Source organism: Onychomys torridus, chromosome 6 (genome assembly GCF_903995425.1).
Source record: "Onychomys torridus chromosome 6, mOncTor1.1, whole genome shotgun sequence".
In the NCBI taxonomy this organism is placed as follows: Eukaryota; Metazoa; Chordata; class Mammalia; order Rodentia; family Cricetidae; genus Onychomys; species Onychomys torridus.
This window is the reverse complement of record NC_050448.1, coordinates 107,984,681-108,221,833: the sequence shown is the minus strand read 5'-3', so window position 1 is coordinate 108,221,833 and position 237,153 is coordinate 107,984,681. Positions and strand designations below refer to the sequence as shown.

Sequence of the window (237,153 nt, the reverse complement as noted above, 5' to 3'; positions counted from 1 at the left end):
ATAATATGTTCTTACATCCATGTTTCATGACTCAGCTCCTTTTTGGTCATGTAACTACACAGCTGAAGATTCAAATAATTGAGAATTTCACTTTTAGGTGCCAATAAGACATTGCACTACACTGAAAAAGTTATCCAAAGTACTGTATAACATCTTGTTTATTATTTAATGTTTTCTAAAGTGAAAAATGTTCGTGGTTTTCAAAACGGCCAAATAAAAGCAATCTTTGTAAATAAAAACACTGTTAATAATACTGGGTGTCTCTTTCTTGCTTTTTGGCTTCTGATGTTTGTGACTGGGGTCCCAAAGCAATACACTGCTGTTTTACAGCCATGCTCAAATTTTCTTTACTCCTTTGAAGAGTGGGAACACAGATATTATTATACTTTCTTGGTTATAAACACACACAGGAGAGAATGGGCCATCAGGACACATGCTTGCCACAGTATATTAGTTACATTTTGTAATTTACTGAAAAAAAAAAAGCTTTATATGCCAAGATAAGCTATAAGTAAATACTTAAGTATATATGCATTATAAAATATTTTATTAGTACGTGTTAATTTACAACATTTTATTCTCACTCCAATGACTTTTCCTAGTGGAAAGAAAAACAACCGTGAAGGAACAAAATGAAAACATACAAGAGTAAAAGTCCTCACATGGAATTAGGGAGAACGCACTTATCACTGCTCTAGAGAATGGAGCCAATAAGTAAGGCGGACTAAAGTCTCATGCAAGAGCCAACTTTATTCAGAGCATCAGACAATTTATACTCCGAGGGTTAGAAAAGAAAGGTCACCTGAGTAAAGTTCTCATGAGTTCACGGTGTATACAGTCACAAGGTCAAGCTGCACGTGGCAAAAGCATGTTTTTCCATAGAGGCATGTAAATATTTAATTGAGTAACAACAGCAAGCAATAATGAGTGATCTGAAGTCAACTCACTCCTATTTGCTAGACCTGGGAAAAGTACGAAAACACATTCCAAGAACAGTTCCATGCTTTGAAGAAACTGAGATCACAAAACTCTTCGTTTTCTTAGAGTATTCTCACAAGCACTCAGAATCCTCCTCACACAACTCCATTCTTGGACCATGTTCTGACAACACTCAATGCCTTTTTTCTTCCCAGCACTCAGAGAACTCTTAGCTACTGGGGGCCCAATTCTTCCATAATTCAAGTATGCTTCCCTACATCAGGATTCTTTCTAATCCCTTGGAGATCAGAGAAAACCCAGTTCAAGCTCTGCTGAGCCCTCAAAGGTTGGGGAAGCAGATAGAAGGGGGATCCAGGGCGTGGTTTGTTGATTTGTGTAACAGATTTTTGAGCAATGTGTGTGGCTCTGGAGAACAATCCTGAGCAGACTTGCCCATGAGACATTTCAATCTAGAAGAGGAAAGGAACATTTATCAAAATCACAAATGCAGAATTGGCATTCTGAAAAGCATGTGTACTGAGGGTTCTAAGGCTGAGGGGACTTCAGGGCCCTCATGGAGCTTTCTGAGCATCACTGCCTGGAAATCCCTTGCAGCTGTGTTCAAACTCTCAGTTCAGTCCGGCAGGGATGGGACTCCAGATTCTCCATTTCTAACCCGTTTCCAGGTAATAGCTGGTCACAAAGTGAGTGACAAGGCTTTAGTGATAGTGAACTGGCAGGGCCTTTGTTATCATTAGTGTTCAGTGTAGGATGGGCTGAAGGTTGCAAGAGCTACATTAATAAAACTTCACTAAGTTGTATTAATAGTACCATTTTTTTTCTGAAAAAGTATTCTTGAGCATAGAATATTTAAATGTGCCTACCAGGTAGAGAACATTGCCTTGACAGATAGCAGAATTTCAGAATATGGAAATCATAATTGAAAACACAAAAATATGAATGAGCCAGGCTAGTGTTGTAGATTTGTGACACTAGTCTGGGGGAAGTGGAGTGGGCTGAGGCAGGAGGATCATGAGTTCAAGGCAGCTTAGACTACATAATGAAAGACCCTGTCTCAAAAAATCAAAACCACCTGTCCAAACACAGAACACACATGAGAGTGACAGAGAAAGTGATCCAGGGACTGTACATTCTAGAGAGATGAATGTCCTGGAGTAATTGGTATACAGGAGAGAACCCTTAACTGTATTTCACAATGCTAGAGCACAGAAACCAGAAAGAAACGAATTACAGCTCCAACTTGATTTTTCTGGGGTCAGTTGTACCAGGCTTTTTCTTTGGGGCTCCCAAATCATGATGCAGAGACTTCTTATTAGTTATGAATGCTTGGCCTTACCTTTTATCTGTTTCTCTTTATCTACATTTGCCTCAGAGCTTTTTATCTTGCTTCCTTGCTTCTTCCCTTCCTCCCTGCCGCTCATCCTCCCTCCCTCCTTCCTTTCCCTCCCTCCTTCCTTCCCTCCCTCCCTTCCTTCCCTTTTCCCCTCTGCCCCATCCTCTCTCATTTCCTTCCTTCTTTCTTGTATATCTTACTTTCCTACTGTCTCTATGGCTGGCTGGCTGGTGCCCGGCTGGCTTCTGGCCCCAGGCACGTCCCCCTCCTTCATTCTCTTCTCTTAAGCCTATATTTCTCTTCCTACTTACACTCTCTGCCTGCCAGCCCCGCCTATCTCTCTCCTGTCTAGCTATTGACCATTCAGCTTTTTATTAGACCAATTGGGTGCCTTAGACAGGCAAGGTGAAACAGCAACACATTTTTTCATAATTAAATAAATTCAGCAGAAACAAATGTAACACAGCTTTACACAGTTAAAGTAATATTCCACAGCACAAACAAATGTAACACATCTTTACATAGCTAAATATTCCACAACAGTTCTTTAAAAGCTAAAGTATGAGGCCTTAACATGAACAGGTCTTTTGGGTTTTAAGCATATAGATTCATACATTGTAGGCTGCACTTTACCTTTTCCCACATTTCCAGATCACACCCCTACAGTGTTAAATTACAGAGTGTGTGTTATATTAACCTAAAGTGGTGTATGATTCAATGATGCTGGAGAACATTTTTGGTTATTACATTTTTGGGGACTACTTATGTCTAATGAATGGAAATCTGGTCTGTTATTAATAGTCTATAAAATGCAGGACAATTCCACACAGTAACAGATTATCTGGCCTCAAACAGCAATGGTGAAGAAGCGGAGAAAACATAATCAAAACCAATGATTTACAAAGTGCTATGGTTTGAATTTAGACTGACCCCCAATGGCTGGGGATGTCAAGGGCTTGGTTCTCCTTGATGCTGTTGGTGTTGGAGAAGCTAGGAGATGGGGCCAGTAGAGGTCTTATGTCATTTGGGGTGTGTTTTCAAAGGGGATATTGGGGATCCCAGCCCTACTTGTCTCCCTCCTTCAGCATCCCCTCTGCCATGAAGTAAGAATCATTGCTTAACATGGGCTCCCTGCACCTCTACAGGCTTTAAGCAAATCCACTGCCGGAACTATGGGCTAAAATTTGAGCCCAGATACATTTTTACATTTTAAGTTGATTATCTCAAGTGCTGATTGACACAAAAAATGTAGTCTCCTACCAGCATTAGTACAGGAATGTGTTAGAAATGCAACTTCTTCACCTTCATATCATGTCTACAGGAGGTGGAGCTTGAGGTGGGCCCGGCACTGCTAAAGCAAGTTCTCTAGGTATAGCTGGCACAGGTTAGTCTGAGATTAAGTGTACCTGCCATCTCTATTTCCACCACCCATGGAGGTGATGCTCATGACAGCATTACCCCAACCCCAACCCTCATTCCTACTACAGCAGCTTCTTAAATGCATGTGGGAAACCTGGGCACACTCCCCAGTTTCCATCCACACCTAGCAGGACCACAGAGGCACTTGGTACTTTTGATCTCTCACTTCATAATCCTTGAAGCCTCTTCTCCACCGGCATTGACGAGCCAGACTCCCACAGACCCAGTGACTGACTGTGAAGTCAACGTAGCCCCAGCTGTATTAGATTCAGGGAACTCTAAGTCATCGTCCCCAAGCCTCCTTCCTTCTCCTAATTCCTTCCTTCTCTGGATGAAAATGCCATTTCATTCATTTCATTGATCTTTAAAATCTGCCTATTTTCTATTTTCCTTATTTTTATCTGCTCGAGTCTTTGACAAATTCGGAATGTGTTGCCTCCCCCAAATGAAAATTCATAATATTGTGCTTGACACTGTTTTCATTTCAGGGTTAAAAGAATGAACTCTTCCATGATGATTTAATTCATAAGCCATTTTACACACAGGAACAAGAGTCATCACATTCATACAGACCAGAGTTTTTCTGTTATCTTTTGTAAGGAGTGTATTTGGGTACGTGGTTTCAAATATGTTATTAAATAAGATCGTTTTTTGGTTTTTTTTTTTGGTTGTTGTTTTTTATAACACCTTGGTTCTTGTGGAGTTGAAGTGACTGAATCATTTGAAGAGCTGGACAAGTGACTGAGGTAGGAAGCTGGGGATTTCACAGTCATCAAGGAACAATTGCATGCTTCTGTCTCTCTGTCACTGTGGTTAGCAGCACAAGCCCTACCTGTGATGTGCAGCCCACCCTGGGCTAGTTGAAGAAAATTCCTGTAACAAGGCTCCCCAGATGATGCCCATGCCCATGGAGGTCTTTGAAAGACTCTTAATAGCACACCCCGCTTTTCTGCAGAGCTCAGCCCTCTCCTACATGGAAGGCCCCCATGGAACAAACACAAGCATCCTTACCATGCCAGTGCCTGCATCTGCAGCCTCAGTTCTATTTGGGAATGTGTTAGAAGATCCTCAAGCTCAGCCCAGACCTCCAGAGTCAAACCCTGGGGTGGGGCAACATTCTGGCTTTAAGAGCCTATGGGCGATCCTGATGACCTTGCCACCTAATGCTTGAGAACCACATTGAGGATGACAGGTCTAGATTGCAGACATGCAAGTGTACCCTATGTCCTGCCTCAGTTTGTGGAGCACCTTCCCGAGCCAGCACTGCACCCACATGGTGCCATGCATGACCTGCAGGCCCGAGGTTCATCACTGTGTTGGGGCTACCTCTGAATCAGGAGAACCTGGATTGTTTTGCCATCGTTGAAATTGACCAAGTGGTTTCCATGGCGTTTGATTGAGTGCTGGCTATAATCAAGGACAGAGAAACTATTGCTTCCCATAACAGATGAGATGGGGTGGCTTGCTAAAGAACCTGTTGATATGAAGGGCGGAGCACTTCTTAGACCCCAAGGGACGGTTGTATTACATTCTACCAGAGGTTTCAAAGGTAAGTAGAGGGGATGTGTCTGACAGCAGGGGGTTTAAATCTTTGAGTAAATTAATTGGAGACATTTCTATTAATTAGTACTCAAGAAAAGTACAGTTCCCAACTTCATGGGCCCCATTTCAACATCAATGGCGGACAGTCACAAATAAGGACTTAGGAGTCATGCCAGCAACTTCACTTTGAAAAACAAAAATCCAGGGCTGGGCAGTAGTGGCGCACGCCTGTAATCCCAGTACTCCGGAGGCAGAGGCAGGCGGATCACTGTGAGTTGGAGGCCAGCCAGGGCTACCAAGTGAGTCCCAGGAAAGGTGCAAAGCTACACAGAGAAACCCTGTCTCGGAAAAAAAAAAGAAAAGAAAAAGAAAAAGAAAATTCCAAGGAATTATCGCCACTTATCTGAGTACCCATGGCAATTAGACCCCAGGCTTTCCCTGCATCTTCCTGTATGTTCTCAAGTCTTTGGTGAAGCAACTTGTAAATTTGCAAGGACCATCAACACTTGCACTGAGACATAGCCCCCCCCCCCTTGGCCTTGACACTCATTCTGTTACTGTTCCTCACAAAGTCCATTGCTGACGGTCAGAAGGACGGCTGTGAGTTTCTGCTTTTATTACCACGCCCTTGTTCTGTTTGACACTAGCCTCATACCACCAGGCTTGCCGAGCGAGCCTGGGGATTGCAGAGAATCTGGCTTTCATTTGCTGCTGTACTCAGCGGTAATTCTCAAGCACTGTGACCAGTGACCACATTTGGCTACAGCTCGGCATTTTATAAACTCTTCTTTCGTCTTGTATACCACTTTCCTCATATTTCTTAGCTAAGGCTTTGGTTAAACAGTGGGGGGTGGGGGGTGAGAGGGTAGCTAGGAAGAACATTCGAGAGGCAACTGGGGAAATACAATGTAGACACTAGCATTTCTGTTAAGAATGAATGATTATGCCCCACATACCCCTAGCCCACTTGTCACATGCCATCCCACCCTGCTGGGCTTCAGCTCTTGACTTGTCCTGTATGGCTAACAAGGAAATTGGGAGCTAGTTGTAGGAGATTACTTCATAGTTTGCAAGTGCTTTTCAGTAACACTTTATTTGACCTCATTTAAAATAAACCTTCCTCATTTGACTGCAGTGCTTGAATGTAGATAGTCTTAAGCCCTTTATATCATAGACATGAAATCAGTGTCATGGGGTTAACCAAATCCACAAAGGTCATGTGGGCAGTGGGTACTGGTAAACCATGATTTAAATCAAGACCCGGTTTTTCAGTTTCTTCCCCATGTCAGGGACAACAAGGCAAGCTCTCAGAGCCCTAGGAATGTGGGGCAGAGGCAGAAAGAGGCCTCAGGGTCTGAATATGCACATGTTTATACTCAGGAAACCTAGTATCTATTTTAGCAAATGCACAGAATGATAAATACTTATTATGGAACAATGAACAATTCAGAACAAAGGGAGAAAGGGAACCCATACCTTAGCCTGGAAATCTTGGCTGGCACCCAGGTGTCCACCCATCTGAGAATTTTTCTTCTCTTAGTTCCTATGCTACCTAAACCCACAGGTGGAAACTGCACATTTACAGAGTCCCTCTCCTTGACTTTGAACCTGGGTCTACTACTTTATGTTAATAGCGGCATCGAAGTCTCTGGAAAGGATACAGCATAAACATGACATGTTTTCTCAGGGACTTTGGCCTGTCTCTGTAGACAAGCCCTGTTGAATTCCAGAAACCTAATGATGCTTTGGGACATGGTTCACAACCCCTTTGTAATTGCTGGCCTCTTTTCTTTCCTGGTCTTGCTCCAGTGACCCAGGGCAACATTCCCTGGAGGCCCTGGGATGGATGTAGCACAGTAGGTCAGACTCTCTGGGAAGCGGGACCTGAGCAGACCGTTGTCCTTTAGGAACAGTAATGGGAGGGGCAGCTGTCTAACGACAATCCCTCCCTTTCCACCTAGAAGCATTTCGTTACCCCTCATCCCACCCCACCCCCCACAAGACAAAAAGCAGCAATATGTGAGGCTGCCCCCCATCTTCTCGGGGGAGCAAGCAAAGGCAAAGAGCAGCTGTGGAGTGGGTTTCCTGGCTCCAGGGTAAACTCTGTTCTCTAAGCTATCACTAATTAACACATTACAGCACTGAGGCTAAAGTCCATGTTTAGATGCCCCTGTTCTTAACAAACCTTTGTTCTGGAAGGCTGACAGCAGGGTACCTGTGAGGCTAACCAGTGAAACCAGCTGCATGTGTGACCCATCCCAATCCTGGAAAACCACTGAGACTTGCATCTCAAATGCCCTAGCCTCCTCCCCATAGCCAAAACACAGCAGACTGAATTTGCTTGAAAATAGCTTTTTATTCCAGCAAGTACTTCAGTTGCTGGATATCAGAAAAACAAAAACAAAGCAAAAAGCCATGGCACAGGATCAGACGCCGAGAGAATTCTTTAAAAACATCAGGAAGATGGACAGGAGTGTTGGGGTTATACCTGACAACAAAATGGCAAAGACAAAGGAACCCTTGCCTTCTTCTTAGACTTGAACCGGTTTCTAGCTGAGGAGGTTTCCATGGGGAGTTATTTAGAGAGGCTTGGGAGACAGCTGGGCCCTTGCTGAGGGGCTTCTGTGCACTCTGCGGACTGCACACCAGCAGGATAAACTGACATGGACAGTTGTAAAGCTGGAGTTGGTACTTTGTGTAAGGACTATGGCCTTAATTTCATCACCAGCCTGCGATGGCCTCCCAGCCTAAAAAGCAGGCATGCTCTTTCTGTGCTCTCTTTCCACACTTTCTCCTCTCTCCAAGCAGTCTCTCCCCCCCACACCCCAATAAAGCTCTAGAAAGGTAACCATGGCTTGTGATTCTTCCACCAACCAGCACTCTCCTCTGTCAGGTGCCCCCCCCCCCCAACTTAACCAACACTTTGGTCTCCAGACAATGCTCTGGATCAGTGGTTCTCACACTTCCCAACCTAGGACCCTTTAATGCAGGTCCTCATGCTCTGGTGACAGCCCCCCAGCCCCCTGAAACCATAAATTGTTTGCTACTTTATAACTGTCATCTTGATACTATTATGAATCATACCATAAATACTTTTTGGAGGTGGAGGTTTGCTAAAGGGGTCACAACCCCGCAGGCTGAGAACCACTGCTCTACGGGGTTGGGTGAACACTATCAACTTTTGCAAAATCCTTTCTCCAAGGTTGGGAAAAGCTTAGCTGTCTTCTCCCCAGAGGAACAAAAGAATTGAGTCTCTGGAGACTTGGACAACAGTTCTCTCTTTCCTCTACCTGCCTCTTCCATTGTCCTGGGCCAGGCAGAGTGTTCTGCAGCATTACTACAGGATTATTCTGCCCGGAGAAGCCACATTGGAGAGAGAGAAAACCAACTATTTGTAATTAATCAGATAAACTGCTTCAAAGGAAGAAAAGTAATGCCCTGCAAAGAAGCCTGTGTTCTGTTTTAGGGAACAAGAACCATATAGATACTGCTTTTGTATTTGTTTTATGGTGTGTGTGTGTGTGTGTGTGTGTGTGTGTGTGTGTGTGTGTGTGTAGGTGTGTTTGGGCCAATGTGCCGTAGCCAGCATGTACAGGTCAGAGGACAACTTGCTGGAGTCTGTTCTCTTTCAACAATGTGAGTTCCTGGAGTTGAGCTCAGGTCTTTAGGCTTGGCAGCAGATGCCTCTACCCACTGAGCTATCTCACAGGCCCCATGGTTAATATTTTGTTGGTTTATTTTTGAGACAGAGTCTCACTCTGTATCCCTGGCTGGCCTGGAACTCGGTATGTAAAGCAATCTGACTTTAAACTCATGGATCTACACCTGCCTTTGCCTCCTGGGTACTAGTGTAAAAGGCAGATGCTACCACACTCAGCATAAAATAAATACCTTTTAGCATTTTTGTTTTGGTTTGGGTTTTGGTTTTTTGAGACAGTCTCACTAGGAAACCTTGGCCTTGAACTCACTATATAGACTAGGATAGCTTCAAACTCAGAGACCCACCTGTCTCTGCCTCCTGAGTGCTGGAATTAAAGACAAACAATATTTCCACAAATGTCAGCTTCATACAACATATGTTTATTACCTTTCTTTTTCAAAGCATGCTGTAATTGGCTTCTCCATTTCAGGGTCTTTTTGTTTTCTTTGTAAGATCTTACGAGGCCACCAATATAGGCACAGACAGGGATGTGGCCTCAGATAAGACTCAGTTGTGACAAAGAACCACTTCTAAGCTCACAGGGTTGACAGGATTCAGTTCCTTGCTACAAATGTATTTTCTTTGTCTGGCTGAAAGCTGCCCTTAACTCAAAGCCTCCCAAGTTTCTGCCATTTGGTTCCATGCTTGCTTTCTTAGTCAGCCAAAGAAGAAAAGACCCAGGAAGACCGACATCAAAATCTTATGGGACATTGTCAAATACATACAACCACCCAGTTGTTCTTTAAATAGGCCTGATTTGTAACACAAAGACCCTCCCCAGATCTGCCCTAAACATGCTCAACTGAATTCTCCATTCCCTTCAAGATCAGGAGAAACTGGGTACACAGTGAATTTTCAGAGAGTTCTGGCAATCTTGGGAGGAAAACTGCAATATATTGTTTCCATTTTGATGTGCTAGCTTAACCCCACATTCAAAAGCAAATGTCTCTCATTCATGCTTTTATGAAATCCACCCAGGAAATGAGCTGCCATAAATGTCTCCTTAAATGGGTCAGTCACACTAGTATGCAAGAAGTACCAGGTGATTTTTATTAAAAAATGTTTAAATCTCTGGATATTTTTAAAACTGCTACTAATAGTGAATTCTATCTGCTGTGGCCTGCTGTTCTTAACAAGACTGTATCTTGTCAAGTTGACTCCATTTTGACTAATCCAGGAAGATTAGCCAGCTGTTCTAAACAAGTTCCTTTTTTTACTTCCAAGTGTGGGTGATCTCATCCCAACACCCCTTGGGAGGAGGACACAGCGTAGAGTCCTGGCTTGATCCCACCCTTCTGGTTACCTACTATAGAAACCCTGTGGTTTCCTGGGCATGGAGGATATCCTTGCATTGAAGGGAGTGGTTGGCAGCTCCTGATGTGAGGTCAGTGACTATTTTGTGCCAAGTATAAGACTTCCCTTCAACCTAGCAATGCCATTTTTGAACCCGCAGAATTCTCGAAGGAGATTAAAAGTTTCATGTTGAAACTGGGGTCAGTCTAGTTATATTTAAAACTCCGACCTAAGGGAATGATGAAGACACAGTTCTTAGTTTATGTTCCATGAAGCTCTTCACTGCTTCAATAAACAATATTAGTGATGTCTTTCAAAGTGACCATCTCAGCAGAGCTTCTAAAAGATGTTTTGAATAATAATTTCATGTTTAGAAATGTCAGCCACTCTGCTCCTGCTTCTTCCTTGACAGACTGAGCTTGTTTGGGTTCTAGTGCGTATGTTTGCTCATTTAAAAACCATACCAGACAGTGCTCACTTAGTTCTCTAAATTGTCCTTCACTCTGTTTAGTATTTCTCCAAGCATGTTTATGGTGCTGTGGTGTACATGCGTATTCATGTGTGGAAGCCAGGAGACAATCTCAAGTGTCCCTCCTCAGGCACTGTCCACATTGCTTTTGAAACAGGGTCTCTCACTGACCTAGAACTCACCAAGTAGGCTAGGATGGCTGGCCTGTGAACCTCAGGGATCGGCTTATCTTTTCTTGGTACTGGAATTATAAACATAGGGCACCATGGCAGGAAACAGTATTTCCTGCTATCCTTACACTCTGCCCTACTCTTCTCTTCCTGCCTATCCTCATTTGCTTCTAAACTCTTTGTAAGTCTTTATATGTGTAGGGTTGTGATTTATTCCCCTTGCCTGTAAATTTAGCAAGTTCTGTCTTTTCTAGGCATCCCCCTACCCCTTCCCTCTTTTGCTATAGGATAGACTAGTGAATGGTAACTTCACTGCCCACAGTGGTGGTCCATGATTCCATTGAGTGGAAATAATGATGCCTCTTCTGTCTCCCCGTGCCTCCCTGAAGTCTCCATGTGGTTTGTTTTTTTCCATACTCTTAAGGCCCCAGGGAAAGCTGTCCAGGGAAGAGGACAGTCTTGGTGTCTATATTGCCTAGCTGTTCTGTCCAAGAATATCTCTGAGAAGGAAGCCATACCAGATCCAAGCTGCATTCTTAAATAAATGGTATATCTAGCAAGTTGGGCTCTGATTTAGTCCTTTTCAGTTTATTCCTTATACAGAGGAAAGGGGGTGCTACTAACTGAGATCCCCAAATACCCATGCGTGCTGCGTACATGGCTCTGTTGCCTCCTTCCCTCCCAGGGGACCTGGTGGAATAAGAGTCTCATAAGCAGCAGCACTTGTGACTTCATTGGACCTGGTCAGGAAGGCAGACAAAACGCCGGATGTCCTGTGAAATAGGGCACTCGGGATGTGGGCCACCAACCCAAGATTAGTTCTTCCTGCTTCCAGCCAGATTGCAGAAACCCAAGCCAAGGGAGCTTTGGGCATGAAGCCAAAGCTGAGAACTCTACTAAAACTGTGGCTTGTGAGTGTCCTGGGAAGAGAAAATGAAGCAAGGCTGACATTTTCAGTGACTCATACTGATGGAAAAGGTCAGCAGGTTATGACCTGAGGGAACCTGAGCTGACTCAGCCATAGTGCTGTGGGCCCCAGGGTCCTGGGGGAGGATCCAAGGAGAGAACATCGACCTTTGTGAGTAAAATCAAGAATCACAACTTTGCGCTGGGCATAGTGGTGCACACCTTTAATCCCAGGACTCAGGAGGCAGAGGCAAGTGGACCACTGTGAGTTCAAGGCCAGCCTGGTCTACATGGTGAGTTCTAGGACAGCCAGAGCTACATAGTGAGACTCTGTCTTTAAAAAGAGGAAAAGAAAAGAAACACAACTTTGACAAATAGACTCCCTTGAGGTGACCACATTCTTCTACACTGGAGTTCAGGCAATCTATTGAAGGGAAGGGGGTGGCCTGTTTGATGAGAAGAGTGACATTGAGACCTAGCATCCCTACAGAGTCTGAAATACCCTGTGCCACTCAAAATGAGTATTCAGAAGAGTGCCCTCCAACATCCTGTTCCACTCAGTAGTGGGTTGGGCTCAGTACATTTAAGGTTCAGGGGCATGGAGAGGGGGTACAGCAAGTGTTCACTGTTCCTCCCAGGCAATGGGCACAAACATATTGAGCAGGCTGTGTGGTCTTTGGAAGCTTCAGCGAAGCCTCTACCAGCTCTCAGTAATGGCAGAGTCCGTGGCCATAGCAATGCCAACATCGTAACAGCTGTAAAGGAGTTGAACCTCCATCTTGGCTCTCGACTGGCCTTGCCCCTTCTCTTGGAGGTCTGTATGCTGAAGGGGTCATGTCTGGGAAGTTAAGTACGTCTTCATCTTGTCACTCATGTCCTACTAGATCAGGAACCCAAGAGGCCTGTTCTTACAGTCTTTCCAGCCCAGGAATTCCCAGTTGGAGCAGCAGGCAGCTGATTGGCCTGTCTGTGCATAGTTCCCCATTGCTGTGCTTCTCTGAAGGGTTTACATGCAGATTCGTTTGAAGACTAAAGTGTGAGTGTGAGGGGGCACGTACCACAGTACTAGGAACTCATTCCTCTTCATATTAACACAGTGGTCATCAGCCATGTATTTAGATCACCCAATGTTAACATATTTGTAGTAAATACATGTGTATATGTCCCTACATTTACATTCCAGTTTCTGACTCAAAACACCTAGATCCTCAAATGACAGACATCAGGAGGCAAAGAGCTCCTACATGATGACTAGACTGTACCTATCACATTCAGAGCAAGATCATTATACAATGACTATTAACCCCTAAGTCTAGTCTGGATAAAACCACTTGCTTCCATAGTACAGCTGTATGAGGTACAAGATGAATGGGACCATCCAGCCATCCCTCACCAAGCTACAGATCAGTCCAGTAGAGCTTTGGAGATTCTCCAGGGCAGGGGACAGAATGTTGAATGGAAATAACATTATCTGGCACATTTGTGGCAAGAAATCCTGTTTAAGAAACAGATACGGGACAAGGAAATTCACTGGTGTTCATGAGACCATGACTGCTCACTCACCTTTGAAGTAAGAGGACCTTGGAATAGCTGTGAGTCAAAAGGCATGGGGAATCCAAAGCCCACCTGGGTTTATGGGACTCAGATTCCTAAAGAGCATAATCCTTTGGCATCTAAACTAGATAAATGATTAATGAACAAATAGGGCGAGGCACTATTTTAGAAATGACTTAGATATTTCTTCTGTTTAAACCTAGAAAGGGTGGCAGGGCACACAGCAAATGTACCTCCCACTTGCTAAGACCCCATACTGGTTCAGAAATTATGACTAATTATAACTATTCATTGAGTGTTCACAATGAGCCAAACTGCTGACCCACATGGTTTTTGTTTGTTTGTTTGTTTGTTTAAGCTTCTCATTTTAGGAGGAAATGTTATTTCCCTTATGCTATAGATGAAGAAATGGAGACCTAAAGCATTTGGCCCAACCACACTGTTGGTAAAATCAGGTGGGCTCTGGTGTTCACTCTTTCCAGTCCAGCACACACTGGATGCTTTTTACCCTATCTGCTTCTGGATGGCTCTGAACAGTGCAAACAACTCCATTCTAAAGCACAGCAGCCAGAGGCCAGGGTGCAAGGAGGCCCATGGACAGAGAGTCTTGCCTGCCGGAAATTCTGCAATTGAAGCATTTATGTCCTTGAGAGCAGCAAACCATCACCCATATTTCAAAGCAACTCCTGGACCCCTTGACTAGCTGACTTTTAAGAGCATCAGCACTAAGTACATTTAATTTTATTAAACATTTCATGTTTTGAAAGAAAGTATCTCTTTCTGGGCCAAATTTTCAAAATAGAGTCAGGGAGATGGTGCCAACAAATAAAGTCACTAGCCTGATATGCCAAGAGTAAAATGCTTCTCATTAAACATAGTCCTGTGCTCACCTGTTACAGTATTATTGCCCTCACATCTTTTGTGAGTAAAGAAGCTAACTGGTAATGAAGTTGCTTTGGGTGTGTGTGTTACAAACAGAGGTCAAATTCAACCCAGAGGTTCTATAGCCCTGCACACTAAAGGACTGTGTAGGTAGCAGGTGCATTCATACCTGGGAGCAGGAACCCTGGGAGAGACACAGGCCTGGAGTCCGGGGAGAGTTCTCCTGGTCATTGTTTGAAAGTTTCTGAACTGCTTTTGCTCCCCACAAAGGCTTTTACACTTTAGAAGCAGGGGCTATTGAGGAAGCAGGAAACCTTTAAACCATAGTAGATACCATCAGCTTACTATTGCCAGCCCTGGATGGTGGCCAGCCAGCCTGCAGGGAACAGCAGAGCTGCAAGGTCATGGGTAAGGGGAGTTGGGGGTGGGGTGGAGGAGATGGCCTCTGGTTCTTCCCTATGTATTAACCACAAGGATAGTTATGATTATTTTATAGAGAAGAGAAACTGGGGCCATAGACATTAGCCCAGGCCACCCAAGCTCACTGAGTTAGTAATGTGTAAAGCACCCGGATGTTAGGATTGCCTATGTTAGCACCTAATCTAAAGAATTAGAGAGTAACCCCCATCTCCAGCCCTGCTGCAGTTACTACAGTCCTTCCCTCTAGAGACTTTCTCCCACCTCCCTAATAAATCTTGCTGCTGACACTCCAGGTATGCCAAAGTTGTGTCCTAAAGGACCCGGGGCCACCACAGGTGCTGCGGGACTGAAACTGAGGGAGGCTGGGTCAGGTGATAGCCTCCAACTTTGATTGTCCTAGATTTCACAGACCCAGCTTGCTTTCCAGTTCCTTGACTCTGTCCGTGTTCTTAGAACAATGGTTCTCAACCTATGGGTCGTGTTGGGATCATATAGCAGATATCGTATGCCAGATATTTACATTATGATTTGTAACAGTAGCAAAATTGCAGTTATGGAGTAGCAATGAAATAATTGTATGGTTTGGGGGTCACCACACCATGAGGAACTGCATTAGAGGATCACAGCATTAGGAAGGTGGAGAACCAGTGCTCAAAGTGAAACACAACCTGAGTAGCACAGTGACCTCCCTGCAGAACCAGTGCTCCCACTGTTCACGAGGGCTCTGTCAAAAGTCAGTACCTGCACTGTGCCACCTGCCATTACTGACTGTCCAGTCAAAACCTTATTCCTGAAGAAGCTTCATTTTTGGCACTTGCTGCAGGGACATTTGCTGGTTGCTTCCTTGCGTTCCATTTCTGTCCCCTAGATGATGGCCAGGGCTAATCGGGTGAAGCCCTTTTCTCTCAGGTGCTTTGAGTGGAGGTGTCCCCATTTTACTTGGCTTAGGGGACCTGAGCCCCTCAGTGCACTCTCCTGGCTTGCACTACGGGTACAGATATCAGCATTTCCTCATGCTGCTTCAGACCACGCCAGGCTCCCACTTACTAAGAAGACTCAGAGATTCCCCTTCCCCAGGCTGTGTGGGGTGAACATGACTCTTACATCAGTGGCAGCATCTGAAGGGGAAATCTGCATCTGTTGAAGAGAGAGAACTTGGTAATGTGGCTGAAGCTTTCGATCCAGTCTCACTTCAAGCCTGACTTCTATTCCCTTTTCCTTATACCAGTCTGAAGCATTTATTTAATTATTCTCTATCAATAAAAACCGGAAGTCAGATATCGGGGTGAGAACCTGAATGATCAGAGAACTGGCACCGAAACCACCAGTGATCTTCCTCTTCCATTCATGCCTCCATTCAAAAGGGCTGAGATCCTCTCTAAGCCCCACCTTACTACTTCCTGTCATCAGTCCTCCAAAACCTCTATGGTTAATTTTGGTTAGCTAGTGGCTAGCTCCACTCTCTGATTCAAAATAAACTTTATTGTCGGAATGCAATCAAAATAGCACACAACATTGGTCAATTGTGTTTGAGTTCTAAGCCCATTTTCCTTCCCTGTAAGACTGAGCCTCAGTCTTACAGGCAGCTTCCACATCTGCCAACCCTTTGCTTTGCTCACACTCAGGCTCAGCTAATGGGTTTTGAATGAATAACCCAAACACACTTTGCAAAATAAAAAAATAACATTCAATTAACTCAGTGCAGCTGTGAAATCATCCTGTGTTGATATTGCTCATATAATTTCCCTTGGTGCACAAAATGTTTTTATGCCTGGACACATGGCAGTAGCCTTCCACAGTGAAGCTGGGATGCCTGTGTTTCTGATGTACATTAAATGCTACAGGCAGAGGCTGCATCATATATGGGAGAACTGTTGTAGTTAGAGTTTTCCTGCCTGGCCCAGTCAGGACAAATCTCTCTTACCCGCAAGTCCCACAGTCGCTCAGACCCAACCAAGAAAGCACACAGAGACTTACATTGTTTAGAAACTGTATGGCCGTGGCAGGCTGCTTGTTATCTACCTTTTCTATCTTAAATTAAGCCATTTCTGTTAGTCTATACTTTGCCACATGGCTTGTGGCTTACCAGTGTCTTTACATGTTGCTTTTCATGGAGGCGGCTGGAGGTGTCTCTCCCCAGCCTTCTACTTCCCAGAATTCTCTTCTCTCTTGTCCCGCCTATACTTCCTGCCTGGCCACAGGCCAATCAGAACTTTATTTACACAGAGAAATATCCACAGCAACCTGTCACCTGTATCATGTTGTCCCCAAAAGGAGCTATTGTGGTTCTCCCAACAAACACTCCAAGGACCACTCAGAGAAGATATTATGTGATTTTTACATTTTAATTTGTGGATTCTTTTCCTTTTGGAGTGTTGTCTTATTAAAAAAAAATCCTGGGAAATTCTTAAGGTTTCCCATATAACTTGATGAATTAAATGCTTAGAGTCTATTACTGTGATGAATCCTGACATTGAATTTTACCGAACAATGCAGTTTATGAAGTATCTGTCACTGAGGAATACTTGTAGCTTTTTATACAAAGGGCTGAAATTTTGATGTGTTAAAAAACCTATGTCACCCTGAATGGCACACAGTGTTTCTGGGGCAGAACTTCTCTAAGAGGACAGCTAGTCCCTATAACTCCCTGATTGTCATCACCCTAAATCATTGATATTATGAAGATTCTGGGTGTGAATCTCATCACAGCTTGAAATTTTGGGTACTTGTAATCTGTGGCATTTACCGAGATACACTCAAAGAATAACAAGGCAAGAGCTCTGACTTTAGCATCTTCTTTGTGGTCTGGAGCAGTTCTGCTTCCTTTGTGTGCCCATCATCCAGCCAGTATTTACTGAGGTGCCTACCACGAGTCCAGGGATCAGCACCAGTGACTGTGTAGTCAAGGAATATGCTACAGCAGGCAGATGTAACGATACTCTAAAGATCCATGTCTTTTCTACCTAGTGGATGAATAGTGTAGAGTGCTTTGGAAGCTGGACATAGACTGTATGGGAAGACAATGAATAGCCCTTCCTCCTTGGGCACCACACAGTATATCCAACAGCTAGGGTAATGCCTGCAATCACAGTAGACCCAAGAGCTAGGGTGGTCCTGCAATCACAGTTACCAGCCTATGTCATCAAAGCAGATGAGTCACATCAGTCAACTATACCACAGCAGCAACCATTTCTTTCTTTTTTGTTCCATCACAAACAACCTGCTGTGCTGGGTGAATGTCACAGATGCTCAGGCCAGAAGTCTCCAGCCCCCTATCAATTACACTTTACAGGGTACTTCACATCTACTCTGTGGAAGGGCACCACTAAATACCCAGGGAGAAGACAAGAATGGCAGAGAGTGACACACAGTGCATGTTATATATCATCAAAGATGTTTTCTCCCTCCTTCAGCAGCCTCATTGGTGACCCAACATAGCCCTACCCACAGAGTGACTTGTCTGCAGCACAGAGTATGAGAAGGGGCAGTTCAGTTCTGTTTTGAAGTTTTCCAGAGATCCAGTTGATCTAAATTTTCTGGAGGTAGAAGTGTGTATGGCCTTCATCTCAGAGAGCTTACCTGTTCAGAGTCGCTAACTATGTGCACATGAAATAGCAGCTGACAAAGCAGGTCACAACTAAGTGTAAAAGTTTATGTGTTTAGGCAGCTGTGGCGCATGCCTTTAATCCCAGCACTCGGGAGGCAGAGCCATGTGGATCTCTGTGAGTTCGAGGCCAGCCTGGTCTACAGGGTGAGATCTAGGACAGGCACCAAAACTACACAGAGAAACCCTGTCTCAAACAAACAAACAAACAAACAAAAAGTTTATGCTACAACAATTTGACACGGGCACTGATAAGGTAAAGAGGTCAAATGCCATGACCTTCACAGCATTGGAATTGCCCTGACTGGGGTGATGTGGAAATGAAGAAATGCCAGACAAATGTTCAGAAAATTGGGGATTAAGTGGGCTGTGTGCTCTGATGGAGATACACCAGAAAGCCCAGGAATCTCATCACATTTATTCTATACAGCTGGCTGAGGAGGTGGGTCTATTGTAGACAACAGAACCAGGAGGCTGGTTAGCTAATTGGTGTGTGTAGGGGGGCGGTGTTTGTAGGAGACAGTCTCAGGCTGCAGTCACCAGGGAGAGGGGAGAAAGCTGTGACTGATATTTTTCTGCACACAGTGTCAACATCTGTATCCCAAGGAAGTCTTTGTCATGCCCGTGGGTCTGAGGCATTGGGCCCTTAACACGGCTGTGCTCATGTTGTTCACATTCACTCAGGACTTCATCTGCTCCCCATAGACAAGGGAGATTTGCAAAAGATGAAGGTGGCTTTTAAAAGATGGCTTTGGAAAGCATGTGTGGGAGGGTAATGAAGATGGACGCCTATGTTGGTGGCTTCACTCTGCCTCCCCAGAACACCAGGGCCCCTGCCACCATTGTAGCTCCAAAGCATTTTGCTGCTGTGGAAAATCACCACTCAGTACAATCACAGGATCAAAGCCCCAGTATAAGCCTCAGCTCCAAGAATGTGCACATGTCCTGCATGGCCAGACATCGTCACCACTGGTAACATAACCCTCTACATTAGGGAGCTTGTAAATAAATAAACCCTTTCATTCCAGATCAACCCATCCAGCCTCTGACGACAAAAAAAGGTATAACTTGTACTGCAAGGTTAAACATTATCCAAGGGCACCCAGTGAGCTTGCTTGCTCGAACTCCTACAGAAAAAGAGCACCAGCCGTGAGCGTGGGCTACAGACAGCCTGAGCTCCTGGAGGGACTCTCAGACCTGGAACTAGAAAGTCTGGGAAGGAAAACAATGTAAAGATGCTTGTAAGTCGCAGCAACCAGCTCTCTGAGATGAAGTAGGGTCAGTCCATCTTGGTCTGCTGTGAACATGGGGAGCAGGAGGTCAAAGAGGAATGAGTCCCTGTTTTAATTTGCATTCTGGGTAACTGCTCCGACAAACAATCCTCATAAGCCAGCTCCATTTCTAGGATGTCTCATGGTTTGTTAGATTGCTTCAATGATAGCAAGTCTACGGTATTGGGGGGTATGCCCTTTTAAGATGAGCAAAACTAATGTTAAGAGAAATGTTCTTTATTCAGTCATCTAGATGAATATCCACATCCGTATTCATTCAGTGAGATTGAAGAACCCATCTGAGAACCCATCTGCATAGCCATCAACACGATACTGTTCATCATAACTAAATGCTTTCTCTGCCTGGGGCTTTCTGAAAGACAAAATGGTATAAGCCACAGAAGGCAATGATCTGTAATATTAGAATCTATGAGGAAATGTATCTGTGGACATAGAAATCCATGTTGCATTGCTTAGGTGGGAAAGCAGCTCCCTAGTTGAGAATTCTAGAACCTCCTCATTAGTGTAGGATGGAGGTGGTTGTTTGTTTGGGGGGAGTTGCTTGCTTTGGTTTGGTTTTTTGGTTTTTCAAGACAGAGTTTCTCTGTGTAACAGTCCTGGCTGTTCTGGAACTCACAGAGATCCTCCTGCCTCTGCCTCCCAGTGCTGAGATTAAAGGCATGTGCCACTACACTTGGCCTTGAAGGTTGATTTTTTTTTTTAAGTTTTTTCGAGACAGGGTTTCTCTGTGTAGCTTTGTGCCGTTCCTGGAACTCACTCTGTAGACCGGGCTGGCCTCAAACTCACAGAGATCTACCTGGCTCTGCCTCCCGAGTGCTGGGATTAAAGGCATGCGCCACCACCGCCCGGCGAAGGTTGATTTTTACTTTCCTATTTTTATTAGATTTCCTCAAATTTTTCCTGTTTGAGATTTTGTGTTTGAAGAGCTAAGAAAAACAAAAACAAAGGCACACAAGAAAAAGAAACTTTACCAAAACAGCTGTTGTTTTTGCTAAAATGTTGTTAATAAATCTCCCTGAGTTGTCTCAGTGACAAAAATTTTTATGTGAAAACTATTTTAAAAGATGTGAGCTCTGAGGAAACACTACTAATCTACATCCCTGCAGCTTAGACACTCAGACTATCTGGCTCCCACCTCAGGACCACAGAAAGGTGTCGAGCCAGAAATTGGTTGGGACTATGAAGGGAGTCAGGAGCTGGCCAGGACAGGTTGTCCCAGGTGAGACCTGAGAGGCAAAGGACCTAGGAGGTGACAAAAATAGGCAGGCCCAACAAAGAGACTCTGGCATTTCTTCAGGCTGGCACCCCGTGCCCAGAGGGAGGGAACCAGATAGACAGGAGGGTGGCTAGAAAGGGCCTCACAGGGTCTCAGCCACTCTCAGATCAGATCCGAGTGTTACACTGTACATGGCAGGAGTTTTGGGTATGTGAGAACATCTTTCCTGGCTTCTGGTAATCTCAGATTTTGGATTAGAGTCTGGAAGCATTCAGAAGATGTCAAGAGGAAACTAAACTCAGGGATGGGGGAGTGGTGGAGGAGATCCGGATGTGGGTGGTTTGAAGGTAGAGCTGTGGAGTCCCTGAACACTGTCTCCCTGAACCACAGAGGGCTTGCTGCTGTGAAGCATATTGGCGTTGAATCATGATTTTCCATTGCTGGCAACAAATGTATCATGGGGAATCCGCCCATGTTTAATGAGCTTAAGTATGTGCCAGATGCTGCGACTCTGCACGTTACTTCATCCAGTCCTCACACAACCCTAGACAGACATACCATTGTCACACCTGATTACAAAATAAGGCTCAGAAGCCAGGGAAGTTTGAAAAACCTGCCCAGGTTACACACGTACTTGAGGAATAGCATGTGTTTGTGTGAAGGTAGACCTTCTGACTCCAGGGCAGCTCCTTACATGTTTTTAGTGTAATATCAGGTAACATGTATGATTGCATGGATGATACGTTGGTCTAAGAATTATTAACAGATGGCCAGAAGGAATCTGATGGTGATTCTCATTGTGATTCTGAGATGCATTCCATCTGCTCATACTGGTCTCTGCAGAAGGCAAAGTGTGGGGAGGGGATTGCAGCAGAGCAGAGGGTAAGGGATGGGCAAGACAGTTTGAAAGCTCTGCTCCTGGGTCTGGACCTCATGGTGTGAGACACGGGCAAGGTGCTCAGCTGACTGAGCATTCCTCCCATGTGGAAGGGGCCTGGGGCAGTGGGTCCTACAGAGCTAGTGCAGACTGAAGGGACTCATTAGCACAAAGCATGGCTTTCTCTCATAGGTGGCAGAGGGAGGCTCCTGAGGGGTAGCATGATCCAGCCATGACTAGCAGCCCTAGCCTGTAGTTCAGGCTGTCCAGAGTTCCTATCTTGTCTTAATTCCCCACTTTCCCTCTAAAATGAGGGTATCCATTCACTTATTCTTTATCTATGCATCATCTCTATCTTCTGTCCATTAATACCCGTCTACCCTCTGTCTAAACTAACCTGTCATCGATTTGCTGAAGGAAAGCTGACTTACATTTGCAATCACACAACAGTCTCCTTGGAAACTGTAATCTGCTACGGAAACAGAAAAGGACAATATATAATGTACCATGATAAGTTTGAAGATAGGGGAGGCAGGGGTTTGATGGAACCATGCAGAATACCGTCAGCATGGGCTCTTGGGTACAGGCAAGCACTGAAGAAACTTCCAAGATGAACCTCAAATCATGAGTGGAAGTGAGCCAGGTGGAGCCAGTAGGGGGAAATGGAGAGTGGGGAGCAGTGGAGGCCCAAGTCCATTGGCTAAGTGAAATCTGTCCGTGAATTGCTTCATACCAGGTCCCTGGGTATGCACCTGCTTAACACATGACAGTGCTGGCCTTACTTTAGAGCATCTGAAATATAGTACTTGCTCATTCAACTTCAGGGTTAAGGCTCTCTTGAACTCTCACGTGGTCTCCTGAATGTCCCCAACTTTCTTTATACTCACCTCAAGAACCACCACACTCTAGTCATGATCATCAGCACTGTGGTAGAAATGCCAGCAGTCTCATGGCACTGTGCGTGCCTGGTGGCAGGCTGCACATTGCTTTCCCAAGGGAATCCATAAAGGCTGGTGATTTTCTGAGCCTCCCAAAACACTCATGGATCCTTCCAAGGGTCTTGTGACTTTTTTAGATCGTGTGACATGAGGCAGAGGAACACAAGGATTTAATGGTTAAGTGTTCAGTCCATAATTACCTTGCAGACAAAGATGTGTGGTGCCATACCAGCCTTCTCCTCGGCTTTCTTGGTGGTAGTGTGCATCTTGATATACATCTATGATAATTCAACACAATTTCTAACTGAGCCTGATCCTCTGAACCCACTGACTCCTGGGAAAACAGGACTCAGTTCTCAGAACAGCACTTTGAGGTAAATATGAGCAAAGTAGAGCGCACACAGACACGTTCATGCAGGGGTGGTGCAGCTTCCTATGTTTAAGGAAGCCAAGGGCTACTTGCCATGTGCAGTGAAAGGGTGGCAGTGTTATTACAGCAGTGTTAATGGGGTTGCTTGCTCTGAAAAGCTGTGAGGTGGGACGGGTAATGAGCACATCATGCTGGCTTCCTTACATTCGATCAGAGTCAGTGAGATGGTTCTGTGGGTAAAGGCACTTGCTGCCAAGCCTAATGGCTTGAGTTTAATCTCCAGGGTGGAAGGAGAGAACTAACTCTAAAAGTTATCCTGTTACCTCCACACACAGGCTGTGTCATAACCAATCAATGAACGCATTCGTACGGAAGTACGTAAATGTAAAAGTGTTCTAAAGGAGCTCAGGTAGGGCTTCTAGAACACTCAAATCTGAAATGAGAAGCCTCACTCAAGGCTGCTGAGGAAGATGGCCAGCAATGACCTCCTCCATTGCTGCTGGAAGTGGAAGCTGCTAGAACCGCTTTCGAGAATGAACTGCCCGAGAAAGGTTCGGACACACTCCTGTGTGCAGCCTCCTAGAGAAGCGCAATGCGGGGGAGACAAAGGGGCAAGGACCCAGAACACCAGACAAGTGCGATGGTCACTGTAGGACTGCTCCCAGTCACCCATGCCCGAAGCAGCCCGGCAGTTCTCCAACTGGGAATGGACCGACTGTGCTGTGCTCATGATGCATCGTTCATCCTGACACTGGACAGTAATGAGAAATGCCCGTTTTGCTGCAGCCAACGTTGTGGACTTCTCACTCTACTATACAGAGTAGGCCAAGTTCAAGAAGACGTACAGAGTGTGATTTAATTCATATAAAGTACAAAATCAAGTAAAATTATTTTAGAGACATGTGCACAGACGGAGGAACTGTAATGCAGAGGGGGAGGTGACCCCCAGTCGGGACCCTGGGGAGGGAACCCTGCAAATCTCCCGAGCTTCTCACCATTTTATGGCTTGACCCGGGAGATGTTACCTGTGTGTTTCATAATTTGTTATTTTTTCATTTAAATTTTCTTCACGTCTTCGGTGTGTGATTTTACAAAAGAAAATGTGTTACAAAAGCTGTAACTCTTTGGACAAGCAGTGGCTGGTAGAGCAGAGCATTAATAAGATTGTCTAGTGGACTTCCAGAGAGAAAATGCTTCTTAGTGTCTCTCTGGCAGATGCCTAACCCGCTGGTTTTACTATAACCAGGAAAGACTTCTTCCAAATAAGCTAGCTCTGCTCCCTGGAACACACTGGAAGGACAGTCTTCCCTCTGGGACAACCTGTGGCTTGTATGCAGATAACTGGTATGATCCAGTGTGGATGAGAAAGCCACCAGGTTTTTGGAATCAAGGTACTTATTTCTAGAGAAACCAGAAACATTAACCAGACTTCTCAGGGCTGGCCAGGTTGCCTGATTGAGGCTGTACACCTTTACAGATTAGAGACAGACTCTGAGACATGCCCGCAGGTGCTCATTCTCTTCTGTCTTTCATAATATGTTAAATGAAATCAAATCAAAAGCTGAACTAGACGAATGTTCATGTTGCTGCCTTTAGCAGTGTGCGTTACAGCTGGGCTTTGCTCTTATTAGGACATAAGGGAAAAAATAATAAAGGCTATGAAGATGGCTCAGAAGATAAAGGGTTCAGACTCCTAGCACTTGTGTGAAAAGCTGGGCATCTCCATGCATATCTGTAACTCCAATATTATAGCGGGGGGACTGAGACAGGAGGATTGCTGGGGCAGGCTAGCCAGCTAGCCCAATTCTTTTTTTAAAAAATGGTGAATTTGATTCAGTATGGGGCCCGATCTCAAGGGAATAAGACAGCCAATGTCTTCCTCTGGCCTCTGTGCATGAAGGTGATTGTATACTTCAGAGCCCTGTTATTGTAAATGAACAGAAATTTTGAGTCATAGGATATTGGATATCTGGATTGTTTCATTAAATAACAGGCCATGGAGCAAAAAGAATAAATCTTTAAACATGTGTGTCACTAACTATATCATGCTTTAGAATTGAATTGTTTATGTACACAATTTACAATTGCCAAGGACAATAAGCAAAGGATGGCAGTCCCATCAACTGCACAATGAGTGCAGTCAATAGAGAGTCTGTGCTGTTCTCTACCTTCCCATCACTTAAGACAGTCAGATGGATTCTCACAGAAGCCTCCGTGTAGTTCCTTACACCTCTGGGTTCTACAGAACTAGTGGACTCCACTGTATTATCCCTCATAAAAAATCCCCAGCGCTAAGGTGTTAATGTGTCTTCTGGGTGACAAGGGTATGTGAAAAATAATCAAGCAGGGACTCTACAGATGAAGCACGGTGTTAGAAGGCCTGGTTGAACACTCAGTGTGTTGGGTGTGGACCTGCAGAGGAGAGAACAGGATAGATGTTTGTGAAGAGAGTCCCCAGCACAACAGGAAGGCCCTGAGTCTGGAATGCACTTGGTAACTGAGATATGGCCAGGACTCCAGTGTTGGTTGGAACCCAGTTGGTTGTGAAGAGGACCGGGACAAATGAGGACTATTGGTGAAATTATGTAGGCCACTCCACGTAGTTAAAAGGGAGGTTTATTTTGTGGGGTAACTTACAATGAAGGGGTAGGTTGTAGGGTCTGGCAAAGGTATAGTGCAGTCCGGTGGTGTTCTCTGGAGAACTCTGCTCCATCTCCCTCCAGCGTCCAGGGTCCCGGAACCAAGCGCGCCTCCCCTTCCGATCCTCCGTCTTCCGTTTCCTTCTCCGCCCTGCCTTGTGGGCACGACCTTTACCGAAGCCTCAATGGGGGGTGGGACTTCCCGGCCAATGCTGGGATGGCTATCCACTACAGAGGACTGTTTGCTGGAAGTTTGATTTTTATTGTGAGTCAACTAGATAGCTGTTTGGAATGTAATTTAGACCATCAGGCTTCTTTGCCTGTGGTTCTGAGGAGAGACAGGCATGGGAAAACGAGAGAGTCTACCAGGAGCAATGGTAGATGGTCCAGGGAGATGAGCAAAATGGCATTTGGCAGTGGCCTGCAGAGGTGTGTGGGTGCTGATGAGTGTTGAGGCAGCAGGATCTGCTGGTTGATTGCATATAGACATGAGAAGCACCCAGAACATGTCTAAGGTCAGGCCTGAGCATCGGCAAGAACTCCCCATGGCTACTGATTTAGATGGGAAGTGGGGGGCGTGTTATGGGAAGATCAGGACCTTCTTCTGTGATACTGAGGTTTGACATGCCAACTAGACATCTAGCTCAGAAGCCACTAGGATCACATGGCACATTGGATTTGATGTTAAGAGGAGAGGTCTGGCTTGGAAATACAGTCAGGAGCCAGCTGCCACAGTTGGAAAGAAACATAATTACTATCAAATTTAGGAAGGATTCCAACCCTCTCTTAACCTGAGGGGTTATATGGAAACTCTTCCTAATCACTAAGTGTCCTGCCTGTTCATTGTTGATTGACAAAGTTGGAGTTTAAATCACAGAGTGGAGAACAGAACAGTATAGAATAGATAATTAGACTGAATAAAGCCTAGGAAAGGCAATGGTTTGCTGTGGATATCAGTCTGTATAAGTAAAATGCTGATTGGCCAGTAGCCAGGCAGGAAGTATAGGCAGGACAAGCAGAGAAGATAATTCTGAGAAGTAGAAGGCGGAGAGAGAGACATGGCCAGCTTCCTCCATGACAAGAAAGAAATAAGGTACTGGTAAGCCACGAGCCACGTGGCAAAGTATAGATTAATAGAAATGGGCTAAATATAAGAGTAAGAGCTAGACAATGGTAGGCCTGAGCTAATGGCCAAGCAGTTTAAATAATATAAATGTCTGTGTGTTTATTTTACAAGTGGACTCACAGGGCTTGGTGGCACCTGGAGAGAAGCTCTCCAACTACAATGGTTAGTGAATGCCTGGAATTGAATGCAAATTAGGCGATCAAATCCTCACAGGATGGCTATTATTGCCTCTAGTTCAGGGACAGGACAGTGACTTCCCAGGAGGTCAGTGGCTTTCCAAACCCGGTCAGTGAGCTGTGGTACCAGGAGTGGAAGCGAGACCTGTGTGACCCAGGGACTTTCTATCAAACAGCAGAGGAGCAATCATAGAAACTTCTGGCATGGGAGTTCACTTTATTTACCAAGTCAAGCTTCACATCTCAAGAACTAGTCCAGACTAGTTTCTGGAAAGTGGAGCCTAGGTGCTGGAACTGGCGATGCCTGTCACTTGAGAACTACTCCATTAGGCCAAAAGCAGAGGATGCTGTACATCTCAGCACCAGGTTACCTGAGATCACAAATGAGCAAAATCTGGTTCTGATTGATGAGGGAATCATGGACAGGGAGCCCAGCTCATTAGCTCACATTATCATCATTGGTATCAGGCCAAAAAACCTTTCAATTAAGGGGCACCATGTTAGCCAATGTACATAGTGTCCCAAAAGGACTCAGCTTACCCCCACCTCTACCCTGTGCTCCTTTCCTGGAGGTAACAAAAAACATCATGATGTCAGGTCACCTTTTTCCTTTCTCGGAGGCACCTACAGACACTGTCAACAATGACTCTGTGTATTTCCATTATCTCTTCTCCCAAGGAAAGATCTCCCCCCCCCAACCCCTCTCTTTCTCTGTTTGTGTGTGTGTCTTTTTAAAAAAAATCACTGTTAGAACAGTGCAGAATTGAATGTCAGTGACATGGATATGGGGGGATAAGAGAGCTCATTCAAGGTGAAACGGAAGATACTGCGTGGTCTGTTTATCACACGGTACAAGGAAAGGAAGGAAGGAGAGACAAGAAAGATGGAGCAGAGTCCCTCAGCAGAGAGATGGGCAAGCCATGCCAGCAGCTTTCCCTTGCCAGAACACCAAAGACGCCTTTGTTACCCTGTTTTGGCCTCAACAGGAAACACCTGATCCTAGTTTAAAGGCTTGAGCACTAAAGCAGTCTGGCCCTAGGTGAAGGGACCTGGATGGCATATGCATCGTGCCAGCCCCCTGGGGGAGTGGGCTGTGGATGTAAGCTGTGCATGCTGCCTGGGCAGGGGCCTCCTTTGCACACTATAGTTCTGAATTCTTTGCATTTGGTGCTGGCTCTGTTGCATTGGGGCCCCCTTTCCAGCATCACTCACCCTGGCTGAGAGATAAACCCCTGAAGGCTCGCTTCTGTGCAAGGGCAGCCTTTGGGGTTGCAGACCGGTGGGACAGGACAGTGCTGTAGGCAGAGCTTGACACTGGAACATATTTTTGTCCTTTGACTTTCTTTCTCCATGTCACAGGAAACTCAGCTACAAAATTAAGCAAGGAAGACAAGGTTTGTCTCACAGGACCCGGTGGCACAAAGCCATGATGGACAAGGAAGAGTAGGCACCGAGCCATTGACAAGATTGTGGCATCCTTGTCTCACAAGGGCTGATCACTTGATGCCCTGGGGATATGATACTTTCCGGAGGAACCTGTGCCAATGAATGTTTTCATACCAGTAGTGCCAGTTGTGAATTAACATAAGACCATTCAAAGTCAATTTGGAAATAATATTAATTTTAATACAACCTATCAAGAGTTTTTTTTTTTTTTTTTAATTTGCATTGGTGTTTTGCCTGCATGTATATCCATGTGAGGGTGTCAGATCTTAGAGTTACATATGGATGCTGGGAATTAAACCCGGGTCCTCGAGAAGAGCAGTCAGTGTGCTCTTAACTGCTGAGCCATCTTTCCAGCCCTCAAAAGGTATTTTTAGGAACATGTTTTAGAAAACGCCCAGACACTAATCATCCCATGAGGGCTGACCTGTCATCCTTAGGAGATAGCTTCACAGAAGAGCAAATGTGGAGTGTGGGCACCAGCCACATCAGCCGAGTCAGCATGAAACCTGCTTCTTGGAAGCCCTCCCCAGAGCCAGCCCGACTCTTTGTTCAGAAGCTCTAGAAGGTCATTAGTATCTGTGACTTGGACTTAAGAGCCTTTAAGTTTCCCCGGGCTAAACAAAGAGGAAAGAAAATGGAGATGCTAGTGTTCAGAAATTACCATCTTCAAAGAGAGAGAGCAGCCCAACCACAGGAAGGGTGGTCAGAAATGTGATCTCTTTTGCAGATAGCACAGGGAAACCTCAAATTGCCAGACCGCTGTATATGAGGTGGTTCTGGCTAGGAGGTCTACTTCTCGAAGCCTTTGCATGGCTTGTTTATTTTCCTGGGGCTGAAGCTGATGGGGTAATTGTGAGGGGAGGCTGTGCGTCTGATTGATGCTTGGACAGAGGTTTTCATTGTCAGCCAGGAAGCCTTCAGCATTGCCCACTACAGTATGCCAAGGAGGGCTGTGTGTGTGTGTGTGGGGGGGGGCAGGAGGGTAGTAGCTCTCTTGCTTTTAAGTATAGGCCAAAACATTTTTCTGCATGGTTTAGACACCACAGAGTCATCAAAGACATGAGAGAATCAACATTTTCTATGCTAAACCCAAACTAAGATGCATTTCCTTTTTTCCCAGAACTCAGGCTTCCTCAGACTAACAGGATTACACAAATGGCAGAAGCCTTAGGGTCCCCAGCTCTTGCTTGTTGCCAGCAGCTGGATCTAGAAAGTCCAGTTCTATTAGTGTCTCATCCAGAGTTGGCTACTTCCTTGGTGAGATCTCGTGTGGCCGGAAGAACAGATTTTTTTTTTTTTTAAATGCTAATCTTTTTAGGATTCCTTGTGGGGGACCAAGAGGCCTCCTGAGGGCAATTGTACCCTCTTTACTGAAAGGCTCATGGTCTTTGTGGCAGTCCAGATGTCTAGGCCATAGGCTTGGCATTTGCAGTGGTCTGGATCAGCAGCAGAGGGGGTGACAGGGAACTGTTGCTCTTTCTGGACTCTCACTGGAATGAAGCCACACTATCTTCTCCATGGTGTCGCCTTTGCCCCCAAGCCACAGTCATGCTGCCAGGTTTCGAGCAATCTGTGAAAACATGCCCCCTCTCCCTCCTGCCCCTCTCTCTCTGTGACATGCCCATCCAATTCCAGGCCAGGCACTGGTCAGTGTTCTACAACAGTGTTTATCAACCTATCATTTCATACAATCATGTCAAACAAAGAAATTTGGGGTGCCACTGTTAAGCCTCCTGATTTAGTAAACTGGATAGAATTCAAGATTTTATACTTATAAAACATGCTGCAACTACTGTTCTGGGAACCACATTCTCAGAACTAGAATTAGGGACTTGCACCATGCTGCTCCTTGGTGTCTGTCCCATTGGCTTGGGGCTTTTGCCCACCAATTGGACAGACATAACTAAGTACGTTCAGAGCTTAGCAGAGGGCCCAGGTTATGTGCGGGATAGTGCCTCAGTCACTACCTATATGATCATGAAAGCATATTGGTATCCCTGGGTGTGGCTTTCAAAGCAGACATTCCTTCCCAGCATTAAGACAATGGAGACTTTAACTCATGAACTACAAACTAAGTTGTATACATGAATTGCTGACAAAAAAAAATTATGGGAATGAGGCTGGGTTTTCCTCAAATGCTGAAGAATTACTATTTGAGAGCCTTCTCTGATTGCAAATATATTTCAGGGCTCGAACATTCTTTATCTTTTTGTGGGGGAGGGGTGACTGGTATTTTGAATAAAGTTGACTGGTAACATCCAGGATGTCCAGCCAAATTCAAATATTAGTTAAGCAACAGATAATTTTTCAATGTAAAATAGGTCTCATACAACCTTTTAAACATACATTAAAACATTCTCATTGAATGGAAGCAATGCACACAAGGTATGAAAGGGGATATAAAGTTAATTGTTCTAGTTCTAACTCTGTCAGGGATTTTTTGGTTTTGGTAGGAAATAAGTACATAAAATATACTCTATGTAAAAAAAAAAAAAAAAAAAGTGGCTGGGTGGTGGTGGTGCACGCCTTTAATCCCAGCACTCAGGAGGCAGAGCCAGGTGGATCTCTGTGAGTTTGAGGCTAGGCTGGGCTGCAGAGTGAGTTCTAGGAAAGGTGCAAAGCTGCACAGAGAAACCCTGTCTCAAAAGAAAAAAAAAAGTGTAAAATCCAAAGTGAAACTCCACCACTTCAGAATGGCTATCAGTATTAGAAGCTCATTCTTCCGGTTAATTTCAGTGTGTGCTGTTTTTTTATTTGCAAGTTATTTTTATAATAAGGCTCAGAATTCATAGTTCATCTGAAATCCAAGTTTAACTAGGAAGACTGTATTTCTATTTGTTAAATCTGATACTGCTAGCTGTGAGATCCTTCGGCACAGCTGACCTGGATACCTGAGCAGGAAATGACATAAAGAGCCTCCGGTGCCAGGTGGCTTGGCCTCTGCACAAGAACAAGGATCAGGGCTGCTTCCGACAGTCGCTGGGCAAGCAGAGGGCTCCTGGTTCCTACTTCACAAGATGAGGGGCTCAGGCAGGAGAGGCTGCTGCCTTCACTTTGCAAAACCACAGGCCAGTCTTGGTTGTGACCACTGAGGGTTTCACTGTCGCTTCAATGGCCAGAAATGCCAAACCATCTGTTAGGTGTGGGCCAGTTCATAGATCTCTACCCCACCTTCTTTGTTGGGGGTCTCACCTGGATGCTCATATATTATCATCACAGTCCCCCCAATGCAAGCATGTTCTTTCTACATAGGAGTGGCCTCAGGCAGCTCTGTCATATCACCCACTGGTCAAGCAAGTATGCACTGAAATGTGGCTTTATGATGATTTGCTTTTAATTCATCACCTTCACTATTGCTAAGACAATATGTGTGTTTAATTATCAATGTTGACAGGAAATGTCAGTGAATTCCATCTTAGGAGAATCAATTACATGTTACCAAATGTTTATAATAAGAGAGGAGATGTGTTTGGTAGAAACAGAAATGCTGACTCAGGCACACTGTTTTTCTTGGCTGTTCTAAAAACCATGAGTTCTGCTTGCTTCCTCTTCATTGGTCATGCTAGTCAGGCTTAGGTCTGTATGGAATGGAGAAACAAAGGTTGACAGAACCATGGCTTCAACGACACATTCAGTCCTTTCCAGAAGTCTGCTTCCATCCTGAGGAAGCCAACTGGCTTCATGAAGAGGCCTTGTTGGGAGAACTCAGAGACCCAGCCAACAGCCTCAGATGAGTTCTCAAGTATGGCTGCGGCTGTTGTAGCCCCACCTTCAGTATCCCAGTTTCTACTATGTAAACTATCTGGTCTATTTGTCTACTAAGAGCTATCTGGTCACACACAGAGTGTGATAATCACTATGTTCGTTTGTTTTAGACCACATTTTCCCCCTCTCCTTGCACTACCATTTTTGTGTTGGGGTCCACCAGTATGCAGCGCAGAACATTCCATTCCTTTCTACATTCACGATGAGTCAGGTGCTAAACGGGGGCTGAGGATTCCAGAGAGAAACAGCCCCTCCCTCACTGCCTGCCCTCTTCCCACTCCTAGCCAGGAAATTCAAAACTTCATTGTTCCTTTTAAGCCGGTCTTAGCTTCCCCCACCCTCTCAAATTACAGAGAAACCAGAGACTAGTACTTTTTCTTACCATACCACATTGCCAAGTGTATGGCCCGCCCCCATGCCACCTCCCACAGAACCCACTCGTCTTCCTGCCATTGGCCAGGTCCTGGTCCTGTCCTTCCTCCCATCCTGCTCCATGAGCTTTTCCTGCTACAAACACATGCAAATCTCTTCATTTCCACACGCTAACAAACCACACCACCCTCTTTATTCATCCATCCTCTCTCTGGCTTCTAAGTCCTCTTTCGACCTTCACAGTCAAGTTTCTGGATTGTGTTTTCTAGCTTCTAACTTACACCTCAAACCCCTGCAACCTGGCTTCCATTTTGGTGAACTCACTCACGACCATGAAAATCTGAGGACCTAATCTGTGCCTGTGTCGCCCACTGAGCCAAGCACCTAAGATGTGGAGGGACCATGGCCATCCTGGCACTATGGTAGCTTACAGTCTATTTGGAGAGGCAGTTCTGAAACAAATTAACTTGGAAACAGATAAACAGTTATAAATGAAGCTGTTTTGGAAAAAGGATAGAAAAAGATGTTGACTCTAACTGGCCCCAGACAAGGAGCCTCTCTAAGAGTAGGTGACGTTCAAGTTGATAAAATAACCACTTCCTAGCCCCTTATATGGCTTAGGTTTTCTGCAGCTTTCTACTTCCAATTCCCTGGCACTAAACTCCGGGCTCTTGTTACTCTGGTACCTTGTACTGAGAGTTCATCATCTCCAACTCACTGGCATCTTCCCTTGTTGCTGTTTGTGACTCTGCCACTAGCTTCTTGTCTTACTCATATCCTCTCTGGCTAGCCTTGAACCATCCATAGATTCAGGCTTTCCTCAGGTGCTGAGTGAGGTCTCCCTCACATTTAAGCATCTTTCCCAGGTGTCTCCTCCAAGCTGTTGGCCTTTATGCAGCTGCCGTCTGGGCAGTCTGCACCAGTCGGCTGGAGCCAGACTGTAGCAGTCTGTCTGTCTGTCTGCCTACTCTCATCACAGTCACTGAAGCTTCTTGTCTTAGTACAAGGGACCAAGCATATTCTACCTCTCTTCCAATCTGTGTCCTCATCCATGCACACAGCGTTTTAAAGACACTGCTGCGTGTGGCAGGCTCTATGTTCTGAAGATCTTGGATCCTCTGCTTTTACTTCTGGCCTCATTGCTTATCTGAGGACTCAACTGAGGATGAAAGCCACTCACGGCCCTCTTAGCCCCACTCTTCCCTCTTCTGCCAGCCCCTCTATTCTGCTGTCAGATTGACCGACCTGCTGCTCAGAATTCTCTAGTGCCTTCCATTTAGGTCCTGCTCAGCTCTGCCCCAGCCACTTACCCAGTCTTCCCTTGGCCATGACTTGGGACAGGAGAATACACCCAATCTGAGCCTCTATCCCCAAATCCAGGCATGTGTAAGCGCAGGTTCTTGACCTGTGTTCACAGGCAGAAGGGCTATCATGTTCTTCAACAGCCAGGAGTGGGCAGCTCCTCAGTGCATTTCTTCACGTCTTCCTATCCACAGCTGCTGGAGTTTTTGCTTCTATCTGTATCCTCCTCCTCTTGTGCAGATCAGAGTAAAGTTCCTAAAGCTAAGTAGGTCTCTGTGAAAGTCTCCCCACTGCTTGTAGCAGCCCAGGCATGCTTCCTTCTCTGGCTGCTCTGACTTGCCTAGCATCTGTGTCCTAACCCTTTATGGGTATCTTGAATTTCTTAGCCCATCCTATCATTGAGACACTAAATAAAGGAAGTCACCTAGACAAGCCAAGACATGCACCTTGCTTGCCACTTACTGTGGCATGGCTTGCACTTTGATGGCAGGAGAATCCAGAAGCCACTTAGCCCAGACATGAGGACTCATAGTGTTATCAGACTTGGCTACCAACTCTTCCCTCTGCAACAGTTACTGTGATCTTCACTGTAACCTGTGAAGTATAATCATCAGACCAACATCACAGAAGTGGACACTGAGGATCAGCTTGGTTAAATTATATGCCTTAGGGCACATAACCAGGAAGGGACAAGCCAAAGTCCCTAATGACTGGTATACAGTCTTTTCAACTGCCTGTTACAGTAGAGTCACCTATCTGTGTGAAATATATACGAAATTCTCTTTCCAACTATTACAATGCATAAACAAAATCCAGAAGGCTAGGCATGGTGGTGCACATCTTTAATCTTTGTACTGGGAAGCAAAAGTGGGCAGATCTCTGGGAGTTTCAGGCCAGCCTGGTATACATAGCAAGTTCCAGACACACCAGGGCTGGGAAAAAAAAAAAAAAAAAAGAAAGAAAGAAAGGAAGGAAGGAAGGAAGGAAAGGAGGAAGGAAGAAAGGAAGCAAGGCACATGTGCTCTTGGGAAAGGAAATGCTATTAGTACTTAACTAATAAGCTAAGCACTTATTAGTCTTGGGTCTGGTGCTTGGATGAAGCATCAGCTTGGAACTGGAGAGATAGCTCAGTGGTTAAGAGCACTACCTATTCTTGCAGAGAACCTAGTTTCTATTCCCAGCACCCATATGGCAGCTCATAGCTGTCTGTAACTCCAGTTCCAGGGTACCTGACATCCTCATGCAGGTAAAAAACCAAAGCACATAAAAAATTTAAAAATAGAAGAAAAGGTCTGAAGCCTGAAGCAACACTATAGATAAGCAATTATCCTAGTAGGTTTAAGTTCTAATTTTATTTAGCATAAGCATTTGTAATAATATATATGTTTAAAGTAGTTTTAAAATTGAAAGCTCAAGTGGAAGACTTGTTTTTCTAAGGAATTGTCTTTTTTGTTTTGTTTGGTTTGGTTTTTGGTTTTTTTTGTTTTAGGTTCTTTGTTATGGTTCCTTCCAAGTAAGGAAGGATTGCTACCATTGTGACGCAAAACAATATACAAATCTCTTCAAGTAAGCTCATGAATCCGCAGATAGAATAACTAACTCATTTCTAGTAGCAATAATTAGGTAGCAAGGGAAAGACTCATTTGTACTCAAAATCATTTTCTAATTTTTGCATTAAGCTGGAATTGTTGCTGAGCCTTAGGGTCCTGGAAGACATGCCAGGTAGCAGGGTTGGCTGTGGCTTTAGGAAACATCTGCGTGTAAAGGACAAGATGCCCTTTGAGACAGGGCAAGAGAGGGTGCTGACAACAGGCAGACACTGAAAGAGATTTCAGCTGGCAGCACCATAAAATGAAAACTCAAAACAGGACCTTCAAAAATAAGTGGTGAGGACCAGCGTTCTCCTTCTCCAGGCCCAATCACAGGGCTCTTTGCAGAAGTAGGGTAGAGTGTTTCCTATAGACAGCAGCAGAGGAGCTGCAGCAGCTGGCCAGAGTCTGGCAGCTGTCAGGATATCTGGCAAATAACCCCAGCAATGAGGTGCGATTTCCTAAGTGTTCAGCAAGAATCACACAGTGCCCACCCCGCTGGTGTTTCCCGTGCCCGGCGGCCTGGATTTGGAGCCAGCCTTGGAAAGGAAGGGCCCAGTTTCCTTCTTGCTGGGCTTCATCACGTGCCTGCTGCAAGTCTGTGCCTTTCTGCTTTAGTTGGTTAACGCCTACTTAATGGGTGGAAAAAGACCTGAAGCATGGAGAAGTTATGAGATTTACTGTGCTTTTAAGGGTGAGCCAATAATTAGGTGAAAAGCTCTCCTCTGGGAGGTTAGTTAGACACAGCATGAAAATAGCTCGCTCTGTTTTGTCACTCTTGTGGGTTCTGCAGTTTGCTTCCCAACCATTTTCTCACTTAAACCTCATACCAACCCCTCAAAACAGGCACTAATCAACCCCATTCAAGAGTCAGGAACACCGAGGCTGAAGGAGACAGAGCAACTCGCCTGCCTCCTTGAGAAGTGGTCCGTTAGGAATAGCTGGCCCACAGCTCCTCTTGGTCTGTGTAGACTTAAGTACCGTCCACACTGATCTCCACCCCTCTCAGCCATCCATCCTAAAGCCTACTACATTCAAGTTCAAATAACTCAGGGGCCTGTTAGACATCCACACAGTTCTGTCAATTATGACAATGCAGAGGTAGGTTTTCTTTTGAAATATGATCACACTTAATAGCATTTTTACTTTATACATCAAGCATTAGTACTTTGGTAAGCTGATTAATATGTTTGTATCCTGATATGTTTCACCCTTTAAAATCGATATGCCCGTTTCTGGTTTATGCATTCTGTGTACATAGTTGATCCTCTATCTCATGCCCTCCAGTTCTAACTCACCTGATCTTACCCCCTCTAATTCTTCCCCCTACTCCAACATACCCTCCCTGCTCCAGCTCATCCCCTACTCTGCTTTTACCCTTTCAGCTCTCACGCCCATTCTAACTCACTTCTCCCTCTGCTCTAACTCACCTTCCACTGTGCACGGATCTTCAGCTCTCGCCCACCCCCTCTCTACCCCCTCCCCCATATTAACTCGCTGTCTTCCTGCTCTAACTCCCCTCCCCCACCTGCTCTGTGCCCTGAGCCGAGTAACCTTCCTCAGGTAGAGATGAAGGACGCTGCTTTTCATCTGCCACCTTTGATTTCTCCAAAGGGAACCACAAAGCTGCTTTGAAGTGCAGGAGGGAGCTCCCAGGGAAGAGGGAGAAAGCTGAAGGAAAGAGCCGATTTGAAACAGCTCATCCCTGTCACCCAAAGTGTAGATGTTTGCTGGAAAAACTAAAAAGGCTGGATTTTTATGATGGAATTAGACATTGGAGGGAGGGAGGGAGGGAGGGAGGGAGGGAGGGAGGGAGGGAGGGAGAGAGAGAGAGAGAGAGAGAGAGAGAGAGAGAGAGAGAGAGAGCAAGAGAGCACGTTTTAAGTTGGGGAGCTTGGGTTTGGGGATGCTGGTGTTTGCAAGGCTCTTGGATGAAGCATCAGCTTAGCATGCACATTGCAGCAAGCATGGAGCAGCCACAGCCCCACACAGGAAGTCTTCTCCTGGGTTATGCTACAGAGTATCCCCAAGCACAGGAATTGTAAGAAGAATTATCTGAGGTGTCTGTATTTCTTGTTTAGAACTTAGACAGTTGGTCAGATAATTTGGCTTTATAGATGGATGGAACAGCAATCACATTTGCATAAAGCATAAGTGTATGTGAACAGTCCTTTTCCACTTACAGAATGCTCTCTTTGAGTTCTCACATACAGCAGGAGATGGGTTGGATAAATGCATCACCCACTTCTGGTTTGAAGACCCCCTGCAAACTGCCCAGGAACACTCAGCAGAGCGGCCCTCGGGCCAGTGGGTGTCCGTGGGAATCCAGGCTGTCTGCGGGTGTCCAGGCTGGCTGTGGGTGTCCAGGCTGTCCGTGGGTGTCCAGGCTGTCCGTGGGTGTCCAGGCTGTCGTCTATGGGTGTCCAGGCTGTCGTCTGTGGGTGTCCAGGCTGTCTGTGGGTGTCCAGGCTGTCGTCTGTGGGTGTCCAGGCTGTCCGTGGGTGTCCAGGCTGTCCGTGGGTGTCCAGGCTGTCCGTGGGTGTCCAGGCTGTCTGTGGGTGTCCTCCATTCCCTGCAGGACCCCTTGCTGTACCTTTCTCTTTCTCTAGGCACACATTTTTGTTTTGTTTTGAGGGCGGCAGTTCTCACTTTAGTCTAATCGTATTGGGATTAGACTAAGCATTTTCCTGATTTGCAGGGTGTTTGGAAGTTCATTGCTAACTGGCAGCCTGGAGCCCTGGCTCTGCATTGAGAGGTCTGCCACAATTCTGGAGGGCTTCCGGGTACTTAGTGCCATGAAATGAAAGATCCTTGAGAAAGTTCAGCCCCTCTCTCAGGCCTGAGAGCTAGCTAAACAAATGGCAGCCAACCTGAAACCCCAGATTAGGGTCTGTCCTAATTCCAGGCTCCACAGATCTGGGTGAACAAAAGCTCCGCATGCCATCTAGGGGCGGTGGTCTCAGGAAAGAAGGCCCCCCTGCCTTGAGATCCCTCATCCCGGGTGATCCCAGAGAACAATGTAAGTGTCATGACCCGGAGCCAAGACTGGTCAGGAGGAGGGTCCCTTTTACATTTTTCTATGTTCATGCCCCTTAAATAATATGTACCAGATATATGTAATTTAGCTTTTAGTTCAGATCTCTAAAAAAATAATTTTGTTTTAGGCAGTGATAGTATACACCCCATGTTAAGCACTCATGAAAACCCAGCCAGGTTTACAATAAATGTCTAGTGGTCTCCCTTTCCATTTTTCTTTTTTTGTAAAGGCTCAGCTAATAAGAATGCTAAATAGGAGCTGGCAAGATGGCTCAGTGGGCAAAGACCCTTGCTGCCGAGCCTCGCAACTTGAGTCGAATCCCTGGGACCCGCATGGTGGGATGAGAAAACTGACTCCTACAAGTTGCCCCCTGACTTTCAAGTACCCATGGTGGCATGTTCACTGCCAACTCTTGTACAATAAATAAATGTAATTCTTAAAGGTGCTAAATAATTACAGAGATCAATATCCTCATTAACTCATTCCTTTCGATTTAATGGAATTTGGCTGGCAATTAACTTTAATATGTATTTTGATATTGTTTCACTTAATCAAGAGGGACAAATTTAAATCCATTTCAGAAAGTCATACAGTTGATTATTAATAGAAAATAGCTTCTGCACTGGGCTGGTGCTTTGTTATGAGATGCCTTCAGTCTGGAGACTTCTTAGTAAGCCCCAGGTCAGACTGAAATGCTAGAGTTACTGCTATTGTAAAAGACACACATTGGAAGGACACGCCCAGATTTGTACTGAGATGAACAGGCCGATTTACCAAAACCACCTCCTTTATATTTCATTTGCACATATGTGTTTTACAAGCGAATATTGTTGTATATGTCCACTGGCTTTGTGAAGCATTGACTACTGAATGGGGCTTCCTGGTCTTTTGTCTTTGCAAGGTAATGACATCCGCATATACATTTAACTGAATTCCTTCCATGCCTCCACCACCTGTGATGCTATGGGGCCTCATCTGCTTAGAGTTCTTGTTAATCAATTTAACGGAACACAGGAAGGGACATTTGGTATTTTCCTGGTTACTATGAAAGTACTCCGCTCATGCCACTGATTTATGATTTACTGATTGATATAAACCAAGTAACTATGGACGGGAGGCCATTTTGATATGAAAACAGAACAGCTTTGTTCAAAGCAGACAGACTAGGGGCTGAAACTTTGGAACACTGGCCTCCATCAACCCACAGTCTAATTTGGTAAAGTAAGTTAATTCGAATTTATCTCTTCACTTTGATTTAGCATTTGGGTTATTCCTTTGTGAATGTGGTATATTTTATTTGTACTGAAATGTGATTTTATTTGTATGTTAATAAATAAAGTTTGCCTGGAGATCAGAGGTCACATAGTGAGCCAAAAGCAGAAGTCAAGCAGTGGTAGCACACGCCCTTAATCCAGTTCACAGGTTAGGCAGAGTCTCTGTGGAGTCAAGGACACAGCCAAGTGTGATTACTCGAGCCTTTAAACCCAGTACCATAGAGACCTGGAGGTCTGTATAGACAGGCAGTGACGAGGATGTCATATGGCTGGGCTTAGAGCCAAATGAAAAGGCAGAACAGAAAGGCAATAAAAACAGACAGGAAGAAGCTCTCTCTGGGAAAGCTACTACTGGTGGTAAGCTAAAGCTAGTCGTGGCTATTGCTCTGATCTCTCTGGCTGTTACCTCTGTATTTGACTCTGTGTTTCGTATTTACTAAGACTGTTTAGAATTTCATCTACAGATCAATATCTGGAAAGGACTCACTGTTAATATGGATCACAAAGGGTGGGCCTTCATCTGAGGCAAACTTAGGAAGGTCTCTAGACCTTCATGCAGGGCAGGTGGGGGCTAGTGAGGAACACCCCCAGGAGGAGAGCGTCCAGGTGTCTTAGAAAAGATGGAACAGGTTCAGAATAAGGAGCTCAAATGCTCACTCGGGAATAGTAAGATTTCTTTAACTAGTAAATGATAATTGTATGAAATAGTGGTTTCACTGTGACTTTGTTTCATGTAATATTGCTGATGCCTCACCTTTATTGTTTTACTCTCCCTCTTGACTCCTTCCTTTTCTCTTTTATCCCTCTTTTACTTTCATGGTTTTCCTCCTAAATTTTTCATATAAGGGAAAAACATGGTATTTGTTCAAGGTTGGCTTATTTTGCTTAACATGGCTATTTCCATTTCCATCCATTTTCTGGCAAATGATGTAATTTCATTCTTTTTTATTTTGTGTGAGTGTGGGGCTGACCATATTTTCTTTATCCTCATCTGTTGATGGGCACCTAGGCTCATTCCAGGTATTCAGGCATTATGAAGATACTTAGAATCCTTTGGGTATATACACAGAAGTGGCATAGATGGACCGCATGGCAGTTCTATTTTAGTGTTTTGAGGACTCTCCATGCTGATTTGCATAGCTGGACCAATGTTTAGTCCTTATCCTGTCATGTTGTCCTACTTAAGAATAACTCATGACTACAAAGAAATTTAAAAACAAAAGACAAACCCTTACTACCTTTTATAGTGGTTTGAAGGAGAAATGCCCCCCCCCCCCAACCCCCAGGCTCACATATTTGAATGCTTTGTCCTTGCTTGGTGGCACTGTTTGGGGAGATTTTGTAGCCTTAAATGGAAGAGCATTACTCGAGGAAGAATGTCACTGGGGGTAGGTCTTTGAGAATTTATACCCTTTCCCCATGCCATTCACTCTCTCTGCAGACACATCTCTTGACTTCTTGCTCTGGCCATCTACTGCCATGCCTTCCTCACCATTGTGGATTCTCCCTCTGGAACCATAAGCCAAAATGAACTCTTTCTTCTTATGTGCTTTTGGTAACAGTGTTCTATCACAACAGAAAAGTAACTAGTACACCACTAAAATAGATTTGCTTCTTGACATGCATCATTCTACAACTCATCCTTTTGAAATTTGGCCTTGAGACAGTGCCATATATATTTCTTTCCAATAATCAATGACACTACATTGAGTTTATGGGTTTATTATCAATGACTCTACATGGACTCTATATGGATTTACTAATGATCTTAAAATAATTTCAGAAGTGTGCTATGTGACAAGTAATAAATTGTCCATATAGTTAACCTCTGAGCACAAAAATATCTTTACGCTATCAAATGACTTAAACTATGTCTATTTCTTCTCTTTTATGATTAGTAGACCCAGCAACTAGCCTCGCTCCCACCAGTCTTTCATATCTGACTGGAGACTTTGCAATCCTTTGAGCCTGGTCCATGGTTAAGACAGAAAAAGATGACTAAGGGCCAACTTAGGTCCTGGACATCGAGATTTACTATTCTAAGTTTTCTGGGCAATGTTGTCTTCAAGTTGAAGCAAAGAATAGTGCATCTCCTTTTAGACTGGCATATCAGTTACACTCCACACACAGGTTTTATGTCTCCACTTTCATTGTGCATGTATAGGGAGAGACACAGGTACTCTGATAATGAATGGTATTTCCATGTCATCATGAGGAGTCAGGTCAATTTTCTGTGCTTCAATTTTGTATCCAACATAGTATGTGACATTGATATTGGCCCTAGATTGACCTTAAAGAAATGTATGATGAATTGAAACTGGTGTTATTTCCTTTCTCCATCTGTATATAATGAACTCAAACTAGGCTAGGATTCAGGGAGACAGAGCTATTGGATCTGCTCCCACTAACTCCATGATCTCTGCTCATAACCCTTTGGCTTTTAGTGTTTTGAACAATGGTATGTGGGATCACATGATCTTTAAAATTCCCTTCTATTTTCACTTTCGTGATTTACAATTTATAAATATATGACCACAGGATGGTTAAATTCAGTGGTGTGCTGGTAAATGTTCCTCAGGGAAAAAAAAGGCTCCAACCAGGTGGAGCACATACCTTTAATCCCAGCACTTGGAAGTTTGAGGCCAGCCTGGTCTAGAGATTGAGATCCAGGACAGGCACCAAAACTACACAAAGAAACCCTGTTTCAAAAAACAAACAAAACAAAAACAAAAACAGGTCCCAAATTGGGACAACTATCTATTTCCATGATATAAATACTCATGACATGACTAAGTATGGCCTACCATAATGTGAGATCACTACCAAGGGAATTTGGAAGAGATTGGCACAGGTATCTTTGGCTGTTGGCAGCCAGTTCCAGCACCATGTAGAATGTAAGTTACTAAATTATTCCTCCCCAAAGGACTGAAATGTATGTTAATATAGTTGAAAAAAATTTATTAGTCAAAAAAGTTTTCAGACTTATCAGGAAAATTGTCACTTTTGCATTATTGTCTTAGGATTTTATGCTGTGCTCATTTTAACTTGCTATTTGAAAGGCTGGTAGTCCACACTGTCTTTTTAAGAAAGCTGTATCCATATAGTAATATTTTCAAATGTTGACTACCTTAGTGTCAAAAGTAATATTTAGAATATGACCTAATGCTTTAAATGCTTTTGTTGTAGTTCCAACACCAGTTTTAAGCCAAGATAGGGCAGTGTTTTAACTCCACCACCCAGAGGATTAATGTGTAAGTCTTGGAAAGTTGGCAGCATAGTGCCTGGTACCCATCCATGCTGTTTGTGACTACAGTGAGTATTAGACCAGAACAGGATTATTGAAATGCCAGCTAAAAATATACTGTCTGAAAGGGATGCAAAATTAAGCAATTAATCCAGGAGGAGACATTAGGTCTGATTGCCACAGTAGGAGCTATGTATACCATGGTCTACTGACAGAACCCATAATTTGCCAAGGTCTAAGTCTAACCTTCATGTGACAAATACTTATCATAAGGCTTCAGCAAGGAAAGTACTCAGGAACATAGAAACATTCTAATTTTTACAGTTCACACATGTTGTATCTGTAATATCTGAGATAAACCTGCATTACAGGCAATTGAGAGAGGGTGCGTGACCAACTGCATGTGCTGGGAAATGTCAACCGTGAAACAGGAAGGTCTGTGACTTTTCCACACAAAACCTAAGGGGTTGTTATTGGTCTTCAGATTGAACAGCCCAACAGAAATCTATAATAAATATCATCTTGTTTCTCCCCTTTACACTAATATTTATCAAGAAAAATGGCAGGATTTGATTAATGATAGGTATGTTGAGAGGCAGCATATATAGCTGTGGGATTGCTGCTCATGACAGTAGCACACAGCCAGCCCTTTGGTGACAAGGCAGTAGTCTTGTCTTAGTGAGTTCCAGTGCAGAAGGCAACTGTGGACACCCCTTTGGAGATACTGGAGAACACTCAACGCAAATCTCCAAGGAGGTATCATTTTATCATTATTTGGAAGAGGAAAAGAGATGGGTCATACAAAGTTCTGGAACTGTATTTCTAAGTCTTATATAATTTATAATCCTCAGTTTTAAACAGTCAATAAACACATGCCCTAGCACGTGTTCTAAATCCATCTGTCTACAATGGGTTTATTTCTCCACACTGAGAATTTCAACATCAATGTCTTCTGTAGCTTCTCTCCTTGGCAGACAGTTCTTTCTAATCAGGGCATGGAGCAGAACTCTATGATGCTGTCACTTTATAAAGTCTTAACATGAATTCCCTTTCAAGATGATTAGGGTTATGCTTTGTGTCCCTGTGAATGCTACAACTCAGTTCTGTATTCTCTGCTGATACCTGCTATGCCAGGGGCCTCTTACATCTTGCCCTGGTTCTTTCTCATTTCTTTTGTTTTTCTGTATGAAACTGCATCTTTATTTTGCATACCTTAAATTTTATAATAAAATAAAACAAAACCCCCACAATACATAGTACCCAACCCTGCTATTCTGTGGGAGGCGATTTTCCTGCCTTAAGGTACAAGAACAGGAGAGATCCTTTATATATGAGCAGAGCTAGGTGGGTCAGGGCCAGTCAAGGCTGCTGAGGGAGCCACAGGGAAACTATGCAGAGGACGTGGGCTTCTGAGGGGTTCTCTAATCTACTTCTTCCATGCCAGAAGCATCCTTATCATCTTCAAGTGTGGTGGGGGGAGGGGGATAGCAACACTGGGCTTCTCAGCTGTCACCTCATCTTCATCAATATGCAGGCCTAGAATGAACATGTGATAGGTGCAGTTGGAGTGTGTTTGGGGATCTTCAAGTGAGACCAGAGGTGACCAGAGCAGTTTCAAACAGCAGCACCACCAGGTCCTTGACAGCCTTGTCGTTTTTTTTTTTTATTTTGTCCACCTTAGCCTCCTGACACAGCGTCTCCACAATAGGGTGGTCAGGATTGATCTCCAGGTGCTTTTTGGCCATCATGCAGCCCACTGTAGAGTTGTCTTGAAGTGTCTGGGACTCCATATGATCCATGTTGGCTGTCCAGCCACAGGTGTTTGTCACAACGTAGCAGGGTGATGACACGAGTCTATTGGAGATTGTCATCTTCTCAACCTCCTTATCCAAGTTCTCCTTCATGGGTGTGCAGCGATTCTCAAACTTTGCCTTGCTCTCTCCATTTTCTTCTCTTCCTCATCTTCTGTGGCTCCAGATCCTCCTTAGTCACCAAGACCAGGCTCTCTCCATCAAACTCCCCAAGCTGCTGCACACAGTACACATCAGTAAGCTCAGTCATATATACCACCTCAAAGCCCCACTTCTGTACACACTCTACAAAGGCAGAGTTGGCCACCTGCTCTTTGCTCACCAGTGATATGGCAGATGGACTTCTGTGCCTCCTTCACTTGAGACACATAATTTAACTGGGAGGTCATCTTATCTCCAGACTGAGAGGTGTGACAGTGGAGGAGCTCAGAGAGGCACTGATGGTTAGTGGTCTTCATGGAATCAATGCTTTAAATTCTTAGAGAATGCCTCATAAAATTTCTTATAGTCTCTTTGTCTTCAGCCAGCTCAGAGCTTAAGAAACTTCTTCACAATGTTTTTGCAGATGATTTTCAGGATCTTGCTTTGCTGGAGAATTTCTTAGGAGATGTTCAGGGGCAGGGCCTTAGAGTCAACCATGACGCAGATAAAGCTGAGGAACTCAAGTATCAGCTCATCCCAACTGTCCATGATGGACATGCAGGTTGATGTTCTCATTCTCTAAAATGTCTAAGGGAGCTTGCTGAGGAATGAAGAGCAATGCTTCGAACTCCAACTGGCCTTCTATAGAGAAGTGCTTGACTGCCAAATGGTCTTTCCGGTCATTGGTGAGGCTCTTATAGAATTCTCCATATTCCTCCTGAGTGATGTCATCAGGGTTTCTGGTCCAGATACCAGGCTGGCCTTGAACTCACAGTGATCTGCCTGGCTCTGCCTCCTGAGTGCTGGGATTAAAGGTGTTCACCACCGCCACCCAGTTATTCAACTCTTTCTGATCATTATATTTCTCCTTAATCTTCATTTTTATTTTGTTATCTTTGCCACTGACCTCCTCATCTGATCCCACATCTTCAGTCTTAGGCTTTTCCTTGTCATCCTTATCTTCCTCCTCTTTCTCACCTTTCTCTTCCTCCGCCTCATCATCACTGGTCTTCTCTTGTTCCTTCTCCAAAAAGAGGGTGATAGAATAGCCTATGAACTGTGAGTATTCCTTCACCACTTCCTTGACCCACTCCCTAAGAATTTCCTCTGGTCTTCTTTGAGATGAAGGATCACTTTGGTACCCCAGCCAATGGGATCACCATGGTCTGTCTGCACAAACTATCCAGGATCCACCAGCATAAGACTCCCAGGCATACTGCTCATCATCATTGTGCTTTGTGATCACAACCACTTTCTCTACCATTAGGTAGGCTTAATAGAATCCAACACCAAACTGCCCAATCATGGAGATGTCTACACCAGCATGGAAAATCTCCATGAGCACTTTTGTGCTAGACAGTGGTTCCAAAGTAATTTATGAAGTCAGCCTTGGTTATGCCAATGCCCATGTCCACCAAAGTCAGCATACACTTCTGAGAGTTGGGGATGACATCAATTTTCAGTTCTTTACTGCTGCCCAACTTGGGTCTGTCAGGTTCTCATAGCTAATCTTGTCTAAAGCATCAGAAGCATTAGAGATCAAGTCCTGAAGGAAAATTCCCTTGCTGAAATAGTAAGTATTGATGATGAGAAATATGAGCAGAAGTTTCTTCCTCATAGACAAAGGTTTCTGCCTCTTCCTCTCCATGGTGCACTTCCTCAGGCATCTTGACAGGAAATCCTAATAGGAGTACAGCGTAAGGTAGGCCCTAACTCATCTGACTCACATGCCAAGCCTAGGTTGTGCAAGGTGGCTTAAGATCTCCTTTTCATTTCTGACATGAGTATTTCTTTGTCATTCTTAAATATTAGATATTTTATATATTAAAAATGTCATACCATATCTGTTTAGAAAATGGATAGAACTCATTTAACTTATCATGTTGAACTATTCCAACTTACAGAATTATCAAATTTTAGAGCTGGGTAGAACTTTGTATTTTTACTTAGCAAACTGAGATGCTGGTTTATGTATATGCCATTGAGTTCTAGGTAAGTTTGGAAGGAGAAAGGGAAACTTACTATGGGATGTTTTTTTCCTTTCATGTACATTTGAAAACACCTAGAGATTCAGCTCACTTTTATACTACACGATCATCTCTAATGAGCTGTGCTACTGAAGGAGCTCATGGTCCCTAGCTGGGAAGTAGTTCTCATTTCAATATAGGACCCAAATGTGAACAGATAATAGCAAAATGATGTAACGTCTGTTTCTAGAAGTATAATTGGAATATCTTGTCAGACTTGAGGCTGTTAAGGAAGCATGGATAAATCAGAGAGACCCAAAGAGATGCCACTGTCATTGGATCATGAAGAATAAGTGTGTGTGTGTGTGTGTGTGTGTGTGTGTGTGTGTGTGTATGTATGTGTGTGTATGTGTGTATGTATGTGTGTGTGTATGTGTGTGTGTGTGTGTGCGCGTGTGTGTATGTGTGCGTGTGTGTATGTGTGTGTGTATGTATGTGTGTGTGTGTATGTGTGTGTGTATGTGTGTGTGTGTGTGTGTGTGTGTGTGCGCGTGTGTGTGCGCGTGTGTGTGTGTGTGTGTGTGTGTGTGTGTGTGTGTGTGTGTGTGTGTGCGCGTGTGTGTGTGTGTGTGTGTGTGTGTGTGTGTATGTGTGTGTGTATGTGTGTGTATGTATGTGTGTATGTGTATGTGTGTGTGTATGTGTGTGCGTGTGCGTGTGCATGTGTGTGTGTGTGTGTGTGTGTGTGCGCTCGTGCGTGTGTGTGTGTGTGTGTGTGTGTGTGTGTGTGTGTGTGTGTGGCTGATGATGGTAGTAAGGGCATTGTAGGTAGAAGAGCCCACAGATGCCAGAAATAGTTTCAATAGTGATAGAGTAGGAGTCAATAATATACCATAAAGTAAACTATAGGTCTACTTTAAGAAGCAATTGCTAAGATCAACTTTATTGATATGACCTGCCACGGATTAACATGCTATAGTACTTTTCTTGTTTCTATGATAACATACCCTGACAGAAACAGCATAGAATGGGGTTGTTTTTGCTTACAGTTTCAGAATATATTGTATCACAGAAGGGAAGTCATGGTAACAGAAGCGTGGAGTGGCTGATCACAGTACATTCTCAGTCAGGAAACAGACATAGATGAATGATGTTGCTCAGCTTTCTCTCTCTAATTTATTCCATCCTGAAGCTCAGCCTACAGGAAAAGCACCTCTCACAGTTATGGTGGGTCTTCCCACATCAATTAACCCAAGTGGAAACTCACTCACAGACATGCCTAGAGGTTTGTCTCCTAGATGAGTGTAGAACCTGTTGACAATATTAACCATCACACATGCCCTGAATGTTATAGTTGAGAATATTAAATATTACTTAAATTTATATGTTAAAACATTTACCCATCTTTTAGAACAAGCCTAAGTGTGTTACATTTTAAGAAAAATCACATGAAAGATCCTGATGGAAGTGAGCTGCTACTCTCTTCTGATAGCTTCTTCACAGCACTCAAGTCTCTATCCGTCCCATCGGTCACTCCACCAAGTCAAACGGAGGCCATCCCATTCCCCTCTTCCCTGCCTTATTAGGAAGACAAGGTTAAGACCTGGGCCAACCCTTCTGAGTTGATTATCATTGCTGTGTTCTCACTGTGGAGACAGTTAAACCACCAAAGACTGAAGGAAACCAGTAGCAACTGACAAGCTACATGTTGGTAAAAAAAATGATGTTAAGAGAATATTGTTCAGTTTTTCTAATCCTATTTTTTTTTTAGGAACTATGCAAGGATCACAAAATGATAGTTATTGGTCACATTAGTATCTTACATAGTAGATGTTCAAAAGATATATAATAAATAACCAAGTATAATTTTGGTTGTGAGCCTAGCCTTTATAAGGCTGAGCCATCTCTGTAGCCTACCTGGATATCCTCATGCAAAAGTGAAGTTAGATCCCTGTCTTACTCCATGTACAAATGAAATCAAAGACCAAGTAGAGGTTAATGGAAAAATGGCTGCAAATAAATATAGTATTTTGATTTTGGGTGATGTAAATGTTCTGGAATTAGACACTAGTAGTAACTACAGTACAACTTTTTGAATATAATGAAATACCACTGAATCACATGCCATAAAGGGTGAATTTTATGGTTTGCAAAGTATATTTTGCTTACAAATTGATGCAGGCTGGGATGGCTCAGTGCAGGGAGTACCTGCCTGCCAAGTATGAAGACCTAAGTTCGGATCCTCAGAACCCAACTAAACAGTTGAGCATGGTGGCAGTGTGTGTCCATAATCTTAGTGCTGGAAGTTGAAGGCAGGAGGACCCAGGGGTTTGCTGCCCATTCAGTCTGGACAGCCTGTGAGCTCTAGGTTTAGCCAGCAACCTCATCTTAAAAATAAAACAAACAAACCTCAGAAGAGTGACCAAGCAGATGCCACCATCTGCAGAGGTGCCAGCACCCATACAGGTGTGCACACACAAAATTCAAATTAGATGCAAATGAGTCAAGACAGGAACAGTAAGAACGGAATCATGGCCCAGAAACGTGAGCTGCTTCTACAGATGTTCAGAGTAGACAGTCTTCCCACTGAAGAGGAAGGGAAGTTATGAAGAGGGAATATTTTTGAAGCAAAATTGAAACTAAAGAACATATTTCACTAATTATAAGATATATTCCCATTTCAGAAAGCTGAAAAAAAGAATGCTCCTCTTACAAATGATGAAATGTCTTAATCTTTCTGATTACATATTTGTGGTCTATACAATTCTGTAAAGCTCAGGCCTTAATTTTTCAAATAATGTGGCTGAGGCAGAGGCTCCTGGCTGGCTCAGTACATATTTTCTCTTCCACAGTGTCGTCAGGGTTTCTGAGCTGCGGAGATGGCTCTCAGCCAGAGGCTGTAATCTCAGCTCTCCCTGTCACTCCCTGGCTGCAGCGTATGTGTCCAGTCAGGCTACTGCCGTGACAGTGGAGGGTGTGCCAGCACCAGTCCGTGTCTTTGCGGGGAAGGAATGTCCTTTCTCCCTTGCTCATGCTCCTTCTTTTTTCTCTCCTATTTCTGCCTTCTCTGTGTGCCCTACTTCATTCCTTTCCTTCTAGTTGCAGACATAGCCACGGGAGCTGAGGAGCCTTTTTTAAAAACTGAAAATCATTTTTTCTTCATACTAACTATATTCTGATCATGGTTTCTCCTACCTTATCCCCTCCCAGGTCCTCCCCACCCAACTCCATACCTTCTTTTTCTCAATTTACAAAAAAAAAAAAAAAAATAAAAGGCAAGTAAAAACAAATCAAACAAAACAAACAAAAACAGTACAAAGAAATACATATATACCCATATGCACACACAAATGAAAACCATAAAAATACAAAATCAGAAACAATGATATGTAAAAAAAAAATTAGGTAAAAAATGCCCAAACAAAGCAATACCAAATCAAACCAAACAAACCCAACAACAACAAAAAACAAACAAACAAACTCCAAAAATACAATTGAGTGCGTGTTGTGTTGGCCATCTACTGCTGGGCATGGGGCCTGACCTTAAGTGTGGTTTATATACCCAGTGAGACTCCTTTGGAGAAACTAAACTAATTCTCCTTTGTGAGTGGTTATTAACCTGAGAGGGCTTCTTGGTTAGGGGCAGGAGCTTGTGTCCATTTTTCCTCTCAGCACTGGGACCCGCCTGGCTTAGACCTGTGCACGCTGCACAGTCTGAGGAGCTGTATTTACTACAGAAAGAATGCTGGTCTGGTAGAGCAGCAGGACACCATGCCGGCTCTGCATCATGATAGAGATAAGATTATAGCCTCTGCCTGTGCAGACTTGTGTGTGCTAGACCAGAAAGCGGTTTGAGTTACTCTCAGTCCTCCGTTACGGGAAGTGGACAAACAAGTTATCAAATACGACTGGTTTCTGCAATTCCATTCTCTTTTCACAATGGACTAAACACCCCCCCCCTTTGTTTGTGAGTTACCAAATGCCACGTTTATTATGAATAGCTTTCTGATTTCTGCGATCATGAAGAGGTGGTGAGTTCACGCCATATTTCTGAACCCTTTGTTAGGACAGTTTGCTCAGTGCAGTGGATGCGGCTTTCTCAGTGCGTCTCAGATTCTTGATAATGCTAAATCTGCCCTGTCAGCTGAATTCCTCTGGCTTTATGTGGCAGTGTGGTAAAAATACATGATCAGATTTCACTATTAAGAAAATTCTTTCAGCAATACATGTGCAGTCAAGTTTCTTGCTCAGACAGGTGAACATCTGACTCACAAAATTTACCAAAGTATCTCATGACAAAACTTTATGGCACTGCAGTGGTCTGGATGTCCATTTGTGTGTCAGTGTGACAGACTGTGAAGAGCTGTGCTTGGGGGGCCGTGCCACTCTGTCCCTGTCAGCCATACCCTTGGTCCTTCAGATCTGAGGAGAGGGGACAGTGAGGAGTCCTGTTGGCTTAATCTTATTAATTCCACCATCTAGGGTGCAGACTCTTGGATATTTCATCTTCACAAGGTGAGCTGCGAACTGAAAAGAGGAAAGTGTTAGAGAAGTCACTCTGGGATTTCTTCAACATCCTGGTTTTTATCAGGCTGTGGGACAAAAGTACTTTCTATAACAATAGTTGCTATTGTCACTTTAGCATAGGTAATTCATCTATTTATTGTTAAAAGCCTCCTCATGCTATGGGATAAACGGCTCTCTGTTCTGATGTGCTTTAATAGGTGACTTTAACAGCCAAGGCTGTAGAGAGAGTGAGTTCCTCCTAGTTCCTTAGACTCTTGCCCAGGGGCTTACAGCCACTCCTTTCTGGTGCTGTTCCTTTATAACCTTCCATGACAGCTAAAGCCCCAAATCTACTTTGAACACATTTTAATATTATGGTAAAATGATCACAACAGTTCTGAGTAGAATGTCTCAGTGAGGGCCACACTGACTGTAGCATGTTTTTGAAGAAATCAAATGAATGTTTTGAGATCATCAACTTGAAATACGTAAGGCCTCATCCAGGAGACCGTCTAGATGCCTGGCTCAGAGGACTCTGTAAAAGCTATACAGACATAGACTTCTGTCAGACTTGGCCTCTCCAGGGTCCCTGACTGCCTTTCCCCATTAACTGTACTCCTGAAGTGCTGGCCTGTTTTCCTGTCACTGTCTAGACTGATTCTCCTGTGCAGTATTAACCTTCTGTCTGTTAGGGTCTCTTTCAGCTCTCAAAGATTCTAACTTGATCCTCAGTCTTTGGTCTTACCAAACTTATTCAAATGATTCATTTTAAGAGTTTCTTTTACCCAACTGTAACCCTCTTGAGGAAAGTGGCTCAGTTCTACTTCCTTTTATTCCAAGTGTTGGTCCATGACAAGAGGTCAATGTGGGAGACCATTTTCGGGTTCCTTGTGGCTTTATCCAGCAGGTCCGCATAGAGGATGACTGGACCACGGGCCTGAGTGCAGGTGTCTGAGATGGTCTGCACTTGGCTGTGCTGGGGGAGGAGGTCTTTTGCTACACCCTTTGGCATCTCTATAAATACCCTGGGGCAGAGACAGTCAAGGCCCGTTGGAAAAGGTTCCAGGCCTTCTCGAGGCTGTCCCTTATTTTCTATCTGTTTATCTCTGCACTATAAATCCTTCTAATATTTCCTGCTGCTCACACTCAAGAAAACTCTGGGGAGCTGTGGGGTTGGTGGATTAATGTCCCACAGGTCAACATACATTTGCTATGTTGAACTAAATTATGACAAATAGCTACTAAACCTGGGGAAAAATATGGAGGCAAGTTTTCTTTTGGCTCCTCACCTCTTCTATCTTTATTCCTTCCTCCTGGTGGGATGCCCTCCTTTCTCCTTGGCAGCTTGTAGCCTACACTTGTTTCTCATCACTCCACAAAATCCTGACCTTAGGTATTTCAACAAAGATGATTAGCATCTGCTCAGATGGCTACGGCTTCCTGCAGATATTTGAGGCTTAACAGTTAGGTTTCAGCACAGTGGTCCAAGCTTAGGGGTCAAAAGAGCCAACTGAGTAGTTTGGTTAGGATATGTTCAAGGCCTCAGAGCCAGAGACCATGTTTTATTAACCTGAAACTCAAGAACGTACACTTTAAAAGATATCTCCCTTATGGTTCATGAGCCCATAAAGACAAACAAAATAAAGAGATGAATATAAACAAGATGAGTATATATACTCAAGCCCCCTTAAATTTCAGGGACAGTTGTACAAAATACTGTCTTAAGACAAAAGGATAGAGGTGTCAGTGTGTAGGCAGAGTATGTATTGCTGGACTGTGGTTACATCATTCCTCACAGCAGGTCACATAAATGGATGTCAATATTGCTGACCACGCCCCTTTCTCTATCACTTTCTCTAGTTCCTTGAGACTCACATGGCCATTTACAGTTCAAATCCTGTGCTCCGTTAAAGTACCAGCTGGAAATCTTTAGTCAGAAATAATGTTGGGAAATTGTGCTTCTGCATGTGGAGAGGTGTCCCACAGGCCACAGTAAGCTCCTGTTCTGCCTGGCCTTGCTCGATTGTCTTTGAAGCCTAGTCCTCAAGAACAGCGGCACCAGATTCATCCACCTGAATGTTCAGGCAGCACTGTGCCATACCAATGATTACTGACACAGCTGCGCTTTCCCACATGGAGCAGTACAATTGCCATGGAGGCTAGAAATCCTAGATAAACACAGCATACCGAAGGGCCTTGTGCGGAAGCACTCAGCTTTCAGCACTTAAAAAAAAAAAAAAAAAAAAACCCAAAAAACAAAACACCTTGGAAGTGAGAAAATGAGTGGGGAAGGATAGCGTACATTTAACTAATCTCTTAACTGGTGCTTTAAAGCTGCAAAGAGTTCTTATTATCGATGGACATAACAACCAGGTTGCTGGAAAGCTGGAAAGCTGGAATAGCAACATAGGTAGAGGGAAGCAATGGGAAGCAGCCAGGCTGCTGCTACGTGGGTGGTCTGAAAAGGGAGGCAGAATGGGAGCATGAGGAGATAGACGATGTTCAGATTGCCTTGAGAGGATCCACACTGCATTGCAGTAAAGAAAAAAAAAAAAAAAGCAACTGTTGGATTTGCACACAAGATTGGGAGTTCTGCCCTCATTCTTTGTGGTTCTAGTCATCCATGTCAAATACCGGTCCTGCTGCAGAACCCCGGCTACATCTTTTCACCTTTCCCACTCCAGCCCTTCTTCTTTCCAAGTTGCTCATTTCCCTGAGCGTCTAGTCAGTATTAGACACAGGTTTTGAGGTATTTATGAATGGAGGGGACGGTAATCAATTAACACAAAGCAATATGGGATGACAAGAGCAGTCATTAGGGCACTTAGTAGCATTTCTGACTTAAACAGGTGTTGAGGAAGCTGTCCACTACCGCCTTTTCACTCCATTGCTTTTTCATTACTGACTCCTGAAGTGAATAGGAGTTGAAATTTGATGATGAAAGTTGTTACACTGATCAGACAGTATTTTGGTGAGAGCTTGATAGGTTAGAGAGGAAAGACATGGCTTTGAATATGCGGGGTTTAGCTTTCACTGTGATAAAAAGTCAAGTCACATATGGAGACCCGTGGTGGGACAGGGAGAACCACACATGTAGGCATTTGTTGGTTCTATCCTCCCATCTTCAGGGGGCAGACCTTCAGCAGCCTCAGCAAATGCTGGAGGGACTGGCCATAGGAGGAAGGGTCTAGAGACTGTAGACTCCACAGGGAAAGTATACTCCCGGACATACTGGGCTAGTACCCTTGGTGGAAGTTCAGGGTGCTCCAGTGGGCTGGGGGATAAAGCCAGCAGAAGTGTCTGGTTGCTTTTAGTAAAGCAGCAGTATCAAGGTCTGTTCCACACTGGTAATGAGTTTCTGAGGCTGTGCTCCAGCACCAGTTGTTTGCTTAGAGCCCACCGTAGCTGATTTCAATGTCAGTCAATATTGAGCTAATACTGGCCAATGGGATTCATCATAGGTAAATTAGTCTGAGATCCAAAGCTTCAATTCTTTCAGTGTAGTTCAATGGGTGAAGAATGGACTGTACAGCTAAGGTCTGTAGTGAAAGGTCCCTATAGATCTGGACATTGCTGGGAAGTTTAGGATTGTTTAGACTGTGGACAGTCTAAACATGTGGGCAGTGTGCCCATGCAAAGAGGATGAAGGTCTTGTGTTTTTATCACAGCTCTGGTCAGTACTCTCTGGCACTGGTATGCATGTCCAGAGCTGGGTAAGCATAACTCAAACCACAGCACATAGCAGGGTTTGGTAGGTGCCATTCCATTTTGTTTTCCTTTTCCTGTATCTTAGCTTGGGCTAAGATATAGGTATGTTTGTCCAAAAGAAATAAATTTCTGTAGAGCAGGAAAATGAGTGAAGTAGAATTTTTGGGTAGCCACAGAGTACTTGAGGTTAAATAAGGCCAAGACACAATAAGCTGAGGATAGAGAAGGTGTAAGAGAAGCACCAAACAGGATCATGCAGAAAGCTAAGTGACAGCGAAAAAACAGAGCAAGCAAGCAAAGCCCAGAGTTCAGCAGGGTTTAGGGAGGAACAGAGGGCCATTCCCATTCAAGCCACCACAGTGGAACAGCTAAGTTCCCTGATCTAACCTTTGGCTTTATGAGTTTGAAGTTCATACTGGAGACAGGGCAGTTAACAAACACACTACTGTTGTAGAACGTTATTTTTAATGTGTGTTACTCTTGTTTATGTTGTATTTGTTTAATTCTGTGAAGCTGTGTTACTGTGCCTCTCTAAAACACCTGCTTGGTGTAATAAAGAGCTGAATGGCCAATAGCAAGGCAGGAGAAAGATTCAGGGCTGGCAGACAGAGACAATATAGAGGAGAAAAAGAAGAGAAAAATGAAAGAGCAAGAGAACAAGGAGAGAAGGATTTTATGGGCGAGCCACCCAGCCAGCCACAGAGTAAGAGTGAAAGTAAGATATACACATGTAAGAAAAGGAAAAAACCCAGAGGTAAAAGGTAGATGGGATACTTTAAGAAAAGCTTGCAAGAAACAAGTCAAGCTAAGGCTGGGCATTTATAATTAAGAATAAGCCTCTGTATGTAATTTATTTGGGAGCTGGGTTCTGGGCCCCCCAAAAAGGCAAAAACAACTCCCAACATTTGGGCATTCCAATGTGGGGCTGTAGAAAGCTGAACAATACATTGCTCAAGCCCAGAGGAGTCTTGTCTTCCTAACTTCCCCAGTAATGCTACATTTGGGGGATGGCAATGCTATTTCTGGATGGGCATGGTACCAAGTGAGAGAACTTGAAAGACTACTGTAATGAGTAGCTGGAGTTATGCACTTATTGGAGGCTGAGTTGAGGCCAGTGTGGTGTTAGCCTTATGAGTCCTCTTGGCATTCTGGAATGCTGAAAATATGGAACACAATCAATATTGCAACATTTGGCCATGGTACTGGTAATGCTTGTGAATTGTTTAACCAGTTTGTAAGAATTTGGCAAGACCCTAAGTCATACAAGTTTGAGATAAGAAAAGGATTTCTCTGTGTTGATTTAAAACAACATGCTGTGATCATGAATCCTGTCTATGATCCTGATGGAACTGACAAGTGCCCAGGTTAAATACATTTCTGGGTGTGTCCATGAGTGTGCTTCCATAGATGACTGAGAAGGGTGGACCTGCCCTGAAAGTGGCCAGCAGTATCCCACAGGCTGAGGGCCAGAAGCAAAAGAGAAAATGGACATTCCTTCCTTCTGCTTCCTGGGCTCTGTGTGGGAAGTGGCTCTGTTCAGTCAATACCCTCGTCACAGACCTCTAAATCTATGGGCCCAGAGAAGGAGTTCACCCTTTGGTGTGCTTTCTCTCAAGTCTTTGTCACAGCAAACTTGTCTGACTAGCACGATGTTGTCTTGTCTGGATTACTAAAGACATTTCTGGAACTGCTCCTGAAGGCCTTGATCAGAGAGAGAGACTGGCATGGCACATCTAATACTTCATTGATTTCTTCCATCACTACCTGCTCAGGTGTGATTCTGAACGCCGCCCTTCGTTCCCATTCTTACTGCGTTCTTTCCATAACTGAGATAAGTGTCTATCCCTGTTATTTTTATATTTGCTTATTTCTTCTGACTTATTGGAGGAGTTTATTTGTACTTCATATAATGTGAAGTGAGTTTTCACAGAAATAATATGTAGGGACAACTAAGTGGCTCCTTTGTCCATTTTTTGTAATTTCACTCAAAGATGAAAACAGCAACACTGTGAAGCCGAAAAGGGGAGGCCATGGTCCTTCATCACTTTACACCCTACATGGGCAGTTGTGCAAGGTACAGGACACACCAGGCAACTATGGAAGTGGTGCACATTGGCACTTGAGCAGATTCTCTGCTGCTATAACAATATCACAGACTAGGTAACATGTGATGAAAGCTTATCTCAAACAATTCTGGAACGGGGCAAGTCCAGTACTGAGGGGCCACATAAGAGGAGGGAGGGCCTCTTGAACATCTTAACATGGCAGAAGTTCAAGTGAGCACACAGTACAGATGCTAAAACTTCCCTTCTATCAGGAGCCTGCTGTTGTGGTAACCAAAGCATTCCTGGCCCACTTTCTTCACAAAGGTAGTATGCTGATCTAGTCCTAAAGGTTCTATATGTCATGTTAGTAACAAGTGAATTTCAGCATAATTTTGGCAAGGATGTTGAAACCACAACAAATAGAAAATGTTAATTCCTCAAACAAACAAACAAACAAACAAACAAACCCAAAGATGAGAGAGTTTACAAAAAAGTCATTATATAATCCAGGATTTTGAGACACAATTGTTATATAGACAACTATTCTAATAGAATCTATGAGATTTGAAATCCATAATGTGGTATACATTAGGGCTACAACTAGCTTATAAACATTGTTTCTGTTTTGAACAACCTAATTTTGGGATTTGGAAATTTGATAGTATAACAGTCTGTCTTAAATGTTTTTTTTTTTTTTTAACAGTTTGTGTTACAGAGAGTTACATGACCAACTACAGTGCATGAAATCTATTTCTGTGTTTTAACTTTCTGTTGTCTATAGTTGCTACCCTAACTTCATTTCTTCCCATTATTTTTCTTTTCCTTTTTATTAAGAAACATGATAAAACATAAAAACAGACTAGAATGGTATAGTGAGTTCACAGCTCAGCTTAATGATAAAAACTTGCAGTGAATTTACTTTATTATTACTCCCATATAATCTTGTCACCCTTTTATTTCTTTGATGCAAATTCTGGAAACTGTAACATTTAATAATAAGTTATTTAAAATGAGAAGACTTAAATATATATAATACCAGTGGTATCACATTTAGAGAATAACAATAGCCAGGTTTGGAGGTATACTGCTGGAGGGTGTAGCTGGAGACAGTTACAAGTTTGAGGCTAGCTTGGGCTACAGAGACAGGATATCTTTAAAAAAGAAACCCCCATCTGCCTCTACCCACACATCCACCTAGTCTTCAATATTTGCTTACTTGAGTTATTTGAATTACGATCCAAGCAAGTTCCTGTTGTGAAATATTAATTTAAGATGTGTTACATTTATTTATGCTGTGGAATATTTGTTTAATGATGCAAAGATGTGTTGCATTTGTTTAACTCTGTGAAGCTGTGTTACTGTTCCTGTCTAAAACACCTGATGGTCTAATAAAGAGCTGAACGGCAATAGCGAGGCAGGAGAAAGGATAGGTGGGGCTGTCAGGCAGAGAGAATGAATAGGAAGAGATATCTAGGAAGAGATTAAGGAGTGAGAGAAGGAGGACTCAAGGGGCCAGCCACCCAGCTACACAGCCAGCCATGAGTAAGAAGTAAAGAAAGGGATGCTGAAATAGAGAAAGATAAAAGGTAAAGATAAAAGATAAAAAGAGGCAAAAGGTGGATGGGATAATTTAAGAAAAGTTGAGTAGAAACAAGTCAAGCTAAGGCCAGGCATTTATAAGCAAGAATAAGACTCTATGTGTGTTTATTTGGGAGCTGGGTGGCAGGCCCCTCCCAAAAGTATAGAGTAATAAAACAACCAATTACAAGGTCCACACAATGTGACCTTTGAATTTCTTTTACTTCTAGTTTTTTTCTGTCTCTCCATTTCTTTTCATGAGGCCTGTTCTCTCAAACTTTTGTCCCTCACTCTCCAATACTTCTACCAAGGCTATTAACATATTATGTGTTGCCAGATCCCATCATTAGGGTTACTTTGGCTGGAATCCCACTTCACCCATCAGTGTCACTGATACATTTGACTATGCCCCCTCCCTTTCTCAAAACTTTCTTACATCAGTCCTTAGTCTTCTAGCCTCATCTGATTCTCATACTAACTCACCAGCTGCTGTTTGTTTTCTGTCCATCTTCTCTGCCCCCTGGCTTTGTCTTCTGCATATGCATTCATCAGCTATGTGGCTTTATTTAGTTTCAGGGCCTAACTCTCCGCTATACACTGGTGACTGAATTGTCTCTTCCCTAAGCTATAAGCTCATTAGCCTGTCCATCCTAGACCTATTGTTCATGCAAACCATTGGTTTCTGGACACTTCTACCTCAACCTCCTTCAACTCAGGAAATGGTGACTCATTCCTCACACTAGTTAGGCAATAAAGCTGATATTTTCTTCCCTGTGCCCCCCATATAGATTTTAACCCTCAAAACACATTCAGAATGTGATCATTCCTTATTACCTACTACACTGAACTAGCCAAACTGACCTATTATTATAGCTATTATAGCCCTAGATTATAGCCATTCAACTCTTAACTGGTTTTCCTTCTTCTATCCCCCTGCCTTCCATGGTCTAATTCTCATACAATGTGAGTAAACCTTTTTTTCCAAAACTGTTTTCATCTTTTTATAGGTCTATAGAAATTCCAGATATATAGTTTCCTTCCTCTTCCCTTTCCTTATTTACTTTTCTAAATAGAAGAATTCACAGTTACAACATTCAGCAATTATACACATTCAGATTTAAAAAGCAGACAAATGAGATATAAGGTAGTACTTGGTGAACACCTGGATGCCCCCATGATGTAGGCCCATACTGTGAGTCTTAATAGTTACCAGGTCATATATCCCTTTGCCAATCATAGACTAACTGTCTTTCTCTAAAAAATAGCATACGTATATACATTTACATATTTTTCAACAGATTCAAAGACCTCCCCAAATGTACAGTGCACTCTAGATAAAACTTTTCTTTTATATTAATTTCATTTAAAAATTTAAGATACTCACTTAACACTTAGGTTTTTTTGTATGATGGTCCTCTATAGAACCCTGTTATTGCTTAAAAATTGCTTATACAGTCAAAGAACTCCCACCAGTCTTGGACTTTAGAGAAAAAAATTTAAAAAGTAAGTATGACAGCAATGTTATTTGAAATAGTTCTTATACCCAGGAAAATGTACACTTGCTCATGTTAGAGAATAGCATTTCTGATAAAATTCCATCATCTAATAACACTGTGTGTCAGAAGACCTAAAGAGTCTCCTGGTATATTTCCTTTTGATCTGTGTATCAGGGAAGTGAATTCAGCAATAATCATCTATCATCTTTTGTTTACACTAGACAACTGAGAACAGTGTGCTAGCCCCTGGTCATGTTCCATGATGTTGACTATGCTCTGAAAAGAATGTATATGATAAAAACTCAGATTCAAAACATTTAGGGCTGTGATGGATCACAGCCAAGTTCCAATCTCCATGGGTCAGGAAAGAGGGCTCCTGGGCTTAGTCTCTTGTTCAGCCACACACATTCCTGTGGCTAGGAGTAATTAAGTGGTAGGAGGGCAGGGTAGGTAGGTAGAATAACACAGACTGGGACAAGATAACTTTTTTTCTTAGTAGGGCATGGAAGTAAGCACCCAGAGGATGACTTGGCAGTTGTTCTGGAAAATGAAAAAATACCCATATACAAATGTAGTGTAGTGAGCACTATTACTAGGTTCCTCAAGAAACTTTACATGCCTTGTCTAAAAAGCTTTCATTAACAATGAAGTTGAAATGTTACTTTCACTTTATAATTTCACTATATAATACTTGCCCAAATTAACTCAGTTAGTGAGGAACCCAGCATAGTATTGAAGCTAGGCTTACAAAATTCACATATTTTAAATACTGTCCTATGACAGCTGGGGTCCTCATCTGACTGTAGCATGAACTCAGGTGGTGATTGATTAAAGAGGAGGGGGGGTGCAGGAGAACTGTACTGGGCAGTGCTAACCAAGGCTCACAAAAGCAGATTTGCTACCACTCCTGGAGATGAAGCCAGGGGCGCCCAGGAGAACTGTGGTGAGAGGCCTTCCAGAGAGAACTGCTGTTTTCAGTAGAGTGACACAGCTGGCCTGAGGTCATTGTTGAGAAGGATCTAGGAGGACAAATATCCTGCTTCCTCCCAACCCATAACTTCTCCGAGCTCCTCACTAATGAAGAGCCAGGATTCAGAACTCACAGGCATCTTCCTTTGTGGGCTGGAAAGAAGTGTGAAGAAGGGTAGAGGATTGATCTGCAGGGCAGTGGAGTGAAGAGAAGCTATTCAGCACGAGCACAGACACACAGTGGAATTCCAATACCTCAAGTTGGCATGCATTTAATTCAGTGTGTGGGGGAGAAGCATCCATACTGCTGGACATATCTGGGCAGCGGAGGAAAATATGAAACTGTACAAACAAGTATCTGAAGTTGTCCTCTGACCTTTGATGAGAAACATTACTAAAAATAGATCTTGATCCCAAACTACAACGATCACAAATGAGTTATTGTTATTGGACTGAAGCACCAGGAGCTGTGCATATAATTTGTCTAGTCATTATTGTCTATAAATGAGTCAGCAAGAAGGATGTAAAGCAACAAGTAATTGATAGCAGCTGACTTCTAAGAAGCATGACACTAATTTAGAATATGAAGGTTCAATATTATTAAATATCCTATACTGCACGTGAGTATTCATTTTTTATATATTTCCTTCAAAGTCTGAACTTACACTTATTGACTTGTACATAAGAGATTTTTAAATCAATGGCTTAATTGAAAGAAACAATCTATGTATTGACAGACATGTTTTACCTGTATGGTAAAGTTATATAAATGATAAATTAATATGATTAGGATGTTTGCAAGCAGTTGGCAGTTTAGGAGTTTTAAACCTATAAGGTCTACTTGTTCGGAAATTTCTTTCAAGGGGTGACTGTTTTATGAAAACACAACCATAGTCTGGTAGAGTGTTGTGTGTGAGCTCAGAACAAGCCCACTTTAAAAGCAGGACCCACAGCAGCATGCAGACTCCATAGCATCCTGCGCTGAGCTAGTTAGCAGAGGAGCTCACAGAGTGGGAACAGTGTATACTCCTATCGTGGCTATGGGCGGGCACACCAGGTAAAGTGCATCCAGTTTTTCTCACGTTTGAGATGGGCAGAACGAGTCGCCCTTGTATCAGCTACTTTTCCTCTTGCTCTGATTGAAAATAAACCTTGACAGAAGCAAGGAAAGAAGAAAAAGGTTTTAGTTTGACTCAGCACAGTTCAAGAGTATATAGTCTATCATGTCACAGTGGCAGGAGATGGCTAGTCACATGTGTATGTAGCCAGGAAACACACAGGGAATACAGGATGCTCAGCTTCGTTCTCCACTTAAATAATCCAAGAGTAGCACACCCAGTGGGTGGGCCTTCCAGCCTCAAAGCAGACAAGATAAGGCCCCCCTCCCCCTAGCCATGTCTAGAGACCTGTCTTCCAGATGAATATAGATTCTGTCAGGTTGACAATTAACCCTAACTACCACATTCTGTTAACAGAGCAGTTATGAAAAACAAAAGGAGATAACACATGTATGTACTTACCACAGCACTGCTCATATAAAGACTAGTCCATAATTTGGATTATTGTCACTATTGGGACTCCTTCCTAAGGCTGTATGTCACCTGGAACCTAGAAGTATGTGATTCTCAATAGTGGTATGGATGTATGGAATGGTATGGCACTACTGACTAATGTAGCAGCAGTCATAAAGTGACATCTTACATCAAAACAATACTACCATGGCTATAATTATATATGCTGTCACTGATTTGGGATTATGGATTTAAGTGATCAGCTACTTACTACACTAACTTTCTTGAAAAGGGTGCATTTAGATATTCTGTTACATATTATATATTACCACAATTTATATGAAAGGTGTGATTTATGACATAGTGAAGATTCAAAGTCAAGGCTGGCCTTCATTCAATGTCAAAAGTAAGTACTGTCTTTATCCCTGCACTTCTAAAACAACTTTTAGATACTTTAAATATTCTTGTGCATTCATTCATTCATTCATTCATTCATTGAGTGTGTGTGTGTGTGTGTGTGCACATACACATACATGTGGACGTTGGAGAACCACTGTGGAAGTCATGTTTCTCCACCCACCACGTGGGTCCTAGGGATTGAACTCAGCTTATCAGTCTTGGAGAAAGTGCCTTTACCCATTGAGCCATCTGGCCCACCAAGTTTTGGAAACTTAAATTGCCTATGACCAAAATTCTTCAAGTTCTCATGTCAGCAGATTTTTAACAACCATATTTATGGCTTGTCCCTTCTATAGTGACATAAAGGAAAATGGATGGGAATACTTTAACCTCCATTCCTAGGCAAATCTCCCAACACACTGCTGAGCCTTCTTTGGTCTCCCTTTTCATTCTGCCCGAGGTGCCATGGGATTCATTTGATTGGTAATCTGGGAAAGCTCTGCCTATGTTCCCTAGGAGCTAGTAACTGCTGCTTTCCTAGGAGTGATTCTTCCTCACTTGAGGGAAAGGGCTTGGATGGGATGGGTTCTGCTCAACGCAGGAGTGTTCTCTTCCGACTCTGGGGATGTCGTTTGTGACCCCGCTTGGCTCTCATATGCTGTAGTCTTCGACACCGTTCTTTATCTCTTTCTTTCTTTGAGTTAGGATCTCTCTACATAGCCCTGGCACTTGCTACACTTGCTATGTAGATAGACCAGGCTGGCCTTGAACTCAGAGATCCATCTGCCCCGACTCCTGAGTGTTGAGATTAAAGGTGTGTGCTGCCACACCAGGCTCTCTTCCCTCTCTCTCTCTCTCTCTCTCTCTCTCTCTCTCCTTCTCTCCCCCTTCATCTCTTTCCTTCTTTTTTTCTTTATTTCTTCCTTTCTCTCTCTCTTTCTTCTTTGTTGGTGGTAATTTTTAGCAGTCATATCTAGTTTTTATTTTGCAGTTTTCTTAGAATATAGTCAATTCCTCTCTCAATCTGGAGAGGGAGTCCAGCTTTTTGTTTCACACATCTTAAACAGATACCAACCATTGAGTTTCTAGGTCAACAAAATCTTACCAAAGTCCAACAAATGCCACCTAGGCACCTTCCAAAGCCTATGTTCTGGCCCTGATTCTCTGATAGGAGAAGTTCTGTCTGTATTTTTAAAATTTCAAAAAGCAGCTAGGAAAAAAAAATCCCTGGAAACCTATGCTGTCATATTAATTTATATTTCATTATAACAAAATAATGGAGGTAGCCAACTTTATAAAGAAAGGAAGCTTAGTCAGCTCACAGTTAGTAGCAAAGGGAGGAAGTCAAAGGCCTACAGTCAGTGCCTATAGTTGATGGCACTAATGTATATGGAGGTATCAGAAGTCAGTGACTAGGTCCTACAGTCCCTTACAGAGGCAAACCTCCACTGAGCAGAGCACTTCCTACTAGGGCCCCCTCTTAAAGGTCCCACCTTTGACTATCCTCACACTTGGGACTCAGCTCCTAACACAGACTGACAAATAACATCAGCAGCTCCCTTCTGGGTTTCTAAGCCTCCTACAGTCATCCTGATGCTGAACACTGGCAGTGGGGAGGAAGGAGGCTTCCCTGAGAGACAAATCTAGGAAAGAATACAGCCGGGCTTATCTATGACTGACTCGGAAGAAACATATTTACAACAATCTGGACAGTAGGCAGGAACAGTTCAGAACATGTGCAGGACATTCCTGAGTACACTTACCTCAGCTGTGTGCTTTGCCACGTGCCCCACGATCACAATGACCTTCCCTTTGAAATTCTGAAGCATCATGGTGTAAGGGCCCTGGCTGAGCTCTCCCTCCGCTGTGAACGCAGCGCTGAATGGGATGTTGATGCTGCCTGCGATGTGACCTCGAAGAAAGCTGACACAGGAGCTAAGGAAAGTGGCTCTTTTCTCTTTCTTTCGGTTTTTGGAGTCTTGATGTCCGAGAGAAACAGAGGTAACTCATTCCTAGACAACAGTCCTAAGCATTCCCATGTTCACCCAAGTATTTCATCTAAACAAAGTAAGATCCTCTAAGGAGGAAGAAAATGAAATTGAAAAATGAAAAGAGAAAGGAAGAGCAGCTTAAGATGTAGTTATTAGTGGAATCTGAAAGTACCCCAACCCAGTGAAGCCACAGTCACCGACAGGCTGCAGTCCGTGTGCCTTGAAGTTCTCAGCACAACCAGGGGTTCTTTAAAGGAGATGCACCAGCAAGCGGATTGTCTCAGGGCAAATCTGATACTGAAAATAGCAGCAAAGCAGATGCTAAGTCAAACTCCACTCGGAACTGTTAGAGGCCATCAGCCCTAGCCAGAAACTGTTCAGCTGCAGGTTAATGTGTCCAGCAAACTGAGCCGACAGATCCATTATTCTGATTTTATAACATCCAAAGGGGGGCATGTCTGATGGTTCTTACACTTTAGAAGAATTCTATGGTCTAATTGACTATTATTGTTAGTTTAGAAAACAAAGACATCCATTAACCTACAATACTTAGAAATGACATAAGATCTTAAACATATATTTTTAATTACTTAGTGAAGGATATAATTGGATGAATAAAAATATAAGTTTGGAAATTAAGAAGATATGGCTTCACATAGAAAACCATAGAGGAGATGTATGAGATGTTGTAACAGACTGCATCAACTTGGGAGGACAGGGAAGTGGTTTCACTGATGAAGTGATGGCAAGGTCAAACCCGGAAGAATAAAAGTTAAGACAAAGGAATGGAATAGAGTAGGGGATGAAAGATTGGGCAGTGGGGAAGCATATGCCCAGTTAAGAGCAAGGAAGGACAATGCTGTGGAATTTAGAGCATGAGATAAAAAGGGAGGTAGAGGCTAGACTGTACCTGGTGTTGTTTATGATAATGATCTTTATTCTGCTAATAAGGAAAGTCAAGTATTTTAAGCAGAAAAACAGCACACTGGATTTGCACTTGAGCACCACTGTGGGAAAGCTCAAAGGAAAGTGAATGTTCATCTAGTCCAGTTCAGGTCTTGCCTCCACTCTTTCTTAGGAATCACGGACCACAAAGGGCTGTTTAGGTGTTCAATAGAGCCCCTGCCCAAACTTCCACGTGAGAGACTTAAGAAAAGAGATAGTTTTAAAGGTTATGACACAAGCAAGTTATGTTTTTACTCTAAGAGTATCACCACAAAGGGAAAATATTCTAACTCCAAACTGAAGTGACAGTTGTCTCCAGTCTGTAAGCTCGTCCACTGTTAGTCTGTCTCTCTCCAGCTCATTAGTGGAAAGAGGAGGGATCCCATGCTTCTACTTTCTAGAACAGGTGGGTAGCAGGAAGAAAAAACCATTTAACACTAATAATAAAATAATCAAGTACATTCTGAAAAAACGATGAGAGATAAAATCCACATTAGAATTGCAGTGGACCTGGTTTAGAGAATTCCAGAATGGGGGCACTCTTTACAAGCACAGGTAGAGTCCCCTTCAACTTTCGACATGTGTCATCAACACCGGGCTGGTCTTAGTTTCTCAGACATAATTAGTCAATAGTCTCAACAGCAGTCTTCATGAACAATGGGGATTTTTAAGAATAAGAACCCTGAAAATACTTGAAACTATTTAAGCAATTTTGTTTTTAGTAAAGATAACTTAAAAGTGACATTATTTAATAGGAACTAGGAGTCCAACTGTTCATTTCTCTTCAGCAGGCCTGAATCAGCTGCCAGAGAGAACTGTTTCTCAGCAGCACTTGTGGACTGCAATCAGCTTTACTTTTGGTGGTTTTGCAGCAGCAAGAGCAATGTAGACCCATCCTAGTCAAGTGCTGGGATGGACATGTCCATAAGCTCACCTGGTCCTCCTTGTTTGCACAGCCCCAGACACTGCTCTTGGTGAAAGACTGCCTTCTGACCATGGTGTTCAATCCTACCATGTCACAGCTGGTGGAGAGAAGGGTACGGAGGGCAGAGCTAGGGACCCAATGCAAACTGACCATGTGGTAGGGTTTAACCCTACCACGCCATGTCATAGCTGGTGGAGAGGAGGGTACAGAGGGCAGAGCTAGGTGCCTGACATCATGTCACAGCTGGTGGAGAGAAGGACCTACCACACCATGTCATGGCTGGTGGAGAGGAGGGTACGGAGGGCAGAGATAGGTGCTCAATGCAAACTGGGCCCATCTTATTTCCACTCTCAAAAATGAGAACGAAAAACAATGCTTACATATGTTAAGTTTTTGAACATAAAATCCCATTTGAATGCCTCTATATAGAATGTTAACCACAAAACAGAAAACAGAATCCCATACTCCAGAAGAAAAGCTGCTTAAAGTTTCGTTCTCTGAATACTTGGTTTTAAAAAGTAAGTTGCCTGCATGTAAATATCCAATAACATTAACTAAAACCACAGATACATCTGGGTAATTTTTACATGCTACTTAGTATGTACTTTTAAAGGAGACTTGTCTATACTCCATTTTTACCACTAAAAACATGTTATTAACTTGTTATTTCCCCAGAATTTTCTGTTAGTTATGCTTTATGGTTTGATTTTTTTTAAAGCAGAGATTAAATGTCAAAATGTTTGATACAATATGAAAATAAGAGTTTTGGAGAGGTTCTGTCCAAACCCCACTGTACTCTGCAAGACAAAACATTATGGAGTAGGGCCTTCGCCCAGCCCCCCATGCAGTGTGGTCCTGGAACCATCTAAGAACACCCTTCCCAGGCCCTTTGTCAAGATGTGCAGACACACGGGCTGGCAAGCTCTCCATCTTCCACCCAAAACTGCATTATTGGCAAACAGCAGAGGAGGCCGGCCGGCCTAGTTATAGATCAGTGTATTCACAACAAGCAGCCTCTTTTGTTTTAGCACTTCTGACAATGAAGGAACCAAGTTAGTTACTTAAGGACCTTTTGTCCTTGGTAATTACGTTTCATTGCTCACAACACAAATCCTTACATGGCTGACATTACAATGAAGTAGAATGACTCTCTCCTTTCCCTCCGGCAGACACCCCTGCCTAACCATAGGCCACACCTGCCAGAAGACCAGGCAGGCTGCCCACCTGTGTACCTCCTCTACTTGGTGTGCCCCCCAGCCCCCTGACACTTTCCTAATCCCCTCTCCCCTTTTAGTCACTGTGTTCCAATCCTCAACTCCAGTGCTGACTCCTTGCTGGACCAGAGACCACACCTGCAGCCAGAACTCCAGGTAGGTCACCTGCCCTTGGACCTCCTCCACTCTCTTGATGCCCCACACCCTCAACTCTATTCCAAGCCTGTTTGTGGTGATATATTGTGTGCCCCAATATATTGTGTACTCTAATAAACCTATCTGGGGATCAGAGGATAGAGCCAGCCACTAGTTTAGACATAGAGGCAAAGACAGTGATAACACACATCCTTAATCCTATCACTCGGGAGGCAGAGATCCATCTGGATCTCTGTGAGTTCAAGGCCACACTGGAAACAGAGCCAGGTGTGGTGGTGGCATTCGTCTTTATCTCAGCATTAGGAAGTAAGTAAGATGGCAGGGCATAGAAAGATATATAAGGTATGAATAAACAGGATGTCTTGCTCTGGAGGCTGAGGAGTTGGTAAGGTGAGGTTGGCTGTGGCTTGTTCTGTTTCTCATCTTTCAGTTTTCACCCCACTGTCTGGCTCCGGTGTTTTTTGTTTTTTTGTTTTTTTGTTTTTTTAATCAAGAAGTCCTTTTAAGATTTGTGCTACACCTGTCTTCCCTTCTTGTCCCTGTGTCCCAGCTGCCAATCTGGGTGGAGACTCCCTGCTGGATCAGGCCCTTGTAGGTTACCAGAACTCCAGGTAGTCCACCCATCAGCAGACCTCCTCCACTCTCTCAGTAGCCCTCCCACCTGACACTATTCCCACTCTCCCTTGCTTGTTGATGTGTTTCATCCCCCAACTCAGTTATTGAACCTCCACTGCTCAATCACAGGGTACATGGGTCAGAGAAAACAGTAACTAAGGAACAAAACACCCACCCAACAAAGACAAACCCAGAAATCAGCACATAGACATATAATCATCCCATACTCAGATGCCTAGATACCAGAGTAAGAATACAATCAACAACAGCCAGGGCAGTATGGAATCACCAGAGCCCAGCTATTCTACTACAGTAAGCCCTGAGAATTCCAACACAGCTGAAGCATAAGGTAAAGATCTTAATCAACTTTATCAAGATGATAGAGGTCCTTAAAGAAGCAGCAAATATGTCCCTTAAAGAAGTCAAGGAAAAGGTAAACAAAAATTTGGAGGAAATGAATAAATCCCTTGAAGAAAGCCAAGAAAAAAAAAACGAACAAACAGTTGAAGAAAACGAATAAAGCTGTTCAAAATCTGAAAATGGAAACAGAAGCACTAGAGAAAGCACAAACTATAGACGAATTTCTAAATGGTCTTATTAAATAAAAAAACATGGAGCCAAATACAGGGGTGAAAGCCTTAGAGAACAGGGAAATAGAAATAGCCATCAGCTAATCTTACCTCACCACGCAGCAGCTTCCAAAGTGAGCTACTTCCTGTCTGTCCACACCTTTACTGCCCTGCTGTTCTGCTCTCTCATTGGCTCTTAGCCTAGCACCTCACTTCCTTGTCATTTTCTGTCTGTCTGTACAGATCTCCAGGTTTCTATGGTGGGTATTGGGATTAAAGGTGTGTGTCACCACACTTGGCTTTGTTCCCTAGTATGGCCTTGAACACACAGAGACCCTGTCTGCCAAGTGACCGGATTAAGGGCATGTGCTACCATTGCCTGACTTTTGTGTTTACTTAAAATGGCTTGCTATTTCCTCTGATCTCCAGGCAAACTTTATTTATTAACATACAAATAAAATATCAGCACAACAAAATGAGGGAATTCTGGAAATGAAAAATCTAAGTAAGTGAATAGGAACTACAGAGACAAGCTTCACCAACAGAATACAAGAGATGGATAGAGACTGACAATCATTGACATCTCTCAATACCAATGGACTCAATTGCCCAATAAAAAGACACAGACTAACAGAATGTATTCACAAACAGGATCCACCCTTTGGCTACATCCAAGAAATACACCTCAACATCAAAAATAGATATTACCTCAGAGTTAAGGGCTGGAGAAAGATTTTCCAAGCAAATGGACCTAAGAAGCAAGCTGGTATAGTTATCCTAATATCCAATAAAATAGATTTCAAACCAAAATTAATCAAAAGAGACAGGGAAGGACACTTTATACTCATCAAAGGAAAAATATACCAAAACGACATTTCAATTCTTAACATGAATTCCCTGAATGCAAGGACACCCACATTTGTAAAAGAAACATTACTTAAGCTTAAATCACACAGTGACACTTACACACTGATAATGGGAGACTTCAATACCACACTCTCACCAATGGACAAGTCATCTAGACAAAAACTAAAAAGAGAAATACTGGAGCTAACAGATATTATAAACCAAATGGATCTAACAGATATCTATAGAACATTTCATACAAACACAAAAGAATATACATTCTTCTCAGCACCTTATGGGACTTTCTCCAAAATTCAACATATACTTGGTCAAAAAGCAAGTCTTAGCAAATAAAAGAAGAAATACCCCCCTACCTCCTATCAGAGCACCATGGATTAAAGCTGGATTTCAACAACAGAAACAACAGGTAGCCTACAAACTCATGGAAACTGAACAACTCTCTACTGAATCAGTGCTGGGTCAAAATAGAAAAAATAAAAAAAAGAAATTAAAGACTTCCTAGAATACAATGATAATGAATTTACAACAGGCCCAAACTTATAGGACACAATGAAAGTGGTACTAAGAGGAAAGTTCATAGCAGTAGCTGCCTACATATAGGATTTAGAGGTTTTCAGCAATTTAACAACTTAACAGCACACGTGAAAGTTCTAGAACAAAAAGAAGCAAGCATACCCAAGAAGAAGAGATGGCAGGAAATAATCAGAGAGCTGAAATCAATAAAATAGAAACAAAGAGAACAATATGTAGAATCAACGAAACAAAAAAAGTTGGTTATTTGAGACAATCAACAGGATAGACAAATCCTTATCCAAACTAACTAAAAGACAGAGGCTATCCAAATTAACAAAATCAGAAAAGAAAAGGGGGATATAACAATAGACATCAAGGAAATCCAAAGAATCTTTAGGTCATACTTTAAAAACCCGTACTCCACAAAATTGGAAAACCTAAAAGAAATGGACAATTTTCTCAATAGATATTACTTACCAAAGTTAAATCAAGATCAGATAAACAATTTAAATAGACACATAAGCCCTAAGGAAATAGCAGTCATTAAAAGTCTTCAAACCATGAGAAGCCCAAGGTCAGCCAGTTTTAGCATAGAATTCTACCAGATTTTTCAAAGAGAGAATATCAATACTACCCAAATTATTCCACAAAATGTAAATAGAAGGAACATTGCCAAATTCACTTTAGGTCACAGTCACACACACACACACACCCCATACTCAAAACACACAAAGATTCAACAAAGAGAATTACATACAGACCAATTTCCCAAATAAACATACAAAATACTCAACAAAGCACTCATAAACCAAATCTAAGAAGACATAAAAAAAAATCATCCATCATGATCAAGTAGGTTTTATCCTAGAGATGCAGGGATAACTCAACACATGAAAATTTGTCAATGTCATCTACCATATAAACAAACTGAAAAACAACAACAACAACAACACATGTGAGTTCAAGGCCAGCCTGGTCTACAGAGTAAGATCCAGGACAGGCACCAAAAACTACACAGAGAAACCCTGTCTCGAAAAACCAAAGTCTTAGAGAGATTAGGGATACAAGAGACACTTACACAAAATAAGCACCATTTAATGCAAGCCTATACCTAACATCAAATTAAATGGAGAGAAAACTCAAAGCAATTTTTCTAAACTCAGGAACAAGACAAGGCTGTTCAGTCTCTCCATATTTATTCAACATATTACTTGAAGTTCTAGCTAGAGCAATAAGACAACTAAAGGAGATTGAAGGGATACAAATTAGAAAGGAATAAGTCAAAGTATTTTTATTTGCAGATGACAGTATGCTGTTGAATGGTCTTTCTATATGCTGTGAATATGTGTTGATACTATTGGTCAATAAGGAAGCTGCTCTGGCCTATGGCAAGACAGATTATAGCCAGGCAGGAAATTCAAGACAGATAGGGGTAGAAGAAAGGCAGAGTCAGAGGAGACACCAGCCCACTGCCCAAGGAGCAACATGCCAACAAAGCAGTAATGCCACAGCAAAACACAGATTAATAGAAATGAGTTAATTTAAGATGAAAACACTAGCTAGCAAGAAGCCTGAGCCATAGACCAAATTGTTTGTAATTAATATTAAGCCTCTGAGTGGTTATTTGGATACTGCCAGGTGGAGAGAAAAAGCTTTTGGTTACAATAGTATATATAGGCAACCCCTAAAAGTCTACCAGGGAACACCTTCAGTGAAGCACCTTCAGTGAAGTGGCTGGATTCAAGATTAACTAAAAAAATTCAGTAGCCCTCTTAACTTCAAATGACAAATGGACTGCGGAATAATTCAGGGAAATAACACCCTTCATAATTGCCACAAACAATATAAAATATCTTTGAGTAACCCTAACCAAGTAAGTGAAAGACAAACTACAATCTTTGAAGAAAGAAACAGAAGAAGATATCAGAAGATGAAAAGATCTCCCATGTTCACGGATCAGCAAGATTAACATATTAACAGTGGCCATCCTACCAAAAGCAATCTACAGATTTAACATAATCCCTGTCAAAATCCCAACACAGTTCTTTACAGGTCTTGAAAGGACAATACTCAATTTCATATGGAAAATAACAACAAGGAAAACAAACTCAGGATAGCTAAAACAATCTCGAATAATAAAAGAACTTCCAAAGGTATCACTATCTCTGATTTCAAGCTCTACTACAGAACTGTAGTAATACAATCCACATGATATTAACATAAAAACAGACATGTTGCTCAATGAAATTAACTCAAAGACCCAGGCATAAATCCACACACCTACGGACACCTGCTTTTTGATAAGCCAGAAATACACAATGGAAAAAGGAAAGCATCTTCAACAAATGGTGCTGGTCTAACGGAATGTCTACATGTAGAAGAATGCAAATAGATCCATATTTATGATCCTGCACAAAACTCAAGTCTAAGTGGATTAAAGACCTCAACAGAAAACCAGATACACTGAACTTGATAGAAGAGAAAGTAGGGAATAGCCTTGAATGCATTGGCACAGCAGACAACTTCCTAAATACTGTTAGCACAGTCACTAAGATCAGTTAATACATGGAACCTTATGAAACTGAAACACTTTTGGAAAGGACACTATCAATAGGACAAAACAGCACCTGACAGAATGGGAAAAGATTTCCCTAACTCCACATCCAATAGAGGGCTAATATCCAAAATATATGAAGAACTCAAGAAACTAGATATCAACAAACCAAATAATCCAATTAAAAAATGGGATACAGACCTCAACAGAAGAATCTTAACATCCTTAACCATCAGGGAAATGAAAATTGAAAATTACTTTGGGATTCCATCTTACACCTATCAGAATGAGTAAGATAAAAAAACACAAGTGACAGCTTATGATGGTGAGGATGTAGAGCAAAGGGAACACTCATTGCTGGTGGTAGTGTAAATTGTACTGCCACTTTAGAAACCAATATGGCGGTTTCTCAGAAAATTGGGAATTGATCTACCTTACGACTCAGCTATACTACTCTTGGGCATAACCCCAAAGGGCTATGCTACCACAAGGACACACAACTATGTTCATAGCAGCTTTACTCATAATAGCTAAAAACTGGAAACAACTTAGATGTACCTCAACTGAAGAATAAAGAAATTATGGTACATTTACACAATGGAATATTTATCAACAGTTAAAAAAAAATGACATCATAAAATTTGCTGGCAAATGTATGGAACTAGAAAAGATCATCCTGAGTGAGGTAACTCACACTCAGAAAGACAAACATGGTATATACTCACTCATAAGTGGATATTAGCTCTAAATTAAAGGGTAGTTATGCTACAATCCATAGAACCAAAGAGGCTAAGTGACAAAGAGGACTCAAGGGGATGCATAGGTCACTCTGGGAAAGTGAAATTGAACAGATTTTGTGGGTGGACTGAATATGGTGGGTAGGGATGAGGACAGGAGGGTTCATGTGGGAGATGGAGGGAGAGAGTATGAGGAGAGATGACTGGAATTGGGGAGGGCCTTTAGGGGAGAGGTAGAAATCTAGTGCAGTGGAAACTTCCTATAATCTATGAGGGTGATCCTAAGGAAGACTCTTAGTAATAGAGGATATGGAGACTGAACTGGACATATTCTGTAACCAGGCAAGGCTTCCCATGCCCAACACTGCCTGGATGGCCAGGAACCAGAAGCTGGATAGCCCAGAGATTTAGGGTAGAAACAAATAGGGCTGCAGAAAGAAAAAAAAAAGTTAATGAAAGGATTCTTAATGATATTCTGCTATACTCATAGTTCTACTATACTCATAGACCAGTGCCTAGCCCAATTGTCATCAGAGAGGCTTCCTCTGACAGTTGATGGGAGCAGATGCAGAGACTCATAGCCAAATATTAGATGGAGCTCCACGAACCTCGCAGAAGAGGGGGAGGAAGGATTGTAGGAGCTAGAGGGATGGAGGACACCAGGAGCCCAGAGATTCAACTAAGCAGTGCTCACAGGGGCTCACAGAGACTGAAGTGATAATCACAGAGCCTGCTTGGGTCTATGCTAAGTTCCTCTGCATATGTTATGATTGTTTAGCTTGGGGATTTTGGGGGGCTCTGTTGTAGAATATTATTTTAAGATGTGTTACCTTTGTTTATGCTGTGGAACATTTATTTAATGATGCAAAGATGTGTTGCATTCTTTTACCGTTGCATTTGTTTAATTCTGTGAAGCTGTGTTATTTTGCCTGTCTAAAACATCTGATGGTCTAATTAAGAGCTGAATGGCCAATAGCAAGACAATAAATAAGGAGAAATCTGGGAGAAAGAAGAAAGAGCAAGGAATCAGAGAGGAAGGAGGAGGACTTCAGGGGCCGGCCACCCAGTCACCCAGCTACACAGTCAGACATGGAGTAAGAAGGAAAGAAAAGGTATATAGTAACAGAGAAAGATAAAAGCCCTGAAGCCAAAGGTAGATGGAATAATTTAAATTAAGAAAAGCTGGTGAGAAATAAGCCAAGCTATGGCTGGGCATTTATAATTAAGACTAAGCCTCCATGTGCATTTATTTGGGAGTTGAGTGGTGGACCCCTCAAAAGAGCAAAGAGCCAAAGAGTAAAATCAACCAACAACAGGACTCCTAATAGTGGGAGTGGGGGTGTCTTTGACTATTTTGGCTGCTCTTGGTACCATTTTCCTTCTACTGGGTTGACTCATCAAGGGTTTGTGCCTACCTAGTTTTATTGCATCTTGTTATGCCATGTTCAGTTGATATCCCTGGGAGGCCTGCTCTTCTCAGAAGGGAAAAGGAGGAGTAGTATATCTGGGAGAGAGGGAAGAGAGAGACTTGGAAGAGAGGAGGGAGGGGAAACTGTGGTTGGCAAGTACTGTATGCGAGAAGAAATAAGAAAAAAGAATATGAAGTAGAACTTCTTTAGGCAATTTCTGCACACTGTAGAGGTGATTAGAGGTATGTGGTTGATTGCATTTTGTTAAAACCTGTTGAGTTCTTAAAAATCACAAACACTGAGTATCTTATTAGTTTTTTCTTTGTTGCTGTGGTAAAATACCCTGAACAAAAGCAACACATGGAGAAAGTGTTTATTTGGCTTACAGTTCATTCTACCATGATGCAAAGTCAAGGCAGCAGGAGGTTGAAACAACTGTTCACACTGCATCCATAATCAAGAAAGAATGTGAGGACTGTTTGTGCTCAGCTAACGCTTTCCTTTTTATACAGCCCAGGACCAAGCCCTGGGAATGGTACCACATACTTTTTTAGTGTACTTTCCCTGCTCAATTAACTTTATCAATGTAATCCCACATAGACATGCCTAGAGACTAAATAATCTCTTGGAGATGTGTCTGAAGCTTTGTCTCTGAGGTGATTCTGGATAAGTTGACAATTATTACTATCACACTGAGCATATCTTATTTGTGAAGTGATATCTATCTATCTATCTATCTATCTATCTATCTATCTATCTATCTATCTATCTATATCATACAGGTAAATTAAGAGTGCTCATATCATAGAAATGCTCATAGCATATGTCTTTACTTCACAAAAAATTATCTCCTTTAAAATGCATTGTCAAAATTGAACTCAGAAGCAGTCTCATATTTCTTAATTCTGATAGAACACATTATTTTGTTGGGTACTGTGGTCTAAACCCTCTTTATCAGACCACGCCAACTTCACCAATTATGATATCAGATATATCTCTGTTCTGGCCTGCTTTCTGTGTTAACTAGTTTAAATAATGCAACTATATATCTTTAAACCCATTTTAAGGCTGGACCTTTACTAATAGCCCAAAGAAAATCTTTGGTTTCTCCAGATATAACTGAGTAGCATCAGTTGCAATAAAAAATGTTCAGACATCATTTTCCTTACAACTCTATTATTGCATATTTGGACTGGTATCAGCAGCACTTCAAGTTTAAAAGCTCACTTTCAACACCTCATCAGTGCCCCACCAACAACTTGCACTCCAGTGAATCTCACCTTCCCCCCATTCCTGCAATGGTCTGCCAATGTAAGACAGTAGTTACCTTGAGCTCAGAGTATTGCAGAAGCAGCTGTCTAAAACTTGCTTTGTTCCCCCCAGAAAAATCCATTTTATTCATAATCTTTTCAAGTTAAAATTTTATAAATGAAGCAGCCAGAAGATAACCTTCCTGCTGAGAAACCTTGTGTGGCTCAGATCTCTCAGTTCAGCCCTCATGAACCAGGACCTAATAACTCCCATTTCAAATGGACTCATTTGGCTGCCTTTCTGCCTGGTTCATGTAATTTTCTCTGCCTAAATACTTTTTCTTTAGACAGGGCCTCTACATCCGTGTGCCCCTGTGCCAGCTTCCTGAGTGAGCGCTCAGGTTACAGGCTTGAGCTGCTGGTTCCTTTGTACTTCTTTGTAACCTCATAAACATGTCCTTAGCTTCTCTGGACCTGATCCTCTAAGGATTGTATGTTGACTCTCCAATGTCTTCTTTCCCTTTGCTCACCGAATCTACTTGTGCTTAAATAGCCCTCATCTGGTTCAGCTACCCATGCTTGTATTCCTATGACATTGTGGGTATGACTCACATCACGGTGTGATGCAATTATCTATTTAAAAAGTCCATTCTAACTATATGATTGGGAAAAAGGGGGCTCTGACTTAACTTTGTGTCCCTGTTGCCCAGCAAATGTCTTTACACAGGATCAACTGGTTTAGATCTAGGGCTAAAATAGCAAATGGCACCAACTGCTAATGTAACTCTAACATTAATCCAAGCAGTGGTGATATTCCTCAGCAGTAGTTACCATACACCCCACATTAAGGATGATCCATTCAGACATGGATGGAAAGTTTAATTTAAATGGACTGAATACAAACTTACATAAGATGAGCAAATCTTGAAGAATATCCTTATCTCATATGTTCCTCTGACCACAGCTATCTCCACAGTACTTTGAAAATATTTTCAGAAATGAATTCTTTAGGACTAGTGAAAAGAATAATATTAGCATTCACTGAGTATGGTGTAATAATGAAAACAGTTGGGTTGGTTTTAGAATAAGGATAAGTGTTCAGTTGCATTTCCTGTTTCTTCCTTTTCCTCCCCCTTTTCTTCCATCTTTCCCTCTCTCCCTCCTTCCCCCTTTCCTAAGAGCTTTAGAAATAAAGCTGTAAACTCAGCCTTTACTTGAAGCAAATGAGATTAACTTCCTTCGAAGTATTTCTGTTTACAGATAACATCAGTTGGGCCCACATTTGCATCACTAAGGCCACCTTTAATATGAAGGTCAGGAAATTTGAAACTCTAAATATTTATAGCTACCAAATCAACAGCTGGCCTGGGCATTACCTTTGAAGCCATTAACATTACTCATAAAGCTTATGCCACTCCACAGGAAACATTTTCTATTGCCTTTGTCCAAAATTCCCATGGCTATACCAAACAAAGCTTTACCTAGAAACATTATTTCAGCAAACAACACTGCTGTTTGCCTCTCTGGAGCTTCTGGCAGTGACGTCAAGGCTTTCGTGGGCATTTCTAAGTGTTTGGGATTGTGCCTTACCTCCCAGTGTGTGCAGTCTGGCTATAGCCTTCAGCTTCCTTCCCACTCCCTAGTGCTTCCTTTGCCAGCCTCAGACACAGAGGGAGCTGATGCTGGTTTGCTGATGCACTTCTCTTTACGTGTAGCCAAAACACAGACAACAGCAAAGTGACTGCAGCATGCATGGAATCGCAGACGGTAGTACGCAGCCACCTGGAAGGCACACAGTTCATTTGCTTAAGAGTGCCTCGACTGCTACTCACAACTCCAGGGAGGCTACCTAAAAAACAGGACCCTAAGAAAGACACAGGGATCGCCCAATGACAGAGAAATGGACGAGATCTACATGAACAACCTGGAGGACAGTTGGAGTAATGAAGGGCAAGGTTCGAGGGAAAGAGAGCTTAGGGGAGCAGGAGATCCCAGCTGGATCAAGAACAGAAAGGGAGAACGAGGAATAACAGACCATGATAAATGAAGACCACATGAGAACAGGAAGAAGCAAAGTGCTAGAGAGGTCCCCAGAAATCCACAATGATACCTCCACTGTAGACTACTGGTAATGGTCGAGAGAAAGCCTGAACCGACCTAGTCTGGTGATCAGATGGCCAAACACCCTAACTGTCGTGCTGGAACTCTCATCCAATAACTGATAGAAGTGGATGCAGAGATCCTCAGCCAGGCCCCTGGTGGAGCTCCAGGAGTCTAATTGTCAAGAAAGAGGAGGGACTGTAAGAGTGTGAATTGTTGAGACCAAGATTGGAAAAGCACAGGGACAAATAGCCAAACGAATGGAAGCACATGAATTATGAACCAAAAGCTGTGGAGCCCCCAGCTGGATCAGGCCCTCTGAATAAGTGAGCCAATTGAATAGCTTGAACTGTTTGGAAGGCATCCAGGCTGTGGGACCCGGACCTGTCCTTAGTGCATGAGCTGGCTGTTTGGAACCTTGGGCTTACACAGGGACACTTTGCTCAGCCTGGAAGGAGGGGACTGGACCTGCCTATACTAAATCCACCAGGCTGAATTGAATCCCCAGGGGAGTCTTGGCCCTGGAGGAGATGGGAATGGGGGGGAGGGACTGGGAGGGGGGCAGGAGAGGGGAGGACAGGGGAACCCATGGCTGATATGTAAAATTAAAACACAAATATAATAAAATGTAAAAGAAAAAAAAAAACCTAAAAAAAAAGAGTGCCTCCACCCCTTCACAACCAAGTGTCTCAATTATTTTACACAGGGAAGAAGATGAGATTAAAATGTAATTTTAGAAATTTATTATCTCTAAAACACAAATGAGGAAAGATGTTTACCCATATGGAGACATAGACTTTTGTTAGATACTCGCTCATTTAATGGGCTTATAAAACAAAGCAGGTGTGGTGCCACGTACTTTTCCTCCCAGCACTCAGGAGGCAGGCAGATCTCTGTGAGTCAAGGCTAGCCTGGTCTGCACAGTGAGTTCTAGGATAGTCAAGTGAGAGTCTGTTTTTAAAAAAAATGAAATAAAACAATAAACTAAGTTATGTTTGAAATTGTGAGCTTTCAAATTGTACTGTAAATCACATAGGATTTTTCATACTGCTTTTTAAATTCTGGGAAAGCATGGTCTGAGTTTCATTTAAAAAATGAGACTGAAAATATGCACATGAAAATATGCAGATTTTGGCATATAAGCATACATCAGTGGGCTGTCCCTAATTTATTGCTTTTATACCTACACACTATAACTGTGAAAATTTAAAGTTATAAAATTCTTCATTTATATTTCATACACTTTTTTTTAAAGAGAAAAATTCTGTTTAAGAAGGGATTGCTCTGTTAATAAAAAGTATGGGGCTGGAGAGATGCCTCAAAAGTTAAGATCTTGAGTACTCTTCCAGTAGACCCAGGTTCTGTTCCCTGAACCTACATGGCAGCTCACAAAGTGTGTGTAACTGCAGTTCCACTTACATATATTTGGGCAAAATGCTCATACACACATAATGAAAATAAATATTAAAAATAAAAGTATGAGGGTTATATACATAGACCAGTGGTAGAGCGCATCATAGGATAGTCACTGTCTTGGCTTTTGTCCCCAGCATTTATTTTTTATAAGAAGGTAAGATAGCCATTTATCTAAACACTGGGGAATAATCAATATATGTATCATGAGACTCTGACAAGATGAAAACACATGGAAAAAGGTGAATGGTTCCTATTCATAATGGCTCACATCCTAATGCCAAATAAAACCACAGAGTAAGTTATATTTAATAGTAAAATCTTTCTAAAAATCATGTTGTATTCCATTTAAGCACATGTTCTAAGCCAATGCTTTTGCCATTTTAGTAAATATGAGTTCAATGTTGAGATCTGGCCCCTTTGGTTCTGAGGTAGGCAAAATAAAATATATATGCTTTGTCTTTGCTCAAATTCTAACCTAAACACTCATATACACAAAAGAAAAACAAATAAATATTAAAAGAAAAAGTGTGGGGGCTACATATGTTGATCAGTGGTAGACGGCTTCTTAAGACAGTCAGTCTTAAGCTTTGCTTTTTTAAAGAAGAACTCATATGATATCTAGAACCACAATGTATGTATATCAGAGAAACACACACATGCATATGCGTGCACGTACATATTCTAATGTTTGAAAACATCTTTATAACTTTGGTCTATTAATGTGCAAGGCCTTTGCATGCAGTTTCAGAGTTGGTCAGATATTCCAGTCCACAGGCCTCTGAGAAATGTTCACTGCTCTCACCACACACCCTGTATAAGGAGAAGAAGAAACAGGAGCAGGGCAAACCCACCCTTCCAAACCACTAGGCAAGGATACTCTTCACTGTTTCTGATGTCGACCACCAGGAGTTTTGGCTTACTAGACTTTGTTTTCTTGGTGGGGGTCTTGAAGTGGCCTGTCACTGTGAGCTCACACAAATCAATCAAGTCCTCTGCTGAAATCCGGGGTGATACTTCTGATTTTAGGTCATTTAAAGTGATGGATTCTCTTGACTGAAAAAAAAAAAGTACAAGGAACAAAAATATTGACAATTTTATAGAGACAAACTATAGGCATTTTATACCATCAGTATAGCCCAAGGAGAAGAGGACTTGAACTGATTTTGGCTATCTATAGGCTTCCTACTAAAAAGACATCAGACTGTAAAACTAGGACACTGGCCTCACCTTTATCCCCATTATATGGTACATGGCTAATTGATACCAAGGATATTAGCAGCCATTCTCTGTGTTATTTAGTAGAGAGAAGGATTATTCCCTCCCTGGCCCCACAATAAGTAGAACAATAAATCCAACCCAACAAAAAATTAATAGAGTATCAGTATTGCTTTTGAAAACTTATGTGATATAACTTGAGAATTTATGAGCTTTCTAGGGTTGGGAATGTACCCCAGTGGAAAAGTGTTTGCTCTGCATGGATGAGGCCCTAGATTCCATTCCCAGTAAAACAATAAACAAACAAACAACAACAACAAAACAAATAGCTTTCAGAATTTCCTTGGTTAACAGTATAGAGATCCAAAGAGAAATTATTTATATGCTTAATCATTATCAAAATTGGGCATAATTATTATCTCATTTTCTCATTTTCATTCTTTGATTCTACTTGGAATCTGCAATTTAGTATTTCTAGGAAAAGAAATACACCACATAAATCATTCACTAGACAAATTTCTTTAAAAAAAATGTGTTCAAGTGGAGTTTGATGTCAGCTTTCATCTTGGGAGTTCCTCTGACTGGGTCCCCGATTCTGTAGGGGTAAATGCTTATTTACTTCCTTCATTAACTTTTAAACATAAACGAAAACTGCTAAGCTTTTGGGGTTTATAACTTTTAATAAAAATAGGCATAAAGAATGTCAATTTAAAAAAAAAATCTTAAAAGAAGCCGGGCAGTGGTGGTGCACACCTTTAATCCCAGCACTCGTGGGGCAGAGGCAGGCAGATTTCTATGAGTTCGAGGCCAGCCTGGTCTACAAAGCGAGTTCCAGGAAAGGTGCAAAACTACAAGAATCCCTGTCTCGAAAAACCAAAAAAAAAACAACAAAACAAAACAAAGTCAATTTTTTAATATTAATTATTAAAGCTACTTCAACATTTTGAAATTATCAGCAGCTACACACCAGAGTCTCCCTATCCTTTTTTGCTAGACTGCAATGTTTGCAGGTGTCTCTTAAAGTCTCCGTATGAAGCTGTGTACATCTTTGGAGATGAACTAAAGAGCTCGGACTGGCCTAACTCTGCCTTCAGACATTTAGTGATGAACGGGACATTTTGGATGGAAGGACGTTCACTTGGTCTGAGTGAAAGGTGTTCTGGGCTGGGGAAGAGTGTTCTATAGGAGTGTTCTGTCCAGCACGGTCCTAACCGAATGTGAGGGAGGTCATTAGGAGAGAGCGCTGCTGCACAGTCTTAAGAGCAGGAGAGGAGTCACCGACAAATCATGACTTCCCAGCCTTCTCTGGATGTACAAAAGAATTTTAGTATGATACACAACTGTCTCTGCAGACTAATTTTAGGAGTTAAATAAACTAAGCTCTTAGGCTAAATTACACTTCTCTAAGAAGAGAACAATAATGTTATTATAAAGTACACCTTCCAGTAGATATTAGTTCCTAAGCAATTTTAGTGTATATCATAACCTTTATACTAAGAGGAATAACAAAGCTCCCTGCACCACCTCCATCCTGCTGCACTAATAGCACATACATCACTGTTTTCCTAGTGTGACTGGGGTTTCCAGCTCACAGGCCTTTGCTATAGCCAGTGGTCAGGAATACTGAACAACTACAGAATGGCTCTGCATGCCGACTAATTCATCATTTCAGCCCAAGAACCTATAGATAAAAACTCATATCAAGCTCAAGTTTTATCCCAGGAAATTTTTTTTTCTGTTTAACAGTACATGAGACTTAAGAACACAGAATTATTTGTTATTTGGTACTTTTAGATTTGAATTCTTAACAATCAAAATTTTTCTTTATCTCTTTGCTAAATCTGTGTGTATATGCATTCCGGTGCATGAATGTATGGGTGTAAATGTGTATGTGGGTTCATATTTGTGTGCAGGTGTGCGTGCACATGAGGGTACATGTGTGTGAGTGTGGCATCCAGAGGCCAAGCTGGGGTGTCACTCCTTCGGAGCCATTCACTTTGTTTTCTGAAACAGTTGCACTGTTCTGGAGGTAGCTGAGTATGTGAGGCTGGCCGGCTATGGATTCTAGGGAACCCATCGGTTTCCGCCAGCTCAGGGCTGGGATGACGAGGGTGCACCACCATGCCTAGCTCTTTAATGTGACTCCAGAGGACTGGGTTTAGGTCCTCACACTTGCACAACAGCCACTTTATGGACCAGGTAACTTCTCAGCCCTTTTCTTCATTTTGTAATACGCTATTGCTATGTTGCTTCAATTGACCTTGAACTTGTGATCCTCCTGTTTCAGCCTTTTAGGTGCTGAGATCAGATGCATGTCACCATATGCAGGAGATAGCAAGCCTAGACAGTGAAAATTCAACATGTACATCTATCTGAGAATTTAACAAACAATAATGATTTGTTTACCCAGAGTCAGAATTTATTTGGCAGATTACTAGTGAAAATCCTGTAGTAGTCCAGACCTTTGAAATGGCTCCCTGAATGGATTTATAGTAATTCCCACCAAGTACCAAACATCTAAATGAGGTAACATGCCATGCACTTTGCTGTTTGTAAGCACAGCATTCTGACACTTGGGGAGAGGCCTGGGCTTCTACTGCATTAGTTCTACCTTTAGGAGCTCTGCTGCTGAATGCTTTTACATGTGTGTGTGCAACACGGTTAAAGAAAAAGACGCCATGGACTTGACAGAGAGCAAAGTGAGTACATGGGAAGAGCTGGAGGGAGGGCAGGAGAGGGAGAAGGATGTAACTACATTATAATTTCAAAAATAAAAATTAGTTAATAAAAGAAATCTTTCTAAAAAACTTTCTACCTCCACCCCATTTCAAGGCTTTGTATGAATCAAACAGGAATTTTAGAGAGGGTCTTATTTGTAATAGTGATGCCTCAAGTTCAATTCACAAGTGTCTGGGGCTCAAATCCCTGCTGTGACTCACTGACACAGAGTTCTCAGAACAGAGTAGGAGCTCTCTCAGATGAGACTTCACACTTGGTATTTTGTATCTCATCAACTACCAGAAAGTTGAGACAGAGTAGCTACCAAGGAAAACTGGGTGAATTAATGAAAAAGTAAAGGAAGACATCTGAGATGAAACATAAGAAAACAGGTCAGGGGAAAATATGATGAACACATTTTGGTCCTAAAGTTTTAAACATGAGGCTTGGGAAAGGATAGTTACAGACAGCAAATAAGAAAAAGGTAAATTCAGATTTAGACATGTGAAACTGAGCTTCACAGCGTATACCACACTGAAAATACTAAGACTATAGCTAGAGATGGAAACAGAAATTTGTGAGAAGTCACAGCTGGAGAGTCGTATTAGGTATCAACACTGAACTATAGCTAAATTCATAAGAGAAGATGAACTAATTAAAAACAAACAAAAATATTGATTTTGGCAGTCATAGCTCTATATTGTTGAGACAACCTTAAATGTCCTAGTATTAGAAAAAACAGAGTTGTTTTTAGAAAAAATTCAATCAATTCTTATTTTTCCTCTATGTATTACTAAGTAGCCTCCGAAATGCTCAGTATTTCAAGTGCATGTATAAAGGACATTATTTCAAGTGCATGTATGAAGGACATATATTTCAAGTGCATATATAAAGGACATATTTCAAGTGCATGTATGAAGGTCAGCCTTTTGCAAAAGCTACAGACATAAACTATTATGTTCAAACTTTCAGAGAAAAGCCACTTAAAAAATATCACTCTAAAAAGCCCCATCATCTACAAAGATATTTTTTCTTTACATTTAAATCAATGTATGGCTCCAGTAGCACTTTTAAGTTTATCTTTCTTATTTTTAGAGGAACAGAGGCTACTGTTTCTAAGATTCAGAAACAGCATCTGCAACAGAGTTTGAAATAGCTGTTCTGCTCTGGAGGCTGCAGAATGTGTTTGTCACACTGGAGAGGGTTTGTTCCCCTAAATAGAAGAGAGATAATATACGTGAGTATGAGATACGGAGAGGAGAGACAGAATTCTTTTCAGTGATTGAAGATTTCATGCTAAAAATTTCACAGATGTGCTCTATAAAAACTGAGTGTGAGCTAAATTTCTTCAAAGACAGTAATTTTCCCTTTGACTTACAGTATCAGCTTGGGGATATTTCATCCTTTGGGCCTCAGTTTTATCATGAATAATAGAAGAAAAAAAGACTAAATGACACATTATTTATTTTAGCTCTAGTGTTCTGTGACTTTATTTCTGATAAGCAGGAATACACTCCCAAATTCATACTTCCTTCCGTGAACAAAAGTGAGAAACTTGTTTAGTAGTCTATGTTATTTGATGTTTTGCTTAAAAAGACTTGGGGTGATCAGGCAGGCCTCCTCATAAGCAGGACACACACAAACAGAGCAGTGAAAACTTAGTATCTAAAACCAAGGTTCTGGGTGACACCCCACCGGGCTAAAGTTATTTTCAGTGAGGATGGAAGAGATGGAGGTTTTAGTAAATGAGCAACGTTAGTGTCAGTGATTTCTGAGGCAAAGACAAGGGCAAGGTGGACATTGTGGGTGGGGTGGGGTGCTACCTTTACTTGCTTACTTGAGTAGGAGTTTCTGGAAATGATTTTTCAAAGAAACCCAGAACCGGATCCATTTCCTAAGTGGAGATGAAAAGGATGAAAAGGTTGGCGTGACCCCACTCAAGCGTTGGGGGGCGGAGCTTCTGACTCCTCCCAGGTGCTGCTCCTGCGGCTCTGCCCAGCAGGGACGCAGCCGGTTTGCTAGGCAGCCTGAATAGGTCTCCAGAGCCAAGAGCTGGAAGGTGACTCTGGGGCCAAGAAACTGAATCAAACCTATAACTTCATCTCAAACGCTAGGCCCTCAAGGTGTGGTCATTCCTGAAGTTAAGCTCTGACCAACCTCATTAGTCGTCTTTCTCACTCTTTTCTTACAAGTTGAAGTGCTTAGAAGAACAACACATTTGTTAGGCTGTTCCCTGCTACTCAGAATAATTTTCATCACTTTGCTCACTATGTAACCAAAGACCATCAAATACATGGTCAAAACAGTCTCTGATCAGAAGCCTTGGTATATGCATGAGGAGAAAGTCTGTAGTTCTGCCTATTCATTCTTCTGACCACACCAGGAACAAGGCGTGAGTGAGGTCAATCACAGGCTTGCATTATTCTTATGATTCATTTCTGATGAAACATTGGCTGGCTAGTTTTTTGTCATCTTGTAAGAGGGAACTTCAGTTGAGAATGCCTCTGTCATATTGGTCTCTAGGCAAGTCTCTGGGCAATCTCTTGATTAAAGATAGATGTGCAAGGGCTCATTCCATTGTGGGAGTGTTATCCCTGGGTTGGTGGTCCTTGGTTGTATAAGAAAGCAAACTGAGTAAGCCCTGGGGAGCAAGCCAGTGAGCAGCATTCCTTCACAGCCTCTGCTTTAGTTCCTACCTCCAGCTCTTGTGCTGACTTTCCTTGATGAAGAACTATAGGCTGAAACAAACCCTGTTTTCCTCACCGTCACTTTTCGTAATTGTGTTTATTACGGCAATGGAAAGTGAAACAGGACGCAATGTCAGTCAGCCAACCATTTATAGCTGCATACAACCAGGACATCAGAAGTGGGAAGGAACTCAAGGTTTCAGCAGAGAACCCAACAAAGGAAGGATCCTCAGCTGTTTTTAACAACTAATTGCTTATTTGAATGCACTATAAAAAAGCCAGACAGTTCTCACAAGGACACTGGGTACAGAAGCATCCTAGTCTACCATGTATTTAACTGTATTCCTAACTTCCTTCATATACATAAAGGCATTTTGATTTCAATGATCTCAGCAAGGCTATACATATCACATCCAACCCTAAAACCAGAGAACATGCTGCTGTACCTTGAGTTTGTAACATAACAATGCATATTATGGAATATGAGCTGACATATCTGAAGGCTTCCTTTCAATAAAGCTAAATTGGCCCTTGAGTTTCATATTTTCTCATTTAAGATAAAAGAATCTAAAAGGTAAACTAATTTTATGATTAATTTAATCTCTGAGTCACAAATCGAGAATAAACAAATATAGTATTTTTCAAAGAAAAACTAGACAAAGTGTAGCCAGGATGGTAAAACAGAGGGCTTGGTGTGGAACAAAGGGAAATCTGTACTTTGAGGAGAGGGAGGGAGAACTGGAAACGAGATAGGAAGCGGCGCAGCTCTACACCACACTGAGTCAGAAACAACGCAAACCATTAACCCACTACCTCCCTGGTGGGGACCTTCCTGCTAAGGGAAGGTACGCAGGACATTACAGCCCTTATACTCAGACCCATGGCCCAGCACAGAAGTCTACAGTTTTTAGAGGCTTTAAGTCCAGTCTGGGGAGCTGGCTAGTTTGAGTAGCTTTTCTGTTCCAAAGAAGGAATCTTCTACAATAGTACTGTTTCATGTCACCTTGCCTGACCTTACCAGCAGCTTTGGGCCAGAGGATGTCTTGTTGGACCCTCTCAGCATCTTGCAGTTTCAGCCCAAGAGGATGCTCTACTACATGCCCAAGTCTAATATGAGCTGGACTGTAGATTAATTTCTAAATGGTCTTATTAGATTAAAAAACAAAACAAAACAAAACACGGAGCCAGATGTAGGGGTGAAGACTTGAGAGATCAAGGAAATAGGGAAAGCCACTGCTAACCTTACCTCACCAACTCTGCAGCTTCCAAATGCGAGTTACTTCCTGTCTACCCATGCCTATATGCTTTGCTGTTCTGCCATCTGATTTGCTCTCTCTGTCCAGCTACATCACTTCCTCTTCCTGCCCAGCTCTGTCACTTCCTGTCTGTATGTACAGACCTCCAGATCTCCATGGTTAACTAGTGTTGGAATTTAAGGCATGTGCCACCACACCTGGCTCTGTTTCCAGTGTGGCCTTGAACTCACAGAGATCCAGACAGATTCCTGCCTGCCAAGTGATGGGATCAAAGGCATGTGCTACTGTTGCCTGACCTCTTTTTTTACTTATAATGGCTATTCCTATTCCTCTGATGTCCAGGCAAACTTTATTTATTAAAGCACAAATAAAATATCATTACATTCCCCCTTTTTTGTCTAATAAAAAATAAAAAAGTTATAGCTAATATAAGAAAAATTATATATAATACATACAAGCCATAAATACATCAATAATGTCTAGTCCATTTGCATTTGACAAATTCAGAGAAAATTCCATTATCTATCCTATTTTGGTGAGTCCAAAATGTACCTAATTCACTTTCTACCCTATCTTGTATTACCAACACTGGACCTGCAGGTATTAGGGAAGATCTTTTCCATACCTCAAGCTCGGAGCTCCAAATACCAAGTCCCAGATTCACCTACAACTGTCATTTCAGAGCAGGGAAAAGCACAGCTGCATTCTGCAACTATAGTAATTTGGCTACCAGAGGCCCAATCAACCCTTGGTACCCTCAGAACCCATTGAGTGGGGAATGTGGAAAGTTTCTGTCCTACTCTACAGCCTGAAGGTTAAAGCTAGTATAGAAAGACTTGCTTGTCCCCAAAGTGGGGAGATGACAGACATGTGCCACCAAGCCAAGTGACCACCATCATGAGTGAAAGAGCTGTGGTTTCTGAAGAGACAAATGAGACATCTAAACATCCTGCTAGATTAACAGGAAAGAGAGGGAAGATTCAAGGTCATAGGTGAAAACAAGGGTTTTCACAGCACAGGAATGCAAGGAACCATGAGAAATCACTATTAGAAATTATTAGCAAAACTGTGGAATGCCTAGAAGAAATGGATCAATTTCTGAATACCTGCTATCAAAAGTGAATTGAAATGAAGTAGAGACCTACATATACAAATAATGAACTGTAACACTGAAACAATAATTAAAAACTTCCATCTGAAAAAAGCCCCAAGATCATGATAGCTTTGTTGCTGAATTATACAAAATATTTAAATGACTTATTCCAAATCCTCTTAAACTTCTCTAATTGAAATGGGAGGGACACTGCCAAACTCTTCTTCTGGAGCCAGCATTACCTGAGTGTCAGCACCATACAAAGGTCCCACAAAAATAGAAAACTAAAACCATATACCCCTAATGACTATAAATGCAAGTGTTCTCCACAAAATAGTAGCACACCAGATTGAGCAGCATCTTATGAAGATCAAACAGCAGGCCCAAGTGTGATTCATCACAGGAATGGAGTAAAGGTTCTAATTACACAATTCAACTAATGATACAACATCCCTCAGAATGGAAGATCACCTCAGCAGATAGAGAAAAGGCACTTGATAAGACTGAGCATTCCTTGATAATAAAAATGGTCAGTGAGGCATGGTGGTGCACACCTTGAATCCCAGAATCCTAGCCCTCAAGAGGCAGGGGTAGGCAGATCTCTGAGTTTGACATTGGCCTGATCGACAAGGTGAGTTTCAGGACAACCAGGGCTACATATGGAGGCCCTGTCTCTAAAACAAAACAAAACAAAGCAAAACAAAGCAAAGCAAAGCATAACACTGCCAAGAAATTAGTAATAAAAAGAATGTACTTCAAAACATTAAAGGTTAAAGATGAAAAAACCCACAGCTATTCCTGTAAGGTCCTAAAAGACAGATATTCACTTTCATTTTTCTTAAGATAGAACTGTCTTTAAAAGCTCAATTATCAAAAGAAAGAAATATAGGTCATCTAAATTGTAAAGCATAACGTTAATTGATGCATGTTTGAAGATGACAAAATGCTATAAATAAAAATCAAAATCCTTCGTCAGAAAGTTACTTGAATTGATGAATTAAGTTAGTGAAGTTGGTGGGCTGGAGAGATGGCTTAGAGGTTAAGAGCACTGTCTGTTCTTTCAGGAGTCCTGAGTTCAATTCCCAGCACCCACATGGTGGCTCACAACCATCTAGAATGAGATCTAATGCCCTCTTCTGGCATGCATACAGAATGCTGCATATATAATAAAATAAAATCTTTTAAAAAAAGTTAGTGAAGTTGCACAGAAAAATTGTTTTTCAAAAACAGTACTTTTAAAATACATGAACAGTGCAGTTTTTGAAAAAGGTATCAGGAATACAATCCTATTTATGACAGTTACAAATTAAAGAAAATATTTTCAAATAAGCAAGAAACTGAAGCTATAAAATGAAAATTAGAAATCACCAATGATAGCCATTGAAAAGGATAAAAAGAGAAAGTCATTCAGTGTTCCTGTTGTACCATGTTTATAGATTAGAAAAATTACTGTTGCTCAGCTGACCATACTACTCTATTGTTCAATGCAATTCTCATCAAAATACTGATGATTTTTTCCACAGAAATATGAAACAGCCCTAATATTTACATGGAAACAGAAAGGACCAAGACAAGCTATAAAAATCTAGGAGGTGGGAAAAGGAAGCATCACAATATTTGACTTCAAAATTACAAAACTATTGCAACCAAGCAGTATGATACTATTATGCTGTATACACATATAAAAGGACAAAATGGAAAAATTCAAAATTAACTCACAATTATATAGCCAAATAATTTTTAACAAAGACATCAAGAATATCCAGTATAGTAAAGATAGTCTATACAATAAATGCCCAGTCTCACAATGTCCAGAGAAAAGCAAATCAAAAACTGAGAAAGTGGTGGAACATATCTATATTCTCAGCACTGGTGAGGTGGAGGCAGGCAGGGGCGAGTTCAAAAGTACTTTGGGTTATACAGTGAGACTCTATCTCAAAAACAGCAATGACACAAACCACTAATATATGTCACCTGATCCCAATTAGAAAGGTTGTTACCAAAAGGGCAAAAACAGCAAGTGACAATACAGATATGGAGAAAGGGTGGTGGGAATGTAAATTAGTATGGGTGTTATGGAATACCATATAGTATTCCTCAGAAAACTGGAAGTAGATGTACTATAATAATACAGTGATTTTACCACTGGGAATATATTCAAAATCTTTGTGCCAAAAAGATACATGCATTCCTATGTTCACTGTAGTGCTATTCACAATAGCTGATGTATGGAATCTATCTAAATGTTCTGAGTATATCAGTCAGTGAAGAAAGTGTGTATATAAACACCACAAAGCATGACTGAGCCATGGAGAATGAAATCATCATTTGGGTAACATGGGTAGAACTGGCTTTACTATGCTAAGTGAAGAAAGTCAGACAGAGTCAGACATCACATGTTCTCATTTCTGTAAACTGGTAAGTCAGTGTCACAGAGAAATGGAATGGGGCTCTGGTCACTAGACACTTGGAAGGGCATTAGAGAACGTGAATCAAAAGAAGTTCTGTAAAGAGATACTAAACCACAGCTGGGGAGGAAGAATTAGTTCTGGGTTCTCTATTACACAGAAGGGTAAGTGTAGGTTCAAACAATCAATGATATATTTCAAAATGACCAAAAGAGTATGAAATTCCAACATATGAAGATGATTAGTGCTTGAAGGGATGGAAATTCTTATTATCCTGATTGCATTACTATACATCATATACATCTATTTAATTACTAAAATGTACTGCACAAACACACTATAACCACTGCCTCAGTAAAGAGAAAACTCAATAAACTATTTCATATGTAAAAGTCTATCAAACAGAACAGAAAGTCTAACTAATTAAAATTGTCAGCTATAATGTAATGAGTGATTAAATCAGTACCTAGTTTAGATAGTCAATGTTAAAGCTGTTAATCTAAAGATCTTCATAGTCCCTTTTGTTTTAATACAGCTGAAAATGTAATAACACACAACCCAAGTCAAGAAAATATTTGCTAAATGTACAGGTAATCATTTTTTGTAATGAAGTAAATCTTTATTTACTATATTGTCTATAAAATGTAAACATACTTTTTTTGAGAATTGTGCTGAAGAAACTAAACGTGTACATGTAGATGCAAAGTTAAAATCTGAAATTCTGTGTGAACATCTCAAGACACAGGCATAGGCAGCCTGGTGAGATGATTAGTGGATACAGATGGTCGTTGCCAAGCCTGGCTACCCATGATACCTGGGACCCGTAACCAAGTCCTTCAAGTTGTCCTCTATCTCAACATGTGCATTGTGGCATGTGTGTGTTCACATATGTACTCTCACACAGACACAAAACAAATACACGCAATGGAAAAGTTTTCAAACCCTAAAATGCTGCAATTAACTTAAAAAGAATGCTAAGAACCAAAAAGACATGCTTTATCTTCCCATCAGTAAATTTCAGTTGAGGTATCACATATGGAACATAACTGTGATTTTAGGAAATTCCTGGTATGGGAAAGGGAACTAGAAAAGATGATGTAATTGAAAAATAACACAAATATGTGTATGAATCTAGTCTGCCATAAAGGGATATTTAGAACCAACAACAATAATTTAGCTTGTCCAGGAAAATAAACCTCTTCATAGTAAACTATCCACTTGATAAATAAGGAAGTTGAATAGTTAAGAATGTTTGCTCTACTTGGTTGTCCCTTGCTAAGTGCTTATTTTGTTTGATTCCTGTAGGAATTCTGAATCATAACTCATCAGTCACTCAGGCACACACACCACACACAGACAGACACACAAACACACACATACATACCACACAGACACACACTCACACAGCACAGCCAGGTGAACTTTATTAATTTGGGCTGGAAAGAAAGAGAAAGCCCTGTCAGCAGGAATTCTCTCACAGGTGTGAGAGCTACAGATAAAGCTCTGGTTTCACTTCTCATTATGGTCTCTTAGTCTGTGTTCGTATGTGGACAAAACAGGCTAAAAAATTATCATGTTTAAAATTTTACACATAGATTTAAATGTGACTTGTGAACTCATGTCACAGAAGTTGTTTATTTGCTTTGCATATCTTATAGGAAGTGCTGAGAGGGCCTGAATAAATAGGACACTTATGGCCTGAAATTTGAAAACCATTGAACTTCCTGGATCCTGTGTATAACTGTGTCTCTTGTTGCCACACTGTCTGTAGGATTGTGCCAGGACCCATTTCTCTTTAAATGTCACAGAATGCCAGTGATTCATGAAATGACATCCCTGAACTTTGAGGTTGTGTAAGGACCACTTCTGTACAAGCCCCCAGATATTCATTAGCTAGTGGAGTCAGGCTGCTGTGCCCATCACTCTCCATGAAGAAAATGTATTCTGTAGACTCGATGCTGGAAAAACATTGCTAGAGGATCTGTGTCAAATCGATACTGAATTAAATCAGGCTGCACAGGAAAACTGTCAGCACTGCAGCCTTCCTAGCAACTTCATGTGGATATGCTAATTAGGCTCTGCTGCCTGTGGAGAAAAGTACCACTGACTCCCATCAGCTCAGCTGCCAGTCTGGACCAACCCTACTTGGGATATTCTACCCTATATCATGTCAACTGTTACTTTCAGCAAAAAGAATTCATATTTTCCTTTGTTTTCGATCAAATACTCTATCCTAACTCTGCTTCTATCAGCCCCTACCAACCTTCATCAACACAATTTATTCTATAATTCTCCTGACCATGGGCATATTTTCTATGCTCTTTCTTTCACTTGCTGCATTTACAGGACACAGCTCCATTCAGCATATACTGGAAAGCAGAGGGTGGTGTTTACAATGTGATGACTCAGAATGACATCACTCAAGGGTTTCTGAGAGAGGAAACACTTGGTATGCCATTACAAATTCTGATTTCTCCAAGATAATTTCACAAAAAGATAAAAGTAAATGTTTAAAAAGATAGTGACAAAATACCGAGTATGATTTCTAAGTTTTAGATGGATGCAGGAAAACCATTAGCTCTGTCATAATGAGAAGTCTCTGAAGGGTCACTGGGAAAAGCAATGATGAACAAACACCACTAATTTACAGTTCCTTGACCTGGAAAGAGAGGCTCAGTCTTCAGTCATTTGGTTACAATATTTACTTAAGTTGTCTCATTTCACAAAGGATTTGCGATAACTTTTAGTTCAACTTACAATCTAATACATGTTTTTATTTTTACCCCTTCCTGATACATTATTTCCATCTGCCAAAATAGTTTTCTGGTGCACTGAATTAAGTGATATCCCAAATCTGGAACTGATACTGGAGAAAGGAAGTTTATATAAAATGATAAAAATCTTGCTAACTCTCGACTTGAGGAGCTTGGTTTTAAATAACAACTGGGTTGAGAAAATGAAGAACACAGCTGTAAAGGCGGCATGGCAGGTACTGCAGGTTTTCTCCCCTCTGTCTGCACTGACACTATGTTCCAAACCACCTTATTTCATGTCCATGTATTTCCCAAGGTACTTGGGACAGATACAGACCACATTAGTGTAAATGAATCAAGTACTTAGCATGTGCTCAGTAAATATCTGCTAAATAAAAATTAGCCCAAATTCACCTTAATGATGAGAGGGAGAAAAGAAAAAGAATATTCCTCCTTAAAACAAAACAAAAGCCATAGGAAGATGGTGGACTAGGGGCCACACTGGAAGAAGTGGGTAACAGTTGAAGAAATAAATAGAGCAAAAAAAATTTCACCAGTCCATCAGCTGCTTTTCCAGGTCCAAGTCTACTGATCAACAAGGTTCTTCTACAACTGGACATCTACTTTCCAGGCAAACTGGACTCAAAGACACCTACCAAGAAATTTACAAAACTGGTGCTAGTGGGAACTCCAAAAAGGGGTTCCTAGCAACTGTGGCGAGGGCCTCTTTCAGTGTCCCAACAGGAAGAGACAGGAACTAAACACAAACACTTATCCATCAGTGTGCTTTAGGCACCACACAGCCAACCATTCCTGCAGTGGGGCAGAGCTGGCCTTGGTTATCCACAGCCCACAGAACAGATTCAAGAAAATGGCACATGCAAAGAAAGCTGGGGGTCCCAGGAGAGGAAGAGCACCCTTTAAAAACACATGGAGCACAGCTAGATCAGGGCCGCAGAGAAAAAGCAGTGGGTCCACGAAGAGACAAAACTGGCATTCAGGCCAGGGATCTCATTTCCTTAACATTTCTGTCCAGCTGTCCTTCCCCATGACAGCCATTGCTCACCTGCCCCAGAGTCCATTCCCTTCTGTCTCCACCCAGCTGCCCTCTCTCTACAGCTAAGTCTTATCTATACAGTACAGTGGGGCATAGAAGGAGGCCAACACTATCCCCACTGTTAGCTCCTTTTCAATGATTCTCTCTCTTCTCTCTTCCCTTTTCCTCCTTCTCTTTCTCATATCCATTCCTCATACTGTCACATTGCCCAGAGCCCAGAGATGCCCTGGTTTACAATATCTGGGCACCCATCTCTACCTCTCTTCAAAAGTCTAATGCTAATCGAAGCTCCCACACATCCACCACTTTTTCTTCTGCCTCAGTTATTCCCACTCCTGTCTCTCTCCCACTTCCCATCTAACAACCCAACATTATGACAGACTCACTGTGATTGTTCACCCTTTCCTTCCCTTTCCCTCATACTAACATATTAACACAGACGGTACTGATGGGGTCTTTACTTCCTAAATAACCTGTACTTAGCAAGTGTCTGTTTTCCAGTAACCTGCTACTCTGTTTAGTCAGAGTGGGTTAACTACTGGGTAGTGACTGCTGCTGAGAAAGAAGCACCCACCCCACAGGGACAGACTGGAGACAGGGCATGGGGACTGGAACACCATTCTACCAGATGAAAATGTCACCACAACTGTACTAAGTAGGACCCAGTCTCTCCTGGACCCTATAAACACATCCACCGAAAGAAGACAGACAATCTGAATTAAAAGAACAACAACAAAAAAAAAATAGTGAAAATCTTAAGCAATGATATAATCCAGATCCCAGTGCAAAGTCACAAGTGACATGAAAACCAAGAATACTTGTTTCCTCCAAGCTATTAACCACATATTAATGAACACTGATCAAAATAACTTACACAAAATTCTAGATGAAGTCAAAAGAATAATTATACATTCCGAGGACTTCAATATTTTACAAGATGAAATAAACAGCTGAACAAAATAGTGAAGTCAATCCACAATATGAAAATATAATTTAATAAAGAGATAGAAAGATTGAAGAAAGCCCAAGCTAAGAGGATGACAGAAATGAAAACACAATAGAGCTTTGGCGACCAGTGGAAAGCATCCCCAATAGAATGGATCACATGGAAGACAGAATATCAGGCTATGAAGACAAAATAGAGGACTGATCATTTAGACTAGGTCAATCATAAACTTTAAAAAAACATATGACTATACTACATAAAAACCCTGAAACTACAGGAAAAGACAAAAACCTATATATTACAGGCCTACAAGAAGGAGAACTTCATGAAAAAGTCATAAAAAAGGTTTTTAGTAAAATCATAGAAGAAAATAGATACAAGAGGCACATAAGACACAAGACAGGCAGGGCCAGAAAGAAACTCCTTGCATCATATTATAGTTAAAGCACTAAACATACACTGTACACTGAAAACTGTAGAAAAGAACAGTTAAGCGACAGGCAAACCCATCAGGATGACAGCAGATGTTTCGATCTGAACCATGAAAGCAAGGGCTTGGACTGATGTATTTCAAACTTTGAAAGATCAAAATTGCCAATCCACTGTAACATACTCAGCAAAACTATCATAAGTGATGTAAAAGCAGAGTATAGGAACTTATGACCATCAAGCTGGTCCTGTAGAGGATACTTCCCTGGGAAGAGTATTGCAGTCAGGGAAAAAGATAAACATACCCAAGAGACTACAGAATGCAGGAGGAAAAAGTAAATGATGCTATGACACTCATTAAACAAAACTAAAATGTCCCAAACACTACAAAATTAAAAACAAAACAAAACAAAACACCAACCCCCAAGGGAACAATAATACACACATTTCAATAATTACTCTGAATGTCAATAGTCTCAGTTTACCCACAAAAGGATGCAGACTGTAGACCGCACTAGAATCCTACTTTTGGTTGCCTCTGAGAAATGTATGTTAGTGAAATAATAAAAACAGGTATTCCAAGTAAAGAAATGAGAAGACATTGTTACTCTAATATCTGACAAAAATAATTAAAACTAATTCTTGTCAAAAGAGATAAAGATGATTAGTTGATATTGACCAAGAAAAAAAAATCAACCAAGAAGACATTACAATCCTAAACATATATGCATCACATATATAGGCTAGATTTTTCTTGTTTTCATAAAATTAAGAAAGGATTTTCCATTTTTACTTTAAAAAATTTTCCTTATTTCTAAGAGTTAAGTGGTCTTATTTTTTGTTTTATTGCTTTCCTGTTTCAACTGAATAATATACAAGCTTAATGAACCATTCACTGCTTAGAGAGAGAGTCTTATAGGTCACGAAGTACATAAAGCTAATATATATATAGGTCTAATGTTAAAAACCACACACTTAGAATGTGAACATTTTTGCATTAAAATGGAAGCTTTTCTATGTTAGGGACTTGGTAATAAACACTATACTTGAATCTCTAATACTACTATTGGGTTATTTTTTGGTTTAAATGAAGCTTTGAACTGCTAAGCAATAGCTACATATCAATCATACATGTTCTGACAATATTATCTTTCTTAAATTTGGCTATTCCCCCTTTTCACAGTATAAACTAAATATATTCTATAATGAAAATAGTAATCTGTTTCTAAATAAAACTTCATATGAAAAAGTCATTATCAGTACTCACACTATTTCTTAGAACACACTGAAATTGACTTGTGACCTAAAACGTATTCTCTTGAAGGAGGATCCTATGTTGTGGACCAGTGGTGCTTGCACTCACTCTGTGCAGATGCATTTGAGGTAAGTGACTTTAAACACTGAAAAGTAGTAAGAGAGAGGATGCATGGATGATCATAAGATCCAAACACTTAGGATACCACCAAAGACAGAGAAACAAAATACCCTGATACCTCTTATAGCTGGGACAGGCAGAATCCCCTTTGCAGGAGAAATCCAAGAGAATTCTGTCATATTTTATCAGTGCAGATGCTGGCAATCCTAGCTACTAGACATTTTTACCACCTTCACAAGGTGGAGGTATCCTGGGTTTGGAGAAGGATTTCATATATCATACATTCAATACCTACGGTGCTACAGTCTGGAGCCATCTTGAGACATGAGTTAATGCCTGATTTTGAACTCATCTAGAGGTCATAAAGTCCTAAATATTCCCATCTTTGGGATTCCTCAGCCATTATGCATCACTGACTTACAGGAAATGCACACACACCTTGTGAACCTTTTTCTGGCCCATATGAGGGACTCTGACCCAGGCCAATGGGTGAGCTGCACTGTAGGGGATAACAGAAGGGGAGTGGAGGGTATCACTGTTGAAAAACAGCAGATTAGAGTACAACAGTTCTGAGCCCCAGGCTCTGGCTAGCTCCCTGTGAACTCACACTAGCAGCAGGACCAAAGCCAAGTACCTAGTTGTTTCCTGTTGTCCCATCCTCACTGTACCATGCTACAGTGGCTATTATAGAAAAGGTGGAGCAGTAAGTAATCCTGTAGTTCTACTGATAGCTGGTTTGCAGGGCCTTGAGCAACTCTAGATCAAACACTGCTGCTAAAGGAGGGGAAAAAACAAACAAACTGGCCGGGGGGTGGTGGGGGCGGCGGTGGCGGTGGCGCACGCCTATAATCCCAGCATTCGGGAGGCAGAGGCAGGTGGATCTCTGTGAGTTCCAGGCCAGCCTGGTCTACAGAGCTAGTCCAGGACAGGCTCCAGAGCTACAGAGAAACCCAGTCTTGAAAAACAAACAAACAAACAAACAAACAAACAAAAAACAAAAACAAACAAACAAACCTAGATCCAGCTGTTGCACCAACCATGGGTGCAAATGAAAATTTGCTCATACCAATCAAGACCAGACAAGACAAGATCCTGGACAAGTGCTGCTGCCCACAAAGAGTAGCATTATGGCTTCCATTTGCCATCTTATCTATACAGCTCCCATCCTCTAATGGATCCAACAGTCTACTGAAGATAGGACTGGGTATGAGTGCCACAGAGGTAGGGCTTTGGTTTCTACCAATGACTCTTTAGCTGCAACATCTGGTGCCAGGCCACTGTCTGGCTGAAGGACAAGTGTTTTAGGACTCTCCCCACTGCTGGGGCTACAGTGTCAGAGGGTCTTGCTAGAAGCATAGTAAGAACCAATAGGGCTTGAGGAAATTTGGGTTTTCAGATATGGCCCACTATTCCCACTGCAGAAGTAAATACAGTGAGTCCCACACAGCCCATTGCTATCATCAACACCATCCCTGCTGGAACTTCAAGTGCCACCATTTTTGTGTGGCTCATAGAATAGTAGGCTTCTGATTCGATCTCAATCTGCACTGTATCCAGATTCATTAATCATAGCCAAAGAAGCTATAGGGAAACTATACTATGACACCAATTTAGAAAGACAGCCAGAATTGTATTCAGACTGACCCATTGATAGAAAATATCTCAATGCAGGAGCATAAGAAATATGAAAACTCAAGGCAACATGTATCTAAAAGCATACAGTAAAAACTCTTTAGTAACAGATTTCATACCTGTACAGATGAAATACACCACAAAGAATATTTCTAAATGGTGATTAAAAAGCTCAATGAGGACTAGAGAGATGGCTCAGCCATTAAAGGGTAGGCTCACAACCAAAAATAAAAAGCTCAATGAAATCCAAGAGAAAACAAATAAACTATTAAAATGAAATAAGAAAGATAATTGAAATATGAATTAGAAATTCAGCAAAGAGACAGAGATTTTGAGATTCTTGGAAATGAAGAGATAAATACATCATCTAAAATTAAGATTGTTAAAAGCCCCTGTAATAGATTAGATTATGTGTAAAAAAAATATCTGTGCTGAAGCCAGGTCTTCTGAAACAGCCCAGATACCTCTCACCCCTAGACAAAAAACCAAGAATAAAGAATGTATTCAAGTCCTTTATGACACCAACAAACAAACAAATATCCACAGTTTTAGAATAGAAAAGTGAAAAGAAAGAAGTTTATGGCAAAAGAAAACTATTCAATGAAATCGGAGTGGAACATTCTCCCAACCTTGGGAGAGACATGATAGCCACATATAGGAGGCATATAGAACACCAAATAGACAAGACCAGAAAAGATCTCCACGTGACATGTTATATTCAAACTGTAAAAAGTTCAGAGGGAAAAAAAAAATCTCTAAAACTTGTAAGAGAAAGACACCAAATCAATTAAAGAGTTTCTCTATTACATAGGTATATTTGCCAGGAAAAAAAACAAAAACAAAAAAAAACTGTACCAAAAACTGTATTCCAGGAGGAAACAGAAAAGTGTATTTCCAGTTGTGAAAAAGAAAAACAGTCATCAAGAACACTATACCCAGCAGAGAGATCTTTCAGAACTGAAGGAGGAATAGAGCCTTTCTAAAGAAAATTAAATAGGTTTATAACTTTCTGATCAGTCTTACAAAAGATACTTAAGCCTATAAATGACAGATAGGTACCATCACTTCTTGGCCATTTGGCTAAAATCAGTGTAAAACATGTACATCGTGGAAGAACATAAAAACCATGAGAAGAACAGTTACATAAAAAGAAGAAAAGAATCAAGCACTATCAAACCACAAAGATGGACAGGGAAGGAATAAAAGAAGAAAAAGTATTTCAAAGAAAGAACAGACAGGAGTAAGTCCTTATCTATCAATAATAATGAATAAAAATGGACTGAATTATTCAATTAAAAGACACAGACTGGTTGAATATATGTAAAAATATCCTTTAAACTCAACGACACACACTCAAGAAACTTACATGCCCTCTATAGACAGAGATGGAAAGGAGGGACAGATGATATTCCAAGCAAATGGAAATCTGAAGCAAGCAGGAGTAGCTATCCACACACTCTGCAAAACGGACTTTAGGATAAACAAGTTAATATGGAGACAAAAAGTGCATCATCCAAGGATCAAGGGTCAACTCACCAAGAAGGCATGGTGACTTACTTACACCTCTAATCCGAGCAGCAGAGTAAAGACAGCCTACAGAACGAGAGGAAACATTTCCCACTACTCACTTGACAAAGGGCTGATAGCTAGAATATACAGAGAATACACACAGTAAAGAGAATAGATGAAAAACTAAATGTTCTGACCTCATACTGATTTGAACAGCCCAACAAAATAATATTTAGTTGGACTTTGTGTCAATATTTTAGTCTTGATATTATGTTAGCCAAATAAACCCACGTATTTTTGTTTTTCTGTGCACTTTACTGTGAACTATCCATCTTATTTAGAAGTACACAAGTGACTGTACATGTCAGTGTACACCCAGTGAAACTGGAAAAAAATAGTGAATTCTTGAGACTTTGGAGTACTATGTGAGCTGGATTAATATATATATACACTTGAATTATCAAGGGTACAAAACATTTTTCACTACTGATAAAATAGCCATTTCTAAGTTATACTGCATTAATTAGCTTGTTTCAACTCTCAAATGGGAGATAAAAACACTTTAGAGATTAGTTTAGAGGAAGAAAATATACTTGAATACCTGCAAACTATAAAGCCCTATGAGACTATTTTTAATTGTTCAAATTATATAGTATATTGAAACTAAATTTTATATTTGACTTTTAGACACTATTCTATCATACAGTATAAAAATGTTTGAAAGACACATAAAGCATTCCTTACAAAGTTGAAGACCATTCAGTGAATGTTCTATTTTACTCATGACAATACTATATGCAAATATTTACCATTATGTGAATAAAATAAAGTTTTTAATATCTTGGGCTACTATATGTATTCTTAATTGAGTTATTGTGAAAAAGAACAATAATTCTTGCTTTTTCACAGATTGTCCATAATTAAGTTATACTATTCATAAACAAATTCATAGGCTGCTCAAATTTGTCAAAGAGATACAGAAATATCTAAAGTTAACCACCATCTTATCTAAATAGCACATTCAGTTAAAAAAAAATCCATTTCAACCTTGTGGCTGAGAGAGCACCATTGGCAAATGCTTAGGCTCCACAAACCAAAGGATGGATCGATCCATCACTGGCACCTCAGGAGCTAGGCCTGGGCTGTGCACCTGTGACCCCTGTACTGGGGATGTGGACATAGAAGGACATCTAGCTTGGGCTAAACCTGGTGAACTCCAAGCCCCCCCCCCCCCAAAGATTCTGTCTCAAAAATAAGATGGAGCAACACCCAACATTGATCTCAGAGTTAATCTCTGATTTCTGCATTCACACCTCCCCACCCAAAAATGAAAATCTGTTTTATCTGTTTTTTCATCCTATTCATCAAAAGTTCATACCTTTACTCACTGTTTTCTTCAATTAGTGAACTCTGAACCAAATTCTCAAGCAGGCTTTTTTTTTTTTTTCTTTGCTATTTTAAGGATAAAACTGGATGGGAGAGATCTTGGCAGGAGATGAAATAATTCTTTTGGCAATTCTTTAGCGGCTTGAAAATCAAAACGGTATTAAAACTAAGAAGTAAAGGTCAAAGTGAAATTTTAAACTGAAATTACTAGGGTAAAACTGCCAGAAAGATTCCTTCTCTTGAAAGGCAGCCTCTGGCTCTTCCCCTGCCTTACTGTTGGTGCGTTCTGAATGTAAAGTGATGTGATGGTGCTGCTGGCCTAGCAAAGGAGACGGAATGCCAGAACATCACCCCAACATACAAATTATTTAAATTTAGAAGATTATTGTCATTACGTTCTATAGACTTTACAGTGTTGAACTTTTTATTCCTTAATTACAAGCATGTAAAAATAATTGTTACTAGTTTAGATTCTTGCTATATATCATGCACTGAGTGGATACTTTGTACATTATTTGAAAAATGACTTTGCTATGCCTAGGTGTTACCATGTGATAATCGTGCCAATGTGCCTGGACTAAGAAATGCACAGAAGAGGGTGAAGCATACTGTATGTGCCTGCGACATTTCCATATGTGAGCACATCAAGAGCTTCCTGAATAAGGAATGCATTAAACCACTGGTGGGTTCTAACATGCTGCCATTGTTGAGAGGTCGTGGAAGCCACAGGCAGGGTCAAGGTGGAGGAAGGAAGGCCCTAGGGCGGTGTCTCTGGGCTGGGTCTTGCCTGACCTCTTTCTGCATCCCCTCCCTGCTTTCTGGCTCATTGTAGGAACTGCTCTATTCCACTGCACAGCTCCTAATAGAACAGACCGACCCCTTTGGAACTGCAAGCCAAAACGCATTTTCATTCTTGAGTCTTCGTATTCTGTCAACGTAACACGTGTTAGCACTTATAAATAGGTAATGGAGCCTGTGGATTATTCAAAGTAAAAAACAAGCAGCGTTGAAATGGAAGCCAACTCTATGAAACAGTAAACATGTTTTTTTCTACTATCAAAGGATGTTAAAGAATCTAACATAAGCTAGGCATGGAGCTGTAAGACTTAAACCCAGCACCTGGGAGGTAGAGGTAGGAGGATCTCTGTGAGTTCTAGGCTAGCTGGGAACACATAGGTAGGCCTTATCTCAACAACAATAACAAAAATGAAAAAGAAAGAGAAAAGACTAACACAACAGTATGGCACTATATGAATCTAAATTGTGAGTGTCCTAATTTTAATGAATATGCAGCACACATATTTTTTCTGTCTACTTTCCTTTCTACTAACATTTAAATTTGAACCTTCAGAAACAGGGGAAAGAGGACAACATTTCAGATGAAAAATATTTTATATAGGGGCTGTAGAGATGGCTCAGCAGTTCGGAGCACTTATTCTTCCAGATGACTTGGGTTCAATGCCCAGCATCCACATGGAGGCTCACAGTCATCCATAATTCCAGTTCCATGGGATTAGACATACTCTTCTGACCTCTGAGGGTATGAGGCACACATGTGGTATACATACATATAAGTAGGCAAAACATTCATCCATACAAATAAAGTTTAAAAAATAATTTTAAAATAACACATTAAATATTACCTTTTATCCCAGTAAATGCCAATCCTCCCCTTGGGAGGCCTACTCCACTTTTGGAAGACTAGTGAAAATACTTATTTCCTAGTACAGATTCTTACTCTTCTCTCTTGAGATCCTTTAGTAACTTCTTATAACTTTTCTCATATATACCCATGGGGCTGTCACCTCTTTATCACCCAGGTTCCTGTCTGTTGTTAGTAAATACAATTAGGTTGCAACTGGAAATGTGAAAACATTCCTTTTTACACATTAAAGTCTATCCTATTAAATTTACCTGGTTGTCACTAAAACAATGAATATATGCATATTAATATATTTTATTTCATGAAAATAATTAAGATAATACAAAATTGGGATCTTTGGTTGGGCAGTGGTGGTGCACGCCTTTAATCCCAGCACTTGGGAGACAGAGCTAGGCAGATCTCTGTGAGTTCAAGGCCAGCCTGGTCTACAGAGTGAGGTCCAGGACAGGCACCAAAACTACACAGAAAAACCCTGTCTCGAAAAACCAAAACCAAAACCAAAACAACAACAACAAAAAAATTGGGATCTTTGGAACACATAAGTTGTAAATAACAGGAATAAGAAGGCCAATATTGAAAAATATAATGGAATAGTTTTCCAAACATTTCTTTTGTCATGAACAAGTAAGTTCCTATTATAGCAACAACTTTTAACACTGCTTTTTAGAAGTTTTTTTTCCTTTGCTTCTGTAATCTCATATAACAAGTTGGTATATTACTAGCTACTATTCTTATGTAGAAAATAAAATAAAACTAGTCATCAGAAGAATATGTCCAAACAATCTTACTCACTGTAACATCAAAGGATTCAGAGGTTTTCTGAAATAACCGTGTAAACACAATCATATTTTAGGAAATAGCTACTTTAAAAGAACTTAAGTGACACTATATGAACAGTAACAATACTAGGACATACCAACAGTCCATCTTCCAGGATTTAGAACTGGTGTCTGTAGTACATACCAGGTCTGTCTTTGGAGGATCTGTACAGTCAATCGAGAAGTAAGGTGTTGAGCTTCGGACTCCGCTGCTCTCAGAGGCTGGTTTTGGGGGTTGAGCATGCTGTCTGTATGTAGCGCTTTTAGGAGTCCAACAAAACAGACTGACTGACTCTCGTACGCAGCGTTCAATGTCAATTTCTGGGCAGAACATAAGAAAACGGAAAATCTATAGAATTTGGACTGTATTGTTAAAAAACAATTCACATTTGTATATGTATATGAAATAAGATGAAAACTAAGTAGGAAAGAATCCAACAAAAATTAATGAGCATATTAATGATTGTGGGAGATATTTGTTTATTATTATATGTATATCTGTATTTAAATATATATACATGTCATTATGTATGGGTTTTATTTGACATTATTTATGTATGCATGAACATTTTTGTGTATTTCAGTATATCATCTAAATACCATAAAATATGTGTCATTTAACAATCTTATACATTCACTCAGATAAATGTTTCTCCTTTGCAAATTAAAATGGAGGCTTAGATGTAGGAATAGGTAAACAAAAGACTCAGATGTTGCTTCACTACAGCTTGTAGTAAAATTCACTAAAAGTTTCAAAGCTCTTTAGTAAATAAAACATAATGCATTCAAAGAAAAATTGATCGAAACCTCAGTGTAGGCATTTCCCCATCATTTATAATTTCCTGAGTTAAATGAGGTCTTCTTTCATAGAGATCAAATGCACTTAATTAAAAGGATTTTCAAAAAGAACAGTTTTCATAGATTTCCTTTCCTTTCTCAGCTTTGATGCAGAGGCATATATGTGATCATCACTACTCTAAAGCACTGTTTTGATTGGACTGTAGATGAAGAATTAACTATTTCTATATGAGAAAGGTGGAGCAAGGCAGTAGGAATTTCATATGACTAAGATGGAGTCTGGCACTGGCTACTTTTGCCCCTTCTTCATTCCTAAAACCAGGAAATAGAACTATTCTCACTTTGTCTGCTGAAGTTCAATCGTGTCAGTTCGGACAGGCAAGGGTAAAAATATGTGTTTAAAATCCAAATGGATAAGTTTTCTATTTCTCTAAGGAGAAGAGGAAACAGGCATGAAAGATTGGGTGGACAGTGTGTGGGTTACGGACCTGACTACACGGAGAAACACATTATTGATAAAGCACACTTCTGATGGGGCTAACTGGGAGAAGGTGGGCTGGTGGGTCTGGAAGGATATTTAATCATTTCCCTTCTTGCTCTCTTTTGATATTTCCTCTGCTACATATTTCCTGCAACCTCACCACAGGCCCAGACAGCAGAATCAAGTAACCACAGACTGAAAGATCCGAATCTGTGAGCCAAAATGAATCTCATTTAAGTGGTTTATCTTGTTATAGAGACAGAAAGCTAACAGTGCATGCCTTATGAATTTAGAATTGTTTGTCATCATGAAGTAGAGACTCTCTGGAGAAGGAAAATAGCACTTATCAGGTCCCTACTATGTGACATGGCTTTATATTCTATGTTCTTGGTCTATTTAATTTTCACAGTGATCCTGAAGTCAGGCCATTCCCACACTAGCCATTTCTGTTGGGAGAATGAGCTAACACACTAGGAAGTAAATGACTATTAAGTGTGTTGCTCATCCTATTTAGGATGTCTGAGCTACTAAAGGATTCTGGGCATCCTGATTCATTTAGATTTGGAACATAAACAGCAGTTCTGGAAAGATCAGCTACTCAATTAAGCATTACTTTATCTGCTCTTAGCAATTTTTGCCAACTTCATAGATGGTTACTTCCAAGGTTACACAAAGAGATCAGATTTTAGATTTCATCACTCCACATGGTATTCCTACTATAAAATTCTATAAAGAAAGAATTAAACAAGATTTGAAAAATAAGTGAATTTATTTGAATATGATGTTAATATAGTGAAATATGTTTTTAAAAATTCTACCATTATCAACCTGAAGACAAACACCAACTAGAAGAAAAATAAAATTTTAAGAGTTGTCTCTATATGTTTACAAAGATGAACATTTTATTTTAGAAAACTTTAAACTAAAATAATTGAGATTGAATACTTATTAGCTAAGAGAAGAAATGATCAGTTATATAAATTTTATTTAATACTATGTAGTCTGTAAAGAAACAGAATTTCAGTCCGTAGATTTTTTTTCTCTAGTCTTCAAATCAGTTTGACACATCTGTCACCCAGCAAAACCTCAAATCGAGTCAGTGATCCACATCGGTGGCACAGCTCCACCTGTCACCAGCAAAGGGAAGTGTCAATCTGTATGTGATGTCAAAGAACGCCCCTAGCCCTGCATAAGGGGTGCAGTGAACCCTGAAAGTCTGCAGAGGTCCCGCCCAGCCTGACTGTCCGTACTAGCAGATGTCCCATTTTCCACTCACCTCACTTGTCCATCTTTAACTCTTCCCAGAGAGTTTTCCCACAACCAAAATAAAATGCAAATGTGTCTTATAAACTGTATGATACACAACCATTTTTATAGCACAATCTCTTGTCTACAACACTGGTATTTTTTTAAAACCTTACATTTTAAATTAAGTACCAACCCTTGTTAGGGTCTCTCAGGTTTGAATCAAGACCCATAAAGTTTTTTGTGACTGAGTGAAATAAATTTTCTAACTCTCAGGTTTCCTCATCCTCACCCATCAGTATCATATCTCTCAGAAAAACTGGAATATCTTTATTGTGATAAAAAGCACATTTCATGTTTTATTTTTTGTTGATTTATCTTTTTCATACATGAGCAGTCAGGTTAAAAAGATCTCTCTATTTAAGCCCCCGCTTCTTTGTCTGATGGTAATGAATTGTGTCTGAGATATACTGCATCCCTGCTTCCATGACAATCTTTACTATGATTTTTTGCGCTCTCTCTCTCTCTCTCTCTCTCTCTCTCTCTCTCTCTCTCTCTCTCCCCCCCCCTCTCTCCCTCTCCCTCTCTCTTTTTCCCTCTTCCTCTCCCTCTCTCTCTCTCCTCTCTCTTCCTCCCTCTCTTTTGGAACAGGGTAAGACACACATTTTCTTGACTTACTTCTTGATAGAGCTCACTTTCCAGGAGCCCCTATGAGGGTGCACAGACAGCAGCACACCTTTGCATCTATTCTGTCTCTGACGTTGGCTTTACTAGCCACAGCACTCCAAGGTTGCATCCTTTTCCAAGTTATGAAGGACTCTACTTCATCTCTAAGAAGTAGGTGAAATTTGAATTTGAGAAATGTACATGTGATTTATTGCTTTTGTGTGCTTTCAAGATCTCTGCCTTCTCAAATTTCATAATGATTTAAAAAAACTACTTCACAGAGTAAGGGTTTTATGTTAGAAAAGTTTAGAAAGTACATAAACTTTAAAAATTAAAGTAGCTAGAAGTAGGGAATCCCTACATTGCTAAGATTTTTCTATTTGCACCGTGGTTTTCAAAAGAATGCTATGATGTATAAGTTTGGGTTAAGTCTAAACACTGTTTTTTTTATGCAAACAGGAAAAGGTCACCTTTTGCTTATTTAGTGCATTTGTACAGTGACCAAGGTGCATTACTAGTCTTTATGAGGGGGAGTAATGGCTCAGAAACTGGGGAGTTGGCCCCAGATTTGGAGTAAGCCTTAGTTAGATCTACAAAGCTATATTCTTGGACTAAGTTTTAAAAACTTTAAACCAGACACACATTAATAAAGAATAAAACCAAATAGAGACAGAAAGAAGATACACCAGGTATTTAATGCTCTGGAATAAAGTCAGAACTCTTTAAAGAAAAATGATTAAAGCCAGACTATAATTTATGTCTATCAATAGCAACTATATAATCAACAATGATACCTAAAGCAGAAAATGTAATATTTGTTTCTCATGGTATGTTCTTTCTACTAAAGAAGCAGAACAAAAATTATCTAGATACTGGACTTGACAGATAAGGGTACTGATGTAATTATAAATATGTCAGGGGCCTAGACGGAGAACACTCAAGGCAAATGGACAGATGTAAAACAAAATAAAGAACCAACTTAGAACACGGCACAGGACACGAACTGAAGGAGCTGAAAGGACTTGAAGGCAAATGCAAAGAACTACAGGGAGGGACGGGTCAGACTGCAGACGGCCACAGACAGGCCTCACTGACGAGCAGCGGCTGTGTAAACACGGAGACTCGCTGTGGCTTCTCCAGCATGTCCAAGACATCTGTGAACACCACATCAAATACACTGTGGGCTGCTGCAAGTGTACTTGTAAATACTTATCAACAACATTGCAGCTTACAGAGGGTAAGTGAAATGACCACTTTTACAAAACTCTTACATTTTCCACCAGGTTGTAATGTATCAACTCTGTGTAAAGTGCAGGTCTCTAGAAAAATGACCAGTATATAATTCAAAGGTAAACTAAAGGCCAATAAAGATATTAAGGTAAATTAAATACGTTATCAATTAACCATTTTCTGTATCTGGCCACATTCTTATACATGTCTGCATTCTCAGTGCAGGCCCCTTGACTTGGGGTCTTTTTACTAAGCAGAGACCTTTTAGAGGCGTATCAGAGGTCACCTATGTAGAATGGGAGACCTCCTTCCAGTCTGACTCAGTGTTTTCCCACTTCTAGCCCTTTCCATGAACCCCCTCTCTGGCCTTCAAGTCCCTAACATTAGAGGGAACTTTTGCTGAGTAATAGCTCTTGACAGCAAATGAACCCCATGACTATGCTGACCCATCTGACTCTTGCTTGGTCAAGGGTGAGATGGCCCTTTCTCCAGCTTCTCTTCTTTCTAACGCTATCTCAGTAAACAATTAAAGGTTGACTTATTTTCAGTTAACATTCTTGCCATTATTCACAATTTCAACTCAGGTCATCAGTTCACCTGAGTTCACTTCATCTCATTACTATTGAAAAAATCTGATTATTGAAATAAACAATGCAGGAACTAAAAGCCCCAACCTGTAAAGCCTTTGGATGCTGAAAAATGAGGAAATAAGGACAGGAGATGTGGAGGAGTGCACTTCTATTAGAAAATACCATGAAGGAAGTTTCTGGGCCGATTAGACCATTCTCTATCTTCACTGGAGTGAGACACACGTATCTACTGAGAACTGTAAAGTGAGCTAAATTATATAATTCAAGTCCATACATCTCACCAAAATGTCTAAATAGAAGAAATCAAATAATTTTATACTTCTTTTCCTTTAAATTTGTTTATGTGTGATATTTATAGATTTAAATGAAGATACTCGATTTTGAATTGCATATTAACTGTATAATTAACTGCACACAGCTTCAGTTTTCCAAAAAGACTAATTTTTGTGTAAGAAAATGTTTTGCCTACATGTATATATGTTTTCCATGAGCATGTCTGTGCCAATGGAGGTGAGAAGAAGGCATTGGATTCCCTGGAAATGTAGTTATAGATGGTTGCAAGCCACCATGAAGGTGATGGGAATTGAACCTGGGTCCTCTGCAATAGCAGCAAGCTCTGAGCCATCTCTGGTCCCACAGCTTCATTTCTCATACTACAAATATGTTAGGATAGGGATGGTTTTCAATCTAACAACCTACTGGCTTCAACAATTTTTTTTCATTTTTCATATTTTTTAATTATTTCTTGAGAATTTCATACAATATATTTTGATCATATTCTTTTCCCTCCCTCAGATCTTTCCAGATCCTACCCTGACTACCTACACACCAACTTTATGTTCTTCCTTAGAAAAAAATAAAAACATAACAAAACAAGCACAAAACCACATGAAGTTTATTTTGTGTTGACCAACTCCTCCTGAGCATGAGGCCATGTACTGAGTATGCTTGGTATTTAACCTGGTGTCACCCCACTGAAGAAAATGGATTTTCTCATTCCTGATAGCTAAAATTGCAAATCTCTTGTTTTAGAGGTGGGACTTTGTGTCCACTTCCCCTTCTCCTTATTGGGATTTCATCTAGCTTGAACTTGTGCGGGTTTTATGCACATTGTCACAGTCTTTGTATGTTTATATGTGCATCGGGCCCCCAACAACTAACATTTGAAACACAGAATTTGTAAAAAGAAGACAATACAAACTCTAAGTACTGATATCTTATGAAAACAAAGTATTCCCTAAATACTACAACAGGACTCTGCACTACAGCAGACAGGCTATAACAGGCTTAACTTACTAGCAGAAACACAATGAACAGAAAAAAATATCACACCACAGAGCACCCTCTACACAGAAAAGTACACAACACTCTGAGGGTGGTAGCCCCTTTATCATCCTTTAGTGTCTTCAGATGAAGAATAACTACAATGAATAGTTACAGTATGATAGAGATTCAAAGAAAGACACATTGACCTTGGTCTGTCCTGTGAGGAGTCTGAGCAAGGACAGAATATCACATTAGGGCACGAGAGGCTCTAAGGCACTGCGCATCACTCAGGATTTGTCATGTAGTTCATTTTGGTGAAGAGCCCAATTCAATAAAAACTCTTTTACCAAATTCTTGAATGTACTCCAGGACACCTCTCTTCCTATTTCTTAGTGCACAGCATTTTGAAGATGCCCACTTCATCTTCCACACCATAGCTGGAATCATTTTTCTAAAATGCACATAATATCCTATACTTTTCCTTCTCATCCCTTTCAGATCACACACAGAGTAATATCCAGGTTCCTCAGCATGTCAAGCAATGCCTCCTCACTAGCACTCTGCCAGTGTCACCAATTTTTGTCACCACCACTGCCACAGCACAGCCAGCTCAGCTGTCTCCACCTTACATCCCAACCCTAGTCACTTCATTTGCCTCCAACCTGCATTAAGGTAATGTGCATTTTCACATCTGCATTGTCTTTGTGCTGCTTTCTCGGCTCCCAGTGTTTTATCACTATCCTGTACACAAATTAAGATATCTTATTTATCCCTACACCCCAAGTGCACAGTACAGTGCCTGTCAGAGAGTAAAGTTTGCTAAGTACTTGTTTAATGAATAGCATAGGTATCCTAGACAGTGAGCAAGGATCTTTTTACAGACAGTTCACAGGCATTGGATGCTTCTCAGCTTGTGAACACTGAAGCAAAGCTGCTGAGTTTTCCCAGTGCCAAGCATAACTGGATGTTTCCCAGTCACAATGAGATTCTTGCCCTATCATTTTGTTCTCTATGTGGCATTTTTATAGTCCTCAACAACTGGGGCTTGGCCTTGCTGACAGTGATGCAAATAAGGTCTTTGAATTATTTGTCCCTATTATATACTCTTCTTCACATAGGTAGATCTTGTCTACATTGAACAACCTGAAGGGAACAACATCCTTGCATATTTTGAGGAGATGTGGGAAGAAAGAACTACTTGATATTTATAGCATTATCTTTCAATGGAAGCTGTTTTATACAAACCTAGCCAGTTATAAACTATTTTACACTCTAGTCTTCAAATTATGCTCAGGTTTCAGAAAACTTGGGAGTGGTTCAAACATGTATTACTACTGCTTTAGTGCAGGCTCTGTTTTCAAGGGAATTACAAAACACTGGCCCACCCTGACTTCAGTTTTCATTAGTTACTAACATAGAAGGAGTGTTTCTTTTATTCACATGGATGTGTACCTGCACAATCCTATCTGAGGAGATTTGAAGTTGATGTCCACTACTGTGCTCCATGTTACTGACTGAGGCAAGGTATCCTGCTGAACCCAGAGCTTTATCAACTACACCTAGTCTGGTTAGCCAGCATGCTCACAGGTTCCCATTTCTGCATCCTGAGTGTTAGAATTACATGTGGTTAGTATATCTGGCCAGTTTTTACATGGATTCTGGGGATCTGAACATCAGTCCTCACCCTGTGTGGCAAGTGCTTTATCTACTGAAACATCTTCCCAGCCCCCACTTTTATGTTTTAAGAGAACTCCTTATGTCATTGTTATGAAAATCTTCTGGCTTCCTGGTCACAATATGGTAACCTTTATCAACGCTGTTACTGGCTTTGTATTTTCCCAAATTATTTATTTTGCTTAGAAATGATGCACTATAAGATTTTAAAAAAATCTCCCATTTTTCCATAAATAAGGCAGCAGTTGTATCTCCTTTACTCCCTTAACAAGGCTGAAAACAAACTGACATTTTGCAAAAAAAAAAAAAAAAAAAAAAAGACTTTCATGATGTTTTATTTCAGTGGCCATACAATCATGTCCCATGCCACCCCCCAAAAAAAACCTCCTCAAACTAACTGCTTTTTCATTTATGCTTTACAATTTTTAAGCTCAAAATAATTTAATATGCCATCTAAATGGATCCTTAAGTCAACATGTAATGTTTAGGAGTGGGTAGAAGAGAAGGGGCATAGATAAAATATCTCTAGTTTCTTTTATGCTTATCCCTTTGCAATTCCAAGATGTTCAGTAATGACAGACATAGACATGCACAGATATCACGAAGTTACAGGCTGAAAATGTGAATAGTTAATAGATTCAGAGTTTTGAACCATGAAACTAGCATGACCTTTATAGGCAGATCTGTCACTGAGTGATCATGAGAACAAGTTATTTTCTCTAAATCATGGAGACCTATCAGAGCATTTCCAAGAGGACACTCTGCTTTACTCAAGCTAAAGCTTCTGGAGCAGGCAGAGGAACAACAATGCTCTGTGAGTGTCAACATGGAATTCACACTTTTGTACCCGATATTACTTTCAACAATATTTTTATTTGTTTCAAAGTCATTGAAAAGTAAATATCTCTACAAATATTTTTTAAAATATGCTTTGTGTCCACAATGATGCTTTTTTGTCTGTACTTTGTATTCTCTTTTTGAGCCAGCTCCCCCTTGGTTCTAGCCTGTATAAAACATTCACAAGTTGTGGTTCTTTTAAGTACTTTCTTTATCTAGAAAATTTTCCTCTTTTCATTTTGTACCCTGTGGTGGTTTGAAAGAAAATGGTCCCCAAAGGGAGTGGCACTATTAGGAGGTGTGGTCTTGTAGAGAAGGTATGGCCTTGTTGGAGGAAGTGTGTCACTTGCAGGCAGGCTTTTGAGGTTTCATATATGCTCAAGATACTACACAGTGTCTGAGACCACTTCCTTTTGTCTGCAAGTAAAATTGCAGGACACCTGGCTACTTCTCCAGCACCATGTCTGCCTGCCTGTATGCTACCATGTTGTACAATGATAATAATGGACTAAACCTTTGAACTATAAGTGAACCACCACTGTGGTGGTATTGTGTTCCCTAAAATATTGTGCACTCTAATAAACTTATCTGGGGTCAGAGGACAAAACAGCCACTAGATAGACATAGAGGCCAGAAAATGGTGGCACACAAGCCTTTAATCCTATCACTTGGGAGGTAGAGATCCATACAGATCTCTGTGAGCTTAAAGCCACACTGGAAACAGCCAGGCATGGTGACTCATGCCTTTAATCCCAGGAAGTTAGCCTTTAATCCCAGGAAGTGATGGCAGAAAGCAGAACGGTATATAAGGTGTAAAAACCAGGAACTAGAGGAATTTGTCCAGTTAAGCTTTTAGGCAGCCAGCAACAGTTCAGCTGATATCCCTTTGGATATGAGGACTCAGAGGCTTCCAGTCTGAGGAAACAGGATCACCTGAGGAACTGGCAAAGTGAGGAAGCTGTGGCTTGTTCTACTTCTCTGATATTCCAGCCTTCACCCCAATAACTGGCCTCAGGTTTGTTTTTATTAATAAGAACATTTAAAGTTCCTGCTACACACCACGATTAAATGTTTTTCCTTTGTATGCGTTGCCATGGTCATAATGTCTCTTCACAGCAATAGAAACCCTAAGTCACACTCCCATGTCACTTAACACAGAGGTCAAACATTAGCACTCTATTAGCTATAATTATTAATATTTGGTTCAAATCTTATAGGGGTTAAGATTTGTAACATTGTGTACTTCCTGGAGTATATAAATAGTATTGTAACCTAGTTTGGGGATGTAGCTCAATTAGAAAGTGCTTGTCTAACTTGTAGGGAATCTTGGGTTCATTCCACAGCACCACATGAACTAGGCACGAAGGCCACACCTTTAAATTCAGCACTGGGGAGATAAAGGCAGGAAGTCAGGAACTCACTGTTATCTTAGGCTATATTTCAATCTCCTGGACAACAGGGAAACATGAGGGCTGGTCTCATAAAAAAATATCATTGTAACCTTATTTCATTTATATTTATTCCTAAGTGAAAAAAATCTGTAAACTGACAACTGAAAGCTTTTCATTTGTATATTTAAAAACTCCTAAAATTCTCTTGAAACTTGGCATACAACTGCAGCAAGTCTATATTAACTTGGCAAAGGCTCTGGTGCACCTATAGTTATTTGATGACTCCTTTGTTATATTAGGTACCGAACACTGGAAAAGTCATATTTGAGGACTGTCTATTCACTGATGGCTGTCCTAAGTCACAGCACTGATACCATGTCTCCTCATTGGTTGAGCATTTTATATTTATAGTTCTGATGTTTCTAATTAATATGTGAAAATGTTTTATCTAAAACATTAAATTGGTTTATGCTTTTGACCAAATGAATGGTTTGTCTTCTAGTACAAAGCCTTCTGCTCTCAGAGAATAAATTCCCTCAAACTCTGCATCACATACAGTGATGAAGTGTAAAACTGAGAATTCAGATATCCGATATATCTAAATACACACAGAAAGAATCAGTTTAAATGAGCAAATTACTATTAAGCATGCATATTACTGTTTTCTATTTATAATCTACTGTATTTCTTCTTCTAAAATGAATGAAGTGGAAATAGTGGTAGTATACATACATACGTGATCCCACAATGGCATAGATGGAATCCCGAGCCTATGTATACTAGGCAAGTGTGTGGTGATATTTTATTTGTGCTCTAACAAATAAAGCTTGTCTGGAATCAGAGGAAAAAGCCAGCCACTATGTTAAACATAGAGGTCAGGCAGTGGTAGCCTATGCCTTTAATCCTAGCATTCAGGAGGCAGAGATTCATCTGGATCTCTGTTGAGTTCAAGGCCACACTGGGAACAGAGTCAGGAGTGATGGAACAGGCCTTTAATCCTAGCACTAGGTAACCATAGAGATCTGAAGGTCTATACAGACAGACAGGAAGTGATAGGGCAGGAAGAGGAAGTGATGTAGCTGGGTGGAGAGAGAAAGTAAGATGTAGAGAAAGGTATATAAGGCATGAGTATACAGGAAGTAGCTCTCTTGGGCTGAGGAGTTGGTAAGGTGAGGTTGGCTGTGGTTTGTTCTATCCCTCTGATCTTTCAGCTTTCACTCCAATATCTGGCTTGGGTTTTTTATTTAAAAGACTGTTTGGCAATTCATGTCACACAAGTGTTCTATCTCTGAGCTACATACTCAGCCCTTCAAAAACGCTTTTAATAGTTAAAATATCCATCAGTTAAAAATCTCAAATTTGTACTTATTTTGAAATATGAGCTTATTTATTTGAAGTTTGTATAATAACATCAGTTCAGGGGTGAAGTGGCAACTATTAAGAAGGATAACCAGAACACAGAAAAGCTAGAGCACTCTAAAGTATGTATAAATGTGATTTCTGCTGCCTATTCAAGTATAATGGTGCCTACCGTCCACACACTGGCATGTAGGGACAGAGTACTGAACTTGGATTTATGACTTAGAAGAAGAAATTTTCTTATTTTCACAGGTAACATACCTCTTAAATAACCAAACAATTTATCTGGGTGAGTGTGGTGGTTTGAATATAATTGGCCCCCATAAGCTTATAGAGAGTGGCACTATTGGGAGGTGTGGCTTTACTAGAGTAGGTATGGCCTTTTTGGAGGAAGTGTGCCACCATGGGGGTGGGTTTTGAGATCTCATAATATGCTCAAGCTTTGCCCAGTATCTCAGACTACTTCTTGTTGCCTACAGGATCAAGATGTAGCTCCTTCTCCATCACCATGTCTGCCTGCATGCTGTCATGTCCCACCATGATGATAATGGACTGAACCTCTAAAACTGTAAGCCATCAATGAAATGTTTTCCTTTATAAGAGTTGCCATGGTCAAGGTGTCTCTTCATAGCAACAGAAACCCTAAGAATGAAGTCAGTTCTAGGGACTGGGTTATTGCTGTGATAGGCCTAACAATGTTTGAAGGAATTTGGACTTTGGTACTTTGGGTTAGGAAATCAGTGGAGTACTTTAAGCACTGCTTAATGGGCAATACTAGTGGGAACATGGAACATTTGAACTGTAGGGGTCTGGTTCTAGAGGTTTCAGAGGAGAAGAATTTTAATATGATGCCTAGAGATTGTCCTTGTGATATTTTGGTGAAGGAAATGGCTGTCTTTTGCCCTTGTCCAAAGAGTCTGCTTGAGGTTAAAGTGAAGAGATTCAGATTCAATTGGAAGAGGAAATCTCAAAACAGTCTAGTATTGATTTTGTTATGTGGTTATTACTGGTCACTCTTATGCAGATTTATAATGAAAAGGAAAGGAGCAAGCTGAACAGGGAAAAATACAAAATGTACAATCTGAGGAGAAAAGGAGCATCAGGAAGTGGAATGGTTCTAAGTCTTGTATTCAGGGAGATAAATAGATTAAGGAATAAAATAAAAGGGGTGATGACCTCAAGGCAATATCCCACCCAGCTAAGTTTCCAACCTGTGAAAAGGAATTAAAGAAAAGCGTAGAGTTGGGTGTGGTAGTGCACACCTTTAATCCCAGCACTTGGAAGGCAGAGGCTGGTGGATCTCTGAGTTTGAGGCCAGCCTGGTCTACAGATCCAATTTCAAGACAGCCAAGCTTAGGTGGTGAAAAAAAAAAGCCATTAAAAACAAAGTTGGAAAAAATATAACTGAACTAGGGGGCCATGGTCAAGCCTTAGAGAGCAGCAGAACTTGGCAGCTTTGGCCACAGAGTTCTGGAGTTAAGGATAGAAGAAAGGGGTTATGGAAATTGCCTTCATGACTAAGGAAAGCTGCTGAGCCGGGTATGTGTCCCTGAATGGAGGCCTAAAGAGGCCATTTCATGAAGCTATGAAGTTGAAGCCTGGATTGCTTTGAAGACTCCAAGATGTTGGAGATGCCATGGCCATGGGTTATCTGCCAAGGAAAGCTGCTAACAGGGGTGGAACAAGCCCAAGAGAAAGAAGTGTGCTGCAGTCAACAAAGGTGAAAAGAACTGGAGATCTGAAAAGCGTTTTAACACCAGACATGAAGATGCAGAGTTTGGAATTTGCTCAGCTGGTTTTCCATCTTGCTTTGGTCCAGTATTTCCTCACTGTGCTCTGTTCCTACATTTTGGAATGGTAATGTATATCCTTATTATATGTTGGAAGTATGTGATCTGTTTTTTGATTTTGATTTTATAGGGTATTATAGACAAGAGATTGCATTAATCTCAAAAGAGACTTTGAACTTTGGATTTTTAAACATTTTTGAGACTATGATAAACTATGGGGACTTTTGAAGATGGACTAAATGCAGTTTGTATTATGGTATCATTGCAAGTTTATGGTGACCAGGGAGCGGAGTGTGGTGGTTTTGTTATTGGCCCCCATAAGCTCATAGAGAGAAACACTATTAGGAGGTGTGGCTTTGTGGGAGTGGGTATGGCCTTCTTGGAGGAAGTGTCACTGTGAGGCTGGGCTTTTGAGGTCTCACATATGCTCAAGCCACACCCAGTATCTCAGTCCACTTCCTGTTATTTTTAGATCAAGATGTAGAACTCTAAGCTCCTTCTGAAGTACCATGTCTGCCTGCATGCCACCATGTCCTGCCATGATAATGGACTAAACCTCTGAAACTATATGCTACCCAATTAAATGTTTTCCTTTATAAGAGTTGACATGGTCATTGTGTCTTTTCACAGCAATAGAAACCTTAGCTAAGACAGTGGTGAATGAATTTACCTCAAGAGAAATTAAGTTGAACAGAGTGTTCTGAACAACATTGGGGGCTTAATTAGTGTGGCAGTTAGAGTGAGATATCCCTCCAAAGTCATAGGGTAGGAAGATTTGGTTCTCAGTTTGTAGTGAAGTTTGGGAGGTTTACGATGTGTGCCCTTGCTGGAGGAAGTAAATCACTGGGAGAAGTAAGTCTGTGAGTTTAGCAACTCAAGCCACTCAAGGTTGCCCTCTCTGCTTCATGCTTGCCATTCAAGACGTGAGCCCTCAGCTTCTGCCACAGATGCCAGGCTTGCTGACTGCTGCCTCCACTCAGCTATCAGGGACTCTAATGCCTTGGATCTGTAAGCCCAATAAACTCTTCTATAAGTTATCTTGGTCATAATGTTTTTCCACAGTAATAGGAAAGTTAACTAATCCAATTAAGTTGTTTTTATATATTGAACACAAATGATAAAATGTCTAGGATTTCTTTTTCTAAGGCTTAAAATAAGCAGATAATGTCTACTGGACATTCAGTATTCATAATGTTATACTTTCACAGTTTCAAATTAAGAAACTTTAACCTTGTACTAAGTATACAGCAAATCCAAAGTAGCCTTTTTAATGCTGTGCTACATAAAGCTGTTGTTTTTCCTCTATGGTATGTAGCAAGATAAAAATATAACACTTGACTATAAAGACCATCATCTCACTATCATGAAGGGTTTAGTATTAATTCTATTGATAGTTATTATAATTGGACATTTTGGAATTTATTTTCACCAGGCAATAACATTGGGAGGATAGCAATTAATGAATACTGAAGAGTTATTAATAAGCAAGAAGTTATTTAACTTATCTTTGTTCTTTTCCCCCTTTATAATGACACCTCATAACCGACTATCACTAGTAGTGTCTAAATATATGTATCCTACATATTTTTGATTACTAGCATCCATCAGCATTTATACTAGAAAATGAACCTAAGAAGAATCCATTAGGGGCTTGTATGAGTCTGACCTCTTTCCTGGTTCCTGCCAATCATACTCTCCTGCTCTGACAGGCATGCCACCAAGTGTATGCATGCACTCAGAATCTATCTCACAGAAACACAGGGAAGCCAGATGTTTGGAATTTTCTAAGTGGACAGCATAATAAAGGTTTAGGGTCTCATTATACCTATGTAGATAAAAAGTACCACCATTGGGTTAGGATCTCATTACACTCATGTGGATGAAAGTACCACTAACTTTTATATCAATAAATTATTTGCTATTTGGGTGTTAAACTTCTGCTCTCTACAATAAAGATTATTTTATATATATATATATATATATATATATATATATATGCAAATGCCATAATAAAACCTTTGACTTTGTATGTGAATTTGAAAAATAAAACCCAAATAAAACACACACATATAATACTTGCATTCTTTTTATATTTCCATATCTTCCTTTCATTCTTAAAAATAAATTTTTATTGTTTTAATATTTCTTTTAATGTCTAAGTCATTATTTGAATTTCAGTGTAAGCTGAGTCCTCTAATTCAGACTCCTCAGTTTGCCTTTCTTTCTTTCTTTCTTTCTTTCTTTCTTTCTTTCTTTCTTTCTTTCTTTCTTTCTTTCTTTCTTTCTTTCTTTTTCTCTCTCTCTCTCTCTCTTTCTTTTTTCTTTTTCTTTTTTTTTTTTCCAAACAGGGTTTCTCTGTGTAGTTTTGATGCCTGTCCTGGATCTCACTCTATAGACCAGGCTGGCCTCAAACTCACAGAGACCCACCAGGCTCTGCCTCCTGAGTGCTGAGATTAATGTTGTGCACCACCACCGCCCAGCTCCGTCTACAGTTCTTTAGGAAGAACTTCTGTCCTGCCTCTAAAGATTCCAGTCTTTGTAGGTGCTCAGGTATGCTGAGCTATGTACTCTAAGAATTTATTTGAAACACATAAAATAGTAGTAATGTCAAAGATTCTATACAAATTAACAACAGCAGCTGAATAAAAATAATTTACACATCTCAGGTTACAGAAATCCACTACTTTGGTCTTATTCAGATATGTTCATCTTCAAAACTGCTTAGATATATCCTTAACCACTTAATGACAAATGGACACTACAGCACAATGGTATCTAAGGGGCAAAGCAGAATGACAGACCTCATTACATAACTAATTAAAGTTATGGGAATTTCTATACTAATGGAAGTGATCCAAATGCAGTTGTGGATGATGCTGTGAAATGCTCAGTATTTCTCTCATAACACCCTGCCATTATTTTTACATTGTATGAGAAATGCCAAAGACCAATTTCATTATTTCTGCTAGTGCTGAAATGGCACATACACAAGTCAACAAAGTTCAGGAAAATTTTCCAGCACTATTTGCACTTACTTGGAATATAAAATGACACTATTTCACCAACTATAAGGCAATAGAATTTAAGAACATTCATGGACAAGACAAATTAAGACTTTCTGCTGGGTTTTTTCATGCAAGACAAAGCATTAGCAAAGAGAGATGTAAAGAACTGAATAAGGAGCACTCGTGTTATATACTCCTTATATATTCAAAATATTAAGTGATGCATATTCTTATAAAGAGTATCTGGACATACTTCCCTGTTGTGGAATAATCCTCTGTACACTGTAAAGATTTGTCACTTGAATTGGTTTAATAAATGCTGATTGGCCAGTAGCCAGGCAGGAAGTGTAGGCAGGGTGAATAAACTAAGAATGCTCGGAAGAGGAAGGGTAGAGTCAGGAGTCGCCAGCCAGATGCAAAGAAAGCAAGATGAGAATGCCATACTGAGAAAATGTACCAAGCCACATGGCAAAACATAGATAAGAATTATGGGCTAATTTGGGTGTAGGAGCTAGTTAGCCTGAGCTACCAGCCGAGGATTTATAATTAATGTAAGCCTCTGTAGTGATTTGGGAAGTGGCTGCTGGGTATTTGGAAGTTGCTGGCAGAACAGAAACCTCCATTTACATTTCCCTTTATGAAGCTGCATTTTGTGTATTATTTTAGTAGTCTTCATAACATTCTAGCACATGTTATCAGCACTTCAATGAAAGCTTCCTTATATGGAAAGGATTCTCTTTACAGTGAGATCAAATAAGTTTTCATAGTTTACATGGCATCTTAGGGTTACTTTTGCTATGATGAAGCACCATGAACAAAGCAACTTGGAGAGAAAAGTGTTTATTCATCTTACACATCCATATCACTGTTGATTATTAAAGGAAGTAGGACAGGAATTCAAATGCTGGGAGGAATCTGGAGGCAGGAGCTGATGCAAAGGCCATGGAGGGGTGCTGCTTACTGGCTTGCTCCCCATGGCTTGCTCAGCCTGCTTTCTTATAGGATCCTGGACTACCAGCCCAGAGACAGCATGACCCACAATGGGCTGCGCTCTTCTATCTCAATCAATAATTAAGAAAATGCCCTACAGGCTTGCTTATGGCATCGTCTTATGGAGGCATTTTCTCCACGGAGGCTCCTACCTCTCTGATTATGCTATTGTGTGTCAAGTTAACATAAGACTAGCTTGTACACATGACTAATATGCTATATGAACATAGCTGCATCTTACTCTGCAGGCCATACTTTTCCACAAGCAGCATCATACAAGTTTCCCAATTCACACAGGTTGAGGATGATGTAAATAGATTCAAACTCATATATGTCTTGACTTCTAAGTCTGTGGGTGCTATCTTCTATAAAAGCTATCTTGAAGCAAGAAAGGATGTCTTTCTAGTCATAAAATACAATAGCATATCGGGGCATTCTTGGTAGAAGGAGCTAAAACTGATGACTTTTCTGTTCACAACTTACCACTGAATAGTTCTCTATTATTATGGATAAGATCTAGAATAGTGAATTTGATTTATCAGAGTCTAGTTAATTTATTCTGCTTACTTATGTAACTTCTGTGGGATTTCCCTGCAATAACACCTGTTTAGTGAGTTAAACTCGATGTTGATCCTGCCCTTAAAATTATAAGTATAATATAGTTAGCCCATCTATCCTTTGTGGGTAGACTAGAAAAACAATTTGTTTCAAAAAGTGTTCAAAACTTGTATCATCTAACATTTTGAATGTGTTAGTTTGTGTGTGTGTGTGTGTGTGTGTGTGTGTGTGTGTGTGTGTGTGTGTTGGTCTGCATTCACATTTTAGGGCTGTCCATGGTCTCTTCCAAAATTCTTCAAGCACGGATGGGAATTCAGTATGGAGAAAAATGAAATCTCTTTAAATCTGTGAGAAAAACATTCCACCCGAGTACAATACAAGTAAAAACAAACCATGGGTTACTTAAGGGGAAAGTTTGTACCAAACTTTTTATGCTTCTTTAGAAAGGTCATGTATTTCTTAGTAGTTTTTCTCTGTAACAACAATCACATACAGTGACTAGTGATGAGCAAGAATAACAGCAAGTGGGTCGGGGCAATTCACATGGGTAGAAAGCATCCTGTTTTCAAAGGTTCAACTACTGAGTTCTAACATATGTAAATGCTAGATTTTCCACTTGTTGGAGTTGTGTTAGCACTGGTCACTAACTTGCCCACAAAACACTATCACAGATGCTTTCACTGGCATTTCTGGGAACACTTGTGCTTGGGAGGAAAGCAGCTAAATTTACTTGATTTGAAAATGCACAATCAGCATTTCTAATATGCTTATTTTTATAACTGACCAAAAAAATCTTTTAATCCTAATCAATCATCCCCTGTTTACTTTGGCAAGCTGGGGATGACAAGAAAACATCTGTAGGGTACAGACAGCTTCTGAGTTTGTGAAATTTGCTTCTTTGTTCCTATTCAGACCAACTCCCAAGCCCCACAAAACCTTGACTATTACCATCTCCCAGAAAATAAATTAAAAATCAAACCCATAACTATTATTTGTTAATGTAAGAAATAACTTATTTTAATTAAATTTGATGGATTGGATGACATTTTAATTTGTGAAATAGTAAGAAGGGGGAGTTTTAAATTATTGCAAGGCATTTTATTTTGTTATTTTTTTTCCTCAAAAAATGAAGACCATTAGCAAAAAGATGGTAGAGTAGAAAATATATCCACTAAATATAAATATAAGGTAGATGGCAGATTCCTTATTTCTATTGAAAGTGCTTAATAAATATATAATCTCAAAAGGATCACTAGTCCTTTGTTTGGTGTTCAGGGACTTTATCATGGACAGTTTTAAGTGTGCTTGCTATTACATCCTTGTACTTGTCTGAAAATCTGGAGGGCAACAGTCGAACCAGCAAAAACCATGGTACCAGAAATCTGCTGTGAAAAAGTAAAATTTTTTATATTTTTTTTAAAAAGATTTATTTATTCTTATTTTATATTTATGAGTGTATGTGTACCACATGCGTGCTTGGTGCCCGAAGAGGCAGGAGGAGGGTATCAGATCCTTTAGAACTAGATTTACAGATAGTTGTTAGCCACCATGTGAGTGCTGGAAACCAAATCTGGGTCCTCTGCAAGATCAACAAGTGCTCTTAATTGCTGAGTCTTCTCTTCAGCCCAGGTTTTGTATCTTAAACACATTGAATTTCTTTACAAAATAGCTTTACACACTTGAAAGATATACTACATCTTAGGTAGTCACATAAACCATCTTTTCAGCATCATAAATCAAACCATAGTTGTCTCCTATAGTTTGGCATTGAAGCATTCTGTCCAAGGGTTTCAAACTTCCCCTTGTGAATATGTTATACAGCTTAGGCACTATCTTCTACTACATAATATATTTCTATAGAGTTTGACTTGTTTTCCTAAAAGGACAGTGTTTCCTGTTCTTAAACTGTCAAATTGTTACCAAGCAGCTGTGGCTAGGAGGGAGCAAAGTTCCATGTGAATACCATCCTTATATAAACACATTCTCAAACACCTTCCTGAGTGGCCTTTATTTACTCTCCATCAGCTGAAGATAAATGGCTGAGTCCTAGGCAAAGGGTAAATATGTTACTCCCCCACAGCCATGATCTTTTACCCTTTTGGTGGTATTACTGTGATGAGAATAATCCACAGTGGCTTAGGATGAACTACATTAGTTTCTGCATTCTTGAGCTAGCAAAAACACACTAATTATCTTGACAGTGAAAACAGGGTCCAAGCAGAAGAGATTCTGAAGGCTGGATGATTCTCTCAAATGGCTAAGATAGCTCGTTATTTTACAGTCAAAATTGCATGAAGTGATTCCTTCATTTAGCCACATACCTGGTAAGTCAGAGAAGAGAAGGATACATTCATTGAAGCCATTAGCCAAAAGCCGGTCCCGCAGCTGCTGGAGGATGGCTACTCCAATACAGAATGGGAAAGAGGAATTTCCAAGTAGCAATGTATCCCAGAGGTGGAAAATTTTGTGCAGTGGAAATACATCTGTAGAAAGAGTTTTGAAAATATACTTGAACAAAAACCAAATTTATCAAAAATATAATAGCTGCATTATTAGATATACAAGTATTATTACTTCATGGTCAAGGATGTTAATTTTAAGAGCTAAAATGTTAAACTGTGCTGATAAAATACTTGACTGTAAATTTTTTTTAAAGATTTTTATTTGTGCGTGCGTGCGTGCATGCGTGCGTGAGTGTGTGTGTGTGTGCGTGTGTGTGTGTGTTTGTGTGTGTGTGTGTGTGTGTGTGTGTGTGTGTGTGTGTGTGTGTGTGTTTGGGTGCGTATGTGCATGCATGTGCATGCACATGCATGTAAGTGTCTGTGGGTCTATGGAGAATATTAGATCTCCTCGAACTTGAATTACAGGTAGCTGTGAGAGCCAACCAATATGGGTGCTGGGAACCAAACTGGTTCTCCACAAGAGCAGCAAGTTCTCTTAACTACTCAGCCAGCTCTGAAACCCCTGATTCTGTTAACTTACAGCTTCCTAAGGCCCTTTAGTAAACTGTTATCAAATGGGTCAGACATTACATTTTCTGACTCCCATTAACAATTGGTATATTTATCCAATTCAGAATTTCTCCTAGAACTTTTAGTAACATTATCTACACAAGTTTATACCTGTAGATGGACTTTAGAATTGATTTATGTATAATAAGATAATATTTCCAGTGTGTATCACAAACAATTGTTTAATTAAATTCCCACCAAAATTTCTAATAATTAAAAATGTAACTTCTTTCTCACTTTTTAGTACTGTGAATATCTTTCTAGACTACTTCAAATGTTATTCCATTTATCATGTGTACTGCATTTAAGAATGGCTGTCCATTTCCATTATAGTCACTGATAAAATGTATAGTAACTGATTAAAGCATTACATAGTCATATAATATGATTAATCTTTAGAGGATTCCCAGTTTAGGAAATAAAACCATGAGTTAATAGAGAACATCTAGAAAGCCAATTCAGCTGAAAACTGGCCTCAAAAACATGTTGTAAATTCTATAGTTGATGTTGAATTCTCTTCTTAAAAAGGAATAAAGCTGTATATGACATGCACAATGATTTTAATCCTTTCCAATGTCTTTTTAATTTTTAAGGCCAGAAACAGTTGAAATTATTGTCTGTAAACTACATCATGGTAGAATTTTATAAAGATGCACAATACATTTATTTAATATTCTCATAAATTTAGAATTCAGAGGGAGAATGAGGCTGTGCTTTAGATAATACTGAGGAGGAAATGGTACTTACGAGTGAACATGGTAAGAAACCAAGGGATGGCATAGAGCTGTGAGTGGACCAGGAGCACAGGACATGGACGAAGAGAAAGTAAAAGGCATAATTAGAATGTTCACCACCAACTTAATGGTTTAAAACACTGTTTTGTTCTATTCCACTTAATAAAATATGAAAGAATGCAGGTAACTATAGTTATTATCACAAATACACTATTTACCAATGAGTATGCTTATGGCCATGGCCAAACCAAATGCAGTAATAGTAAATAAATTTTAAGTGCATAGTTTTTAGCTATAAAAAATTATTTCTCAGATTTTAAAGATCCTTATGACAGTTAATCCCACATGTTAAATTGATAGACTATTAGGATGCTCAGATAAGTGATTACACATTATTTTGGGTTGCGTCTCTGACCAGGCTTTTAGGTGGAACTAACTTTTGAACAAGTGCCAAGTGGATTGCCCTCCTAGTGTGAGTAGGCATCACCCAGTCCACTGAGGATCCTGTAGGGAAGGAGAGTTCAGGAAGAATTAATGCCCCCTTTCTGTTCTGCCCCTCTGCTTGGGCTGAGCATTTCATTTCATCTGCTCCTGTTCTTGGACTGGGTCACTTAATAGCAAGTCTTAAAAATAAAGATAATTTGTGAGTGAATACAGGCTACAATTAAACAAAGGCTTAGACTACCTACTTAGATAAATATCCTTTCAGCACCTATCAATTATACATTTATGAGGGGAGTAGCATACTATCTTGGCATTGTATACACAAGAGTATGTACACTATCAAAGACCAATCAAGAACTAAAAGCAAAACTATATAGTTCATTAAAATGTAAATACTATAGCAAAACAATGAACAGTGATTTCCACATCATCTCTGACTTAAGCTGACAGGCTGAGACTTCTTTCCAGAGATGTTGCAAATGTAAACAAGGAAGCTCAGATAGATATGTGGCTTCCTAGCAATTACTTTGCACTATAAAAATAATAAGATCTAACAAAGTATAAGTTCTATATCTTAATTTAAAATTTAAAACACAAGGGTGATTTAATCGTGCTATTTGACCTTTATTTTAAGGTCATAACATCAATTATATTACTGCTGATGATTTTGATGAGAGCCAATTATTTTTCATTAAGAATCTTTGGTCAAATTTTATTAGTGCTTATTATTACATGCTTTGTATAATTCATTCTGAGCACTTTTGTTCATTCACCCAACATAAAATGTTTTGTACTTCTGCAGAGGAGCCAGACATATCAAAAGAGATTGAGATGCTTTGTAGCTATGTGGCACAACAGCAGAGGTACTGGCTAGGGCATTAATCCAAAGCTGCAGAAGCTGCTGGACTCATTTTACCAAGATGGGAACTTTCTTGTGGGTTACTTCACTCTTTATTAATTTATTCAACAAACAGCACTGAACACTTGATATAAGCCAAGACTGTTAGCAGACACACAGGACAGGACAATGACCAGGTAAGTTGTAGTTCTAAGATCTATGGAGCTAAGAGTAAAGAGCAACATTTATTCATTTCATAGTTTCTCATTTCATTCCAGTCAAGTTTTTGACTGTATCCACCAAAGAAACTGCTGCCCTGGCCAATGATGGCTTCCATGTTGCTAAATCTCTGTTCTTCTTCTTCTTTTTTTTTAAAACCACTCCAAAAGGTCAGACATTGTTGACCACACCTACTTAATGAGAACACATTTTCTCTTTACTTGGCTTCTAGACAACATATTCATATAGTTTTCTTCTAACATTTTTTTTCACTGCTGCTTATCCATTTTGTTTGTTTGCTTGCTTCTCCCCCTACCCCCACCTGGAAGTTTCTCTTCATCCTTTTGGTTTTTAAATGCAGGACTGTTACAGTTCAGTTCCTACAAACTTTATTATTATTATTATTATTATTATTATTATTATTATTATTATTTGGTTTTCTTCAAATACTGATGGTAGTATGAAGACTGGCAAATTTTCAACTCTACTCCAAGCCCTCTCCCATAAATTCCAAACACTCTCTCTCCCTCTCTCTCTTTCTTTCACTTGAACTCTTGAAGCTCCCTCCAAACTCTGTACCTCCAAACACACGTTTCTACATCTACATTTCTACACTTAAGTTAAGAGCACTTAAGCACTTAGCACTGCCTGCTAAGATAAAAAACAAGTTTGCAATCATTCTTGACTCCTCTCTTTTTAAACACCTTGTATCGGCCACCAGCAGACTTGCTGTTCTATCTTCAAAACACTTACCTGTGAGTAGTGAGAACTTCTCATTACCTCTACTGCTAACATCAGATCAGGCCACCACCATCTCGTGCCCTGCTTATTCCACAGCTAGGACAAACCTACTGCAGTCTATCCTTCCCTGCTCTTGAATTTCAGCCAGCAAGGTGTCAGAATGATCTTGTCATGAAATTATATTAGGGATCACTGTTCTATTCAAAACCATTTGGTTTCTTTGTGGTGCTAAAATAAAGTCAGTGGTGATGGTATATCTGTAATACTCAGTCTTCTCCCCTCCATTTCCTACCACGTGACCTCATGTTTGCTCACTGTGCTCCATTTACAGTGGATAATCCTTCAACATCTCTGGTATATATTAAAAATATTTTATGTATGAGAATTTTTGCCAGGATGTATCATGCATACCATGCAAGTACCTGGAGGCCAGGGGAGAGAGTCAGATCCCCTGAAACGGGAGTTACACAGGATTGTGAGCCACCATATAAGTACTGGAAAAAGAACGTGGGTCCTCTGCAAAAGCTCTTAACTGCCAAGATACCTCTCTAGCCCCATTACTTATCTCTTTATCAGATATTTCTACAAAAATGTGAAGGCTCAGGTTTTTGTAGTATTTACCACTTTAATATATCCAGGGGATATAATAATACATAACAAATAATAGGCACCCAAATATTTGTCTAAACAATGAAGGAAATATAAAATAGAGATATCCAGAATCTAGAATCAAATGCTCCTGAGACTGTACTTTCAAACAGCATGAAAGAATGAGGAAAGGACCCAATCTCTGACTACTACTGGGAAGAATATTTTCATATTAAATACAGGAGTACTGGAAACATCATTAAATCTACTTTCATAGACACATACTTGGATAACAGTTACTTTTAAAGGGTTTAAAACTAGCAGAATGAAGATTACTCCAATGATATTAGAAAAGTGATAAACCAGATTCAACAAACATATTTAAGATAACTCAGAGCCCCTGAGGTATGGTTACTAGCACCAGATACTTCTTACCAATAAAATTAAGACCAGGGAAATAGAAAGACACTATGTAAAGCATAATTCCTCTATTCTTTCTCCATTTTTCCATTGTAAAATCCTTACTTTTTATTTCCTTTTTTTTTTTTTTTTGAGGGGGATGTCTTAGACTTAGAAATTGAATCCAAGGCCAGGAAAGCATAGTATATCCTTAGCCTTCTTTTAACTTTTATTTTTCAGACTTATCTTACTAAGTTGTCTAGGCTGCTCCCAAACTGAAGGCCCTCTGTATCAAAGAAAAGCTGTCAACTTTTGAATCTTTTGCCTCAAACTCCCAAGTAGCTGGGATGACAGACTTGTTCCATGAGGCCCAGCTTAATTCATATCTTTTGTATTAAGCAATTTCTCAAGCTACTAGTATAGTTTAAAATAGCATCTGCTATCCATAGGATATTTGGAATAAGATAATTTTGAATAACATTTTATTTCTGAATGGTTCTAAGTTTTGAAATACTTCATTATAAACACAAAAACATATGTAGTCTCAGCTATTTCACAGTTTCAAGTTAGAAGTTAGAAATCAATAGAATGTTGTACATGTTCAGAGTATTCTCTGGATCACAAAGGTGAGCCTGACTTGGCAATGTACTTGTCTGCAGCTGTCTGCTAAGTAAATACTGCCCCCTAGCAACAGCAAGCGAGAATTGGCAACATTTAGCCAGTGTTCTCTGTACTGTATAATGATGGCAAAAACACAGCAAGTGGGCTCATAAATATTTTTCTCTGTTATTAATTATTTGAAAAATAGAATATGGTTCCTTCTACCTTGCAATTATAGATATAGTACCTTCTATAAATCTGTAAGTGTTTTCTTAAGATATTAATGATCTGTTGAAGCTATGTTGTGAAATATTTTATTTTCATCACATAGGAATTATTTTAATCATCACCAATTAGTTATTTGTAATTGTGTTTAAAAACATAAGAGTAACAAGAAAAGAGAAGAACAAAGAATTTTTTTGTTATTCTAAAATTGTCTTGGTCCATTTTGTGTTCCTGTGACGTAACTGCACAGACTAGGTGAGTGATCAAAGGGTTTTGTCTGACTCCCAGTCTTGGGACCAGCAAAGATGAGGATCAGGAGCATTGGGCTGGGAACCGTCTTGGTGCCAGGACACCTGTAGAAGCACTCATCAGTGAGGCACGCAGGAAGTGGAAGAGAAAGAAAAAGAGTGTCAAGCGCGATTTATAAAACAATCTAGTCTGTAAGGTCTGCCTCACCTGTGTGACATATAAATTCTCAAAAAAAGAGGGTGGTGTCCTGTGTTCTAGTCACTGTTTTTACTGGGTTGATGTTTATGTTAACAGTGTAAGGGTTCAAGTGGGTAAAGCAGCAGAGATCAAGATAATGACCCCAAAGTATATGTTATGTTTGTAAGGGGTAAAATTACGACTCTTTAAAGGTCTTCAGGAATATGAAGTGAGATGACTTGGGATGCCAGTGTGCGCTGCACTGACATGCGAGGAGGAGCTGAGGATCACTTGAGCCACAAGGTGCTTTCTTCAAGAGATACTGTTTTTACTTGAAAGAATAACAGAAACAATGCTTTAAAGCTTGGATATTTGGTCAACATTTCTCAAAACATAAGTTAAATAAGCCCTACCACAAGAAACATTTGAGCTGCGTTGAGGATTATAATATCACAAAAGGGGCCAGGAAGATGGGTTAACAGTTAAGAGTATGTTGTCCTTGGGGGGAGGTGAATTTGGTTTCCAGCACCATGTTAGGCAGCTCACAACTACCTGTAGCTCCAGCTGCAGAGGATCCAACACCTCTAGCCTCCATAAGAACCTGCACATATCAGTCGGTGGTGGCTCATGTCTTTAATCCCAGCATTCAGGAGGCAGAGGCAGGCGGATCTCAATGAGTTTGAGGATAGCCTATTCTACAGAGCTAATTCCACAATAGCCAAGGACATACAACAAAACCCTGTCTCAAAAAGAAAAAAAGAACACCTGCATACATGCACATATCCCTCCACAGAGACAACATACTTAAATAAAATAAATTTAAAAGAATAAATATTACAAGACTGCTTTCTAATACTTATGTGATTGTGTGTGTGTGTGTGTGTGTGTGTGTGTGTGTGTGTGTCTGTGTGTGTGTGTGTCTGTGTGTCTGTGTAAGTTTGTGATGCACATGCAAGTGGAGGCTAGAAGTTGACACTGGTATCTTTATTTGTTAGTTTTTTGAGACAGGGTTTCTCTGTGTTGCTCTGACTGTCCTGGAACTCACTCTGTAGACCAGGCTGGCCTGCCTCTGCCTTCCAAGTTCTGGGATTAAAGGTGAGATCTACCACTGCCCAGGAGACACTAGTATCTTGATGTAGGCTTCCCCACTTGAATCCAGAGCTTGCTGGTTTGGTTAGTGTAGGATGGATGCCCTATCTCTTCTTCCTACACACTGAAATCACAGATGGGTCACCATGTCCAGCTGTCAGTTAAGTGAGTGTTTAGATATCTAAACACTCACTGGTCTTTTTGGTTGCACACCAAACACTGTACCCCCTGAGCTACCTCCCTAACCATTTAATGACTCATTATATGGTCGGTGATGACATTAATAAGTATGATTATTTTGGATTTTGTATAATGAAATGCTTCATAGTTAGTATATATGAAAACTCAGTGAACCAATATTTTCCAAATTGCTGACACATAACATTACAATATCATTGCATGGGTGAAAAAGACATTGAAAATGTAAAGCAGACTAATGGACTGTAATAGAACATAGGATGAAAAATTTTAGATTGTACATTTCAAGACAGCTTAAGACATGCTTTGATACACTTATAACCAAAACAATGAGCGGAAACAAACGGAAGGCAGAAGTAGATATGAGAATCCTGTTGTTCTAATTTAGAGACTAAAAAAAACAAAAACAAAAACAAAAACAATACCACTTTCTATTTTGAGCAAAACCAGTTATTTTTTAAATATACCATTTTAGTTAACAAGTTATTATTATCAACATTTTACTGTTTTGGGTTTTGGTTTTGGTTTTGTGTGTGTGTGTGTGTGTGTGTGTGTGTGTGTGTGTGTGTGTGCGCGCGTGCGCGCGCGCACGTGTGACATTGTCTTGCCATAGAGCCCAGATCTTGGCCTTGAAGTCCTGAGATCCCCAGGAACTTGTACCACCATGCCTAGCTAGTTGTTATCAGTCTACATGGCTCAATAGTTACTGATCAGTGAAATACATACATAAAACTCCTGGGGCTTCTCATTAATTTTAAGAACACACAATGACCCTGAGTTGTGAATAACTGTGAAAACCATATTGTGTTTCTTTTTACTTGCCGATCAACAATATGAGGATACATTAGATTAGAAACACTGCACATCTGGGGATTCAACTGAGAATTTGCTGAACAGCACTTGTTAGATATTTAAATCACAAGTGATTCTTTTAAACAAAAAGTTACTAAACTATTATTTTGTCTTCCCAGGTAGGAATAATAAACCTGTGGTGTCTGAGGTTTGGGCCCTTGCTACAAGATAGTAACCAAGCCTTGCTATGAAATGGAGCTTAGTAAGTTATTTTCGTTTAAAGGTCATGAGCATTAGAGTTAAAGCAGGCTCATCACATCAGGTAGACAACAACACCCTTTAGGACTGTAGATAGCCTACAATGCTAATCTAAATAAAGTATTAATAGTCTAAATAAAGTATTAATTTTCTAAATAATAATCTAAATAAAGTATTAATATTCTAATATAATCTAAATAATAAAAGTATTAATGTTCTAAATAAAGTATTAATTTTCCTACTTTTCCTTGCAACATATTTTGATAAAAAATCAAAAGCTCATTGTCAGTAGTCTCTTTGGACTAAAAGCTAAAACTTCTAAAAGGCCAGAAACAAATGAAGAAACTAAAAACATTGTATACTTTCTGTTGACATATATAAGCCCAGCCGAAAAACTGCAGCAAAAGCTTTTAAACAGGGAGAAAATTAGTAGGAGTGTGAGCATCTTTTATCACCTACAGTTAATTGACAATGCTCAACCACTGGATCAATGAATTTGTTAGTGTTATCTTCAGCAGAGACAGTAGGGTCAAAGGATACATGTTGCTGAGAGCTAGCCAGTGTTATTTCTTAATGGTCACCTGACAACTGTTCATAAGAGGCAAGCTGAATGCTATTCTGAACATTTTAGAAAAGACCCTGTACCCTTAAGAATGAGGAAGCACACTTTCCTATTCTCATTTTTAAGGACCTAGTATATTTACAGAAGCAGAACTGCATGGAGAACGAATGATAAAAATCACGCTGGCCCCAACTTCTCCAACACATATCACCTACTCTATTCATGTGTAAATCACAGGACTGCCATGACTCAGACAATCTAGGTGTCACACCAGTGCACAATACCCCAGCTACTTAAGTAAGCTTCAGCATGCTCTGTGCTCAGGGCTCTGTGGCCCACAGCACACTGAAGGGAGCCAGAGTCACAATCTCTGCTGCCATAGGCGCCTGCATTTCAACCGTGGAGGATCAATGAAGGCTTGTTTGAAAGGATTAGTTCTTGAGTGGGAACTTGGTTTGGGATCTCATTATCACAGAACCTACTCTTCATTTAGATGAATCCTAGTTTGCAATATTGTTAGAGGCATCATCACAATTTTCTCAAAAGTAATTTTATAGGAAAAGTACTGATGATAATTGAAGAGAAAAATAAAAGAATGCTGCATACACATGCTGATGAAATGCAGGTAAGATATGATTAAGTATGTCAGAAAAATTCTCCATTTCATTACACACCATCACAACTACTCACTGTCAAAGATCTCTAAATTTAAAACTTTAAATATGGTTATAAGGTGAAATTTTGTTCTTTAAAAAAGCTAATTTATTTTTAAAAATGTAAATTTCATATACAGTCTATTTACAGTATTCTCCCACTCCTCTCTACCCCCTCTCAAATTCATGGCCTCTTTTTTTAATTATTATTGTTATGTACATACATATGAATTAATACATAGACACAACCTGCTGAATCATTCATTGCTGGTTGTTATGCTTTAGGACTGACAATATATTGGATAACCAATCAGGTGCACATCCATGAGGAGGGCTCATTTTTCCTCTCTCAGCAGTCACTAATTTGCCTGTTGTTCTTCAGATTAAAAGACAAGAATAGCTGCTGTTTTTAAAATCATCCAGCTAACATTTCCTCTTTATTTCGCAAAAAATTTCATTTGCTAACTTTCTGTGGCAAGGAACAGTCATGGACGGGACTTCTCTATGGGTGAAGATATAGTCACTCTCCCCATCTTTTTGCTACTCGATTCAGAATAGTGAGAAACCACTCCCTAGAGTGCACTTGGAAATAGATGAAGAGTAACTTCTCAGAAACAGATGCCGAAGCATGGTTAAAGGGCGGTGGGTATTAAGGATGTCCAGAATTTACTCTGTAGACTGTAAACTACTTCACAGGGTGACATATTCTATCCACAGGATTCATGAACGACTTACAAGAGGAATCATGCTCACTAATATTACTTCGATTACACCCCCACTATTATAAGTTTAAAAAATTATGTGAAATGTCTTACTAATTTAAGGAGTAGGTCATCAATGGGAAAGAGAACATAAAAATGCATCATATCAAAATTACTGAGTTACTGCATAGATACTCACTGTGCAAAGTCAAACAGGAGGAGACTTTCTAAGGACTTCTCAGATTTAACAAGATTTAATGTTTTCCATACTTTCTTCAAAAAACTTTTAAATCACAATAAATTATCCATACAATGGGGGTCATTTGGACAATTCCTCAATTCTAATTCTTTCTTCAAAACTTGTTATGTACTTTGATAACTGCAATCATTTTTTCAGACATATATTAAACGTGACATTTTACATTAAGCCTTCTAGCAGATCAAGAATTAACTATGTATGGTGTGAGGTTATGCTTTGATTCACAGTCCCTCCTTAGAGTTAACCATTGCACCAGGATCATTTACTCACTGGTTCGTTTCTAATGGATTTGTGGAACCATCTCTGTCATATACCAAGTTCCACATTTGAGTTTTTTGTTTTTCTCTTTTTACAGTCTATATTTACATCACTAAATTCTTCTCCTTTTTTATTGGGGTCAACATTTGTTTTACTTTTTTTAAATAAAAAATCTGTTTAGACCAGTAACTTTTAACAATTTTAGGTTCATTTCTTAAAGATACCATATTGAGGACTTTTTAAAATATAAACTAAAAATCTCCCTTAATAGACAATTTAATTCATTTACACTCTATATTCTCTCCTTGTTTTGAAAGGATCAGAATGGGCATTTTGGTTTCAACTTTCTTATTGGTTTAGAAGTTATACATTTTTTTTTTTTTTTTTTTGAGCTGGGGTCTTATGCAGTTCCATGTTGGCCTGGGAATCACTATGTCATACATGCTGGGTTTGAACATGTGACTCTCCTGCTTTAGTCTCTTAATGCTGAAGTCATAGACCTGGACCACTATGCTGGGCTTTCTTTCTATAACTGTAACTATTTGCTACATTCTGACTTATTTTTTAAAAGATGTTTGCATTAAAAAGCAGCCTTACAAGGCCCTACTGCTGAAGAAAACACCTACATATTTCATTGAACATAGAGAAGTCAAGTTGGTACTTAATGAGAGCATGCTACCAGAGGAGAAAGGTAAACATCAAACCAGCTATAAACCTATTTGAGCTATAAGCTATTGATCTATAATAGTGACCTGCCTACATGATATAGTGCTATCATAGTGCCACAAAAGTTATGGGAGTAACCAAGCACTATCTGGATTCAAGGCCTACTCCACGAGACGGAATCAATGCCTGATACTGCTCAGTTGGCCAAGAATCTGGGACTAGATCATGGACCAGGGGAAAACCAAATGCTATTGTTCTGCTAAAGAAATGTAGCAATGTAAGGACTCCTAATGAAATTCCACTATACCCATAGATCAGCATCTTACTCAACATCAGAAAAACTTCTACCTGCAGTATATGGGGACAATGTGCAGTGTGAGAGATCTTTGAACATCCAGTCCTAACTAGGATGTCTTCATAAAACCTCTCCCCTTAGGGCTCAGGGAACTTTTGGAAAAAGAGGTAGGAAGTGGAAAGATTGTAAGTGGAGATGGAAGACATCATGGAAACAATGTATTCCAGATACAGTAGGACTGGTGCACATATGAACTCACAAAGAAGGTAGTAGCATGCATAGGGCCAGAACAGGTCCAAGCCAGATGGGGTTCTAGCACTGAAAGGGGGAAGTGGACACAATCTTCCAACCAAAATCAAAAAGCTATCTCTGATTGTCAACCACTTGCAAAGGCAAAGATAAAATTAGTTTTCTCCAATGAAGTCTCATTAGGTATACAAACCACACTAAAGGTCATGCCCCATGCCCAGCAGAAGGTTGCAAACACAAAACATACTCAGTGGGTTTTTTAAAACTTTATTTGTTCTATTATTTATTTAATTATGTATTTATTTATTTACTTATTTTTGCCATATAGTGCTTTTCTGGGCAGTTTTTACTTTACTGATTTCTTGCTGATAAATTTGGTTTCTGATTTTTTTCTTGATTTTGTTTTATGGTCTTTCTGAGAGTGTACATCTCTACGTGTGTATGCACTTCTGTGTTCTTTTTATTCTTTTTTTCTCTGTTTTGCTCTATTCTGGTTTGTTTTCTAAAGATAGAAAGAATGAAGTTGTGGAGTAGGAGGAGGTGAAGGAGGGGAAACTGATCAGAATACATTGTATGAAAAAATATTTTTAAAAAAGCAGCCATATAAAACAGATAAAATCTACTTTCTTAAAAACTCAGAACAAACAGAAGTCCCCTTCCAGGAACAATGGGAAGACAGGCTCACTGCCAATGAGACATCGTTAGCTCACTAGAACCATGGTGGCTGTCCTGCACTACTGTCCATTGCTCATGTAGGTGTCCCCCGGGCCCTCAGTTGAGTTCCCTTTAGGATCTGATTTGGCAGTAAGGGAAAACAAACTCATAGTCTGAGACCCATGCTGCTAGCTAACGCATGCTGGAGTCTTGAGTTTTTTTGGTAGTGTCCAGGAAACAGTAATAGGTTAATTTATAAGCTTGAAAGTAGGGTCAAATCAAGTTCCAAACATGAGAGAGTTCCTGACTCAATCAATGTCAAAAAACAATGCACATTTTACCTTCCCCTTAAAATAATACAAAAGTTACTATAATGTTCTAAAAGTGGATTTTCCACCTAATTTTTCATAAAATATTCTTACTGTCACTATCTAAAGTTTTATTTCCATGTTACTAATCCTTCCCAAATTGGCATAATGAATAAGTACCTAACAGGTAACTGTTTATAAATTTGGAGTACTTGATGAATCACTGAAGGTAGACCAGTACTAGTACACAGTAAATGTATACTATATTCCTATTATGCTTTAACAGTGTTTTGCTTGTTTATTGGTTTTGTTTTCCACTTCTTAAATCCTTTAGAATTCAATTTTTTATTTTACTAAAACAAAGCGAAATGTTCTTCCTTTGATGTTTTCTTAGTAACACCTATATTCATGAATATACTTAAGGATTTTGATCAGATTACATGTGTAATTTCATTCATGTTAGTCTACATATTTTCTATTGGTCTACAACTTTGAAGTAATGTAATTTTACTTTTAGTTGTAAGTATACTGTGGGAGCCCACAAAGGTTTTCTAGTGAGATCTGAGCTTGCTTTACATAGCAGGGCTGCATTAGGGGATGGCTTGACCATGTGCATGGTCACCAGGTGTCTGGAATGGTCTGCACTTGGCTGTGCTGGGGGGAGGTCTTTTGCTCCACACCTTGGCATTCCTTTAAAAACCCTTTAGTAGAGACAGAAGTGGGTTTTGACCCAGGCCCTCCCGAGGCTGTCCTTTGTTTCTAACCATCTCTATCCTCTATATTTCTAAATCTCTTATCCCTCACTCCTCAAGAGACCCTGGGTAAATAAATGTGGGAGCTGCCCCGCCCCCACAATATACTTTAGCTAATTTGAGTGAAATCTTTTGAAAATAATTACCCCTAGTTTCTATCTAAATTTTTAGTCACTTTTGTCCTCTCATAAACAGAACACCACCACTAATGTAGCAGTCATTTCCTTTATAATTTCTACAGTTCAACCATAAGATTAATCTAGTATTATCTCTCAAATTTACAAAGTAAGATAAGATATTCATACAAAATTTATATCTATGAAATTTAATGAAATGAATACTTAACATGTACACTAGTAGTTTGCTTCGGTCTTTTAAAGCCCAGTGATTACACCTGTCTCCATGCTACTTGAATCCTGTGTGTTCTTTTAGCCCTTACTGAGTTTCACATTCAAAACCTGTTTTTCTCTAAATCAGGTAGCACCTGCCACTGGTAATGGGGATGATATGGCGGGTTTCTGGAAGCCAATCCAAAGACTAATAGAACTGGAGAAGGTAGACTGTTTCTCGTTTCCCAATAGAAGAGGTAGCAGACTGGTAGCCAAGGGTTGGGACCAAGGGGTAAGAGTCAGAGTTTAAGTTTTAGGACTAATTAGTTAGTTTTAGAATTTCAAACACTCTCCACACATTTACTTAATCACTGCTGTTGTTGGTACTTCAAAATGTATGGAGTATTAAGAGAAATATTTTCTCCTAAGCTTTCAAAAGCCAGTTTCAGGGCAGAAACTTTTCAGAGAAAACACTGATCAGAAAACAAAGAAGTTAAGATAGACGGGTAAACCTCTATTCCAAAGTTATTAGTTTACTTCTTATAATCAGTTTATTTTTATTAAATTCTCCATACAAGCCTTTTAAGGTTGAAGTTAAAAAAAATCATCTGGTTATTTATAAACATTTAAAAACAGAAGGAAATGTGCAGGAAGTATGAAATACTGCTTGGTAAATTTGTTTCAGACACACACACACACACACACACACACACACACAGACAGACAGACACACACACACAGATACAGATGTGTGTGCATACACACACACACATACAAACACACACACTTAGAGGCACAGAAACAGATACATATACAGACACACATACACACACACACACACACACACACACACAGACTTAGAGACAAACAGACACACACAGACTCATGTGCACATTAAGAATTCTCAACTTTCTGTCCCTTGAGTCTCAACAAAAACCACAATTTTTCTATACATTATGTCAAAATAACTTACTAAATATTATGTATGATATGGTTTAAATTTTTATATTACAAATATTGTAACATTTGAAATGACAGTAATTTTAAAATATATTTACTCTTCCAAAATAACCACCACAAACTTCTTTAACCTAAGATAATCAAAATTAATATTATGCAGTATAACTTTTAACTGTTTCTTTGGGTATATTTACATATACTTCATTTTACAAAAAATAAGATAATACCATACCACTTTATAAAGCCTTTTTCCTATTTTAGCAAAATATGCCTCTCCAATATATCCCCTTACCAATAACTTTTCTTTCTTTCTTTTTTTTTTTTTTTCCAAGACAGGATTTCTGTGTAGCTTTTGCGCCTCTCCTGGAACTCACTTGGTAGCCCAGGCTGGCCTTGAACTCACAGAGATCCATCTGCCTCTGCCGAGTGCTAGGATTAAAGGCGTGCGCCACCACCACCCGGCACCAATAACTTTTCAATAGAACAAATCTCTGAAAACATAATTACTTGCAGGAAAACCATGTTTTCTCAGTTTAATTATTAAATGAGATATTCAGAGTATTAAAAAGCTAAAAACTAAAATGAATGCCTTATATTACTACTATTTAAATGCCTTTGACAAATGTAACATGTTATTAGTTTTTTTTAACTTTTATTTATATGCAATGTGGTGATGTTTTGATACATATTTATGCTCTGGACTTTTAAAAGAAGAATGACTAAATGTCAGAAATGAAAATAAGTAACTGGCTAGGCCATAGCCTAATTAACTCTTAAATGTTACCTTTGAATTTTACTTGCTGTGTTCTACAGAGTAACTTAACAAAGTGCCAAAATCTGGCAAAGCTTCCAAAGTAGTATACCAAGCCAAATACCAAAATATTCAGGATGCAATGTCTAATTTCTCAAAATCTAGCCAAAAACATCATAAAGTCAAGGTGAAAGCCCTTCAGAGCACAACTGAATAAAACACTTTTCTCTAGTAAGCTGACCATGCCCCACACTTAAGGTTTTTGGATAGCACAAACCGGACTTGGTGGATTTAGAGAGGAGAGAGAAGAGGAAGAAGTGACCAGCAGTGCACACACAAAGTTGATAGGTAGGAGAGAGAGAGTGATGCTTTTGATAGGATACGGGGGATATGACCAAAATACACTGCATGAAATTTGTGACAAGCTCATAAAAACATGATTTTTTAACCCATTCTTCACTGGGTTTTAAACAACAAATTGTTACCAGTAAGTATGCCAAAGAAAATGAAACTATCTTCTACATGAAGACATGGAAAGTAACAATACAAATACAAAGCTAGAGTTAGTTTCAGCAACTTGTGCGGAAATCTTATGTCTGAACAATTTAAGAATACCATCTTTTATTCTGTCATTTCTGCTTCACTTTATCACTTTTCACCTCCGGTTCTCCTAATGCATGAGGGGTACTTACATCAGGAATGAAGCCAATCTCGTTGAGATGATTACTCAGCTCTGGATCATGGAACGCAATCATCTGAGAGAACACAGTCAGGTACTCTGAAAGGACAATAATGCTGAAGACCATCACTGTCTTCACCAACTACATCAAAGACTTCAGTAAGTGAACCATAGTGAGACTCTAACTGTGTCAGAAAGACAGGGTCCTTTAATATAGTATTTTCCATGTATATTTAAGTATAGAATACAGTGTATTCTGTTACTACTTCAATCACAATGCTAAGTATTAGATAGACCAATAAACTCTATCACAGTTTACTTTCAGAGCTATCTGTTATTTCTTGAGTCACAAATTAAACACAGGATGACTGATATTTTTCAACCAAACTGTACAAATACATTTGCTTTGGCAACAGTAAATTGGTTTCTCACTGACTGAGTGTTCAGAAGGTGGAAAGACCCGGAAGTAAGGAACAGTGAAAGACAAGCAGTCGCAGGAGAGTAACTGTGCCCCCAAACTGGTTTCTATATACAAATTTCAGCACCTTTTCTAGCTGTAAATTTTTTCCTACCTACAATTCTATGTCTGGCATATGTAGAAATATGAACTTAATTAACTATAATTAATAGAAAGTAGGCAATTGAAAATATTTTTTTGTTGTGCCAGAGAGAGATCTTGGTAGATAAAGAGATGGTTCAGTAAGAGACCCTCTCTCAAGAGATAAGGTGGAGAGTGATATAGGAAGACATCTAACTTCACCTTCCAGTATCTACATGCATGCACATGGGTTAGCATACCTGCATGCACATGTGCATACCACACACACACACACACACACACACACACACACACACACACACACACTGTAGAGGGTAAAAGGTCCTTGTGCACACAGATAAGCACTGGAAAAGTCAGAAAAAGTTAAACACTTAGGCTTATCTCTTCAAAGGAAGGAGATATTTACCTGTCTTCTTTCCTGAACATTGAGAAAGGTATTTACAACCTGGTAATCTTTTGCTATCTGTAGGGCCAGGCTTCACCCGAATCCCCCAGAATATTATGTTTTCTTAAGCCAGACTTTCCCTACATCTTGAGCATTGTCCTGAGTCTATAAACCCATCCTTATGAGCGATGGAACTTGTGCTTTACAACAGCCTAAGTAGCTTCTGTGTTGTCCCTGGCCAATCCTGACTCCCACAGCATTGTTTACCTCAGTCATTCTCCCTAGACTCCATCTTGAGCAGTGTTTCTGAGTCAGAAACCATCTCTATGGAGGAAGCCATATACATGTTGCAAAGAGTTCCAATGTAAACATGTCTTAAGCTTTGTTGTACACATGGGACTAAGTTAGTTGTCATCAGAACACTTTTTTTGGCAAATTTGTGCTATGTTTAAACATGGCGAAAATAAATGACCTGGTGTTCTTAAGTATGAACTAGTAATAGCTAATTAAGTTGAGCTGAGTTTCATTCTTATCTCTGGATCATTTCGCTGCAGGCTTGCAGGGACACTCCACAACACACACACACATACACACACACACACACACACACACACACACACACACACACACACCACACGCACGCACATTTTATTTATTCTAATCCTACTACAAGTTGTCTAGTCCAATATGAAGAATACATTCAAACTTTCTCCATTGTTCCAGCAGCTTACTATTTTATTCATGACATACTAATGGACCTAAATAAGATTGTGGTAACATGTGCTCCAAACCAGAATCTGCTGTGTGATGTCTTTCTGTACGCTGTGAATATGTTTTACTCTCATTGGTTGGTAAATAAAGCTGTATGGCCAATGGAGAGGCAGAATAAGATTAAGTGGTACATTCAAATGAACACAGGGATGAAGAAGGGTGGAGTCAGGAGATGATGCAAGCTGCCTCCAGGAGAAGCAAGAAGTAAGAAGGTAATTCCACGAAGCCACGTGGCAAAATATAAATTAATAGGAATGGGCTGAGTTAAGATGTAAGAACTAGCTAGCAAGAAGCCTCAGCCATAGGCCATACAGTATGTAATTAATATAAGTTCTTAGTGATTATTTTATAAGTGGCTATGAGAGCTCGGGTTGGAGAGATTCGTCCAGACCATAGGGCCAGGTGGGACTGAGAAACTTCCCCCTACAAGTATCTTTCTTTTGCTTATTAAAAAATTAGAGTCTGTTATCTCAACAGTTTGCTAGTAGAAGGAAAAAAACTGTGAAATCTAAGACATCCTGCATTGCAAGGCAAAAGAAAGAAGATACGCAAGACAAATAAGCTCAATTTCTTTTTGTGAAATTGAAATTACAATAATAACTCAATAAAAATGAAAAAATGATAATCTCAAATTTTTAAACAATATAACTGACTTTTAAAAATGAATTATTTGATGAAATAATCTCTAAAACTGATGTTTTCTTGCTTTATCATTTTATACAAGTACTTGTGTTATTTCAAGAAATAATAGTAAGTAAAAGTAATCTATTATTTTTTCAACTAAAACTGTTCTTAATACTTGTTTATAAAAACTGTGCATGCTTTTAATTGGCAGCATCAAGTTAAACAAAGGAAATGTCAATGCTTCATTCAATTCAATGATATAACTGGATCACATCACTGACCTTATGTAAACATTGTCTACTCATTCTAGATAAAGAATGAAATGCTCAATTAACACATTTCTTGATTTACTCTTCGTTCTAATATAATAGACTTCAATTTATCTGCTACCCCATTTTTCTCCTCTTAGAATAAAATGATATAATTTCAATTAGCTTTGAGAGCCACAAATCAAATTGAAGATCTACGATACATTTGAAGGCCTTAGGAAACTTTGACATTTAACTTTTTTATAACTGCTTTCCTGCCCTCCCTTATGGTATATCTATAATTTCAATTTACCTAGAACCGAGAAGTATGCATCATCAGCCACCATAAGCACTCAATTGTATATTGATAAGCTATAGTTATTAACTTTCAACTTCTAAAAAGCATGTTTCAATTTAAAGCAGAAATTCATGCCTCAGGCAATTCTCCACAGCTATGCTTAGGTTTATTAAACATCATTCATACTTAAGCCTGATAAACTTAATTACTATGGGATTTATACAGCTAATTAAAGACTTACTGAAGAAACCTCACCCATGTTTTCCTTCTGTTCTGCCAAACACCAGTGACTGGATTTAAACCAGCATGCACATACTCACATACACAGATACATACAAACACACCATTTATGTATTATGTATTATTATATTGAATATAATTTCACATAGGTTAATATAGCTTATAAAGTCGGCAAAGTTTGGGCTATGGAGAACAAGTTTTCAAATGAAACTCAGTGTGAGCTCTTTATTTCAAGGGAAATATGAGAGAACATGTATAAACATATGTTTAAACATATCGTATTACATGTTCTCTCCTAATAAAATTTAAAATTCCCCCAAAGTAACAAAAACCCAATTGTATATATCCTTTAATTTGATTTGATTTGAGAAAGAAATTAATGGTAGTTACAAAGAAATGAAAAGTGGTTATATTAAAACAGAAGATTCTACACATCTAACACTACTGATTCTTTGTGTATGGGTATTTTGTGTATGATTTAATGTACATGGATAGTTTGTCTGCATTCATGTCTGTACAGCATGCTCATGCCTTGGTCCAAGGAGGCAAGAAGAAGGTACTGGGTCCTCTGGAGCTAGAGTTAGACAGCTGTGAGCTGTCATGTGGGAGTTGAACCTAGGTCTTCTGGAAGAACAGTGCTCTTAACTATTGAGCCACCTCTCCAACCCCTACTAACCAATTTTAAAGGTATATTAAAATGCTAAAGCACTATAATTATTAGTCACAAAATGATAAAAATAAGAGTCATGGTTCTTAAAATAGTCTCAAAGATAGTATTTTCTAAAGGTGACTATTACTTGGTTTTTAAAAATGAAGATATTTATAAATCATCCCTAAAACTTCAAGTGTAGTTTTTATCCTATTCCATAAAACCACATTTAAACTTCCTATACTTTAATAAGAAACCTTGTATTTTCTGTTTTTGAAATGAGGTATACAAAGATAATGAACTGTGCTAATTTCTATGCATTAAAATTTATTGTCCTCTTTTACTTACTACATTCTCTGCAATTACAATCCCCAATGAAGTTGATGTAAGAATCTCACCTGATAATATCATAATTTTTATGACTATTTATAAATAAGCCATATTTGTTTTTAAAGCTGCATGGAGTACATGAGAGATGAACTTTCCAAATCTCTGCATAACTATCTGCATTGGTTTCCTTTCTGACAAGCTTCTCAGAATTGACTCTCTTAGCTGAAGGAAGCAGAGGTGAAGGACACGGATGACAAATTCAAAGCAAATGATTGTGTCTGCTTACTATTCAGAAAGGAAACTCTTAATTTGCTAACCATTATCTTCTATAAGACGGCTAATTTATCCTAAAGATGATGGCAACATCAGCAGGCATAGAGATGCTGCCAATGGCCATGTGTGCTTCCAACTCCAGCATGCCAGAGACTGGAGGAAGAAAGCCTGCTTGAGCTACATACCAAGTTTCAGACTAGCCAGCCTACGCAGTAAAACCCAAACCAAACAAGCAAAGCAGATACAAGGCATGCAGATCTTAGCACTCGAGAAACAATGGAAGTGGAAGTCATTTCTACTAACAAGGTGGCAGTAAAGGCTTGACTTGCTTACTAAAAGCCAAAGAACAAGCACAAATCTTCATAACTAAATGGGAATGGGTGGCAGAGCACTTAAAAGTTGAGAAAGAAAAAAAAAAACATTTTTTTAAAAAATGTGGTCGTGTTGGGGATTGAACCAGGGCCTCACACATGCTGAGTAAGCACTCTACCACTAAGCTATCTCCTCAGCCCAAGAAAACATAAAAATATGCTCCTATATGAAGACAAGACTGGTTACTTTTGATAGAAATTTGTCCTATACAAAGACAGGAAAAGTCATTTTCTTACCTTGTATTACATGGGAGTTGTCTTTCAAGAAGAAGTTATACAGGTATTTGGGAATAAAAGCAGACATGCATGCATAAGCTAAGGCTAAAAAGAATAAAGCAAATACAAAATCAGTTAACAGGGTGATGACCAGCTGTTATTCACTAGGCACAAATTTTTGAATCTACTATTAAACAACTAATATGGTAATAAGTGCTGGAAACACAAAATTATAGGAAGAAAAGTTTCTGCTATTTAAAAACATTGAGACAGGCCAGGTGGTGGTGGTGCCCGCCTTTAATTCCAGCACTTGGGAGGCAGAGGCAGGTGGATCTCTGAGTTTGAGGCCAGCCTAGTCTACAGATCCAATTTCTATAGAGTGAGATCCAGGACAGGCACCAAAACTACACAAAGAAACCCTGAATCAAAAAACAAACAAACAAAAAAATTCAGACATTAAAAGATAAACATTCCAGTAACTTCAATTTCAAACTGCTGTGGCAATCATTATCCCACAATAATAAAATCTTAATTGCCTGAACTTTATTTATTTTAATTTCTAAGCACTCATTACTAATGAGGTGCATGAATCTCACAATCCATAATTAAAACTGATATAGGTAAGATTCCTGGAGTTAGGAATACTAGTCATAACCTGTCCTCTCAAATACAGATCTTTTATTACTCTTGGATTGGTATCTAATAATTGGAAATACCTAAGTAATCATGGCAAAAGCTGAAGTCCAGACTAATGAGTGAGTATATCAAAGCAGTGCACTATGAAATAATTCAGAGAGAAAAATACAAGTTTTTGGAGATTATGCCATCTCTACTCAATTCCAAAATTTTCTATTGTTTATGCTATAACATATGAAAAATGGAAATTCTGAGGTGAGATACCTATATATTAAAGTAATATAGAATAGCATACTCCATGTGTGATTTAATTCTAAATTTGTTTCTATTGAATCTACTAAATACTATTTTAAAAATCTATTAAAAAAGGTCCTAAAACAAAAAGACCTGCCATTAACAAAAAGATCATCAAAGGTCGGCAGCTCTAGCAAGTGGGTACTAGTCTATGAGAACAGAGGTTGGAGGCACTAGCTTATGGGTACTAGTCTATGAGAACAGAGGTCGGCAGCACTAGCAAATGGATACTAGTCTATGAGAACAGAGGTTGGAGGCACTAGTAAATGGGTACTAGTTTATGAGAACAGAGGTTGGAGGCACTAGCAAATGGGTACTAGTCTATGAGAACAGAGGTTGGTGGCACTAGTAAATGGGTACTAGTCTATGAGAACAGAGGTTGGCGGCACTAGTAAATGGGTACTAGTTTATGAGAACAGAGGTCGGCAGCACTAGTAAATGGGTACTAGCCTATGAGAACAGAGGTTGGCGGCACTAGTAAATGGGTACTAGTCTATGAGAACAGAGGTTGGAGGCACTAGCAAATGGGTACTAGTCTATGAGAACAGAGGTTGGAGGCACTAGCAAATGGGTACTAGTCTATGAGAACAGAGGCTGGCGGCACTAGTAAATGGGTACTAGTCTATGAGAACAGAGGTTGGAGGCACTAGTAAATGGGTACTAGTCTATGAGAACAGAGGTTGGAGGCACTAGTAAATGGGTATTAGTCTATGAGAACAGAGATTGGAGGCACTAGTAAATGGGTACTAGTCTATGAGAACAGAGGTTGGAGGCACTAGCTTATGGGTACTAGTCTATGAGAACAGAGGTTGGAGGCACTAGCAAATGGGTACTAGTCTATGAGAACAGAGGTTGGAGGCACTAGCAAATGGGTACTAGTCTATGAGAACAGAGGTTGGAGGCACTAGTAAATGGGTACTAGTCTATGAGAACAGAGGTTGGAGGCACTAGTAAATGGGTACTAGTCTATGAGAACAGAGGTCGGCGGCACTAGCAAATGGGTACTAGTCTATGAGAACAGAGGTTGGAGGCACTAGCAAATGGGTACTAGTCTATGAGAACAGAGGTTGGCGGCACTAGCAAATGGGTACTAGTCTATGAGAACAGAGGTTGGCGGCACTAGTAAATGGGTACTAGTCTATGAGAACAGAGGTTGGAGGCACTAGTAAATGGGTACTAGTCTATGAGAACAGAGGTTGGAGGCACTAGCTTATGGGTATCAGTCTATGAGAACAGAACTGACATAGGACCATCTCCTGATCCAAATAGTGTTGACTTAGCTCAGAAAGGGAACTAAGAGGTCTTCATTAAACAAGTACAATTGATAGAACATGTGCAGGATACATAATAAGAGAGAAACTTCACTGATATTGATTGGTTTATAAATTATTTAGAAAATATATTTAACAGTAATCTCTAGAAAAGTAAAAACCTTTTCCACAAATCTATAAAAATGGTTATCAAAGCAGGTAAATTAATGTAGAAGAATTAGCCCAATTCCCACCAAACTTTTAGACATGGTCTGGTGACAAGGAATACCCTTCAATACTAAATTAATTTCACTTTCTGAGAAAATTAACATTATTTCACAATATTTTACGATACATAAAAGGTAAAATATAAGAATTGTAAGACAAGAACTTCTATTTTTGTGCCCAATATTTAAGAATAATATGCTTAGTGATTTCTCAATAATAAAAAAGCTTACCTTCATTGTTGAAATTTAGATATAGGAATGGAGCGCAAAGTGAGTCAAGACCTGATGCAGACAAGTTGAAGCAAAAGAGTAAAATGAATACATTCCAGAACTGTAGGTACCTTACTCTAGTCTCACATTCCTTCCAAATATATTAAGCCCTGTAAGTTCTGTCAGGAGTTACTATGCAGAATAAATGATAGCATCTGACAGACACCAGTATCCAAAACAAGTCAGTTATTACTAATCATCCATATGATTATGAGGCAAAGAGCGACACATAAACATGTGACACATAGTATGTTAGAGGGCTTTATGTCACAATTATGACTCAAACCATACATGAATTTGGTAATTATTTGGCCTTTTCAGGTATGCTTTCTCATTTAAGAGATGGATATTTGCCATATAGCTCTTTTCTTTAGGATTATAAAAACCTTCATAATTAGTGAAAAAATACATTTATTTTATTGATAATAATCATCTGTTATCATGCTGAAAGAATAAACATAATGTACCTATAATGGATTTGGAGTATATACAAAGTCTGAAATGTGCTGGGCAAAAAGATACCTTTAAGAGTGGCAAATAAGCAACATGGAACTCAAAGTCAAAGACCACTGCTCATAACAAAACATTCAAAAATTGAGTTGGATTGAATGTTTCTCATGTAAGAATTAATGATCATAAAGATAATAATGGTAAATGCTAAAAATCCAAGGTTAGAGACATTAAGGATACTAGGGAGAAAAAGGAAACAAAATGAACAATTTTAAGGTCATATTCCATTCCTAATAACTACAATAATTATATATTAGGAATACTTAAATAGTAACATTCTCAAATAGCCTAATGTTTTTATGGTATAAGTTATTTCACTATTGTTGAAAAGATTAAAATTGTTTCCATAAGATTAGACTCTGCTTTCCTAATGTCACTGCAAGCTGATTATTTTTAAATATCATATAAAGTGTTACCTTGAAAGCATTTAGACCAAACTTGTTTGATCATTTATAAAGTTAGTATCTTCAAAATGCACTGGAATTTTAGTGTTTTTCCCCCTCAAGATGAAAGACAAAAGACTTGAAGAAAAGTCCTAAAAACTAAAAAGTTACCTTGCCAGTACACAAGATCAGGATGAGAAACTACCCAAGCTTTCAGTACACGCCGGAACTTTGCGTGACCTTCTGGGGATGATAACAGTTCGTCATACTGATGACAGCGAGGAATATCCACTTCAATCTGCAACCAGCACAGCAATAAGGCACAACTGTTACAGATGATCCCTAAGATTCTAGTCCTTGTTTCTTCAATACATAAGAGAAGAGATATACTAGATAATATTTCACCTTTATAATCTGTTGATAAAAGTTTTTGAAGTTTTCAATTAATCTTTGGAAACATCATAGAGTTTCTGAGTGTAAGTAACTCCTTTTCTAACACCACATACATTGGAGAGTGGCAGAATATTCATAATGAAAGGAAGAGGATTTTCTTACTCCTTTTAACTTTTAAAGACTTGGCAGAATTGCCTTAGGAAAACCTTACTTGTCTATCCGTGGGTATTGGAGTGTCTTTATCAATTGCATCGTACTTGGCATGAATAGCTCCCTGCAAAAAATGGAATAAGACATTAACTTATTATATCCTTAATAAAATGCCATTACACATTAATATGCTAGAATCTTAAGTATTTCAACTTTATAGTTTTTCTAAATTTGGAATATCTGCATAACATTTACTGGTACAGTATCATTAATCGAAAAAATGCACAAAATTCATTAGTGTTTCAGCAAGATGTCAATACTAAAAGCTTTTAAATTTCAAAATTTTGGACTAGTGATGCTTAGCTAACAGGAGAAACCTGTTTTATATAAATACTTATTTTTGAAGACCTACCCAGCAATGGTAAACTCAAGTTAGCCTATAATTTAGATACTTTCTACATCTTTGACCATGTATGATGAAGGTCTACCATAAGTGACATTTGCCATTTGGTGAGATAGACCTTTATCTGGTGTGTTGGTCCACACCTTTAATCCCAACACTCAAAAGGTAGAAGCAGGCAGATGCCATGGCAACAGAGTGAGACCTTACCTCAAAAAGAAACAAAAATGACAACCAGAAGAGCCCTTTTGAATTACATATACCCAAAGGTAAATGACATAAGTCACTTAGCTAGAGAAACGTTGTTTTCTATGTGTTACTAACTCATAAATCAAAATGTTCAAAAAGAAGATAGTATTTTAGAGAGAGGTTTACCTTAATAGAAATTTTCTGTTAGCATTGGTAAGGCAAATGAAACAATTTTTTTTTCAGAAGAATTATAATACCAGGAACATTTAGGATAGTTTAATTATAAAAACATTAGGCTCATTCACATTTCTTAGTTACAGTATTACACAAAGAATATCTAAATACACTAAATTTCCTTCATGTTTTATCAGGTCACACATGAAAAAGTGCTTATTTTTATGATTTGCTATAGTGGTAGGGAAAGCCAAGAATTTAGTAAAATTATTTGCTGAATCAATTTCTTTGGCTATCTATTAATAACAGGCTTGGAAAAATCTGACATCATAAGTCTTTCTGGACTATAATACTAATTATTAATATGAGGTAAGGCACAATAGGCAGTGTTGTGAAATGACCAAATAAATTCAAAGAAATTTAGATGCTCATTAAGAAAATCAAGAATAAAGGAAAAAATCTGCCAATAGAGTTCTGTAAAGATTAAAAAGAGTTGAGGCTCCACTACAGGGCAGGCTCCACACTCATGGGCAGGAGGCCAGCATAAAATGGGTTCCATGGTTTTTGGGGGGCAGTTGTTTTGTTGTTATTAGTATTACTTTTTTGTTTTACTGATATTTGTTTTGATCATTTGATAAGTCTGGTTTGATTTTTTTTTTTTTTTTTGAGACAGCACACTCTCAAGAATGAACAGAAAGTTGGGTGGATAGGGAGGTGATGAGGATCTGAGAGAAGTTGGAGCAGGAGAAAGAATATGATAACAATACATTATAGGAAACAAATTTAAATAAAAATTTTAGGGACTTAAAAATGTTTGAAGGAACTAAAGTGGTGGCATGTATCTAAGAGAGAATACAGGAGGACAGAATGAAAAGAAATTGATAGGAAACAAAAGAATATGCCAATCATCATGATGTGTCATCAGACTTTTCTGGTAACACTGCAAGCTTCATGAGTAGTCCTGTGACAATGCCATCTACACCTCAAAGCAGCCTGGCCAAAGTGGAACAGCCATGTTAAAAGCCACTAAATTACATTCATGATTTTGACAAGACACAATTGGAATAAAAGATTTATCAGTTTCAAACAATGTATAAATTGAAGTTATATTTAAAAAGGGGCTTACTTCATAAGCAGGATGGAACACATAACTGACATATATTCATTAGATAACCTGTTTAAAATAATAATGCTATTTACCATGGGCATTAGTAAACAAAATATTAAAGGACATCAATAATTGTATTTTATACTCTATTCTCTTCATGTATTTTTCTACTTAAAATATATTCTGATGTTCTTATTTCAATATATAATTTCCTATTAATACTGTAAAATTAGATGGAAAGTATTATAGTTTTTCTAAGACAGGATTTCTCTATGCATTCCATGCTGGTCTCGAACTCATAACAGCTCCCAAGAATTTGTGAGGTAGCAAAATGTATAGTACCAGCAGTATTATACATTTTATATTCTTATACACTACTCATCAATTTATAACGTTTTGCTTTCTTACCTCCACTCCCAGAAGAGCAGCCCAGGTTAAACCCCTCATAAGTGGAGGGATGTCAACTCTTGCTTCTTTCCAGATTTGATTTTTTTTATATGGATAAGCCTAGGATAAAATAAAAATAGTCAAAAAGGGCCTGGGTGGTAGCTGAGCTAGTCATCCATGCCCTCAGGGTTGGTTCACCCTCTTCTGTGATGAGGGGTGGGGCCATCTCTCTGAGTACAGGGCCAGCTCTCCTGTGAGGGTCAGGGCCAGCTCTCTGGCTGTAGTGTTCAGCAAGAGGCAAGGCTAGCTTTCCCAGGACCAGCAAAGGGCAGGGCCAGCTACGTATGGTCCTCTGATTTCATCTCACATGGTTCCTAAGGTCCCCTGAGGTGACATGGGCCTTGGGTTGGCCCACCCTAACATCTACCCCATCTAGGACCTACTGAAGCTTGTGAAGGGACTGGTCCTGTGCAATACCCATGGGTTCTCCACAACTTGGGTGGCCACATGATATCCCAGAGGAGTTCTGGTGAGGATCCAGTGATGATGGAGTACCAGAAATCAGAGTACTCATTTCAACGAACATTTGCTAGTAAAGCTGATAGGACAAAAGGATCTACCATGTGACACACCGAGGCTCCAATGCCACCAAGATGAATGAAGGGGTGTTGGAGAGGTGGGAAAGAAGGAGAAGCAAAGAGGTTTTGTTGTTGGTTTTTCTTGTTGCTGTTGTTTTTGTTTGTTTGTTTGCTTGCTTGCTTACATTGTTTTGTTTTCTTTTGTGGTGGGGGCACTGCAGGGGTAGGGCGAGGATATAGGGGAATCAGGAGGTAAGCAGAATTGGGGTGCATGATGTTAAACTCCCAAAGATTCAATAAAGAAGTTTAAATGAAAAAGCAAAAAAGTAAAAGCATATCATGCACATTTATCAACCACAATACAATAAAACTAGAAATCAATCACCAGAAAACGTTTAAATAACACAGACACGTAGGAATTCAACAGTATATTTCTAAATTATCAATGGATCCAATGGCAACATTATGAAGGACATTAAAACATTTCTTGAAACAAATAGTAATAGAAACAACATTTCAAAAAACCTGTGGTATACAGTAAAATCAGCTCTATGAGGAAGTTCACAGAAGTCAGTAACCATATCAAACAAGCAGAAATATTTCCCATCAACAATCTATGTAAAAGAACTGGGAGAAAGAACACACAAAACCCAAAGTTAGAAGAAAAATGAAATAATAAACATTACAACAAAATGAATTAGAGTCCATGAAAACAGTAAAAAGAGAAATGAAGTGGCATTTTGAAACAAAATTAACAAACTCTTAGCTATACCTAGCTATATATTATATTTGTTCCCTAATTACATTTATATTTCTCTATCAATATTGGTACTTTTTCCTATAGACTTTTGTGCGTTATTTAAAAATAATATTAATTCTTTCTCTAAGATGATCTTTCACATATTGTCATCTTTGGAACTTCTATCAATTCTATAAATTAGCGAAGTTAATTAGAAAAGAGAACATAAGAATTCTTTTCTCATAATTTCAAGATGTGAGAATTAACAGCATTAAAGGAAAACTCATATGGACTACTATTAACACTTGATACACTGGAATTCCTACCTTCAGCAGCCTGTCGAAGAGAATAATTCTGTTTAGTTGATATTCCGTATCCCTCTCTCTAATGATTAAAGGCAGGGTAGCAGCTGCAGATAACTCATTATTGCTGTTTGAATGAGGTAAATTCGGCTGGCTGTAAAGGAACAAAAAAGTAAAAATATTGACAAAGACAATATTCTAATAAATTAAAGCACTATTTCCTAAATGTTCTATTTAAAAATCTATAAACTTCGTATTAATTTAATAGAAACACAAAAAAGTCAAATAAAGCAACATATACTCACTCATCTTCAAGTAAAGGATAAAATGCTTCTCCTCCAACATCTTTTAATCTCTGTGAATTTAAAAATGAAATATTTATAAATCATTATATTGGGTGGCAAGAGTAATATCTGCTTTAAAAGAATAGTAATGTAAAAATTAGGAGTTCAGAAAGAAGTAAAAAATAGTCAAAAGATTAGTTTCTTTTATGAACATGCAAATGTACCACACTTCTGACAAGGATTAAGCACGAGCAAGATCTTCCCTTTTCCCCTCTAGGTGGTATTTCTACTATTTCCTCACCTGCAACACCTAATTACTAACATTATTATAAAATGTAAGTATATAAAATATTTAAAAATGATTATTAAAAAGAGATACCTTTATATATTAAAGATTATTAAAAAGAGGTATTTTCCATATATTCATTAAAGATATTTGCATGAATTATAGGCAGTGCAGTCACAATAACTGGAATATAATGTTTAAAGTTCTTAAATGAGAACTCATTCAGAAACACTGATGAAATATATGAAGTTGTAATGCATAGAACAGGTACGTAAATAGCTGAAACTTGCATGCACTATACTCAGGCAACTGTGATTAGTATTACACATTTTAAAAGATCAGGATCTGATCAATTAGAATTATTTAAAATTTAATATCATGTGTTACCAAGTGGAGAAATAGGAAGACTTATCTGATGCTGATGGAAAGATAAACACTGTTGTGAGCAATCAGTGTGTGTGGAGGCAGAAGTTACACAGATGCCATTTTCTCACAGTTCTACTCACTACAGAAGCTCTCTTGTGTATCAGGAAATCAGGCGTGAATGCAAAGTGTCTTGTGTTATCTTTAAGGTTTAATGTTTTAAAGATTTTTGAAGCATATTTGGTAAATTTTCATTCTTACGTTTCTTAGCTGGCATAAGGACAATGTCACAGTGGTATCATCTAAGAGTGAGCTTCTATCTCGGCCTTGCCCAAAACTTTCACCATCTTCAAAGAGAAAACTATGATTTAAAAAAGAAAGAAAGAAAAAAGTTGTTACAATGGTCACAGAAAATCTATTTTATTTCTTTTAGAAATAAAATTCTCCTATTACAATCCCATCATTAAAGAAATAAAATTGAGACTAGACAGTTAATTGTGGAAACAAAGCCCAGCATGGTGCACATGCCTGGATCCCAGTGCTTGGAAGGTGTAGATAGGGACATCAGGAATTTGGGGACATACAGGTACACAGTGAGTTTGATTCTAGCATGGGCTACATGAGACCTTGGTTTTAAAAGACAAAGTTTTCAAAAACTAGCTGCTATTGAAGCTTCTCCAAACAAGGTGGACTTCATATATATGTATATCTGTTGATCAGTTATAAATCTGGTATATGCTGTCCTGGTTAGTTTTAACTGTCACTTTGACACAGTGTAGAGTCAATTAAAGCAAAGCCCCGGTTGAGGAATTGCCTAGATCAGATTGGCATGTGGGTATGTCTGTGGGAGACTTTCTTGGTTGTTAATTAATGCATGATTGCCCAGGCCAGTATGGGAGCCCTAAACTGTGCAAGAAAGCTAGCTGAATATGAGTTAGACTTTGAGCCAGCTGGTAAGCAGCATCTTACATGCTTCCCTCTGTACTTCTTGGCTGTCGAATGAGTTTCCTATCAGTAGTAATGCTGAACCTTCCCTGAGTTCCTGCCATGACTTCCTCAGTGATGCATTGTGACTGCACGCTGGAGTGACCTTTCCTGCCCTAAGCTGCTCTTGGTCAGCGTAAGTCACAGGAGCAGAGATAAAACCAGAACACACACACTGCACTGCAGGCTACAAAGGTGTGCTTTGCAGTCTCTCTTCATGCACATGCAGGAGTAAATGACTGTCTTAGCAGTATTCAAATGTGCTTTTGGAAAGTCTGCACAGGTGAAAACAAACAGGAGGAAGAGAAAGCACACTGGTTGATAGGCTCTCAGAGCAAGAACAACAAATGCTTGAACTTGGTTTAGAACTTGTCAAAAGCCTACTTCCCAGAATCATCAGTTAATTTTTAATTTTCTATAATTTATTTCTGATTTCCTATTTAACTCTATGGGTGAGTAGCACAATAGAAATTAATGTCTAAAAAACTGCTTATAAGCTTATAAAGGACAGAAAGAGCTAATAATGCAGTTTAGTAACAGAATACTTGCCTCGCCCCATGTGTAAGGTCCTGGGTTTGAAAACCAGTAGAAAAATAAAAAGGAAAAAAAGAACAATTTAAAACTAGGAAAGGAGAAAACTAATGGTCTATCTAAATAAATAATCTAAAAGTTTAACAAAAATAGTGATTATCAGATCATTTCTACTGTTATCTCTTATGGTGGTTTAAATGAGAAACATTCCTCATAGGCTCATGGATTTGAACACTTGGTCCTCAGTGGAGCTATTTGGGAAGGTGAGGGCACTTTTAGGAGGTGCAGCCTTGCTGAAGGAAGTCACTGAGGGCTGTGAGCTTTGACAGCCTTCTGCCGCTTCTTGTTTTGTTTTGTTTTCCTTCTCTCTCTGTTTCCTGTGTGCAAATGAGCATGATCTCTCTGTTTCCTGTGTGCAAATGAGCATGATCTCTCTGTTTCCTGTGTGCAAATGAGCATGATCTCTCTGTTTCCTGTGTGCAAATGAGCATGATCTCTCTGTTTCCTGCTATCATGGCTTCCCTCTGGAACTGTAAGCCCGTTTTTCTACAGATTGACTTTTGATTATAGTATTTTATCACAGCAATAGAGAAGTAACAAATATACCTATAGTCAAACCTGTCCTAGATTATGAAATTGAAAATTTAAAGATCAAGAAATACACATTCATGTTTCTATAGGAACAATGATGTTGTCAATGTGTGGAAAATAGCAGATATATACACTTTTTATTAGTATTACATGATTTTCAAGTAGATAACAAAGACAATTATGTCTTCAAAAACAATTTTTACAAGAAATAAATATTGATGGAAACTTTGCAATTACAAATTTTAGCCCATCCAACAAGGTGTAGAGTTTTAACTGCTCCCAAGTTCACTTAATTAGAACATCTACCAAAATTAATTAAAAAATAAAATTAAATAAAAATTAAAAATCAACAAAAATTTAAATCAATATTACCATAAATTTTCTTTACTTACTTCGGGAGTGTGCAGATAGGTGGTTTGGATCGAATAATTTCCTTGTTTGTAAGCTCCTTCTCCAGGTCACCTCCAGCCAGACACCATAGATAGTAAACCTCCTCAATAGATCTCTCTGCCAGGTGATCACTGTCTGTATCTACCAATGGTAAAATGTTTAAACTGTAGTAATAGCTGGTAGCAATAATAGCTGGCATTCTGATCAAAGTAACTGAAGAAAAGGCTACCACTTCTGTATGTAAGGACTTTGCAAGTTGCTACTCCACCTAACAATGTAACAGAGGAGACTGAAAAGCAGGAGTCCTTGTAAGAACCATGAGAAAGTAATGGTATGGAGGCAAACTACTACCCACAAGATTGGAGAAGAAGATGGGGATGCATGGAGATCAGAGCTTGCTTTAGACAGCAAAGCTGCATTAGGGGATGGCTTGATCATAGATAGGCATGGTCACCAGGTGTCTGGGATGGTCTGCACTTGGCTGTGCTGGGGGGAGGTCCTTTGCTCCGCCTCTTGGCATTCCTTTAAAAACCCTTTAGTAGAGAGAGAAAGAGCTAGTGGGTTTTGACCCAGGCCCTCCTGAGGCTATCCTGTGTTTCTAACAGTCTCTCTCTCCTCTATATTTCTAGCTACATATTCCTCCTTTCTCCCTGCTCAAGAGCACCCTGGGGGAAAAAGAGGGAGCTGGTCTCCCTCAGAATATAGCAGAGGACTCCTTCTTCCTTACTTGGCTTGTCCTCGGAAGTTAGTCAGTGCCTAACTGACCTGGGAGGAGGGAATACCTTCTATGACATGGTGTGGCAAGGCGGAAGGAAAGCATCCTGTGGTCCTACAAGCAGGTCACATAGTGTAGTGAGCAGTGCCTCTGGACAGTGCTGGTCACACAGTCTTCCTTCCCACAGTGAAACTGGAAGGCTAGGATAGGCCGGAGTTGGGTATTGCTTTAGCTCTCAGCAAGTGTCGCATGACTAACAGATTTTGATTCTTAAAGAGTGACTTATGCATAGAGACAGTCACGGGGCCAGAGCTTGACAACATTCTGGATTTATTTCCTACACTCAGAACAGAAGGAGAAATGCTACTACTGTACTTTCTTGTCAAGAAAGCAGAGAAACTCACATGCCAAACAGACATCTATTGTGATCCTACTAGTCAAGTTTCCTTACAAGCCTGCTTCTTCTATCAAGAGAAGCCAGAAAAGGGGAATTTGGAGTTTACTTCCCATATTAGAGGTACAGAAGAGGAATTTTTTTGTTTTGTTTTGTTTTTCGAGACAGGGTTTCTCTGTAGCTTTGGAGCCTGTCCTGGACTACCTCTGTAGACCAGACTGGCCTCGAACTCACAGAGATCCACCTGCCTCTGCCTCCCGAGTGCTGGGATTATAGGCGTGTGCCACCACCGCCTGGCTCAGAACAGGAATTTTTATACTCTACAGCCAGAAAGGAATATGGGTAGGAAAAACCTACATATCAATGAAGTGTTCCTTTTCATGTTTCAAGGCAGAATATGATGGTATGGACTTCCTACTGATAATATAATTTTAAAACCACTTAAAATAAATTTTATGGAGTATTAGTAATTTACAGTCTAAAATTTGACATATTTTAAATATTCCAGAATATGTTGTGGAATATTAGTTTAAGATGTATTACATTTGTTTATGCTGTGGGATATTTGTTTAGTGATGCAAAGATGCCTTGTATTCTTTTATGTTGCATTTGTTTAGCTCTGTGAAACTATGTTACTTGCCTGTCTAAACATCTGATCGTTCTAATAAGGAGCTGAATGGCCAATTGCTAGGCTGGAGAGAGAATAGGTGGGGCTGCCGGGCAAAGAGAATAGATAGGAGAAAAAGAGAAGAGGAGGGAGAAAAGAGAGGAGGGGAGGGCTCCAGGGACAGCCACTTAACAACACAGCCACCTAACAACACAGCCAGCCATGGAGTAAGGAGGAAAGACAGACAGAATAAAGAAAGGTAAAAGCCCACAGGAAAAAGTAGATGGGATAATTTAAGAAAAGCTTGCTAGAAACAAGTCAAGCTAAGGCCAGACATTCATAAGTAAGACTAAGTTCTATATATTTATTTGGTAGCTGGGTGGTGGGTCCACAAAGAACCAAGAGTGATAAAAACAAAAAACTACAGGAATCACATCTCAGTTCCCTGGTTATTATCCATAAAACCCCACTAATGTAATACCTGTTACTAATGAATTCAAAAGTAAACAGGTTATGGGGCTTCTTTTGGAAACAAGGCTCATATTACCACGTTTTATTCATCTTTACCTTTACACAAGTCATCGATATCCTCAGGCAGAGTTAAATCAGCACATCGCAGAGCAGATGAAAACAGACTGGCAGGTTTGATAAAGGGCATGTATAAAGGTGACACTTCACTGAACACCTGGTCCTTCATTAATTCATCTGCGGTTGGCCTTGAGAAAAACAATTGAAAATACTCATCATGGATAAAAGTCATAAAAATTTTCCTTCAAAACATAATATACATTCAAGGTGGGAGTTAAAAGTCTTAGATAACTCCTTAGCACAGACAACAGTAGCAAAAGAGCTCCCTTGAGCAGAGTCTAGCTGTTTTGACTAAATAACTCAATGCTGAATTACTTACATATGTTATACTGTTTGTGCTTTATGTTCTAACAAAAAATCATTTCATAAACACCCCAAATTCTGCTTGCAAATACTATCCTTTGCTCCTACCATGGCCTGATAAAGTGCCTTTTCTTTTTCTTTTTTCAAATTTAATTTAATTTATTTTTATTTTTGGTTTTTTTGAGACAGGGCTTCTCTGTGTAGTTTTGGATCTCTCTCTGTAGACCAGGCTGGCCTAGAACTCACAGAGATCTACCTGGCTCTGCCTCCTGAGTGCTGGAATTAAAGGCATGCCCCTCTGCTGCCTGGCCTAAAGTGCCTTTTTAATGATGAATTAGAATGTATTCTCCTCTAGCAGTATACTTAAGAGGCTTGCAATAGCTAGGTAATGAAAAGAAACACCATGAAATGAAAACAAAATATCAAGGAAATCCTTTTCAATTTTTATCAGCAATTCCAAACTTAACCTTCTGCCAAGCTCAGTATATAATACATAATGGCAACAAACTTTTGTTACTGCTCAGATGTCAACAGAGCTAAGAGTACTGACATTCCTATTTAGTTAGTTTTCTTCTTGAGGCAAGGAGATGAATTAGAAACCTTTTTGGTATATGCCAGTTTTCTGACCATGATTTGATTTTTTTTTTGTAACAAAAAATTAACTTTGAATCACATTTATAATACTAGTAACAATAATAAAGCTGTTATATATGCAGCTATCATCTCAGTCCATCAGTTTCCTACCAAATACAACAATGCAGCAATTACCTCTCAGTCCGCAAGTCTCCTACCAAATACAACAATGCAGCTACCACCTCTCAGTCCATTAGTCTCCTACCAAATACAACAATGCAGCAATCACCTCTCAGTCTGCAAGTCTCCTACCAAATACAACAATGCAGCAATCACCTCTCAGTCTGCAAGTCTCCTATCAGATACAACAATGCAGCAATCACCTCTCAGTCTGCAAGTCTCCCACCAAATATAATAATGCAGCTATCACCTCTCAGTCTATTAGTTTCCTACCAAATACAACAATGCAGCAATCACCTCTCAGTCTGCAAGTCTCCTACCAAATAGTAAATCAACTCTACATAAAAAGGATTTGGAAATAAGCCTAAAGTCTTAAGGAATCACCTCTTAGAAGGATGGAAGGTGAGGCACTTCTTCAAAATATTTATCACATTTTCAGGAAGCTCCTGGTAAATAAAGATAAACAATAGATGAATGATCAATTCTAGAAACATATCTAGAAACTCAAATATTTAAATCTCCTAGGCTTCAATTTAAAAAAAAAATCTTTATTTAGACTTTATTTAAATTTGTAGTAATTTTTCACACTTTGGAAAAAAAGCCAGCATCTACAGAGAAATAAGTACAGCTTTAATAGCTTGTTATTGTATTCTGATGTGAAAATAAACTTTCATAAACAGATTGCTCCAGTTTGACTGTGCCCTTCCCAAATTCAGGTCTGGAAACTTAAGGCCAAGTAGATGACAATAAGAGATGGGCTGCTAGAGTGAACCTGCTACTATTATTCTGCTAAATGGACATAGTATCTTACTGTCCTCTAAATTCTTCTCTCTCTACTCATAGATTAGTGCAGTACTCAGACTGCATCAGAGAAGTTTCTTTGTGCAGCAACTGGTGGGTTAGGCAGACATTCACAACTGGTTAAAGCATGGAGAGTAAGCCATATGTCATAACCCCTCCTCAAGGCTCCATGACCACCGTTTGAGAGTGGGTGGAAAGATTTACAACACCACGGGTTGCAGAGCTAATGACAGTCAATGGCTCCTAGTGAAGGAGTGGCCAGTTATTTGTAAGGGTTTGGTTCCTGGTGGACAGACCATGTTCTGGTGGACAACCTCACACCCAGGAGTATATGGGTCACACAACTGGAGTTGATGGGTTATGGGGGGCATGAATTTGGAGGGATAAGGAGATAGGGGCTGATCTGAGAGAAGATAGGGAAAGGAAATGGGGGTGAATATGATCAAAACCTTTTAAGAAATTCTCAAGAATTTACAAAAATAAAAACAAAACAAACAACAGTAAAAGAGGTGGGCCTGTAAAAGATGATTAGGTCACAAGGGCCCTCATCTTGGGGATGGGATTTTATCAAACACATTTTATGCATCCACCACATCCTCCGCCACCTTTCTTTTCTGCTTTGTGAGGAGTGTCCTCCCCTCATAAGAAAACCAAGCCTGTGGAACCTTTACCTTGACATTTCCAGCCTCAAAAACTGTGAGATGATAAGCTTTGTTTTTTAAAAATGACCCAGCCTCAGACAGTCTGCTAGAACAGCACAGATACACAACAAACCTTAATAATGTCCAGACAACCATGTTCCTCAGCCAGAACTATTATAGTGTCATCTACACAGCCTAAGAAAAAAGGAAAGCTAGATGAGTATGTATTGCTCTTTAATCTACCACAAGAACCAGAAAAAAAAAAACATGCTAAAACATTTCCAAATATCATAATGTAGTTTTGGTGCTTAAGCTACTAACTTTTTTAGAAATTAGCTTTCCTTACATGTTTTTGTAAAAGCACTGAAGTTTACCCAGTCAATTTAGTTAAGTACTGGTACTAAAATAGAGCAACTTAAATAGTTATGGAAGAAATTTCAAGCAATTTTTTTTTTTTTTTTTAGTTTTTTGAAACAGGGTTTCTCTGTGTAGTTTTGTGCCTTTCCTACAGAACTCACTTAGACCAGGCTGGCCTCGAACTCACAGAGATCCACTTGCCTCTGCCTCCCAAGTGCTGGGATTAAAGGCGTGCACCACCACTGCCCAGCTGGTTTTTCAAGCAATTTTTAAAGGCGCTGTTGTTTGTTGTGGAATATTTGTACACTGTGTGAAGATGTGTTGTTGGGATTGTTGTAATAAAGAGCTGAATGGCCAATAGCTAGGCGGGAGAGGCTGGGTGGGACTTGCGGGTGGAGAGAGAGACTGGGAGGAGGACCAGAGGTGCACAATTTTGCCAGCAGACTCAGAGGAAGTCAGATGTGTCATACTAACAAGTGGTAACTGAGTAGACTATTATAAACTGGTTAATTTGAGTGATAAGAGCTAGCCGAGGACAAGCCTGAGCAAAGGCCAAGCTCTCATAACTAATAAGTCATCTCTGGGTCATTATTTGCAGGCTAGTGGTCCAAAGATAATCTGATAAGAAAGTGTGCTACAGTTGTTCTCTCATGATTACAAGAATAATTTATTTCTATTACATGAGGTTTGAAGAATGCACCCACATCTCTCTGGAGATATAAAGTATAAATTTAACTTAACAATGCTCCAAATTCCTTGACAGCTGAGGTATCTATCCTTTGTAAAGAAGTCATGAATCAGATAAAATTGTATGCAGTTTAGCTAAAATTCATAAATACTTAACTCTTTCCACAAGTTTTATTATTTGTAAACTCTATTACTGGAATGTTGATGTGTCATTGCTTTATATGAAATAGTGAGTTTTTCTCTCTTATTACCACACATTTAACTTATTCCACTCTTAATTAAATTACATATTTATTATTATAAATCTCAAACATAATATACATAAGCCAATTATAAAGAAAAATGAATATTCTTCCAAAATTGTTCTTTATATACAACTAGTCACATAGAAAGGTAGCTCAAAATGTAGTTATGGTGTTGGGAGTACAGTTTTAAATTTATTAGTTTGATTATACAAGATAGTTTACTTGGCTAAGCCATGGAACTAAGATTTCTTTCTATGCACGTTCAAGTTCCTTCATGAGTAAAGAAAACTTGCACACGTTTTAAAAGACACTTTTCATGATGCCTTGTGATGCTTACCTCCTCAAGCTGAAGACAGACATTTCACTGTTCTAGGAGAGGACTTCAATGATGACAGCTGTTTCTATAGATTGTGGTCATGGTTGAAAGATAATCAAATGCATGAAACTTACCCAAAGTAAGCACAAATTTTAGTCTTTCAGAAATATCCAAGCTCTGAAACAATTTTCTTCCCTAAATAATGGAAAATAAGTTCTTAATAATATGTAGAATTTTCTTTCCCCAGGCATCTTTTTGTAGCATAACTGAAGGTGATTTTATTGTCACTTCCATCTACCACCAGGATTTTATTGATTATTTAAATTTAGCTTGATCACAAAAAGTAAAGTAATATTTTTAAAAGAGTTGTATAACATTTATTATGTAAGCCACCTACATCTAATGATCATTAGATCCAAATGGTATCCCAAGCACTGATCATTTTTGAGAACCACACATTATTGATGGTTAGTTTTTCCAGATCACCAAAACAAACAGTATTGTTTTAGTAAAAGACAGACATGGTCCTGGAAGTCTATCCCAGAACCCTTATTTATGTGTCGTTTAAGTGATCTATTGTTCATACTGATAACCACCCATAGTAGTTCCTCTTCCAATCAAGCAACTTCAGATTGGCATTCTGCAGGTTCCCATAGCACCTGAGTTTTATGTTGTCTTTGTTGCTTTTGGAGCTGGGGACTGAGCCTCCAGTATGCCGGATTAGGACAGTTGCTAGAAGAGTGTAGTATCACTGTTCCATCCCTAGCCTGTTTATACTCATATTTTAAGACAGTCTTTTCAGTCTAGCCTTAAACTTTGTTATTCCTAGCTCAGCCTCCAAAAAAAACTGAAATTACTGGTGGTTTGAAGATACACCATTAGAGTAGACCACACCAGCCAGAACTGATGAGTGACCCGCCTACCAGCCAAACTGCACCCCTTCCTGGATTCTGTGCTCCCCTCACACTTGCCCAGGCTCATGCCCTCCCAGCTACTCCCTACCCTGCTGCTGGGCCCCTCCTACCTCATCATCCTCCCCATGGCCAGCCCTTCCCTAGAACTTTGGAAGATTCCCCAGGCTCAGACATAGTCCATACCAGCTGGAAGAACAGATGGCATAGGCCCAGGTACAGTACACACCAGATGGAAGAACAGCCCCAGCATCTCTACCAGAGGCTAGGCTGGTCCTAGGTACCCCAAAAGAAGACTCAGGCTTTACTGGATGCCAGGCTGCTAGAGACTCAAGAAGACTTCCGTTTTACTGGAGGCCAGACCAGATCAAGGGACCCAAGCCTCTCCCCCAAGCCCCAGAGGAGACATCCTAATGGACCTGAAGACTCACCAGTCACCACAAGCCTTGGCCACTTAGGCCAGAAGAACAGACAGGAAACAGAAACCAAGGAACAAAACACCCATCCAACAAAGACAAACACAGGAATCAACACTTAGACCTAGAATCATTCCAAACTCAGATACCTAAATGCCAGTGTAAGAACACAATCAATAACAGAAAGGGAGTGGTTGAGAGCACTGGCTGCTCTTCCAGAAGTTCTGAGTTCAATTCCCAGCAACCACAAGGTGGCTCACAATCATCTGTAATGAGATTCTGGTCTGCAGGCAAACATGCAGGCAGAATATTGTATATATAATGAATAAATAAATCTTAAAGAAAAAAGAAAAATAGAAAGGGCAATATAACACCTCCACAAACACAGCTATCACACAGCAGCACATCCTGAACATTCCAACGCAGCTGAAGCACAAGAAAACAACCTTAAAAATAACTTTATGAAGATGATACAAGTCTTTAAAAAGGAAATGAAAAGTTCCCTCAAAAAGTTGAGAAAAAGACAAACAAAAAATTAGAGGAAATCGATAAATCCCTCAATGAATGCCAAAAAAAGCAAAGAAGAAACAAACAGGTGAAGGAAACTGTTCAAGACCTGAAAATGGAAATAGAAGCAATAAAGTAAACACAAACTGAGGGAATCCTGGAAATGGAAATGAACAGGAACTACAGATGCAAGCATCGTCAACAGAATACAAGAGATGGAAGAGAGAATTTCAGGTGCTGAAGACACAATAGAGGAAATAGATTCATCAGTCAAAGAAAATGTTAATTAAATCTAAAAAATTCCTAACACCAAACATATAGGAAATCTGGGACACCATGAAAAGATCAAGCCTAGGAATAATAGGAACAGAAGAAAGAGTAGAATCCATGCTCAAAGGTCCAGAAAATATATTCAGTGGTCCTTGAGTTTGGGCATCCAGCTTAAGTATGTACTATAGTTTGAATCTGGACTATATCTCAAAAGCCTATATATGTTGAAGACTTAGTCTGCAGTCTGCTGCTATTGAGATACAATAGAAAGCTAAGAGGCAGGGAGACTGTCCCATCATTGGGGCCATACCCTTGAATGGGACAGTGGGACCCAGGACCTTGTATGCATACACTCTTACATGTTCTCTCTCCCTCCCTCCCCTCCTCTCTCTTCTCTCCTCTCTCTTCCCTCTCCTCTCCCTCTCTTCTCTCTCTCTCTCTCTCTCTCTCTCTCTCTCTCTCTCTCTCTCTCTCTCTCTCTCCCCACCTCTCCCTTTCTCTGAGGGACTATGTATGGGTGTGTGCATGTGAAAGCTGGTGCCCACAGAGGTCAGGGGTGTTGGATACTATGTAGCTGTAACTACAGATGGTTGTGAGCTGTTGGATACCGGTTCTGGGAACCAAATCTGGGTCTCCCGTAAGAGCAGTACATTCTCTTAACTACTAGGCCATTATTGTAGCACCCTCGTTCTCCTCCCCCCTTTTAGGAACAAGGGAGTAGCTTTGCTACCATACATTTCTACTGTCATATGATGCCTTAACTCAGAACCAGCAACAAACCAGTAATTATGGACTCAAAGATCTGTAATTATGAGCCCAAATAAAGTCTTTTAAAGTTCATTTGTCTACAGGAACAGAAAGCTAACTAATAGGGCTGGGGATACTATAGCTCAGGTAGATTGGGGCCTGGCATGAATGAAGCCCTGGGTTTTAATTGTGAATAGTGGTATATAACTATAATCCTAGCACCTGGGAGAGAAGGAAAAGCATCTGGAATTCAAGATCAGCCTCAGTCATGAAAAATGTTTGAAGCCAACCTAGGCTACAATGAAACCCTTTCTAAAAAACAAAACAAAACACAAACTGATGTTCAATAACATCACATCACACAGCTATGCCTTTTAACACTAGACTTAAGCCAAATTTGCTGATTTGCTTGTTGCTATCTAATTAGATCTCAAATATACAAAATGAAAAGAGTCAAACTAATTTTTAGCAATGGTAAAGATAAACAAATTATCTATTATTTTCAAAATATTTGGGAAATCCCTCAGATGACAGAAACAACAGATGGGTGTTTTTTGAGTTTCCCAGTGCGATGACAAAATTATCTGTGACATCAACATAGAAGTAGAAAAGGTTTAGTTTTGCTCAGTTTCTGAAATTTCAGTTCCTGCTTGGCCTGTCCCCAGGCTTTGAGCCTGAGGTAAGACAGAATATCATGGCAGCAGGTGTATATAATAGAGGAAGATGCTTACTCATGGCAGTTAGTAAGCAACTGGGCGTCGGAGGCGGGGGAGAACCAGTGGCAAGATTCCCTTCAAAGGCCTGCAACAAGTTACTTAGTTTATACAATTAGTAAAAGTCTGAGAAATTTATATATATTGAGAAATACCAAGATAAAAATTAAGAAAGGAACTGGGAAGGGGGCCTGGAGAGATGGTTTAACAGTTAAAAGCACTGATGCTCTTGCAGAGGACCCAGGTTTGGTTCCTAGCACCCACATGGGCATGTACCACCAGCTGTCAATACAGTCCCAGAGGATTCAGTGTACCCTTATAGCCTCTCTGGACACAAGGCACACATAGTACATCACATATGCATACTTATATATGCTAGCTATCTGTCTGTCTGTCTATCTATCTATCTATCTATCTACCTACCTACCTACCTACCTACCTATCATCTATCTATTTATCTTTACCGATCTATCAAATAAAGTCAAATTGAGAAATAAGCCTTTTCTATTTATATCTAGTCAATTTTTACAGCAAAATATTTTATTATATAAACTTTCTCTCTAAAAAGTCAATTCTAATGAACACACAATTTCTTTTATTAGTTTAATACTTCTTTATACATACCACACAAAGTTCAAATAAAATTATCCCAAGAGACCATACATCTGATTTGGGGCCAGAAGGCAGTGGTTTTTCACTTGGCACATGATCAGTAGTTTTGAAAATTCCTTGTGCAATTACCTCAGGTGCCAGATATGAGGGATACCTGTAACACATGTGAAAATAACAAATAATTATAATGAGCTACAATGGTGATAGAAACAGAGCACATTCTTATAACTAGTGCATGAGATGTAAAAATCCCATACAATTAAATCCACGGTGATTACTAGGAAGAATCTTTAAATACAGGCCTTTATGTCTAGGAATGAAACTGAATATACATAAGTCCTAAATCATTAAAAAAAAAAATCCTATTTCTCCGTGGCATCAGTTGGATTCCTTGCTCTTTTATGTGATTATATATTGCCACTACAGCAGGCCTCTAGACTTTCAAGTGCAAGTGCTTTTCCTTCCTCCTACCAGTTGATCTTCTGCTAACAGTGAATTGTTGTGGTGATATTTTAGTTGTGCTGAAATGTGATATTTTATTTGTATGTTAATACATAAAGTTTGCCTGGAGATCAGAGGAAATAGCATGCCAAAAAAAAAAAAAAAAAACCATTGGCTAAAAGCAACTTAAGCAGGAAAAGGTTTATGCCATTTTACAATTATACTTTATCATTGAGGGAGGCCAGAGACGAAGTTCAAGCTTGTATTGAAGCAGATGGAGTAATGCCATCTACAGACTTGCCTATAGGCAATCTGATGGAGGCAATCTTCAATAAGGTTCTTTTCTCAGATGTCTCTAGGTTTTGACAAGTTAACAAAAATCTAACCATAACAAATGTCTCCTTGTCAACTTGATACAGAAAACCATCATTAAACTATAACCTTTCTTTTCTTGTTTATCCCCAAGATCTCCTGATAATAATTCAAAATAAAACAGTATATTTTAAAATGTTCCACAGTCTTTAAAACATTCAAACACTTGTATGTACACATTTTCAGGGATGCACTGCTATGGGATAGTCTTTCTGTATGCTGTAAATATGTGTTGCTACTATTGGTTAATAAAGAAGCTGCTTTAGACTATGGTAAGGCAAGATAAGAGCTGTGGTGGGGGGGAAATCCAAGAGAGATAGAGGGGAAGCGGGTGGAGTCAGGGCAATGTCAGCCCACCACCCAAGGAGCAACATTCCAGCAGACTTGTAACACCATGGTCACATGGCAATACACAGATTAATAGAAATGGGTTAATTTAAGATGTAATAGCTAGCTATCAAGAAGCCTAAACTATAGACCAAACAGTTTGTATTAATATATTTTTTTCTTTTTTTCCAGAGCTGAGGACCGAACCCAGGGCTTTGTGCTTGCTAGGCAAGTGCTCTACAAGTGAGCTAGATCCCCAACCCCTAAATATTTATTTATTTTTATTATACAGTATTCTGTCTGCATGTATGCTTACAGGCCAGATGAGGGCGCCAGATCAAATTATGGATGGTTGTGAGCCACCATGTGGTTGCTGGGAATTGAACTCAGAACCTCTGGAAGAGCATCGCTGAGCCATTTCTCCAGCCCCCGTAATTAATATTAAGCCTCTGAGTGATTACTTCATAAGCTGCTGCAGGATGGGTGGGACACAGGAGAACTTTGGGCTACAATGCACACTTAGTATTGGGTAACCAATTGGTGTTCTCTGCCCTGGGGAAGAGAATTATTTCTATTTCTCCTGCTTCCAGCCTTTCTTAGTTGTTTGTACTTCTGTGTACATGAGTTTTCCTCCTTCCATGTCAGCATGTTGTCATCCTTCTTCAAGTCATGTTTAGACAGCCCTGCTGGTGAAATTTCATGGGTGTAGTATACAGACTGAACAGGCAACATTTATGTATTTAGGAACACGCACATACACAAACACAAACACACATACATATGTAGCAAAAATCAAAGAACAAGAGGCCATGGTTTTGAAAATATGGGTTGGTGACACATGAAAGGGTTTGGAGGGAGGAAAGGGAAGGGGGCAATAATGTAATATAATTTCAAAAAAATTAAAAAATTCAAACACTTTAAAAGTTCAGTCACTTAAAAATCCAACATCATTTTCAAAGTTCAAAGTCTCTCAGCTGTGGCTTTATATAAAATAATAATTAAGTTATATTATTCTTATTACAAGGGGCAAGAAACAGAGCATAGTTATAATCAGATCCAAGAAAAACCAAAATTCAATATTATAAATAGTTCGGTATCCAAGAATACTATGAACCCCAAATTGAATTATTAGGCATTGCATATAGGCATTTTCTATTTTAGTATCGTGTGTGTGTGTGTGTGTGTGTGTGTGTGTGTGTGTGTGTGTGTATATGTGTGTGTTTCTCAAATTTAGTCATGAGCACCATAATCTGGATTTTTTCACTTCATTTACATTATTTTACAACAATAACTCTAGGCAAAATACATGCAAATACATGTGACATCCTCTCATACTATCATTGTGAGACTTATTTATATGTAAAATATAACTCATTTAAGTCTGGACATGTAACTTGAAGAAAACTAGTTTATTAAATAGTTAAATCATTACTCATCAGAATGACATAAATATTCCTTTAATATACTCATTTATTCCTCTTATATATAAATTTGTGGATGACATTTTTCTCTCAAATGACAATACTGCTTTTCTAAGTGAATGTGTGGAGTCTGCAACAGTAGCTAAAGTCTGATTAAAAAGCGCCATATGTAGTGGTCTAGCATCTGTATTCCACTCTTTGAACCGTGCTTTTTTTGTTTTAAGGTACCAGAGATGGCCTTGTACATGTTCCACAATTGCTCTGCCCCTGAACTTCATCCCCAACAAAACCTATTCTTTAATTTCAGTAAAATCCGATGTGGCTATCTTCTTCTGTAGAAAGGAATGATAATGCCCACCACACAAAACTGTTGTAAACATTAATAGATAAAGATGCTCCATAAAAATAGAATATGTGGCTGGCTGGTGGTGGTGCACGCCATTAATCCCAGCACTCTCGGGAGGCAGAGGCAGGCGGATCTCTGTGAGTTTGAGGCTACCCTGGTCTACAGAGCGAGTTCCAGGACAGCCAGAGCTACATAGCGAAACTGTCTCAAAAAACAAAAACAAAAACAAAAATAGAGTAAGTGACACAAACCCAATGTTGTACTTTCATCATTGTTATCACCATGATATAATCTAAAACATAAGTTATTTTTATTCCTGAGTTCAAATATATTAATTCAAAACCATAACACAGTTCACGAAAAGCCAAACAAAGCTATAATTAAATTGGTTCACCAAAAACTTTGGACAGAAGCACAGAAGTAACCTTGTTGTAAAAATTCTGGGTCCCCTTTAACCAGACAGAAATTGAAATTCATAGAGCCTTAAGAATGGCTCTCTAATGGAGGGCATCATCTTTCAGCAACTTCCTCTTAAGTGTCTCATTCTAACACTCAACACAAATTACCAGAACTTCACTCTGGACATGGCCGGTGAGGTAAATGCAAGAGACTTTTATCATCTGCAGCTTTAACAGGGCATTAAGCTTCTGTCCAATCAAAATGAATGCCCAATTTATAATTCTTTTCAATATTTTGAAGCAGATGGTAACACTTACATTCCTTAATATCTGTCATGGAGTCAAATGTGAGCCTCCTCTGATGTAAAGGCTCTTTCTGGCCTTGCTGTTTGATCACTTATTTTATTTTTCCTGGCTAATGTTTCACACTTTGTGCTTTATAGCTTCCAGTAAGATCCTTTGAAACTCAGACTTCAAAGCAAGCTGTGCTGAATGCTAATACAAGACCATGTCTACAAAAGCATTTTAAAACCAAATGATTGATATGCCTTAAAAAAACTCCCTTCTATTTATCACCAAAACCTAATGAATTCTTAAATGTAAGTCAGAAACCTAAAGTAACATTTGTTTTGTTTTTAGTTTTCTTTCATAGAAACTGATTTAGACAAAATGCAGATGTCATAGTAGTCATGTCTACCACAGCTCTTTATGGCAAATGGTAATGATCACACAAAGAAGCTCAAACTTAACTAAGAACTTAAAATCAAAAGGATGTTTTCTTCTATAAGAACTTATTAATGATTATTATAACATTTTTATGTTTATGAATAAAATTGTGCTCTACCATTGAATGTATGTAAAATGTTAAAATTATAAATTTGTATATCTTAATAAATAAGCCATCAGTACAGAAAATTAGCCCATTGAGGAATGAATTGCTCAAGGACAAGAACTAATATTAGCTTTGTGTATAAAATAGGCAGACCAGAAAGTGCTCAATAAATGTTTCCTTACTGAATAAAGTCTCAATAGCCTGGACTACACAGTGAATTATGTGCCAGCTTCAGACAATGGTACAAACAGACAAACAAACAAAACAAAAACAAAAAACAAAAAAGAAACCTACAGGCCAGGCATGGTGGAACACACCTTTAATCCCAGCACTCTGGAAGCAGAAGCAGGTGGATCTCTGTTAGGGTGTGGTCAGCTTGGTCTACACAATAAGTTCTAGTATACCTAGGGCTATGTAGAGAGATGTCTTAAAAAAGCCAAGAGGAAAAAAGAAATCTACAATCTAACTTTTTAGAATAAAGGGGAAACTTTTCAAAAATCTAAAAATTTAAGTAATATTATACTTTGAAAATTTTCTCTATGACTGCTTATCATGACTCCTGGTAGTACTAGTACTCCTAGTGTAGTAGAACCAAATTTTGAGAACCCAAGAAGCAAACATAAAAGAATGCTATTAAAATAGCCATGCTGTGCAGATCCACAGAGATTTCCTAGTGAGATCTGAGCTTGCTTACCCAGCAGAGCTGCAAAGGGGAATGACTGGACCACTGGTATGGTTACTGGGTGTTTGGAAGGGTCTGCACTTGGCTGCACAATGTGCTTTGATCTAGCAAGAGGGAGGTCTTTTGCCCCACCCCTTGGCATTGTTGTAAAAGGCCCCTTTGAAGAGACAGAGGAGGCCGGTGGATTTTGATCCAGGTCTACTAAAGCTATCCTATGCTTCTGTCTGTCTCCTCTCTACTATCTTTCTATCTAAAAGTTTCTCACTCCTCTCTCCTCTTCATAGGAACCCTTTAAAAGGTGGGAGCTGGCCTCCCACAGATGGTGCCAGTACTAGGGGCTTGGGTGTGGAGAAAGTAAGAGTAGGAAAACCCCGCAGAAGCAGTTGGACATATCCTGTTTTGTATGAAAAGGTTAGGCGGTGGTATTTTATTTTTTGGGAGCAAAAACTGTATATAGAAAAATTAGGCTGCAGCAAGTATCTCTGTGTCTATGTTTCTTTCTCTCTCTCTCTCTTCCTCTCTTAATTTCTACCTATTAAATTAGGAAAAATATAGGTTTTAGGTATAGAAATATTTTGCAGGAAGAAATTAGGGTAAGTATAGAATTTCCTCTAGTGCCAGATCTGACACACAAAACACAGCATCCAGGAACAAGCAGCCACTGCAGACTTTGCAGTCTGAGAAAGAGAAGCTGCTATGGGGCAGGGAAATAGTAAGCAGATGTTTGTATATTCACTTGTAGAAAGTTTGAAAACTACCAGAGTTAAGGTAGAAGAGCAACAAGTGCAGAGGTTCTTGGAGTTCATAGAGGAACTGTGTCCTTGGTTCTCTGACTATGGGACTCTGGACACATACTCCTAGGGGAGAATTGGAATTGAAATGCAAAAATATTATGAGGAACATGGGCTGGAAAAGATTCCCATGGAAACTTTTGGCGTATGGGGACAGCTTAGATTTAAGTCCTTAGCAGCAGGAGAAAATTTTTCCTGAGGTGGACATGGATAAAATAAAACCCTCCACTCTGCCAGCAGTGCCACTATATGAGAACACTTTCACAACATTGTTTAATTAGGGTCAGTTCCCTCTTGGCCATGAAGCTGAATTTAAGGAACAGAAGTCTTGGGACGAAACAAGGGAGGAACTAAAGGGCTTGAAAAACTAATTTCTCTTGTCTAACAAATGGAAGCTCTTCAGGTCTCTCCTTCCCAGGTCTCTTTTCCTTCTGTAATTTGACTCACCTCCTGCCCCCAGGGGGGCATCTATCAGAATGGGAAAGCTGCCCATAATTGCCCTGGAACAAAAAACCTCCCAGAACATGGCCAACCCATGCTGTTCGTGCTGCATCTCCTCTTCAAGCCAGTATTTGGGAGGCAGCTAGCAGAGGGAAAGAGGTGCAAGGCTTTCAAATGTTCCTCCTAATTCAACAGCCAGATGCCCAGAACAATATAGTGTAATGAATGTAAACGGAGCCAGGGGTGTAGCGCCCATCACCAGCTGTGGCTGGGTTTCCTCCTGGACCCAGGACTGCTTGAGAGATGGCTTGTAGCAGCAGGAGGAATCTTGAGCCCCAGGGGCAAGAGGCAGTTGAGAGTGCTTGGGCCTCAGGACTGGGATTGTAAGAGCCTAAACAGAGCTAGCAGCTAAAGCCACACAGTTTCTTCTGGCTGTAAGAAAGTCTTTTTGAAAGGCTCTTCCCTAGGCAGCTAGCAGCTTTTACCCTAGGGCAGCTCTCCTAGGGAAAGCTTACTAATAGTGCCTCTGTAGCTGGGAGTAAAGTTTCAGCAACACTTGTTTGAACTTAGTTGAATTGTTGCATTCAAGGAAACTGCAATGAATTTGGATAGAGGGAAAGCCCCCGACCAGCAATGGTCCTCCATTGGGTGCAGTTCCGCTGGTCCCAGAATGGCTGGGAGGGCTGGGAGGGGAAAGCGGCTGGTAGAGGAGGATTGACATGTCCTAAGTGTTGCAGCCCCCCGGCAGCACTCACCGAATCTTGGGGTCGAGGGAGCTGGATACAAAGACTCTAGAGAAGCTGAAGAATTAGGCTCTGATTTCAAAGTTTCCAGAGAACTTTAAGACCATAATTAATTTTGCAAACCTCAGAAACGAAACAGTTTTGAGTTCACCTATAATTTTAACTGTGGTGACTCACGATTCATGTACTCTCTGTCTTGTTGGAAGAAAATGTAAATAGTTCTGTTAAGATATCTCTTTTAGATGTTTGCTAAAGTTTGCAAAATATTCCTACAGAGTTTGCTTTTGAATGTAAATTTGTAAGAATTGTAAATATGTATAGTAATATTCATACTAGAATTATATTAACCATGGTCTGATGAAGCTAAACGAGTCTAAGTTTGATGCAGTTGCATCAGGAGCTTATTGATTTATTTGATGTATTTGCATCAAGAGTTTATTGATTTAAATAAAGAGCTTGGCACAGATAAGGCTGATATAGACATCTTAGACCTATTCAAAAAGGACATTCCATCTTGGTCATCCTCTACTATTTTACTGGGGGATATGGCAGCTCAAGTGATTGCTGTGGTTGTTCCAATTACTTGCAAGCTTTTAGTAGGGACTTGAGTCAGAGTTGAGTTAAGCTCTGTACCTTCCCCTGCCAGAGGCTGGTAGTTAGGGAAGAACAATGTCCTTTTTGCTAGCTTCCAACCTAAGACAGAGTATGCTTGATGCAAAGTGTATTTCAAGGACAGGTAAGGTTAACTAGAGAAAAATGACCTAAGGAAGGCACAGTCCAACTGAGGGGTCAGAGGGGCCTTTTATTATATCAAGAAGGGGAGCTTTGGAGACCCACAGAGGTTTCCTAATGAGATATGAGCTTGCTTTACCCATCAGGGGTGCATAGTGGAATGATTGGACCATAGGCGTGGTTACCAGGTACTTGGAAGGGTCTGCACTTGGCTGTGTGGTATGCTTTGATCTAGCAAGTGGGAGGTCTTTTGTCTTGCCCTTTGGCATTGTTATAGAAAGCCCTTTTGAAGAGACAGAAGGGGCCAGTGGATTTTAATCCAGGTCCTTCTGAAGCTATCTTGTGTTTCTATCTGTCTCCTCTCTGCTATCTTTCTATCTAAAAGTTTCTTATTCCTATCTCCTCCTCATAGGAACCCTTTAAAAGGTGGGAGCTGGCCACCCACACCACACTGCATGTGAACAAATGTGATTAAGATTTCTAGGTTAGGTAAGTTTGGTTTACTCATTTTCATCAGTATTCTGACGTGATGTAGGAAAGGGCCCTATTGTGAAATGTAAGTTTAAGTTTTAGGGATAAAGAGCCATTGTCTACTCAGACTGCCACAAAAATATGAGACGTACACAAAGTCAATCACAGAAAATGAGAGACAATTTAGATACAATTAAATGTTAATGTGGAGAAGCTGAAGTACATTCAGAAATTCTTTTTCTTACTTTTGTTGAAAATAATGTAAACTCAAGGAATAGAATTACGTTATGAAAATGTTTCAGAAGGAACTACACAATAATATAGCAGTCTTTATCAGTAACACCTATCTAAATATAGCATGAAATAAAGTTCCACTCATTTCTTGGAGGGCAATGTATACCTGGAATTTCACACCAGAGGCAATTAAATACATAAATCTCTTTACTATATTTCTCTATATAGAATTTATCCTATTACCTCCAATATCTACAATGAATCAACTTGAATTTAAAAATACAATTCTATCTTAGAGAACAAGGAACTAAATAAACATAAAACATTAAATTAAAAGTAAAAGAAGTAATGTTTTTCAGTCTATAAATGAATGCATACTAGCATTAAGAATCTAGTCAGCTTTCTTACCTTAAACCACTTCTTAATGAAGTGCAATTAATTAAGAAATATCATAAGGTTAACACAGCCAATGATTTGTGACTCTCTGTAACTCTTCTGTTAAAGATCAACTCAGGAATCTTAGTGATGCTGGGAAAATACTCATTGTCAACGAAGAATACAGGAAATTATGATGTAGTAAATAAAGAAGAGCTGTTTTCATGTTAAAAATCACTAACCAAATATATATTATCAAAGTTCATCAAGGTTAAGATAGAATTCAAAATAGAGGAAAACAACTCTTACCCTATTGGGAAATCGACATCATCACCATGAGCTGTCATGTGATAAAGTCCAAATTTAGCTAGTTTAACATGACCCTACAATGAAAAAAGAGAAAATCACTATGAAATATCTTCATACAATTGCCAAAGAAAATTATAAATATATGTTTTATCAATAAGATAACTGAATGAAAAAAGAAATAAAGAAGCACATGACTGCTCCTAGGTATGGTAGAAGAGAAAGTCTATTGAAGATAAAAGGGAGAACATAGCCAGAGGCAGGGACATCTGGGAGAGTCCAGAGTGGACATGCCCTGACTGAGTTGGGCCATGTGGAGGGTAGGGAGGGAGAGGGTGCAGTGGCCAGGAGGCCCAGAGTAGATGAAAAGAGAACCAGGGAACCAGAATGGATGATTATACGGGAAAGGACAGCAGGGAGGAGTGCAGTCCAGCCCCTGAGTTAGAGAAGTTCAGGGTAGAGTGTTGTGGGGTGATGCTCTTATACACTGTAAAGATTTGTCACTCCTATTGGTTTAATGAAACACTGACTGGCAAGTAGCCAGGCAGGAAGTGTAGGCGGGGTGACCAGACTAGGAGAAGGCTGGGAAGAGGAAAGGCAGAGATGGAGTTGCCAGCCAGACGAAGAGGAAGTAAGATGAGAATGTTGGACTGAGAAGAGGTACCAAGCCACATGGCTAAACATAGACAAGAATTGTGGGTTAATTTAAGTGTAAGAACTAGTTAGTTATAAGCCTGAGCAATAGGCCAAACAGTTTTATAATTAATATAAGCTTTGGTGTGTTTACTTGGGACCTAGTAGCTGCGGCACACAGGAAAACTTCCGTCTATAGTAGGAGGGCTTGTAACAGGTAGGGACTGAGGAATAAAGGGAGACCCTAGTGACCAGTGTCCACTTTGATATGTTAAATGGACACGTCAGCCATTTGTCCTTGTTTGAAACCTAACAATAACTATTATGCACCTCAATATAATATTTTTTAAAGACTTACTTTTATGTGTGTGTGTGTGTGTGTGTGTGTGTGTGTGTGTGTGTGTGTGTCTGAGGGTATACCACAGGGTGCCTGAGGATACCAGAAGAGGGCATCAGATTCCTTGGAACTGTAGTTAGAGGTAGTCATGTGAGCTACCTGATGTGGGTCCAGGGAACTGAACTCAGGTCCTGTGGACAAGCAGCATGTGTTGTTTTTGTTTTTGTTTTTGTTTGTTTTTTTGAGACAGGGTTTCTCTGTGTAGCTTTGCGCCTTTATTGGAACTCACTCTATAGACCAGGCTGGACTTGAACTCACAGAGATCGGCCTGGCTCTGCCTCCCAAGTGCTGGGATTAAAGGCGTGTGCCACCCCCGCCCAGCACAGCACGTGTTCTTAACCACCAACCATTTCTCCAGTCATATACATATAGTATTTTATCAAAATACTACTATTAAGAATTTATAAAACACCACAATTTTATGCAGAATCACCTGTCAATATTTAGTATGCTTTACACTCACTACATATGTATAAATGCTTATAGATGCATGTATACATATATACTAATATATATCAAAATGTCTAGAGATAACCCAGTGTTAAAAAGCACTTGCTGCTTTTACAGAGCACTCAGGTCCAGTTATCAGCACTCTCATGGCAGCATGTCTATAATTCCACATTCACAAGACCTAATGCCCTATTTTGGTCTCTGTGAGCTTCAGGCTTGTGCATAGTGCGCAGACATACATGCAGGCAAAACCAGCCACACACATCAAGTGAAAATAAACGAGTCTTTTAAAAAAATGTCAAATCAAAACTTTCTTTGTTTTTTTGTCATTCGTATTATCAAGGCATCAAGACTTTTCTCATTCCTTTTTTTGTTTTGTTTTGTTTCTCTGTGAACAGCTCTGGCTGTCCTGGATCTCACTCTGTAGACCAGGCTGACCTCGAACTCACAGAGATCCGCCTGCCTCTGCCTGAGATTAAAGGGCTGAGATTAAAGGCGTGCGCCTTTTCTTAACAAAGAAAAAAAGACAAAGAAAGTTATCATTTTTCTTGAATCCTTAGTTATAATGTTTAATAGACATTTTCCAAAGGGTTTTTTTTTTTTCCAGGGGCTTGCAAAGACCATTAGTTGTGAAATGGCAATTCTTAGTATGAAAAATTCACAGGTTAAAAAAAATTAAAATCTTTTTTGTTGTCTAAAAATAACAATAATAGTCACTAATGTGAACTCAATAAAAGGAAAGCATTACTTTTATGTCTCTTAAAAAGTTTCTTTTTAGGCTTGGGTTTCTTTTTGTAAAACTGATTTAAATGTCATTTGTCCACTCAAGAATTGCTCAGCATTACAAACTGTCCTTGGAAATAATCTTGCTGGGTCATGGCAATGATGCTTCACTGCTATCAACCAGAGATTAAGGAGTGTTGCTGCTTTCTCCTTCACAAGTTTTGATCCCATAGGGCAGCTACATTAACTTCATAAGACTCAGAAAATAATTGTGTAGGAATAATTGTCCCCTATGTGTCCCAGAAACTGTTTATACATTTATGGAAAAATTAAATTATAATTATTCATGAAAATATGCCACTTTGCTACCCATTAGTGTCGGAGGGTCTTTACCACATTAATCAGTCTCCTGCAAGATTTCTAAAAAGGGAAGAAGTCATCCCACAGAAAAGGGGACTAGGGATGAGCAGATAGCAAATGACATCTATAAAGCAGGGAGAAAGGAAGAGTAACAAGGTAGAACAACACAGCTGTGCATATGATAATGGCATCCCATATGAATGGCCAGCACTGTTGTCTTGAGATGTAAGTGACTGAAGAGCAGAAACTTGCTGGGAAGCCATGCGCCACATCCTTCGTGGTTTCTGTCATGGAGCAGCTACCAAGCTCAGTTCACATAAGACATAGCATAGCCCCTTGGAAAAAGAATGGGTGGAGAAAATAAAGAACGAATCTAGGAAAATAAGTTGGGTGTAGTGGAGAATAATCCATCAATATAATTTTAAGTGTTTTTTTTCCCGTCTGCCACAAATACATCATTTTCATAAGTCATTACAAATATTCCGAAAACATATTGTTAGTCTATATTCCTCTGATTAGTGGAAGATTTCAGTAGCTTTCATTCTCAAACAACATTAAAAATATCTAGTATTAGCTGAAAATTACCTTTCGATCCAATAGGATATTATGAGGAGACAGTGCTCGGTGTACTATGCCATGCTTGTTCAAGTACTGTAGGCCCTGAAGTACCTCAAATGCTATGCACAAAACCTTCATATAACTACAAGGAAAAGAAAAATTCAGAGATCAGTTACACGGTAAATACAGTCTGCTTAAAAGGAGACATAATAAAAGCATTCAGTAATGCTTTGTTACACCTCTTCCACTCAGAGAAAGTGGAACATGCACATCTTTAAAACATCTACTTCACATGGAGATGGCAGCACACGCCTTTGATCTCAGCACTCACTGGGAAGGTAGAGAAGGTGGATCTCTCTGTGTTCGAGGCCAGCCTGGTCTACAGAGTGAGTTCCAGGACAGCTAGGCATACACAGAGAAGTCCAACCTCAAAAAACCAAATGTGTGTGTGTGTGTATACATATATTTATGTATGTATATGTGACATATGTATACACACACTTACATATCTACTTCTATATATTTTGGATTTCCTGATATAACATAGCTGATGTGCTATAGAATCTTACAGTTTGGGCCACAATAAAAACCATCTTTGGTTTTTCCAGGGAAGGGTTTTAATTTGGGTGTTGTATACTATCTATAGCAGAATGAGATGCATTTGCCACGGACTGTCTTGGTGTTTTACCAAATTATCAGTAATATTTAAAATATCTGGACCAAATTGAAGAAAAGCATCAATTCTGTCAAAATAAAAACCAAACAACTAAGTCCACAAAAACAAAATATATTTTATACTATATGGACACTACATAGTCTTATATAAACTCATAAAAGAACTCCAGTAATTCATGACTTATAGAACACTTGCTTTAATTCTTGGCCTGTCCTCTCTATGCCAGTATCACAGAGATGCCCATTTTCTTTATTGCTTTTCCTATCTTTCTTCCATCGTTCTCCCTTGAGTTTCTTTAATATGTACAGGAAAAGACAAAGAAGTCATTCAATTGAACCTTCCAACTACCAATATTTTTCAACAGACTGCTTTTTCTAGCCATGTTTTATTTTTAAAAATCAATATCTGGAAACAACCACAAAAAGTAAACTTTAAAAGAGCTATAGATGCTGAGGAAATAGTAAAGATTAAGTGAAATCATTAATTCTTTTTTTTTTTTTTTTGAGACAAGGTTTCTGTGGGTAATTGCCTTGGCTGTCCTGGAACTTTGTAGACCAGACTGTCTGCCTCTGCTTCCTGAGTGCTGAAATTAAAGGCCTTTGAAATTCATTAAGAATTTTTAAGTAGAAAACATAAAATTAAAAAAAGAGCAAATAGCAAGTAATTAATGATGATGTACACATACCAATGATTATGTTAAATGCTAACAATGCTACTTAACCAACTAAAAGATAAAACTTGCTAAGAATTGAGATTCAAGTATACTCAGCTGGAGAAAGCACTAAAGACACAGTTATAGGAAATACAGTGATTAGTAGATCAGTGGTTACCATGGGCTTGGGGACTACAAAGGAGCATAGGCAAAGCTTGAGGCTATTGGAATTGCTCTATTTATAGTTGAGGCATTGCTTATCAAATAGTTCAACTGTACATCAACAGGCTAAATCCTAAGGTATGAGAACTGGCCTCAATAAAATGTACTTAAAAATAGTAAGGTGAATAAATTTTCTTTAAAAATAATTACTGAAACTTGACCCTCTTTCTGAATTAAAGAACAAGAAAGAACAAGAGATTAAAAAGCTGAAATATTCTCTTCTCTTATGCCACTTCGGCTGATGATGCTCCCCACAAGACTAACAAAACCCTCGGAGGTATGAGAAGGCTTCCATGCTGCTGGTAAACGCGGTCCAATTCCCAAACAATGCAGGCTATTGGTTCCCTTGAAAACTTCTCAGCAGTTGAAGCTAAGGCCCTACTGCTGAAGAAACAGCATACTTAGAATACAGAACTTGGTTCATGAGAGCTGGATCTTACATGGAAGTCTCCTTCCTGTGTCTAGCTTTCATCATACCAGAAAGTACTGTGTAAGCTGCCCAGCGAGACACAACTGATAGTTCTACCTGCTGTGACACCCATGAACACAATGACCAACATAACAAGAGATACGTAAAGGTGCAAATCTTGATGGTAATCAACTGCTGTCTAAGTGGACATAAGGACCACTCAACAGGAGGAGAAAAATATCTAGTACTGAAAATTTAGCCAACTCCCAAGGACTAGTGAGGTTGTGGATCTTAGAAGAGAGCCTCCCTCCTACAATTTTCTAGACCAGCACAATTCCTTCGCTACATTCTAAAAGTTATCCTCATACCAAGAGATATAAGTGTAGCTCTCCTCCCTCATCAAAAACTTCTCTCTACAGCAGATGGGGCCCATTACAGAAGCTGGATACCATGCAGGATTAATGGACTGTGGGAGACTCAGCTCCAGTGGATATATCCACAGCACAGCTCCTGCATATAGATGGCTCAAGAAAGATTACTAAAGAAGGGATGGAAAGATTGAGTACCAGGAAGGCTGCTGTGAAGGGACTTACAAGGGGATGCAGAAACAAGACCTGAAAAATGACAATCTCAGTAGATATGCTAATGAGGAAGGGGGAACATCTCCCAGGGTCCCAGTCCAAGACAGAGAACTACAGGTGACTGACCGCTGAGAGAGGGGGACTTAGCCTCTCTTGGAGATGACTGCCCTTATTAGTTATCTAATATAACTTAGTCAGCTCTGAAGTCCTATAATGCAATAACAAAAATTGTACTCAGTAGGCTGTATTTACATACTTGTGCATGTATTTATATGTAACAGTAATAATTTAAAAAGAGGCTATCAATTTGAAAATGAGGTATATCAGAGGGGATGAAGGGAAGAAAGGAAAGGGGAAAGTGATGTAAATATATTTTAATTACAATGTTAAAAAACAGAAAATATTTTCAAATGAAAAAAAAAACGTAGTTTAAGCATCTCGTATGGCTGTACAAATTAACTTTAGCTTCTCATATTATTCTTGCTCTCTCTTTCTCTCTCTCCCACTCCTTCCCTCATAACACATTCTCTCTCTGTCTCTGTCTCTCTCTCAATAGCTTATAAATTAGTGTCATATTCAGCAGTGCCACTAGAGGTCCTCAGCTGCACAGTATTTCAACACAGATGTCTAAGGAAATTGGAATCAAATCTTTACAATTACTGTTTTCATTAAACCGGTTTTTGAACAGCTGAATACAGAAGACTCATTCTACTTCCTATAGTGTTTTTGTAAACTGATATTAGATTTGTATGTAAAATATTTTCATATTAAAATGAAGGAGTATATATATCAAAATAAATTTTATTCATAGAATTTTAAAAACTAAAGTTCATGATGAACTCAATTAGCTGTATTCTTGACTAGTGTTTGAGACTATTTGGGAATCACAGTTAATGGTCTCAGTATCTTCAACTTGAATCAAACAGTAAATCAGACTTACTTTTCTGCTTCTTTATACACTGATGCTCAATGTTAGTTATTTACAAAATTCTGACTTAGGAGTTGTCTGATTTATATAAAGCATTACACTGTGTTTGTGTGTGTGTGCCGGGGGGGGGGGGTCCATGTGCCACAGCACACAAGTGAACTGTTATATGTTAACTATTATATTTTTTATGTTGCTATTACATTATAATTACATTGCTTAAAAAAATTTCATATCAAACTTGTTGACCATATTAAGAAAAACAGGTTTAAAATAAGTAAGTGAAATTCATGTCTTTAGTCCCAGCACTTAAGAGGCAGAGGCAGGTGGATCTCTGAGTTTAGTACCAGCATGGTCTACAGAACAAGTTCCAGGACAGCAAGGGCCTTGTAATAAGACCCTGTCTCAAAAACAAACACCCCTTTCTCCCAAAATCCCTCAAAACAAGTATACCAAGTTCCAAAATTATCATTCACCGTTGTCTTCAGTATATAAAATGGTAATATTTTCCTTTTCCTGTTATTTTATGTTTTAAAGTAAATTTTAAAAAATTAAACCAGAATTGATTTGCTACACTTGAGAATGTTTCAAATCTATCTTGCTTCACTTTGTAAGATTACAAGGTGAGGAATATGCACTAAACAGCAGCTAAAGATCAGTGATCTACTGGCAGATTGCAAGCCTCATCGTCTTAAGGGTAAAGCAAAACACTTGATCCACATGATCTGTTCCTCCTCTAAATACATCAGGGTCTTTAAACACAATGTAATACTATGTTTTCCATTAAATGTGAGTATTTTATAAATTAACAGTTATCTGTGTTCCCCAATTTTCCTGATGTAAAATAATCAGAAAATCAGTGTTCTAATGTATCTGTGAGAATAAAGTTACCATTCAATAAGTATGAGTATTTTTGCCATTAAATTTTTCATCTTTAAAATAACTTTATTATCATGACACAGACACACTAAAATCTTTTATTCTGCTATAAATTTTCATCTTATAAAGAGGCATCTATGCAAACATTATTGCAAATACTATACATAATAATAAAATGCTGAATATTCTTCCCTTATATTTGAAACCAAGGAAATATGGCCATTAGTATTTGCATTCAATGATCCAGCAAAAGTCCAATTTTGTGAAATAGATCAAGAAAAAAAATAAGCCATAATGCCTTTTTAGTCTATTTAGACTTTTTAGGATGGAGTGCAAACATATTTTAATTAATGATAATATGTTTACTTACTTGGAAAATCTTAAGGAATTTGCAGAAGAACTATTTAAACTAATACTACATTTAGTTCAGCAGAGTCATAGGAAAGAAAACTATATTTGAAAAAATTCACTTATATTGTTACATATTAATAACAAAATAGGAAAATAAAATACAATTTCATAATACTCATATCAAAACAAAATATTTAGGACTGATTTAGCAATAGAGAAACCATATATTACAAAACAGTAGAGGGAGAAATAAAACTTCATAAATGTAGAGAGAAACAGTGTGTTAGTCCATTGGATGACTAGAAAGTGTTAAGACGTCATCTCTTCCCAAACTGGCCTATCAGCATAACCAAACCTCAATTACAACATCAGACACTTTTGAAAACTAAAATGTGAATATAATTCACAGAACCAATTATAGCTAAAGTAATCTTGAAAGATGCAAATATTGGAAACTTGCATTGGCAGCTTTCAAATTGTACTGTGAATCTATAGAGATTTACATAATATGCAGCCATCATATATATGGAAAAATAGGTAAATGAAACAAAATAGAAATCCCAAAAAGTAGACCTACACAGTTAAATGGCCATTTGCTTTTCAATTAAAGCAACAAAGCAATACGTACGAAGTCTCTTAAATACAGCTGAAACAACTGGGCATCGATTCGATAAAACTTCCCTGAGCACTACATAACCAGTAAGATCTAATGTTCTGATGCTTTTTATTGGTAATGTACAATAAGACTCATCTCTCAGCTTCTAGTTTTAACTCCCTTATTCTCTCAGCTTCTGGTTTTAATTCCCTCACTCTCTGTCAGATAAATTTTAGCTGAATTCAAATTTCCTTCCACCTATTTATCAAACTAGTTCTGTACTGAATGATGCAATTATCTGTAGAAAATGAACTGCAAATGACTACCAGACAGTAGCAGCTTAGAGTGGCAGGCTGAAAACAAACAGGTAAGTGAAGATGACCCTCAAATGAAACCTCTGAGGAGATTTCTTTCTTACAGGTCCAGAGCACCAATTTCTGATGGTGAAAACTAGTTTAGTTTATAAGCCTTAAGAATATTATCTCATGTTTCATTAACAAGTTACGGGTTGGGGATTTAGCTCAGTGGCAGAGCGCTTGCCTAGCAAGCACAAGGCCCTGGGTTCGATCCCCAGCTCAAAAAAAAAAAAAAAAACAAATAAGTTACAGAATAATTAACATTGCAGCACATGAAATGTCCTCTGTTATTGGAGACCAATGTCATCACAACATAGACAAGTCAAGCAGTTCTTAACAAAATAAATTTACAATACATACATAACAATTTGGAACTAAGGCTGGTTGGATGACTTTTACTGAAAGGCAGGAAGTAATGATAAATTCCACAATTTCCATGGAAAATATTAAATTCTAGCCTTGTCTTATTTTCCTTTTACTGTGACAAAGCACTGTGAACAAGGTAACTTAGAGAAGAGTTTATTGGGCTTACAGTTTCAGAGAGTGAGTCTATGATCATCATGGAAGGCAGCAGGCAGGCAGACAGGCCCATATGGCACTGGAGCAGTAGCTGAGTTTGTATCTTGAGACAACAACCATGTGGCAGAAAGAGTTAACCGGGAATGGTGTGGACTTTTGAAACTTCTGAGTCCAGCAGCCCTAGTGACACACTTCCTAATCCTTCCCCCAAAGTTCCACCAACTGGGGACCAAGTATTCAAACATATGAGCCTATGGGGGTCATTCTCACTGAAACCACAAGCTTGTTACTGGAATGACTGAAAAGCAAGACTTTATTTACACAGATATTTAAACACATTTCTCATGAAGACATTGTGAAGACCTATAAAAGTCAATGTCTCCTTTGTAAAATAAATGAAAAAATTTCTGTAAAATGTAAAGGATATTAAAAAGCAATGAGAATTTTGTTCTTAATCTTATGCTGTGTTTCCATCAGTGACACTTTGATCAAATATAGACAATCGTGACTTATTGAAGAAATGTGACTTCTTTACACAGACCAGCTGATGTTCATTGTTGTGAGAGTCAGATCTCTAAGACAAGGACAGAAAGCTAGAACTTTTCATGAGATACTAGATATAATCTCATTGGCAAAGTCATGCAGAATGTATCCTCATATGGTACAATTCAATGTTCAAAAGATACTGAAAAGAAAAAGAGGGCAGGATCATTGGAAAAGCATAAAATAGGACATTTTTCTTTTGAGTACCAACTTCTTTTGTTCTCAGCTCTTAAAATTTTTAAATTTTATTTATTTATTTAGGTATTTGAGTATTTTACCTGTATGTATGTATGTATGTGTACCACATGTGTACTTGCTGGCTGCCACAGTCAGAAGAAGACATAGGATCCCCTGGAACTTTAGGTATTCTTAGTGTTAGTGCTATTTTTAGCATACCTCCTTTTGTGTTATTATGTGGTCCAATCTGGTCTTGAACTCGTGGTAGTAATCCTGCATCAGTCTTCTGAGTTTTACTCTTGCAGGCATGCATTGCCACACTCAGTTGTTTGGTATTTTAACCTTTCTTCTGTTCTGTGTGACTTCTGCAGTCACCTGCCTTAGTAGAGCCACCCCAGAAGAGACAGTTAATGGCTAACGCAAGATTAATCAATAGTGAGAGGGACACATCTCTCCCTGGAGGATAAGCACTACTAAGTATTGTTAAATACTATTATATACCGCTAAGTACTATCAAAATTATTACTTTCATGTTGGGTTTTCATTAAGTATTAATGTTTTCTGTGACTGTTTAAGCCAGTTAAATACAGGCACAGACCTGTGAGACACTTTCGTCTTATGGTGGCAGACTTGGGGTAAGATCAGCTAAGCAGCCCATGTACACGCAAAGGTTGGACAGCTCCCATGGCAACCCTGCTATTTTGGATACTTTGCAATTACTCTGAGGATATCCCAACAGGCAGCTGCAGAGGATTACTACAACCATGGCTGAATTCAAGCTCCAGATAGGGCCACTCGCTCCAGGGAGCCATGAGCCTGGGAAAGTAGAAGTCTAGAGAAGACAAGCTTCAGGAAACTTGAATACCCTACAGCCATTTTCGCTCAGTCCAGAGAGGAGCAGCTCTCCTGGCCCAGCAAAAGGCCTGCAGCTGCTAGAAGAACCATCTTTCATTTGTATAAAGGACTCTACCAGGAGTGATACAAACACCCTTGCCACATCACATCCAATTTTGCTCACAGTCTGCTTGGCTCACCTCTGGCATCAGCTAGGAGATACCTCCTGCTTGGCCCTTGTACTGTAACATTAAGTCCAACAAAAGGCTTAGCTCAATTTTGTTTGTTGTTTTTGTATTTTAATGTATCCACTTTTGATTGCTGCAAGCCAGGTGAGCGGGAACATGAAGGCCAGAGAGCAGATAGACAGACAGAAGCAGGAGTGGGAGGGCACCAGGGGGAAGCCTGAAGAGGTCTAGAGAGCCCTGTAGGGCAGAGACAGCAGGAAACTAAGGTGCCGGTGGGGGGGGGGGGGGGGGAAATACAGAGAAGGCTATCAGGGGCCATAAGCAAGAGCTACCCCATTAGCCAGCAGAACTAACCCAGATTGCAGGCAGGCCTCCCTAGCCACTGGAGATCTGTAACTGGCCTCTTTTCAGACATCAAGGATCTCTACACCCTAAGCCAAGGTGCTTTAACACTATCTGTGAGAAGAGCTTCAGAGTCCAACCTATGAGGCCAGCCAGGAACTCCAATGAGAGCACATGTTTCCTGCTGCTGTTGCTTAGAGCTGAGGTTTTCACTGCCTGCTAAGTGCAGGCTGCCAGCAACCAGAACACAGAGCAGGTACCTCTAACCTGAGCACCTAGAACCTCTCCCTTTTGTATCTTGCTGCAACACTCTGTAAGCAAGGTCCCCCAAAAGATGCTTCAGGTGGACCACCTTGGTATTTGGCACTTCTTTCTTTAAAATTCTAAGTGACGGCGGGCGGTGGTGGCAAAGGCCTTTAATCCCAGCACTCGGGAGGCAGAGGCAGGCAGATCTCTGTGAGTTCAAGGCCAGCCTGGGCTACAGATCTGAGTTCCAGGAAAGGCGCAAAGCTACACAGAGAAACCCTGTCTTGAAACCCCACTCCCCCCAAAAAAATTCTAAGTGATGTTGATATCAGGATAGTTAGGAGCTTTTCCTTGTGTCCCTTGCCATCAGGGTTCAGAGGATGAAGTCAGTGATTACAAAGTCATAAAGACTCATGGTAAGCAATTTTTATTAGTTTAATGTAACTTTATTTATACATTGAATCTTTTATAATTTAAAAAATGCTTTTGAGTATATTGATGAAATATTTGTAATAAAAATTAGCTAACACACTATTCTGACTAAGAAAACATAAATTTCTTGAGTCACTGAAATAACTGAATTAAATTCTATCATTAAGTTCTACCCAAGTTATGATTACTCCTTCTGCCTCTTCCTCAACATGGCCTTTACTTAACAAAGATCAGTATTCACCTGGGGCTCCTGGTACACACAGAGAAGCTATCATGGCTGATAGAAAATTACATGTCCACACGGTTGGGCTTGCCCGGGGGACCACCTAACTATTTCCAGTTCAAAATAGCCATCTCCGGGTCAGACATCTGGCGGGACTACGTGGTTGTGTAAAGCGCGCGCACAGTCCAACCTTTATAAAGCTGGTGCCATCTTGCATGAGCCACCTTTATCTCCTCACCCACGTGTGTATCACACAGGCCTGTCACCTCTATCCTCTTTAATAAAAACTCTTCTGTGGTCTTGTCATGTTTGGGACATGTTCCTCATGAGGTAAGAGCACCATAGTAACTAACAATGGCCCCTTTCAGGAAAATAATCTTGGCTAGTAGAAATTCTTAGAACTAAGATGTTAACGTTTTCATATATGTGCACTCCACCAAGCACTTCTTTTCAAGTACTTTGTAGAATGTACATATTGGATTTCTATGTAGCAAGTGAATTAAAGTTCTTAAAGTAAAAACCTACATTGAATTTTACCATTCCACAAGAACAAAAGAACTCAATGCCCTTCAGCATCTAGTGAAAATGCTCCTTTGTTGGCAGATTTTCACTCCTCACTGCTTTGTCACATGGTCTACAGTACCTCACAGGCTTCCTTTCCCGAAGCAGGTCCTCCAAACTCTGCTCACAGTGCTCAGCCACCACCACCAGTCTTTCTAGAAAAACAAAGCAAACCCACTTTATATTTAACACACTTTAACAAGATCATATAGCTCTCTAGAGTCATTAACATACAACGCCAACAACAGTATTTTAAAGAACTATGTATTTTCACTGTGTGCATGTGTGGTCATTTTTCCTGACTTCTACCTGGCTTGCTCATCTCAATCTCCTCTGTTGATCAGCAGCACCCCATCTACCCAGACTGAACTGCTACCCATCTTCTATTCATAATTCAATTCATTAGTCTTCTTACTGTGCTTTCTCCTCATCTACCACTTTCTGAGAAACTACTATGTTTTACCCCAACCCTGGAACTCTCTTCAACTGCAGACATTTAGAACCCACCCTTGGCTTCGGTACAGAACTCACTGTCCAGCTGAATCTGCAGCTCAGCTGGTAGAGAGCTTTCCTAGACTGCACGGAGCCCTGCACTGAAGCACCAGCACTTCATAAACCAGGGTGGTGGCCCATGCCTGGAATGCCAGCACAGAAAGCTTGAAGGGAGACTAGGACTTGCAAGGCCATCCTTAGTGATAAACTAGTGAAAGGCCAGCCTGGGATATACTGGACCCTTATCCAAGAAAACAAACTGAAAATGTCACTAGCAACTCAAGAGAAACAAGACAACTTATACTTTTTCCCTTTCTCAAACCCGCACACAGAGTCCTGCTATTTCTATGCCCCAGTTGCCTCCAGAGTCTGCTATTTTTATGCAGAGTTTATTCCACCTGCTGCAGTCCGGGTCTAAGGCAGCATTCTCTCATTAGCTCTCCACGGCAATCTCTTACCTGTTCTTTTCACCCGACTTAAGATCCTCCTCCCATGTGTTTTCACACTAAAGTCCAAGTGACAGGACAATACATCTGAATAAGGAAGTCCTTCTCTAGTTTCCACTACATATTTCTCTCATCAGCTTTTGAGCATTCTCATCCTTTGGGGAATTACACTTGGGGTCCCATATCTAAATGATCGTCATCTTAACCTTTTAAAAGAACTTCTGTATTACATTAACCGTGTGTGTGTGTGTGTGTGTGTGTGCTCATTCCACTATGTACACTTGGAGGTCAAAGGAACTTGCAAGAATCTTTTTTTTTTTTCTGTCACCATGTGGGTCCTAGAGATCAAATTCAGGTTGTCATGTTTGGTGGCAAGTGCTTTATCTGTTGAATCATCTTGATAGCCCTTTTAAAAAGGAATGTATTTTATGTATTCTGTGTATGAGCAGTTCATGTATATGTGTGCCTGTATCAGCATGCCAGGTGTGTGTTTGGAGGTCAAGGAACAACTTGTGGAAATCGGTTCTCCCCTTCCATTATGTGGATTCCGGGATCAAACTCAGGTGTAACTGAAGTTATCCTGTTCCTGCCCAGCTCCTGCAGCCCTGCAGTCGCTTGGACCCAAATAAACAGACAGAGGCTGATATTAATTAAAACTGTTCGGCCATTAGCTCAGGCTAACTATTGACTAGCTAGTACACTTAAACTAATCCATAATTCTTATCTATGTTTAGCCACGTGGCTTGGTACCTTTTCCCAGTTCTGCCTTCACATCTTGCTTCTCATGGCGGTGGCTGGCAGCGTCTCCTGACTCAGCCTTTCTGTTCCCAGACTTCTCCTCTTTGTCCCACCTATCCTTCCTGCCCGGCTACTGGCCAATCAGCACTTTATCTGTTAACCAACCAGAGCAACACATTCACAGCAGACAGAGTGATATCCACAGCACTTAGGTTGTCACCTTTTCCCACTCAGCCATTTTCCCAGCCCCTTCAGTTCAAACATTTACCTTCTATCATGTTACATGGTGCTTAAAAACAGACTACTTTTCTGAGGCCCATATGCTAATATTACCATTTATTAGCACATGATCTTGGGAAATTTACTAATTTCTCTATGCCAGTTTCTCCTAAAGAGGAAGAAAACAATAAAGTCCACATCACAGCACTGTGGTAAGGTGAATTCGATAGAATTAGGGCTGAGAAGATGACGACAACAGTAATGCCTCTGTCACAGCGTTGTGAGGAGGGTGAAATGAATTCACATAGAAGCAGGATGGAGAACAGTCCCCACACAGTGCCAGCACTGTTAGCTTTTACTATTTTTCAAGATTGAGGTCTCAGTAAACATGACTTCCTCAGAACTTTTTTGATTCTCCAGAATTGATGCACTAGTATTATGATGTAGTCTACACAGCACTTTTCTTTGTGTCATTTATTTAACTCTAAAAATTCTCATACATTTTTACTTAGTGCCATTCTTCTCTATGTAGATGACACATTTTGTGATAGCAGGAACCATGTTGTTCTTGTTCAGAACTGCAATACTAGTGTCTACAATTCACCTGAAACATATAGGCACATGCTAAAATTACATATGTTAAATTATGACAGGGCAAGACAGTTAAAAGGTTCCTCCATCCTGTACTCTTGTTGAGGCCATTTCAGGTTTAACTAGAATTTGATCTCCTTGATGGAGAATCCCATGGAAAATTATCCAACTCTGTTCTAGGAACCCAAGGTCAGAATGTCCTAGCTAACTTTTCTTAGCTTCTGTTAAACTGCCTGTTTGTGCAAATCTCCTCCCACAGTTACCTGTTTGCCTTAGCTTCTGTCAAACTGCTTGTTTATAGAACCCCACCACTACCTTCACCCTGCGGCTGCCAAGCTGAATGCCAGGATGGGTATGGTTTTCTCAGGGCTACAGCTGGGTCCCTGATAATGGGCTATAGTCTCAGAAGTCTGGAATACAGAGTTTCAGTTGGCTATAAACTGTGTCTGAGTGGTCATCTCTGGTGGAATCCCCATAACAAAACAAATTAATTAGAGCAAAGGTGTAATGGGAATATCAGAAATGATGACAGTCATCTGAACAGATTTGTTCTGTGTTAAAAAGTACATACTTAAGTTCTAACTAGATATAATACTTTAGCAGTATTAAAATTAATTCATATCAGAATTTATTAAAATATACATACTTCATTAAGCAGCCATTAACAAACAGATATGCATATGTCTTTCTATCTGAAAGAGACTTATCTACCATGTGCCATTAGGCTGAAAATTTTTAGGCTTCTTCTGGAAACACCTTCAGTGTCTGTCAAGGCTTTAAGATTCTATAGAATTTTAAATGCTGTTTTAGTAATGTAGAGCCATAACCCTTGGCAGAAAATTAGCATTTCTGTCAGAGGTAAAGGAGTACATACTGAAGGAATATTTCCATTATGAACCTCTTTTTTTTTTTTTTTTAAAGAACTCATTAGAAGTACTCATCCCAAAATTCTGGATCTGTTTGAAAATAGTTTCTGTTTGTTATAAAAACAATCTGGCTGAATAAAATTAACTGTTGGTTTGAGAATCCTAATGTGCCAAATAAAAATCAGAAATGTAGTGGCATTATTTATAAGTAACAAATATGCAAGGTTGGAGAAATTGCTCAGCAGCTGAGTGCATACCGCTTTTCCAGAGGACCTGAGTTAGGTTCCAATCACCCACATCCAGCATTTCACAGCTGCTCATCACTCCAGCTCCAGGGGGTCTGAAGGCACCTGCACTAATTAATGTACACATAACTCCCCCACATACATGTAATTAAAAGTAATAAAATAAACATTAAAAATTAAAAACAAATTCCTTATAACATAAAGGAATGTCTGAAAAGCATGAACTAATCTTTCTGTCTAACAAAATGCACTGCATGTGGTTTCCCACAGTGTATCTATCTAGAACTGTGTGCTTTCAGTCAAAGAAACTGAACATTAATCAGGAAAGAGAACAGAGAAGCTGAATAGGAAAATGTAGTGAGAGAGAGTGGGATCCAGAAGGATGGCTCAGAGACTAAAGATGCTCATCATGCAAGCCTGATGAACTGAGTTTGATCCCTGAAACTCATGTAACTGTGGAAAGAGAACTCTACAACATTGTCCTCTGACCTTCCACATGCATGCCCCAGTACACATGCCCTGACAAGTGTGTATCCCTATTCATACATGTATAACATACACATGCATAGTCATAGAAAAATATGAAAGTTCAAAACAGAAAGTTTAAAATTTTTTAACACAAAAATGAATTATGAATGTCTTATAATATGGTGTTATCAACATTCCTGCATCATTTTTGTTATTCAAAGTAAAAACTAGTGTATTAGAGACTAGCTCATCACCTTTAAAATGTGATATTTAAGTAAATGTTTTAACAGCAATGCCCACAAAAAAAAAATAATAATACCTGATTCACAAATACTGTTGGTACCAGGATTCTGCAGCAGTCAGTTTTAAAAGTCAATTACAGTCCTCAGGCATTCGAACAAACTCTAGTTTACATAAATCTATGAAGAAATCATATGAATGACTGTGTTTCCTTTTTTTTTTTTTTTTTTTTTTTTTTTTTTTGGTTTTTTGAGACAGGGTTTCTCTGTAGCTTTTGGAGCCTGTCCCAGACTAGCTCTGTAAACCAGGCTGGCCTCGAACTCACAGAGATCCACCTGCCTCTGCCTCCCGAGTGCTGGGATTACAGGCGTGTGCCACCACTGCCCGGCTTTAAAACAGGGTGGGTTTTTTTTGTTGTTGTTGTTGTTTATTTATTATGTATACAGTAGAGGGTGCCAGATCTCATTACAGATGGTTGTGAACCACCATGTGGTTGCTGGGATTTGAACTCAGGGCCTTTGGAAGAGTAGTCAGTGCTCTTAACCTCTGAGCCATCTCTCCAGCCCCAACTGTGTTTCTTAAGAAAGGCCCTTGCTGAGAAAAGTGTCCCTGTGTAAGCCCAAGGTTCCAAACAGCCAGCTCATACACTAAGGACAGGTCCCGGTCCCACAGCCTGGATGCCTCCCAAACAGTTCAAGCTATTCAATTGTCTCACTTATCCAAAGGGCCTGCTCCAGCTGGGGGCTCCACAGCCTTTGGTTCATAATTCATATGCTTCCATTCGTTTGGCTATTTTTCCCTGTGCTTTTTGCAATCTTGGTTTCAACAATTCACACTCTTACAGTCCCTCCTCTTTCTCGACAACTGGACACCTGGGGCCTGGCTGAGGATCTCTGCATACACTTCCATCAGTTATTGGATGAGAGTTCCAGCCCATCTGGTAGGGTGTTTGGCCATCTGATCACCAGACTAGGTCAGACCAGGCTTTCTCTGGACCATTGCCAGCAGTCTACAGAGGATCTATCATTGTGGATTTCTGGGGACCTCTCCAGCACTCTGCCTATTCCTGTTCTCATGTGGTCTTCATTTGTAATGGTCTGTTATTCCTTGTTCTCCCTTTCTGTTCTTGATCCAGCTGGGACATCCTGCTCTCCTAAGCTTTCTTTCCCTCAAACCTTGCCCTTCATTACTCCCACTGTCATCCAGGTTGTTCATGTAGATCTCATCCATTTCTCTGTCATTGGGTGATCCCTGGGTCTTTCCTAGGGTCCCGTTTTCTAGGTAGCCTCCCTGGAGTTATGTAGCAGTCTAGTCATCTTTGTTTTACATCTAGTATCCTCCTATGAGTGAGTACATACCATGTTTGTCCTTCTGAGTCTGGGTTACCTCACTCAGGATGGTTTTTTTCTAGATCCATCCATTTGCTTGCAAACCTCATGATGTCATTGCTCAGCCTGGAAGGAGGGGACTGGACCTGCCTGTACTGAATCCACCAGTTTAAATGAATCCCCAGGGGAGTCTTGGCCACCCCCACCTTCCTCCTATCCACAGGTGGTGGTGGCGCACACCTGTAATCCCAGCACTCGGGAGGCAGAGGCAGGTGGATCTCTGTGAGTTCAAGTCCAGCCTGGGCTACCAAGTGAGTTCCAGGAAAGGCTCAAAGCTACACAGAGAAACCCTGTCTCGGAAAAAAAAAGAAAGGCCCTTAAGAAAGCTTATCCTAAATAATCTAGGTGATCATGATGTACAAGTTAAATGACCTTGAGACAGAGCTGAGGATTCCCTGAAAAAAGCAACAGCCTCAGCTCCTGCCCAAATTTGGTGTCTCCTTGATGATATGTCTTGTGCTTTGGGCTGAACTAGCAAGAATCTTGCATTCCAGTTCCTAGCACTTAATCTCTTCATACATACAAACTCTACAAGTTCTTTTTTGTGACAGAACTCTGACAAATTCATTCATTTAGATTGTAGGCGATAGGTACAGAATAAATTATAGTATGTCCGTAATAATGATATTTATTCTGACTTAAATTTCAAATCTACGTAGCAAAATAATTTTTATTTCATTTCATCTCACTAGGAATTACAGAAGTATTTCTAGATAATTAAAATCAACCACAACAGAACACACAACCACGTAAAATCTTCATTATACTTCTAAACTCTGATGATATTTCAACTCAATAAAAACTGATAAAAATCTGTATATTTCAGTTTTATTGGCTTCATTTAAATATACAGCATTGGCTTTTAAAGGAAAAATTGCATGGAGAATTGAAGCAGTGAACATAAAAGAAAAAAGAAAAAGAAAAAAAAAAACAAACAAACCGAAAAACAAAACTTACCATGCTTTCCCCTAGAAATATCCACATATTGGCACAGCCTGGGATGGGTGATGGTCTTAAGGATTTGAAAGCGACCTAAAATTTTGATGGAATTTGGTGTGAGAGGAAGTCCGTTGCTCCCACAAACATCATGTGGAAGAGCTGAGGCAAAGAAAGTAAAGGCACCCATGTCGGCATCCTTCAACGGAAACATTTCTGGTGTCCTGGGTCCTCTAAGATGACCTAGAAAAGGAGATAATTCTTATATGACAGACTGACCCAACATTAATCCAGCACTTTCTCACTTGAACATTAATATATAACTCGGGTTGGGGGGAGCCATACCACTCAACTATAAAAAAAAATCATTTTAAAAATTTCAAGACAATATATGAAAGAAAAAAAAACAAGCCTTAGTTTATATTGCAGCTTAAAATCAAATTCAAAGACTTTTCAGTACTGGGAGAGGTGACTGGAATTGGGGGGCATTTGGGGGAAAGGTAGAAACCTAGTGTAATGGAAACTCCTAGGAATCCATGATGGTGACTCTAGTGAAGACTACTAGTAATGGTGTGAACCAGTCATTTTCAGTGGAGGGACTGAGACACCAAACCCAGCCACAAAACCGTCTACCTACAATTGGTCTTGCTTGCAAGATGTGCTGGGGTAAAGATGGCACAGAACATGTGGTAGTGGCCTTCCAATGACTGATCCAAATTAAGACCCATGTGTAGTTGTTGTTGTTGTTGTTTAACTCTTTGGGAGCCCACCAAGCTCTTATATAAATATATGGAGACTTAATCTTACTTAAGAATGCCCATCCTTAGCTTGGCTTGTTTCTAGCCACTTTTTCTAACCTGCTTAAATTAATCCATTTCTCTTCTATGTTTTGCTCTAGGATTTTTACCTTTCTTTATTCTATATGTCTCTCTTTCTGTTTTACTCTGTACTGGTGTGTAGCTGGGTGACTGGCCCCTGAGGTCCTCCTCTCCTTTTCTAGCTCCTCTTCTTCTCTTCCCTAGATTTCTCCTCCTATTTATTTTCTCTGCATGCCAGCCTTGCCAATCCCTCTCTCCTGCCTAGATAATGACTGTTAAGCTCTTTATTAGACCAATCAGGTATTTTAGACAGGCATAGTAACACAGCTTTATAGAGTTAAACAAATGCAACATAAACGAATGCAACACATTTTTGTATCATTAAACAAAAGTTGCACAGCAAAAACAAATGTAACACACCTTAAACTAATATCCCAAAACATCTTGCCATGAGAGGGAGCCCATGCCTGACACTGCTTGGAGGGTTAGGAACTGGAGACTGGATAGTCCAGAGACCTAGCATGAAGTAAACGAAATAATCCCTAATGATACTCTGCTGTACTTATAGACTGGAGTCTAGCATAGTCATCATTAGAGAGGCTTCATCCAGCAAGTGGAATGAGGAAGGATTATAGGAGTTGGAGGGGTCAAGGACACCACAAGAAAATAGCCCATAGAATCAACAAACCAGGGCTAGGCTACACCAGCTAATTAGTGATAGCTCTGTTTGCTTACAGATGCCATTGGCTTTCAAAACTTAAAAGCCAAGTACTTATAGTCATGTGCACTCATTGGCCAACCAGGAAAGCAACTCCAGACCTCAATCTGCTTTGGGCACCATTTTGACAATTCTCATGAATTTGTGCTCTTTATAACAAAAAGGATACACTCATAGTGCCACCACAGACACAATTGTGCCCAAATTAGGGAAGAAGAAAGGTGGCAGTCTTAGTTCCCAGAAAACTCACTTTCCTATGAAACATTTTGATGACAGCATGTATGTACATCACTTCATATCCCACTCAAAATCCAGGCCTCAGACTTGCTCTGTAACAGGTTGTTAGAGCATGGGCTCCTTCTCTGTTCATTGGTAGCTAAATAAAATCTCCTGCAGCTTTCAGATCCTAAGGACCTGCAAGCTTGGTAACACAGGTTAATTTGTTTTCTGAGGGGATGAGGAGAGCCTCTACTATTCTCTTCTTATGAAAGGAGTCAAAACAGATTCTCAAAAGTTGGTATGAAAATAGTTACTATCACTATTCCGAATCTTGTAGATGCTGTGGGCTCCCTTAGAAAGACAACAGTAAGAACACTACAGGACTAGAATTTTAATTTCTTCTTCCTTTTTTTTGGGGGGGGGGGTTGAGACAGGGTTTCTCTGTGTAGCCCAGGCTGTCCTAGACCTTGCTCCATAGACCAGGCTGGCCTTGAACTCACAGAGATCACCTGCCTCTGCCTCCAGAGTGCTGTAATTAAAGGCATGAACCACCACCGCCTGGAATTTTAATTTCTTATTCAATAAACAAACCCCAAATTACATAAAATCATATCTAAATACCAGGCTTGAAGTCATAGGAAAGATGAAACATAACTGTGTCATTTTAATATTCAATTTTACAGCAAAATATTGGGTTTTCAGTTATAGATCTTAATCACATACAAATGAAAAATCAAACAAGTGTTTGATTCACAGAAAGATAAACCACTAGCAAGAATAAAAACATTTAATTATTGCTCTACTTCTCAGGTGCACATAAAGCTCACAAACAGAAAACACACATGCATGTGCTCACACTAGGTGACTAGAAGAGAAAATGAAAAAAATAAAATGATGAGGTGAGAGATTACAAGACAAAAACGATGTAAGGTTGGTTTGTAAAAATTACTCAGGGGATCCTTTGAAACTTCTATGTTAAGCCCGATGTTTTTGTGGCTGCTTGATTACTAAGGACCACAAACAAGACACTCTTTCAATGAACAAGACACAATACAAACTCTCAAAGAGCTTGGAGACGAATGACTCAAATGAGGGGGAAATGTCAAAACTTGGGGGAAAAGACGTTGATTTTTTATCTTGAGTAAAATCGTATTTGCATTTCAAAACTCGGTGAACTTCTGCTTCAATGGGAAGGAAGTTTGGAGATGAACGCAGCAGCAAACAGCTCCACAGGTTGGTTCTACTGGTGGCTGCAGACTGGCAGGGTCACTCTCTGCACCCCGACTGTCGTCTATGCCCCACAAGCTCCACCCACTACCACACAGAGCACTAGGACACCGGAATACCTGCCTGGATCTGGGTTGTATTAGGGGGATGTGCTCCTAAGCGCTGCAGTTGTGCCTGCCGGTGCTACTTAGTGGGCCGTGTTCTGCGTTTCAGGCGCGTCTACAAGAGGCGGCTTAAGGAGAGTGACAGCTGGAGCCACCAGCCTTCGCCCGCGAGGGCTGCCCAGGTTCACAGCTCAGAATCTGGCTGGGAGCGCGCGCCTGGATCCACTGACAGCGCCAAGCCTCCCCTCCCCCTCCGCCGCCTCTGTCCGGCCACTACTCATGACGTCACGCTCCAGCGACGCAACCCCGAGGAAAGACCCCCAACATCCGGCCTCCTGTCCCTTGCCCGAACAGACCGAAAAATGTAGCGAGCGAGAAAGAGGTGAGGAAGGAGAGTAGGGAGGAATGGAAAATGAGAGCGTAGTGTGGCACAAGAAGAGGACGAGCACAGGAAGCGCACGGCTGATGTGCGGTGAATCTGTGACACTCCGGCATTTATCGGGGACACCCATGGGCCCTTCTCCCCCTGCTGCGGACTTGGGGAGGCTGTCCCTTCCTGTACCCGGCTGAGGCTGCTCGAGAACTGCGGTTCACTGCTTCATGTGAGTGTCACCAGAGGGTCTAAGGTAGATGGGTAGCGATCCAAAGTTCTTTTTCCCTTTCTCGCCGGGGAAAGAGAACCTGACCTTCCAAGTACTCGTAGGAAGCGTGGCCATACCTCCACCCGCGTGCCACGAGCAAACAGGCAAAGCTTGGCCCCTTTGGAGTCACCTAAGTTTGGGAAGTGAATACATGGCCGAGGGGAAGCATGCTGCTGGAGGCAGGGGATGGATTCATAAGCTTGTCTACTTTTAAGTGAGTGTGCAAACGATTTCCAGTGTTTGTACGTGGGGAGGGGTTAAAGAGAAGAAATTTATTGGTTCAGCAAATACTAGAAACGCCAGTTATCACTATACTCCAGTAAAGATCGGTAAACAAGGTAGAAAGAAAGATCAATAAAAAACGGACAAAAATTCCAGTCATTGTCTCTCGGCTTAGGTTTTATTGTTGAAGTACAGCCAGAAAAGTAAGATATTAATATGATTGCGTGCATACCTGACTGAGTTTCTGTGCAAAACTTGTGTGCAGGTGACCATGGAGGTTAAAAAGCATCAGTTCCCCTGGAACTGGGTTCCCAGTGAGTGTGAGCCCCCAATGTGAGTGCTGGGAATCGACCCTGGATTCCCTTCAACATCATTAAGCGCTTTTAACTGCTGAGCTCTCCATGCCCTATACCTTATTTTAGATTATAAATACTGATCAGGAAAAGTATTAACAATAAAGAAAGGTATATTATTTGGCATTGTAATGTGGCCAAAGAAGTTTCTCAACTAAGATGGCTTTCTTGGAAGGATGTGACACAAATGAAATTAACTATACAGATAACCTTCAGAAAGTGCCATCAGTCAGTAGACCCAGCCATTCCAAAGGCCGTGAAACAGAAACTTACCAAAATATCAGGGAAGCGTGGGGGCTCAGAATTGTGAGAAGGATTAAAAGATGGAGACAGTATCAGAGCCAGCTGGCTGATCATGGGGGTAAGGTGGGGGATGAAAGCCATTATAAGGGTTTCAGTAGCCAAGTAATGTTAGCCAACTTCTTTTTAAGAGGGTTACTCAATAGACGTGAGAAAGTCAATCAGGAGGCTTTTGTTTGTTCTCAAAGCAAAGGTAATAGTGGCTACAATTTAGTTACTAAGATGTGTCCAGTCATATTCTTGGGGTACCCAGTGGACACACATAAGGGAACTATGGATGGCAGTTTGTTTTCCTTATGTAGGTTTTGGGAAACACTTTAAATGAATTGTAAATTTCAGAATGATGACCATAAGTTAAAATTGTGGTTTTGCCATTTGATACTTGAATCTAGACAAGATATGTGATTTCTCCAAGTCTATAAAATGAAGATGATACCTTACAAGGTAAAGACTGAATGTCAGGGTAGATGATGTCTTCCATTAAAGTAGTATCTTTTCTTACCTGCATTCTTGAATTAGAAGTGGGCAAGACAGTGTGGTTGAAAAGATAGGTTATTTTAAACACAAATTGAAGCACCTCATTGTCATCATTTAATATCTCTCTGACTTCCTGTGTCCTCATCAGTAAAGAGAAAACAAGCTCTCTGGCAAGGGACAAAAACCTAGAATAACTAGGAACTTTCACAGAAACAGTTTTAGGTCTTCTGTGAGTTTTAGAAAAGGTTGGTTTAAAAGTTACCTGTGGGATTGATGCTAGTTGCTGCAATATAGTTTGTTTCTGAAGTATATTGCTCTCATTATATTTAATTGTAATATTTGCTTGTCTTTAAATTCTGATTTTTGATACATTATTAAATACCAGCAGGAATTTTTAAGTGGTTCTAAAGGTACCATATCATGTTTTTGTCAGAGTACAATAACTTGGTAATTAGATTATGAAGCAACTAAGGGAAGGTAAAATTAGGGATGAAAGGAAGAAGAGAAAAACATACTGATGTGATTCTATGATTACTAATAATTCTGAAACACATTTTTTTCACATTTATGTATCTTTAATTGGAATGTGTTTTAAAATTATTGACGTCTTAAGATCATTGTAGACTGGCCCCTGGTGACATAGTTTTCATTGTGTCATTTATGAATAATTCATCATAAGTTAATGTTGATATTCTGTTATGTGCCATGTTACAATGTAGCTATTAAGAATAATTTCTGAAGCCTGGTGGTGGTGGTGACAACGACGGCACATGCCTTTAATCCCAGCACTCGGGAGGCAGAGGCAGGCGGATCTCTGTGAGTTCGAAGCCAGCCTGGACTACAGAGTGAGTTCCAGGAAAGGCACAAAGCTACACAGAGAAACCCTGTCTACAAACAAACACAACAACAACAAAATTTCTATTTTATGTATACTTTTAGTGATTATGGTTTAGAGTTAAAATGAATATACTGTGTATTCAGAAATACAGGAAAACTAAAATAAGTAGTAATATAAAATAAAAGTCTAGGGCTAAATTTAAAAGTTTTTCAGTAACCATAATATGTAAATATATATGAGACAAATTAGAATGGCTTACAGTCTGTGGTCCAGTTAGTCCATCAGTGGTTCTCTACCAAGGGAAGGTCCAAGAATCTAGTAGTTGTTCAGTTCTGAGGCTGAATGTCTCAGCTGATCTTAAGTGTGCAACAGAATTCCAAAGAAATAGGCTCTCGTGCCAGTGAAGGAATGGATGTGCCAAGGAATAGAATGAGAACAGTCAAAGAGCAAGCTTCCTTCTTTTGTGGCCTTTCTGTCGGCTGCCAGCAGGTGTGGCCTTCCACTTGAAATGATTTAATTAAGAAAAAAATCCTTCACAGGGGTACCCAGCCACTTAGGTTTTAGTTAATTCCAGATGTAGTCAGGTTGGCAACCAAGAATAGCCATCAAAATGTGTCTAAGGGATAAAGAGCATTGTAACAGTTGCAGAATCTATGATCCATGTGTAAAGGAAGTTCAATTATATATGTTGCTGCTGTATGTATAAATGAAATTAAAACAGCATCTTATGAAGCCATTTTATACATGATGTAGATTTGATAAAATTGAGTACTGAGAAGTACTATATCTAAAAAAATATATTTTTACATAATTGTTACTCTGAAGTAATGAAATAGGGATTCCGATAATTAGAGGGGCATTTCCAAATTTTTATAGAACCCTTGTGCTATAAAGTAAAATTAAAAGTCTACACATAAAACTTCATTTCCATTAACTTTTGAAAAAATATATTGGTTTTCTCACTTTTAGAACCTGGTGCCAAAGTAGTTGGTAGTTAAAAGAAATCACAGGCAACTTGGTTGAAGTAGGAATTTCAACTAAGAAAATTGCTGAAGTGAGGAAAAGTACATCAAAGATAGGAATCTCTAAAAGTAGTATCTTAGGTTGTGTTGTACTCTTTCATTTGTACTCTGAATTCATACATTTGGTGTTGTGTGTAAGGAGTATCAGGTTTAATTGCTCTCTGTGTTTCATGAAATATGATCACAAGTTGGGACAAAATTAATGTCATGAAACAATTTACATAATGCCTTTCCAGTTTTTTTTTTTATTAGTAAAGAAAAAAAGTCTTTGTTTTCATCAGTAAAGTGCAAAAATATGTTTGATGTGTTGCCTTCTCTGCCCTTTTTTCTCTCTGCATAAAGTTCTTATGTGTGCATGTATTACACATACAATTAAGTGTTAAATCTATTTTGATCTCATATTTTTAACAAATTACCATAGAGAGTGAGGAAGCATCTCTCACATCATCTAGACAATACAAGTTTCAATAAATGCTAATGGTTGCTTTCCCCTTCAGGTTCCATCATTAATTAGATTGGAAAATGCTTGGTAATTATGTTTGGAGAAATTACAGCATCCTCATTGAAAGAATTAGCTCCAGCATCTGGCAGATTTGAGTTTCAATCATCATTTACTAAATAACTGTACTACCTGGGCAAATTAATTTTAATTCCGGTTATCTTGTATTCATAAATGCTTCATGTACTTAGCAAATACTAAATATTCTGCAGTTGTCACATCTTATTCCTATTATCATCTGTGAGAAATGTGCATATTAGCATATTAAAAGTTCTAAACACACTAAAGAAGCATTAAAAAAAAGACTTAATTTAGTTTGTGTATGTGTGCATGTATGTGCCTACATGTGTATGTACACCATTATGTGCATGCCTGAAGCTTGCAGAGGCCAGAAGAGGGGGTTCAGATGACCTGGAACTGGAGTACAGGTGGTTGTGAGTTTCCCTGTGGATGCTGGGGATTAAACCTGATTTATCTGGAAAAAAAAAAAATAGAGGAGGTCTTGAACACTGCGCCATCTCTCCAGCCCCAGGAGACTTGGCAATGTAAACATTAGCCTGTAGTTTGTACCAGGGTAAGATCTGTATAGAGTAATTAACTAGTACAGTGAGCACTGGGTTGAACAGTTGAAGGTTTGAGCTTCCAGTGTTGTTAACTTGGCACCGTCTCCCTGAACTACATTTATTTTGCCCCCTTCCGTCTACTTGTTTTCCTCTTTTGTTTGAAAGCTTGGTGACTGCTCATTTTCTCTCTACTGTAAACCCAGCATGAGACAAAGTGGGGGATTTTTGTTGTTGTTGTTGTTTTGTTTTTTTTTTGTTTTTCGAGACAGGGTTTCTCTGTGTAGCTTTGCGCCTTTCCTGGAACTGGCTTTGGAGACCAGGCTGGCCTTGAACTCACAGAGATCCACCTGCCTCTGCCTCCTGAGTGCTGGGACTAAAGGCGTGCACCACCACTGTCCAGCTCAAAGTGGGGGATTTTAAGTGAGGTTGAGATCATAAACATGGTTGGAAATTACTTTTAGGGACCTGGCAGCCAACAATTGGGAAATAATCGTGTCAACGTTTGCAGATGCCTTGCTTAAAGATTTTGACCTTCAGTCATTTTATTTTTAACCCTGGGTGACAAGGGTAACTGAAAAAAAAACTGCCTGGTGATGATTTGTGATCCCAAGAAGACATCTATCCCAAACTCTGACCAACAGTGTTCAGGCAACAAGTGAAGAAAGGGCCCTGTGGAGGGGCAAGAAAGCAGTCCAAAGGATCCTGATATAAATCAACAAAGTGAAACATGGAGAAGTTGGTCACGTAGACTGTCAAGCGTGTTTTTCGTGTTTTTCCACTTAGGGTTGTTGACTGTAATCACCTTTTCTAAAGAATTGTATCTTTTCCCTCAGTGCTGCATATTGCTAGAAAACATTAACAAAAACTTAGGTATTGGTTGCTATGACAAAACACTAACCAAAAGCAACTTGGGCATGGAACAATTTTATTTCTGCTTACCCTTTCAGGTCGCAGTGAAGTCAGAGCAGGAACTTGAGGCAGGAACCTGAAGCGGAAGCCACAGAGGAATAGTGCTTCATGCTAGCTCTCCTGCTCATTGAGCCTGCTTTCTGACATAGCTCGGGGCCACTTGCTCCTTTCAGGGAGGTCAGACCGCAGTCTGCTGTTTTTGACGCTGCCTAATTTCCTTTCTCCAATAGTTTGCTTATTCATAAGTGAAGATCTTTTTAGTTTCCACAGACATATGGCAGTTCCTGTTTGTAGGTAAAGTATGCAAAGATTTTCAAGTGGCTTCGATGTATTTCTAAGGCCAGGACAGCTTATATAAATTAAGCTTCCTGGCTGATGTAATGTAGTGATACTTAATGGTCTGTATGCCAAAAGCAAACAGACAAGGACATTGACAAACTATATCAGTCTATAAGTTACATTTTTATTGTTTATGACCTTAACCCTTCAGAAAAACATAAGAATGGTAACTTGAGAACTAGAAGGAAAAATAACAACACTAAGCAGTCCACTGTGTTCTAGGTTTCTTGAAGGTAAGGATTGTCTGGATACCTTTTTTGGTGTGTTCCAAGAATTTTGCCCAGTGCCCTACATATGGTAGTTTAGCCACCATTTTCCTGCCATGTGCCAAGAATCTTAATTAGTTATTATTTATGCTATACCATTTTGCCCTTCATCAACGTGGTCGTGTGTGTGTGTGTGTGTGTGTGTGTGTGTGTGTGTGTGTGTGTGTGTGGTTTTTTATAACGGGGAAAACTCAGAGGTTAAATAAATTGTTGGAGATCAATCACTCAGCTGTTAAGTGGCAGAGGGGCAAAGAGTAGGTTTTGATCTGGCCTCTGTGACTTCCTCGTCTGTGCTGTTGCCACTCTTACAGTACATTTTTAGTATGTATGAGGAGTGACGAGAGCACACAGCATTCCTGTTCTCAAGTGCTCAGTGTTACTTGTTTGAAACTAGAAGATGACATCTACCCAGTATGTCATTTGATTGTTATGGTAAAGTGGTGGTTTGTACAAGAATGCTCACCACAGACTCCTGTATTTGAATGATGGTCACCAGGAAGTGGCACTACTAGATATGACCTAGTTGGAGGAGGGGTGCCACTGGGGTGGGCTTTGAGGTTTCCAATGCTCAAGGCAGGTCCAGTGTCTTCTTGCTGCCTGCTGATCCAGATGTAGAATTTAGATGTTTTCTTTCCAAGAGTTGTCATGGTCATGGTGTCTCTTGACAGCAATAAAACTAACTAGGACAGTAGACAAAAGTGGAAATGCATGAAAAGATTGTTGTAACTCAAGAAACTGAACCCCTGAGAGAGTAGATCAATTCTCCTTGACTTCATATATCCATTTCTTTTTTATCTCTAAGATCCCAACTCTGCAAATATTTGAGAAATGACATTGTATTCTGTGTTTATTTTGCTTAAAATGGAAGAATTTAAAAGGCTGTCTTTATTTTGAATTTATGTACTTTTTTGTCTATATTTTTAATGGCTAAAATAAAGGCTTGTAGAGAACATGCAGTTTACCTTTCCATATTAAATTCCTGGTTGTGTATTCCATGTTATTATCAACTTGTCTTATAGCATTTTATTTGGTTTTTGCATTGTCCCATCATATTTTGTTAATTTTAGGATATTTTGGAGTTGATTTTCTTAATGAAGAATGTAAATATCTCTGAACATTTATAATGTAGGGTTGATATTAAATGGTCATTTGACATTTTAAAGCAGTCATTATTTATTGAACAGTTTTTATTATAAAATCATTTAGTGAGTGTGGTTTCATTAATTGAAAATCAGGATTATTTCTGCAATGCTTTTGTCATTCTTTTATTTTTTAACTATAAATCGGTAGTAAATTATGTAAATAAGAATAACTTATATTGTTAATAATGCTTAATCTTAGTTTTGAGTGTATTTTTCTTAACAGCAGCCAGTTTTATACAGTGGGTTAATCTCAGAATGTTCACTTACATTTATTTTACTGTACCTAAACAATACTTTTTCTTTGGATTTCTTTGTAATTGTATTTGTAAATTACAAATAAATAAACCTTTAAAAATAATTGTAAAAATTCTAAATTTGTTACAATGTCATTGTTAGGTGTCAGTAGTCCATGTATCTAGAAAAGAGCTCAAGTTAGTCTATAGAAGGATTTCTGGCAGTTTAAAAGCCGGCATTCATCAGAAACTTGTGAAGTGATTCCATTCCTATCTGCCAAAAGTAGTCATTTTCCTCAACCCCTTGCAAAAGGGACATATGGCTACTTATGGAGTTTATCAGTATATCAAAGTGCATGCTGGTCTTCAGGCTCCGTCAGTGTCACACATTTCATAGTCCATGCTAGCATTCTGCCCTTCCCTCTCCCCAGCTACTGGTCCTCTTTGTAATCCACATTGTTTATCCTCCACCACACACACACACACACACACACACACACACACACACACACACACATACACACACACACACACACATACACACACACACATACACACACACACATACACACACATACACACACACACACACACACACACACATACATACACACACATACACACACACACACATACACACACACACACACACACACACACACACACACACACACACACATGCTCTTTCCTCTTGCTCTTTCACTGTGCTCTATTCTCTATCTTGCTAGCTCCTTGTCTCTATTCTTTCCTGTCCTTCTCTAACCCTGGCCATGACCACTCTGCTTTCCCTCTACTTTGGACTCTTCCAGATACCTCTGGATATTTTCTCTCACTCTTTCATAGTAAAGTCCTTCTCCATGATAATGGAGTGATCGGGTGAGCAGTTTCTTTACTGTGTCCCCTTGCATACATTCATGTGCTAGCATTATTTTCTGAGTGGACACAGGATTGATGTCAATGATTTTTCTAAGTCTCAGTTTTTTCGGCTTTTAGGAGTTAGCTTTTCTTCTTCACACTTGTCCTGAGAATTTTCGGTGCACACAACTCAGCAAACAGTGAAAATACCCAGTGTAGGAAAAGTGAGGCTTAGAGGAGGAAGGGAGTCAGCAGTCTGTTTGCTTTAGAACACAGGTGTGTCCTCACTAGCTCAGCAAGTGTTATTCTGTCGTCTTCTTGGAGTGTAGGGTACTGAGCTCATTTTGGGATATTCTACAGCATTAAGCTTTAAAGTTTCTCAGCCTTAAATCTAGTATTTATTTTCTGCACTGAAGAACAAAGTACATTCCAAATAGATGCAGGCATTAGTTTACTCAATATTTCTGCCCTATTTGTCTCTTTTTCCCTGTTTTTGTACATGTATGTATTGTATGTGTGCATGTGTGTGAGCACATGAGTGCATGTGGTTGCTACCAGGTAAGGCTAGTATTCCTGCCTCCTTCCAAGCTTAGAATTCCAGATGGCTACTGTGCCTCCCAGGCTTGTACATGGGTTGTCTTGCTTGTGTGACAAGCACTTTAGCCACTGAGCCATCTGCCCAAGCCCTGCTTGCTTGTATTCTCCAAAGGGAACATGTTTATGGTATTGATCAGTTATAGGAGAAAATTTTTCTTCATTTGTTTTCTCAGTGTACTATAAACTAAGTGTATTCTTTTCCTCTACAATATGTTTATTACTTTCATTTTTTATTTAGGATTTTCTGCCGATTCTGGGCAAAGATGGCAACCAACGATGCTGTTCTGAAGAGATTAGAGCAGAAGGGTGCAGAGGCAGACCAGATCATTGACTATCTCAAGCAGCAGGTTGCTCTTCTCAAGGAGAAAGCAGGTAAGGACATTCGAAATACTTAAATTCTAATAATGACAATTAAATGTTTACTGTGTAAATTATAACTTGATCATTTTAATTATGGCTTTTAGATTCCTGTAATTTTGACTATAAACATATTCTAGGATTATGATAAATTAGAATTGATATAAGTAAATGTCATTATTTGCTTTCTCTTATAAAACACCGGAGGGATTTGAATAGGAGAGGGTTTTGAATAGGAAAGGGTTTATTTCAATTTGCAGCTTATAGTCTAACATGAAGGGAAGTCAAGACAGGAACCGAAGAAGAGGCCATGGAGGAACAACGCTTACTGGCTTGCTGTCCATGACTGGCTTAATTGCTTTCTTATACAATCAGGACCATCTGTCCAGGAGAGGTACCACCCCAGGTCAGACTCTCCTCTATTAATCATTAGTCAAAAAAATGCCCTACACACTTGTCCAGTACAATCTGAGAAGGCTTTTCTCAATTGAAGTTCTTTTTTTTTTTTTTAATGACTCTTAACTTGTGTAAGGTTGACAAAAAAAAAAAAACTAGCCACAGCGGTAAATATATAATTAAAAAATAATATAGTATTTTAGGAGTGATAAAAGAAGAGTCTATTGTTTAGAATTAGTTGCTATATTATTAGAGGTTAATGAAATCAAACATTTATAGTTACTTTGATGTTTTATGGGTCAAGATGTGTTTTTCATATTCTTTGTTCTTGAAGTTTTTGAGAAATTGCTGCAATGTGTACAAAAACGTCTACTAAATTTCTTAAGGATTTGATTTATTGAACTCAGTATTCATTTTTTAATAACCATTATTGTTGGTACTGTAATCGAAATTCCAAAATGTTGTGCTGTCAGTAATTTAAATAAATAGTTTTTCTCCTATGAAAAGCTAAGAATGGCTTACAGAAACCTTGTAAGGATTGTAAAACCTTGTTTTAATCCTTCTTCCTTATGTTTCCTAGTATTTCCCTTATGATCCTTAATATTCTTTCCATTAGTAAGGTAAAGAGATTGAAGATGTTCTCTGTGAAATAATAAAAATTATAAATAGAATTTTCTTCATAAATGTGGCTGTCAGTGCTCTGTTGCTGTGAGGAGACTCCATGAACATGGCAACTCTTATAAAGGAAAACATTTAATTGGGGCTGGTTTACAGTTCAAAGGTTTGGTCCATTATCATGGCGGGGAGCATGGTGGCATGTAGGCAGACATGGTGCTGAAGAAAGAGCTGAGAGTTCTGCATCTTGATCCACAGGCAACAAAGGGAGACTGTGTCACTCTGGGTATAGCTTAAGCTTAAGTGATCTCAAAGCCTGCCCCCACAGTGACACACTTCCTCCAGTAAGTCCACACCTCCTTATAGTGCCACTCCCTATGAGCCAAGTATTCAAACACATGAGTCTATGGGGCCATTTCTATTCAAACCACCATGTTGCACTCCTGGCCCCATAGGCTTTTATCCATACCTATATGCAGAAATGCATTCAGTCCAACTTCAAAAGTTCCCATAGTCTATAATGATCTCAAACTTGCTTAAAAGTTCAAATCTCTTCTGAAATTAATGCAATTTCTTAACTGTAAACCCCTGTAAAATTAAAAAGCAGATCACCTACTTCTAACATACAATGGCACAACATATACAATACTATTCCAAAAAGGAGCAGAGTGAGGAAATACTGGACCAAAGTAAGACCAAAAACCAGCTGGGCAAACTCCAAACTCTGCATCTCCATGTATGATGTCAAAATGCTCTTCAGATCTCCAACTTCTTTCAGCTTTGTTGACTGCAACACACTTCTCTCTCTTGGACTGGTTCCATTCCGTGTTAGCATCTCTCCTCAGCAGGTATCCCATGGCTCTGGCATCTCCAACACCTGGTCTCCAGGGCATTCCAAGTTTCACCTTCACAGCTTCAGACAGTGGCCTCTCTGGTCCTCCATGCAGGCCTCCACAGCTTTTCTTAGTCATGGAGGCAAATTCCCTAGCCCCTTCTATTCTTGACTCTAAAGCCAGAACCTCTTGGTTTTAACAGCCAAGTTCTGCTGCTCTCCAAGACTGGAACATGGCCTCTCATTCAATTACATCTTCATTAACTTTTGTTTCTATGGTTTCCTTTATTGCCTAAACTTGCCTGTCCTAGAACTTTCTCTGTAGACCAGATTGGCTTTGAATTTAGAGATTCTCCAGTCTCTGCCTTCTGAGTGCTGGGATTAAAGGCGTGAACCACCACACCCAGCTCTAGGCTTTTCTAAATTGGAAATTTATCTAGGTGGAGTCTTGCCCTGAGGTCACCCTTCCCTTTATTCCACTTAACACCTGGCTCTTCTTTAATTAAGACTTAGCTCCATTCCACTTCTTGGTGCCCTTTTGTCCTCAATCTGTACATTGTGTCTTTTTACTTTCTCAGCTTGTTCCTTTCCATTATAAATCTTCGTAAGAGTGAACACTAGTAACCACAAGACTTATACTAGGCTGTTTTGAGATTTTCTTTGCAAATGCAATTAATCCAAAATTCTTTACTGCAGCTGAAGGCAGACTTTGAGGACAAATGCAAAATCAGCACATTCTTATCCAGAGTATCACAAGACTGGTCTCTAGGCCACATACTAAAATTCTTCTCCTTGGAAACCTCTTGAGCCAGGCTTCCACAGTTCAATCACACTGAGCACCACTGTCTTCCATGTTCCTACTGGTATAGCGCAAAGTCCCACTTAAAGCATTCAACTGCTTTTCTAATCCCAAAATCCACATTTCTCCAAACAAAAGCATGGTCAGGCCTATCACAACAATACCCCAGTTCCTGGTCTTAGTTAGGGTTTCTATTGCTGTGAAGAGATACCATGACCATGGCAACTCTTATAAAGGAAAACATTTAATTTGGGGCTGGCTTACTGTTTCAGAGGTTTAGTCCATTGTCATGAGGAGAAGCATGGGCATTCTGTCAGACACCATACATCTTGATCCACAGGCAGCAGAAGGAGATTATCATACTAGACCTAGCTTGCCTCAAAGACCTCAAAGCTTGCCTCCACGGTGGCACACTTTTTCTAACCAGGCCACACCTCCTCCAGCCAAGGCTACACCTCCTAATAGTGCCATTGCCTATGGGTCAAGCATTTAAACAGAGGAGTCTCTGGGGGCCATTTCTATTCAAACCACCACAGTGGCATTTCCCGCCAGCTGGTGGTGGTGGTTGTGCACACCTTTAATCCCAGCACTCAGAAGCAGAGGCAGGTGGATCACTGAGTTTGAGGCCAGCCTGGGTCTACAGAGTGAGTTTGAGAATAGCCAGGGCTACACAGAGAAACTTTGTCCCCAGTAAACAAATAAACAAACAAACAAATAAATAAATAAATGGCCATTTCCTAGAGTCTTGACTAACATTTCAGTTTTTCTAATTAAAAAGTAAAGAACCATTCTAATTATTTACTACCTTATGTCCCACATTGTAATAAATACTTTGTAAAATTTTCTTTTAATATTCCTTAAGACATTTTTAAGAAAATGCTATCTTTAACTTAAAATGTAAGTCATAATGACGTTATGTATAAGAGAAAAAGAATTTCTGAGTAGTAGTGATAATACATATTTTCATGAAAACTATCAGGGCATTACAACATGTCCTAGCACAAGTGGTGAATCATGTGCTACATGACTAACTCGCATAAAATTTCCAGTGTGATATTAACTAATTCCAGGCAGGTATTTAGTCTGCCTTTGCTCAAGCATCTCATGCCAGATGTAGGTTTTGCTTTTGTATTTGATTTACTCTAAGAATAAAGAATATGGGCTAGGGTAATACTTGGAGGTAGCCCATATGCTTGGGGCCTTGGGTTTGATCCCAACACAGAAGAAGAAAAAGATGAATGAGCCCTTACATCAAGCCCTCAATGAAAGAGAGCACAATGTACATTTTGTGGTACTTGAGTCATAAAAATTCCAGATGTAATAAAAATTCTTTAGAATACATTACATTTGTATATGTAGTAGCTAGGGTCCAGGCTAAAATAATTATTTACATGGTTTACACTCATAAATATACAATCGCATTCTAGAAAGTCCAGCAGAATATCTTGAATGCTTATCTCCTGCCTAATAAATTCCAGAAATATCTTCCATTATTGCAACAACCCAAAATAATCCCACCCAGGGGATAGTTCCACTTCTGCTAAGAATTATTACTTGGTATCATATTGTTTATTAGGTCTTACATCTAATAAGCATTCTTCTAGAAGATAGTGAAATGATTTTTCTGGGGACCGGGGAGATGTCACAGTTGGTACATTATTTGCTGCTCAAGCATGAGAATTTGAGTTCTATCCCCAACACCCCTGTCACAAATCTAGGTGCAGGAGCCATTTCCTATAATCCTAATGCTGGAGGGACAGAAGGATCCCTGGGGCTGCTGGCTTGCTAACCAGTCTAGCTGAATTGACACGCTCCAGGTTCAGGGAAAGAGCCTGTCCGAAAAAATAAGGAAGAGAATAAGTGAGGAAGATATTCCCTTGCATCTCTGGATTCCACATGCATATTTATGGTGCATGCACACTTTGACATAAACTGACTGTGGATCAGATATATGCATGGGGGAGAAAGTACACTAAATGTATAGATTGAGTTCCTTGTTTTTAATCTGTAAATCACTATTTACATTATTTATGTTCTGAGTGGGAGTCTTACACCCAATGTCCTGATGGCTACTAAGAAATTGTTAATAATATTAATAAATAGTAAACTGTCATAAAGCAACTGGCCAAATATTTGTTCCTCTTGTTATCACAACTATAATTATACTTATGCTCTTTTCAAATAATATTCAAACAAAACATTTGAAAATACTTTTTAACTGAATTTTCTTGACTCTAGTTTTGCAGGCGACTCTGAGAGAAGAAAAGAAACTTCGAGTTGAAAATGCTAAACTGAAGAAAGAAATAGAAGAACTGAAGCAAGAGCTGATTCAGGCAGAAATCCAAAATGGAGGTGAGTACGGACATGCTAGGAGGCTTGATTTACGAGGGTTATGTGATTTATTCTTTAAGTTTCTTTCTTATCCTCATGTCACTGTCACTGTCCATTTTCCCTCCTCTCCAGGAAAGAAGACATGTAGACTTAGAAAAGGTGATTGATCTCATCTGAGGTCAGGGAGTGTGGTAAAGCTGGTATTCCAAACCCATGCTTTCATGTGCTGTGTACTTGATTTGACCAGCACTGTCATTGCTGTTGAATACCTACTAAAGAAATAGCCACCGTAAATAATTACAGTTACTGAACCTTTTCAGGAGCATTTGTGTTAAGATATATACTTTTTATATACTTAAAAAGCACCTGTCACCAGCTGTGCTCAGCCTGTAACCCCCGGACTCAGTAGAGCAGGATGATTGCTATAAATTTGAGACCATCCTGGGCCATATGATTTCCAGCCCAGCCTAGGCTTCAGATAAATCCTATCTCAAAAAGTAAAAGAAAAAATTGTTCTCAAAATATCTTTATTTTATAAGCCAAGACAATGAAACTTAGAGATACAAAGTTACTTGCCTCAAAAAAAAAAAAAAAAAATCAAAGAACTTGTCTTACTCATGCCATCAAATAATTATCAATTTGGTTCCAAATTTTAAATAAAGTTAAAATTTTATTGACCGATTTTAAAAGCTTCTTCCATTTTCATGTGTGTGTGTGTGTGTGTGTGTGTGTGTGTGTGTGTGTGTTGGATTTGAGGGGGTAGGGGACATTCTTTGCATGTTTGCATGTGTGGGGCACATTTTTTCACATGCATGTGGAGCCTAAGGTTGATGTTGGGAATGACCTTTGAAGGCTTTTCTACTTCATTCTTCCTGCAGGATCTTTCCTAAGCTTGCTGATGTGGCTAGTCTCACTAGGCGGCTTGCTCTGGTGATCTCTCTCTGTCTTCCAAGTCTGGAAGTGCAGGCAGTCTATCATGCGTCAACATTTGGCATTTATGTGGGTTCTAGGAATCTGAACTCCTGTCCTCATAATTGCCTGGCAAACACTTTAACCACTGAGCCATCTTGTCAAACCAGTGAAGCTTTTCTCTGTTGTTTTCTTCTGTTGACATGCTGTCAGTATGGTATTTTGAATGTTGTTTGAATTCTTCCCTTAGCTAAATAAGGGAAAAATTAGTGACATATACTGCCTTAGGGTTTCTGTTGCTATGAAGAGAACCATGAGCTACTGTGGTTGCTCTTATAAAGGAAAACATTTAATTGGGGCTGGCTTACAGTTCAGAGGTTCAGACCATCATCATCACAGTGGGGAGCATGGTGACATACAGGCAGACTTGGTGCTGGAAAAGGAGCTGAGAATTCTACATTCTGATCTACAGGCAGCAGAAGGAGACTTTATGTCACTCTGGGTGAAACTTGAGCTTAAGAGACCTCAAAGCCTACCCCCACAGTGACATACTTCTTCCAATAAGGCCACACCTCCTAATAGTGCCATTCTCTATGAGACAAGAATTCAAACGTGTGAGTTCATAGGAGCCATTCCTATTCAAACCACCACGGGGCCTACCCTTAAGTGTGGTTAATATGCCCAGTGAAACTCCACTGGAGAAAACAAATTTTTTTACAGCTGGCAGCTATATATTACATGTCAGTGGAAAATTTGAGACTGGTAGATATTTTCTCTAGTAGATTTGAAATGCAGCTGAAGAATTAAGGATATAGCTACAGAATTAAACATAAGGTTTTTATCAGTAAAACTGCTTTTTGTTTCTCCCAATGCTAAAAAGTTACTCTAACCCACTTTATAGCCCCTTGTGAGATACATTTTTCCATGTTTTCTGGTGATACGTATTTTATTTTTAATATGTGAAAGAATTGCTAAAGTGCAATATAAATAGTTGTCTTTTTTCAGAGAGAGATTGAAGAGGCTGGAAGACATCTGATGCCTAATGCCAGAGATATGGGTAGTAGTGAGCTGCCTGCCACGGGAATAAGGAGCAGAACTCCAGTCCTCCGAAAGCAGCTAGTGCTCTTAACTGTTGAGCTATCGCTGTTGCCCGGTCTATACACAGTTGTCTCTTTTTTAAACAGGAATATATAGACAGATAATGTTGTATCTCTATTCACTGCCAATGGGCCAGATGGTTAACCTATTGATGGCTCAGCTTTATCATTTCGTAAAATAGTGACATGGAATAAAACAGAATCTACTTAGGAAATTTAGGAGAATCTCAGGAGCTTTGAATAGTATTTAATACATGGTATGCTCATGATTTATGTTAGGTATTGATGTTATCTGCACCCTTCTTTAGTTACTAATGAATAAAGGGAAATGAAATTTTTTATGGCCTTAGTAATTGTTAAAGTATGCTTAATTTTTATACCCTTTCTATAGCTTCAAATAATGGATACTTAATAGCCATATGTATTAGATTTTTCTCTTAAAAAGGATTCACATTTAGGATTTACAAACCTATTGTTCCACTTTGTTTATGAGTTTAACATGAATGACACCCTCTTCATTTTCTACATGTCAGTGAAGCAAATTCCAGTCCCATCTGATACTCCACTGCAAGCTAACTCTGCAGTTTGTGAGAATGTGAAGCTGTCTACATCGGTGTCAACCACCTCTTCGAGTATAAAAGAGCAGATTAAAGGAGGGGGAGAAGAAGAAAAGAAGGTAAAAGAGAAAACTGAAAAGAAAGGTACTTTTCATTATTAGTCATATGTTTGACCTTTGACTGTTTAATCAGACAATATTTATGATGATGATAATGGTATCAAAAAGGAAGTCCAAACTTTTAGGAGCTAAGATAAAATTAAGAACAGTCTGTCATTAGGATATAGAAATTGAGTCCTGAAGAATATGTGGAAGCTGATGACACTAACAAGGTAAAAGTGAGTTTTGTTATGCAGAGGGATCACCATAAATAAAAACATGAAAAGATAAGATGTATGACTAAACTCGGATGTGTAGTTGGAGCATTGTTCCAAAGAAGTCAGAGGTCAAAGTTGGCTTACAGTCATCTAGGCAAAATGGACAGTGACATCCAGTGAAATCTGAACTGAGACATGGTGATGTTAATGAACTGATAAAATACAACATGGCAAAATAGTCTCACAGTCTGCTTAGGCAGCCACACTGAAATACACAGTCAGCCCTACCTGTCCCTTTCCTTCAGTTTTCATATGTTGTTAACCAGCGAATTCTTTAGTTCCTGTCACCAAGAGCTCTTGATTTGTGAGATGCCACGTTGTTCAAGTTCTTAAGGTTGCTTCCTTCACCCTACCCTGTTACTGAAGCAGCTTTTCCAGTATTCATCTGACTTCATTAGATTTGTCTGTAAATCTGCTTTTATAATCCATTCTTATATATGCCTCCCATTATACTTATACTCATTTACAATTTTTTGGGAAAATACAGAACCTTTAAGGGCTTTATGAACTGACATAAAGCATTTTTGCATCCAATACTTGTCCAATATTTCCTTTTGTAAATATCAGATGTTGTAAGGCCAGTGAACGCCAGCACAGAGATACAAAATAATCCTATGGTGTGATCTTAAGATTTTGTCTAATCCTTATTCTGTTCTCTAAGTGTTAATCTGTTCCTCTGGCTAATCAATTTCCAGTCAGTTTAGGCAGCAATTGTAGAGGACAAGAACACAAAACTCAACTGGGCTGTGTTCAGAACACTTCTGTCCAGTGAATCCTTCTGTGATGGCAGTTGTGTGCTACATTGTTCAGCAGGGTAGCCAAATTCTAAATATGGCTATTGAGCATTAAAATAAAGTATGTGGATATATACATTGTTATAGTTTACATTGCAGTATAGTGAATTGTGTATAATTTATCACACAAAGACAACATGATTTGGATGATTTTCTAATAATATCTTCATTTTTATTGTAAAAATCTTTGCTAATCTGTAATGGAAAAGGTGAGATTAAAAACTACCCATATTTAAACTAGTTCTCTTTTGTTAATTGCCTCTATAAATGTGAAATCCTTTCATCAGATCCTCCTTTCCTGTTTATAAATAAATAATAAATTTAAAAATAAATGCAGGTTTATTTTTCATGCCTCTGAATTCCTTACTGTCTAATGTTAGTTAACACATGCTTGTTAAGCAATAGTGCCCTTTATCCACCAAAGGTTAGCTTAGAAATTTGGCACCATAAGAGATTAACAGTGGTGATGATGATAATAATAAAATAGAAGGATCAAAATAATGTGCTGATTTTCTGTTTGTTTGTTTTTAGAGAAATAGCTAAAGTTGTGTGGGTTTTATGACTTGAATATCCTTTATGATAAAAATGAATGATCCTTATTTTTTCTGAACTTATCAGCACTGGTACCAGAGACTTCTGTTTGTCTGTCTTACTTTTGATGTTCACATATTCTCAATCCTTAGGAGAGAAAAAAGAGAAGAAGCAGCAGTCAGCAGCAGCAAGTGCTGACTCTAAGCCAATAGATGTTTCACGTCTGGATCTTCGAATTGGTTGTATCATTACTGCCAAAAAGCATCCCGATGCTGATTCATTGTATGTAGAAGAAGTAGATGTGGGAGAAGCAGCCCCAAGGACAGTCGTCAGTGGACTGGTGAATCATGTTCCTCTAGAACAGGTGACTACCACTTACATGTGTGATCTACTCATGTGTTGCTTTAAATGATTAGTATGTGAATTTCAGAATGATTAGTTGGGAGCGAGAGCAATGGCTCAGGGATATTAGGAGCACTTACTGATCTTGGAGAGGACCAGAGTTGGGTTTCCAGCACTCACATGACAGCTCACAGTCTGTAAGTCCATTTCCAGGCTATCCTACACTCTCCTCTGACCTTCACACTCATCAGGTACTCATCATGCACATACATACATGCAGCAAAACATTCATAAAAATATAAGAAAAGATGAATTCAGGTAAATTTCAAAAAAAGATATGAAACTACCCCAGACTTAAAGGCCTGAAAGATAAAATAAATTCAGAAGGACAGAAAGAAAGCTTCATTTTCCCCTTGTGTGTTCTTGTGTTTATGTGAGTACGATCTTGTATGTTCCTTAGTATGAGTGTGGAGGTCAGGGGACAGACAGTCTTCAGTGTGAGCCCTTGCCTTCCACCTTTTTTGAGATGGATTCTCTTGTTTGCCACTGCATATATATGAAAGGACGGTGCTAAAACATTTTAGTTATCTTTCATAATGTTTAAAATAATTGTGTGGAATTTGCTATAAAAATATGGATATCTTAATTATTAGAACTAGGAGCTGAGTTTTTCCAGCATTCACTGCTTTCTCAAGGCAGAATTGACAACAATTCTTAGTATCTACTCTACAAAACAGTTACTCATTGTATAGTTTCAACCTTGGTGTAATTGAGATGGAGGGTTAGAGCTGAGTGCAAGGTCAGCTGTAGCTGGGACTTATCATTACAGTGCTTGTAATATTGGATGGTTAAGATGATAGCGAATTATGTACAGTGTATTATGTCCTGGTAAAACAAGAAGGATGCCATTATTTCTGCCTAGCGCAACATTTCCTTCATCCTGCTAGTACTGTGAGGTTTTATTTCTAATCTGGGATGTTATGTACTATTGCTGGATCCTAACAGCTCCCTCAGGGAGAGGGGATGAGAAGGCACAGTGTCAATGGCACAGACACCAGGAGTCCATTGAAAGCAAACAACAAACTTGTTTATTTAATAACGGGAAGGCCTTTTATACCTCCTCCCAGTACCCAGTCTGTGTCACAATCTGGTGGCATTGCATGGTCATCCATCATTGTCTGGGCACTATCAGGAACTCTGACAACACCTGTTGCTAGGCCCTCAGGCAGACTCCAGGTTGGCTGGTAAGGAAGTATGTTATGTGCATGCCTTGGCAACTGGTCTGAGCCAATTTCCTCAACCCTATGGGCCTGTCCTACTACAGTGTACTATTAGTTTTAGCACTACAAGAATATGGTACAATCCTAACCTCTCATCAAGAATGGTAGGACATAATCTTCACTTCAAATTTCACACACTCATTCCTTTAAAATTTTAGTGCCTAATTATCTGAGACTGTAAAGACTGAGTTTTGATTATTTCATGAAAGAAATTTAGTTATGAGGAAGTCATATTTTGAAATTCCAGCATTTCCTTTGTTCTTGTATTTTTGCAACTCAGTAATGTGCTTTTGACAAAGCATAACTACAATTTCTATTAAGTCTGTATTCAGATTTTAATTATACTTCAGTAAAGGCAGAGCTGGGCATTTAGAATATGTAAAAGTAATTACAGCATATTTTGTGAGCAATACTCTTTCATGATAACCATTTTAAAATCTGATTCATACTCTGATATTACCTTTCAGAGCAGTGTTTCCTAACTGCCGGGTTTTCTGCCCCAGGACTCTTAAGCTTTAAAGCCCTTTTCTCAACAGTTTATTTCCTTCATTCTCTTCCTTTACTTTTGAATACCACAGTCTTGAAAAATTAAAAGTTCAGCCGGGCAGTGGTGGCGCACGCCTGTGATCCCAGCCCTCAGGAGGCAGAGGCAGGTTGATCTCTGTGAGTTTAAGGCCAGCCTGGTCTACAGGGCTAGTCCAGGACAGGCTCCAAAGCTACAGAGAATCCCTGTCTCAAAAAACCAAAAAAAAAAAAAAAAAAAAAAAATTAGAAGTTCATTTTCAATCTGTGTAATAGCAGCAGAAAGAATCAAGGCATCATTCAGTTAGGTCATTTTAGATGTCTCAGGAGTGATTTGAATTATCTGCTGGTTGTGTTTGTTCCTGATGCTTCAGAGCCATAGCAAAGGCTCTGGGCTTAGCATTAAGATAGCTCTGTTTGTATGCTGCTTGGCCATTTTACCCTAGATAAATCCATACCATTTATTCATATTTCTAGATACAAATATATATTGGACATTTAGTCAGTGCCAAACATTGTTCCATGAAAAAGATGGGGGAATGAGTTTAAAGCAAGTTAGTAGAGAGAGAGATAGATTAGTTTGAAAGGAAAAAACCAAAACAAAAAAACTCTACCTGTAAGAAATCTGCTTTTTAAGTGAAATTTGCTTTTTAATGAGAGTATCAAAATATCAACATATAAGTGAATCAGTAGCATATTAAGTAGAGATAAACACCAAGCAGAAATTAGGAAAGACTCTAGGCTAATTTAAGGATATTGCCACTTTATATAAAGTAGTCAGATAGTAATACTTCATGGAGAGAGTGGCAATTGAGTGAAAATGTGAGAAAGTGAAGTAATTGAGTCAAATGTTCTTTGTTGGGCATCTGGGGCAGCCCAGTGCCAAGCAGACAAGAGTAGAGGAAATAGTGGGGAGTTGGGAGAAATGGATGATATGTGGGTGCTAGATGACAAGGTCTTAGAGATCATCTTAAAGAGTTGAGATAGGAATAAGCTAAGGGCCATTGTTGACATTTTGACCAAAGTTATAAGATGGTTCTTGCTATTCTCTTGAGGGATGGGTGTGTAATAATAGATCAATGAAGATACTTTTCTGTGTTTAAAAAGTGATTAATTTGACACATATATGTGCATATTATCACTCCCTAACCCCCATTTACCTCTTTTGTTTGTTTGTTTGTTTTGTTTTTTCAAGACAGTTTCTCAGTGTAACAGCTTTGGCTGCCCTGGAATTCAGAGAGATCCTTCTTCCTCTGCCTTCCAAGTTCTGGATTTAGAGTATGTGTCACCATGCCCAGTGAGGCAGGGTTTTTTGATGTAACTCTAGCTGACCTTGTACTCACAAAGATCTTCCTGCCTCAATCTCTTGAGTGTTGTGTGCATGGGCCAGCACAGCACACCCAGCTTTCCTTTATAAGTCTTTATAAAGTTAGTCTTTTTGATTTTTCTTTTTCTTTTTCTTTTTTTTTTTTTTTTTAAGATTTATTTATTATGTATACAGTGTTCTGTCTGTAAGTATGCCTTCAGGCCAGAAGAGGGCACCAGATCTCATTACAGATGGTTGTGAGCCACCATGTGGTTGCTGGGAATTGAACTCAGAACCTCTGGAAGAACAGTGTTCTTAACCACTGAGCCATGTCTCCAGCTCCCATCTTTCTGATTTTTCATGACAGGGTTTCTCTGTGTAGCCCTGCCTGTCCTTGTACACCAGGCTGGCCTTGAACTCAGAGATCCTCCTGCCTCTGCCTGCCATGTCCTGGGAGTAAAGGCTTGCACCACCATCACATGGCTTAGATTCTCTCCTTTAACATCTGTGCCATCTCTGTATCCTTAAAGTTAGGTTCTTAAGAGTCTTAGGAAAAAGAACCTGCTAGTCTTGAACCAGTCCATATTGGAAAAACTTCACATAAGGATTTCTTCTGAGTTACAGATTTTCATAGCCATTAAGCAAGGCTATTTATATAAACATCTATCTAAACCACAAATTTAAGACAGTTCTAGTAAGCATTCTGTAAGACAGGAACATTCAGTCTATAAAAGTGCTGGCACCCATTTGTCTGTTATGTTTTTCTAAAGAAAATGACTACACTTTCCATTAGATCCTGAAAAGACTGCATTTGACTAATTCTTATACTATTCTTACATAGATTTGGTTTTTATAAATTGCTATAAGGTGATATTTTCAAGTGCTGAAGAAGGGATATTATCCTTGAAGGCTATATTCATCAAGTCATGTTTTAGTTGTTGAATCTAGAAATAAATTTGGATCTGATTTGCCATCTTTTATCTAGGATGTATTTCTCCCTGAAGAGGTAGGTAGTCTGTGTCTTTTGTTTTAATTAAGCCTGGAGAGGATGGGCGTAATTTATTTTTTAGTATGGAGAAAAGTTAAGCCATTCAACTCTGGAAGATTGACAGAATTTCTTTTTAGTTCTATAACAAATTATGGAAGAAGCCTCAAATGTTTATTATGATGTGTACAGTGCTTGAATTGTTGAACTGTTAGTTTCTTTTAAAGAATGGAATGGGGATGCTGGGGGGTGAGGGGGGGCACCAGCCAAGTCTGTATACACCTAGGTCCAACCTCCAGATTAAAAATGGCCAGGTGTGTAGAGGAAAACATGTTAATGTAAGTTGGTTCATTGACTTTAGTTTTAATGCTGACCTAAATAATGTGCATGCTTGTTGTAATTTGATCCTGTGACAACTCCTGAGTTCCATGTTTTTTGGCTAGTTTTTCAAAAAAATGGAGGACCAACTTTATACATTTCTAGTTGGTTGTGGCTGAAATTTTACATTGAGCTGGTTCACTCAGTTATTTATTGTTTAAATAAATATTTAATTGAAAAATTTCCACTGGTCTGGAAAGATGGCCTGGTGGTTAGGAACACTGGCTGTTTTTGCAGAGGACCCAGGTTTTGTTCCCAGTGCCCTCATGGAGACTCATGACCATCTACAACTCCAGTTCCAAGGGATTTGACACCACTGGCCTCCACAGATAGCAGGCACAGAAGTGCTTGTAGGCAAAATACTTATTATATACATTTGGAAAAAACCAAAATACCCATATATATTTGAAAAAAAAAGGTTTCTGCTGTTGTACTCATGACTTGCCAATTTGAGTGATTTTCTTTTCATGTTTATGCAAGATATCACACTTCATAGCTAAAAATACTTTATATACATAGAGACAAAGTTGATCCATAAAGGTAGCATATTTGATAAGTAGAGCATCGGTGTGCCTAGAGTATTCTAAATGTGATTATTTTAAATCTCTACATATCTTTAGTCATTTTTTTTTTTTGGTTCTGAACAGATGCAAAATCGGATGGTGATTTTACTTTGTAATCTGAAGCCTGCAAAAATGCGGGGAGTGCTGTCTCAAGCAATGGTGATGTGTGCTAGTTCACCAGAGAAAGTGGAAATTCTGGCCCCTCCCACTGGGTCTGTCCCTGGAGACAGAGTTACTTTTGATGCTTTCCCTGGTAAGTATTAATAATTTTCAATTATTGAAAGACATTTTTGGTAAAGCAGAAAATTAACACTGAAGTCAGGACTTTTTCAGCTGTCAGGGTCCAGTGTTCATAATGTAAAAGGTCTTTGTTTTGGATTTTTATGGTATGAAAATTTTCAAAGGATAAGCATACCAGGATACTCAGGCTTGGTTCTAGAGCATACCATAGGATGAATATCTATCTCCATGAACCTTTTGGCTTTCCAGTGTGTATAAAAGCTATATGTTGGGGCCAGGACTTTATGTTGTAGTTGCACAGGATTTTAATCTCAGCACTGGGAGGCAGAGACAGCAAATCTCTGAGTTCAAGGCCAGCCTGATCTACAGAATAAATTTCAGACCAGCCAAGGCTGTATAGCGAGACATTACAGTTTGTAGGTCTAAGGAGAGCACAATTGCACTTGTAGTTAGCTTTCCTCTGATGTTATGGTGTCATTACCATCAGCTGATCTGAAGGGAGAGAGATCCCTCTTGGACTCCAGTCATTGTTTTCAGTTACACTTTCACCGAATGTTCTTCTAGGGGTGTCTCATTCATTTTCTTGTATTTCAGAAAAATGTATTATATATGTAGACAGAGTTTTACTTTAGTTTTGTTTTCTCTTAATTTTTTTTGTCACTAAAGAGCTAAAAAAGGACAGACATCAGAGCCAAAAAATTTCCTCCACTTTGTTATTTGTATGCAAATGAAATATGTATGGAGAGAGAAAACAGAGAATAAAGCATTTCCAGTAATAAGCTAGTCTGCTTCCCTATCAGTAAGTAGAAGAGTTATTTGGTCTGTTACTTATCTTTAAACTGAGGCCAGAGATACTTCACTCCTTATTTGCCTTCTGTTGAGGGATTAGGAGTGGTATCTGCTTATTCCAGGGCCATTTGTTTCTTTTGTAAGCCACGGCGTGCCATGTCAGGAGGCCTGGTGCTGTCCCAGGAGTAGTAGGCTCTGGTGTCATATCCTGCTTGTGCTTGCTGCTGGTGTGACTGCAGCTTATCTTCTCTCCTTCAGTTTCTCCATGTGTCATATCAACCAAGATTGTTGTATCAATTTCAGGCAACAGCATGTGTTCCTAGTGTTTAGAAAGTGCTCCTCCTGTATTCTTACTGCTCCTCATATATTGCCTCTGCCACATGTAAAAGTCCAGCACATCGGAATGCACTCCTGCCTTCCCAGATTTTCTTTATATGGTGAAATGAATAGCTTACAATTTTCTTTGAGTAATTTGGGGCTAGGGATTTAGCCTGAATGCTAGCATGCTTGCCTAGCAGTCATAAAGCCTTGGGTTTAATCCCCAGCACTTCAGTAAAAACTCTAATGATGATAATTTGGAAAACAAATTATTAACCTATATTATCTGCAGAAATATTTCAAATATATGTTTAGTGTTCCTAAGAAAATGACAATAACCATTTTATTTTACCAATCAAAAACATACACTGCAATGTGAAAATAAGGTTAAATGTAAGGATTCTGATTGGAGCTTAGGATCAAGTGCTGTCTGAAAGCTTGAGAAGCTTGCATATCCAGAGCGTCTGAGTGTGTCTGGGTGTTGCTTAATGGAACATCCTGCTTTTCCTCTCAACAGGAGAGCCTGACAAGGAGCTGAACCCTAAGAAGAAGATCTGGGAGCAGATCCAGCCTGACCTGCACACTAATGCTGAGTGTGTGGCCACATACAAAGGGGTTCCCTTTGAGGTGAAGGGGAAGGGAATCTGCAAGGCCCAAACCATGGCCAATAGTGGAATTAAATAAGTGCTGTGTTCCTGAAAGGCATTGGTGACACCTTAATAACAATAAAGAGTAGTATATTTGTCATTTACCCATAAAATATGAGTTGCTCTTTTCGATGAACTTTTTTATTTTCAAATCTTGCTTGAAGTCTGTTTTCTCAGCTATTTTATCTCAGCAGCAGGACACTGATTACCCAGAACTAAGATCGTACTGTGATTATGTCTGACCACATGCTTTAACTGGTTTGTCCAAGAGTCTAAAAGATGTGGTTATGCCACTTAGAGAAACCCTAAAATGAAGAAGGGAGAAGAAAGAGAGGTGGTTCTGTGGGGACTCAGATGACCACACTCAGAATGTAGGCGGCAAAGACTGCTAACCAGGCTTCAGACAGGAACAAGGGTTTTGTCCATGGTAGGCCATTCCTGGTATATTACCCAAAGAGTGCGTTTTCGTTCTGTTGGGGCCCTGAGATTCTGTGTGAAGCTTAGATTAAAGGTGACGACAGACTGACCCAGAGAAATGTTGAGGTCAGCACAGCATTCTGGGTGCAGCCTGGGGTAGCTGGCTGTGTTTGGCTAGATTAACAGTAAAATCATAACAAAGCTCAATGCTAAAAGGAGGAGGGGTGGAATAATTGTCAGGTTGACCAGCAGAGAAATCTGGGGGCATGGAAGGTGTGCTTACTGAAGAGATTCAGGCCATTTAAGGATGCTGAGAAGTAGGAAAGCTTCCGTGAGGGCGTGCTGGAGCTGCCCAGACCCCACCCACTGTGGCTGGAGGATGGAAAGCAGTCAACTTTAAAGGCAGTTGGAGAAGAGAGCCTCCAGGTGCCTTGCTGTCCAGAACTACCTAGGCCAGCAGTTCTCAACCTGTGGGCCATGACCCCTTTGGGTCAAATGCCAGATTTTTTTATATTATTCATAACAATAGCAAAATCACAGTTATGAAGTGGCAATGGAATATGGCTGGGGGTCACCACAACGTGAGGGACTGTATTAAAGGTTCACAGCATTAGGAAGGTTGAGAACCACTGGTCTAGGCAGTTGTTTCTCCCAGAATTTTTTACTCTGTTGAGCTGTCAAAGTGCTTTGAGGCCATTGCAGCCATCCCAGAGGTCCCAGCAGATCTTGTCATTGTCCCTTTGATGCTGACTTTGCGGACATCCAGAATGCAAGGATTGTGGGACCACAGAGGCTTCCACAGTGATTCTGAAAGAAGGCTGTGACAAGAGGCACTTAGGTGTAGCACTAAGAGGTCAGTGAAGTGAAATAGGTGATGGAGACCCCAGGATGTTAGAGGTGAAAGAATTGTGGAATGTCCACTGAGGAAGCATGTTGACTGCAGCTGGAGAGGCCACAGAGTACAAGGTGCTCACACACAGTGGCATTTACACTATACCATCATCATACGGACCTTTGAGGGGCAGAACTAGTGGGCTGTGAGTCCCTCAGGAATTAAGATGTCCACATGAGATTTGCCTTTCGAATGTGCTCTGTTTATTCACACAAACACTCTTCTTTATATCATGCTGTTATAAAGATTACAGTAGTCTCATGTAAACAGACATCTCACCAACTGAGGGTGGGAAGGAAATACTGCAGGCTTCTACTGGGGACCCTCTGTGGTGAGGCCTATGTCTGTTGTGTCAGGCTGGGAAGATGGCACTGACAGCCAGGCTCGTGTGAACTCAGCAACCGTCTAAAAGATTGAGGGAGCCAGAGCCACACAGTGGCCATTTTATAGTTCCATTGCTGACAGTATCAGCACAGAGGCTTGAGATGCCATGTCTCGGAGCTCCTGGGGCCACCCTTAAGTTCCAGTTTTTGTATCATTCTGGTGAGCCTTAGCTTTGTGATCAGTGCACATGGCTTTCAGTATTTTGTCACTGCAATTGAAAGCTGGCTCATGCATGCAGTTTCTTTTATTTTCATGCTTTTTTAAAAAAAATTATCATTTTCTAAAATTATGTGTGTATGTCTGTATCTGAGCATGTGTGCTCTGCTTCAAGTGACCATGGAGACCAGAGAGTGTCAGATTCCCTGGAGATGGAGATAAAGGAGGTTGGGAGCTGTCTGACAGGTGTTGGAACTGTACTTTGCAAACGCCTTATAAATTTTTTTTTTTTGGAGCTGAGGATTGAACCCAGGGCCTTGTGCTTGCTAGGCAAGCGCTCTACCACTGAGCTAAATCCCAATCTCCCCAGTCCTGCATATTCTTTTAATGTTTCTTTTGATTAAACTATAAAGAAGTATAGTGGAAAAACAAAACAGCAAAATACCCTTAAAACCTGATTGTTCATCTAAGGACATGTGAACCTCCCGTAATGTAGTATTTAGTATATTCTAGAGAGATAATATTAAACACTTCTTGTGAGTAATTGTTAGAAATTTACCAATCAGTATTTTTTCTTTTGATGTGGAATTTGTCCTGGTTGGGGTGTTTTGGGTTGTTTTTGTTTGTTTTGGTTTTTGTCAACTTGTCACAAACTAGAGTTATCTAGAAAGAGGAACCTTAATTGAGAAAATGCCTCCATACCTGTGGGCAATGCTGTAGGGTATTTTCTTGATCAGTGATTGATGGGGGAGGGCCCAGCCCATTATGGATGGGGACATCTCCTATCCAGTTGTATTAGTCAGGGTCTCTAGTGGAACAGAATTGATAGAATTAATATGTGTATATTAAAAGGAGACTTATGAGAGTGGATTACAGTCTGGTCTGGCTAGCCCAAGGGTGGCTGTCTCCTTATGGAAGAACCAAGAATCTGAGACTTGTTCAGTCTGTGTTGGAATCCTGGGGAATTGCATTCTAATATCTGCGAACTAGTGGCTCAACAGCAGGATAGATGAACTTGAGCATGAGGGCAAGCCTGCAAAAAGCAAAGCTTCCTTCTCCCATATGTGGTCTGCCCAGGTGCGTTGTGCTTTAGTTAATTTTAGATGACAGCCAAGACTAGCTGTCGGAGCCAGCATTGTGGGTTATGTAAGAATCGAGCTGAGTGAGCCATAAGAAACAAGACAGTAAGCAGCATTCTTCCTGCTGTGAGTTCCATGACCTGTCCTGCTCCCACCTCCTGTAATCTATAAACCAAACAAACCCTTTCTTTCCCAGGTTGTGTTTGGTCTCTCTTTTGTTTTGGTAATCAAACAATGGAAATTGACACCAAGACCTGGACTATTGCTGTGATGTTGGGGTTGGGGAGCTGGCAAAACATTGGAGTCCTCAGAGTTTTACCAGCCACTGTGGGAACTTGGAAGATGAAGCTGAGTGCTCTGTAGATGGTGGCCTGGCTTGTGAAGGTTCAAAGGGAAGCAATGACACTCAACTGTTTTGTATTGAGAATCTGTGGCTCTGGTTAACTGGAGTTGAAGAAATCAGCTATGATTAACAAGAGACCAGAACTACCGAAGAAAAACCTATACGTTACTGGGACAATCAATGCTGGTCAGCTGGAGCTAAGAAATTGGTGATTAAGACAAGATAAACATCATTGAAGTGAAATTTTCTGGGGATGTTTCCTTGAGGTTACCACTCAGAAGATGTGGTCCATAGGGGCTTATGGCTGCTAGCTAGTAGCTGGATTTGGTAATGTTTAAGAGTCACCTAGGTGGTACTGGTTTTGAAGGCATGAGAGAGTCACAGAGAACAGCCGAGACTTGGCACTGTGTGGCCTAAACCACTGTCAATGGAGGCTGCTGGTGAGGTGCCGCCTCCTTCACAGTGGAGATGCCAGCATATTAGAAATGCTGGGACTGCAACAACTACCAAAGACAGCAACCGTTCTGCCCTGAAGCCCACCTGAGACCAACCCAGCCCTCAGACAAGCTGGGTGTGCTCAGGTGGAGGAGCTGGAGAAGTACCGCTTCCAGGTCATCTGGAGCACAGGATCATCAGTGGGTAGGAAATGGCAGGCTCTGAACTTTCTACACTGCAGAGCTTTGGTTTTACTTTGATTTCGTTGTGCCTGTACTCTGGTTCTTTCCTCTTGGAGTAAGAAAGTATGTGCCTTAATTTTGATTTTTCTCAGGAGTCCACAGTTGGGAAAGTTTGGACGTTTAAAGAGATAATTAGATATTTTATCGAGACGGAACTTTTTGATGTGTTTGAATTTTTTAAAGTGTGTGGGAATCTTAAGGTTATTTATGTTTTATATTGTGATATTGATATTAATATGAGATGTTGAGGATAAACAAGAAAGGAAGCGTATAGTGGTTTCAATGAGAATGGTCCCATAGGCTCATATATTTGAATGTTTGGGTCCCAGCTAGAGGAATTGTTTGGGAAGGGTTAGGAGGTGTGGCCTTGTTAGAGGAGGTTTGTCACTGGAGGTGGGTTTTAAGGTTTTAAAAGTCCATGCCAGGCCCAGTGTCTACCTACTGTCAGCAGACCAATATGTAAAGCTCTCAGCTACTGCTCCAGAACCATAACCATTAGCTCCCCAATAATGGCCATGGACTACCCTCTGAAGCTTTAAGCGAGCCCCCAATTAAATAAATGCTTCCTTTACAAGCTGCCTTGGTCGTGGTGTCTCTTCACAGCAATAGAAGAGTAACTAAGACAGAAGTTGGTGCTGGAATTGGGCTTCTCTGTGACAGACCTGACCATGCTGTTGTCTGGAGAACTTTGGGACTTTGGACTGGAAAAGCCATTGAAAGCTTTAAGTGGGACTTAATGAGTCATCCTTTGGGTAAACAAGCCCAGCTCAAAAAATTTCAGAGGGAAACAATATTAATATTAACAGCTGGGCTACAGGTCATTCTTGGGATCTTTGGACAAAGAATGTGGCTGTATGTTGCCCTGTCCTAAAAATGTGCCTGGAGCTAAATTGAAATGATTTGGATTAAGGTTATTGATAGAGGAGATTGCACAACAGCCTAGTATTGACTGTCATATATTAGATCTTAAACAGATCTACAATGCAAAGGAGCAAGTAGGACAAATAGAAATAGTAAACATACAGTTTAGAAGAAAAGGAACACCAGGAAATGTAATGTTGGAGCCAAGTCCTTTGCTCAAGATTTAAAGAAAGGCCTGTTTCAAAATGGAATAAAAGGAGGGGCAAGACCCCACCCAGTTAAACTTCCAATTTATGAAAAGGAATTAAAGAAAAACTTAAGCAGCAAAGGAAACCATCAACAACAGCAAGTTTATGCAAATGTAATTCAGGGAACGGGCCAGATCCCACCCCCAGCAAGCAGAAGTTGGCAGCTTTGGCTGGCCATGTGGTTCTGGCTGTAGAGTTAAAAAAGATATAGGAAAGGGGTTATGGAATCTTCCTCCAAGGTTACAGAAAGCTGCCAAGGCCAGAAGGGTGGCAGGGGAGTGGAGGCCTGGAGAGGCTGTTGCATGAAGCTGTGAAAGTGAAACCTGGTTTGCTTTGGGCATTTCTCTATTAATGATTGATGTAGGACATCCCAACCAGGAGGAGAAAGCCAGCTGGCAACATTCCTCTGTGGTCTCTGCTTCAATTACAGCCCCCAGGTTCTTGTGAGCTTGTCCCAAGGAAAGTTCAACTATCTTTCTCCTAAACCCGTATGTCTTACCGCCCTTTTCTCATAGTTTTCTGTCAGGTGTGCGATGACTGCAACACGCTTGATAGGGGGAAACATTAAGTTTTCTCTCCCCAGTTTGGTCAAACTTGATCATTTCTGTTTACCAATTTCTTTTGGAAAGTAAGGGAGTGGGTTATGACCCTAAGTGACTGGTAGCAGAGTCACCACATTCAAGATAGATGGATATATGAATAGATAGATAGATGACTTTTAAATTGGAACAGTTCCTTTGGGGTATGCCCAATCATAGCTGATACTTAGTTGGTAACCCTAAGTTTTTCAACAGTGAGAAGAAAAATTACTGTGTAGAGGTACATGCTCAGGTACCATCTCATTGGAGCAGAGTGGAACAGCTTGCTCACACTTGTTTGTTGTAATGTAGAGTTGTGGATTTTCTTCTGAGTAAGTCTTGGCAGTGATGATTTGTAGGCGTTAACTCCAAAAGTATTTGGAAGAAAAACCTGGAACATTGAAATAATTACTGATTTGAAAGCAAGCCATCTGGATTTTCAGAGTGTGAGTTAATTAGGAATACTTTATTTTTCACCGTAATGTACTCCCTTGTTTGTATTTTCTTCATTTATCCCTAGCTTCTACTCCCCATCCTCCTAACATACTCTATTCCCAGTTCTCTAGATCTCATGTGAAGTGTTGTGTTTTTTTTTCCTTCATCATCATCATTTACTATCTGCTGAGCTATTGTCCTTAGCAACAAGAGCAAAACAAGCCTGAGGCCCAGTAATCACAAGGAAAATGAATAATCCTCTCTGATGAGGGGTGACTATTCTTGCTCTCCCTTGCTATACAATGCCCACAAAATTTTCCAAATATCAGTTAATGTTTGCTCATCTGCCTTCAGGGCCTTTTTGGCAAGGCTACGCTGGACAAAGTGTAACATTTGTTTTTGTAAATTGCCTCATTAGAATATTATACATCCCCATAGAGAAATGCTTTTGATATATACATCCCCTTAAGATTTTAGCCCTAAGATTACATATTTGGCTGATACTAGTTCATTAAAACCCTCTCAGATTTTCACACCTGGGAAATTTGGAGAGAGCAGTGGAGAGTCATCCAAAATCAACATCACAATTGAATTTCTCTCCTATAAGACTGATGAAAATGCAAACTAAAAATCACGTTCCATAAGTTCACAGAAGAATAATTGTGCTTGAAATAGCTTCTTTCTATAAACTTCATTATACGAAAAGATAACACTTTCCCCAAAACAGCACATATTAAAAACAAAAGCATTCAAAGCTTGTGAAAGGAAACTTGTTTTTCAAATAAATTTGGAAATAGCGATCCTGTTATCAGTGCCTGGCTGACCTACCACCAGCTGCCTCTGTTGAAACAAACCCGGGAGGAGACAACAATTGCTAGAGGAGATACTTTTATTCAAGTCCAGATTTGAGAAAATGCCTCAGAAGAGGAATCCCCATTTTTAAAGGGGGAGGTGGTCCAGGGAGTATTTATGCTGCGATAGATGAGGAATTCCTGCTTGATAGTCTCTGTCCTCCAGTGAAAATTCTGTGAGAGGTAGAGATGGTCTGACTCCTCTCCCCAGTGTCCCAGGATGTACATTTTGTATCCCTATTAATATACTAAAAGGTACAGGAAGGCTTTTCCATCTGAGTTAGAGCACCAAGTGTGAAGGGTTAATGTCAGTAATGGCGACAGACGACGCGTCTTCTAGGGCTTTGTGTACTTCCTCTATCTATCTCAGCTAAGGAAAACTCTTGCTTCCTAATAAGACCCCTCGTTTTTATAAAATTATTTTCATTTTTCCTTAAATTTTTAGTTTGTTCTCACAGTAATGCATGAAAATTTTAGCCTTATGTGAAAACAAAATGATCTATCTAAAAGCTAGTCGGAAAAAAGGAAGCAGTTCTTTAAGACGAAAGGCAGCTGTTGGGGCTGGAGAGATAGCTCAGCAGTGAAGAGCACTTGGCTGCTCTTCTAGAGGTCCTGTGTTCAATTCCTAGCACCTACATGGTAGCTCACAACCTTCTGTAACTCCAGTCCCAGAGGACCCACCACCCTTTTCTGGCCTCTGAGGGCACTGCATGTATATTATGCATAAACATACATGCAAGCAAATCATCCATACACATAAAATAGAAATAACATCTCAAAACAACAAAATAAAAAATAAAAAAAGTGTGAAGTAAAATTTCTGAAAAGAACCTCATCTTCCATCGAACCTTCTGCAAGGCTGATCAACTGGTTAGAACTTGAGTGGTGAGAAGAGGTCGGGATATTGCAAGTCCAAGCCACTTCCGAACCATTTACTTTCCTCCTCAGAACCAGACTTAGCATCTTTGTGGCCGGTAGGGAAATCCTTTGGAATGTAGGGACAGATTCCTAGTTTGTGAGCAACCAAGTGGGCTAAGGTTGTCAGATAGCATCTGAGGCCACAGAAGAATTTTCCCTGCTTTGCTGTAACCTCCTACCTGTGGCCTCCACTATTTTATTTGAAAATGCCCTGATTTGTGACTTCCTTTGTTCTGTTACCATAAACATGCCATCAAACCATTATCACCTTGGAACATGGCATTTGGGGTATGAAATCTGTTCCTGGGCCATAATCACTTCTAGTATGCTGTGGATATCGCTCTGTGTAAATAAAGTTCTGATTGGCCAGTGGTCAGGCAGGAAGTATAGGCGGGACAAGAGAGTAGAGAATTCTGGGAAGTAGAAGACTGGAGAGAGACACCGCCTACCGCTGCCATGAAAAGCAACATGTAAAGACACTGGTAAGCCACAAGGCATGTGGCAAAGTATAGACTAACAGAAATGGGTTAATTTAAGATAGAAAAAGCAGATAACAAGAAGCCTGCCACGGCCATACAGTTTGTAAACAATGTAAGTTTCTGTGTGCTTTCTTGGTTGGGTCTGAGCGATTGTGGGACTGGCTGGTAAGAGAGATTTGTCCTGACTGGGTCAGGCAGGAAAACTCCAACTACACTAGTAGGCTCTGTAATTGAAAATCTCTAAGGGATGCACTTTGAGGTGGGAATTGTGAATTTTTTTTTTTTCATCTAAAATAGCTTAAAAAGGAAAAAAGTAAAAACAGGAATTAAGTCAGAAATTATTCCTTGAGTTTTTATATCTAGAAAATTTAACACAGTAAGCTTTAGAGCTGGTAGGTTTGGGGAGTAATCACTATGGTCCCCAAAAGGTCACACACTAATCAGGCTTTGACCCCAGATTCTCAAAAGCACCAAGCACACTATCCTATCAGCTTCATTGTTCAAAGAGCTGCAGTCTGAAGTTCAGCAGGAATTTGTTGCTATCCAGAATAGGCTAGCGTCCAGATTGGACATCTGAGGACATGAGGAAAGACTGCAAATAACAGACTCCAACAGAAAAGGCGTCAGGACACCCCAAGGACAGCCATCAGGATGCCATTTATCTTGCCACGAGATAATCCTCCTCACATGGGTCTCTTGTGAGTTACAATTATTTCCAGAAATGGTTAAGTTTGTGGATAAATATATGAATTATCCCAGAAAGAGTCCCACAACTCAACCTCAGGTCGAGCACAGCAACTACCCTATTCCTGTGGACACATTCTTTCCCTCCATTCCTTATGCTGATCATTTTGAAGAACCAGGACTGCTGTTACATAGTAGTGCATGTAAGGATATGCTTGGAATTAACACTGAATTTGCAGGAATGCAGGGTATGCATGAGGAAACACTCACTAGAGACATTGGGGAAGACGAAGACAAGGGGGAACATGGTAAAGATTAGAATTTCTAGGGCTGTAGAGATAGCTCAGTGACTAAGAGCACCAACTGCTCTTCCAAAGGTCCTGAGTTCAGTTCCCAGCAACCACATGGTGGCTCACAACTACCTGTAATGAGATCTAGTGCCCTCTTCTGGCCTTCAGGGACACCTGCAGGCAGAATACTGTATACATAATAAATAAATCTTAGAAAAAAATGATTAGAGTTTCTAGTATTAAGGAGTCAAGAGTGGAGGGAAAAAGGAAGAGTCAATCAACAAAAGTTTTATTTGAAAATGCATAATGGAATTTAGTATTGTGCATCCTGATAAATAAATTTTAAAAAAGATAATGATAAACTGTCAGGCTTAAAGTGGTATAAAATGGCCCTTGAGACAAAAGGGACACTCCACAAGAAGTAGTCTTGAGTTAGTTGCCTCTGCAGAATCCAGTTATATAAGGAAAGAAAATTCCTAAGCCGTCTGCTGTGAGAGGAAGGTAGAAGAGAAGAGAATGAGGAGGACATGAAGGCATCCTGCAGGTGTTGGTTCCAAAGGGGTGGAGTCACCCTTAGTTTAAGGTATGACTAGTGGGGTATTTCTTGGTTGAACAAATAGTTGTTACTCTGTTGTCAAACAGTGGTAGGAAATATGTACCTGATTCCTGTTACTCATATGAATTTCAGTAGAACTTCTGAACAACACAGATATAGTAACATTATCAAATTAGCAAAATTAGAGAAAATTGGGGAAATACAAGAAATAACAGTATCAAATAATGAAGGCAAAATGAGGAGAAACATCTTGTGTACTTTATGAAAGAGGAGGATTTAGTAATGGAATATTATTTGACAAAACACTTGTACACCTAAACTACAAAGTAATTTTAGGGAAGTATTAGAAAAATCAATCTGATAATATCAGGAAATCTTGTAAGAAGGGAAAATAACACAGAACTTGAATTTCTAGGTATCAAGGAATGTAGCAAATCACAGATTTTGAGAAATCCCTTGTGCTTCTCATCGAGTGCAAGATGACAATATAGTAAATTATTACACCTTTCCTTTTTGTTCTTTATTAAAGCTGCTATGTATTACACATACATGAAATGCGGCCCATCACTTTTACCCCACACTTGCCACCACCCTTTTCAATCCCCTCTTCCCACAAATACCATTTCATTTCATTGTTTTGACTTTTCCCTTGATAGGATTGGACTAAGGACCTTGTGCAAGCTAGACAAGAACTATACTACTAGATTACATTCCCAATTTGTCTGTGAGGTATTTAAAATTGACTAAAGAAGCACAAAATTCCCAACCTTTAAAAATGACTGATAATTTAAGAGGTCAAATGCTTATTATCCTGATTTTATCATTACATATTATGTAACACACATTGAATTCTGACAATACACTGTAAAGATGTACAAATGTTTGTATCAATTAAGCATCCATTATAATTA

The 237,153-nt window shown here is 39.8% G+C and overlaps 2 protein-coding genes and 1 pseudogene across 5 annotated transcripts; 1 reads left to right on the top strand and 2 right to left on the bottom strand.

The window, feature by feature from the left end:
• Nucleotides 1-44,296: 44,296 nt before the first annotated feature.
• Nucleotides 44,297-46,513, bottom strand: LOC118585832 (annotated as a pseudogene).
• A 3,774-nt stretch (nucleotides 46,514-50,287) lies between these two features.
• On the bottom strand, nucleotides 50,288-200,433 carry Tbck (TBC1 domain containing kinase). 3 transcript variants are annotated; one of them, XM_036191440.1, is made up of 26 exons: nucleotides 200,190-200,433; nucleotides 197,110-197,331; nucleotides 190,542-190,614; nucleotides 180,776-180,890; nucleotides 177,631-177,704; nucleotides 168,728-168,869; nucleotides 164,674-164,734; nucleotides 163,068-163,129; nucleotides 161,877-161,938; nucleotides 160,416-160,564; nucleotides 158,135-158,273; nucleotides 155,898-155,997; nucleotides 155,009-155,058; nucleotides 154,728-154,857; nucleotides 153,106-153,204; nucleotides 150,888-150,950; nucleotides 150,455-150,581; nucleotides 149,352-149,402; nucleotides 146,735-146,818; nucleotides 141,763-141,848; nucleotides 126,870-126,906; nucleotides 125,433-125,594; nucleotides 105,377-105,552; nucleotides 81,164-81,339; nucleotides 64,789-64,948; nucleotides 50,288-51,340 (listed from the first exon to the last, which is right to left on the bottom strand). In XM_036191440.1, the coding sequence occupies exons 2-26, from the start codon at nucleotides 197,300-197,302 to the stop codon at nucleotides 51,230-51,232; spliced, it is 2,682 nt and encodes an 893-aa protein (XP_036047333.1). In that variant the 5' UTR covers nucleotides 197,303-197,331; nucleotides 200,190-200,433; the 3' UTR covers nucleotides 50,288-51,229. The 3 variants fall into 3 exon arrangements, with proteins under 3 accessions (XP_036047333.1, XP_036047332.1, XP_036047334.1); XM_036191439.1 differs by having other exon boundaries at nucleotides 200,194-200,433; XM_036191441.1 differs by having other exon boundaries at nucleotides 146,735-146,755; nucleotides 200,194-200,433.
• A 46-nt stretch (nucleotides 200,434-200,479) lies between these two features.
• On the top strand, nucleotides 200,480-226,498 carry Aimp1 (aminoacyl tRNA synthetase complex interacting multifunctional protein 1). Of its 2 annotated transcripts, none has more exons than XM_036191399.1 (7): nucleotides 200,480-200,776; nucleotides 209,669-209,802; nucleotides 214,668-214,781; nucleotides 217,300-217,467; nucleotides 219,177-219,388; nucleotides 224,485-224,653; nucleotides 226,265-226,498. In XM_036191399.1, coding segments are annotated over exons 1-7 (966 nt in total). In that variant the 5' UTR covers nucleotides 200,480-200,774; the 3' UTR covers nucleotides 226,432-226,498. The 2 variants fall into 2 exon arrangements, with proteins under 2 accessions (XP_036047292.1, XP_036047291.1); XM_036191398.1 differs by lacking the exon at nucleotides 200,480-200,776 and adding an exon at nucleotides 200,786-201,029.
• The last annotated feature ends 10,655 nt before the right edge of the window (nucleotides 226,499-237,153 follow it).

What these genes read in the sequence shown, in the direction of transcription:
- Aimp1 (XM_036191398.1), top strand. Translation starts at nt 200,983, where the DNA reads ATGCTGCTGGAGGCAGGGGATGGATTCATAAGCTTGTCTACTTTTAA. An exon ending in AGAGAAAACTGAAAAGAAAG is followed by an intron (nt 217,468 to 219,176) that starts GTACTTTTCATT and finishes CTCAATCCTTAG; the next exon opens with GAGAGAAAAAAGAGAAGAAG. An exon ending in TACTTTTGATGCTTTCCCTG is followed by an intron (nt 224,654 to 226,264) that starts GTAAGTATTAAT and finishes TCCTCTCAACAG; the next exon opens with GAGAGCCTGACAAGGAGCTG.
- Tbck (XM_036191440.1), bottom strand. Translation starts at nt 197,302, where the DNA reads ATGTTTCCGTTGAAGGATGCCGACATGGGTGCCTTTACTTTCTTTGCC. An exon ending in TTTTATTTGAACTTTGTGTG is followed by an intron (nt 164,735 to 168,727) that starts GTATGTATAAAG and finishes TCCATTATTTAG; the next exon opens with GGAAGAAAATTGTTTCAGAG. An exon ending in ACCTTCCATCCTTCTAAGAG is followed by an intron (nt 160,565 to 161,876) that starts GTGATTCCTTAA and finishes GTTTTTCTCAAG; the next exon opens with GCCAACCGCAGATGAATTAA.